This window comes from Tamandua tetradactyla, chromosome X, assembly GCF_023851605.1.
Source record: "Tamandua tetradactyla isolate mTamTet1 chromosome X, mTamTet1.pri, whole genome shotgun sequence".
In the NCBI taxonomy this organism is placed as follows: domain Eukaryota; kingdom Metazoa; phylum Chordata; class Mammalia; order Pilosa; family Myrmecophagidae; genus Tamandua; species Tamandua tetradactyla.
Genome location: NC_135353.1, coordinates 117,918,395 through 118,206,752, shown reverse-complemented (window position 1 = coordinate 118,206,752; position 288,358 = coordinate 117,918,395). Strand labels below are relative to the sequence as shown.

The 288,358-nt window shown below is 38.4% G+C and overlaps 2 protein-coding genes and 3 pseudogenes across 4 annotated transcripts in view; 1 reads left to right on the top strand and 4 right to left on the bottom strand.

The window, feature by feature from the left end:
• GSPT2 (G1 to S phase transition 2) overlaps positions 1–364 on the bottom strand; it is a 2,554-nt gene extending 2,190 nt beyond the window's left edge. Inside the window, exon 1 of the mRNA XM_077146493.1 lies at positions 1–364. This exon is cut by the window's left edge and continues 2,190 nt beyond it. Within this exon, the coding sequence (XP_077002608.1) occupies positions 1–109 (109 nt within the window). The 5' untranslated portion in view covers positions 110–364.
• A 50,625-nt stretch (positions 365–50,989) lies between these two features.
• Positions 50,990–281,146, top strand: MAGED1 (MAGE family member D1). 3 transcript variants are annotated; one of them, XM_077145553.1, is made up of 14 exons: positions 50,990–51,067; positions 125,627–125,778; positions 275,203–275,276; positions 275,962–276,690; positions 277,282–277,950; positions 278,060–278,123; positions 278,342–278,421; positions 278,588–278,679; positions 278,897–278,976; positions 279,060–279,102; positions 279,382–279,444; positions 280,024–280,138; positions 280,375–280,759; positions 280,941–281,146. In XM_077145553.1, the coding sequence occupies exons 3-13, from the start codon at positions 275,232–275,234 to the stop codon at positions 280,750–280,752; spliced, it is 2,358 nt and encodes a 785-aa protein (XP_077001668.1). In that variant the 5' UTR covers positions 50,990–51,067; positions 125,627–125,778; positions 275,203–275,231; the 3' UTR covers positions 280,753–280,759; positions 280,941–281,146. The 3 variants fall into 3 exon arrangements, with proteins under 3 accessions (XP_077001668.1, XP_077001667.1, XP_077001670.1); XM_077145552.1 differs by having other exon boundaries at positions 280,375–281,146; XM_077145555.1 differs by lacking the exons at positions 50,990–51,067; positions 125,627–125,778 and adding an exon at positions 274,487–274,665 and having other exon boundaries at positions 280,375–281,146.
• On the bottom strand, positions 86,815–88,621 carry LOC143672037 (eukaryotic translation initiation factor 4B pseudogene; annotated as a pseudogene).
• Positions 209,222–210,063, bottom strand: LOC143672036 (RNA-binding protein with serine-rich domain 1 pseudogene; annotated as a pseudogene).
• Positions 262,639–262,819, bottom strand: LOC143671504 (DNA-directed RNA polymerases I, II, and III subunit RPABC4 pseudogene; annotated as a pseudogene).
• Positions 281,147–288,358: the final 7,212 nt, after the last annotated feature.

The window sequence follows — 288,358 nt, the reverse complement described above, 5'->3', positions numbered from 1 at the left end:
TTACCGCCGGGGAGACTCCGCCCCCACTCAGGCCCGATCGGGGGACATCCACGTCCACCTGATCCCAGCAGTCGGGGGCTGAGTCGCTGCCGATGCCGCCCGGATCCATGGGTCTGAAGACCTGGGTGTGTAGCGGGGAGGGAGAAGGATCGGCAGGCCAGAGAGCGCCGGCTGTGCCGCCGGGGTAAGGCAGCAAGAGGGAAGGGGCAAAGGGACACCAACCTCAGCTGCAGCCCGGCCGGCAGCTACGTCTCAATTTTGAACTTGCAACTGCTGCAGCGGCAGCAGTTATGGCGGCTCAACGCTTTCTCCCCTTCTGTGTGAGCGGATCTCCTCCCCCAAACCTCAACCACTTCCGACTCCTCCACCACGGATCCAACGCCCAGCGTGGATTGACCCCTCGCTGCCATCCGTACGCTGGCCTTGTTAGTTCTCCACCGTGGGCTGTCTCAAAGTATCATTTTTTAAAATGAAAATTTCCATCCACCGTTGTAATGATTTGTCCATAATGTAGTGGTTAAATCTAGACGGGGCCCCTGATTTACCATTCTACTCAAAGATTTAAGTAAAAATGAAAAATCCTATTGAACAAATAAGAGGCAGTTATGGGTTAACTCCCCAGAAACCCAGCCACCAAAAGGAGAAGTGAGTAGGAAGGGACACTGAAAATGTAACTGAACCAGGACTTGGAAATACAATTTAATATCATTCTATTGGAAGTCCAAAAGGCTTTCAATTTTCCCTTTTCTGGTGGGCTCCCATAAGTCTTTAACAACTGCCCATAGCTTCTACTCTGCAAGGATGGAGTTACAACTTCTTTTCATGCTAAGCATCCTATCTGTTCACATAGAGGGGATTTCCTAGGAAAGTTTTGTCCCAATAAAGTGGTCAAGCCTACAGTATTTCTAGTCATTCCATCTGCAACCTGTACAGCAGCTGGCCAGGTTGTACAGAGAAAGCCAAGCACGGGATTCAAGATTATTTCTGTTCTTCCAACCAACTCTGTTCAGAATATACCTGCTTCACTCATCAGCACCTCCCCTGAGTACACCTGGGACCACAAAGCACTGGTTTTCCTGCCTAGGTGTGGGAGCCTGGAACACTACTTCTAGTGCTGGGTTTGCTCTAGGAAAGAATCAGTGCCAACTTGAACCCCTGCCCAGTTAGTGGTAAAGACCTGGGGCTGTGGGAGTCAGCCTAACTGAATCAATTATGACCTCTGACATGGACAAAGCCCACAAGACCCTAATCAATAGAATCTCACACCCCAAAAGGCATGTAATATCTGAACTGAAGCCATGAGAGTTAGTTTATAAATTATCTTAATTTATATCAAACTGAAATGAAACAAAATATCTGGGATAATGTAATTTGCTAGTACAAGATGAAGTCATAGAGTTGGATATTAAATAAATCCAACAAGGCAAAAACATTACAAAAACCAGTAAGTGATTTATAATGTAAGAATTGTCTTCTCCAAGTTTTGGGGGTAGAAAAAATGTCTTATGTCTGCCAAATTTGAAACCTGGATGTTTGCAGCCTGGGGCTGTCACTCTTGTACTTAGCCGTGTGCTATTCCCAAACCATTAGACATTCAGAGCCATTCATTCTTTTTTTTTTTTTTTTGTCTCAGGTAATAGCTTATTTGCTGCGACAAAAAGAGAATGTGAACACCTGTTCACCATGAGTAAAAACAACAGAGATGGAATGTGCGGAGACCCTTGGAAAATATTCCACACGTGTGCTAGACTCTGTCTTGGTCATTCTTTACTAAAATTTCTCTGGGAGAATCTGTAAAGACTTAGGCAGTTGTGTTTACATAAGGTAATTCACACAAGTAATACCAAGGGAGTAAGACCAGGGATTTTTCTCCTTCACCTGCAACAATTGCATTGGTCATGAGAATATTGGCATGACTGCAACTTAATAATATATCTGTTAGAAAACAGAAGATGTTCCACTTTTAGATTCCTAAAGGAGAAATGAGAACGAGTGGAGTGAACGTCCTCAGAGTTCAGCATCCTAAGGGCTCAGGTGGAGGCCGCTCAAGCCAAGAGAGAGAAACATTGATCAGGTGTACCCACAGAGATTGACCCTGGAGAAAACCCTTTTGGTTTTTGTGATAAGGGGTGCATGTCTCCAATATCTCTGCCTAGAACTTTGAAAGAGTTCATCGGTAAATAAGAAAATGTCCCTGTTCTAGTTTGCTAGAACCAGAAATGGAATGGCTGTTAGAAGGGGGAATTTATTAAGTTGCAAGTTTACAGTTCTAAGGCCATGAAAAATGTCTCAATTAAAGCAAATCTATAAAAATGTCCAAATTAAGGCATCAACAAGAGGTTACCTTCACTCAAGAAACGCCCATGAAGTTCAGGGTTTCTCTCTCAACTGGAAGGGCACATGGCAAGCATCGCAATGTCTCCTAGCCTTCTCAAGACTTCTTGCTCCAGGAAGCTCCCCCAGGGGCATTTTCCTTTTTCGTCTTCACAGTCTCTGGCTGCATGGGCTCTCGTGCTTCTCCTGGCTGTATTGTGGCTCTTTCCAAAATGCTTCCTCTTTTTAGGATTCCAGTAGACAATCAGAACCCATATGGAATGGATGGAGTCACATCTCCATCTCATCAAAAAGTTAACACCTACAACTGGGTGTGTCAGTCTCCATGGAGAGAATCTAATCAATATATTCCAGCCTACATTATTGAGTAGGTATTAAAAAGAAACAGTTAGTCCCACAAGATTGGATAAGGATTAAAACATAGCTTCTCTAGGGTCCGTAATCCTTTCAAACCAGCACAACTCCTCATTAGGGGCTGCTTAAAAACCTCAGATGGCATCTGACCAGTGCTTAATTTAATCTCATTTTCCCTTTTAAAAATATTTTTATTGTAAACTATAGCACAAGTACAGAAAGCCAAATAAAACAAAATTTTATCTTAATGACTTATTAGAAAGAAAATTCCTTTGTAAGCACCATCCAAGTCAATATATAGAACATTTCTAGCCACTTCTGAAGTCTCCCTATAACCTGTCCAATCAAAATCACTCCCTCCACCCCTAAATGTAAGCAGTATCCTGACACTTAAGAGAATCACCTCCTTGATTTTCTATATAGTTTTGTTACACGAATGTGTATACTTAAACATTGCAGTTTAATTTTGCATACTTTTTTATGGCCAAAATTTTAGTTTATTGGTTTCAGTAAGTCCTTGGAACTCAAACTGACAGGGAGAAACAGACCATGCTGGACCTTATCCCTGGACCTTTTCCCTAGAGTTAGAAACGAAAAGAAAGACTTTAATAAGGCTCTGGAGTGAATGAATAGTAGTTGTCTGTGGCCAAAAGGGCTAAGATTATATTCATAAACAGTGGCAGACCTGCTCAATAATGGGTTTACTAATAACTATCAACTAAAATGTAATAGACTCTGTAAATGAGGGCCCCCAAATATTAATCTATATAAAATATAACCCACAGAAAATGGTTCATATGTTAGATTTCTGATTCATCATGAGAGATAATGTCTTGTTTCTATTCTTTTTTAAAAAGCAGTTTTATTCACACACCATACAAGCCATCCTAAGTGTATAATCAGTGGCTCCTGGTATAATCACATTGTTATGCATTCCACAGTCTATATAAGAACATTCTTCTGGGAAAAATAAAAAGCCCATACCCCTCCCTGTTAACCCCCAATTATTGACATTTAGCTTTGGTACAGTGCCTTTGTTACAAGCAATGAAAGAATGTTACAATGCTACTGTTAACTATAGAGCTTAGTTTGCAATAATTGTAGTTTTCCCATATACCACCTGTATTAGTTTGTTAATTGTCTGGAATGCAAAGTACCAGAAATGGAATGGCTTTTAAAAAAGGGAATTTAGTACATTACAAGTTTACCGTTCTAAGCCTGTGAAAATGTCCAAACTAAGACATCCAGGAAAACATACATTAATTCAAGAAAGGCTAATGGGTTTGGACACCTCTGCCAGCTGGGAGGGCATATGACTGGCATCTGCTGGTCTCAAGCATCTCCAAACATCCCTGTCTCTGTCAGCCCTGTTCTGATCTCTCTCCAAAATGTTTCCTCTTTTAAAGGACTCCAGTAAACTAATCAAGACCCACTTTAAATGGGTAGAGCCACATCTCTATCTAATCAAAAGATCATACAAAAGATCATACCCGAAATTGGGTGTGCCACATTGACCCACATCTCCGTGGAGATAATCTCATTAAAAGTTTCCACCCTACAATATTGAATCAGATTAAAAGAAACAGCCCCCACAAGATTGAATCAAAATTGAAAGATGGCTTTTCTGGGGTACATAATAGCTTCAAACTGGCACACCACCCTACTACTAACACCTTGTAATAGTGACATACATTTGTTCTAGTTCAGGAAAAATTTTTCTTATATATGCAATTAACCACTGTCATTTCCACTCTAGGTTTCAGTCAAGTTATACTATTTCTAGTTTTCTTTTTGCTGATGTACACAACCCTAGCCTTCCTCTTTCAACCATACTCACACTCAGCTTTGTTCATTATATTTACAATATTGTACTACCATCACACAGTATTGCGCTATCCATTTCCAAACCTTTACAATCAACCTTATTGAACATCTTGTGCTCCTTAAGCATCAAAAGCCCAATCTCTATCATCCCTTTATTTCCTGATAACTTATCATCTCAAATTTAACTCTCAAAGTGTGTTTATTATAGTTAGTTCATATTAGTCAGACCATACAGAATTTGTCCTTTTCTGTTTCTGGTTTATTTCATACGACATAATGTCCTCAAGGTTTATCCATGTTATCGCATACATCATGACTTTGTTCCACCTTACAGCTGCATAATATTCCATCATATATATATACACACCACAGTTTGTTTATCCACTCAGTTGATTTGAGCTGTTTCCATCTTTTGACAATCATGAATAATGACTTTATAAACACCGGTGGTGCAAATGTCTATTTGTGTCCCTATTTTCAGTTCTTTCAAGTCTATACCTAGTAACTGGATTGCCAGATCATATGACTATTCTACACTTAGCTTCCTGAGAAACCGCCAAACTGCCTTCCACAGCAGCTGTACATTCCCAACAGTGGATAAGTATACCTATTTCTCCACAAACTCTCCAGCACTTATGGTTTTCTTGTTGATGTTTTTTATTTTTTCTAATGGCCATTCAAGCAGGTGTGCAATGGTATATTATTGTGGTTTTGATTTGCATCTCCCTAATAGCTTGTGAAGTTGAGCATCTTTTCATATGCTGTTTAACCATTTGTATTTTCCTCTTTGGAAAAGTGTCTAGCCATGTCTCTTGCCCATTTTTAAATTGGGTTATTTGTCTTTTTGTTGTAGAGTTGTAAGGTTTCTTTATATATTCTGGATATTAAACCCTTATCAGATACGTGGTTTCTGAATATTTTCTCCCATTGAGTAGGATTATTTTGCATATTTTTGATACATTTTAAAGTCTTCTTTAATCTACACGTTCCAAGCCTATTCTCCCCTTTTTCATGCCATTTATTCATTACAGGAAGAGGTGATGTGACCGTCAGCATTTTCTACATTCTTCACTTTAGTAATTGCATCACTATGGTATAGTTAAAATGTTCCTCTCTGTTTCCTGTATGTCAATAATTGGATTGACATGGTTAATCAAATTTGGGTGCAGTTTTTCGGCAAAGATGAAAGGAATAACATTTTAAAGTCTTCTTTAATCTACACGTTCCAAGCCTATTCTCCCCTTTTTCATGCCATTTATTCATTACAGGAAGAGGTGATGTGACCGTCAGCATTTTCTACATTCTTCACTTTAGTAATTGCATCACTATGGTATAGTTAAAATGCTCCTCTCTGTTTCCTGTATGTCAATAATTGGATTGACATGGTTAATCAAATTTGGGTGCAGTTTTTTGGCAAAGATGAAAGGAATAAGAGTCATATGAAAAGTCAAGTTGTGACTTTTATTATAGTTAGCTGCAATTAATGATAATGGTAGAAAAACGTTCTATTAGGGGTTGAAAATTGTGATATTTTACTTGTGTTTTTCTTTCTTCCTTTATTAACTGGAATACTGCACTAAAGAAAAATTTTCCTTCACCAACAATTTTATTATGAAAGGCATACTCCATAAAGGAAAAACAAGGAAAGTGCTTGATTTTTTTCCCTTTATTGAAGAGTTTTCAAAATAGTTGGGTACCTGGAATTCTTCAAAGATGACAAATAAAAGTATTTTAAAAGAATAACTATGAACTATTGGATTTATATATGTGTCTTGTGTTTTAAAGCAATTAAGTTACTGTTCTGATTGACATCCAGATGGACTCATCATTGGCCCATGAAAGCCTCTTCAAGTTGGGTTCTGAATGCTTTCAATACTGTGCTAGTAGTCCTTGAAGATTTATTTACTATTTTCTATGGAATGATCTACCACATAAATTTTTTACATTTCTGACAATCCAAGAATCCTGTATTTCGATGATACAGAGGATGATAGAATTAGAACATCAAATAATTATTCATTTGACTTATTCCACCTACAAATATAGTAAACCCAATACTAACACCACCAAAAAAGATTACCAAAAACAAATTTTTCATAAGTGCTTTCTATTCTCTGCACATATTTTACGGTTGGACTACATCAATTTCATAACTCACTTTTGTTGAATGCTTCCTGGGCACTAGATCATATTGCAAATATTTTAAATGGGTTCTCTCATTTAATTTTCTCACCATCCCATCGAGAAGCTACTTTATTAACTCTATTTTAAAGATAAGAAATTGAGACTGAGAAAGGTTGAGTGAATTATCCAAGGTCACATACATAGTAAATAGTGAACTTGGGGTTCAAACTCAGCCATTTTTATCCTAAGACCATACTGGCTTGTAGCATCTAGATATACTAAGAAACTAAAAGAATGGGGGAGATTCAGTGGGTTTAAATCACAAATAAGAGACAATATAAAATCTTTGATCATCTAGAGGAAAGGGAAATATGAATGAAGTTAAGAGAGAAAGGATAATTCAGTCTATTTCTTTCACGAGGGCTTATGTTTCTTCCTGAAAAAGGAAAGGACCCTGTGGAGAATTTGAGAGAAAATTACAGTAAGAAAAATGAGGAATGGGGGAAAATTTAGAATAGACCCTTGGGTATGGGGGAGGTGGCTGATTTGAGAGTAGTAAAATTAATTTCTCAGTAATTCCAATTAAACAAAAGGAGTTTAGACTGGAGAACATACATTTCCAAGTTTTAAGAATCCTCTCTTACCCCCACTTACACTTGGTATCCTTAGACAACCTGGAACACAAACAGAGTTTTAAATTTCCTCAGGGCTTGTCAGATGGATGGCAAGGAAAATAACAAGAAAATATTGAGTAGCTAATGAGCTCATGGTTAAGTGCACAGTTGGATGCCTTAGAATGGTTTCTCAGCATATGTTCAGTCTCCTTCACAAATATGCCACTTCATGCTGAAGAAATTGGAAAGCCTGTCTTCATTTCCTAGAGAATTTTGAAACTTTTTGCCAATCTGATGCACCCTGGCCATATTTAATTTAGCACCAATGTAAGTGTGAAGAGATGTGGGTTAAGGCAGACACAATGTAGAAGCAGACACAATGTAGAAGCAGACACAATGTAGAAGCAGACACAATGTAGAAGTGTGGGTCTAGTTGGGGAAGTAACCACTGTTAATTGAGTTTCCTGTGCTCAATTAAGGTACTACATGCCCAGAGCCAAGCTTCTTGATTCCCCAATTCTCCTATTGTTGCAGAGGTAGTAACTCCTCTCATGGCCAGTTCTGCTTTGTGATTGTGGGGGATCATTCTGAGAGACCAAGAAAAAGCCTGCTTCTCCAATCCCTACACAGACAGTATATGAGACCCAAATTCCCCCAAGTTAATCCCTGTGCTAATCAATATAGAAAGGTGTTAATTTCTCTTATTCTATAATATCTCTGTCTTGAGGGCAAGGCTTTCTGTCTGGTTTGTTTTCCATTCCACCTAGGCCATATGGAGTTTTGCCTTGTATATAATACACTGTACATAAATATTCCCTGTATTAATGATTAAATTAGACCCAGATCCTACCTTCAGTGAGTGAAGCATCTGGGGGATGGATGGATGCAGTAATATAATACTACAATAAAATAATAAAGCATGATGTCAGTGCATTTCATTAAGCCATTCAACATATTTTCAGGACACAATTACTAAGCATCAGTTTTGTACTCAAACCTCTGTTCTAGTAGGCAGATATTAATTATAAGTCTGCATCACGTGGGAACAACTTAAAATAAAAACCAAGATGAATTTAAACACATCAAATGTGATTCAATATTGAATCCATACTGACTCTAAAGGAACAAAGACCTCATGTTCATCATTATATAATGCTAGGGAATAAATTCATTCCTTTGAAATCTGGTAAGCAGAGGCAAATAATGAAACAATCCTGCTTGTGGCATATGAACTAAAACACTTGGTTACCAATTAGTAGACGAGGAGACTTCTCGCTAGAGAAGATTTCCAGCTAGTAAATGAAGAATAGGTAGAATTGCAACATCTCCATCTTCAGCCTCAAATGACACAACCAATCCAGGCAATCACCATCAATATCTGCTCGTATGACAAAAAGAGAGATAATCATACAGTATGTGCATCCTGATGGACTTATGCAACATTTCCTCTGAGGTACTCTTGCCAAAACATCAAGCCTGAATCTGAACATTCTGGAAATAATTTCCAAAATACAGGATATTTAGAGGGAAGACAGAGGTGTGAGTAGAACAATGCCAATGGGTTGAACAAAATGCAGCATGTGGAAGACACTATCAAATGAGAGATTCATTTCTCACAAGGAAAAGAGAGACAGAAGGTGTGTCTTATAAAGAGTTAACAGGGATATTAACCAGTTGCTATGCATGAGGATAAATGGGATCCTGACTTGTAGGGGGAAAAGTGAAGACATTAGCATTTATGAGAGAATAAAGGAAACGTTTTATTTGTGAATGAATATTGAAGGTTTTAAGGAATTATTATTAACTATTATTTAAGCATGAGAATGGCACGTGCTGTATTTCTAAGCAGTTTTTATATTTGAGAGATATATCCTGCAGTATGTCTGGATTAACTGATAGGGTGTCTGGGATTTGCCTCAACATGACCTGGAATGGTGAGAAAAGTTAATGGGTGTAGATGAAATGAGATTGACCAAGAACTTATAAGCACTGGAGCTGGGTGAGATCTAAATGTGATTTCTTTTTAATATTATGTCTTGTCACATATGTTTTTGACAAGATTTATAACAGAATGTACTTTAAAATATCTGAAGCCATTGGTTTCCTCATCAGTTGACATGTGACACCTCTGAGAAACCATGGTAGACTTACCAAACTCCTACTAGGAAATCAAGGTGCAGCAAGGTTAGAACATTTCTATTCCTATGTAAATAAGAGCAAGGGAGCAGAACAGACCATGGGTTGTCTTTTTGTTACTAATTCATTTATATCTTGTTGATATTTGCATGATTGCTTACTATTAATGAATCAATTTTACAATGGACAAAGAGAATCCTTCAGTTCTCCAAGTGAGAAAGGAGAGATAGTAGGATGGTTGGGTGTCATTACTGTCAGTTATCTTGGGTGTAAACCAGAAAGAAGTCGCACAAAGGGTTAGAAATGGTGAACAGGCTGTGTCCACAGACATGACCCTGGACAAACCTCATTTTTTTAGTCCCCTGCCTAAGTTGACTGTTTATTTAATAAGGATGGGGTTGTATAATTTTTCTGATCTGTGAAATAGTTAATCCATTAAGTAGATAAACTTCACCATTAGAAGCCTGATTAGCTGGTGTGGATGATATCCTATCTCACTTACTGTAATACTGAATAGAAAAGAAAGGGTGCTGAAACACCCTTTTACCTTTTATCTGCCTCTGAAAATTCAGAATCTCTCACTCTACATACCACATTTATTATTTGCAGGCTTGTCAGGGGCAGGTGAATCTTACTTAATCTTTGCCTGAATATTCCCCTGAGTCACTAGAGACATGACTAAAAACGCGTACAAAAGTGACATGCAAACGTGCCTACAGTGAGCTACCAAAGATCAGATCCAAATTTTTCTTAGCATTACAGATGCAAATGGAAGCCTTGTTAATTCCATACTTTAAAAAGTCGTTGGGAGCGGTGCAACGGTGGTTCAGTGGCAGATTCTAGCCTTCCATGCTGGAAACCCGGGTTCAATTCCCAGAGCCTGTCCATGCCGAAAAAATAAAAGTCATTAGGTGTGTGATTGTAAAAACCTTGTGACTGACACCCCCTTTATCCAGTGTATGGGTAGATGAGTTATTAAATAAAAATATGCATTAATAATAATAAAAATAATAGGCTGGGAATATGGGGAAGAATCTTCATAAAACTAATAAATTAATAAAATAAAATGGTTGTAAGTATATGTATTAGTCAGGGTTCTCTAGGGAAACAGAACCAATAGGAGATATGTGTAAATATGAGATTTTATTTCTCATGCAACTGTGGGGATGCATGAGTCCACTTTCTGTAAGACTGGCTCCAAACTGGCAACTCTGACGAAGGTTTTTGGTGAAATTTTCAGGAGAGGCTAGCTGGCTAAAGTATAGATGAAAGTTATTTCTTCTGACTGCTGAAGTTGTCACTGCCCCCTTAAAAGTCTTCAACTGTTTGGATTAAATCCAGGTGATTGGATTCTCTCATTTGTGGCAGACATTCCCCTTAGTTGATCATAGATGTAATCAGCCACAGATGCAATCAACTGGCTGATGATTTAAGTCCATAAAATGTCCATGCAGTAATCGTTAGGCTGGTGATTGCTTGACGAGACAACTGGGCACCATCATGGGGCCAAGATGACACATGACACAACCCATCACAGTATATTTAACATTTTAAAGGTAAGCATAGAGGGAAGGAGAGCAGGGAGGGTTTTCCTAATTTGATTGTTGCTCATAAAAAGACAAAAATAAAGGGTATTATATGGAGTTGTACTTGTAAAGTTAGCTAGTAGGACTTCCAATTGGGAGAACATGGTATAGACTCATTTGTGCCCACTCTTCCCCATCAAAAAACAAATAAATACCCTGGAAATAATTCTACTTGCAATGATAAAAGGACTCTGAAATGTGGAAAGGAGGAGGACTGACTAGAGACCTACAGACTTGAAGAATGACACCGTGGTGAGTTCCCTGAGTTTACTTTATATCACCCACATGCCATAGACTGAGTGCTGGAGATATGTGCAACCTGGAACTCCCAGCAAGTATTGATGAAAAAGTTAATTAAAAGAAAATTTTTAAAAACTCAAAGATTTCTTTCTCTGACCAAATGATTAGGAACAAGGAAGCCCAAAAGGGATATAAGTGGGAGACCCAGACTTAATGGGCAGACCAGGTTGATCTGCATGCAGTAGTGACAACAGCTAAACCAGCAATAGTGGCTACATTAGAACACTGGAGGGCCAGCCCACCCAAAGTCCCATATACCCCAGCATCAAGTGGATCCCTTCACCTGTACCAATAGCACCAGCAGGCCCCTTGTCTCCCAGCCTCCACCCCAATGTTAGGTGATCCAAACCCAGCACCTCTCTGTCTTCTGCCCAACAGCAGAGAACCACTGAGGCAAGATGGCTTATAGCCCTTCATCCACCACCAGAAGAGTCCATGTCGGGCATCTTCATGCCCTCCAGCCAATGGCTGAAGGCAACCCAAGCCTGGTGTTTTCCAATCATCCACCCACCCACAGAAGGTGAATTAAGCCTAGTGTCTTCTGAACCTCCAACTGATGGCAGAGACACCCAGGCCCATTGTTATTGACTTTCCATACAGCAGCAGGAGGAAGCCCAAGTAGGCACTTCCATCTCATGAAGACACCAACAGATATAAGGTCGGATGCCCAGAGCACAAGATGACCAGAGAAGAGGTCAAGGGAAATTCTCTATAACCCATGGCTAATGAATCCCACACCTCTGAGCTGAGCTGCCCAGCTACCAGAAAGTTTCTGTTCCTTTAGGCAGACCCAGCAGAGATCCAGCAAGAGCTCAAGTGGAGTCAGAAGAACAAAGCAGTCCAGAATAACATTGCAAAGGCTAGTTAAACTAAATTCCCACAAAAGTAGGCCAGAACCAATAGACCAAACTTAAACGGGGTGAATGCCTTAGGCCAGAACCAATAGACCAAACTTAAACGGGGTGAATGCCTTCAAAATAGGAGATAGCAATATGATCAAGTGTCTCCTAATACAATATCTGAAATATGCAACAAAAAAATCACTCATTGATTTGATCAGTGAGTGGAAAAGTATTTGCAAAGTCCCCTTCGGGGAATGGTGAGAACGGGAAGAAATTCAACTTCCCCAAGTTGAATTCTTGATATTCTCATAAGCATTGTGGACAACCAAAGCTATAGGCTGAGCCTCCAGTCTTGGGGTTTGTTGACATGAAACTTAACCCCACAAAGGATAGGTCAAGTCTACTTAGAACTTAGGCCTAAGAGTCACCCCCAAGAGAGCCTCTTTTGTTGCTCAGATGTGGCCTCACTCTCCAGCCAACACAACAAGCAAACTCACCACCCTCCCCTGTCTATGTGGGACATGACTCCCAGGGGTTTGGACCTTCCTGGAAACGTGGGACAGAAATCCTGGAATGAGCTGAGACTCAGCATCAAGGGATTGAGAAAAACACTAGAATGAGCTGAGACTCAGCATCAGGGGATTGAGAAAACCTTGTCGACCAAAAGGGGGAGGAGCAAAATGAGACAAAATAAGTGTCAATGGCTGAGAGATTCCAAACAGAGTCGAAAGGTTATCCTGGAGGTTATTCTTAAGCATTAAGTAGATATCACCTTGTTATTCAAGATGTAGTGGAGAGGCTGGAGGGAACTGCCTGAAAATGTAGAGCTGTATTCCAGTAGCCATGTTTCTTGATGATGATTGAATAATACTGTAGCTTTCACAATGTGACTGTGTGATTGTGAAAACCTTGTATCTGATGCTCCTTTTATCTACCTTGTCAACAGATGAGTAGAACATATGGAATAAAAATAAATAATAGGGGGAAGAAATGTTAAAATAAATTTAGTTTGAAATGCTAGTGATAAATGAAAGCAAGGGGTAAGGGGTATGGTATGTATAATTTTTTCTCTGTTATCGTTTTATTTCTTTTTTTGTTGTCTTTTTATTTCTTTTTCTGAATTGATGCAAATATTCTAAGAAATGATGAATATGCAACTATGTGATGATATTGAGAATTAGTGATTATGTATGTAGAATGGAATATGTTAGTGTTTTTGTTTCTTCTTAATTTTTTAATTAATAAATAAATATATTTAAAAAGAAAGGGAGGGTAAGCAGATGTTTTTAAGATATTTTATGTTTGAGATAAATAAATAAATCTTATTTCAAATGGCCAAAAAAAAATCACTCATCATACCTGGAACCAAGGAAAGCAGAGCTCGAATGATAAAATGCAAACAAAATGATGCCAACATTGAGAGGAATTAGACTAAGATATTGAAGATGCCAGTATAAGCTTGCTTGAAGAATTATGTTTACTTGAAAATTAGTGAAAAAATAGAAAACCTCAGCAATGCTATAGAAGTTATTTTAAAACCATCAAATGGAAATTATGCAACAAAAAATACAATAAACAAGTTAAAAAGTCATGCTGTATGGGTTCTATAGTAGAGGGAGATGATAGAAGACAGAATCAGTAACTTGAGTACAGATCAATAGAACATACAATGTCTGGAAAAAAGTGAAAAACAAACAAACAAAAATAAACAGAATATCAGCGACTTGTGGGACAAAAACAAAAGATCTAATATTTGAAACATCAAAGCTCCGGGAAGAAAGAGGAAAGACTTAGGACTAAAAAAGATGTATTCACAGTTTCCCGAAGAGCTGATGCACTGGTCTGACGTGTAAAGCAGCTGAAATTCATCAATTCTGTCTTACTAACAAAAGAAAGCAGGAAAAGTCTCCCTATGTTGAAGATTTCTAATAATATTTAGGTACTCTACCCTTATGGAGGTGGCATGTAATTCTCCTCTCCTTATGTGTCTGATCTGCATAGTGACTTTCTAACCAAGAGTGCAATATGGAAAGGAGGTCTAAAAAAAAGAGAGAGAGACACTTTACAGTGAGGAAGGTAAGAAACTCTACCTAAAGACAGGTGATCCATATTAACATTAACAGTGATAAATCATATTGATCATATGTCACTGTATTAGTTAGTGTTCTCTAGAGAAACAGAATCAACAGGGAACACTTGCAAATATAAAATTTATAAAAGTGTCTCATGTGACCATAGGAACGCAGAGTCCAAAATTCGTAGGGCAGGCTGTGAAGCCAATGATTCTGATGGAGGGTCTGGACGAACTCCACAGGAGAGACTCACCAGCCGAACCAGGAAGAGAGCCTGTCTCTTCTGATTCTTCCTTAAAAGGCTTCCAGTGATTAGATTAAGCATCACTCATTGCCGAAGACACTCCCCTTTGGCTGATTACGAATAGAATCAGCTGTGGATGCAGCTGACATGATCATGATTTAATTCTATGAAATGTCCTCATCACAACTGATAGGGCAGCACTTGCCCAACTAGACAAACAGGTACCACCACTTGGCCAAGTTGACACATGAACCTGACCATGACAGTCCACCCCTTGTCAACTAGGCAGCTATACAGACCACCTTAAACCATACCTAATTTCTAAATAAAAAACAATAAAACTCATATTTTTTCTTTCACCTAACAGTACTCAACTGTCCTGCATATAACTGGAAACACATTAAATCTCTCCAGAATAGGGTGCAAATCCTTGGGTAATATTCATTCTTAAACTTGATATCTTAGAACTTAAATAGTACAACATGAACAAAACAGCATTACAATCCTCATTTCTGTCACTGATCACATGGTCGAAGTTCATATTTATCACTACCTTCTTCCACTACCCATTCCATGTTCCCTTTACCCAAGCAAGGACTTCAGCTGGCCATGGTTCTTTGCCTGTGGGGTGATCCAAACCTTCATTCCTGAAGTTTCAGAGTCATTGGTAGTCTTGCCTGGATTGGGTTGTTGCAGTTTTCCATTGATTTTAATCACAGGGCATGGTAGTACTAAAAGACGCCCTAGGGGAGCTCCTATATTCCACGAAAACTCTTCTTTACCTCCATTATGCAGTTGCAGTCCTACTCCCCCCGATAGTCAGGGTCAATCACCCCAGACAACAATGCAATCCCCTTCTTGGCTTGTTGATCCAGGGGCATAAGTAGGCCAAAGTGAACAGGTGGCAGTCTTAGATTCCAGTCCAAGGGAATCATTGTTGTTTCTCCTGCTGAAAGCACTCCCCATTTTGGAACTAAAACCTGTAGACCAGCAGAGCTCAGGGTCACAGGAACAGGAAGCAAAAAATTTCCTAGTGAATCACTAAGGGTAATAGTGAGTGTTGCCACTGCCATTTCCACCCCTTGGTTCCTGGACCCATGGATCCTGGCTATGGGAGAAACAGCACCATACAGCAGATGCTGATTCAGAGCATACACAGCTTCCTGCAGAACATTACCCCAGCCTTTCAAGGTGTTGCTACCTAGTTGGCACCATAATTGAGTTGGCAAAAGGCCATTCCACCATTCTATCAATCCAGCTGCTTCTCGATGATGGGGAACAAGGTAAGACCAGAGAATTCCATGAGCATGTGCCCATTCCCGCACTTCATTTGCTGTGAAGTGTGTTCCTTGATCAGAAGCAATGCTATGTGGAATATCATGACAACGGATCAGGCATTCTATAAGCCCAAAGATGGTAGTTTTGGCAGAAGCATTGTATGCAGTGAAAGCAAACCCATATCCAGAGCATGTGTCTATTCCAATTAGAAAAAATCGCTGCCCCTTCCATGAAGGGAGTTGTCCAATGTAATCAACCTGCCACCATGTAGCACACCTAAATGACGAATATGTTGTCGCCAAAATCCAAAGAGACCGACTAGGTGTTGTGCCCCTTTTTTTGGTTGTAGGAGGGGCCAGATGCAGTAACTTATCCTTCACCTTAGAAAGGATGTCTCTATATGCCCCACACCACTGGACACCTAGAAATTTCACTGAGGAAGGCCCCTGTATATTTGTTGGATTTAACTCCAATCCTTTGACACACAAATGCCTTACCAGTAAGTCTAGAGTAGTAGCTACTTCTTGCTCACTAGGTCCAATCAACATGATATCATCAACATAATGGACCAGTGTGATGTCTTGTAGGAGGGAGAAACGATCAAGATCCCTGCAGACAAGATTATGACATAGGGCTGGAGAGTTGATATACCCCTGAGGTAGGACAGTGAAAGTATATTCCTGACCTTACCAGCTGAAAACAAACTGTTTCTGGTGGTCCTTACTAATAGCTATTGAGAAAAAAGCATTTGCCAGATCAATAGCTGCATACAAGGTACCAGGGGATGTATTGATTTGCTCAAGCAATGATACCACATATGGAATAGCAGCTGCAGTTGGAGTTACCACCTGGTTGAGCTTACGATATTCCACTGTCATCCTCCAAGACCCATATGTTTTCTGCCCAGGCCAAATAGGAGAGTCGAATGGGGGTGTGGTGGGAATCATCACCCCTGCATCCTTCAAGTCCTTAAGAGTGGCAGTAATCTCTGCAATTCCTCCAGGAATCTGGTATTGCTTCTGATTTACTATTTTGCTCAGTAGGGGCAGTTCTAGTGGCTTCCACTTGGCCTTCCTCACCATAATAGCCCTCACTGGATGAGTTAGAGAGCCAATGTGGGGATTCTGCCTGTTGCTCAGTATGTCTATACCAATTATACATTCTGGAACTGGGGAAATAACTACAGGATGGGTCCGGGGGCCCACTGAACCCACTGTGAGACGGACCTGAGCTAAAACTCCATTGATCACCTGGCCTCCTAAGGTGGAGGAGGCCACTCTGACTAGTGGACCAGAGTAACGTTTTGGGTACCCTGGAATTAATGTCACTTCTGAACCAGTGTCTAATAATCCCCAAAATATCTGATCATTTCCTTTTCCCCAATGCACAGTTACCCTGGTAAAAGGACGTCAGTCTCCTTGGGGAAGGCTTGGAGGAAGATTAACAGTATAGATTTGTGGCAGTGTAACAGGGTTCTCTCCCAAAGGGACCTGGCCTCCCCTTCATTCAAGGGACTCTGGGTCTGTAAACTGTTTCAAGTCTGGAAATTGATTAAGGGGCCGTGACTCTGTATTTTTGTAATTCAGATTAGACTTCTGTTCCCTTGACCTAGAACTCTTTTGTTTATACAGCTCCAACAAGAATTTAGTAGACTGCCCTTCTATTGTATTTCTAGGTACCCCATGATTTACCAGCCAATGCCACAAATCTCTGCGTGTCATATAATTTTGACACCTGCTTTGAGTTTGCTGTCTATTATAATAGCCACATCTACCCTGTCTTTGTGATTAAGTGCTGCCACCTGGCTTCTCCCAACTTGGGATCCTGTCATCCCCATTGTGTTTAAGGATTCCAGCTCAGTGACAGCAGTTCCTACAGTAATATCTGACCTACAGAGAAGTGCAACCACAGAGCTCTTTGGGGATGATGGTGCCAGTCTCACAAATTTATTTCTCACTGTTCTGGTAAAAGGTGCATCCTCTGGATATTCCTGGGGTGTAAGAGCAGGCTTTGCATGATAAATCCACTCTAACAATCCAATCTCTCTAAACCTCTGGATCCTCTCATCTACATTATACCAGGGCAGTTCTGGCATTTCAACTTCAGGTAATGTCAGCCACCTTTTGATCCATGTTTCAACCAACCATCCAAACTGTTAATGCCATTTCTAACCTCTCAAGCTATAACATTGAATGCAGAATCTCTGCTTAGTGGGTCCATATCAATAAATTCAGCCTGATCTAGCCTTATATTCCTTCCACCATTATCCCAAACTCTTAAAATCCATTGCCACACATATTCCCCTGATTTCTGTCTATATAATTTGGAAAACTCACACAGTTCTTTCAGAGTGGGTTATGAAAAGAATTAGAAATATCTTCCAAGCCATTTGCTTCAGGGCCTTCATTTGCAGTTTCATCTGGTGAAAAAGGATTAATCACTCTAGGGGTAATCCCTTCAGGAGAAGATCGGGTGGCCAACTCCTCAAAGAAGGCTAGAGGCGGGGCAGTTATGTCCTCAGGGCAAACTAATACAGGGTTATCTAGAAAAGACTCACCATGACCTAGGGTTTCAATCTCACCCCGACATCAGTATCAATCCATATGTCACCATCCCATTTTTCAGGGTCCCACTCCTTCCCAATCAATGCCCTCACTTTAACAGCAGACACCATGCAATATTGAGATTTCAGTTTATGTTGTAAAGTTGCTACTCTAACAACAAGATTCTGAGTCTGATTTTCAGAGATCTCAAGTCTACGGCTACAGGAAATAAGATTTTCCTTCAGGATACTCATAGAAATGTCTACATCTGTCAGACGGCGCTTAAGCTTCTCATTTGAAACCTTAAGCCCATCCCTTTCACTCCTTAATGTAGCCACTGTATCTAACAACAACCAGCCAACATTTCCATACCTCTTATTTCCACAAAACTCTGTAAAGGTGTCAAAAACATTATTCACCAGAGCCTGGCTTCATCCAAGCGAAGCATTAGGAGAATTGAATGGTGATATTTTGACTATCTCTTTTGCCAACTCACTCCATGGACTGGGAGTGCCATTCTGATTATGGGACTCAGAGTCCTTAGTGCCTTTGAGTCCAGTCAGAGAGAAAACCATTCATAAAAACCCATCTTTAAGGTTCTGTTTCTTAAGAACCACTCCTGGTACCAAGATGTATTAGTTAGGGTTCTCTACAGAAACAGAATCAATAGAGAACACGCGCAAATATAAAATTTATAAAAGTTCCTCACATGACCACGGGAATGCAGAGTCCAAAATCCTTAGGGCAGGCTGTGAAGCCGACGACTCTGATGGAGGGTCTGGACGAACTCCACAGGAGAGGCTCACCAGCCGAAGCAGAAATAGAGCCTGTCTCTTCCAAAGCCTCCTTAAAAGGCTTCCTGTGATTAGATTAAGCATCACTCATTGCAGAAGACACTCCCCTTTGGCTGATTACAAATGGAATCAGCTGTGGACGCAGCTGACGTGATCCTGATCTAATTCTATGAAATGTTCTCATTGCAACGGACAGGCCAGCACTTGCCCAACCAGACAAACAGGTACCACGAATACCTAGCCAGTAATTCTCAAAACTGTCAAGGAAATAAAACTCCTGGAATGTCTTAAGAACTCTCACCACCAAGAGTCATGTATACTATACATATATAGTATACATGACTGCTAACTATAATGTGGCATTCTGCGTGGGATCCTGGAACAGAAAATCGACATTAGGGAAAAACCAGAGTAAAAAGGAATAAAATATAGACTTTTGTTAACAATGATGTGACAATGGTAATTCATTGATTGTGCTAAATGTAACATACTAATGTAATGTGTTAGAAACTGGTTAGGGGATATAAGGGAACTCTTGGTACTACCTTAAAAATAATTATGTTAATCTAAACCTGTTCTAAAATAAAGAATTTATATTCTAAACAGCATGTTACTATTATGATACAGTAGTTGCAATTTTCTTGAGGCTCTCTAGACAAGATATAAAAAGTATGCATTTTGATTAAAATGTATTCGTATAAATGTGCCAAAAATTTACAAGTAAAATAATCCCACACAACTACACAATATGAAAATGAGCCAACCGCAAGCAGGATAAACCCAAAGTAAACCATGAGTTTGTGGAAACTAAAGGCAAACAGAAAATCAAGAAAGGAAACATGCAGAAATGACACACTATTCATAGGGGAATGACAGCAAATTTCACATCTCAAACCATGGGGCCAGAAGAAGGTGGCAAAATATTTTTGAAGATTTCAAGGAAAAGAACAGTCAAATGTAAATTCCATATCAGGGAGAGAGTATCCTTAGGCATGAGGGGGAAATAAAGACATTGTCAGACCAAATAAAAATAAGAGCATATGTGTTTGCAGATCCACTATTACAAAATGACTAAAGAAATCTCTCCAAAAGAGAGAAAAGGATAACAGAGAAAAGCTTTAGGATCTCAGAGTGGAAAGCAGAACAATGAAAAGGGTAAGAATAGGGTTAAATATAATAGAATATTCTTCTCATGAGCTGCTTAAATCATGTTTTATGATTGAAGCAAATACTATAACATCTGTTTTGGTGTTAAATGCAAGTAAAAGAAATACGTGAGACAATTGTATTTAAAAGGTTGGGAGGGGGTAAATGGACCTATAGGGTAATAACACTTCTACTCTTCATGTGAAACCATAAAACAGTGATATGTGTAGATGGTGGTACATATGAATATCTTAATGCCTAGAGCAACCACCAAGAAAATAATATGAAGTGATATACTCAAAAGTATTTATTCCATCAAAATGGAACTTCAAGAAATACCCAAGAAACCCACAGGAAGGCATAAAAACAGAAAAAGAATGATATACACTGGGAACAAACAGAAATCAAGTGATAAAACAGCAGACTTAAGCCCTAACATATAATAATTACTTTACATGTAATTTGCCTGCATAACCAATTAAAAGCATAAATTGGCAGAGAGGATAAAAAAGTGATCCAAATACATACAGTCTACAAAAAGTGTGTTTCATTCACAACTACATATGTATGTTGGAAATAATCTTATGGAGAAAGATATATCATGATAACATTGATTTTTTAAAAAGGAATGTGTCGTGATCAGGTTCGTCTGTCAACTTGGCCAGGAGGTAGAGCCTATTTGTCTGCTTAGGGAAGTGCTGCTGTGAGGATATTTCGTGGACTTTAATTATGATCATGTCGGCTGCATCCACAGATGATTGCATTTGTAATCAGCTAAGGGGGGTGTCTTCTTCAATGAGTGATGCTTAATCTAATCACTGGAAGGCTTTTAAGGAGGATTCAGAAGAGACAGTGTTCCTTCCTGCTTCAGCTGGTGAGCCTCTTGTGGAGTTCACTGCGGAACTTCATCGGAGTTACCAGCTTGCGGCCTGCCCTACCGACCTTGGACTCTACATTCCCACGGTTACGTGAGACACTTTTATAAATTTTATATCTACGGATATTTCCTGCTGATTCTGTTTCTCTAGAGAACCCTAGCAAATACAGAGTGGCTATATTAATAATACAGAATGTATACTTTGGCAGAAAGAAAATTACTAGGCAGAGACTGGACATTATATATTGGTATAAGGTGAAATCCACCAAGAAATCACAGCAATAATAAATGTGTGTACATCAAGAAACAGAGCTTCAAAATACATTAAAAAGCAAAGATTACTTTCAGTTTCTTGTCCAACATGAAAAGAGGTGGGCAGTCATCACTCCTATACGCAAATAAGAAAGAATGAAAACACTGGAAATCAACAATTGTTAGATACATCAGAGAATTGAAGTCACAGGGAAAGCAACTGACCTGAGAACTGGAGAGACAGGTGATCAGAGAATCAGATCCTAGCAGGGACACTTAAAAGTAATTGACTGGGCCATCGTGGCTCAGTGGCAGAGTTCTTGCCTGCCACACTGGGGACGAGGGTTCAGTTCCCAGTGCCTGCCCATGTAAAAAACAATAATAATAAAAATAATTGACTAATTTTTAGAGACTGAGAATGGACTAGTTTCAGATATGAAACTGATGGGGGCTCAACTCTAGGAATGCCCCTTGTATTAGCTAGGGTTCTCTAGAGAAACAGAATCAACTGGGAACACTTGCAAACACAAAATTTATAAAAGTTCCTCACATGACCGCAGGAATGCAGAGTCCAAAATCCACAGGGCAGGCTGTGAAGTCAACGACTCCGATGGAGGGTCTGGACTAACTCCACAGGAGAGGCTCACCCCCCCGAAGCAGGAATAGAGCCTGTCTCTTCTGAATCCTCCTTAAAAGGCTTCCCGTGATTAGATTAAGCATCACTCATTGCAGAAGACACTCCCCTTTGGCTGATTACAAATGGAATCAGCTGTGGATGCAGCTGACGTAATCATGACCTAATCCTATGAAATGTCCTCATTGCAACAGACAGGCCAGCACTTGCCCAACCAGACAAACAAGTACCAATACTTGGCCAAGTTGACACATGTCCCTGACCATGACACCCCTATATTAATGTGAGTTTTATCTTCAGGACTTTCAGCAGATTGTCAGGGTGAAGATTGGGGTGAAAAATCTCCTCATGGCCCCAGCAGGAGGAGAAGAAAAGTAAACTTTTTCATATGCAATCTGAAAATTCTGTTCTCATTAAGAAAGGCCAGCCCTCAAAGGAAATAGTTTTACCTGAACTTAACCAACATTGGTTTTACCAGAGCCTAACCAACTTTCTAAATCCAGTCCCGGTAGCACCCCTGCCTCATCTACAGAGGTTGGGTAGAGGGAGGCTGAGAAGCACTTTTGAAGGTCAAAGCCTAGGGTCAAATTCCCACAAAAGCCTGAGGGCTAATCATAGGAATATATATTTATCTTCCCCTCTCCACACACCTTATCTCCATGTCAAAAAGGCTCTTGTATACTGACAGGTGATTACAGCCAAAAAGAACTGCGAAACTAGGGCTTTATTTATGGAGGAAACGCTAAGATAGCAGGGCAGACATACACAAGGACGTTAGAAGGAATTTTTTCCACTGACACAGCTCCACAAAACAGCAAATATGGACAAACTCATAGAGAGATAAGCATAAAGGTCACATTGAAGACATGTTTACCTCAGCTCCTTACCTCACACATCATGCCTTCTTGCTTTCAACAAAAATTTGCAAGGCATGCTAAAAGGCCAAAAACATAGTCTGAAGGGTCAAACCAAAATCAGAACCAAACTCTGATATGGCAGAGTATTCAAAATAGTCAGACCAGAAGCTACTGAAGTAACTATGATTAATACGGCCAGGGCTGTAATGAAAAAAAGTGAACCGAACATGCAATAACAGATCTGTAATATTATCAGAGAGATGCAAACAGTAAGAAAAAAAAATCAAAAGGAAATGCTGGAAACACTGTCACAGAAATGAAGAATGGTTTTGATGCGCTCATCAGGAGACTGGACGTGATTGAGGAAAGAAGATATATCAACAAAAACTTCCCTACGTGTAAAGCAAGGAGAAAAAAGAATGCAAAAAAAAAAAAAAAAAAGGAACCCAGAATATCCAAGTACTGTGGATCATTTGCAAAAAAGAGTGATATTTGTCTAATGGGACTACAAGAAAGAAAGAAGCAGAAGAAATATTTGAAGTAATAATGGCTGAGAGTTTTTCAAAACTAAGGACAGACACCAAACCTCAGAGCCAGGAAGCTTAGCGAGCCCTGAAAAGTATAAATACAAAAAAAATGTATAGCTACTTCCTATGGAGGAAGAAAGGATGAGAATTACATCAGACTTCTCTTTAGAACCCATGTGAGGAAGAAGAGAGTTGGGTGAAATATTTAAAGTGTTGAAAGGGAAACAAAAAAACACCAAACTAGAATTTGTGTGATTGGTGATCAGTGAACAGAAGAATGAATAAAGACCTTAAAGGAGGGCAATGAGGGACACTGAAAGATCCAGGGAGAGCAGCAGGAACATAGGATAGAAAAGGATAAGGAGTCTGTTGGTAAAAGTGCAATTTGAAGTGAAATTCCTAATTCTCCTTAATTGCTATGGCTGATGTGTGCATGTGTATGTGTGAAAGTGCTATTAACGATTGGGGCAACTGGGAAGAGTTATAACATACTGTGAGAGAATAGTAATGCTTGATTTCTGGTGAAGCTAATGAAGGTTTTGGTGAGGTTTTTCAATGATTTGGTTATAGTCAGAGGGAAATAGCCTTGTAGTTCAAAGACATGTTATGATGTCTTGCTGACTATAAAATAAAATATAGGTATAAAAGCAGATCCTGTATCATTTAAAAATAATGGCAGCTTTGTTGAGATAGAATTCACTTACCATACAAATAAATCATTTAAAATGTACTTCAGTGACTTTTAGTATATTGATGGAGTTATGGATGCCGTGCGTATGAATGTTTTCATTTCCACACAAAGAAACCACATGCCACTTAACAGCCAACTCCTATTCCATTCATTCCATCCAAGATTAGGCAATTACTAATCTACTTTCGGACTCTAGAAATTTGCCTATTATGGGCATTTTATATAAGTGCAATCATACAATATGTAGTCAGTGTGGTTCACTTTTTTCCCTTAGCATAATGTTTTCAAAGTTCACTCAAGAAGTAATATGTATCAATATTTCATTCCTTTTTATGGCTAATATTCCATTATATGGACATACCACATTTTATATAGCCATTCATCAGATGACAGACATTTGGGTTGTTTCCACCTTTCGACTATTGTGAATAATGCTTCAATGAACATTGTGTACACATTTTTGCATGGACATATGTTTTCATATTTCCTATTTACCTAGGCTTGGAATTTCTGGGTCATAAAGAAACATTGTGTTTAACTTTTGAGGAACTGCCAGATAGACTTCTGAGGCAAATGCATCATTTTACAACTCTACCAGCAATTAATGAGGGTTCCAATTTCTTCATATCTTTGCCACCACTTTTATTTATTGTTCTTTTTTATTATTGCCACACAAATTGGTGTAAAGTGTTATTTAATTAGGTTTTGATTTGCATTTCTGTGATGGCTAATAACGTTGAGCATCTTTTTGTATACATTTTTGGCCATTTGTATACCATATTTGGAGAAATATCTAATTAGATCAGTTGCCCGAGATTTCACTTTGATTATTTTCATTTTATTATTAAATTATTGATATAGACTTATGTTCTTTATATGTTAAGTATCTTATAAGATATATGATTTGCAAATATTTTCTCCCAATTGGAGGGTTGTCTTTTCACTTTTTTTTTTTTTTTGGTGGTATCCATTGAAGCATAGAAGTTTGTAATTTTGATGAGGTCTAATCTGTTTTTCTTTTTTCATTTAGGCTTTGCCTAACCCAAGGTCACAAAGATTTGCTCCTATGTTTTCTTCTAAGACTTGTATATAGTATGAGGAAAGGGTCCAAATTCAATCTTTCATATGTGGGCTATCCAATTTTCCCAGCAGCATTTGTTGAAAAGACTATTCTCTCCCCCATTTAATTGTCTTGACACCCTTGATGAAAATCAATTCATCACAGTTGCATTTGTTTCTGGACTCTCAATTCTATTTCATTGATTTATAGGTCTATCTTTATGCCAGTGCTGCAATGTCTTGATTACTGTAGCATTGCAGAAAGTTTCCAAATAAGGAACTCTGATTCCTTGAATTTTCTTCTTCTTTTTCCAGATTATTTCAGCCATTCTGGGTCCCTTGAATTTCTGTATAAAAGCATATCGAGTTTGATAGGACTACATTGAATCTGAAGATTGATTTGGTAAGAATTACCATCTAAATAATAATGTCTTTCAATGTATGAACATGGAATTGCTATCCATTTATCTAGGTGTTCTTGAAATTTTTTTAGTAATGTGTTGTAACCTAAGTGTATAGGTTTTGAACTTCTTTTGTTATTGTTTCCCCTAACTATTGTATTTTTATGTGATGATAAATGGAATAGTTTTCTTGATTTCGTTTTCAGATTGTTCAATTCTAGTATATAGAAATACATTAGTTTTTGTATATTGATCTTGCACTCTACAAACTTGCTGGTCAACTTAGGAAGAAAGCATTCAGTCATTCACCATCTAGCGTGATTGATTAGCTATGGGTTTTTCATAGAAGACCTTTATCAGGTTGAGGAAGTGCCAATCTATTCCCAGTTTGTTGAACAATTTTATCATGAAGGGGTGTTGGATGTTGTCAAATCTTTTTCTGTCTGTTGAGATAATCAATTGGTATATGTTCTTTATTCTATTGACATGGTTTATTACATTAATTGATTTTTAGATGTTAAATAAACATTGCATACCTGGGATTAATCCCACTTGGTCATGGGGAATAATCATTGTTATGTTTTGCTGGTTTCCCTTTGCTAGTTTTTTAGTTGAAGTTTTTTGTATCTATGTTAATAAGAGATATTGGTCTATAAGTTTATTTTCTTGTGATGACTTCATGTGATCTTCTTAGTCGGGACATACTGACTTCATTCAATGTGTTAGGAAGTGTTCCTTACTCTTCAATTTTTTGAAAGAGATTTTGAATGACTGGTGTTAAATTTTCTTTAAAAGTTTGCTATACAAATCCCACACCATATTAAAAAATTAACTCAAAATGAATTAAGGGCCTAAATATAAGAGCTAAAATGATAAAACTCAAGGAACAAAAGTGAGAGGGAGCCTTCATTATCTTGAAGTTGGCAATGGTTTCTTAGCTATGATGCAAAAACGTAACCAACAAAAGAAAAAATAGATAAAATGGGCTTCATCTAAATTAAAAACTTTTGTACATCAAAAGACATATCAAGAAAGTAAAATGACAACCTACAGAATGGGAAAAATAGTTGTGAATCATATCTCTGGTAAGGATTTAATATCCAGAATATGTAAAAGAATGCTACTATTCAATAACAAAAAAACAAACGACCCTATTTTTAAAATGGGTAAAGATGAAGCTCAGTATATACTGGGAGAACTGAGTATGAAGACAGGAGTGGACATTAACGCATTGGTGTTTCTGGCAGCAGTGTTCAAGATCCGCAATAGATGGAGGTGGCTTAAGGGTACGACAACTGAGGCATGGAAGGGACAACTATGGTGTATATATACAACGGATTACTGAGCAGCCACAGAAGGAATGAAGTTGTGAGGCATGTAACTAGGTGAATGAACCTTAAGGACTGTATGTTGAATGAAATGTCAGGAACAAAAAGACAGATATTATAATACCTGAATCGTATGGACTAACTCTAATATAAAAACTCAGTGATGTGAAGTCAAGAACATTGGTTATCAGGTTGAGGCCTACTGTAAAGGGTCCTAGATTATGAGCTCTTACAGCAGTCACATATATTCAAGAGCTGTAACTGTTATTTCTAAATTCTGAGATACTGAGCTGATTGTTTATAATCTGGTCGTTCCCAGAAACTTCGGGCATTTATGTGACACCTGAAACACAGAGTTAGAGCCCTGAATCTATGCAAGTCAGCAGTACTCCAAACAGGAACTGTTAAAAAGTTGAAAAAGGGATCAGACTTCAAGTAGAGGTATGAATGAAGCTGATCTGGATAAGACTAAGGTAAATCAGTGTTCTAGTTTGCTAGCTGCTGGGATGCAACACACCAGAGATATATTGGCTTATAATAAAAGGGGATTTATTTCATTAGTTCTTCAGAGGAAAGGCAGCTGACTTTCCACTGAGGTTCTTTCTTACATGGGAAGGCACAGGATGCTCTCTGCTGGCCTTCTCTCCAGGCCTCTGGGTTCCAACAACTTTCCCCGAGGTGATTTCTTTCTGCATCTCCAAAGGCCTGGACTGAGCTGCAAATGCTGAGATGAGGGATGCTGAGCTGCTTGGGCTGTGCTGCATTGAGCTCTCTTATTTAAGCACCAGCCAAATAAGTCAAATGTCATTCATTGCAGCAGGCACGCCTCCCAGCCGACTGCAGATGTAATCAGCAATAGATGAGGTTCACGTACCATTGGATCATGTCCACAGCAATAGATCTAGGTGCCTTCACCTGGCCAAGTTGACAACTGAATCTAACTACCACAATCAGAATGCAGGGTAAAGGATGATATGGTCCATGTTTTAAAACTTCAACTTCTGTGAGACTAAAAGGAGAGATGTTTATTTGGTGTAAAATTTGTATCTTGGGTATGAGCAGTTCAGTTGAATACCATATGTACATGGAATCCTGAATATGGTGTGAGATCTTGTTGGTTTGTCCAGATTAGTGTGATGTCCCAAGATATCCCAGAGTAATTTGGGCAGTGAATAAAGAAGTATGTGTAATGTCCCCTTGGGGAACTGGGGAGAAAGGAGGAAATATTCAACTTTCCCATTTGGAGAATTTCTGATAGGCCAAGCCCTCGATCTTGGGGTTGGCCCCTATGAAACTTGTTCCTGCAAAGGATAGGCTAATCATACTTAAAATTAGGCCTAAAAGTCACCTCCAGAGAACCTCTTTGTCTCTCAGATATGGCCTCCCTCTCTAAGTCAACTCAGCAGGCGAATTCACTGCCCTCCCCCCCTACATGGGACAGGTTCCCAGGAGTGTAAAATTCCCTGGAAATGTGGGACAGAACTCCTGGAATGAGCTGGGACCCAGCATCAAGAGTTTGAGAAAGCCTTCTTGACCAAAAGGGGCATGAGAGAATGAGACAGTATAAAGTTTCAAGGGCTAAGAGATTTCAAACAGAGGTTATCCTGGAGGGTATTCTTATGCATTATATAGATATCCCTTTATAGTTTATGGTGTATTGGAGTGGCTGAAGGGAAGTACCTGAAACAGTTGAGCTGTGTTCCAGTCGCCTTGATCCTTGAAGATGATTGTACAAAGGTACAGCTTTTACACTGTGACTGTGTGATTGTGAAAACCTTGTGTCTGTTACTCCTTTTATCCAGGGCATGGACAGATAAGTAAAAATATATAGGAAAAGAATAAACAGATAATCAGGGAACAAAGGGTAAAATAAATTGGGTAGACGGAAAATACTAGTGGTCAATGAGAGAGAGGGGTAAGGGATATGGCATGTATGAGTTTTTTTTTTCCTATTTATTTCTTTGTCTGGAGTAATGCAAATGTTCTAAAAACCAATGATGGTGATGAATACACAACTATGTGATGATATTGTGAGCCGTTGATTGTATACCATATATGGAATGTATGTGTGTGAAGATTTTTCAATAAAAATATTTTTAATGTGCAAAGGATTTAAAATAGACATTTCTCCAAAGAAGACATACAAATGTCCAATAAACATGTGAAAAGATGCTCAACATCATTACTTATTAGGGTAATGCAGACCAAATCATAATAAGATATCACTTCATACCAACTAGAGTGTGTATTATTTTAATACATTGAAAATAAGTGTTGGTAAGGATGTGAAGAAATTGGAACCTGCGTACATTGTTGGTGGGAAAGTAAAATGGTGCCATCTTGTGGAAAACAGTTTGATGTTCCTCAAAAAGTTAAATACAAAATAACCATTTGAAATAGCAATTCCACTTCTAGCTATATACCAAAAAGAATGGAAAATAAGTAATCGAACAGCTACATGTACCCCAATGTTCATAGCAGCATTACTCACAATAGTCAAAAAGTGGAAACAACCCAAATTTCCATCAACAGATGAATGAATAAACCGAAGATGGTATATACATACCATGGAATATTATTCAGTCATAAAGAGGAATGAAGGTGTGATAACAAGCTACAATGTGGATGAAACTTTAAATCATCATGTCAATAGATATAAGCCAGACATAAAGTACAAACATTGTATGATTTCACCTATATGAAATATCTAGAATAAGCAAATTCATAGAGACAGAAACTAGATTAGAGGTTACTGGGGTCTGGGGGAGAATGGAATATGCAGTTTTGCTTAATTGATGCAAAGTCTTTTGGGATTCATGAAGTCTTGGTAATAGATGATGTGATGGTAGCACAACATTGCAAATGTAATTAATATCAACAAAGTATACACTTTAAAAGTGCTTAAAATGGGAATATTTTGCATCATATTTCGTATGACTTGGTATAATTTTCCAGTGAATCCATCTGCGTCTGGCCTTTCCTCAAGGGTACTTTTTAAAAAATTACTAATTCAGTTTCTTTACTTGTTATAGGTATATTCCAATTTTCTATTTTATTTTGAGTCCGTTTCAGTAGCTTGTTTGTTTCTAGGAATTTGTTCTTTTTGTTTAAGTCACCTAGTTTGTGGTCTTCAATTTCATCCCATAAAGTTTGGTGTGTTGCATCTTCATTTACGTTCATCTAAAAATATTTTCTTTTTTCCCTTGTAATTTTTTCTTAGAGTTGTGTTTGTTTTATTTCCACATATTTATGAATTTCCCAAATTTCCGTCTGTAATTGATTTCTAATTTCAGTACATTGCAATTGGAGAACATTTTTTTGTATCATTTCAATCATGTTGTTTTGTTTTATGGCCTAGCATAGCTCTATGCTGATGAATGTTCCATGTGCATTTGAGAAGAATCTGTATTCTGCCTTTGTTGAACAGAGTGTTCTATACATGTCTGTTATGTCTAATTTCTTTATAATGTTGTTTAAGTCTTTTCTATCTTTGTTTCTCTTCTGCCTCGTGGTTCTATACATTACAGAAAGTGGAATATATAATCCTCCAACTATTATTGTGAACTTGTCTATTCCCTCTTCAACACTATATGTTTCTGGTTTTTGGAAGTGCATGGCTCTGTTGTTAGGTGCATATATATTCATTATTTTATAAGTTCTTGACAGATATACTCTTTATAGTTTTGTAAAAAGTCCCTCTATCTGCAGTAACTTTTGTTTTAAAGTTCATTTTTTTCTAATATCAACATAGCCATTCCAGCTTTCTTCTGGTCGATATTTGAATGGTATATTTTTTCATCCTTTATTTTTCAACCTATTTGTATCTGTGGATCTAAAATATGTTTTCTTTAGAAAGCATATAATTTGACCCTGATTTTATTCAGTCTGGCAATGTCTGTCTTTGAATAGATTGTTTAATCCATTGACATTTAATGTTATTAATGATGTAAACAAATTTACATCTGCCATCTTACATTTTATTTCTCTATGTCTCATAACTTTTTTTTATTCTTTTAGCCCTTCTTTATTTTGTATCAAGTGAAGATTTTCTAGTGTGACATTTAAAATCCATCAATGATTTTTCACTATATGTGATTGGGTTCTTTTCTTAATGGTTGTTCTAAGGATTATAACATATATATTTTCTATCAGAGGTGTAGAATTGTTACTCCTATTTATCTGTTATTCATCTTCTTGATATTCTACTGTTGTTGTTACATGTACCATCTGTATATGTTACAAATTACTGTTATTAATATTCTGTATAGTTAGGCTATATTACTTTATGTCTTTTAAGAATATGGGAGAATAAAAGAAAATAATTATATATTTATGGTGTTTGTTATATTTAACTTTTATTTCCTATTTCTGGTTCTCCTTTGTTCATGAGGATTTGAGTTACCGTCTGTGTTATTTCCTTAGCATGAAACTTTGTTCCCACTCACCTCCTATATGATGTTACTGGCAAATATATTACATTTATAAATGTTATAAACCTGACAAAAAATTGTATATATATTTTATAAGTATTTTTTAAATGAGTAAAGAAAAGAATGTAGAAGAAATATGGATTTTTGGTGTCATTGTTAATTACATAATTTCATTTACCAGTGTTCGTTGTTTTTTCTTGTGGATTGTATTTGTTGTTTAGGGTTACTTATCTTTAGTCTAAAGAAGTTTCTTTATCATTTCTGGTTAAGTGTGTGTGTTAGCAGTGAATATTTGCAATCTTTAAAAATTAGTGCATGTCTTTACTTTGCCTTCATTTTGTAACATGGTTTTGCTGGATACGAGATTCTTTGTTGGCTTTTCTTTTTTCAGCCCTTTGAAAGTGTCATCACTCTGTCTTTTGGCGTCCATTGTTTATGATAAGTCAGTTGTTAATATTATTGCAGTTCCATTATATGTGATATAACATTGCTCTATTTTTGCTTAAGGATTTTCTCTTCATCTTTGTCTTTCAGCACTTTCACTATGGAATTTCTGTATGTGGATCTGTTTACTTTTGTAGTACTTAGAGTTCTTTGAGCTTCCTAGATTTGTTGATTAAAGTTTCTTTTTAAACAAATTTCAGAAGTTTGTCACCATTAATTCTTCGAAAAATATTTCTGCTCCTTTCTTTCCCTTCTCTCCTTATCAAACCCATTATGTGTATTTTGGTAGGCTTAATGATGTCCCACTTTCCTCTGAGGATCTGTTCATTTTTTCACCACTCCTTTTTCTTTCGGTGCCTCAGACTGGAGAATCTAAATTAATCTATTCTTAAGTTTCCCTCCACTTGTACAAGTCTGCTATTGAGACCCATCATCAGTTTTTCATTTCACTTATTGTACATTTCAAATTCATGCTTACCACTTGTTTCTTTTTATAATTTCTATTCCATATTTAAATTTTCTAGTTGAAGAGACATTCCTTCACTTCTGTAAGTATGGATTTCTATAGTTTTTTGAACCTATTTACAAAGGCTTATTTGAAATATTTATCTGTTAAATCTGGCACAAGCAATTTCCATTGCCTGCTGTCTTTCCTGTGTATGAGTCACGCACTTTACTTCTTTTCATGGCTTATATATTTTTCTAATAACACATTGTCCCTTTACATGATCTGTCCGCTGAGCTGTCTGTTTCTGCTGATAATACTCCTTGCTGTCAGGCTCTACTAATTGCAGGCTGATTGCATTATTGTTTTTGACAAGGCTTAGCAGCACAAATTACTCCACAGTTTGATCCAATTAAATTTCGCCCATTGGAAGAGTGTATTTTTTAGGCCTGTCTCTGATGTTAACTCTGATCCCAGGAAAGCACTTGTTATCTGTTTCTTTCCCTGGTACTCTTTAGAAAATTATCTGACTTATGGTATACCTTGTGGTTCTCATGGAGTTTCCAGACTCTTCTTCATGCTTGCCAACAAAATCTTCATTGTTTTGGGAAGTGCCCTTAGATTTGAATTTCCCAAACTCTATTCCAAATAAAGTCAGCTTTATTGGGAAGAGTCTTGGAACTCTCTTTTGTTATGGCCCATTTAACCCCTGGGCAAAGCTCTGTGCTACTGTTCTAGAGTTGAGGTGATGACAATACCTACTTTTCTCAAAGTGAAGCCCCTACTTTAAGAGCAGAATGATAGGTAGGGTCGATTGCCTCTGATTTTCTTAGCTTTCCCTCTCAATGGGGAAACTCTACTCTATTAGAAAACTGGAGTGAGGGCAGCATTTTCCACCTGTCAAACCTGATGTAGAGCCTCCACCTTACAAATGGTGGCTGGGTGCAGGCAGGTAAGCCTCGGGCCTCTTGGCCACAGTTAACTCAAAGTTAAAATCTGCACCAAAGAGCTTGGGGGGATAGGAAATACTGTTGTCCTGTGCCTCCTGGAGAAAAATCGTAGCCCTTGGCTGGGACCTGGGGAGAGAGATGGCCATGTATTTTTGGCCAGAATGTAGTTTCAGTCAAGGTAACCTTGAGCAGTGAGAATGAGAAAGCAGGCTGTGATTCAAGTGCCACAGACTGTCATGGAAATTAAGTAGTCTTAGGAATAATTTTAAATTAGTTTGCTGTGTACCCTTAGGGAATTTGCTACAGATATTAAATGGTTGTTTTTTTAATTAAAAAATAATTTCACCAGCTGTTCTGGTTTGAAAGCTGCTGGAATGCAATATACTAGAAACAGAATGGTTTTTAAAAAGGAGAATTTATTAAGTTGCAAATATACATATTCTAAGGCTGTGAAAATGTACAAATTAAAGCAAATTTATAGAAATGTCTAATCTAAGGCATCCAGAGAAAGATACTTTGGTTCAGGAAGGCTGATGATGTTCAGGGTTTTTCTCTCAACTGGAAAAACACATGGCAAACATGGTGGCATCTGCTAGTTTTCTCTCCAGTATTCTTATTTCATGAAGCTCCCTAAGGGACATTTTTCTTCTTCATCTCCAAAGCTCTCTGGCTGGGTGGGCTCTCAAGCTTTTTCCAAAATGGCTCCCTCTTAAAGGGCCCCAGTAAGCAACCCCATCTTGAGTGGGTGGAGACACATCTCCATAGAAACCATCTAATTACAAGTTACCACCCAAAATTGGGTGGGTCACATCTCCATGGAAACAATCAAAAAGGTCCCACCCAGCAATATTGAATAAGAATTAATGAACTTGGCTTTTCTGGGGTATAACATTCAAACCAGCACACCTGTTATGTTTGTTTTCCTGTGAAAGGGTCTGCAGAGTTTCACATGCTTCATTCCTGAAAGTCATATCTCAAGTATGGCTGACAAAAAAACAGGAAGGCTCAGCTTTGGGGAGCCATTGGAGAAGCTTTTGGAGCCCTACCCAATCCCCATCCTAGGGCACTTTAGAGATGAATGAAAATACATTGATAGAATGGAAGCTATCAAGCAAAGAAAGAGTGAGCTATGTAAAGTTTAAGTAAATAGATAGAAAATTTAAAAAGCAACTGAAGAGAAGTAGTGGAGTTGAAAAGCACAATAACTGAAATGAAAAATGCCCAGGAAGGTTTCAAGAGCAGATTGGACTTGCAAAGGAAACTATCAGAGAAGTTTTAGACAGACACTTGAGATGAGTCAGGCTAAGGAGAAGAAAGAAATATTAAAAGAGAAATTAGCCAAAGATATGTTAGGGACACAGTCAAGCACAGACCAAAAAAACATTATAGGAGTATCAGAAGAAGAAAGAGAGATGGGGGGGGGGGGAGAAACAGGTAAATAAATAATGAGAGAGAACTTCCCGAACCTAGCAGAAGATGTGAATTTGAATATCCAAGAATCTCAGAGAGCACCAAACAGGATAAACATGAAGAAAATACAACCTGCCATATATTGATTACACAATCGAATGCAAAGGACAAGGAAAGCGTTCTGAAAGCTGTAAGAGAAAAGCAATGTGTTACGTACATGGGAGTACCAATTAGATCGAATGCAAAATTCTCATCAGAAACCATGGAGGTAAGAAGGTAGTGGGTTCAAATATTTAAAGTGCTAAGGAAACAACTGCCAGCCAAGAATTTTATATCCACTGATACTCTCGTTGAGAAATGAGGGGGAGATTAAGACATTCTTAGATAAACAAAAGCAAACTGAGGGAGTTCATCGCCACTACACTGACCCTACAAGCAAGGCTAAATGTTGTTCTTCAGACTGAAAGGAAAGGACACAAGATAATGTTTCAAAGAAGTATAAAGAAATAAAGATCTGGGGAATCTCAGGCAAGATGGTATTGTAGAGGTGTGGAATTTAGGTAGTCCTTTAGGGCAGCTAGAAATATGCCAGAACTATCTGGAACAATTGTTTGTGGGACTTCTGTGACTGGACACACATAGTACACCCGTCTGGAATGGATGTAAGTGCTGAGATCAAAGTGCAGAACTGTAAGTCTCCCAAACTGTGGAGGCTTCTGTTTCTCACCTGGTTGGCAGTGCAGGCTGTTTTGGAGACACTTCCATGCAGGAAAAAGAAGCAGTCCCTACTAGGAGCAAGGCAAGGATAACACAATCAAGCTCCAATTGTGGACTTAATTTAAAAATCCAGACTGCTGAATAAAAGCACCAAGCACAGATAAACCTAGAGCAAGAAAGAATGGAATCCTGTGGTCTCTCCTTGCAGAGAGGGGTGGGGCTAATGAAAAAAATAAAAAACAGAGGCTTTTGGAGTCAACTGAGCTCAGAATACTGGAAAAGGGCTAAGCTCCAAGAAAAGGGGTACTTAGAGCCAAGTACTAACTCCAGCCTTTGACTGGCAAACCTGGAGTACTGGGGATAGGTTCTGAAAAGAATTTTTAAAACTTTTTTTAGCAACCACTAAAGAAAGCCTCAAGCATTTTCAATTGTCAGCACTGACTCAGGCAAAGTTAAGCTATCTCTCAGAGATAGAGTAACTAGCCAGCAGCTATTGGTGCACATCCCCCACCCACAGGGCAGGCTGCCATGAAGACTTGTTGCTGACTAGCATGCTGGTGACAGAGAGGGACATAATAAACCTTTTCCACCAAAAGGGGAGTGGTCAGGGCTGATCTCTGATCACAGCTCTTGATTAGCGAATTTGGATCACTGGGTCCTGGCTCTGAGTACAGCTATTGTATCAAATAATCCCAGACCAAGGTGGAAGCAATCACTGTTTTACAACTCTTCAGACAGGGGCAGAGGTGGTGATTTAAAGACACAGCACTTCCTCAGGACTGTGGGGGAAAGGTTAGCAGAAGGGCTGCACTTATTGGGCAGGCCGGGAAAGCTCAGCTTTGTAAAGTCATTGGAGAAGATTTTCTTGATCCTTACCACAGGGCATATTGGAGCTAGTCTTTGCCCCATTTGTAGGTCTCTCTTCCTGAGTTTATTGGGAAAAACCAACTTGGAAAAGTCCTCTCCGGTTTTATCCTTCTACCAAAATTTGTCCTCCAAAGTGGCATGAGACAACAAAAGGAATACAAAACTACAGAGGCAGACAGTCTGCCAGCTTCAAACACCTGAAAGAGGGAGGTCTCCCTCTTGGGAATCAGATGGGTTAACCGAACTCCTTAAACAGGGAACTCCAAAAACACTAACAAGCAAAAGCCTAAGACAAAACAGAGGCTCAAAAAGAAAAAGCCCCTCATGCTGCATTTGCCTTGGGCAGACTTTCTTGATAAAATGTTGAAGCTCAAGAAAATCTCTGTTTTAGAACCAGCTGGTTAAAAAACCAACAATCAGTCTTCTCGGGGAAAAAAACTCCAGAGTTAACATTTTAAAATATTAAAGTGTACAGTGTGCAACAAAGGAGTATAAGACCAACAAGAAGTGATGACCCATCCAAAGAAAAAGCATAAAGATACAGAAAACAATGAAGAAGCTGAGAATGTAGACACACTAAACAAAGTCTTTAAAAAATAATCTTAAAAATGGTCAAGGAGATGAAGAAAAACACAAAGAAAGAACTAAAGGATATCAGAAAAATAGAGAATGAACAATATGAAAATTTAAGTAGAGAGTGAAATTTCAAAAAGAAAATAGGCAGAACTACTGGAGTTGCAGACCACAATAACTGAAAGGAAAACTGCCCAAGAGGGCTTCAAGAGTAGATTGGAGCTGCCAGAAAAAAGAATCAGTGAACTTGAAGACAAGACAAATTAAATGAGTCAGGCTGAGGAGCAGAGAGAAAAAAGAAATATTAAAAGATAAAATAGCCTAAGAGTGCTGTGGGACAACATCAGGTTTCTCAATATACACATTATGGGAGTCCCAGAAGGAGAAGAAAGAAAAGGGGGGGGGGGGATTGTCAAAGAAATAATGATGGAGAACTTCCCAAACTTAGCAAAAGATGTGAATATGCACATCCAATAAGCCCAGAGAGCAACAAACAGGATAAACATGAAAAAAAATACACCCTACGATATATTGATTGCACTATCAAATGCAAAGGACAAGGAGAGTGCTCTGTAAGCTGTATGAGAAAAGCAATGTGTTACATACATGGGAGTACCAATTAGATTGAGTGAAAAATTCTTATCAGAAGCCATGGAGGCAAAAAAGCAGTAAGTTGAAATACATAAATTGCTTAGGAAAACAACTCCCAGCCAAGAATTTCATATCCAGCAAGACTCTCTTTCATAAATGAGTGAGAGACTAAGACATTCCCAGGTAAACAAAAGTTGAGGGAGTTCATCGCCAATGTACTGAGTACAAGCAAAGCTAAAGGGAAATCTTCAGACTGAAAAGAAAAGACACTAGACAGTGGTTTAAGGCAGCATAAAGAAAAAAGTTCTGCGATAAAGGTAGTCTCTGAGGTAATCATAACTGCCACTATTATTACATTCTATTGTTTGGTATGTAACTCCCTTCTTACTTCCTACAGGTGCTAAACTTCAAATGCACAAAAAAGTAATGATACATGTAGGTATTTGGACACACAGTGTACAAAGATTTAAGTGTTAACAAGTACCAAAATATGGTGGAGTGGACAGAGGGTTATAGTAAAAGTGTATGTGTGTATTATTGAAGTTAAGTTGAAATTGAACCAAATATGATTGTTATATATTTGGAATATTAAATATTAAAACCCATGGTAACCACAAGGAAAGCAGATGAAAAAACATCCAGATAGAAATGAGAGGGCACTCAATATAGTGCAATACAAAAAAGCAAATAAATATAAGAGTGCTTAAACAGAAGTGAGGGACAGAAAAATATATGACTCACAAAGGCTGCATATCAAAATGGCAGAGAAAGTCCTATATTATCAGTAATGACTTTACATGTAAATGGATTAAACTTTCCAGTCAAAAGACAAAGATTGACTGAATGGGTAAAAAGTATGGCCCACCTATACACTCTCTGTAAGATACTGACTTTATCTCCTTTTTTTTTCCTGCATGGGCAGGCACCGGGATTCGTACCTGGGTCTCCAGCATGGCAGACGAGAACTCTGCCTGCTGAGCCACTGTGGCCCACCCCATAAGATACTGACTTTAAAGTCCAAGATACAAGTAGGTGGGTGGTAAAAGGGCGGGAAAAAATCATGCAAATAAGAACTGAAAGGGAGCTGGAGTGGCTATACTAATATTGGATAAGATAAAATTTCATTCAAAGTAGTTACTATGGACAGAGATGGTAATAATATACTGATAAAGGGAACAATTCAACTGGAAGATGCAACAATTATAAATATATATGCACATAATAGCAGAGTATCTAAATATAAGACACAACTACTGACAGATTTGAAGGGAGAAATTGACAGTTCTACATTAATAATATGGGAATTTAACACTCCATTCTCAATAATGGATCTAGTGAGAAGATCAATGAGGATTGAATGATACACTAAACCTACTAGATCTAACAGACATATATAGAATACTGCACACAATGGAGACAGAATACACATTCTTCTTAAAGGCACATGGATCATTCTTTAGGATAGACCATACATTGGGTTGCAAAATGGATCACAATAAATTTAAAGATATTAAAGTGATACAATGTATATTCTCCAGCCACTACAGAATGAAGCAACAAATCAATAAGAGGGAGAAATGGAAATTCACAAATATGTAGGAATTAAACAATATACTCTTAAACAATCAATGGGTTAAAGATGAAATCATAAACAAAATTAGGAAATATCTTGAGGAAAAAGAAAATGAAAATACAACCTACCAAAAACTTATGGGATAAGGCAAATGCAGTGCTGAGAGGGAAATCTGTAGCTCTAAACACTTACATTATAAAAGAGGAAAAACTTAAAATCATAGACCTAACCACCGAACTTGAAGAACTAGAAAAAGAAGAGAAAACAAAATGTAAAGTGAGCAGAAAGAAAGGAATAACAAATATCAGAATTGATGTTATTGAAATGGAAAATAAAAAGCAGTAGAGAGGATGAAAGATCAATTAAATCAACAAATCTTTAGCCAGACTGACAAAAAAGAGCATGGATACAAATAATCGGAATCAGAAATGAAAAGTGGGACATTACTACCCACCCCCATGAAATAAAAAGGAAGAGAATACTTTGCAAAACTGTATGCCAATAAATTAGATAACCTAGATGAAATGAGCAAATTCTTACAAACACACAAACTATCTATATTGACTCAAGAAAAAATAGAGGATCTCAACAAACCAAGCACTAGTAGAGATTGAATCAGTAATAAAAATCTTCCCAGCAAAGAAAAGCCCAGGACCAGATGGTTTACAGAGGGATTCTACGAAACATTCCAAGAAGACATAAGCCCACTTCTGCTCAAACTCTTCTAAAAACTTGAAGGGCAGGGAACACTTCCTAAGTCAATCTACAAAGCCACCATCACTCTTATACTAAAGCCAGATAAAGATACCAAAAGAAAAGAAAAATACAGACCAATATCTCCTATGAATAAAGATGCAAAAATCCTCAACAATATAATAAACTGAATCCATCAGCATATTAAAATAATTAAAAATCATGACAAAGTGGGATTTATCTCTGGTATGCAAGTTTGTTTTAACATAAGAAAATCAATTAATACTATATACCACATGAATAGAATAAAGGGGAAAATACGTAATTATCTCATCAATGCAGAAGAGGCATTTGACAAAATACAGCACCTTTTCCTGATTAACAAACCTTTAGAACACCAGAAATAGAAAGAAATTTCCTGAATATGGTAAAGGGCATATATGAAAAGCCCACAGCTAACTTCTTACTTAATGGCAAAAGGCTGAAAGCTTTCCCTCTAAGATCAGGAACAAAAGAAGGATGCCCCTTGTCACCACTGTTTTTCAACATCATATTTGAAGTTCTTGTCTGAGCAATTAGACAAGAAAAAGAAATAAAATACATCCAAATTAGCAATAAAAGAAATAAAAGACATTCAAGAATCCCTATTTGCAGATGACATGATCCTACGTACAGAAAGTCCTGCAAAATTAACAATCAAGTTCCTAGAGCTAACGAATGATTTCAGCAAGTTTGCAGGGTTCAAGATCAGCATCCAAAATAGTAATGTTTTATACACAAGCAGTGAACAATTGGAAGAAAATATTATGAAAAAATTCCATTCACAAGAGTAGTTAAAAGAATCAAATGTTTAGGAATAAATCTAACAGGGGTGTAGAGTACTTTTACACAGAAAACTATAAAACATTGCTAAATTAAATTTTAAAAGACCTAAATAATTGGAAGAACATTCCATGTTCATGGATGGGAAGACTAAATATTATTCAGATTCTGTATTAGTTAGGTTCTCTAAAGAAACAGAATCAACAGGAAACACTCACAAATATAAAATTTATAAAAGTGTCTCATGTAACCGTGGGAATGCTGAGTCCAAAATCCACAAGGCAGGCTGTGAAGCCGTTGATTCCAATGGAGGGTCTGGACGATCTCAACAGGAGAGGCTCACTGGCTGAAGCAGGAAGAGAGCCTGTCTCTTCTGAATCCTCCTTAAGAGGCTTCCAGTGATTAGATTGAGCATCACTCGTTGTAGAAAACAATTCCGTTGGCTATTACAAATGAAATCAGCTGTGGATGCATGATCTAATTCTATGAAATGTCCTCATCGCAATAGACAAGCCAGCACTTGCCCAACCAGACAAACAGGTACCACCACTTGGCCAAGTTGACACTGAATCTGACATGACAGATACCAGTATACCCAAAGCAATTTATAGATTGAATGAAATCCCAATAAAAATTCTACAACCATCTCTGCAGAAATGGAAATCCAATCATCAAATTTGTATGGAAGGTCAAGGTGCCCCCAAAAGCTGAAGCCACCTTGAAAAAGAAGAATGAAGTTGGAGGACTCACACTTACAGATCTTATAATTTATTACAAAGTCACAATAATCAAAACAGCACAGTACTGACACAAAGACAGACCTGTGGAATAGATTTGATCACTCAGAAATCAGTCATCATATTTACTGTCAATTGATTTTTGACAAGGTGTCAAGAACCATTCAATTGGGAAAGTATAGTATATTCAACAACTGGGGCTGGGAAAACTGGTTCTCCATTTGCATAAAAAAAGGGAGGAACACTACCTCATACCATATACAAAAATCAAATTAATAAGTATCAAAGACCATAATATAAGAACTAGAATTACCAAAGTCTTAGAAGAAAACATAGGGAAGCATCTTAATTACAATGCGGTATAAACATACAATGTATTATTATTCAGCCAGGAAAAGAATGAAATCTTCATGCAAGTGACAATGTAGATGAATCTTGAAGATATCATGTTGAGCAAAATAAGCCAGACACAAAAGGACACATATTGTGTGATCACACTGATTTGAAACAATTAGTATAAGCTTATTTATAGAGTCAGAATCTAGAATATAGTTTACCAGGGGATGGTGTGGGGAGAAGGTATGGGCAGTTAAGGCTTAAAATGTACAGGCTTCTTGTTGTAATAGTTATTCATTTACATATTCATATTTGCAAACCTTAGTATACACTTTCTTTTTTATTTTTTAATATTTCTATTGTGAAATCTTCATACACATACATTCCATACACAGTGTACAATCAGTGGCTCACAATATCATCACATGGCTGTGTATTCATCCCTATGATTATTTTTTAGAACATTTGCTTCACTCCGGGAAAAGAAATAAAAAGGGAAAAGAAAAAACTCATACATACCATGCACCTTACCCCTCCCTCTCATTGACTACTAGTATTTCCATCTACTCAATTTATTTTACCCTTTGCCTCCCCTATTATTTATTTTTATCCATATTTTTAAAACTCATCTGTTCATACCCTGGGTAAAAGGAGCATCAGACAAAAGGTTATCACAATCACACAGTCACATTGTAAACATTATATTTTTATACAATCATCTTCAAGAATCAAGGCTACTGGAACACAGCTCAACAGTCATAGGTACTTCCCTACCTCCACTCCAATACATCCTAAATTAAAAAGGGGTATCTATGTAATGCATAAGAATAACCTCCAGGAGGAGATCCAAGATGGCGGCTTAGTAAGGTACATGCGTCTTAGTTCCTCCGACTCCAAATCAACTAATAGGTGAACAGAAACAGTACAGAACAGCTCCCGGGGCTACAGCAGGGAATGGACACACAGCGTAACCCAGTCTGGGCTGGCTAGTCTGACTGCGAAACTCGGCTGCGGTGAGTGAGATCCCCGAGCGGCGCGCGATTTCCCGAGCAGCCGCAGCTGCGGCGGTCCGAGCTAATCCCTCCCTCCTTCCCGGGCCGGCTGAGAGTATTGGAGAAGCAAGTTTCCCAAGCCGAGGCAGGCGGTGCCCTTCTTTTGCGGGCGGCTTCGAGTCTCGGCTTTGAGTCCGCGGCTACGAATCTCGGATCAGAGGGCTATCCAAAGTCTGGGCTGGCTAGACTGACTGCGAGACTCGGCTGCGGTGAGACCCCCGAGCGGCGCGCGATTTCCCAATCAGCGGCAGCTGCGGTGGTCCGAGCTACTCCCTCCCTCCTTTCCGGGCGGGCTGAGAGTATTGGAGAAGCAAGTTTCCCAAGCCGAGGCAGGCGGCACCCCTCTTTTGCGGGCGGCTTCGAGTCTCTGCTTCGAGTCCGCGGATACGAGTCTCGGATCGGAGGGCTATCCAAGCCGTGGTAGCTCCCCCCCGCGGGAGGCTTCCTGGTCCGGTGGGGAATCCCCCAGGCCCGCTGCGGCCCGCAACCAGCCACAGGGTCCCCTCAAGCCGCGGCAGCTGACGCCCCCACCACACGCGGCCCCTGAACCAACGGAGAGAATTGGATCCGAAATCCCCAGGCCGCGGAGATCGGTGACTGGGGGAGACCCATTCCAAACACTTGAGACAAACGTGTGCCACGTGCGCCACGTACTGGGCAAGATAAGAAAAACAGATCCCAGAGATTTCACAGAAAAATCTTACAACCTTGCTGGGTCCGACACCCAGTGAAATCTGAATAAATGCCCAGACGCCAGCAGCAGAAGATAACTGTCCACGCTCAAAAGATTGAGAATATGGCCCAGTCAAAGGAACAAACCAATAGCTCAAATGAGATACAAGAGCTGAGACAACTAATGCTGAATATACGAACAGAAATGGAAAACCTCTTCAAAAATGAAATCAATAAATTGAGGGAGGACATGAAGAGGACATGGGCTGAACATAAAGAAGAAATAGAAAAACTGAAAAAACAAATCGCAGAACTTATGGAAGTGAAGGATAAAGTAGAAAACATAGAAAAAATAATGGATAGCTACAATGATAGATTTAAAGAGACAGAAGATAGAATTAGTGATTTGGAGGATGGAACATCTGAATTCCAAAAAGAAACAGAAACTATAGGGAAAAGAATGGAAAAATTTGAACAGGGTATCAGGGAACTCAAGGACAATATGAACCGCACAAATATACGTGTTGTGGGTGTCCCAGAAGGAGAAGAGAAGGGAAAAGGAGGAGAAAAACTAATGGAAGAAATTATCACTGAAAATTTCCCAACTCTTATGAAAGACCTAAAATTACAGATCCAAGAAGTGCAGCGCACCCCAAAGAGATTAGACCCAAATAGGCGTTCTCCAAGACACTTACTAGTTAGAATGTCAGAGGTCAAAGAGAAAGAGAGGATCTTGAAAGCAGCAAGAGAAAAACAATCCATCACATACAAGGGAAACCCAATAAGACTATGTGTAGATTTCTCAGCAGAAACCATGGAAGCTAGAAGACAGTGGGATGATATATTTAAATTACTAAAAGAGAAAAACGGCCAACCAAGACTCCTATATCCAGCAAAATTGTCCTTCAAAAATGAGGGAGAAATTAAAAAATTCTCAGACAAAAAGTCACTGAAAGAATTTGTGACCAAGAGACCAGCTCTGCAAGAAATACTAAAGGGAGCACTAGAGTCAGATACAAAAAGACAGAAGAGAGAGATATGGAAAAGCGTGTAGAAAGAAGGAAAATCAGATATGGTATATATAATACAAAAGGCAAAATGGTAGAGGAAAATATTATCCAAACAATAATAACACTAAATGTCAATGGACTGAATTCCCCAATCAAAAGACATAGATTGGCAGAATGGATTAAAAAACAGGATCCTTCTATATGCTGTCTACAGGAAACACATCTTAGACCCAAAGATAAACATAGGTTGAAAGTGAAAGGTTGGGAAAAGATATTTCATGCAAATAACAACCAGAAAAGAGCATGAGTGGCTATACTAATATCCAACAAATTAGACTTCAAATGTAAAACAGTTAAAAGAGACAAAGAAGGACACTATATACTAATAAAAGGAACAATTAAACAAGAAGACATAACAATCATAAATATTTACGCACCGAACCAGAATGCCCCAAAATACGTGAGGAATACACTGCAAACACTGAAAAGGGAAATAGACTCATATACCATAATAGTTGGAGACTTCAACTCACCACTCTCATCAAGGGACAGAACATCTAGACAGAGGATCAACAAAGAAATAGAGAATCTGAATATTACTATAAATGAACTAGACTTAATAGACATTTATAGGACATTACATCCCACAACAGCAAGATACACCTTTTCTCAAGTGCTCATGGATCATTCTCAAAGATAGACCGTATGCTGGGTCACAAAGCAAGTCTTAACAAATTTAAAAAGATTGAAATCTTACACAACACTTTTCGGACCATAAAGGAATGATGTTGGAAATCAATAATAGGCAGAGTGCCAGAAAATTCACAAATACGTGGAGGCCCAACAACACACTCCTAAACAACGAGTGGGTCAAAGAAGAAATTGCTAGAGAAATTAGCAAATACCTCGAGGCGAATGAAAATGAAAACACAACATATCAAAACTTATGGGATGCAGCAAAGGCAGTGCTAAGAGGGAAATTTATTGCTCTAAATGCCTATATCAGAAAAGAAGAAAAGGCAAAAATTCAGGAATTAACTATCCATTTGGAAGAACTGGAGAAAGAACAGCAAGCTAATCCCAAAGCAAGCAAAAGGAAAGAAATAACAAAGATTAGAGCACAAATAAATGAAGTTGAAAACATGAAAACAATAGAGAAAATCAATAAGGCCAGAAGTTGGTTCTATGAGAAAATCAATAAGATTGATGGGCCCTTAGCAAGACTGACAAAAAGAAGAAGAGAGAGGATGCAAATAAATAAGATCAGAAATGGAAGAGGAGACATAACTACTGACCTCACAGAAATAAAGGAGGTAATAACAGGATACTATGAACAACTTTACGCTAATAAATACAACAATTTAGATGAAATGGACGGGTTCCTGGAAAGACATGAACAACCAACTTTGACTCAAGAAGAGATAGATGACCTCAACAAACCAATCACAAGTAAAGAAATTGAATCAGTCATTCAAAAGCTTCCTAAAAAGAAAAGTCCAGGACCAGACGGCTTCACATGTGAATTCTATCAAACATTCCAGAAAGAATTAGTACCAACTCTCCTCAAACTCTTCAAAAAAATCGAAGTGGAGGGAAAACTACCTAATTCATTCTATGAAGCCAACATCACCCTCATACCAAAACCAGGCAAAGATATTACAAGAAAAGAAAACTACAGGCCGATCTCTCTAATGAGTATAGATGCAAAAATCCTCAATAAAATTCTAGCAAATCGTATCCAACAACACATTAAAAGAATTATTCATCATGACCAAGTAGGATTCATCCCAGGTATGCAAGGATGGTTCAACATAAGAAAATCAATTAGTGTAATACACCATATCAACAAATCAAAGCAGAAAAATCACATGATCATCTCAATTGATGCAGAGAAGGCATTTGACAAGATTCAACATCCTTTCCTGTTGAAAACACTTCAAAGGATAGGAATACAAGGGAACTTCCTTAAAATGATAGAGGGAATATATGAAAAACCCACAGCTAATATCATCCTTAATGGGGAAAAATTGAAAACGTTCCCCCTAAGATCAGGAACAAGACAAGGATGTCCACTATCACCACTATTATTCAACATTGTGTTGGAGGTTCTAGCCAGAGCAATTAGACAAGAAAAAGAAATACAAGGCATCAAAATTGGAAAGGAAGAAGTAAAACTATCACTGTTTGCAGACGATATGATAATATACGTCGAAAACCCGGAAAAATCCACAACAAAACTACTAGAGCTAATAAATGAATACAGCAAAGTAGCAGGTTACAAGATCAACATTCAAAAATCTGTAGCATTTCTATACACTAGCAATGAACAAGCGGAGGGGGAAATCAAGAAACGAATCCCATTTACAATTGCACCTAAAAGAATAAAATACCTAGGAATAAATTTAACTAAAGAGACAAAAAACCTATATAAAGAAAACTACAAAAAACTGCTAAAAGAAATCACAGAAGACCTAAACAGATGGAAGGGCATACCGTGTTCATGGATTCGAAGACTAAATATAGTTAAGATGTCAATCCTACCTAAATTGATTTACAGATTCAATGCAATACCAATCAAAATCCCAACAACTTATTTTTCAGAAATAGAAAAACCAATAAGCAAATTTATCTGGAAGGGCAGGGTGCCCCGAATTGCTAAAAACATCTTAAGGAAAAAAAACGAAGCTGGAGGTCTTGCACTGCCTGACTTTAAGGCATATTATGAAGCCACAGTGGTCAAAACAGCATGGTATTGGCATAAAGATAGATATATCGACCAATGGAATCGAATAGAGTGCTCAGATATAGACCCTCTCATCTATGGACATTTGATCTTTGATAAGGCAGTCAAGCCAACTCACCTGGGACAGAACAGTCTCTTCAATAAATGGTGCCTAGAGAACTGGATATCCATATGCAAAAGAATGAAAGAAGACCCATATCTCACACCCTACACAAAAGTTAACTCAAAATGGATCAAAGATCTAAACATTAGGTCTAAGACCATAGAACAGTTAGAGGAAAATGTAGGGAGATATCTTATGAATCTTACAATTGGAGGCGGTTTTATGGACCTTACACCTAAAGCAAGAGCACTGAAGAAGGAAATAAATAAATGGGAGCTCCTCAAAATTAAACACTTTTGTGCATCAAAGAACTTCATCAAGAAAGTAGAAAGACAGCCTACACAATGGGAATCAATATTTGGAAACGACATATCAGATAAAGGTCTAGTATCCAGAATTTATACTGAGATTGTTCAACTCAAAACAAAAAGATAGCCAACCCAATTACAAAATGGGAAAAAGACTTGAATAGACACTTCTCAGAGGAGGAAATACAAATGGCCAAAAGACACATGAAGAGATGCTCAGTGTCCCTGGCCATTAGAGAAATGCAAATCAAAACCACAATGAGATATCATCTCACACCCACCAGAATGGCCATTATCAACAAAACAGAAAATGACAAGTGCTGGAGAGGATGCGGTGAAAGAGGCACACTTATCCACTGTTGGTGGGAATGTCAAATGGTGCAACCACTGTGAAATGCAGTTTGGCGGTTCCTCAAAAAGCTGAATATAGAACTGCCATACGACCCAGCAATACCATTGCTGGGAATCTACTCAAAGGAATTAAGGGCAAAAACTCAAACAGACATTTGCACACCAATGTTTATAGCAGCGTTATTTACAATTGCAAAGAGATGGAAACAGCCAAAATGTCCATCAACAGACGAGTGGCTAAACAAACTGTGGTATATACATACGATGGAATATTATGCAGCTTTAAGGCAGGATAAACTTATGAAGCATGTAATAACATGGATGGACCTAGAGAACATTATGCTGAGTGAATCTAGCCAAAAACTAAAAGAAAAATACTGTATGGTCCCAATGATGTGAATCGACACTCAAGAATAAACTTGGAAGATGTCATTGGTAACAGAGTTCAGCAGGAGTTAGAAACAGGGGAAGATAATGGGTAATTGGAGCTGATGGAATACAGACTGTGCAATAGGACTAGATACAAAAACTCAAAAATGGACAGCACAATAATACCTAATTGTAAAGTATTCATGTTAAAATACTGAATGAAGCTGCATCCGAGCTATAGGTTTTTGTTTTGTTTTGTTTTGTTCTTATTATTATTACTTTTATTTTTTTCTCTATATTAACATTCTATATCTTTTTCTGTTATATTGCTAGTTCTTCTAAACCGATGCAAATGTACTAAGAAACGATGATCATGCATCTATGTGATGATGTTAAGAATTACTGATTGCATATGTAGAATGGTATGATTTCTTAAAAAAAAAAATGGTCAGCACAATACTGCCTAATTGTAATGTAATTATGTTGGAACGCTGAATGAAGCTGCATCTGAGCTATAGTTTTTTTTTTGTTTCTTTTTTCTCTTATATATTTTTGTACTTTTTATTTTTATTTGTGTTTTCTCTCTGTGTTAGCACTTTATTTCTTTTTCTGTTGTCGTGCTATTTCTTTCTCTAAATCGATGCATATGTACTGAGAAATGATGACCATACACCTATGTGATGATATTAAGAATTACTGATTGCATATGTAGAATGGATTGATTTCTAATGTTGTGTTAGTTAATTTTTTAATTAATAAAAAATAAAATAAATAAAATAAAATAAAAGAATAACCTCCAGTATAAACTCTCAACTCTACTTGAAATCTCTCAGCCATGGACACTTTATTTTGTCTCATTTCTCTATTCCTCCTTTTGGCCAAGAAGCCTTTCTCAATCCCTTGATGCTGGGTCCCTGCTTATCCCAGGATTTCTGTCCCACATAGCCAGGGAGATTTACACCCCTGGGAGTCATGTCCCACACAGGGGGAAGGACAGTGATTTCCCCTGCCAAGCTGGCTTAGAGACAGGGGCCACATCTAAGCAAGAAAAGAGGTTCTCTAGGGGTGACACTTAGGCCTAATTTTAAGTAGGCTTAGCCTATCCTTTGCAGAATATGTTTCCTAAGGGCAAACCCCAAGATCGAAGGCTGGACCTATTGGTTTGCCTGTCCCCACTGCTTGTGAGAATATCAGAAATTCTCCAAATGGGGAAGGTGAATATTTCCTCTTTTCTCCCCAGTCCCCTAAGGGGACTTTGCAAATACTTTTTTATTCACTGCCCCAAATACTCTGGGATATATTGGGGCACCACATTAACCTGAACAAACCAAGAAAATGTCATGCTCTATTCAAGATTTCATGTACTTATTGTGTCCAACTAAACTTACCATACAAGTTAAATTAGGAAATGCACTACCCAAAATAAAAATTTTGCACCCAATAACGTTTTCTCTCTTTAGTCTTAGACAGAAATTGAAGTTATAAAATATGGATGATATCATCCTTTCCCCTGCATTTTGATATACCTTAATCCTATCCAAATCAGTTTCATTCATATCTCTATTCGAAGTCTGATCCCTTTTTCAACTTTATAAACAGTTCCTGCATGGGGTGGTGCTGACTTTCATAGCTTCAGAGCTCTAACTCTGAGTCTCATGAATACACGCTTTTTTTGCTTAAAATCCTTCTTTGGCTTCTTGTTTTCCTGATAGTTAAGTCCAAACTCCATAACATGGTAAACAAGATTCATGCCTCTATGGCCTCTTTTCATATCTGCAGCCATGCTGGTCACCATTGTTCTTTTTACAGTGTGCTTTATCTCCGCTGCCATTCCCCTTTCATTTATTCAATATTCGACCATTCTTTATTGTGCACTCTGTAGGAGATAAAGTCTCTTTTGGGCGTCCAAAATTCATGAGTCAATAGACATAGTTCCTGCATTGTCTCCTCTTTATTAAGTTTTATTGTCACATTGCAGTCCTGGTATTTATTTGTTTCTCTCCCCCATTGGGTGTAGAGTCTTGGAATCCAGGAATGTGTTATTCTTCTTTGTACAGGCAGTAACAGTCACAGAACCTTGCACTGAGTAGATGCTCAAAACCTGTTGGTTGAATGAGAAAATGTGAGCGAAATTTTTGAAAGGAATTATACAAATATCAGCAAAAACAAGAATCTTGTGCTGTCCCTGACTTTGCCCTGAATACATTATGATCACTTATTCATACCAAACTGTGAGCTCCTAGTAGAATGCCTTTAGGTACTGTATGGTGTTGGAGATATGGTAGGCGGTTAGTATACACTTGTGGACTAATGAAAAATGACCACACAAAAATGGAGAATTGGTGTGCAAATTTGGGGCTTGGGAGAGCTTTCTGTAGGTAGTGGCAATAAATAATTCTGTAAGTCTTTGAAACAGAATAAGGGTTATTCTTATTACTCAAATATTTTTGTCAGTTGTCATTTTCTTCCTCTTTTTGCAGAGTAATCAGGATGAATGCTTTCTAAACAAGTTTACCATTACTCATTTGGAAATTTATATACATCATGTAAGACAAAAATGATTCAAATTTAAGCTTACAAAATCTTGAAATCAAAGTATATCTCTAATAAAAATGAACTTTTATTCCAAATAGTATGCCATGAAACAAAAGAGTATAAGTATCTAACTGTAGACATAGGAGAAAAAGATAATGAGTCCTGGATTAAGGGCGTAAGGGGGAAAGGAGATATATCTAAGGCAGAATCAACAAGGTGAGGTGACATTGCATATTCGGGGTTAGGCAGAGATAAAGAATTTCTGGGTTTCTTGGATAACTAGGGAAGGGTTTTTAAAATGTTACTGATTCTCTGGTCAATTCGGTTTACATAACTATCCAAGGTTCTGATCTGGTGAGAAAGCCTATGAGCTAAAGCATATATTGCAGAACTTGCTACGAGAGACACAGGAAGTTGCTTGGAATGAAGGAGGCGGGGAAGAGGCTGCAGAAGGTAAAGCTTCCGCCAAACAAAAAGAGTGCTTCCGGTCACGCTGTCGTCGCCGCTTTCTTCGTTAAGGTGAGTGTAAAGAAGGGGACTGATAAATCTCACAAATGAAACCCAGTAGACCCTTGGAAGCTTCCTTCCTTGCCTCCACGTGGTGTGGAAATAAGCGGAATTCATTTTCCAGAATACACTGAGTGAAGAAAGCTTGTGGCGCCTCCGGTTATGATCGCCGCGCTGCTCCCTTCCCCCACCCGCCCCAGTCGCGCTTCAGGAATGGCAGGCTCTCATCCCCCCTCCTGACTGCGGTGCGCCTTTTATTCTTGTGATCCCCGTTCGTGTTCTTTCACCTCTCTTCTTATCCCGGATCCTCTTCTGGATCTTTCTGATCCTGAGTCATTCCCTCTCCCACAGATCTCTTTCCTACCTCCCACCGCCATCTTCCACGCCACCCCCTTTCTGCCTCAGACCTTTTGCAACCCCTGTCCCCTACTCTGAGCGTCATTCTTCCTTCGGACCTCAGTGTTTTACTCCCTCTGCTGGCTCCTTATCTTTCTTCTCTTCCTCTTGCCGAGGTCAGCGAATAACATATTTTCCATAATCAAGCTTGACCTCTTCAGAGTCAAGGCTGTTTTTTTAGTTCTTTAAAAAAAATAAGCAAGGAAGCAGAAATATCAGCGTCCTAAGAGACATAAAGAATTGTTCAAATTATTATGTCCTTTTATTTTTTTACTCTAAACATTATTACACAACAATTGTTGCCTTCTGCTCGTGGCATTTTTATCACATGATGGCATAAAATTGAATCCCCCAATTTTTTTTGTGTGGGCAAATACAGAGGATTTTGCGTGTCACAGTTTGGAGGTGGAAGTTTTCCCATCTCCTTTAGTACTTCTCTTAGAGAAGTGGCTGACAGGAATGACATCTAATCATAAATATATTCCCTCATGTAAGTTGGGTTTATTAAGCAAATCCTTTTCTGGTCTCTGGTAGCAATATTGAATAGCAAGTTGGCAGATTTTTTAGACAAAGATTTCCCCCAGGAGTTTGCAAGTGTTATTTGTTTGCAATGTGATTTATTTGTTGCGATGTGAACTTTATCTTTTTCTAAAAAATTTGCTGTAATGTGAAATGTGTCTTTCTGTTCCGTTTGTCATCATGTGAAATTTATCTTGTGAGAATGTTAATAATTACAATTTTTTGTTTCAATTCTTTACCCAAGAGTGGGGAACGGATCGTTAAATTTATCTTCATAAAGAATTTTCAGCTTTGAAGAGATATTTAACCAAAGATCTTGAAAACCAAGTTACTCCTTCCTCTTCTTCCTGCTGTAATTAGTGGGTGTTATGCTTGCCAAAATAAGTTGTGATTCTCTTTTCTAGTCTAGATCTAATTTTCAGTTTTTAGAATATACGAGGCAGAGATTTCATGGAACCAAAACTCTTAGAAACTTTTTCAAAGGATAATGTTGTTGGCCTATCTTTATTCTCTATTCAGATCTTTATTACTTAGCGTTTAGATGTCACCATACTGGTTTTAACCCATTTTGCAACCATCCATTTAGTCATGCAATAATTTTTTTATTGAATACTTTTATGAGCCAGTATTCGAAGCTCTGAGAATACAGCAGTGAAAAACATAAACAAAGTCTTTTAAGTAAATTTATATGTAATAAATATATGATAGATTATGATGGGAGTGGGTTGTACTGTTTATGTAGGATGGTCAGGAAGACTTCCCTGGTAAGGTGACATTTCAACAGAGACCTGAAGAAAGTGAGGGCACAAATTATTCAGATATTACTGGGAAACAGAATATATCTGTGTCAGGGGCTCTGCTTTTGTTTTTCACTCTGCCTTCTACATTTCTCCCTCTCCCACACCCTATCATAGAGCCCTTCTGCAGAGTCATAGTGGAACCTTCTTTATACTTGAATAACTGGATCCGTCCTCATAATTTTCCCATATTCCTTTTTTTTTATTGGCCACCAGCATGTCTCCATCTGCACCTCATTCCCATTCTCTTTGTGATGCATTGTGTGTGATCCTATAGCACATTTGCTTACTCTCCTACTGATTTTTATCACTCCATGTTCATAAAATATTGCCCATAAATGTTTGACATGGTAATTGAAAGGAATTCAGTGTCTGTTCTCCCGATGCTTTTAAATATAGTTTTTCCCTTAATATTCAAAGTCATCCTCTAAGTTCAGTATCATTGTCTTTTAACTAATGATAAAAATAAGACTCAGAGGGGTATGGTAACTTGATAAATGGTGGCAAAAGAATTCATCTAGTTAGGGTCTGTCAGACTCTCAGTCCTGGGCAAATTCTCTCTCCCTCTCTCTCCCTCTCTCTGTTTATTGTTGAGCAATAGGAAATATGCAGAATATTTTATTTTATTATTCTATGAAACACAGTCAGTCTGGGTATAGGCGTTTCATTTTTTATATTAGTTTCTTTTCACAAGTCAGAATATATCAGGTGCTCACAGTACTCCTTACTTACAGATATTAAGTGCTGAGAGACATGATGAGTATTTTTAGCTCAGTATTTTTTTTTCAAGGAGAGAAAGAGTTTATTGCTAGGCATGTAGTAGGAGAGCAGATGGCCTAGCAGCCCAAAATCTGTCTCTAGGTTAATATTTTTTATTGAAAATTTCAGTCAAGCAGAAGTTGAAAGAAGGGTACAGTGGACACTGTTATACTCTAACCCAGATTCAACAATTTTAAACTTGCTATATTAGCTTCCTCTATCTGTCATCTTCCTGTCTTCACCTGTCCATCCATCCATCCATCCAATTATCCAACCATCTATTTTTTATTTATCTGGTTTAGTGAACCACTTGAAAATTGTAGGTGTTATTTTTAAGTAAACTTAAAGTTCATAGAGAAAGATGCACATATCATAAGTGTACACCTCAAAACATTTTCACAAAGAGAACACAACTGTGTAACCACTATGAAGATCAACAATTTGTATCTGGAAAGCCCTTCTTGTACCCCCTACCAGTTACAGCTTAACTCCAAATTAATCACAATCCTGCCTTTTCTCACCATATAGTAGTTTTGCCTGTATTTGAACTTTGTAAAAATGGAATAGTACAGTACAGGCAATTTTTTGCACCTGATTTCTTTGACTTAAGGTTTTGCAATTGAAATTAATTTATACTATTGCGTGTAGCAGCAATTCGTTCATTCTCATTGCTGTATAGTGTTCCATTGTATGATTATGCTACAATATAGTTAGCCTTTTAATTGTAGATGGGCATTTTAATTATTTTTCATTTTGGACTTGAAAATAGTACTGTGAACTTTCGTGTAGCAGCAATTCGTTCATTTTCATTGCTGTATAGTGTTCCATTGTATGATTATGCTACAATATAGTTAGCCTTTTAATTGTAGATGGGCATTTTAATTATTTCTCATTTTGGACTTGAAAATAGTACTGTGAACTTTCTAGTACGTATCTTTTGGTGATATATGCATGCATATGTGTTAGGCATATACCTAAAAGTGGAATTGCTGAATCACAGGTAATATAAATGGTTAGCTTTAATAGATGCTGCCGACCAATTTTTCAAGAATTGGTTGCACTAAAACACTCCCAACAGAAATTTCTGAGATTTAGTTGTTCTAGAATATGTCAATACTTGTTATTGTCTTTTATTTTTAAGTAAAATAGTAGCCATTCTGGAGGTTATGAACGGTATTTCATTGTGGCTTTAACTTTCATTTCTCTGAAAATTAATGTGTACTTTTCCATATGTTTATTGGCCATTTAGCTATCTTTTCGGAAGAGCCTGTTCAAGTCTTTTGACCACTTTTTCTCTTGAACTGTCTTTTTCTTACTGATTTGTAAAGCTCTTTCCATATTATGGATATGAATTACTTTCTTGAATATATATTATATGTACTGCAAATTCATAATTGAATCTCTTGTAGATTCTTTGGGACCTTTTATATAAAGGATTATGCTGTCTGTGAATAGAGATAGTTTTACTTTCTCCTTTCCTATGTGGATGCTTTTTATTTCTTTTTCTTGCCGAATTGCTCTGCCAGGGACTCAGTAAAATACTGAAAGCAGTGATGAAAGTGGTCATTGTGATCTCAAGAGGAAGGCTTTCAGTCTTTCACCATTCAGTATAACATTAGCTGTAGATTTTTCACATTTGCCTTTATTATTATGAGGTAGTTACCTTCTATTCCTATTTTTCTGAATGTTTTTATCAGAAAAGGGTGTTGGATTTTGTCAAAAGCCTTGCCTCAGTTGAGATGATCATGTGATTTTTTTCCCCTTCATTCTATTGATGTGTATTACATAGATTTTCTTATGTTGAACCACTCTTGTATTCCTGGGGTAAATCCCACTTGGTAATGGTGAATAATTCTTTGAATATGCTGTTGGATTTGATTTGCTAGGATTTTATTGAAGATTTTGCATCTGTGATGATAAGGAAAATTAGTCTGTAGTTTTCTTTTTTGGGGATGTCTTTATCTAGCTTTGGTATTAGGTTAATAAGGGCTTCATATAATGAGGTAGGAAGAGTTACATCCTCTTCATTTTTTTTGGAAAAGTTGGGAAAGTTTGAGAAAGATTGGCGTTAATTACTCTTGGAATGTTTGGTAAAATTCACCAGTGAATCCATCTTGTCCTCGATTTTATTTGATAAGTTGTTTTTGTTAGAGATTCAATCTCTTTACTTTTTATAGGTCTGTTGAGATCTTCCGTTTCTCCTTGAGTCAGTTTAGATAAGTTTCATGTTCCTAGGAATTTGTCCATTTTCTTAGATTATCTAAATTGTTAGCATTCAGTTCACAGTATTTTCGTATAGTCTGTTTAATTTCTGTAAGATCAGTTATAATGTTCCCATTTTCATTCAAGATTTTAGTTATTTGTGTCCTCTCTCTTTTTTTCTTTGTCAGCCAGCTAAAAGTTTATCAATTATTCAGCTTTCAAAGATCCAGTTTGGTTTGATTGATTCTCTTGCTTGTTTTTCTACTTTCTATTTCATTAACTCTACCCCAACTTCTATTGTTTCTTTCCTTCTACATAATTTAGGTTTAATTTGCTCTTTTTTTCTAGTTACTCAAGATGTGAAATTAGGACATTGATTTGAGATCTTTCTTCTTTTTAAATATAGGCACTCAGAGCAATAAATTTCCATTTGAGCACTGACTTCACTGCCTCTCATAAGTTTTGGTACGTTGTGTTTTTATTTTCATTTATTTCAGGATATTTCCTAATTTACTTTATGATTTCTTTGACCCATTGATTGTTTAAGAGTATGTTGTTTAGCTTCCACGTATATGTGGGTTTTCCATGTTCCTTCTGTTATTGATTTCTAGCTGCATTCCATTGTGGTCAGAGAAGATGCTTTGTATAATTTCAGTATTTTTTAATGTATTGAGATTTGTTTTGTGACCTAACGTGGTAGTCCTGGAGAATGATCCATGTGCAATTGTGAAGAATGTGTATGCTGCTGTTGCTGGGTGCAGCGTTCTGTATATGTCTGTTAAGACTACCTTTTTTATAATGTTGTCCAGGTTCTCTGTTTCCTCATTGATCTTCTGTCTAGATATTCTTCCCATTTATGAAAGTGTGTATTGATGTGTCCAAATAGTAGAGGTGTCTATTTCTCCCTTTTGTTTTGTTAATATTCCCTTCATGTACTTTGGAGCTCAATGATATGATGCATATATGTTTATTATTGTTATATCATCTTGATGGATTGGGTAGATTGTTCCTTCTATTAATATATAAAGTGTTCTTTGCCTCTCATGCCAGCTTTTGAACTAAAGTCTGTTTTATCTGCTATCATCACCCCAGCTCTCCTTTGGTTATTCCTTGCATGGAATATGTTTTTTTCCCATTCTTTCAATTTCAATTTGTCTGTGTCTTTGGATCTAAGGTAAGTCCCTTCTGAAAACATATAGCTGGATTGTACTTTTTTTTCATCCATTCTGCTGTTCTGTGCCTTTTGATTGGAGAGTTTATCTGTTTGGATTTAATATAGTTACTGATAAGGCATTATTTACTTCTGCCATTTTTGTCCTTCATTTCTTGTGCATCATATAGTTTTGTCCCTCTTTTCCTTCATGGCAGCTTTCTCTTGAGTATAGTTGAGTTTTTCTGATGTAGTTAATTGACCCCTTTCTCATACCCATTTCTTCATATATTTTAAATACTGTCTTTGTGATTACCATGGGACTTATATTAAGTAACCTAAATAAGTTACTAATTCAAAATTATACCACATTAGATTCAATAGCATACTCAGGGTCTACTGCTAAACTCCATCCATTACCCTTCTTTATGTTGTTTTGTCACACGTTACTTTATAGTTTGCGTGTCCATAGAACAGAAATATGATTATTTCTTATTCAGTTGTATTGTAAATCTTATATGAAATAAAGCATAGAGTTGCATAATGAGAATGCAAATAATAATACCATTTATATTTACTTGTTGTGGTAGTCTGAAGCTGTATGTTTGCCAGAAAATTATGTTCTTAAATGTAATACATTTTTGTGGGTATGAACCCATTTTAAGTAGGACCTTTTGATGAGATTACTTCAGTTAAGTCATGGCTTACCATAATAAGGTTAGGTCTTAATACTACAGTCCTATATAAGAGAATGAAATTCAGATGAAAGAGAGAAAAAAAAAAGCCACAGAGAGCAAGAAGCAAATATGGAACCAGGAAGATAAGAGACCAGCAAATGCTGCCATGTGGCAAGCTAAGGACCAAGGATTACCAGTGGTAAGCTACAGAATGCCACAGTCTTGGAGAAAAAGCATAGCGTTGATGACACTTTGATTTAGACATTTTCTTGACTACAAAAGCATAAGTTAATAAATTCTCGTTTTTTAAGCCAAACCATTTCATGGTATTTGCTTAAGCAGCCCAGGAAATGAAAAGATATTTTAGTCCTGGGAGAGGGGTGCTGCTTTTACAAATACCAAAAATGTGGAAATGACTTTGGAAATGGCTAATGGGTAGAGGCTGGAAGAATTGTAAGGGGCTTGATAGGAAAAACCTAGATTTTTTTTTTAAAAGACTATTGGCAGAAATATGGATGCGAAAGATACTTCTGATGAAGCCTTAGAAGGAAATGATGAATGTATCACTGGAAACTGGAGGGCAGGCGATTCATATCTTAGTGTGGCAGAGAACTTGGCAAAATTGAGTTCTGATATCAGATAGAAGGCAGAACTTGAAAATGATGAACTTGGGATTTAGCTGAGAAGATTTCTAAGCCAAATTTGGAAAATGCAGCTTGGTTTTTCCTTGCATCTTATAGTAAAATGCAAGAGGAAAGTGATAAACTGAGAACTGAACTCTGGGTCCAGAGAAACCAAAAATTGATGTTTTGGAAAATTCTAATCTTCCAGAAAGTGAGTTGCTAGAGAACAGTGCTCCATGTGAAAGTTTAACAGAACATGGAACCAGTCAGTAATTACCGTGCAGCTCAAGATTGAGGTTCAGTTATGCAGGAAGGATCTGTGTAAAGTTCTTTTGTCTGATGGTTTGGTTGTCTATGTACTACATACAAAACAGACAGTTTCTTTGAGAAATCTGTATGAATAGAACCATAGCCAGTCTGGCTGACAAGGACAGAAAAGGGACAGATTGAAGGAAAAATTATTTAAATGGCAGAACCATGGCAGCTGAGATCTGGACTGAAGACATCTCGGGCCAAAAGAACAGTCCCACCCACGTATGTGCAAAGGGTGGATTCTGCTCCATTTTTCAGGAAGAGTGCTGACACCCCAGTGCTCAGAGAGAGTGGGGCCAGTGCTATGGGGATTGTAGAGAGTTTGACCCTCATCACAGTATTCAGAGGGGTGGAGCTTGTGCCCACAGATTGCAGACCACTCCAAATGTTCTGAGAGAGTGAAGCCTGTGCTTCAGAATTTTCAGAGAGCTTGGCCACTATGCAAAGCTTGGTGAGGGTGGAGCCTTTCCCCCAGTGTGTGAGGAGAGTATGCCTGTCAGGCTGGGGTGGAGCTGCCATTCCATAAGGAACAGAGGACAGAATATCTTTCCACGGATGATTCTCAGATCTTGAAATCTTATGGGCTAGGCCCTGCAGGGTCAAAATTTTGAGGGAACCATGATCCCTGTTATCCTTCCAATTTCTCCCCATGGAAATTGAAATGTTTATCCTTTGCCTGTCCCTTCATTTTATACTGAAAAACAGATAACTTCTTCCCTAGGTTTCACAGGTCTTCAGACAAGAGGTGCATTGTGCCTCAGGACAGACTACACCCATGGCCATTTTTGATGAGAATTTGTATATACCATTGTTACTGAAATATCTTAAGGTTTCGGGATATTGTGGTGGAGTGAATATATTTTACCTGTAGAAAGAAATGTCATTTTGGGGTCTAGAAGGTGGAATGTGGTGGTTTCAAGCTGTATGTGCCCTAGAAAAACATATTCTTAAAACTATTTCATTTCTGTGGGTGTGAACCCATTTTATGTAGGACCTTTTGATGGTTCTTTATCCTATTATTATAGTCTTTTATAAGAGAATAAAATTCAGACAGAGAAAGAAAACACCACAGGAAGCAAGAAGCTGAAACAAAACCTGGAAGAGAGGGAAAATACCTGGAGATGCGTCCACATGCATTGCCATGTGACAAGCTAAGGGCTACGGGTCACCAGCAGCCAGCTCCACAGTGCCACAGTCTTGGAGAGAAAGTATAGCTTTCATGATCCCTTGATTTGGACATTTTCTCAGCTTGAAAACCATAAGCTAATAAATTACCATTGTTTAAGCTGAACCATTTCATGATATTTGCTTAAGTGGCCCAGGAAACTAAAACATCTGTGTAATAACCCTTACTGGAGTACTTTATTCATGGCTCCAGACTACTATCTACTGTGTTCTCTTTTTGACCCAAAGAATTCCCTTAGAATTTCTTAAGGGCATGTCTCTTGGTAATAACCTTGGTTTTTTTGTTTATTCATGGATGTTTTAAAGTTCCCCTCTTTTTTTTTTTTAACGTGGGCAGGCACCAGAATTCGAACCCAGGTCTCTGGCATGGCAGGCAAGAACTCTGCCACTGAGCCAATATTGCCTGCCCTAGTTCCTCTCATTTTTTAAAAAAATTTTTTATTAATTAAAAAAAATTACAGAAAAAACACAAACATTCCCAATATGTTATCATTTCATTCTACATATATAATCAGTAATTCACAATGTCATCACATAGCTGCAGATTCATCATCCTGATAATTTCTTAGAACATTTGCATCAATTCAGAAAAAGAAACAAAAAGACAACAGAAAAAATAAAACGAAAACAGAAAAAAAAAACCATACACACCATACCCCTTACTCCTCCCTTTCATTAATCACTAGCATTTCAAACTAAATTTATTTTAACATTTGTTTCCCCTTTTATTTATTTTTATTCCGTATGTTCTACTTATCTGTTGAGAAGGTAGATAAAAGGAGCATAAGACGCAAGGTTTTCACAATCACACAGTCACACTGTGAAAGCTACACCATTATACAATCATCACTAAGAAACATGGCTTCTGGAACACAGCTCTACATTTTCAGGCAATTCCCTCCAGCCTCTCCATTTCCTCTTAGATAACAAGGTGATATCTACTTAATGCATAAGAATAACCTCCAGGATAACCTTTCGACTCTGTTTGAAATCTCTCAGCCATTGACACTTTGTCTCATTTCACTCTTCCCCCTTTTGGTCGAGAGGATTTTCTCAATCCCTTGATGCTGGGTCTCAGCTCATTCTAGGGTTTTTATAAATCCATTGATGCTGAGTCCAAGTTCATTCTCGGATTTCTGTCCCACATTGCCAGGAAGGTCCACACCCCTGGGAGTCATGTCCCATGTAGACAGGGGGAGGGTGGTGAGTTTGCTTGTTGTGTTGGCTAGAGAGAGAGGCCACATCTGAGCAACAAAAGAGGTTCTCTTGGGGGTGACTCTTAGGCCTAATTTTAAGTAGGCTTGACCTATCCTTTCTGGGGTTAAGTTTCATATGAACAAACCCCAAGACTGGGGACTCAGCCTATAACTTTGGTTGTCCACACTGCTTCTGAGAATATCAAGAATTCAACTTGGGGAAGTTGAATTTTCCCCCGTTCTCACCATTCCCCAAAGGGGACTTTGCAAATACTTTTCCGCTCACTGATCAAATCACTCTGGGGTTCATTGGGGCATCACTGTACAAACCAACAAAATCTCATTCTTACCCAAGGTTCCATGTACTTATGTTGTTCAATCAAGCTATCTACATAAGTTATATTAGGAAATGCACTAGTCAAAATATAAATTTTGTTCCAAATAAACATTTTTTGCTCTAATCTCACACATAAGTTGAAATTTTAAAAATTAATTACCATCTATTTTCAGCACCCTGCACTAATGACATTCCTTTGTTCTTCCTCATGCAAAAACATTTTTTAAATTTGTACATTTAGTCACTGTCGTTATACACTCTAGGCAATCCTAGATTATACCATCGCGGTCTTTGTCGTCTATCTTTCTTTCTGATTTCATTTGTGTCCCCAGCCCTCCTCCCTCTATCATTCTCACATTCAGCTTCATTCAGTGTTTTAACATAATTGTATTACAGTTAGGTAGCATTGTGCTGTCCATTTCTGAGTTTTTACTTTCAGTCCTGTTGCACAATCTGTTTCCCTTCAGCTCCAATTACCCAATATCTTACCCTATTTCTGTCTCCTGATGGTCTCTGTTACCAATGAAATTCTCCAAGTTTATTCACTAATGTCAGTTCATATCAGTGAGACCATACAGTATTTGTCCTTTTGTTTTTGGCTAATCTCACTCAGCATAATGTCCTTAAGGTCCATCCATGTTGTTACATACTTCATAACTGTATTCTGTCTTACAGCTGCATAATATTCCATCATATGTGTATACCACAGTTTGTTTATCCACCCATCTGTTGATGGACATTTTGGCTGTTTACATCTCTTGGTAGTTGTAAATAATGCTGCTATAAACATTGGTGTGCAAATATCCGTTTGTGTCCTTTCCCTCATGTCCTTTGAGTAGAAACAGCATATAGATGGGTCCCATTCCCTAATCCATTCTGCCAGTCCATGTCCCCCGATTGGGAAGCTTAATCCATCAACATCAGTGTTCTTACTGCCCCGGCTTTTTGCCTTTTGGCTTTTATATGTCCTTCTAATTTTCCTTCTTTTTACCTTTACTCATGGTCTTCCTTTCTACGCTGTTCTCCACAGCTCTCTCTTCTGCCTTTGTATCTGTCTCTAGTGCTCCCTTTAGTATTTCTTGCAGAGCTGATCTCTTGGTCACGAATTCTCTCAGTGATTTTTTTGTCTGAAAATGTTTTAATTTCTCCCTCATTTTTGAAGGACAATTTTGCTGGATATAGAATTGGTAGATTGGTAGATTTTCTCTTTTAATAATTTAAATATATCATCCCACTGTCTTCTTGCCTCCGTGTTCTGTTGAGAAATCTATGCATAGTCTTATTGGGCTTCCCTTGTATGTGATTGATTGCTTTTCTCTTGCTGCTTTCAAGATTCTCTCTTTCTCTTTGACCTCTGACATTCTGATTAGTAAATGTCTTGGAGTACATCTGTTTGGATCTATTCTCTTTGGGGTACACTGCACTTCTTGGATCTGTAATTTTAAGTCCTTCATAAGAGTTGGGAAATTTTCAGTGATAATTTCCTCCATTAGTTTTTCTCCTCCTTTTCCCTTCTCTTCTCCTTCTGAGACACCCACAACACGTATATTCGTGCACTTCATATTGTCCTTCAAGTCCCTGAGTCCCTGCTCATATTTTTCCATTTTTTTCCCTATATTTTCTTTTTCTTGCCGGATTTCAGATGTTCCATCCTCCAGTTCAGAAATCCTATGTTCTGTCTCTCGAAATCTACCATTGTAGGTTTCCATTGTTTTTTTCATCTTTTCTACCTTGCCTTTCATTCCCATAAGTTCTGTGATTTGTTTTTTCAGACTTTCAATTTCTTCTTTTTTGTTCATCCCTTGCCTTATTTATATCCTCCCTCAATTCATTGGTTTGGTTTTTTTTTTAATTTTTTTATTAATTAAAAAAAATTAACAAAACATTAAGATATCATTCCATTCTACATATACAATCAGTAATTCTTAATATCATCACATAGTTGCATATTCATCATTTCTAGAACATTTGCATCGATTTAGAAAAAAATAAAAAAGACAACAGAAAAAGAAATAAGACGATAACAGAAAAAGAAAAGATTATACATGCCATACCCCTTACCCCCACTTTCATTTACCACTAGCACTTCAAACTAAATTTATTTTTAACTTTTGTTCCCCCTATTATTTACTTATTTTTTTTATTAATTAGAAAAAAAAATTAACAACATTTAGAAATCATTCCATTCTACATATGCAATCAGTAATTCTTAATATCATCACATAGATGTATGATCATCATTTCTTAGTACATTTGCATCGATTTCGGAAAACAACTAGCAAAACAACAGAAAAAGATATAGAATGATAATATAGCGAAAAATAATAATAAAAATAAATATATATATATATAAAAAAGGAAAAAAAAAGAAAAAACAAAAACAAAAACACAAGCAAACAAACAAACAAAAACTATAGCTCAGATGTAGCTTCATTCAGTGTTTTAACAAAATTACATTACAATTAGGTAGTATTGTGCTGTCCATTTTTGAGTTTTTGTATCTAGTCCTGTTGCACAGTCTGTATCCCTTCAGTTCCAATTACCCATTATCTTACCCTGTTTCTAACTCCTGCTGGTCTCTGTTACCAATGACATATTCCAAGTTTATTCTTGAATGTCGGTTCACATCAGTGGGACCATACAGTATTTGTCCTTTAGTTTTTGGCTAGACTCACTCAGAATAATGTTCTCTAGGTCCATCCATGTTATTACATGCTTCATAAATTTATTCTGTCTTAAAGCTGCATAATATTCCATCATATGTATATACCACAGTTTGTTTAGCCACTCGTCTGTTGCTGGACATTTTGGCTGTTTCCATCTCTTTGCAATTGTAAAGAATGCTGCTATAAACATTGGTGTGCAAATGTCCGTTTGTGTCTTTGCCCTTAAGTCCTTTGAGTAGATACTTAGCAATGGTATTGCTGGGTCGTATGGCAATTCTATATTCAGTTTTTTGAGGAACCGCCAAACTGCTTTCCACAGTGGTTGCACCATTTGACATTCCCACCAACAGTGGATAAGTGTGCCTCATTCTCCGCATCCTCTCCAGCACTTGTCATTTTCTGTTTTGTTGATAATGGCCATTTTGGTGGGTGTGAGATGATATCTCATTGTGGTTTTGATTTGCATTTCTCTAATGGCCAGGGACACTGAGCATCTCTTCATGTGCCCTTTTGGCCATTTGTATTTCCTCTTCTGAGAGGTGTCTGTTCAAGTCTTTTTCCCATTTTGTAATTGGGTTGACTGTCTTTTTGTTGTTGAGTTGAACAATCTCTTTATAAATTCTGGATACTAGACCTTTATCTGATATGTCGTTTCCAAATATTGTCTCCCATCGTGTAGGCTGTCTTTCTACTTTCTTGATGAAGTTCTTTGATGCACAAAAGTGTTTAATTTTGAGGAGCTCCCATTTATTTCTTTCATCAGTACTCCTGCTTTAGGTTTAAGGTCCATAAAACCGCCTCCAATTGTAGGTTTCATAAGATATCTCCCTACATTTTCCTCTAACTGTTTTATGGTCTTAGACCTAATGTTTAGATCTTTGATCCATTTTGAGTTAACTTTTGTATAGGGTGTGAGATACTGGTCCTCTTTCATTCTTTTGCATATGGATATCCAGTTCTCTAGGCACCATTTATTGAAGAGACTGTTCTGTCCCAGGTGAGTTGGCTTGACTGCCTTATCAAAGATCAAATGTCCATAGATGAGAGGGTCTATATCTGAGCACTCTATTCGATTCCATTGGTCGATATGCCTATCTTTATCCCAATATCCTGCTGTTTTGACCACTGTGGCTTCATAATATGCCTTAAAGTCTGGCAGCGTGAGACCTCCAGCTTTGTTTTTTTCCCTCAAGATACTTTTAGCAATTCGGGGCACCCTGCCCTTCCAGATAAATTTGCTTATTGGTTTTTCTATTTCTGAAAAATAAGTTGTTGGGATTTTGATTGGTATTGCATTGAATCTGTAAATCAAATTAGGTAGGATTGACATCTTAACTATATTTAGTCTTCCAATCCATGAACACGGTATGCCCTTCCATCTACTTAGGTCTTCTGTGATTTCTTTTAACAGTTTTTTGTAGTTTTCTTTGTATAGGTTTTTTGTCTCTTTAGTTAAATTTATTCCTAGGTATTTTATTCTTTTAGTTGCAATTGTAAATGGAATTCGTTTCTTGATTTCCCCCTCAGCTTGTTCATTGCTGGTGTATAGAAATGCTACAGATTTTTGAATGTTGATCTTGTATCCTGCTACTTAGCTGTACTCATTTATTAGCTCTAGTAGTTTTGTTGTGGATTTTTCCGGGTTTTCGACGTATATTATCATATCGTCTGCAAACAGTGATAGTTTTACTTCTTCCTTTCCAATTTTGATGCCTTGTATTTCTTTTTCTTGTCTAATTGCTCTGGCTAGAACCTCCAACACGATGTTGAATGATAGTGGTCATAATGGACATGCTTGTCTTGTTCCTGATCTTATGGGGAAAGTTTTCAATTTTTCCCCATTGAGGATGATATTAGCTGTGGGTTTTTCATATATTCCCTCTATCATTTTAAGGAAGTTCCCTTGTATTCCTATCTTTTGAAGTGTTTTCAACAGGAAAGGATGTTGAATCTTGTCAAATGCCTTCTCTGCATCAATTGAGATATCATGTGATTTTTTGCTTTGATTTGTTGATATGGTATATTACATTAATTGATTTTCTTATGTTGAACCATCCTTGCATACCTGGGATGAATCCTACTTGGTCATGATGTATAATTCTTTTAATGTGTTGTTGGATTCGATTTGCTAGAATTTTGTTGAGGATTTTTGCATCTATATTCATTAGAGAGATTTGTCTGTAGTTTTCTTTTTTTGTAATATCTTTGCCTGGTTTTAGTATGAGGGTGATGTTGGCTTCATAGAATGAATTAGGTAGTTTTCCCTCCACTTCGATTTTTTTGAAGAGTTTGAGGAGAGTTGGTACTAATTCTTTCTGGAATGTTTGGTAGAATTCACATGTGAAACCGTCTGGTCCTGGACTTTTCTTTTTAGGAAGCTTTTGAATGACTGATTCAATTTCTTTTCTTGTGATTGGTTTGTTGAGGTCATCTATTTCTTCTTGAGTCAAAGTTGGTTGTTCATGCTTTTCCAGGAACCGGTCCATTTCATCTAAATTGTTGTATTTATTAGCGTAAAGTTGTTCATAGTATCCTGTTATTACCTCCTTTATTTCTGTGAGGTCAGTGGTTATGTCTCCTCTTCCATTTCTGACCTTATTTATTTGCGTCCTCTCTCTTCTTCTTTTTGTCAATCTTGCTAAGGGCCCATCAATCTTATTGATTTTCTCATAGAACCAACTTCTGGTCTTATTGATTTTCTCTATTGTTTTCATGTTTTCAATTTCATTTATTTCTGCTCTAATCTTTGTTATTTCTTTCCTTTTGCTTGCTTTGGGGTTAGTTTGCTGTTCTTTCTCCAGTTCTTCGAAGTGGACAGTTAATTCCTGAATTTTTGCCTTTTCTTCTTTTCTGATATAGGCATTTAGGGCAATAAATTTCCCTCTTTGCTGCATCCCATAGGTTTTGATAGGTTGTGTTTTCGTTTTCATTCGCCTCGATATATTTACTAATTTCTCTTGCAATTTCTTCCTTGACCCACTGGTTGTTTAAGAGTGTGTTGTTGAGCCTCCACATATTTGTGAATTTTCTGGCACTCTGCCTATTATTGATTTCCAACTTCATTCCTTTATGATCTGAGAAAGTGTTGTGTATGATTTCAGTCTTTTAAAATTTGTTAAGACTTGCTTTGTGACCCAGCATATGGTCTATCTTTGTGAATGATCCATGAGCACTTGAGAAAAAGGTATATCCTGCTGTTGTGGGATGTAATGTCCTATAAATGTCTGTTAAGTCTAGCTCATTTATTGTAATATTCAAATTCTCTATTTCTTTATTGATCCTCTGTCTAGATGTTCTGTCCATTGATGAGAGTGGTGAATTGAAGTCTCCAACTATTATGGTATATGTGTCTATTTCCCTTTTCAATGTTTGCAGTGTATTCCTCACGTATTTTGGGGCGTTCTGGTTCGGTGCGTAAATATTTATGATTGTTATGTCTTCTTGTTTAATTGTTCGTTTTATTAGTAGATAGTGTCCTTCTTTGTCTCTTTTAACTGTTTTACATTTGAAGTCTAATTTGTTGGATATTAGTATAGCTACTCCTGCTCTTTTCTGGTTGTTATTTGCATGAAATATCTTTTCCCAACCTTTCACTTTCAACCTATGTTTATCTTTGGGTCTAAGATGTGTTTCCTGTAGACAGCATATAAAAGGATCCTGTTTTTTAATCCGTTCTGCCAGTCTATGTCTTTTGATTGGGGAATTCAGTCCATTAACATTTAGTGTTATTACTGTTTGGATAATATTTTCCTCTACCATTTTGCCTTTTGTATTATATATATCATATCTGATTTTCCTTCTTTCTACACTCTTCTCCATACCTCTCTCTTCTGTCTTTTCATATCTGACTCTAGTGCTCCCTTTAGTATTTCTTGCAGAGCTGGTCTCTTGGTCACAAATTCTTTGAGTGACTTTTTGTCTGAGAATGTTTTAATTTCTCCCTCATTTTTGAAGGACAATTTTGCTGGATATAGAAGTCTTGATTGGCAGTTTTTCTCTTTTAGTAATTTAAATATATCATCCCACTGTCTTCTAGCTTCCATGGTTTCTGCTGAGAAATCTACACATAGTCTTATTGGGTTTCCCTTGTATGTGATGGATTGTTTTTCTCTTGCTGCTTTCAAGATCCTCTCTTTCTCTTTGACCTCTGACATTCTAACTAGTAAGTGTCTTGGAGAACGCCTATTTGGGTCTAATCTCTTTGGGGTGCGCTGCACTTCTTGGATCTGTAATTTTAGGTCTTTCATAAGAGTTGGGAAATTTTCAGTGATAATTTCTTCCATTAGTTTTTCTCCTCCTTTTCCCTTCTCTTCTCCTTCTGGGACACCCACAACACATATATTTGTGTGCTTCATATTATCATTCAGTTCCCTGATCCCCTGCTCAAATTTTTCCATTCTTTTCCCTATAGTTTCTGTTTCTTTTTGGAATTCAGATGCTCCATCCTCCAGTTCACTAATGCTATCTTCTGTCTCTTTAAGCCTACCATTGTAGGTTTCCATTGTTTTTTCCATCTTTTCTACTTTGTCCTTCAATCCCATACGTTCTGTGATTTGTTTTTTCAGACTTTCTATTTCTTCTTTTTGTTCAGCCCATGTCTTCCTCATGTCCTCCCTCAATTTATTGATTTGGTTTTTGAAGAGGTTTTCCATTTCTGTTCGTATAGTCAGAATTAGTTGTCTCAGCTCCTGTATCTCATTTGAGCTATTGGTTTGTTCCTTTGTATGGGCCATATCTTCAGTTTTCCTAGCGTTATCCGTTATTTTCTGCTGGCGTCTGGGCATTTAATCAGATTTCCCTGGGTGTGGGACCCAGCAGGTTGAAAGATTTTCCTGTGAAATCTCTGGGCTCTGTTTTTCTTATCCTGCCCAGTATGTGGCGCTCGTGGTACTCGTCTGTCTGCGGGTCCCACCAGTAAAAGATGCTGTGGCTCCTTTAACTTTGGAAAACTGTCGCTGTGGGGGAGGGTTGCCAGCCGAAGCGGCTTGGGGGAGTTCCGATTCAAATCTCCCAACCGGCCCGGGAGTCCGCGTGGGGGGGGCACCGGCCTCGCAGCTTGGGGGAGTGCCGGTCCAAATCTCTCAGCCGGCCCGGGAAGCCAAGCGTGGCGGGGGGCGCTGGCCGCCGCGGCTTGGGGGAGTGCCGATCCAACGTTCCCGGCCGAACTGGGAAGCCACGTGTGTGGAAGGGATGCCATTCACCAGCCTCCGCAGCTTGGGGGACCTCCTATCCAATTCTCCCAGCTGGCCCGGGAGGCTGCGCGTGAGGGGGGCGCCGGCTGCCGCGGCTTGAGTGGACCACCTTTCCAATTCTCCCAGCCGGCCCCGGAAGGAGGGAGGGAGGGACTCTGGCCGCCAGCCGCTCCGGCCGGGGAAGCGCGCGCCCCTCAGGTATCTCACCACAGCGGATTCTCCCTGCCGGTTCAGCCGTTCCAGAGTGGGGTATGCTGTCTTTTTGGTCTCTGTCGTGGCTCCGGGAACTGTTCTGTACCGTTTCTATTTCTTTAGTAGCTGTTCTGGAGGAGGAACTAAGACCCGCGCATCTTACTAAGCTACCATATTCTCCGGAAGTCTCGGTTTGGTTTTTGATGAAGTTTTCCATGTCTGTTCGTATATTCTGAATGAAATGTTTCAGCTCCTGTATCTCATTTGAACTGTTTTTTTTTGTTCCTTTGACTGAGCCATATCTTCAATTTTCCTAGTGTCATTTGTTATTTTTTGCTGGCGTCTAGGCATTTAATTACCTTAATTAGTTTATTCTGGTGATTGATTTCACTTCTTTTACCTAGGGTTTTCTTGCTGGATGAATTTGTTATCTATTTGTTCTTTGACATTTAGTTCAACTTTTTCTGGACCTCTAGCTTAGGTTTTTGTTTTCTTGTTTCTTGTCCTGCTTGTGTGGTGCCTTTTTCCCCCCACCCTGAGGAGGGTCTACATAGGTATTATAGACCCCAGCTGGATTTTCCCAGACCAAACTGGCCTCCTATGAGGAGAATAGATTCATGTGCGTCGCTTTTCCCTGAGGGTGAGAACCAGCAGGTTGAGAAACTTTCATGTGAAGTCTCTGGGCTCTGTTTTTCTTATCCTGCCCAGTATGTGGTGCTTGTCTGCCTGCAGGTCCCACCAGCATAAGATGATGTGGTACCTTTAACTTTGGCTGGGGGCGTGGTGGAGACAGAGGAGAGGTTGTAAGCTGGTTTTAATGGTTTCAAATTACCAAACCCTGGTGTCTGAATTCCTTGATATACGGATTCCACCGGAGTTGGGCTTCACCCCTCCCCTGGGGAAGGCACAGGTTCCAGACAAGCCCTCAAAACGAGTTTGTTTCTGCCTATGCATGGGGCACTTGCAGCCTGAGGAGCCCTGCTGGTGTATCCAAAGGCAGTCAGGCCTTTGTAGAAACCCAGCCACAAAAACCTCTGTTTCCTTCTCTTTTTTTCCTTTTTCCATCAGCCCTTCCCCCTTGGTGCCGGGGCAAAAATGAGCATCCTCTGCTTTGAGAAGGTTCACCTGAGCTGGGGGCCTATTTTTAGTAGTCAGAATTTGTTAATTAATTCCACAATTGACATTTGATTTGGCTCTGCCCCAGCTGCTGGTAAAGTCCCTTTCCTTTCCCCTTTGGGAAGTAGCCGTGGGGTAGGGGCGCTGGCCGCCGCAGCTTGGGGAACTCACGGTTCTGGGGGGTCTCGCAGCTGGTCCAGCTGCTCTAGACTGGGGTATGCTGTGTGTCCGGTCACTGATGTGGCCTCAGGAGCTGTTCTGTACTGTTTCTGGTTATTTACTAGTTGTTCTGGAGGACAAACTAAAATATGTACATTGCTAAGCCACCATCTTGGCCTGGAAGTCCTCCCCCTCATTGCTGAAGGACAGTTTTTTCAGATATGGAGTTCTTAGTTCACATTTTTTTTCTTTCAGAACCTTAAATATATTGTACCACTGCCTTTTTACCTCCATGGTTTTTGATGAGAAATCAGCACTTAATTTTAATGGGGATCCCTTGTGCATTATGAATCTCTTCTTTCTTACTGCTTTGAGAAAATTTGCATTTGATGTTTTGAATATTATATGTCTTGAAGTTGATCTATTTGGGTTTATCCCATTTGGATTTTGTTGGGATTCTTGAATGTGTATGTTCATGTCTTTCATCAGATTTCAGAAGTTTTCCATAATTATTTCTGCCCCTTCGTTACTTATATCCTTCTGGGACCCCCATAATGTTTTAGTTTCCTAGGCTGCTGAAAGCAAATACCATGAAATGGGTAAAACAGTAGAATTGTATTCTCTCCTGGTTTTCCAGCCATGAAAATGTGAAAATCAAGGCATCATCAGGACAATGCTTTCTTCCCAAAGAGTAGCTGCTAGTGATCCTCGACTCTTCTGTTACATGGCAAGACACATAGCAGTGTCTGCTGCTCTTTCCTTTTTCTTCCAGGTTTTGTTGATTTCACTTTGCTTCCATGGCTTTCTCTCTCTCCCTGTTTGCGTTTCATTTTCTTACAAAAGAATCTTGTAATAGAGTTAAGGCCCATCCTGATTGAGTTGGAGCACACCTTCACTCAAGTACCCTCATCCAAAGATTCTATTTACAATGATTTTGCACCCACAGGAATGGATTATATTTGAGAACATCTTTTCTGAGGCATATACATCTTCAAACCATTTCATTCCACCCTCTGGAACCCCCCAAAACATATTCTATATGCAAAATACATTAATTCCATCACAATATTCCAAAAGCCTTAAGTCATTTCAGCAACATTGCTTAGCACAAAGTCTCATCAAAATCTGCTGTGGGTGTAGTCTCTCCTGGGACATAATTCCCCTCTGTCTGTGGACCTGTAAAACCTAGAGAACAAGTTTTCTGCTTCCAATATACAAAAGAGGGACGATATAGGATAAACTTTTCCATTCCAGAAGAGAGAAGTTTGAAGGAAAACAAGGACCATGTGTCCCAGATTACTTGGAAAGCTTCCAGGTCATGCTGCATTGGATTTCGAGGTCTGAGAGTCATCTGTCGAATGATGTTTTGCACTCCATGAGTGATGGAGTGGCAGTCCTACACCTTCTAAGTGTTGGAGCAGTGGCCATACTCTCCTTGAACACTGTTGTTAAGACTCCACTCTTTTCAAGCATTGGTATGTCGGCCAAACTCTCCACAATCTTTGGAGCATAGGCTCAACCCTCATAGAATATGGGGATAGCAGCCAGACTCTACAAACACAAAGGCACAGGCTCCCCCTTTTCTAAGTATTGGAATTTAAGTGCTCTTCTTGGACAGCAGGGCAGAAGGCCTACCCTCTCTAAGCACTGGGGCAGATTCATCCTTTCCACATACATGGGTGCGCCTGCTCTCCTTGGCTTGAGAAGATATCTTCAGTTCAGACCTCAGCTTCCATGTTTTTGCCCTTGAAGTGATTTTTTCCTTTGATCTGTCTCTGTTCTATTCATTTTTACTCCAGGATCACAATGGTTCTATTCATACCAGTCTCACAAAAAAACTTGTCTGGTTTTGCATGTAGTACACAGGGGTCCAAACCATCAGACAAAAAAATTTTCTGTAGATGCTTTATACATAACTTCATTTCCAATTCTGAGTTGCATGGAAATTGTTGACTGTTTCCATGTTCAATAAAACCCTCACATGGAGTGCTGTTGTCTGGGAACTCGTTTTCCCTAAACTCAGAATTTTGCAAACCATCAATTTCTGGTTTCTTTCAGGAGTTCAGTTCTCAGCTTATCCCTTTCCTTTTGCATTTTATTGTAAGTTTCAAGGAGAAATCAGGCTGCACTTTGTACACTTAGCTTGGAAATCTCTTCAGTTATATATCCAAGCTGATTACTTTTAAATTCTGCCTTCCATCCAACATCAGAACTCAATTTCTCTGCCACTTTAAAATAAAGCAAGAATCACCTTTCCTCTAGTTTCCAGTACACATGTATCATTTCTGTTTAAGTCCTCATTGAAAGACCCTTTAGTGTCCATATTTCTACCAACAGTCTTTTCAGAGCGCTAAGATTTTTCTGTCAAGCACTTCTCAATTCTTCCAGCTTCTACTTGTTACCCAATTCCAAAGCCATTTCATGTTTTCAGTATTTGCAATAGTAGTACCCCACTCTCCTGGTACCAAAATCTGTCTAGTTTCCTAGGGTGCTGAAAGCAGCTACTAGGAAATGTGTTGGGTTAAACAGTGGGATTGTATTATGGCTCATGGTTTTGAGACCGGAAAAATGTCCACATTAAGATATAATCTAGACAAAGCTTTCTTCCTGAAGATAAACTGCCAGTGATCCTTGGCTCACTTGGCAAGACGTATAGCGGTGTCTGATGATCTCTCCCTTCTCTTCCAGATTTTGTGGATTTCAGATCCTTGCTTCTCAGGGTTTCTCTCTCTCTCTCTCTCTCTCTCTCTCTCTCTCTCTCTCTCTCTCTCTCTCTCTATATATATATATATATATATATATATATATATATATATATATATATATATATATATATATATATTTGCATTTCATTCTTTCATAAAGGACTCCAGTCATAGGATTAAGTCCCATACTGATTGCGCTAAGACACACCTGGACTAAAATTAGCTCATCAGAACATCTTACTTACAAATAAAACAGACAGTCTAACAAACAGAAACATCTTGCAGTGGGTTTGTATCCTTAGGAATGAATTAGATTTAAGAACATATTTTGCTGGGGTACATACAGATTCACACTACTGCATGTAATATGTTTATTGGTACAGTTCATATTGTACCACTGGTCCAATAGGCTCTGCTCACTTTTTCCATTCTTTTACCTATCTCTTTAGACTGTGTGATTTCAATTGTTGTTCCTTTTGTTCACTAATTCTTTCTTTTGCTTATTCAAATCTTTTGTTGAAAGCCTCTGATTTCTTTTTAATCTCTGTCACTGTGTTTTTCCTACCACAAATTTTATGTTCCTTTGTAAGTTTTCTATTTCTTCTTTTTGTTCATGCATTGTCTTCTTGATTTCCTTTAGTTTTATGTCCATGTTTTCCTTTAGCTCACTGAGTTGATTTTGGAGAGTTGACTGAACATCTTTGGTTAGTTGTTCTGATTCTGTACTCCCTCTGTTGTTTTAATTTGTTCTGTGGAATAAGTCATCTCTTCCTGTTTCTTTGTATGACTTATGTTCTTTTGTTGATGTTTGTGTATTTGATTATTTTGATGTCCTAACTCTGGAAGCCAGTTTCTCTCTCTTGCCTAAGGTTTTAGTACAGATTGGTTGTATGTTAAGGCTCTTCAATTCTTTGCTCAGTTTATGCTGAATATTTAGAATAGCCCGTGGTTAAAAGTTTGCCTTTTGTCAGATCTTTCTGAGCAACTATCTTGCCCTGGGTTTGTGCAGTAACTTTCAAGATTACCCTGGTTATCTGACTGTTTCCTCTCCAGATAATGATTTCTTTCCCCTTCTTTCTCCTCCCTGAGTCCTAGCCTGCTCTCTTTGTTTTTATGCACTTTTTCCTCCTCAGTGGCTGTGGTTTGCTCAGCTCTACTTGCATGTGCCTGGCCAGCCTTTCATGCCAGCTTTTGCCTAGGCCACACTGCCCATTCAGTGACTTTGATCCCCTTTCTTCTCAGCTTTTCTGCGTCCAATAACTTTCAGGTCAGGGGAATCCCAACCCTAAGTCTGTCCTTCACAGAGCCAGATGAGGTCAATGTACAGAGATACCCAATCTATGTGTTCAGGTGCACCAGCAATTAGGGTCCAGGCTGAGAGTGTGCACAGCTTGCCAAAAGTTCTGCTGGGGACATTCTGGTGTCAGGAATCTACTTCAGATGCACACAAATGCAGCAGTTGCCCAGCCTTGGGTCTGTGTAATCTCAATCCCTGTGTTGTGAATACATGTGGTTTTCTAAACTGCCACCATTGGTAGATCTGTAGCAAATGATTGTGGTAGGAAGTGTAACGGCTAGGGAACTACCTCCATGAGTCATAACCACATGGATCTGAGTATGAGGGGGAGGTCTGAACCAGTAGATTTATCTTGCTGCTCTCCTAAAGTTTTGGTGTTTTTTTTTTTCACTTCAGCATTTATGTTGTTCTCCAGTCTCAGTTATCTTCCAGAGTCCCAAGAGAGTTGAATATGCTCTTTTATTTGGCTGTCTCTAAGGCAGAACATTTACAAGGATGTCTTATACTGCCATCATGATGACACCCTGCCTTTTAAAGACTATTAATTTATTAGATAAACTAAGTCATTTGTCCTATAGTATGTCTCATATTCTGGATTTAGATTATTTTTTTCCTTAGATTAATTTAGATTATTGTGTTTTCCTTGAAAATAAATTATTTCATTTATTTTGTTTTTCCATTCCCATGTTTCTTGTACCTTGGCATTTAGAGCTAATGGCATGATTATCTTCTGTTTCAATTACTTTTGAAGAAAAGGATCATTTCAGACAGTGCTGTGTACTTTCTTTTGCATTTTATCACGTCTTATTTTATCCTTTTTTGTTCATGCTAAGATTGATTTGTGTTTTCAGGTCTTGTCAGCCTGATCCCTCTATTTAGAGTTTCATGCTGACCTTACTCCTATTGGTTTTAGTAGCCGTTGATAATAATTGCTAAGATTTATTATTTCAGTAGTGTTTGAAAAATAAAGATTTTCTACTTTTGTCAGGCCTTCTGCATTTATTAGCTGGAATTATTTTTTTAAAAAGAACATTTCCTTATCAGCTACTTTTTGTACTGAAATACATTTCATATAAAAATGCCAGGATAAATGCTTTTCTTTAGTAGCATTTGATTTCATGTATGTCAATCCATTGTGATCTTTTTTATTTTTTTGATACTCAAAGTGTGTCATCTTAGGAATTAGGAGCCTCTTCTTTTTGCTCCTGTATCCTTTTCACATAATCCCATTAGTCCTTGATGGCTCACTTCCATGCCTTCTGGCACAATAATATGTTTTAGGATCATCACATATACTCCCTGCCCTAGCCCTGGAACCAGTTATTTTCCAAGGAATCATTACTATTTTCAGTAGAGACTGGTATTTAGAAACCAAGATGTGAGTGCCTAGAGGTCTAATTTTTTTTTTTTTGGCTACTTGACCTTTTGCTGTACCTTCCCCCAATATTATGAATACGTTTGAATGATTCCATTGAAAATTAGCTAAGCCTAACTTCCATTTGTTTTTTTTTTCATACTGTCTGATAGGGGTCACATTTCATTCATTTTCCATGTGAGTATCCCCTTATTGCAACACCATTTGTTGGATTTTTGTTTGGATTTTCATTTGTTTGTTTGCGTGTTTGTTTGTTTGGGAAATGCATGGGCTGGGAATCAAACCTGGGTTTCCTGCATGGCAGGTGAGAATTCTACCACTGAACTACCCTTGCACCCCCCCATTCATTTGTTTTTACAGTCATCATTCAGCAAAATTTTATACATCACTTAGTACCATGTGTTTGGTCTTATTCTTGATACAAACAGACATGAATTAACTGGTTTCTGTTCTTGAAGAAAACTCATTCTACTGAGAATATGGATAAATAAATTGACAGTTACTAAAGAGTAGATCAGTGCCATGATGGGCATGGGCAAATGGAGGTGAAAGTCTGTGGGAGCATAGAGAGGGCATCAGCAAGTGCTTTGAAATGGGTAAATAATGGTTGATATTGGATGAGTAGAGGAGCTCTGAAGAGCTAGAGGTAGAGGAGATATGAAGAGCATTCTAGTCAATGGAAACTGAAAGGAATGGATGTTGGCATTAAGTGGGGAAATCTTGATTTATTCAAGGTGATGCATGTATTTAGTTGGTTGTAACCGAAATATAAATTTTATGTAGGGGAACAAAGATGAAACTGGAGACATGGACAGAGACCAGCATGTGGAGGGCCCACAGGTCAGGTCAGAGAACCAGGATTTCATTCTGAAGACTATGAGGCAAAAGTAATGGAGTTGCCTTAAACAGATGATATATGTGATCCCCTTTGTGATGTGCCGGTGATGCACTTGGTGGATGGATGTGAGTGGGCCAGTAGGTGACTGGTGAGGTGGGAAAGATTTAGCTGTCCAGTAGAGAGATAATGTCATTTTCCACTGCAGAATATATGTGTTGTGTGTGTGAGTCACATGGTGTATTTATACCGTGCATACACATGTACATAGTGTCATGTGTCTGTAACTCTATAATTACATGTATATCTAGGGGCCATCTCATTGCCACAGTTCTAAAATAGAGAATGTGTCAGTGGAGAAACATTCCCTAAGGAAAGCACAAGTGCAGGAAAGGGTGCACCTGAGCTTTTGCTTACTGTGCTCTTCCTATGAAAGCTCCACCAATCGGCATTGAGGCCCAGTTGTGTAACCTTGAGTAGTCTGAAGATTTCTTCTCCTCCTCTTTTTTCTTGGGCTTAAGGGTTTGAAGGGGAGTGGGGCAATTTCTCAGCTTTTCCCAGAAGTTACAGCGTAGCTTTTTTTTAAAAGAATATTTTTATTGAGAAATCTTCATGCGCATATAGTCAGTGGCTCACAGTATCATCACATAGCTTGTATTCATCACTGTGATCATCTGTAGAACATTTGCATCACTCCAGAAAAAGAAATAAAAAGAAATTAGAAAAAAACTCATGCATCCCATACCCGATATCCCTCCCTCTTTTACCACTAATATTTCTGTATACCCAATTTTTTACCCTTTATCCTCACCTATTATTTATTTAGTTTTTATTCCTTATTCTTACTCATCTCTCCATACCCTAGGTAAAAGGAGCATCAGATACAAGGTTCTCACAAGCACACAGTCACATTGTAAAAGCTATATAGTTATATAGTCATCTTCACAAATCAAGGCTACTAGAACAGAGCTCAGCAGCTTCAGGTATTTTCCGTCCAGCAGCTCCAGTACACTAAAAAGGGATATCTATGTAATGCATAAGAATAACCTCCAGGATAGTGTCTCAACTCTGTTTGCAATTTCTTAGCCACCGAAACTTTATTTTGTCTCAGTTCTCTTTTACTCCTTTTAGTCATGAAGGATTACTCAATCCCATAATGTCAGTTCCTGGTTCATCCCAGAAGTCCTGTCCATGTTGCCAGGGAGAGTCCTGTCCCATGTTGGGGGGAGGGCAGTGAGTTCACCTGCCGAGTTGGCTTAGAGAGAGCCACAGAGCAACAAAAAAAGTTCATTGTGGGTGACTCTTGGGCATAATTATAAGTAGACTTAGCTACTCCTTTGCAGGAGTAAGTTTCATAGGGGCAGACCTCAAGATCGAGGGCTCAGCCTATTGATTGGGTTGTCCCACTGCTTATGAGAGTATCAGGACTTCCCCAGATGGGGGAAGTTTAATATTTCCTCCTTTCTCCCAAGACCCCCAAGGGGACTTCGCAAGTACTTTTTTTTTTCTGTCTGAATTACTCTGAGATGTAGCAGGGCGTCACACTAACCTATACAAACCACCAGGATCTCATGCTGTATTCAAGATTCCATGTACTTATGGTGTCCAAATAAACTGATCATACAAGTTAAATTAGATAATGTACTAACCAAAATATAAATTTTGCCCCTAATAAACATCCCTTCATTTGGTCTCACACAGAAGTTGAAGTTTTAAAATATGGATGATATCATCCTTTACCCTGTAATCTGATTTACCTTAGCTCTATCCAAATCAGCTTCATTCATATCTCTAGTCAATGTCTGATGACTTTTTCAACTTTTTAACAGTGGCTATATGGGATAATGCTGACTTCCATGCTTCAGTGCTCTAATTCGGAGTCTTAGGTGTCACATACATACCTGAAGTTTCAGGGAATGACCAGGCTATCCTCAGATAGGTCAGTATCTCAGAGTTTAGAAATAACAGTTAAAACTATGGAATAGATGTGATTGCTAAAACTCTGGAATAGATGTGATTGCCGTAAGAGCTTACAATCTGGGATCTGTTACAATAGGCCTTAACCTTGTAACCCATCCTCTCAACTTCAGTTCTCCGAGTTTATACATTATAGTTAGTCCATATGAATGAGGCATGATAATATTTGTCTTTTTATTTCTGACATTTCATTCAACATGCTGTCCTTAAGGTTGATTCACCCAGATGCATTCTTCACAATTTCATTCCGTACTGGAGCCACTCAGTAGTCAGTTGTATGTATACACCACAGTTCCCCCTTCCTTCCCTCAGTCGTTGTACCCTTAGGACACCTCCTTCCATTGTGAATCGTGAGCACTGCTGCCATAAATACCACTGGGCAAATGTCCATTCGTATCCCCACTCTCATTTCCTCCAGATATTTATCTAGCAACTGGGTTGCAGGATCATATGGCAACCCCACCCCAGCCTCCTGTGGAACCAGCACAGCCCCTCCAGAGGGGCTGCACCTGTCAGCTTCCCTACCAGCAATAAATAGGTATATCTCTTTCTCTACATTTTCCGTAGCATATGTTTCTCTCTTCATTTTTAAAGTTTTATTTGCACATCATACAATCCAACTTGAGTAAATAGACATGCCTTTGCCATCATAATGTATATGAAAACATTTCCTTTTCTTCCACAAAGAATCCGTACTCCTCCCCTATGCCCCCTGCTTGTTAATATTTAGTTTTGGCGTAATGCCTTTGTTAAATTTAGTAGAGACATTACAAGGTTACCGTTGACCATAGACCCTAGCTTGTATTGATTGTACTTTTTTCTGTGTGCCATTCCATTTTCAGCACCTTGCAATGTTGATATTCATTTGTTCTCCCTCATACAAAAAAGTTTTATTTGTACATTTAACCACCATCATTTATCCACTTTAAGCATTCCTGAGTTATACTGTTTCAGTCTTTATCCTCTATCTTTATTTTTGGTTTCATACATGCCCCCTTCCCTCCTTCCTTAACCATACTCACATTTAGCTTCATTCAGTGTACTTATATGGTAGTATTGTGCTATTCATTTCTGAATTTTTACAGTTAGTCCTATTGTACAGTCAGTATTCCTTCAACACCAAATGCCCAATCTCTACCCTCTTCTTATCTCCTGATAACCTGTGTTCTTAATTTTAACTCTCAAAGTTCACTGATTAATGTTAGTTCATATTAGTGAGACCATACAGTATTTGTCTTTTTGTTTCTGGCTAATTCACTCAGCATAATGTCCTCAAGGTTCATCCATGTTGTTAAATGTACAGCATAGCTTTAACAGTTACTTGTGGGTAGAATGATGATCAGGGTTGTTTATGTTCTTTGATGTGTTTCTCTGTGCCAGGCTTTGTTGCATTCTGATGAAATTTATTGCTTTTGGTTTTTAAAATGCTGCCATAAACATTTTTATATAAAAATTTGAAATTTCTTTGCATTGTTATGTAAGATGTGCACCAAGATGGATCTGTTAGAGATTTAGAGGGCATTAAGTTTGTATTGACCAGTGTTGGTGAAGGTCAAAGTGCAGAAGGCCAAGAATTGAATGTGTGGGAGTGTTGAAGTGAGTGCAAACCACTGTGCCAAGGATCGTATCTGTAAAATGTAGAATAGAGAACAGTTGGTACATGTATATCTTTAAGATGAAAGAGTTTTGAGCATGTTATATGTTCTACAGTGGGAGCTAATAGAAACAGAGGTTGAAAATATAGGAGAGAAAAGGGGTAATGAGAAGCAAGACATGGAAAAAGCTGTGGTTCACAGCACATGTGGAAACACTGGCCATGAACAAGAAAGGACATCATTTCTTCTGACGCTGGAGGAATGGAGGGTTAGAAAGACATGTTTTTTTATGATTTGGAGGGTCTTTTACTTGCTTTTCTCAAGGCAAATAGAGAAGATACATAACTCTTGGAGGGCTTTGGTTCCACCCCAAATCCCCATTTCCTTCCCATTTAGGATTTTCAGGCTTCAGATGGGCTGTAATCTTGTAGTTGAAATCTGAATTTGTCGATTGACTATGAAGTCTGCAGGGAACCTGGGAAATCGAAGGCTGCAGTTATCATATAATTGCAGGTCTCTTCAATATACCTTGATGACATTAGTGCCAAAAGAAGGTGCTGGGTACTTAGATGAATCAGCTAAAATTCTGTCTTCAAAGACATCCCAGTTTACTGTGAAGGAGGTACATGTAAGCATACATTTATACAGGTAAATAATGTAATATTGTGAAAGTATAGAGGAGTAGAATCTAATTGCAGTGTGCAGGTGGCGAAGAAGACTTTGGGTGGGGTTGTTATCTATGTTGGGTATTGAAACATGGTATGAGTTAACCAGGTGAAGAAGGATGTGTAAGAGAGGAACATAGTGGTAAAAGAGGAACACAAGCTTCAGATAGACCTTGCTACCTATCATAACCTGCCAACCCCCAACCAGGACCATTCCAGCCAATCCTAAAGAACACCTAGGGCAATTTATAAGATTCCACAAGGGTTCCAGGCACTAGAGTAACTTTCCAAAAACCTACAACCTCCAGATGGGTCCCTGGTCCAGATAAATCCTGAAACCTTACTCAGCCTCTCCAGAACATCAGATAGTCCCATCTCCCTACCCTATATTAGTGACAGACCTTTCCAATATCAAAAATTTAGAATTGCCATAGTCCAAACAACCCTAAGATAGGTATGGAAAGATCAGAGGTGATGGTAGAATTATACATAGAAGATAGGACTTATCAAATGAATATGAATGTTGAATCATTAAATTGGTATCTCTTTTAGTCTCCAGTATTTTAAAGCAGCTAGAAGTAAAAACCTGAAATTGTGAAATTGTAACCCATGTCAAAGTTTGAAATATGTTCTAGAACTAACTGTGGTGCTGTGCTTTGAAATTTATTGCTTTTTTGTATATGTGTTATTGTTCACAAAAAAAGAAGGGAAAAAAGTTGATTGTGATGATAAAGTATTTAAGCCCTTTAACCTCCTATATTTTGGAGCAGCTAGAAGGAAAAATATGAGAGGATCGTGTGGTAGCCCATGACAAACTCTGTCCTGTAACTACGTGTTGAAGAGGGCTTTGAAAACTATTGCTTTTGTTTCTTTGCTTTGTATATATGTTATACTATACAATAAAAAAAGTTAAAAAAAAATGGCCCCCATATTTTTTTTTACCACATATTATGTGTTTACAAATGTACTGGGTGCCTTGCAAATACTGTGCTTGGTTCTCAGACAAGTTTATAGATTAGATAATAACCATTTCTGCTTCATGCATAGCTAGCTAGAATTTCAGAGAAGTTAAGGTAATTTTGGAGTTGAGTGTAAAGCTGTGTCTTTTCAGCAGGTTTCAGGAAGGAGGGAGAAGCAGAGTGGTCAGAGCTCTAGATTTTCCACTGTGCTCTGAGTTTTGTCCCTTTTATTTAATGGGTCTTCGAGTAAGGGGTAGTTTGGTAAAAGGATACAACAACTTTTTTTTTCTTTTTATGCAGTTTTATTGAGATCTATTCTCGTACCATTAATCAGCCAAAGTATACAGTCAGTGGCTCATGATATCATAATTGTATATTCATCACCACAATCAATTTTAGAACATTATCTTTACTCAAAAAATAAAAATATTAGAAAAGAACACCCAAATCATCCCATACCCCTTATCTGCCTCTATTGTTTATTTACTTTATGGTCTTTGTTTTAGTACTCATATGCCCATACATTGGATAAAGGAAGTGTCAGTCACAAGGTTTTCACAATCACATGGCCACACTGTAAAAGCTGTATAGTTATATCATCCTCAAGAATCAAAGCTACTGAAGTGACATCATCAACATGGCAATGTAAACAGCTACTGAAAATTTCTCCCCAGCGATTCAGCAAAAAATAAAAAAAAAATCCTGAATTTTTCAGTAATCTGGAGGAATATATGGACTGGAGAAGGACCATACAAACGCTGAGTTAAAAAAATGGAAGAATATCAGGTAGGACATTTCTGCTCCAGACAAGCTGGTCCTTTCCCCTCCCCTCACTGGATCTCATACACAGTGTTGGAGGGGCAGAGAAAAAACAGCAGAGACCCCTCCCAATGGGGACACAGAATAGGAATTCTCTAACAGCAGTGGGGCAGACCTTCACCTTTTGAAGACCCAGGGGTCAGAGGAGAGCATTTCAAGGCCTAAGTAAGTGAGAGACAGGGATACTGAGAAAACATGGACAGAAGCTTTGTTTCTAGCGTTGGGTCCAAAAGTCCTACCCCCGCCTCTGTGGGAAATGGCAGTGTGCGGCCTGATTACAGCCTGGGGGAAGGCTAAAGACTGGTATAGCTTGGGAAGTCCTCTACCACAAGTAAGGTGGGGGGTGCAGACCCATATTGAGCCAGATTTTGGCTGGCTAAGAGAGGGAATAGGACCCCTGCAGTTTCAGCCCTGCTCAGAAAGACACAGCCTATATTCTGAAAGCAAATAGCTTTGAGAATGGTTCAGTTATTGAACAGCATCATCTGCTGGACAGAGAAGAAAGTGCAAGGAAATTGAAGGCATTTTTCAGAGACTATGCAGAAAATATTTCAGGCCTACTGAAGCAGGTCTAGACCCCCAGCACAGGAAGTGGCCCCCGTTTAGGCTGAGAAATATGGGTGACCTGTTAAAGCAGTGCCCTAAAACAAACTCAAGTCTTGCAGTACAATGAGAAACAGAGCACCACTGGTAAACAGCAGACTTGTTTTACCCACAGAGACCCTGTAGTAGTGCCCACTGCCTACCCCGTCCATGAAGTAGGCCACTGTAGGTGCCTAGTTTTAGGAGGAGACTGGGGGGAAGAACTAATCTGACAACTGGCTGACGAGAAAGACAAAAATAGAGAACAAATCCAACCAACAGAAAAACCCTAGGCAAAACAGATAAAACAACCTCCAGAATAAACAGAAAGCTAGATGCTGTGACACCAGCAAAAAAAATCACCACTTATACCAGGAAAAACAAAGATATGGCCCAACCAAAGGAACAAATAATACCCCAACTGAGATACAGGAGTTGAAACAACTAATTAATGATACTCAAAGAAAGCTTCTAAATCAATTCAGTGAGTTGAAGGAAAATACGGAAAAAGAGATGAAGTGTATAAAGAAGACACAGCGTGTCCAGACAGAAGAATTCAAGAGCTTGAATAAAGAAATGGCAGAACTTACAGGAATGAAAGGCAAAATAGGAGAGATGAAAAACAAAATGGAAACATATAACAGCAGATTTGAGGAGGCAGAAAAAGGATTAGTGAACTAGAAGACAGAACATCTAAAATCCTATGCACAAAAGAACAAATAGAGAAAAGAATGGAAAAATTTGATCAGGTTGTCAGGGAACTGAATGACAACATGAAGCACACAAATATATGTGTACTGTGTGTCCCAGAAGAAAAAGAGAAGGGGAAAGAGGAAGAAAGAATAATGGAAGAAGTAATCACTAAAAATTTCCCAACTATTATGAAAGACAAAATTACAGATACAGGATGCACAGTGTACTCCAGATAGGCTAGATCCAAGTAGACCTACACCAAGACACTATCAGCTTGTCAGATGTCAAGGACAAAGAGAGAATTCTGAAAGCATCAAGAGAAAAGCAATCTATCACATAGAAGGGAAACTTGATAAGACTAAGTAAGTGTGGCTCTCTCAGCAGAAACCATGGAGGCAAGAAGGCAATGGGATGATATATTTAAGATACTGAAAGAGAAAAACTACCAACCCAGAATTTTATATCAGAAAAACTGTCCTTCAAAAATCAGGAGGAAGGAGTACAGGGTTCAGTGGTAGAATGCTCGCCTTCCATGCAGGAGACCCATGTCTGATTCCTGGACCATGCACCACTCCCCCCCCCCCAAAAAAAATGAGGGAGAGTTTAGAATATGTATAGATAAACAGACACTGACAAAATTTGTGAGCAAGAGAACTGCTCTATAAGAAATACTAAAGGGAGCACTATGAGTAGGTAAGAAAAGACAGAAAAGTGAGGCTTGGAGAAGAGTGTAGAATAGGCGATTAGCAGGAAGATAAGTAGTATAAGGTTAAAAGACAGAGAAAAAGAAGATACAACAGATAAAAAAAGTTAAAGAAAGTAGAACTGCCTTTATGGTAGTATAACATTAAATGTTAATGGATTAAACTCCCCAATTAAAATACATAGATTGGAAGAATGGATAAAAAAAAAAACAAGGCAGCATGCATCTATAGGCTGTCTACAAGAGACTCACATAAGACTCAAGAACAAAAATTGGTTGAAAGTGAAAGGTTGGAAAAAGATATTTCACGCAAACAACAACCAGAAAAGAGCAGGAGTAGCAATATTAATGAGACAAATTAGACTTCAAATATAAAACAATTAAAAGGGAAAAGGAAGAGCACTATATATTAATAAAAGGGACAATTCATCAGAAGATATAACAAATAACTATGCATCAAGCCAGAGTGCCCCAAAATACATGAGTCAATCACTGACAACACTTAAAGGAGAAGTACACACTTCTACAATAGTGGTTGAAGACGTTAATTTACCACTCCCATCAGTGGATACAAAATCTAGACAGAGGATCAATAAGGAAATGGATGTTGAATAATACAGTTAATAAACTAGACTTAACAGACATTTACAGAACACTGAACCCAACAACAGCAGGATACACATTTTTCTCAAGTACTCATGGATCATTCTCCAGGAAAGACATGTTGGGGTGCAAAACAAGTCTCTAAATTTAAGAAGATCAAGATTATACAAAGGGCTTTCCATGATCATACTGGAATGAAGTTGGAAATCAAATACAGTTGGGAGCCTGGAAAATACACAAGTTTATGAAGGCTAAACAACACAGTCTTAAACAACCAGTGTGTCTCAGAAGAAATTACAATAGAAATCAGTAAGTATCTCAAGGCAAAATAAAAATGAGAACACAACATATCATGGGATGCAGCAAAGGCAGTGCTGAGAGGAAAATTTATTGCCCAGAATGCCTATCCTGAAAAGGAAGAAAGAGTAAAAGCTGAAGAATTATCTGTTCACCTGGAAGAATTTGGGAAAGAATAGCAAACTATCCCCAAAACAAACAGAAGGAAAGAACTAGCAAAGATTAGAGCAGAAATAAATGAAATTGAGAACATGAAAACAATAGACTCAGTAAAACCAGAAATTTGTTCTTTGAGTAATTCAGTAAAATTGAGAAGAAAAGAGAGAGGATGCAAATAAATAAAATCAGAAATCGGAGGGGGACATAGAAATAAAGGATATAATGAGAGGGTACTATGAACTACTATATGCTGACAAACTGGACAATGTAGATGAAATGGGCAAATTCCTAGAAAAACGTGAAAACCAACATTGACTTCAGAAGAGTTAAAATACCTCAACAAGCCAATCATAAGTAAAGAGATTGATTCAATCATCAGAAAACTCCCCAGAAGAAATGTCCAGGACCAGATGGCTTCACATGTGAATTCTTCCAAATATTCAAGAATTAGTACCAATTCTGCTCATACTCTTCAAAAAAAATTGAAGAGGAAGCTGTGTTGATTTGATGCTATTATGTGCCCCCAAAAAAGCCATGTTCTTTTAATATTAATCCAGTCTTGTAGGGGTAGACTTATTGCTTTTGTGGGACCTTTTTGTTTTTCTCTTTTTTTTTTTTTTGCTTTTATAAAAGAGATTTATTAAGTTATAAGACTACAGTTCTAGGGCCATAAAAATGTCCAAACTATGGCATCCAGGTAAAGATACCTTGACTCAGGAAAGACCAGTGGCATCTGGAACTGTCAACTGGAAAATCATGTGGCTGGCATCTACTGGTTCTTTTGGCTTCTGTTTTTAACAGTATCCCCAAGGGTATGTTCTTTTTGCATCTTGGTGGGACCTTTTGATTAAGCTGTTTCAATGGAATGCAATCTACCCAGTTGTGGGTAGAAACTTTTTTGTTTTTATCCCCCAGAAGATGGTGTGTTTTATTTTGTCTTGTTTGGATAGAGGTTTGATTTGCTCTTGAATGTTTGAGGCTGAAGTGAGACTAGGGGAAAGTACAGGATGTAGAGGTTTATTCAGTGTTATCCTCCCCCTCATTTTCATGTTCACCATCAACTGAGAGAGCAGCATACTTGCTTGCAGAACTGAACTTAAAGGCTGGATTTTCTTGTTTTCTCTGGGTCAGATGCAGATCTGGAGACTTCTTCCTTTTTGCCATCTTTCTTATCAGACTCCTTCTAGTGATCTCTGCTCTCTCCATCTCCTGGACTATGGATTGAGTTTTCCACTTTGGGCTTTTGGTATGCTCCCCCCATCTACTTTGTTTTCGTCTTTTCTTGCTGATCCTTCCTCATATGGTTGAGTTGAAGGTACTTTTCCACCACTACTTGTAGGAAATTGCTGCCCTGTGTCTGAACTCGGAGATTGAGCAGGAGGATTAGGACGTCTCTTCACCTAGACATTCTTCTTTGATGGAGGGGCTGGCATTACCTTTTGAGGCTGATCAGATTTGGGAGGCTTAGAAGACGTGGATTGACTGTCTTCTTCCTTATTGAGTGTTTCATTTTCCAGATACATCTCACTTTCTCTCCTTCGCACATTTCTGCCAGATGTGGCGGAGGTCCTGGTCTGCGATGACTCACTTCTGTCCTCATCCATTCCCATTCCTGAGTTTCTTCACTTCACCTATTCGAGTGTCTTTCCTGAGGCCATTGTTTTAGTTTTGGTTCATCCAGCTGATGGCTGGAATGTCTCCTGTTCCTTCTGTAGCCATTCTACTTCCTGTTCTCCAGCAGCTTTGTCAACAGGCTTTCCCCTCCAAAGATGCAATCTGCTTGATTGGACAAGGAAGTGCTAGCTGAGAAATCATCTTCCTTAGGAGTACTCTGAGGCTGTAATTCAGTTTGGGTCTTTGGCAGGGGAACTTCTATCATCACGCCTATAACCATCTCGAGAGTAATCTTCTCTGGAGCTCCACAACCAATCATCCTGTCCGTTATATTGGTCGTCATAGTGGTCCCTGCCTTCTCTGTAGTCATTATTCCTGTGATACCCACTAACAAATTCTCTTCTGATGCTGCCTATCCTTGAGTCATATCCTTTATCATAGTCTCTTCTGCCTTGATCATCATAGTGATCCCAGCCCCCATATTGATACATATCCCAGCGTGGGCCATCATGAGAACCATCACAGTATCCGTCATGACACTGGTCTGAATCATAACAATCACAATACTTGTCCCCAAAGCTATTGTCACCTCTTCTAGGTGGATAGTTATCATAGCTGCCTATGGCAGGATGGGCCCTCCAATCTGTATGTTTTGTCAGAATCCTGATTTCTGTCTTGGTCAAAACAATGATCATCTCTGGTTTATCCTGTGCTTGATCAGCAACATCCACTTGAATTATCCTGTTACCTAGAGACTCTTCATTAAGGCTCAGGGCACTGAATAGGGAACCCAGGTCCTCAAACTCAGTATAACCAAAACCTTTCAAAATCTCCGGATTACTGGGTCATGTGGTAAATGCACTGCACTGATATTTAATCCTGTAAAGAATACCTTAATGAAGTCTTCTGTCACATCATAGGGCACGTTCCCTAGAAAAGCAGTGTAGGATGGCAATTTGGGAAGATGGCTCCGTACTCTGATGTTGAGTACCTGAGCAGCCTATGGAGCAGTGGAAAGGATGGAACAGTCAATTGGAGGTGCCTTATACACATTGACATCATTACTGTGCCACATGGTTGAAACATCTTCCAGGTTGTCTGTTTCATTAACCCAGCTGACTAGTTTGGGAATATAGGTGCTTCCTCCACCAGTTACCCCATCCTCATTCAAGACCTCTGTTAGAAAGGCAGTCTTACCCTTCTTTTTCATTGAGGCTGCCGAGTTGGGAGAGGGAGAGAAGACGCAAAGGACCCAGATGAGGCAATCACCTAATTATAGCAGGTGCATCAGGCTTGGAGATATGAAATGGTGGTGGAGGTGGGAAGGTGAGAAGGGAGACAGGAGGTGGTGCAGTGCTGCTCTAGGATTGTCAAGCAACTCGAGAAGGTGGTGCTGCATCTGACGGGAAGACATGTGCGACATGTGGCTGAAAGAGTGGGGCTTGGGGTAGAACCTTTTGATTTGAAGGAGATGTCACCCCACCCACTCAAGTTTGTCTTAATCCTTTTACTGGAGTTCTATATGAAGAGAGTAAAAGGCAGAGTCCGCACAGAGGGCAGATAGATGAAACCAAGGCGGAGACACCTGGAGATGCAGAAGGAGATGAGAGAGCTATTTGATCCCAGAAGCCAGGAGAAGACAGGAAACATCTCCAGAAGCCAGGAGAAGACAGGAAACATCTCCATCTACCTTCCTGTGAATTAGGAAAAATTCAGACCAATCAGCCTTTCTTGGATGAGGTATCTTCTTGTTGGTGCCTTAATTTGGACATTTCCACAAGCTTAGAATTGTAGTTTGTAGCTTAATAAATCCCCTTTAAAAAAAGCCAGTCCACTTCTGGTATATGGTATTCGTGCAGTTTTAGCAAACCAAAACAGAGGGAAAGCTGTCTAACTCATTCTGTGAAGCCAAGATCACCCTAATATCAAAGCCAGGCAAAGATACTATAAGAAAAGAAAATTAAAGACCAATCTCTTTAATGAATGTAGATGGAAAAACCCTCAACAAAATACTTGCAAGTCAAATCCAGCGGCACTTTAAAAACGGTATACAGCATGACCAAGTGGATTTTATCCCACGTATACAAAGGTGGTTCAACACAAAAAAATCAATTAATGTAATACACCATTTCAGTAAATTTAAGAGAAAAAAACCACAGGATCATCTTGATTGTTGCAGGAAAGGTATTTGACAAAACTAAGCATTCTTTGTGATAAAAATACTTCAAAGGATAGGAATAGATAGAAATTTCCTCAAGATGATAAACGAAATATATGAAAACCCATAGGTAACATCATTCATACTCAATTGGGAAAGACTGAAATCATTCCCTCTTAGATAAGAAACAAGACAAGGATGCCATTGCCACCATTGTTATTTAACATTGTGCTGGAAGTTCTAGCTAAAGCAGTTTGGGAAGGAAAAGAAATGAAAAGCATCCACATTGGAAAGAAGAAATAAAACTTTCACTGCAGATGACATGATCCTGTATGTAGAAAATCCTGAGAAATCTATGTAAAACTACTAGAATTAATAAATGAGTACAGCAAAGTAGAAGGATAAAAGATCTACATGCAAAACTCATTTGTGTTTCTATATACCAGCAATGAGCAATCTGGGGAGGAAATTAAAAAAAAAAAACAAACTTCCATTTACAATAGCAACCAGAAGAATCAAATATTTAAGAATAAGTTTAACCAAGGACGTAAAAGACCTATACACAGAAAACTGCAAAACATTGGTAAAATAAATCAAGGAAGACCTAAATAAATGGAAAGGCATATGTTCATGGACTGAAAAACTACAGTTATGATGGCAGTTCTACCCAAAATGATTTAAGATTCAATGTAATGCCAATTAAAATCCCAACATCTTTACAGAAATACAAAAACTAATAAACAAGTTTATTTGGAAGGGCAGGGTGCTTTGAATAGCTAAAAATATGCTATATTTTTATATATAAAATATATATAAAAGGTCTCACACTACATGACTATAAAGCATATTACAAAGCTACAGTTTTTAAACAGTGTAGGACTTACGTGAAGATAGGTATACTGACCAGTGGAATTCAATAGAGTATTCAGAGGTGGACCCTCACATCTGTGACCAATAAATCTTTGATAAGGCTGTCGAGTCAACTCAACTGGGACAGAGCAGCCTCTTCAAAAAATGATGCTTGGAGAACTGGATATCCATATGTAAAAGAATGGGAGAGGACCCTTATCTCACACCCTAAGCAAAGTTGAACTAAAAATGGATCAAAGACCTACACATTAGGGCTAAGATCATAAAACATTTAGAAGAAAATGTAGGAAAATATTAAAGATCTTGTGATATGTGGCAGTTTTCTAGACCTTACACTTAAAGTGTGAGCAATGAAAGAAGAAATATATAAATGGGATCTCCTCAAAATTGAACACTTTTTTGCATCAATGGACTGTGTCAGGACAATAAGAAGGCAGCCTGCACAATGGGAGATAATATTTGGAAATCAGACATCACAGAAGGAGTTAATATCCAGAATATATAAACAGATCCTACAACTCAACAACCAAAAGACAAATGACCCAATTAAAAATGGGCAGAAGACGCAGACAGTTTTCTACAGAGGAAATACAGATGGTTCAAAACATGTGAAAAGATGCTCAACTTCACTAGCAACTAGGGAAATGCAAATAAAAGCCACAAGGAGGTATCATCTCACACCCACTAGAATGGCCATTATCAGAAAAACAGAAAATGACATGTGCTGGAGAGGGTGTGGAGGAATAGTTAACACACATTCACTGTTGGTGGAATTGTAGAGTGGTGCAACTGCTCCAAACAAAGTTTGGCCTTTTCTCAGGAAACTAAGTATAGAATTGACATATGATTCTGTGCCAGTTTGAGTCTATTATGTACCCCAGAAAAGCCATATTTTAATCCTGATCCAATCGTGGAGTATCCATTTCTCTTAATCCTGATTCAATACTGTAGTACATGGCTTTTCTGTGGTACATGACAGTTTCAAATTGGCACATATATATACCACATTTTCTTCATACATTCATCAGTTCATGGACACTTGGGTTGCCTCTGTCTTTTGGCATTTGTGAATAATGTTTTGAATATCAGTATATAAATGACTGTTGAGGCCCTGTTTTTAATTCTTTTGGGTATATACCTAGTGGTGGAATGGCTAGGTCATACGGTAATTCTATAAATAACTTTCTGAATAATGGACAAACTCGTCTTCCACAGTGGTGGCACCATTTTACATTGCCAGCACCAATGAATGAATATTCCTAACTTATCCACATCCTCTCCAACACTTGTAATTTTCTGTTCTTTTAATAGTAGTCGAAATTGTATCTCATTGTGGGTTTTTTCTGGTGGGTTTTTTTTTTTTTGTCTTTATTAGAGAAGATGTGGGCTTACAGAACAATCATGCATAAAATACAAGACTCCCACATTACACCTATACCAGTTTGAATCTACTGTGTACCCCAGAAAAGCCATGTCCTTTAATCCTCATGCAACATTGCTGGGTGATGTCTTTTTTTATTGTTTCCATGGAGATGTGACCCATCCAATTGTGGGTGGTAACTTTTGATTAGATGGTTTCTGTGGAGTTGTGTCTCCACCCATTCAACGTGGAGTTGCTTACTGGAGTCCTTCAAGGGGGAACCATTTTGGGAAAAGCTTTAGAGCCATGAACACCACCAGAACCAACAGAGCCAACAGAATGGACTGAGCCCCAGGGAAGCTATTAAAGAGAAAACTAGCAGATCTTGCCATGTGCCTTTCCAGCTGAGAGAGAAACCATGAATGTCATCCACCTTCTTGAACCAAGGTATCTTTTACTGGATGCCTTAGATAGGACGTTTTTATAGCCTTGCTTTAATTTGGAAATTTTCATGGCCTTAGAACTGTAAACTTGAAACATAATAAATTCCCCTTTTTAAAAGCCATTCCGTCTCTGGTATTCGCATGCCAGCAGCTTGCAAACTAAAACACCATTCCATCACCAACTCCTTGCGTTAGTGTGGAATGATTGTTACAATTAACGATAGCACATTTTTATAATTGCACTGCTAAAGTTCATGGGTAAACATAGGGTTCACTATTTGTGTATTGTAGTTCAATGGATTTTTAAAAGTTTTTATTGTTACCATATATAATCTAACATTTCTCCTTTTCATCATATTCAGATATATATTTCAGCACTCTTAGTTGCATTCACAGCATTGTGCTACCATCACCACCATCCACTACCAAAACATTTCCACCATTCTGAATAGAAACCCTGTATATTTTTTAAGCTTTAACTTCCCATTCCCTGTTCCCACCCCATTCACTGGTAACCTGTATTCTACATTCTGACTCCATGAGTTATATTATTCTAACTGTTTTAGATCAGTGAGTTCATACCATATTTGCCTTTTTGTTTCTGGCTTATTTCATTGAACATGATATCTTCTAGGTTCATCCACGTTGTCCCAGGTATCAGAACTTCATTCATTTTTCTGGCTGAGTAGTACTCCAATGTGCATATATAACACATTTTATTTATCCATTCATCAGTTGATGAATACTTGGGTTGCGTCCCTCTTTTGGCAATTGTGAATAAAACCTCTGTGGATATTTGAGCAGCATTAGAGTTAGGTCTTCCTGAAATGTTTGATAGAATTCCCCATGATGCTCTCTGTTCCTCAACTTATCTTTATTTCAACATTTTTGATGACTGATTCAGTCTCTTGTAATTGATTTGTTGAAATCTTTTATTTATTCTTGAGTTGATGTAGTTTATGTGTTTCTAAGAATTTGTCTCTTTCATCTACATTGTCTAACTTATTGGCATACAGTTTTCATAATATCCTCCTATAACATATTTTACTTCAGTGGGTTTTTAAAACATTTTTCAGTGGGGTTTTTTAGTGCATTTGTTTCACCTACAGGAGAAAGCTCCCTTTCCTTTGTTTCTACTCTGGGAATCTGTTTGTTTTTGTGCAGAATTTTCTTCCCAGGTCTTGTTATCTGTTTAAATTTTCTCCCTCACTTGGTGTCCCCTCATCACTACAATTTTCAGTTCCAGAACCCTTCCTGTCTTACAGCAGTTCAGTTTTCCCTTTTTTTACCTGAGGTGTTTCTTGCTCTGGTTTCTTTCCCATTTGGGAATCCCAACCTGGGAGCTACATGGGTTCAATCCAGAAATGTGAGTCACTCCAGAAAAGTAAAAAATCCGGTAATGTCCATTTTGCATTCAGTTGGTCCACTATACAGAGTCTGAATTGAGTGTGTGCACCTCTTGCCAGCAGTTCTTCCTCAGCCTGTTTTTGCCCTGCGGTTACTTTTTTATTTGGCGCTCCACTGCTGCTTGTGTTCTACCTGAATCTGCAGACATGGGTCACTCTGCCTGAATATGCATGGGGTTCTAACTCTCTGCTGTATCTATGGCAAGTGGGACCCCATCTATGCTACCTGTGTGTGACTCCCCTGCACGGGACCAAATGAGTGGGAGAGGTCCAGACTGGCAGGTCTGGGATACAGATTTCCTACCTGAATTTTTTTTCTTTTTCTTCAATTCAGCATTTGTGGCATCCTTCTCCGGGTTTTACAATACTCCAGAGGTTGAGGCAGGTATATTTTTCCTCTTATTAGTTGATTCTAAGGGGAGACATGCCCAGGGGATGTCTTATATTGCCATGTTGATGACATCATATCCTACAGGTTTTGGTATGTTTTATTTTCATTGTCATTTTCCTCAAGGTATTTCCTAATTCCCATTGTGATTTCCTCTTTAATCCACTGGTTGTTTAAGAATTTATGGTTTAATTTCTACGTATTTGTGAATTTTCCACTTCTCCCTGTGTTATTGATTTTCTGTTGTGGTCAGGGAAGATACATTGTACGATTTTAATATGTTTAAATTTATTGAGACTTGTTTTGATACCTAAGATATGTTCTATCCTGGACAGTGACAATGTAGACTTGTGAAGAATATATATTCTGTTGTTTGTTCGCTGAAGTGTTCTATATGTGTCTGTTAGGTCTAGTTGGTTTAGAGTATTGCTCAAATTTTGCCTTTTCTTACTGATCATCTGTCTAGATGTTCTATCCATTATTGAAAGTTGTGTATTAAATTCTCCCACTATTAATGTAGAACCATTAATTTCTTCCTTCAAATCTGTCAGTATTTCTTTGACATATTTTGGGACTCTGCTGTTATGTGCATATGTATTTATAATTATTAAATCTTCTTTTTGAATTCACCGCTTTATCAGTACACAATGACTTTGAGTTAAAGTCTATTTTATCTGATATTAGTATAGCTACCCAAAACTCTTTGGTTACTACTGGCATGGTCGATTTTTTTCCCAGTCCTTTCATTTTCAAACTACTTATATCTTTATACAGACAGCATATAGTTCGATCATGCTTTTATATCCATTCTGCCAATCTCTGCCTTTAATCCATTTCCATTCAGAGTCACCACTGATAATCCAAGACTTTCTTCTGCCATTTTGTATTTAACCTTTGTAGTACTTACATCCTTTTTGTCCCTCAAGTCTTCCATTAATGCCTGCTTTCATATCTATTTGTATTTTTGTATTGTACTGTATTGAGTCCCCTCTTGTTTCTTTCTGGATATATCTTCCATATATTTTACTTGTCATTACCATGGGGTTAAAATTTAGCATCCTGTATGTTACAGTCATATTTGATTTGATACCAACTTTACTCAGAAGCATGCATGTACACTACTCCTTTAACTCTGTGTCCCCCCCACTTTTTGTATGTTTTACAAGTTATATCTTTGTACGTTGTATGTTCCAAACCGTAGATTTAGCATAATTTTTTTGCATTTTCATTTTAGCACCTGTAAGAAGTGGGAGTACATACAAAAAAATAATAATACTAGCATTTATAATTACCCACGTGATTACCTTTATCAGAAGTCAATTTCTTCATGCCCCTTTGATTCACTGTCCAGTATACCTTCGTTTCGGTCTTAAGAACTGTCTTCAGCATTGTTTGTAGGGCAAGTTGGTGGTAAAGAACTCCATCAGCTGCTATTTATTTGGGAGTGTCTTAATGTCTCCCTCATTTTTGTAGGAATGTCTTGCCAGATATAATATTCTTGGCTGGCAATTGTTTTTTCTCTGCACTTTAATTATTTTAACCCATTGCCTTCTTTCCCCCATGAATTCTGATAGAAACTCAACACTTAATTTAATTTTTACTCCCCTGGTCATAGCACATTGCATTTCTCTTTCAGGTTTCCGAAGATTCTCCTTGTCCTTTGCATTTAGCAGTTTGATCAGCGTGAAAGAGCATAGTTTTTGTTCAGATTTATCCTGCTTGGTGTTCTCAGGTTTCTTTGATATGCATATTAACATGTTTTCTTACATTTGGAAAGTTTTCTCTCGTTATTTCTTTGAATGTACCTTCTGCTTCTTTCTCTCCTTCTCATTCTGGAGCTCCCATAATGCTTGTATTCGTATGCTTCATGGTGTTCCAGAGGTGTCTTATACAGGCTATTGTTCTGTTTTCACTACTTCTTTCTTCTGCCAGCTCCAATCTGCTGTCAAAACCCTCCTGAGAATTTTTCTTTTCAGTTGTTTTCTTCACCTCCAGAAGTTCCTTTTGGTTCCTTTATAACATTTTTATCTCTTTATTGAGATTCTCACATTGTTTGTTCATTGTTTTCCTTCTATGCTTTAGCTCTTTTTCTGTATTTACTTCCTCTCCTTAAGCTTCTTGAAGATTTTTTAATGGGTGTATTAGCTAGGGTTCTCTAGAGAAACAGAATCAGCAGGAGATATCTGTAAATATAAAATTTATAAACGTGTCTCTCATAACCATGGGGATGTAAGAGTCCAAGATCTGTAGGGCAGGCTGCAAGCTGGCAGCTCAATGAAAGAACTCAACTTACTCTCAGGAGGGGCTTGCTGGGCATCTGTGGGGAATATAAGAGCCCAAAACCTGTACAGCAGGCCACAAGCTGGCAGCTCCAGTGAAGGTCCTCAATAAACTCTCAGGAGTGACTGGCTGGCTGAAGCAGGAAGAATAATTGTCTCTTCTGAACCCTCCTTTAAAGCCTTCTCGTGATTAGATTAAGCATCATTCATTGCAGAAGACACTCCCCTTAGCTGACTGCAAATGCAATCAGCTGTAGATGCAGCCAACATGGTCATGATTTAAGTCCATGAAATGTCCTCATAGCAACACACAGGCCAGTGCTTGCCCGACCAGACAAGCAGGCGCCACCACCAGTCCAAGTTGATGCATGAACCTGACCATGACAGTGGGAAAGAGAGAAGATTCTATTTTTATTTGAAAGATGTTTGACAAATTTACAAGTTGTTATGATTCTGTCTTAAAGGCAGAGCTTAAAATTATGTACGTAACATTGTTTTCTTCCTTTGTCTATGGAACTCTTACTGTTCTTCAACTATTGTCTTAAATAGCTTTATTCACTCACCATACAGCTCATCCTAAGCATGCCATACAATCAGTCACTCTTAGTATAATCACATAGTTAGGCATTCACCACCACAGTTAATTTGAGAACATACCCATTTCTTCCAAAACAAATTCCCATATCTCTCCCAGATAACCCCCTATTGTTGATATTTAGCTTTAGTATATTGTCTTTGTTATAATTAATGAAAGATATTACAATGTTATGTTAACTATAGACTTTAGTTTGCATTAATTGTAGTTTTCTCATGTATCATTGTATTATTAACACCTTTAATAGTGACGTACATTTGTTCTAGTTCATGTGAGAACTTTCTTATATTTGTACAATTAACCACTATCATTGTCTATTCTAGACTTTGCTAAGTTATACAATCCCAGCTTTTATCCTCTAGCTTTTCTTCTCATGAAATACACAATCCTAGCCTTCCTTTTTCAACCATACTCACTGTCAACTTATTATACTTACAGTATTGTGCTACCATCAAACAGTATTGTGCTATGCATTTCTGAACATTTACAATCAACCTTATTAAACATTCTGTACCCCTTAAGCATCAATTGTCCAATCTCTACCCTCTTTCCATTTCCTGATATCTTATGCTCTTGAATTTAACTCTCAGAATTTGTTCATTATAGTTAGTTTATACTAATGAGACCACACAATATTTGCCATTTTGTTTCTGGCATATTTTGCTCAACATAATGTCCTCAAGGTTCAGCCATGTCATTACATGCATCACAACTTCATTCCTTCCTACAGCTGCATAACAGCATATCATATATGTATCCCACAGTTCACCCATCCACTCATCAGTCGATGGACGCTTGGACTGCCTCCATCCATTGACAATCGTGAATAATACCCACACAAACATCAGTGTGCAAATGTCTATTCATGTCCCTGCTTTTGGTTCATCTGAATATATACCTAATAATGAGATTGCTAAATCTATGGCATTTTTATACTTAGCTTCCTTAGGAACCACCAAACTGCCTTACAGAGCAGCTGTACCATTTTACAGTCCTACCATCTGTGAATAAATGTACGTATTTCTCCACATCTTCTCCAGCACTTATGGTTTTCTGATAATGGCCATTCTAGTAGGTGTGAAATGATATTTTATTGTGATTTTGATTTGCATTTCCCTAATAGCTAGTGAAATGGAGCATCTTTTCATATCCTCTTTAGACATTTGTATTTTCAATTTGGGAAAATATTTATGTCCTTTGCCCATTTTTAATTGGGTTGTTTGTCTTTTTCTTTTTGAGTTGTAGGATTTCTTTATGTATTCTGGATATTAAACCCTTGTTGGATATGCAGTTTCTGAATAGTTTCTCCCATTGAGCAGGATGCCTTTTTACTTTCTTGACAAAGGCCCTTGATATACAAAAGTAGTGAGTTTTGAGGAGATTCCATTTATCTATTTCTTCTTTCATTACTTGTGCTTTGGCCATCAGGTCTAGGACATCTCATCCTACCAAAAGATCTTTAAGATCTTTTCCTACATTTTTCTTTTAATAATTTTATGTTCTTAGCACTAATGTTTAGGTATTTGATGCATTTTGAGTTTATTTCTGTATAGGGTGTGAGATAGGGATCCTCTTTCGTTCTTTAGGATATGAATATCCAATTCTTGCAGCATCATTTTTTGAAGAGGCTCTTCTGTCCCAGTTGAGTGGACTTGGCCACCTTGTCAAAAATCAGTTGGCTGTAGATGAGAGAGTCTATTTCTGAACTCTCAGTTTTATTCCATTGATTGGTATATCTATATTTATGCCAGCATTATGCTGTTTTAACCACTGTAGATTTGTAATAGGCTTCAAAGTCAGGAAGTTTGAGACCTCTAACTTTGTTTTTCTTTCTCAAGATGTTTGTTATTCAGGGTACCTTGCTGTTTCAAATAAATTTTTCTGTTTTTTTTTTTTTCTGTTTCTGCACAATAAGCTATTGGGACTTTGATTGGTATTGAGTTGAATCTGTAAATAAATTTGAATAGAATTCACAGCTTAATTATAGTTAGTCTTCCAGTCCATGAACATGCTATGTCCTTCTATCTATTTACATCTTCCTTGATTTCTTTTAGCGTGTTGTTTTCTGTATATAGGTCCTTTCCATCCTTGGTTAAATTTATTCTTAGTTATTTTATTCTTTTGGTTGCTATTGTAAATGAAATTTTTCTCTTGATTTCCTCCTCAGATTGCTCCTTATTGGTGGTATACAGAAACACTACTGATTTTTGTATGTTGATCTCTTATCCTCCCACGTTGCTGAACTTGTGTATTAGGTTTAGTGTTCTTTTGTAGATTTTTCAGAACTTCCTGATCATGTCATTTACAAATAGTGAAAGTTTTACTTATACCTTTCCAATTTGAATGCTAAACTTTTAATTGTTTTTCTTGCCTAAATATTCTAGCTAGAACTTCCAACACAATGTTGAATAACAATTGTGACAGTGGGCATGCTAAGATCATTTTTTTAAAGTCTTTCTAGTATGTCTAATCTCTGGTCTTTTTCATTGATGTTTTCTGGATTTTATCCTCTTACTTTGGATGGGCAATAATACCCTGTTTCTTTGTATTGTAATTTTTTTTTTGCACACTGTATATTTTAATATTTTAAATGTTAACTCTGAAATTTTGTCCCAGTATTGTCTGTTTCTTGATTTTGTATTCATCTAGTGATATGGCAGATTTTTTTTGAGTGCCAGTAGCTAACAAAACAACAAAAAAACAATATAAAAAAGACTTCACAGTCTTTTCAAGTTGGCTTTGCTTTGGCCTGTGCTCTCCTTCAGAGTTCGGGCTTCCTATCAAAAAGTCAGCCCAAGTCCAATGCAAAATGCATGTCCTCCCTGTCTTTTCTGTGTTTGTGTCTTGTCTTGAGCTTGTGCTTCCTAATGGCTTTAGTAGCTGCCTGTTCTGGGAATTTGGACTCCCTCCCCCACTTCCTAGGAAACAGTTCTACCTTCTCTATCTGGTACTCTACTGCAAGACTGAAAGCAGGTAAGCATTTGCCCCTGGCTTCCCAGTTCTACTGTTTCTTTTCTTGCATTTACAGTTTCAAGCTGCTTTTGAATTATAGGAAAATTCTAGGAAGGAGGGCAAACTGGGGAGGAATTTTCCAGGTCATTCTTACCCAGTCACAGCAAGGCCAGGGATCCTCAAAGAGAGTGTTGGCTGGCTTTACACTGCCCTGTAGAGGGTATGAGGGATGGGCCAGAAAGGGTGCCTCAAGCTTCTCATGTGCATCTTTTTTTTTTTTTAACTTTTTTATTGTACAATAAAACATATACAAAGCAAAGAAAGAAAATAGCAATAGTTTTCAAAGTACTCTTTAACATGTAGTTACAGGGCAGATCCCAGAGTTTGTCATGGGCTACCATACCATCATCGCAGATTTTTCCTTCTAGCTGCTCCAGAACATTGGAGACTAGAAGGAATATATATTTTTTTATCATCACTTTTTTGAGTGTGAAAAATAACATATATACAAAAAAGCAGTAAATTTCAAAGCTCAGTACAATAATTAATTGTAGAATAGGTTTCAGAGTTTGGTATGGGTTACAATTCCAGGATTTTAGGGTTTTACGTCTAGCTACTCTAAGACACTGGAGACTAAAAGAAATATCAATATAATGATTCAGCAGTCATACTCATTTGTTAAACCCTACCTTCTCTGTATAATCTCACCATCACCTTTGATCTTTCTCCCACTTTTTAGGGGTGTTTGGGGTTTGCCCATTCTAACGCTTTTATATTGGAAGGGCTGTCAATAATAAGGGGTAGGGAGATGGAACTAGCTGATGTTCTGGAAAGGCTGGCCCTTCTAGGTTTCAGGACTTACCTGGTCCAGGGACCCATCTGAAGGATGTACATTTCTAGAAAGTTACCCTAGTGCGTGGAATCTTTATAGAATCTTATATATTGCTCTAGGTGTTCTTTAGGATTGGCTGGAATGGTTTTGGTTGGGGGTTGGCAAGTTATGATAGATAGCAATGTTTAACTGAAGTTTGTGTAAGAGCAAACCTCCAGAGTAGACTATCAACTACTATCAGCCACTGATACCTTATTTGTTATACTTTTTTCCCCTTTTTAGACAGGATGGCAGTGTTGAGCCCACGGTGCCACGGCCAGACTCCTCCCTAGGGGTCATCTCCCAAGCCATCTGGGAGATTTTCACCCCTGGATATCATGTCCCATGTAGGGGGAAGGGCAGTGATTTTACTTGCAGAGGTGGGCTTAGAGAGAGTGAGGCCGCATCTGAGCAACAAAAGAGGTCCCCTGGAGGTGCTTCAGAAGTAACTCTTAGGCATACCTAAGGTAGGCTAAGCTTCTCACCTACCTACATAAGCTTTGCAAGAGCCAGCCTTAAGATCAAGGGCTTGGCCTATTAATTTGGGTGTCCTGAATGTTTGACACAGTAACAGGGGTTTCCCTGGTGGTAAAATTTAAAAGTTCCATATTTTTTATCCCATCGCTCAAGTAACTTTTACAATACTTTTTAATTATCTGCTTAATAAATTCTGAGATATAGCCAGGCATTACATTAAGCTATTCAGGATTAAAGGACTTCATTTTTATTCTGGGTTCCCTGTGTTTCAATTGTTTAAATTAGCTATCTAGACAGGTTGAGTTAGATTTTTATATGTTACAATTATGTGCTACTATTATTAGCTTCTAGACAAAATAAACTTTTCATTCTTTGGTATCAAAGAATAGGTGAGGCTATAAAATATACGCAATGTCTTCCTTACCCCTGTGTTCTGAATCACCTTAATCCTCACCTGATTACTTACGCTTTTATGTGTGAATAGGGTATACATATATAAAACAGCCTCTAAATATCCAGAAATAATAATTACTACTCTGGAGAAAATAAGTCTGTTACAAGAATTTATAATCTAGGCCCCTGTTTTCTTATAAGCATTTTCTAAATGAGGCCATATAATAACAGCACCTTTTTCTCTGGCTTATTTTTCCTCACAAAATATCCCACAGGTTCATTCACAATGTTGCATGCCTCAAAACTTTATTCCTTTTTGTAGCAGCACAAATATTTGATCATATGTATACAACATCATTCGCCAGTCTACTTCTCAGTCAGTGCATCCTTCAACCACCTGCGTTGATTAGGTATCATGTATCATGTCCAAAGTCCACAGTCCATCAGCACTCTCAATTTTAGATAATTTCATTGTTCCCAAGAAAAAGGTAACCAATAAACACACCCTCAGACAATAGGAACTCTAAATCTCCCCTTAATTCTTGTCCTTCCCCCGTTATTTACCTCTCATGTTCCTGAGGTACTGCTGATGTTTTCCTGTTAAACATAATCCCGTAGCATGCAATAGCAGTTTTCCCCCATACCCTGAGCAAGAATCCTACCTTTAAAATAGTTCATGCAATAACTTATTTATATTCGTAGTGTTAATCAGTGGATCTAATAGGTCTGTACAACCCCTTTCAATCATGTTTACCTTCATTATGATATTACTTATAGACCCACTTGTGAACCATCTTCACTTCTGTGTATTCTCTTATACTTGAGCTCAACTTCATTAGCCATCTGTTCACCCATCTCTAGCTTCTTTCTATGTATCTCTAAATCCCCTATAATTGTGTATTATAAGCCTCTGATTTTACCTTTACCATGGTCATAAATGTGGAGTCATACATTATCTATACTTTTGTGTCTGACATTTCCCTCAGCATTATGTCTTCAAGAATCATCTATTTTGTCAAGTGCTTCAGGATGACATTTCATCTTACTGGTGCATAATACTTCATCATATGTATATACCACATTTTGTTAAGCCACTCGTCTGTTGACCGGTGCATGGATTGTTTCTATCTTTTGGTGATTGTGGATAATGGTGCTGTGAACATCGGTGTTCAAATGACTTTTTGTGTCATAGTTTTCAGCTCTTCTGGGTATATACTGAGTAGTGCTATTGCCGGGTCATAGGACAATTTGATATTTAGTTTCCTAAGGAAATGCAAAACTGTCTTCTGTAGTGGCTGCACCATTATACATTCCCACCAGCAGTGCATAAATGTCCCAGTATCCCTACATCCTCTCCAACATTTGTAGTTTCCTGTTTGTTTAATAGCAGCCATTCTTACAGGTGTGAGGTGGTGGTGCAGGTGTGAGGTGGTGGTGTCTTATTGTAGTCTTGTTTATAGCTAATGAAAATGAGCATCTCTTCATGTGCTTTTGAGCCATCTGTATTTGCTCTTCAGAAAAATACCTATTCGTATCTTTAGCCCATGTTATAGTGGTGTTGTTTGTTCTTTTGTTGTTGAGTTGTATGATTTCTTTGTATATGCAGGAAATCAACCCTTTGTCTGACATGTGATTTCCAAATATTTTCTCCCATTGAGTTGGCTGCCTCGTCACCTTTTTGACAGTCTTTTGAGGTGCAAAAAGCATTTGATTTTGGGTGGACCATGGTGGCTCAGGAGGCAGAGTTCTCGCCTGCCATGCCGGAGACCCGGGTTCGATTCCCAGTGCCTGCCCATGTAAAATAAAAAGAAAAAGAAAGAAAGAAAGAAAAAGCATTTGATTTTGAGGAGTTCCCATTTATCTAGTTTTTCGTTTGTTGGTTGTGTTTTGGGTGTAAAGTTTAAGAAGCTACCTCCCATTACTCGGTCTTGAAGATGTTTCCCTACATTTCTTCTACAGGCTTCATGGTACTAGTTCTCATATTTAGGTGTTTGTTCCACTTTGAGTTAATTTTTGTATAGGATATGAGGTAAGGTTCCCCTTTCATTTTTTTGGCTATTGATATCCAGTTATCACATGTCCAATTGTTGAAAAGACTATTTTGTCCCAGTTCAGAGGGTTTGGGGGCCTTGTCAAAAATCAGTTGACCATAGATTTGATGGTCTATTTCTGTACTCAATTCAATTCCATTGGTCAATATTTCTATCTTTGTGCCAGTACTATGCTGTTTTGATCACTGTGGCTTCATAATAAGTTTTGAAATCAGGAAGTGTTAAACCTCCCACTTTGTTCTTCATTTCTAGGATGCTTTTAGCTATGTGGGTCTCTTTCCTTTCCAGCTGAATTTGGTATCTAGCTTTTCCAAGTCTTCAAAGTAGGTTGGAATTTGATTGGTACTATGTTGAATCTGTAGATCAATTTGAGTAGAACTGACATCTCTTTTGTTATTGTTGTTGTTAATTATTTTTTTTTATTTTAGAAAACAAACAATACACTTAGAATCACCAATAATGGATATCTTAATTACTTTAACCATAGGCATATTTAAGTAAAGTATCCGTATAATCATTGTAAAGCCTGTGTTTGTGCGGTAAGTAGAACTGACATTGTAACTATATTTAGCCTAACTATCTGCGAGCAGGGAATGCCTTTCCACCTGTTTAGATCTTCTTTGATTCCTTCAGCAGTGATATGTAGTTTTCTGTGTACAAGTCCTTTACATTCCTCGTTAAGTACATTCAGAGGTACTTGATTCTTTTAGTGGCTATTTTGAATTGAATTTTTTCCTTAACTGACTCCTCATTAGGTCATTGCTTGTGTATAGAAACAATACTGATTTTTGCACCTTAATTTTATATCCCACCACCTTGCTGAATTTGTTCATCAACTCGAGTAACTTTGTTGTTTCATTCCCAGTCTTAGGGGAAAAGCTTCCAATCTCTCTTCATTGAGTACAATGCTGGCTATCAGTTTTTCATATTTGCCCTTTATCATATTGAGGAAGTTACCTTTGATTCCTATCATTTGAAATGTTTTTATCAGAAAAAGATGTTAAATTTTGTTAAATGCTTTTTCAGCATCAATCGAGATGATCATGTGATTTTTCCCTTTTGATTTGTTAATGTGCTGTTTTACATCAATTGATATTCTTGCGCTGAACTATCCTTGCATTCCTGGTATAAACTCAACTTGGTTGTGGTGTATAATTCTTTTAATGTATTGTAAGATTCAATTTGCTAGTATTTTGTTGAGAATTTTGGTATTTATGTTCATATGGAGATTGGCCTTATATTTTCCTTTCTTGTAGCATCTTTACCCAGTTTTGGTATTTAAGTGCTGTTAGCATCATAAAATGAGTTAGGTAGTGTTCATTTTTCCTACCTTTTGGTTTGGAACAGTTTGAGCAGAACTGGTGTTAGTTCTTTTTGAAATGTTTGAAAAAATTCCCCTGTGAAGCCATTTGGCCCTGGGCTTTTCTTAGTAGGAAGATTTTTGATGACTGATTGAATCTTTTTACTTGTGGTTGGTTTGTTGAGATCTTCTATTTCCTCCTGAGTTGGTGTAGCTTGTCTGTGTTGTTTCCAGAAATGTGCCCATTTCATCTTAGTGGTCTAGTTTCTTGGCATATAGTTGTTCATAGTGTCATCTTATGATTTATTTTTCAGGGTCTGGGGTAATCACCCCCTTCTCATTTCTGATTTCATTTATTTGCATCCTCTCTCTTTTTTCTTCATCAGCCTTGCTAGCCACTCATCAATTTTATTTATTTTCTCAAAGGACCAACTTTTGGTTTTATTGATTTCTGTTGTTCTTTTGGTCTCCTGTTCATTTAACTCTGCTTTAATCTTTGCTATTTTTCTTCTGTTTTCCTTGGGATTAGTTTGTTGTTTTTTGTCAAGTTCCTCCAGGTAAGCAGTTAAGTCATCTAATTTTGCTCTTTCTTCTTTTTTAATATAGGCATTTAGGGCAATAGATTTCCCTCTAGGCACAGCCTGTGCTGCATCTCATAAGTTCTGATACATTGTATTCTCGTTTTCATTCGTCTCTACATAGCTACTAAATTCTCTAGCAATTTCTTCTTTGACCCATGGGTTGTTTAAGAGTGTGTTATTTAATCTCCATATATTTGTGAAAGTTCTCATTATTTGGTGGCTATTGATAACCAGTTTCATTCCATTCTGATCTGAGAAGGTGCTTTGAATAATTTTGATGTTTTTAAATGTATAAAGATCTTTTTTGTGCCCTAGCATCTGATCTATCCTGAAGAGTCTTCCATGAGCACTAGAGAAGAATGTATATCCTGGTGCTTTGTGGTATAATGACCTATATATGTGTGTTAGGTCCAATTCATTTATCAAGTTGTTTAACTTCTCTTTTTCCAGGTTGATCCTCTGATAGGAGAGTGGTCTATTGAAGTCTACTGTAATTGTTGAAACATCTATCACTCCCTTCAGTTTTGCCAATGTCTGTCTCATGTACTTTCAATCTCTTTGATTGGGAACATAAACATTTATGATTGTTATTTCTTCTTGGCGTATTGTCCATTTTATTAATCTATAGTGACCTTCTTTGTCTCTTATGATGTCTTTACATTGAAAGTCTGTTTTGTCTGATATTAGTATAGCTGCTCCTGGTTTCTTTAGATTACAACTTGCATGGAATGTCTTTTTCCATCCTTTCATTTTCAATCTATTTTTATCCGTATGTCTAAGATGAGTCCCTTGTAAGCAGCATGTATGTGGATTATATTTCTTAACCCATTCTGCCAATCTGTATCTTTTAATTAGTAAGTTTATTCCGTTAATATTCAAAATTATTACTGAAAAGCTGTTACTTGAATTCACCATCTTATCCTTTGGGTTTTGTTTGTCAGATCTCTATATTCTTTTCCCTCTATCTCTTTTTATCCTTTATGTTACCCTCACTGGTATTCTTCAATTCTATGCTCTTCTCCAGACCTCCCTCTCTGTTTTTTGTTTGTTTCAACTGGCAGAACTCCCTTTAGTATTTCTTTTAGGGCCACTGTCTTGTTGACAAATTCTTTCAGGATTTTTTTGCCTGTGAAAATTTTAATTTTCCCATCAGTTTTGAAGGGCAATTTGCCTGGGTACAAAATGTTTTGCTGGAAGTCTTTCTCTTTCAGGATCTCAAATACATCATACCACTGCCTTCTCGCCTCGATTGTGCCAGTTGTAGTCTGAACTCAGTCTTATGTGGTTTCCCTTGTATGTAGTACACTGTTTTCCTCTTGCCACTTTCAGAATTTTTGCTCCTCTTCAACATATGATGCACTGATAATTATGTCTTGTGGCTGGCCTGTTTGGATTTATTTCATTTGGAGTTTGTTGGGCTTGTTTGATTTGCATATTTATAGCTTTTAAAATGTTTGAAAGTTTTCCCCCGTTATATCGTACACTAATCTTCCTAGCCCTTTACCCTTGTCTTTTGTGGACACCAGTGATTCTTATATTTGTGTGCTTTGTTTTGTCCCTGAGATCCAATTCAAATTTTTCTACCCTTTTTGTCATTTGGTTGTTTTGAGTGTTCGAAATCAGTTGTCTTGTCCTCTAGTTAGCTTATTCTTTCTTCTCCCTCTTCAAATCTGCTGTTATGTGTCTCTAGTATATTTTTTATTTCATCTACAGCATCTTCCAGTGTTATTGTTTTTCTTCTTTTAATATTTTTATTATGAACCTTAATGAACAAGCATACATTCTTGATGTACAAACATTCTATACATGGTGTACAATCAGTGGTTCACAACATCATTACATAGTTGTGTATTCATCACCATGTTCATTTTATTGAACATTCCATCTCTCCAGCAAAAGAAAAAAGAAAAACATAATACCATACCCCTTACCACTCCAAATCATTGACCACTAGTATTTCCATCTACTCAATTTATTTTAAGTTTTGTTCCCTCTTATATTTATTTTTATCCATATTTTTTACTCATCTGTTCATACACTAGATAAAAGAGCATCAGACACAAGGTTTTCTCAATCGCAGTCACATTGTAAAAGCTATATCATTATACAATTATTTTCAAAAAACATGGCTACTAGAACATAGCTCTACAGTTTCAGGTACTTCCCTCTAGCCACTCTAATACACCATACATTTAAAAGGGGATATCTTTGTAATGCAGAAGAATAACCTCTAGGATATTTGAAATCTCTCAGCCACTGACACTATATTTTAAGATTTTTTTTTCTTTTTGATACATGGGTAGTCACTGGGATGAACCTGGGTCTCCAGTATGGCAGGCAAGAACCCTGCCACTGAGCCACCATTGCCTGCCCTGACACTTTATTTTGTTTCATTTCTTTCTTCCCCCTTTTGATCAAGAAGGTTTTCTCAATTCCTTGATGCCAAGTCCCAGCTCATCCCAGGATTTCTGCCCCACATTGCCAGGGAGGTTTACACCCCTGGGAGTCATGTCCCATGTAGAGGTGGGGAGGGCAGTGAGTTCATTTGCTATGTCAACCTAGGGAGATAGAGGCCACATCTGAGCAGCAGAAGAGGTTCTCTGGAGGTGACTCCTACGCCTAATTTTTGTTGTTGTTGTTTTAAAATAAAGTTTATTTACAAACAATTTTTTTTCCAATTTTTCCAACTTTTTATTTTGAAAACGGTCCAACTGACAGAGAAGTTTACAAAATAGTCTAATGGATACCCTCAGACTCTCCAACTAGTTCACCACTTTGTTAGCCTTTAACCACTTGTGCATTCTCTCTTTTTCTCTGTGTATGCATGTACATATTTTTTCCTGAATCATCTATATATCCACATTCAAATTCTCTTTAAAATTTGAATGTAATATAAATTAGATGATATTACAATTATTGTTTTCCCGTTTTCAATCTAAGATCCAATCAAGTGTGATATAACATGTTTAACTGTCATAGCTACTTAGTCTCCTATAATCTTGAAAATTTCTGCCAGTCTTTTGTATTTCATTATATTAATATTTTTGTAGCATATCCCTCAATTTGGATTTAATTTTTTCTTATGATTAAGAGTCCTGCTATATATATGTATATTTTTTGTTCCTCCTATTGTTTATTTATTTTTAATCCATAGTTTTTACTCATCTGTCCATACTGTAGATAAAAGGCACATCAGACACAAGGCTTTCACAATCACATAGTCACATTGAGAAAGCTTTATCATTATACATTCATCTTCAAGAAACATGGCTATTGAACACAGCTCTACAGTTACAGGCACTTCCCTCTAGCGTCTCTAACACACCTTAAACTAAAAAGGGGATGTCTGTATAATGTATAAGAATAACCTCCAGGATAACCTCTCAACTGTCAGTAGTCTCAGCTACTGACACTTTATTTGGTCTCATTTCTCTCTTCCCCAGTTTGGTCAAGAAGGTTTTCTCCATCTGTCAATGTCAAGTCTCAGCTCATTCTAGAATTTCTCTCCTACGTTGCCAGGGAGGTTTACACTCCTGGGAGTCATGTCCCACATAGAGAGGGGTAGGGCAGTGAGTTCATGTACTGTGTTGGCTGAGAGAGAGAGAGCCCACATCTGAGCAACAAAAGAGGTTCTCTGGGGGTGACTCCTAGGCCTAATTTTAAGTAGGCTTAGTCTATCCTTTGCAGGAATAAGTTTCATAGGGGCGGATCCCAAGATTGAGGTCTCAGCCTATTGATTTGGTTGTCCCCACTTCTTGAGAGAATGTCAGGAATTCTCCAAATGGGGAAGTTGAATTTTCCCCTCTTCCTATTTCTCCAAGGGGACCCTGCAAATACCTCTTTATTCACTGTTCAAATCACTCTGTGACTTATTGGGGCATCACACTAACCTGGGCAAACCAACAAATCTCATGTCCTATTCAAGGTTCTATGTATTATGGTGTTTTTTTCAATTAAAATGTCCATATAAGTTAAATTAGGAAATTCACTAGTCAAAATCTAAATATTGTACCAAATAAACATTTCTTCCTTTACTCTCACACAGAAGTTTGTTTTAAAATATGAATGACCACTCTTTTCAACACCCTGCAATACTGACATTCTTTTGTTCTTCCTCATGGAAAAACTTTTTAAATTTGTACATTTAATCAACATCATTGTATACTCTAAGAATTCCTAAATTATACCATTGTTGCTTCCTACTGAAATGGAGCTCGAAGGATATTATGGAATGAAGAGAAAGAAAGAAAGGAAGAAGGAGAGAAAGAAAGACACAGACGGGCTCAGGGAGTCTGAAGCTTGAGTTTACTTCAGACAGACTTCAGACAATTTTATTCTTAACCAGATCCTGGTTATATACCACAGGATGACAATAGGCATGCATGCATTTCCTGACGGAACAAAGTTCTTATCTTTCAGTGTTCTTCCTTTGTACTTAAAATAACCATTTGGGGTAAACAAACATTCTCTTCCTCCCAGACTGCTCTACATAACAATCTCCACAGTTTGCTGCCGCCATCCTGAGGCCAGCTGCTTCCAACAAATTCTGCAGGTCTTGTTTTAACACTTGGCTCCTACATTTCCCCCTTTTTATTTTATAAGCCGAGGTGACCGTGCCTGTCTTAGGTTGCCCTTAGGCTCTGAAGGAAGGGTCTTACCCGTCATTGGCTGCCAGTCAAGCTCTCTGACTTTGATTCAGGAGGGAGCCAACAGTTTTTGCAAGAATCACATTGTTAGGGTGGCTTTGCTTAGTGACTGCGCCTGTCTTAGGTTCCCCTTAAGCTCTGAAGGAAGGGTCTTACCCGTCATTGGCTACCAGTCAAGCTTTCTGATTTTGATTATTTGTTGTTAAACACAGCTGAGGAGGAAGAGAAGAAGTATAAACAGCCCCAAATTTAACAATGCAGTTCCAGTGACCATAGTCACTGTGATAATTCCAATGATTCCAATGACAGCTATAATAATGAGTCCAATTAGTCTGAGTTCTTTTCAGATATTCTTCTGCCAAATGGATAAGGACTTGTGTTTCTGGAGAGGATTGCCAGGATCTTGACATCTGGCACCAGCAGCCAAATACCTCTTCTTCTCCTTGCTGCTACAATCGTCTCATTTTTCTGCAATATAAATGCTTGGAGACAAGTGAATAGAGAATAATTCTCACAATTAAAAATTTGATTTCCTGTATGTATATAGTGTTTATGGCAGCTATTTAGAGAGAAGTTATAGTTACTAGAATACGCTATAAAAATTGGCCCCAGTCCTAGGAAAATTTCCCATAAATTTCTCTGACTAATGTATTTATCATCCCAAATTTTGGCAGAAATCATCCTCTATGTATTAAACTCTGGTTTAGCTTGCCTGTCCATATAATCTCAGTTATCTTCAAGTTAAAGATTGGAGACCCCACAGGGGCCGCATCTCTTACAATTCCATAGGAATCATTAATTATGATAACTGCTCAATCCATATGACATAATTGCCATCCATTCCAACTTTCTTTCCTATCTAACAGGCAAATTTCCTTTGTTTCCATAGAGTTATGCATACAGGTCTTTCTAAAAATGGAAGAATTAAATTTGACACCATTTTTCTTCTTCTTTAAGTAGTTTTGGAAGCCTAGAATCTACTTGACCTGGGAATCCTAATCTAGTATTCAGATATTTTGGTAAAGTTGGATTGGCCCATGTTAGGGCCCACAGCAGAGCAGAGGTGGGTTAGGAATATAAACCCAATAAGTATAACTATGTCCCTGTCCTTCAGCAATTAAAGTTATATGTCCTATAATATACATTACCCATTTAGTTATTTTTGTCCGGGTTGACATGTCTGGGTTTTATTTATTCTCTTCGAGGGAATCCAGACTGAGGTTCCGTCATCTGCAATGACAAGAGCAAAAACCCCTACCCCCACACCTCTACCATTCCTGGTTTCCATAAATAATCTTTAACATCTTTCCAATAGATTGGCTACAGCTGCAGTTCTGTTTGGGTTGTATCATTTTTCTTTCCCAAATTACTAAAATGTTGTTCTGCAGGAGTCTGTGATGAATTATCATAAATGTTTTAAAAATTTAAAGTAAACAGTCGTTTTGCTAATTAATCTTTTGGTGTACGTATTTACATAACATCATCCTGATCATCATCTCCCCCTTTTTGTTTCAAAAGCATAGACTTTAGCATCCGGTTTGCTCATTTAATAATTCCTTGCCTTAAGGGATTATGTAGAATTCCTGTGATATGAGTAATATTAAAAGTAGTACAAAATTTATGAAATTGTTTTCCTATATAAGCAGAACCATTGTCCATTTTAATAGATTGAGGGCATCCCGTAACAGCAAAAGCATTAAGTAAATGTGATTTAACATGGCAGAAATGCTCTCCAGATTGTGCAGTAGCCCAGATGAAATGAGAGCAAGTGTCTATGATAACATGTACATACTGCATTTTATCAAAATATGAAATATGAGTAACATCCATTTGCCATAATTTATTTGCATTTTGACCTTGAGGATTAACCCCTGATGCAAATGGGAGTGCATTCAAAGGTCCACAGGTTGGACAAGTCCTGACAGTGTCCTGAGCTTGCTGTTTAGATAAAGATGGAAATTTCTTTCACAACCCTTTACTATTGTTATCAGTCAATTTGTGAAGTGTTGTGGGATCTTGAATTAAACTCACAAGACTATCTGCTTGCTGATTTTGTAATGACAAAGGACCTGGAAGATTGGTATGAGCTCTTATATGCATGATAAAAAGAGGATTAATTTGACTTCTGACTAATGTTTGTAAGTGTAAAAACATTCAGGAGAGTTCATCTCTTTCAAACAAACAAGTTGTCTCAATGTGAGTAACTGTTTGGCAAGCATATTCAAAATCAGAAACAATATTAAGAGATTGTGGAAAACTTTGCAATACTTGAATTACAGCTGCTAATTCAGTACGCTGGGCTGAGGTATAAGGCATTTTCTAACTTGTTTTCCACTGGGGTGACATATGCAGCCTTCCCATTAATATTATCATCAGTAAAGACAGTAATAGCTAGCAGGGAAGCCAGAACTATTTTAGGCAAAATCCATTGCGTTCATTTTTAAAAATTGTAAAAGTTTTGACATAGCAAATGATTATTCATTTGTCCTTTAAAGTCACTTAATGCTATTTGCCAAAAGGTATTGAAAATATATAGACTTTGAACCTCTTCCTTTGTGAGATTACACACTGTGCGATTAGGATCATGACCTCTTAATTGATAATATCTTTGGTGACCTTTGGCTATTAAAGAAATAATCTTTTGCAAATATGTATTTAAACATTTTTGTCAATTGTTTGGTAAAAAAATCCATTTTAAAACACCATCTTGCTAAAATAGGCCTGTAGGAGATTACAAGGTAAAGAAAATAATAAAATCAACAGGATTTTTTAGATCTATTTGAACAAGCTGTCCTTTTTGAATGCATTGTTCAATTAATTGTAACTCTCGTTTAGCTGCAGCTGTTAACTGCCTTTTGCTTAATAAATCAGAATCTCCTTGTAAAATATCAAAAAAATTTTGTAACATATAATTAGGAATCCCTAAAGTGGCAGGTAAGAAAAATGAAAGCAGAGTGTCAATAGTGATGTGTACCCATAGTAAATGACCAGATTTTTTAAATAGAATTCATTGGATTAATTGAAAAGGAATGCAGGAATGTGGAGTCTTTATAATTGGTTGTGCATTTTTGCTAATTTTAAATTTATTGCATGCAGTTTTTATGATATTTTCTCACAATAGTGGCCAAATTCCAGTTTGCTTACATGACCGGGCCCAGTTGGGTCCTCTGGGAACTGGCTAGGGACCAAGAGGAGTTTCCTGGGACCTAGATATCTTTATTAAAGTACACCTCCTTCTGGGGGGATAGCCAGTCCTCCCAGCTAGAGTATACATTTTAACTATTTCTTACCAATGTCTTGTGATAGCAACATCAGTTGCATGTAATGGCAACATCAGGTGAACAAAAGACTCCACAAGTGTATTTTTTCCTTGCATTCAGCCCTCAAATCTGATCTGCTCCCAAAATAAGCCATGGTTATTTTAGGATAAATTTAGTTTATACATATGTAGTTTATATAAAGACTGGACAAAGCCTTAAAATATTTTGGCTTAAAGGAATATAGATATTTATATGATTTGAATATGATTTAGCCAGTAATAGATTCATTTATAGTAATAGTACTTAGATTAACAGTAAGCCACCTGGTTTAGGGCAAGAAAAGAAGTTTTTGCCAGTATAATGATACCCAGGAGAAAATCAGTATTTTTTTATACAGATAACAACATGATAAAAGTTAACATAAGTTATTTTGATAAAACACAGACTCTTTGCTTTTTAACTAATTATTTAGAAAATTTTTTTATATCTTTTCATTAGAACAGACTAAAAGTCCAAGAAAACATTGTCATTTTAGACTCATTAAATCTTTCTCGATTCTAACCATAATTTCCATTTTTACAAACCCTCAGCACCTATTATATTAGTTTAGGTTTTGTCCTATATTTTTCTCATTTAGTAACAGTTATTCATTTTAGGATAAAACTATTCTGTTTTCCTATTAATAAAAATACATCTTTCATATTTTTCATACTTAAATCATTACTTTGAACAAATATTTTACCACATATAATTACCATCAAAATTAAATTTGTTAGAATAATGTTAAATACTTAAAATACTTTAATGTTTCAAGTATGCATTAACTATCAATATATAGTTTTTAGCAAGAATTTTTAGTTTTAAAGTTCTTAAAATATATTTCTTTTTAAAATATGAGTAGGAGCTAAACTCATGGCCAGTTTCCAAATTGCTGTTTGTTGAGAATCTAAGTTAACAAAAGGAGATGGGGTTACTATTCCCGTTCTTGGTCACAAGATTTTATTTGTAGCATAGGTATAATTTCAGTAGAATAATTATTTAGATTAAACCAAGGTAACGTAACAGAACACTTTGAGTCAGAACTACAATCCTGAACTGCATACCCCTTAGGGGACCGATCTTTTATAATTCTACAGGAACCATTAATTAGTACTGACTTTTGCTCGGCATGGCATTGTTCCTATTGAATATTTTCTGACTCAGGTGTATATGAATTTTTATATAAAAGTAGCTCATATTGATGTAAAATTTTTATGATTATGCATCCTATCTTAAGTTATTTATTTGCTGTCCTTTTCCCTTGCCTCAGGTTTACACTTCTGTATTTCTATTTTGAAGATTTTTTTTTTTTTAAGAAATAGCTTCTTTCTTTTTTTTTTTTTTTTTTTAAAGAGAGAGGGAGGAAGGGAAAGAAAGACAGAGAGAAGGAAGGAAGGATAGAAGGAAGGAAATGAAACATCTTTAAACATTTTCTTGTTTTATTGTATTTTGTTTGTTTGTTTGTTTTTTACATGGGCTGGGGCCGGGAATCGAACCGAGGTCCTCCGGCATGGCAGGCAAGCACTTTGCCCGCTGAGCCACCGCGGCCCGCCCAATAGCTTCTTTCTTGAAGAAGCTTTTTAAACCTCTTTTTCCCAACTAGAGTTACCTTGTCCCTGGCCATTATTTCCTGGCTGTGTCATCTTTATGCTATTAACTATTTCCCTTTACTATTTTCTTCCTAACAACAAGGACATAGTTTATTTTTCCTAAACTCTTCTCTGTTATTGCCCCATGTGGCCTCACTGTATTGTCATGGAAAACTGTTTTCAATTCAGAACTTTCTCCACTCCTTTTCCCTCAATGTCTCCCATCTCACTATGGGGAGTCTGCTTTAGACACTTCTCTCCTTTATCCACAAAGTCTCTTTTCCTTTAAAATACAAATAACTCTTAAACTTTATTAGAACCTTATTTTAGTAATGGCACCCTAATGATGTTTTCAACACACAAACATACAAACATACATACATACATACATACATACATACATACATACATACTCCATACTTCTCCAGCTGCCTATTGTGATTACCCGTTACCCTGATGATCCAAGGAAAATGCGTACTTACCAATATGACTCGAGTCCTCATCTATCGGCTGGACACACGTGCCTCTAATGAGCCTTTTCCTTGGTTCCTTAATATTGATTTGGAGTCTTCTTCTTCGAGCCCCACGTTGGGCGCCAGATGTTGCTTCCTATTGAAACGGAGCTCGAAGGATATTAAGGGATGATGAGAAAGAAAGAAAGGAAGAAGGAGAGAAAGAAAGACACAGACGGGCTCAGGGAGTCTGAAGCTTGAGTTTACTTCAGACAGACTTCAGACAATTTTATTCTTAACCAGATCCTGGTTATATACCACAGGATGACAATAGGCATGCATGCATTTCCTGAGGGAACAAAGTTCTTATCTTTCAGTGTTCTTCCTTCATACTTAAAATAACCGTTTGGGGTAAACAAACATTCTCTTCCTCCCAGACTGTTCTATATAACAATCTCCACAGTTTACTGCCGCCATCCTGAGGCCAGCTGCTTCCAGCAAATTCTGCAGGTCTTGTTTTAACACTTGGCTCCTACATACCATCTCAATCTTTGTCTTTCCTTCTGGTTTCATACATACCCCTATCCCTTCTCCCTCTCTCATTCTCACATTCAGCTTCATTAAGTGTACTTACATTATTGTGCTAGAATCAGGTAGTATTGTGCTATCCATTTCTGAATTTTACAGGCAGTCCTGTTGCACAATCTGTATACCTCCAGCACCAATTACCCAGTTTCTACCCTATTTCTATCTCCTAATAACCTGTGTCCTTAATTGTAGTTCTCCAGGTTCACTCATTAATGTTAGTTATATCAGTGAAACCATACAGTATTTGTCTTTTTTTCTGCATCATTTCACTCAGCATAATGTCTTTAAGATCCATCCATGTTGTTACTTGTTTCATGTCTTTATTCTGTCTTACAGCTGTGTAATATTCCATTGTATGTATATACCACAGCTCGTTTAGCCACTCATCTGTTGATGGACATTTGGGATGTTTCCATCTCTTGGCAAATGTAAATAATGCTGTTATAAACATAGATGTACAGTTGTTCACTTGTGTCCTTGCCCTCATGTCCTCTGAATAGATACCTAGCAAAATGGGATTGCTGGATCATATGGCAATTCTATACTTATCTTCCTGAGGAACTGCTGAATTGCTTTCCACAGCAGTTGTACCATTTTACATTCCCACCAAATGTGGATATATGTCTCTCTTTCTCCACATCCTCTCTAGCTCTTAATGTTTTCTGTTGTGTTGATAATGGCCATTCTGGTGGGTATGAGATGATATCTCATTGTGGTTTTGATTTGCATTTCTCTGAAAGCCACTGAAGTTGAGCATCTTTTCACGTGCCTTTTACACATTTGTATTTCCTCTTCTGAGAAGTGTATGCTCATGTCTTTTGCCCATTATTTTTCTTTTTATGCTATATGGTGGTGGTCACATTGCATTCTTTTCCCATGTGAGTATCCACTTATTGCCGCACCATCTGTTGAATTTTTGTTTGTTTGTTTGTTTGGGTTTTTTTGTTTGTTTGCTTTTGGGAACTGCATGGGCTGGGAGTCGAACCCGGGTCTCCTGCATGGCAGGCGGGAATTCTGCCACTGAACTACCCTTGCACCCTCCATTTGCCATTTTTTAATTGGGTTTGTGTTTTTGTTGTTGATTTGAAGAATCTATTTCAAAATCTATTTATATATTCTTGATACTAAACCCTTAATCTGATACATGGTTTCCGAATACTGTCTCCCATTCCATAGGCTGTCTTTTTACTTTCTTGAGACCATTCTTTGATGAACAAAGGTGTTAAATTTTGAGGAGTTCCCATTTATCTATTTCTTTCTTTAATGCGTATGCTTTGGGTGTAAGATATAGGAAACTGCCTCCTATTATAAGTTTTATAAGATATTTCCCTACACTTTCTTCTAAACGTTTATGGTCTTAGTTCCCGCATTTAGGTTATTGATCCAGTATGAGTTAATTTTTGTATAAGTTGTGAGATATGGATCCTCCTTCATTCTTTTGCATATGGATAAGTGTTCTCCAAGCACCATTTATTGAAGGGGCTGCTCTGTCCCAGGTGAGTTGGCTTGACTGCCTTAGCAAAGATCAATCATCCATAGATGAGAGGGTCTATATCTGAACACTCTGTTCGATTCCATTGGTCAATATATCTATCTTTATGCCAGTACCATGCTGTTTTAACCACTGTAGCTTCATAATACGCAGCTTCATAATATGCCTTAAAGTCAAGTAGTGTGAGACCTACCACTTTATTTTTCTTTCTCAAGATATTTTTAGCTATTCAGGGCACGCTGCCCTTCAAAATAAATTTGGTTATTGGATTTTCTATTCCTGTAAAGTAAGTTTTTGGGATTTTAATTGGTATTGCATGGAATCTATAAATCAATTTATGTAGAATTGACATCTTAAATATATTTAGTGTTGCAATCCATTAATACAATATACAGTTCCATTTATTTAGGTTTTCTGTGATTTCTTTTAGCAATTTCTTGTAGTTTTCTTTATATAGATCTTTTGTATCCTTAGTTAAATTTATTCTTAACTGTTTTATTCTTTTGGTTGTAATTCTAAATGGAATTTTTTCTTGATTTCCTCCTCAGATTGCTTGATACTGGTATATAGAAGCACTACTGATTTTTGAGTGTTGATCTTATAGTTTCCCACTTTGCTGTACTCATTTATTAGCCCTAATAGGTTTGCTGTGGATTTTTTGGGGTTTTCGACATATGGTATCATATCCGCTGCAAACAGTGAGAGTTTTACTTCTTCTTTTCTAATTTGGATACCTTGTATTTCTTTTTGTCTAATTACTGTAGCTAGAACGTCCAGCACAATTTTGAATATCAGTTGTGACAGTGGACATCCTTGTCTTGTTCCTTATCTTAGAGGGAAAGCTTTCAGTCTTTCCCCATTAAGGATGCTGTTAGCTGTGGGTTTTTCATATATTCCCTTTATCATGTTGAGGAAGTTCCCTTCTATTCCTATCTTTTGAAGTGTTTTCATCAAGATAGGATGTTGAATTTTGTCACATACCTTTTCTGCATCAATTGAGATGATCATGTGGTTTTTCACTTTGATTTGCTGATATGGCATATTACATTAATTTATTTTCTGCGTCAATCGAGATGATCATGTGGTTTTTCTACTTTGATTTGTTGATATGGCATATTACGTTAATTTATTTTCTTATGTTGAACTATCCTTACATACCTGGGATGAATCCCACTTTGTCTTGGTGTATAATTCTTTTCCTGTGCTGCTGGATTTGATTAGCAAGAATTTTGGGGTGATTTTTACATCTGTATTCATTAGAGAGATTGGTTTGTAATTTTCTTTTCTTGTAGTATCTTTATCTGGCTATGAGGGTAATGTTTGCTTTATAGAATGAGTTAGGTATCCTTCCTTCATTTCAGTTTTTTTTAAGAGTTGAGCAGGATTCCTACTAATTCTTTCTTCAGTGCTTAGTAGAATTCACATGTGAAGCCATCTGGTCCTGTTGAGGTTGTCTGTTTCTTGAGTCATTGTTCGTTGTTCATGGCTTTCTAGGAAGTTGTCCATTTCATCTGTATGTGTAGTTTATTAGCATATAGTTGCTCATGGTATCTTAACATTACCTCCTTTATTTCTGTGGGGTCAGTGGTTATGTTTCCTCTTGCATTTCTGATTTTATTTATTTGCATCCTCTCTCTTTTTCTTGTTGTCAATCTTGCTAAGTGTCCATCAATTTTATTGATTTTCTCAAAGAACCAACTTCAGGTTTTGTTGATTTTTCTCAGTTGTTTTCATGTTCTCAATTTCATTTATTTCTGCTCTAATCTTAGTGTTTCTTTTCTTTTGCTTGCTTTTGGGGTTAGTTTACTGTTCTTTCTCTAGTTTTTCTAAGCAAACAGTTAATTCTTCAATTTTTGCACTTCTTTTTTGATATAGGCATTTAAGGCAATAAATTTCTCTGTTAGCACTGCCTTTGCTGCATCCCATAAGTTTTGATATGTTGTGATTTCATTTTCATTTGCCCTGAGATATTTACTGATTTTTCTTGTAATTTCTTCCTTGACCCACTGATTGCTTACGAGAGTGTTGTTTAGCTTCCATATATTTGTGAATTTTGTGGCCCTCTGCCTGTTACTGATTTCCAACTTCATTCCTCGAAAGGAATTATTATTTATTTAGACTCACTTTGTGACCAGCAGCACATGGTCTACCCTTGAGAATGATCCATGAGGACTTGAGAAAAGTTGTGTTCTGCTTTTGTGGAGTGTAATGTTCTTGTTAAGTCTAGTTTGTTTATTGTATTATTCAAATTCTCTGTTTCTTTACTGATCCTCTGTCTAGATGCTCTGTCCATTGATAAGAGCAGGGAATTGAGATGTCTGCCTGTTATGGTAAAGGTGTCTATTTCTCCTTTTAGTATTTTCAGTGTTTACCTCATATATTTTGGAGCACTGTGGCTCAGTGCATAAGTATATATGATTGTTATGTCTTCTTGTTGAATTGTTCCTTTTATTAATACATAGTGTCCTTCTTTGTCCCTTTTAGTTGTTTTACGTTTGAAGTCTAATTTGTTGAATATTAGTATAGCTACTCCTGCTCTTTTCTGATTGTTGTCTGCATGAAATATCTTTTCCCAACCTTTCACTTTCAACCTGTTTTTGTCCATGGCTTTAAAATGAGTCTCCTGTAGAGAGCATATAGATAGGTCCTGTATTTTAATCCATTCTGCCAGGCTATGTCTGTTGATTGGGGAATTTAATCTATTAGTATTTAGTATTATTACTTTAAAGGCCATAGTTTCTTCTATCATTTTGCCTTTTGGATTTTATATGTCATGTCTTTTTTTTTCCTCTTTTTACCTTTACTGATAGTCTTCATTTCTACACCTCCCTATCCTGTCTTTTCTTTTCTGCCTCTCAAGCCCCCTTTAGTATTTTTAAAAATATTTTTATATAAACAATAAACAAACATTCTTGAGATGGTTAAAATCAATGGTTGACAATAGCATGACATAGTTCATAATCATTTTTTGAAACATTTACATCTCTCCAGCAAAAGAAATAAAAAAGAAGAAAGAAAAAACTCATACATACCATATCCCTTGCTCCTCCCTCTCATTAACCACTAGTATCAATCTTCTCAATTCATTTTAACCTTTGTTCCCCCTATTATTTATTTTTTATCCATATTTTTACTCGTCTGTCCATACCATAGATAAAAAGAACATCAGACACAAGGTTTTCACAATGACACAGTCACATTTGAAAAGCTATATCATCATACAATCATCTTCAAGAAACATGGCTACTGGAACACAGTACCAGTTTCAGGTACTTCCCTTTAGCCACTCTAATATATCATAAACTAAACAGGGGATACTGTGTATAATGTGGAAGAATAACCTCTAGGATAACCTCTCAACTCTGTTTGAAATCTCTCACCACTGACACTTTATTTTGTCTCCTTTCTCTCTTCCCCCTTTTGGATGAGAAGGTTTTCTCAATCCCTTGATACTGAGTCCCAGCTCATCCTAGGATTTCTGTCCTGCATTGCTTGGGAGGTTTATACCCCTGGGAGTCATATCACATGTAGAGTGGGAGGTCAGTGAGTTCGCTTGCTGTGTTGGCTTAGAGAGAGAAAGGCCACATCTGAGCAGGAAAAGAGGTTCTCTGGGGGTGACTCTTCTTAGCCTATCCTTTGCAGGGATAAGTTTCATAGGGGCAAACCCCAAGATTGAGGGCTCGATCTATTGATTTGATTGTCCCCACTGTTTGCGAGAATATCAGAAATTCTCCAAATGGAGAAGTTGAACTTTTCCCCATTTCTCCCCTTTCCCTGAAGGAGACTTTGCAAATACTTCTTTATTCACTGTTCAAATCATTCTGGGATTTATCGGGACATCACACTAATGTGGACAAGCCAACAAAATTTCATGCCCTGTTCTAGGTTCCATGTACTTATGGTGTTCAGTTAGTATCTCTTGCAGATCTGGTTTCTTGGTCACAAATTTTCTCAGTGTTTGTCTGAAAATGTTTTAATTTCCACCTCATTTTTTAAGGACAGTTTTGCTAGATATAGAATTCTTGGTTGGCAGTTTTTCTCTTTAGAATCTTGAATATATTCCAACCGTGCTTTCTCGCCTCCAGGGTTTCTGCTCAGAAATCCACACATAGTTTTATTGGGCTTCCCTTGTATGTGATGGATTCCTTTTCTCTTGCTGCTTTAAAAATTCTTTATCTTTGAAATCTAACAGTCTGATTAATACATGTCTTGGAATATGTCTGTTTGGATCTATTCTGTTTGGGGTATGCTGCACTTTTTGGATCTGTAATTTTGTGCTTCCACAAAAGATGGGAAATTTTCAGTGATAATTTCCACCATAAGTCTTTCTCCTTCTTTTCCCTTCTCTTCTCTTTCAGGGGCACTCACATCACGAATATTCATGTGCTTCATGTTGTCATTCAGTTCCCTGAGACCCTGCTCATATTTTTCTGTTCTTTTCCCTATATTTTCTTTTGTGATTCAGATTTCAAATGTCCAGTCATCCAGTTCACTAGTCCTTTCTTCTGTCTCTTCAAATCTATTGTCTGTTTCCATTTTTTCATTTCTTATATTGTGCCTTTCATTCCCAAAAGTTCTGTGATTTGTTTTTTCAGACTTTTGAGTTCTTCTTTTTGTTTGCCCAGTGGTTCTTTATATCCTCCCTCAACTCTTTGATTTGATTTTTGATGAGATTTTCCATGTCTGTTTGAACATCCTGAATTAGTTGTGTCAACTCCTGTATCTCATTTGAATTTTTGGCTTGTTCCTTTGACTGGGCCATGTCTTTGATTTTCCTAGTATGACTCATTATTTTTTGCTGGTGTTTAGGCATTTGATTTCCTTAATTAATTTATTCTGGATATTATTTTCACTCTTTTACCTAGGATTTGCTTGCTGGATGGCTTTGTTCTCTATCTGTTCTTTAACATTCAGTTCAGCTTATAAACCTCTGGCTTAGGTTTGTTTAATTTATGAGAATTTTTCAGTCTTGTTTTTCTGTTTCTTGCCATGCCTATATGAAGCTTTTTTTTTAGGAGGGTCTACTTAGATATTATAGACCCCAGTCATATTTTCCCACTTGGACTGGCCTCCTCTCAGGATAAGTCACCTGCATCAGTTTTCCCTGAGGGTGAGACCTAGTAGGTTGACAGACTTTCCTATGAAGCCTTTAGACTCTATGTTTTTCCTATTTTGCCCAGTATGTGGTGCTTGTCTGCCTGGCTTCCCACCAGCATAAAGTGATGTGGCACCTTTAACTTCAGCCGATTCTCCTTCCTGAGGGCATGGTTGAGACAGAGGAGAGGTTGTAGGCTAGCTTTAATTGCTTCAGTTTTCCAGTCCCTGGGGTCTGAATTCCCTGAGTAATGATTCTACCTGATCTGGCCCCAGCCGCTCTCCTGGAGAAGGCTCAGCCTCCAGCGAATTAACTCCTTTCGCCTGACCAGCCACTTTGTCTTTCAGACAAGCTTAATTCCGCCCTTTCCTGGGGTCAGTTGGAGCCTGAGAAGTCTTACAGTTCTATCTGATGAGCTGTTAAGCAGTAAAAAGAAAACAAAAACAAAAAAATCCTTTTCAGAGCATTACCCCTATTCCTTGGGTTTGTTAATCAAGTGCTTAAGTTGGTGCGTTGCTCTATGTATCTCCAGGCTCTATGTGCCCCCTTTTTCTTAGTGTCCATCCCTTTTCAAGTATTTTGTGCTGTCCAATATATAGAGCCTCTAGTTTGTTTTGTTTTCTTTTCTTTTCCCATCAGTCCTGCCCCCTTTGCTGGGGCAAAAACTCCTTGTACCTTTAGCTCTTATTTCAGGTGTACCTGAGCTGGGGGCCTATTTTTAGTAGTCAGAATTTGTTAATTAATTCCACATTTGGAGGTTGGTTGAACTAAACCCCTCCTCCTAGTAAAGTCTCTTTCCTTTCCCCTCTGGGAACAGGCTGCCATGCTCATGGGGGAAGGATGCGGCCCTTTGTAGCTTGGGGAACCTACAGTTCTGTGTGGAGTCACAGCCAGTCCAGCTCATCCAGACTGCTGTACTCTGTGTGTCTGGTCACTGATGTGGCCCCAGCAGTTGTTCTGTACTGGTCCTGGCTATTTACTAGCTGCTCTGGAGGATGAACTAGATTCCACACCTCACTAAGCTGCCATCTTGGAACGCCAAGAGGACTGATTCTCTCTAGTGTCCTGATCTCCTTTATGTCATTAACCACACATTTATTTTATTTAGGAGTTATATGAACATCTTTGATTAGTTGTTCTAAATTCTGTGTCTCCTCTAATGTTTTAATTTGGTCATTAGGCTAGGCTATATCTGTCTGTGTCTTGATAAACTTAGTGATCTTCTGTTGTTTTTGCGGCATGTAAATATCTTGATTGGTTTACTTTGTGCGTCGATTTTCTTCATTAGTCTAAAGTTTCGTATTCACGGAATGGATATGGAACAGAATGCTGGGTACAACAGTGCAGTGATATGTTGCAGTACAAGTATAGGCACAGGTTGGGGATACTATGTCTGTGCCTTTGAGTATGGGATTTGGGTTGCCGGGTTATAGAGGTGCGATATGGGGGCCATGGGTATATGGTGCAGCTCAGGTAGATCTTGCAGCACAGGAGCAAGTTGCAGTTTGGGGGACACAGAGGTAGAGCATTCCTCATCCCTGTCTCCCTGTCCATGCACTCCTGAGGGCTCCAGGCTTCTGTTTGGAAAGGGGTGCATTAGGCTGTTTGCACCAGCTGAATGGCCTCCAGTTCTCTGTGTCTCAGTTCTTCAGCATTTGTAACCAGGGCCTCCCTGTGTGGTGTAGAAGACCCTCCTGGGTCACTTGCACCCTGGAATTGCAATCTTAGTTGCCTTCTTCTCTCTTCTCTAGCTGTTCCTCGGAGTAGGGGGTGAACTCAACCTATCCTATTCTGCCATCTTCCTGGAACTCTTTATTCTGCCATCTTCCCAGAACCCTAGGTCCATCCCTTTTGCTGTATTTTGTGCTGTCTGTCTCAAAAACCCTCGGGGTTTTTTTTTTTCCTTGTCAATTCCACCCCCTGTGCCAGGACAAAAACTCCTAGTACTTTTAATGTTTATTCCAGGTTTTTCTGTGCTGGGGACCTGTTTTCAGTAGTTAGAATTTGTTAACTCCACAAGTGGAGCTTGGTTGAGTTAAGCCCTTGGTGCTAGTAAAGTCTGTTTCCTTTCCTCTTGGGGAACCAGCCTACCCCGCCCATGGAGGAGGAGCACTAGCCTCCATGGCTTTGAGGGCTTGCAGTTTTTGGTGGGGTCTCAGCTGTTTGAGCTTGTGCAGACTGGGGTACGCTGTGTGTCTGGTTGCTGATGTAACCCCAGCAGTTGTTCTGTACTGTTCCTGGCTATTTACTAGCTGCTCTGGAGGACAAACTAAATACCACACCTCACTAAGTTGCCATCTTTCCCCCATTTCCCCCATGCATCTTTGAAGCTGTGTTTTCTTTCTTTGGCACTTGCCTAGTAAATGCAACTTCATGGGTCTTAGGGGACAAGGTCTTTATATACCAGCCTGGCTCCAGCAAACTGCACCAGGGTCTGGGGTTGATATCTTTCTGTATAAAGTAAAGTAGGAGTAATTGTATTGAAACAGTTTTACTGGAGCATCTCATGCTCTAATTAGTTAGCTAGGTTTGATGTGTAAATACTCTGAATTTATCAAAGAAAGGCAATTACCTTTATTTGAAAGTTCCAACAGAACTTTCTAAAAAGGGCCTCCAGGCTTGCATTGCTTCCCAGTTAATTGACCACAGTTTAAGATTTTATCCTCAGCATTTGTGAAATGGAACTTGATGATAAAGAAATACAAATTAATAAAATAAGGCTAAAACAGTATATGTATAGATGGAAAAACATATGCACATCCTACATAAATGTATTAATTCCCAATAACTAGAACACTTAAGTCTCTCCAGGACATGTATTGGTGTACTTCAGAAGTCAAACTAACAAAATACTGGGTTGCTTACTTGTGAGCATGAAAGTAAAGCAAAAGAAAGTAGAAAATCTCATAAACATGCAATATGTTTTGCAGCTGTTTTCATTTGAGGAATACATTTGGATGCCCTACTCTATCTTCATCATTCCTCAAGAAGCTTGAGAGGGAACAAGATGTAGTGGATAACCCTGGACTTTGAGAACAGTTGGCAGGGATTTGAATCTTAATTCTTTGAACAAACACCTGAGGTAAGTTACTTAACTTTGCATAGTTTCAGTTTTCTCATTGGTGGAATAGAAATCATGACACTGCTAATTTAAACAAAACACTGTTCATTTAAAAGTATTTGTTTTATTTTAAGTCCAGCAGAAACATGAAGTCATATTTGTTTTTCCATGTCTCTGGGTGAAGAGGAAAAATGCTAATGATCTTTTTCTAATTTGCCAGAAGTATTCATCCATTTTCAAATTGTAACTTTATTACTTGATGTTTTCGTTTTCTATTGGTGTTACAACAAATACCACAAACTTAGTGGGCTAAAACAACACACATTTATTTACTTAGAGTTCTGGAGGTCAGCAGTCCTAGAATCGCGGTATTAGAAGGGTTATGAACCCTCCAGAAGCTCTAATGGAGAATCTGTTTTCTGGACTTTTTCAGATTCAAAAGTCTGCCTTTATTCCTAAGCTTGTGAATCCTTCTTCCATCTTCAACACCAATTACATAGCATCTTCAAATATCTCTGACTCTGACCCTCTGCTTCCATTGTCCTATTTCCTTTTCTAACTCTGACTTTTCTGCTTCCCTTTCATACGGACACTTGTAAGTACATTGGGTCTACCATGATAATTCAGAGGATAGTTTTCCCATTTCAAGATCATTAACTTAATCATATCTTAATCATATGTTTGCCATAATCATATCTGTAAAATCCCTTTTGCCATGTAAGATAACATAATGGACATGGGCATCTCGTTTGGACAATTATTCCCTCTCCCATACCAGGTCAGTGAATTACCAAGTAAGATATCTAATTCAAATTACACATTTATTTTGTAGGTTATTTTCATTGAATGTGGCACCAGTTTTAAAGTTGTGGATGTCTTACAAAGTGCCTTTTTTGAAATAATATTTCAAAAGTAAGATTTGTATTAACAGAGAATAGATCTACCTGGTAAAGTTATAAATACTCACACAAGTTTCCATATTGCAATAAACAAGATTGATGTTATTTTGAAAATTCTCAAATTAAAATATTTTAAATTCAAATTATTTGAAACAACTGTAGCAATTTAATTTCCAGCCCTCAGGTATGTAGGGAAGAGGGTCAAGTACACTTTTTCTTTGTCCCTTTCTTAATTATGAAGATTTGCATTTGTAAAGTTAGTCTCTGGAATTTCATTAGTTAACTTTTAAAGAGAAAGAAGGTCTAGAACCCAGTTTTGCTGGCAGAAATGAAAAGGCTGCAGAGGATTTTATTTATTACCAATGTAACAAGAAACTTTCAGCAGTTTCCTTCTATATTTTATTCCTTGTGTAATAGTTGTGAAGATTCAGTGTGATCACAATGGCATAGCCCTGACACCTGCTTGGGGAATGAGACCGGTTTCAGTCTTTTACTCTCTGTCTTATACTTTCCACCTTTATTGTGTCTGCATGCCACACACTGATGATTTCTTCAGACCTGTCAAAGAAAAAAAACTGACTCGACAACATGAAACAGGCTAGAATGACTTTATCCATGTGCTGCTATAGCAGGAAAGAGAATGGAATTCAACTCAGTCAAAACAAAGGACATCGAGCTTATTAGGGGCTGAGAGTGGTGTTACCAGACAAAGGCCATGGATTCTTTTGCTGGACATGCTCAATAACCAATTCCTGAGAAACTGGGGTTCCAAAGAGAGAAAGAGTTTATTACTAGGCATGTAGTAAGAGAACAGATGGCTTCTTGGTCCAAAATCTGTTCCCCCAAACTACAGTAATCCTGATCATTTTATTAGAGAAAAAGATGGACAGGGTTTAGGATAATGAGCATAGTGGCCCAAGATGATTGATTAGAGGTGATCTGATTATTGAGCATGTGCAGATTGATTACATGCTTAGTCACAGAATGTGTGTAAGAAAATGATGGAAAATAAGGAACTGAATCATTATATAAATATTCCTTTTTGCTTTCTGATATATTGGAGTAGACAGAGGGAAATACCTGAAATTGTAATCCAGCTCCCGCGATCTCTGATAATGATTGAATAGCCTTATCTTCAAAGAAAAAAAAAAATTCATTAGTTAACTTTAAAGAGAAAGAAGTTCTAGAACCCACTTTTGCTGGCAGAAATGAAAAGGCTATGGTGGATTTTATTTATTACCAATGTAACAAGAAACTTTCAGCAGTTTTCTTCTATATTTTATTCCTTGTATAATAGTTGTGAAGATTCAGTGTGATCACATTGGCATAGCCCTGGAATAGGTGACTTGTAGGTATAGGTGACTTGTAGGTTAAAGTCTAAGCTATTGTGCATGTTCAGGTGGGCCTATTTTGGTTAGGTAAGTCTCAGTTACCAAGATAACTTTGGGTTTGGGGTAGGTTTGTTCTGAGCTGACCCAAAAACTCTTCATTACTAAACATTAGAGGCTGTCTTTAGTGATTACAAGACTCTAAAGTTCAAAAACTGGATAACTGGGTACAAATGAAGGTTAGTCACAAGATTTTTAGGGGCAGAAGATAGGGCTATTCAATCATTATCAGAGATCACGGCAGCTGGGTTACAATTTCAGGTATTTCCCTGTGTCTACTCTAATATACCAGAAAGCAAAAAGGAATATTTACATAATGATTCAGTAATCAAAATTAACCCTTAAGTCCTGTTTTCTCAGTTACAGTGGGTGGAAGGAGAAGCACTGGAAGATAGTTAGCAGGGTTGATCACAGGGTGAGTGAGGGATTTACTGAGGTTACATTTAAGACCATTTGGTTCAAGATGTTTTCCTTTGTGATAATTAGGAGGAGGGAGGTAAGAAACTGCCCAGTTTTGGAGCTTCTCAGGTCCTGGGTAGTGCCCAGTGTAGGCAGCCACTTTATTTTACTGAGCATTGTTGAGTTTTTATTTCGGGGAACTCTGTTTGAGTAGTAGAAGTTTGAGTAGGTTCAATTATGATATATCATTTGTTATAGTTTCCTGTTGCTTGAAAATATCTTCAAATTTGTTTATTATTTCTTTATCCATAATAACACACTTATCATACGGTTTGTGTTTGATAACCCGTTTGAAGTCTTTTTGGGGTCCTGTGTTTCTGCTGATTTGTACATTTATCTCATTCAACATAGATCATCTCATTCAAAACTGAGCTGTAAAACTAGCCTGTTTTTCATTCACAACAAAGATGGCCCTTTGTGGTCACAGCTTATTGTAGGGAGGAACTGCTGTTAGTTTTCTTGCTCTGTGTAGCTGTGGGTGTTGATCCCTGTTCCCTTTGCCATTCAAGGCAACCAAAATGAAAGTACAAACTTTCTGGGAAGGACAATGCCCTATGGGCAGAAATTGCTACCCTGCTCATTTACTGCTCTGGGTTCCCATTCTCCTATGAATGTTGCCCTGGATTAATGTGCATCCAAACCATATAATGAATGGCTCATAATATCATCACGTAATTGTGTATTCTTCACCTGATCATTCTTAGAACATTTGCATTAATCCAGAAAAAGAAATAAAAAGAAAAATCTCATATATCCCATACCCTGTATCCCTTCCTCTCACTGACCACTAGTATTATCGTTGTCTACCCAATTTTTTTTTAACCCCTTCTCCTCCCTTGTTTACTTATTTTTTCATCTTTATTTTTTTACTCATCTGTCCATACCCTGGATAAATGAATGTCAACCACAAGGTTTTCACAATCACATGGTCACAGCTCTATAATTATACAATCATCTTCAAAAATCAAGGCTACTGGAATACAGTTCAACACTTTCAGGTACTTCCCTGTAGCTAATCCAACAAATCACAAATTAAAAAGGAACATCTATATAATGCATAAGAATGACCTCCAGGATAACGTCTCAACTCTGTTTGAAATCTCTCATCCAATGAAACTTTTATTTTGTCACATTTGTTTCTTCCCCTTTTTGGTCAAGAAGGCTTTCTTAATGCCTTATGCCAGGTCCCAGCTCAGCCCCCCGTGTTGTCAGGGAGATTTGCATCCCTGGGAATCATGTCCCATGTAGGGAGGAGGGCAGTGAGTTCACCAGGTATGTTGGCTTAGAGTGAGATGTCATATCTGAAAAACAAAAGAGGTTCTCTGGGGGTGACTCTTAGGCATAATTATAAGCAGGCCTAGCTCCTCCTTTGTAGAAGTAAATTTTGTGCGGAAGGCCCCAAGATCGAGGGTTCAGCCTGTTGACTTGGTTCTCCCCACTGCTTATGAGAATATCAGGAATTCCCCAGATGGGGAAGTTTAATATTTTCTCCTTTTTCCCCAGTCCCCCAAGGGGATTTTGCAAATACTTTTTTATTCTCTGCCCAAATTACTCTGGGATATATCAGGGCGTCACACTAACCTGTATAAACCAATAGAATCTCCTGTCTATTCAAGATTCCAGGTAATTATGGTATTTAAATCAACTGACTGTACAAGTTAAATTACATAATGCACTACCCAAAATATTAACTTTTGTACCAAATAAACATTTCTTCCTTTGGTTTCACACAGAAGTTGAAGTTTTAAAGTATAGACCATATCATCTTTTACCCTGTGTTCTAGTTTCCTAGCTGCCATAATGCAATATACCAGAAACAGAAAGGCTTTTAAAAGGGGGAATGTATTAAGTTGCAATATACACTTCTAAGGCCATGAAAATGTCCCAATTAAAGCAAGTCTATAAAAATGTCCAAAGTAAGTCACCAACAAGAGGTTATCTTCATTCAAGAAAATCCAGTGAAGTTCCCAGTTTCTCTCTCAACTGGAAGGACACATCGAACATGGCAGCATCTGCTAGCTTTCTCTCCAGGCTCCTTATTTCATGAAGCTCCCCCAGGAGTGTTTTCCTCCTTCATCTACAAAGGTCTCTGGCTGCGTGGTCTCTCGTGGTTCTCATGGTGCTCTCGTAGCTCTGTCATGGTTCTCTCCAAAATGCTTCCTCTTTAAAGGAGTCCAGTAAACTAATCAAGATCCACCTGGAATGGGTGGAGTCACATCTCCATCTAATCAAGGGTAATACCCACAATTGGGCGAGTCACATTTCTGTAGAGGTAATCTAATCAAGTTTCCAATTTTTAGTGCTGAATAGGGTTTAAAAAGAATGGTTTCTCCCACAACATTGGATCAGGATCAAAACATGGCTTTTCTGTGTTCCTTTCACATCAGCACATTCCACCCTCTGGACCCTAAAAAAGACATGTTTTTACCATATAGAAAATACCTTCATTCCATAATGTGCTGGTTTGAAACGATGTATGGACCCTAGAAAAGCCATGTTTTAATCAAAATCCCATTTCGTAAAGGCAGAATAATCCCTATTCAATACTGTATGTTTGAATCTGTAATTAGATCATCTCCCTGGAGATGTAACCCAATCAAGAGTGGTTGTTAAACTGGATTAGATGATGACATGTCTCCACCCATTTGGGTGGGTCTTAATTAGTTTCTGTAGTCCTATAAAAGAGGAAACATTTTGGAGAATGAAGGAGATTCAGAGAGAGCAGAGAATGCTGAAGCACCGCGAAGCAGTCCACTAGCCAGTACTTTGGAGATGAAGAAGGAAAATGCCTCCCGGGGAGCTTCATGAAACCGGAAGCTAGTAGATAACGCTGTTCACCATGTACCCTTCCAGCTGAGAGAGAAGCCCTGACTATGTTCACCATGTGCCTTGTCACTTGAGAGAGAAATGAAATTCATCAGCCTTCTTGAACCAAGGTATTTTTCCCTGGATGCCTTTGATTGGACATTTCTATAGACTTGTTTTAATTGGGACATTTTCTCAGCCTTAGACTGTAAACTAGCAACTTATTAAATTCCCCTTTTTAAAAGCCATTTCATTCCTTGTATATTGCATTCCGGCAGCTAGCAAACTGGAACACGTAACGACATCAGAAAGCCTTAAAACATTTCAGTAACAATAAAAATACAATAAAAAGTCAGAAACAGTACAAAAGCTCATTAAAGTCCGCTACAGGCATGGTCTGTCTGAAGGCAAAATTCTCCTCTGGCTCTGAACCTGTAAATCTCAGAACAGGTTATCTGTTGCCAACATACAAAGGAGGAACAGTCGTAGGATAAATACCCCCAATTCCATAGGGAGAAGTTGGAAGGAGCACAAGGGTTACCAGAGTCAGCAGTTTAGAAAACCTGCAGGGCAAACTCCATTAGATTTCAAAGTCTGAGAGTCATTTATCTTTGGGGCTTTAGAAAGCTGCAGTCTTACCCTTTCCAAGCACCTATACAGTGGCCCGCCTCTCTCCGAATGCAACCCTAGGGGACATTGGGGAGACCACTTTTTTCTCAGCTCCACCCTCTCCAAGCATCAGGGTTGCACCCAGGCTCTCTACCACCTCTGAGGGACACGGTCAACCCCTCCATGTGGTGACAGTCAGGCTTGCCCCAACCCTGAAGGACTGTGCTCCACACTCTCCAAGGTCTGAGGCAGCAGAACTCTTCCACTGCAATGAGGTGGAAGGCCCATCCTTTGCCTTTGGTGCAAACTCACCCTCTTCAATTACTTGGTTGGGTCTGCTTTCCTGGCCTGAGGCTTCTTAACTTTAGGCTTTAGCTTCCATAGTTCTACCTCTGAAGTTATTTTACCTTCACATTGTTCCTTTAATGAGCCCCCAAGTCCAGACTGGCAGCGGCTCCGTTTATACAGCTTTATACAGCACTCTTGTTGGCTTTCTATGTAGTTAGCAAGGATCATACCCATCAGACAGCAGGAGTTTCTAGAAATACTTCTTGGATAACTCCATCTCCAATCCTGGCTTTCTGTGAAATGGCTGACCAGCTACACATTTGGCCAAATCTTCATGTGGGGTACCATTCTCTGGGGTCTTCCTTCCTGGAAGCCCAGAATATTCCAGAATGTCAATTTCTGGGTATTTTTGGAGTCAAGAGTTCAGTTCTCAGCTTATCTCTTTCCTATCGCATTTTGCATTAAGCTGCAAGGAGAAACCAGGCCGCACTTTCCACATTTAATTTGGAAATCTCTTCTGCTAAATATTCAAGTTCATGGCTTTTAAAATCTGCTTTCCACCAAAGCCACTAGTCAAATTTGCCAGATTTTCTGCCATTTTAAAACAAGGATCACCTTCCTTCCAGTTTGCAATAACACACACCTCATTTCTGTCTAGAGCCTCGTCAGAAGTATCTTTAGAGTCCACATTTCTGACAACAGTCTCTTCAAAGCATTCTAGGCCTTCTCCATCAAGCACTTCAGAACTCTTCCAGAATCTTTCCCTTATTCATTTAAAAAGCTGTTCTAACATGTTTGGTATTTGCAAACTGCAGCAGCACCCCACTTATCTGGTACCCAAATCTGTTCTAATTTGCTGAATGCAGTATACCAGAAATGGAACAGCTTTTAAAAGGGGGAATTTATTAAGTTGCAATTTATAGTTCTAAGGCTGTGAAAATGTCCCAATTAAAGCAAATCTATAAAAATGTCCAAATAACCAACAAGAGGTTACCTTCACTCAAGAAAGGCCGATGAAGTTCAGGGTTTCTTTTTCAACTTGAAGGGAACTTGGCGACATCTGCTAGCTTTCCCTCCAGGCTTCTTGTTTCATGACGCTCCCCCAGGGGTGTTTTCCTTCTTCCTCTCCAAAGGTCTCTGGCTGCATGGGCTCTCGTGGTTCCATGTCCCTCTTGTGCCTCTGTTGTGGTTCTCTCCAAAATGCTTCCTCTTTTAAAGGATTACAGTAAATTACTCAAGACCCACCTGGAATGGGTGGAGTTACATCTCCTTCTAGTCAAGGTTAATACCAACAGTTGGGTGTCTCTGTGCAGATAATCTAATGAAACTTCCAACCTATAATTCTGAATAGGAATTAAAAGAAAAGGCTGTTCTTTTAATCCTAATGCCATTAAGATTAAAACATGGCTTTTCTAGAGTTCATAATCCTTTCAAACTGGCACACCCTGTATTCCAATTTACCTTAGTCCTATCCAGATCAGCTTCATTCATATCTCTAGTTGAAGTCTGATCAGTTTTTCAAGTTTTTTAACAGTTGCAGCTTTTAACACTGCCCCCTGATTGGGGCAGTCCTGAGTTTCATAGCATCAGAGCTCTAACTCTGAATCTTAGTGTCACACAAATACCTGAAGTTTCAAGGAATGAACGGGTTGTACACAAATACCTCAGTATCTCAGAATTTATAAATAACAGCTATGACTCCAGAATAGATGTGACTGCTATAAGAGCTTACCATCTAGGAACTTTTACAATAGGCCCCAACCTGATAACCCATGCTCTTGATTTTAGTTCTCAAGAGTTTATATATTATAGTTTGTCCATCTGAGTGAGGCATGAGAATATTTGACTTTTTGTTTCTGTCATTTCATTCAGCATACTGTTCTCAGGTTCATTCACCTAGTTGCATGCCTCACAACTTCATTCCTTCTTTCAGCCGCTCAGTAGTCTGATGTATGTATACACCACAGTTACCCCTTCCATTCCTTAGCTGTTGTACCCTTAGGCCACATCCATCCATTGCAAATCGCGGACACTACTGCCATAAACGCCTGTGTGCAAATGTCCATTCGTGTCCTCACTCTCAGTTCCTCCAGGTATGTACCTAGCAACTGGGTTGCAGGATCATAGCACAACCCACCTCTAGCCTCCTAGGAACCACCACATTGCCCTCCAGTGGGGCTGTACCACTCAGCTGCCCTACCAGCAGTGAATAGGTACATGTCTTTTTCCACATTTTCTCCAGCACTTGTATCTCTGTTCTTTTTTGTGTGTGTGATTCCTCTTTAAAAAATATATATTTTTATTGTCAATCCTTAACAAACAAACATACAAACATTCTTGACATACAAACATTCTATACATGGTATACAATCAGTGGCTCACAGTATCATCACATAGTTGTGTATTCATCACCATGATCATTTTTTTGAATATTTGCATCCTTCCAGCAAAATAAAGAAAAAAAGAAGGAACTCATACATACCATACCCCTTACCCCTCCCTCTCATTGACCACTAGTATTTCAATCTACTCAATTTACTTTAACCATTGTTCCCCCTATTATTTGTTTTTTTATCCATATTTTTTACTCATCTGTCCATACCCTAGACAAAAGGAGTATCAGATACATGGTTTTCACAATCACACAGTCACATTGTAAAAGCTATATCATTATACAATCAAGAAACATGCCTACTGGAACACAGTACCACAGCTTCAGGTACTTCCCTCTAACCATTCTAATATACCATAAACTAAAAAGGGAATATTTATATAATGCATAAGAGCAACCTCCAGGATAACCTTTTGACTCTGAAATTTCAAACAGAGGTTGAGAAGGTTTTCTCAATCCCTTGATGCCGAGTTCCAGCTCATCCCAGGATTTCTGTCCCATGTAGCCAGGGAGGTTTATTCCCCCGGGAGTCATGTCCCACGTAAAGGAGAGGGCATCTCTGTTACTTTTTAAACAGTTTTATTCATACATCATACAAAAACCTAAGTAAAAAAATATGGTTCCTGGTATGATCCCATAGCCATGCCTTCACCACCACAATCTATATGAGGACATTTCCTGTTCTTCCACAAAGAATCCCACACCTCTCCCCTATATCCCCCACTTACTGACATTTAGGTTTGTCATATTGCTTTTGTTACATTCATTAGAAGCATATTAGAATGTTACTGTTGACTACCCTGGCTCTCGTTGAATGTGTTTTTTCTTGTATACTGTACTGTTTCCTGCATTCTATACTGTTGACATTCATTTGTTCTTTCTCGTGCAAAAACATTCTTAAATTGGTGTATTTAGTCACCATCATTGTCCACCCCAGGCATTCCTAAATTATACTGTCTCAGTTTTTGTCCTCTATCTTTACTTATGGTGTCATACATACCCTCAGCCCTACTCACTCTACCATACTCACATTCAATTTCTTTCAGTATACTTATATTATACTGCCACCATCATATACTATTGTGCTGTCCATTTGTAACTTTTTACAATCAGTCCTGTTGTACATTCTGTACTCCTTTAGCACCAAATGCCAATTTCTACCCTATTTCTGTCTCCTCATTATCTTTGTTCTTAACTTTAACTCTCGAAGTTCACTCATTAATGTTAATTCATATTAGTATGAGACCATAAAGTATTTGTCCTTTTGTTTTTGGCAAATTCCACTCAGCATAATTTCCTCAGTATTGATCCATGTTATTACATGCTTCATGACTTTATTCTGTCTTACAGCTGCATAAAATTATATATGTATTATGTATATAGCACAGCTTGTTTAGTCACTAATTCTTTGATGGACATTCGGACTATTTTTGTCTCTTGGCAGTCATAAATAATGCCACTATAAATATCAGTGTACAAATGTCCGTTAGTGTCCTTGACTACAGTTATTCTGAGTATATACTTAGTAATGCGATTACTGAATCACATGGTAGTTCTATACTTAGCTTTCTGAGGAACCACCATGCTGCCATCCAAAGTGTTTCCACAATTTTACATTCCCACCAACAGTGGATAAGTGTGCCTCTTTCTCCACATCCTCTCCAGCACTTGTCGTTTTCTGTTTGTTTCATCGTGGCCATCCTAGTGGATGTGAGATGATACCTCACTGTGAATTTCATTTGCATTTCCCTAATAACCAGAGAAGTTGAGCATCTTTTCATATGTCTTTTAGCTATTTGGATTTCCTCTTCTGAAAAGTATCTGTTCGTATATTTTCCCCATGTTTTAATTGGGTTGTTTCTCTTTTTGTTATTGAGTTGTAGAATCTCTTTGTATCTTCTAGATATTAAGCCATTATCTAATATATGGTTTTCAAATATTGTCTCCCATTGCATAGCTGCCTTTTTTTTTTGGATGCATTGTCCAGGAAGTAGGATGCCTTTTTACTTTCCTGACAAAGTTATTTGATGCACAAAAGTGTTTAATTTTGAGGAGATCCCATTTGTCTATTTTTTTTTTGTCATTGCTCATGCTTTGGGTGTAAAGTTTAGGAAACCACCTTCTATTACAAAATTTATATGATACTTCCCTACCATTTCTTCTAAAAATATTATGGTCTTAGCTCTAATATTTAGGTCTTTTATCCATTTTCAGTTAATTTTCATATATGGTGTGAGATATAGATCCTCTTTCATTCTTTTTTTTTCCATTGGATAGTGTAACATATATTCAAAGCAAAGAAATAAAGCAATAGTTTTTGAAGCACTCTTCAAAAAGTGGTTACAAGACAGATCCTAGAGTTTGTCATGGGCTACCATATGATCCTCTCATATTTTTCCTTCTAGCTGCTCCAGAATATAGGAAACTAGAGGGCTTAAATACTTTTTTTTAAGTAGATGTTGTTACCAGACAAAGGCAATGGATTCTTTTGCCTAATGCACTCCAGTGACCAATTCCTGAGGCACCGGGATGTCAAAAGAGAAATAGTTTATTACTAGGTGCATAGCAGGAGATCAGATGGTGTATCAGCCCAAAGATCTCTCTCCCCAAACTGCAGCAATTCTGATAGTTTTATAGCACCAAAAGTTGGGCAGATTTTAGGGTAATGAGCATGATGGCCCAGATAATGTAATTACAGGGGATTTAATTATTGAGCATGTACAGATTGATTATGTATTTAGTCACAGGACGTATGTAAGAAAATGGCAGCCTTAATATGATGATGGACATGATTTTTAGTATCATAATGAGGTATAGGGGACTTATGGGTTAAAGTCTAAGCTACTGCTCATGTCACGTGGGCCCATTTTGGTTAGATCCAGTCTTGGTTATCAAGATAACTTTAGACTTGGGGTGGGTTAGTTGTGGACTGACCCAGGACCCTTCAATAATAAGCATTAGGGGATGTCTTTAGTGATTATAAGACTCTGAAGTTGAAAAACTGGGTAACTGGGTACAAATGAAGGTTAGTCACACGGTTTTTAAAATCATAGAGGCACAAGATAAAGGCTATACAATCATTATCAGAAATCAAGACAGATGGATTCCAATTTAGATATTTCAGGAATTTCCCTCTGTCTACTCCATTATGCCAGAAAACAAAAAGGAATATTTTTGTAATGATTTCAGTAGTCAAAATCATCCCTCAAATTCTAATTTCTTGGTTGCAATGTCGCGTCCCTTTCATCAAGATTTTTTTAGTTGTTTTCAGCCAGAGGCCTTTGTCTGAATAACCTGAGAGGTAATTATCAAGAATAGGAAATTTTCCTATGATTCCTTCCTATGTTTTCTTTAAGATCACGTTTAGGCTCAGAACTTCTCAATCTCTTTTGGGTTTTATTTACTCTATTTTTTTATTAATTTTTTTTTGCATGGGCAGGCATATTTACTGTATTTATAGAGGAAACATCTGATGCTTAGAAAGGTAAATAGATGTGCCCAAGGTCACATAGCAAGTGAATGGTAATATTAGGATTTGAACCCACTTCTGTCCCACTATACTCCTGTGTGCTTAACTAGTGCAATACCCTACATCATTTGGATTTCAGTGTTTTTTGTTCTTAGGTTCTGGAACTTCTTTCTCCTCATTTTGCTTTTCTTCTCGGGTTTTTAATCCCTGAAGTCTCTCTAGCTCTTGGGCACACATGCATTTCTGTGCCCCGTTCACATGGCTGCTGCCCTGTTTGTAGGCTGTCCTAACGATTTTGGGGACCCCCTTCCACTGTTCTCCCTGTACATTTCATAACTAAAATTAGGGACTTTCAGTACCCCAGTTCTAACCATAAGGATTTATTTCTTTTTCCAACTGCAGGATTTTCCACCCCAAAAGAAAAATACGAATCCCTAGCTGAATTTCGAAAGAGCTAAGGATAAAAAGTTTCAGGAAACAATCTTAGGAGAATGAAGGAAGGAGAATAAGACAGGTCAAGGTTAGTGAATTTACAGCTTAGTTGTGTAGTGTTGAGATAGTTTGGGCATTTTCGTTGGTGAATGCCCACAAAGAACCTTGAGATGATGGAAAATACATGAGCTTGGAGCCAGACACACTTTAGTTAAATCTCAGTTCCACTACTTAGTAACTCTGATATATTGGGTTAGTCATTACCCTTCTCTGATCACCTGTTTCTTCATCTACAAAATTAGAACGATAATACCTTTTTCTCAAGGTTGCCATAAGAAACATAGGTATTTCAGTGAAGTATTTGTACTTGGTACATGTTTATTACATAGTTGTAATACATGTTATTGTTATTGCTCCCTCAAATTCTCTAGCTAGTGGTTGACATAAGACAAGGGAAGAGAAAGACTTTGTTTTTCCTTGTGGTTACTCTTTCTTTAACCTTCCAAGTTACTTCTCCCTCTTCTATTGCTTCCTTGTTTTTTTTCAGTATACTGAAAATTAATCTCTTGCTATTTATCTTCCAAATCCTTGCTTTCCTCTCCTAGTTTTCCATATTCAACACCTCCTTTGTTGAGATAATCTTCCCATTTCCTTACCCTGTTGAGTCTCTCTCCATTTTCTCTACGTTGCCTCTGGACAACCAGTTATCCTCACATTACTATTTCTCCTAGTCCCTCTCTTCTTGATTTGGGAGATCATCTGAAAACTAGACAAAGCCATGAAATCACGGGATTATAGCAGGCCTTAATTCCCCAACTTTCTTCTTTCTTTTTTGACTCATTATGGCAGCTTCTTTTCATCAAGTGAAAGTAAATCTGTTTCCTGTCTCTTTTTTTAATGTTTTCTTGTGGACATCTTTGTCTTTTGTTTGTTTGTTTGTTTGCTGCTTTATTCTTTGTCTTTTTTTTTTTAAGCATAGTTTGTGTTATGAAAGTAAAGACATGTGCTTTGTGGAAATTTGGAAAACAACAAAACTGTTTAAGGAAGGAAATAAAAATCCACAATTTCGTTACCAGAGATAAATACTATTAACTAATTTATATATTTCCTTCTAATACATAAAGTTTTGGATCTTGCTTTCTTCTCTAAACATCATCTTGTGAGAATTCTCCTATGCCAATAGCAATTCTTTGTAAATATATTTTTGTTGGCTACCTTAATATGCCACCATATGTATACATCAAGATGTACTTAACTAATTCTACATTCTTGGATATTTCTGGGAGTTCCTTTTTTTTTTGCTAATATGAATGCTTCAGTGAATAGTTTTGGTATGCTAATCATTATTTGCACACCTGGATATTTTCTTAGATAAATTCGTTTATGAGTAATTAGCAATTTAAAAGATGTGACTGTTCTCTGGTTCTAATTACATATGGCAAAATTGTTTCCCAGAAATTCTGTAGCAATTTACGTTGACATAAGTAAGGAAAATAATCAGACATAAGTAGGGAAAATAGTCAGACATGCACTCACATAAACTGCTGGTGGAAGTAAGATAGGAAAAATCTCTAGTGGTTATTTCAATGAACACTCTTTGATGACGCATAGGGTGAACTATTTCATATGTTTTTCACTTGTTTTCATTTCCCTTTTTTTATGAACTGCTTACTCGTGTTCTTTGCCCGTTTATGTATTTGTGTCTTATCATTTTATCGTATTGTGACTAAGAATGGTATCTCCACCAAAGAGGGAAACTTCAGAAGTCAAATTACAAATAATGTTATAGAATCAGAGTCCAAGGTCCGTTGGTCAGAATCTCTGTTTTGGAGAAGACTTGGCATGTGATGTCATAAGTAAAGGAAAGGCTCTAAGAAACACTTTACAAGGAAAAGTCTTAACATTTTATTTTTCTGTGGAAATCTGTTTCAAACCTGTGTTAGTCAGGGTTCTCTAGAGAAACAGAACCAATACAAGATAGCTGTAAATATTGAGATTTATAAAGGTGTCTCATGCAATCGTGGGAGTGGAGTCCAAAATCCACAGAGCAGGCTGTGAAGCTGGCAGCTCCAGTGAAGGATCCTGAGAACAGGCTGAGCTAGATGTCTGACATATAAGGAGATACCCCTTGGAGAGAAAACAGAGATGCAAGTCATATGACCATAGCTTCAACGGTTTAGAATTAGTGAGACACTGGAGATTTTCTGATGGGGAGAAGCCCTACATGTATGATTAATGTGGGAAAGCCTTTTTTCAGTGTTCGAGATTGACTCATCATCAGAATTATACTAGAGAGAAACGCTGTGAATGTAATGATTATAAAGAAGTTTTTAATCATGATGCCAGTCTTATTTGACATTTTAGGATTAACACTTGAGTATTCGTTGCTTCATTATGACTGTAATGAATTTAGAAAGACCTTCAGGCAGAATATAATTCTTTTTCAACATCAGAGATTTCATAGAAGAGAAAATCTTTCTGAATATGAGAGAAGTTGCAGTAGGTGATCAAGTCTTTTTTGTCAAATGAAAATGTATTGACTGTTGAAAGACCTAAGGCCAAGCTCAGACTTTTTATACTTGAGAGTTCATAGTGGGAAAAAAAACCTTATACTTGCAGTGTGTTTGGGAAGGTTGTCAGATCCAGCTCAGACCTTACTAAGCATGAGAGAATTCACAGAAGAAAGAAATCTTATGTATGTTATGAAGATGGGAAGTTTTTTGGAGATAATAGTCCTTATAGAACATCAGAAAATTCAGAATGAAGATAGAGAGAGACCTTTGAGTGTAATGAATATGGCAATGCTTTTATCTAGGCTCAAATTTTATTCATCATCAAAGATTTCATGGCATAGGGAATCTTTTGTAATGGATGTGTAGAAATCTTCAAGCAGAAATCAATCCCTGTTCATTATCTGCAAATTCATACTGGAAAGAAACTCTGTACTTGTGATGAATGTGAATAAGCCTTCAATTAAACAAAAAGTCTTCAAAGTCATCAAAGGATTCATAAAGACAATATCCTCTATGTGTATAAAGAACACAGGTATGATTTCTGCAGGATTTCAGCCTTACTGGACATCAAGGAGTCCATAGTGCAGAAAAATCTTTTAAATACACAGTAACTGTGGAATAGAACTTCGATTTCTGATTCTTATGCAGAATCAGAAAATACATGTGGACTGAAATCTCATTAATGTAATGAGTATGAGAAGACATTTGTGAGACCATCAAATCTTGATAAAAATAAGGAAAAGATTCATAAAAGTTAATTAAAATAACTTCCATTTATTGCACATTTCATGCCCACCATATGCCAAGCACTACAAGAACTTTACATAGTCTGTTTAATCATTTAACTCTTACAACAGTCATAATATAGCAACTCTCATCCTAGTTTTATATATCAAGAAATTCAAGGTCTCATGTGGAAGAATTCTCACAAAATTCTGTATTTTTTCACACAGCTAAAATTGGAGGATTCAGGATTTGAGTCCTAAACAATTTAACTGTTTGGGTTCATAATGGCAATATGTAAACCTTCACAAGTGTGGTAGCCATTATTCATCATTAAAGAATTCGTTCCAGAAATCAGAATTCAGTCTTCAGTGCAGTGAGTATTAGGAGCCTTTAGTCAGTTTTGGAATCTAGTAGATATCCCCCAAGACTCCACATTAGGCTTCATAAACTGAAGTAAGGATTATAAAGAGGTTATCATATAAATCCCTTTGAATAGTGATTTCTTAATAGATTCCATTATTAACAGAATTCTATTCTCAAATGTTTACCTTAAACAGAAACTTATAATAGTAGATAATGGTGTGAGATTGAGATCAGAATGATAAAGGGAGAAAACCTTTAATCACTACTTTGTATAGTGTAGGTAATGTGGTGGAATGTAGAGAGCACAGCCTCTGGGATGCCGAGTACAGTTTCAACATCAGGAACTAAGAAGGAGTTCTCCAGCTTTAAAAAGATTGAATAGAAAAGAAGGACAGATAGAGTTGGTGGGAGCATCAGGAGCAGAGCCATGTAATTCTAGGAATTATATCCAGAGAAGCCAAAATAAACTGAGAGGGTCCAGCACATAGGAAGTAGAGAAGCTATGATATGCAGTACGATTTTCTACCTGTGTTGGCATAGATATATATTGCTTGTCTACCACCCAGTTTTCAGTAGAACTACTAATTGAAATTGCCACAGGAATATTCACTGCTCTAGCACTCAGTCAGAGATAGGCGTGACTTCCAGAAACTCAAGGGATAAGAAATACTAATAAATTGATTTTCTCACCTCTCACTTCAGGGAAGAAGCATGGTATAGCAGAAATAACCCACATTCTAGAAGCAGTTATACCTGAGTTAAGTTGCCATCTTTCCTATCTTCTAGCTATATGACCTTGGTCATATAAATAAAACTCTGAGCCTCATGTTGCTTACCATTTAAGATCAGGATACTATATACCACATATACTATACCACATCAAGTTGTAAGGATTAGAGGTAAAGAACATAATGTTTTTAATAAAATGCCTGGAGCATAATACACACTTGATGAATGTTTGTTCTTATTGTTAGTTCTGCCATTGCCTCAACCCTTGGTATTACAGAGCTCCCTTACACTAGTGTGCTACAAAGGTGTTACAGGTGTGTTGAGATATTAACCACTGTGGTATATGGGCTTCTGCTAGCTCATATGGTACCTATATGTAAATTGGAAATGGTAATCTTTCCTGAAGACACTTTATTACCAACTATAAGAAAACTGACATAATGAATACAAGGATCTATGTCTGTATGACGTGAACGGTATCCTGTAGAATTATGTGGTGTACAACTTGCATAACTGCCATCTGGTAAGCTGAATAATGACCCCCAAAGATGTCTACACTCTAATACCCAGAACCTGTGACTATGTTATCTTACATGGTAAATGGGATTTTGGAAATGTAATTAAGAATCTTGAGATGGGGAGATATCCTAGGTTATTCTGGTGGGGCCCAGTGTAATCACAAAGGCCCTTATAAGAGAGAGGCAGGAGGGCCAGAGGTACAAAGAGAAAGTGAGAATGAAAGCAGAAGCAGAGGTCAGAGAAGAGAGAAGGTACTAGGCTGTTGTCTTTGAAGATGAAGGAAGGGATCATGAGCTAAGAAAGGTAGGCAGTGCATAGAACTAGTAAACAGATTCTCCCCTTCAGCCTCCAGAAGGAATACAGCCCTGAAGATCCACTTTAGAACTGCTGGCTTCCAGAACTGTAAGATAATAAATTTGTGTTGTTTTAAGCAGCAATAGGAGACTAAAACACTGCAGAACCATAAGGGGTAGTTCAATTTGACTGGAGCCCCATGGCCATTGCTGGTGATGAGCAGTCTTGTCCAGTTTACCCCTATGTGCCATACATATATAATTTTATCTTCGTGCTATGTTAATAGGTTTTAGTAACAAGTCTCTCTGATAAATTTATTGTTCCATTTGAGGAAGGAATTTTCAGTCTCTTGTACCTTCCCAGGGGATGTGCATACAGAAGGGAATGAGAAAGGCAAGTTGTTTCATCATTCCTTCAAGTGTGATGTGCCTGTTGTCTGGTTCCTCATGTGCAGCACTTGTTACCAGATTTCCAGGTCTGCTCCTTCGTCAGAGATGACTATTTCCTGAATGAATGGTGACAAAACTGAAGTGTACATCAGAGTGCCAGTGTATAGGGTTTTGTCTTTTCTAGTGACAGGATGTTTCTTCAGTGGACGATGTTGGACGCACATGTACATTTTCGTCCCAGCATCAGTTTTTGCTACAGTATCCCCTCGTTATATGTGCCATTGCTACACTCATGCCGTTACAAAGAGTGTCTGGGAGATACTCTGCCTAATCCCGTATTAATTCCCTTAGGTCATATTGAGGCACTCCATTATGGTAGCCTACATTCCAGGATGGCAAAGTAATTTCAGATCTTGTGCCAATCTCAACTAATTGAAATACTCTTTCATAGTGCACTGTCTTGAGAATGATTCTTAGGCTTAGGGGAGAATACTATGGTGTATTACTGATGTCTACCATAGGTATGAGCTTGATATCAGTCTGGCCTCATATTTTTACATCCTCATGATAAATTCATTCAGAAACATTTGTTAAACACATCATCTGTATGACAAGCATTATGACAGATATTTTGAATAAAGGTTTGAATAAGACACACTCCTCCTACCAAAGTGTGTGTGTGTGTGTGTATTTATATACACACACAGTAAAATATTACAGATGCTGTGATAAAAGTCTGTACAGAGTACACTAGAGGCACAAAGGAGAAAATGGTTAATTCTACTGGGTGGGAGAGAGTTGTGGAAAGAAATTAATACTAAAATTCAGACTTGAAAGATTTGTAGAAGTTGCAGTATAAATTACTGAAGCTGAGAACTAGAAGAAAATTATTCCAGAATGAATGTTCCAGTATGAACAAAAGCACATAATATGAAACAGTTCGGTGTGTACATGTTTATTATGTGTTCAAGAAGTTTAGTGTAGTTGAAACATATAGAGGATGTAATGAGAAAGAAATAGAAGCCAAATCATGGAGAATCTTGAATACCACGTTGAGAACATTGATGAGACATTTGAGTAAAGGGATTAACAGGATCAGACCTACATTTTAGAAAGATCCCCTGGGTGGTAGTATGGTGGATATTTTGGAGAAGATAAAACTGGATATGGAAAGAATAATTAGGAAGTTATTACAAAAGAGTAGAAATGTCAAAGCCTGGGTAAAGCAGTGGGAATTAAATGAGAATACATATTTGTGAGAAATTAAGACTTTGGTCACTGACTGGATATGGGAGACTGATGGAGAAGAAATCTAGGATGATCCCCACTTTTCCTTTTGCTTTGGATGGTTGAGAAGATGTGAAAGCCATTCTGTGAGCTGGAGAACTCAGAATGAGAAGCGGTTTGAGGGAAAAGTTCAATTTTGAAAATATAAACTCTGAGGAGGTACCTTTAGAATATCCAAGAGAAATTATCCAGAAGGCAATCAGGAATTCATTCTGCTATGAAAGCAAGAAGGGTTATACATAGAGATTTGGGAGTCAAAAATCATAGAAGTGGTAATTTTGTTTGTTTAAGGAATGAATGAGATTGCCTCAGGGCAGTGCGTGGAGTAAGGAAAAGAATAGGGCCTAGGGCAGAATTTCGGAAGTATAGGCCTTTTAAGGGAGGGCAAAGGCGTCTGGGAATTAGCAGTAAGAATGGTTGGAGGGGGGCCAGAGGATGTTTTGCATACTAGTTGTGCCCTCTTGAGGCAATCTGAGTGTCATTTCCCAATAATAAATTTCCCCTTTCCTTCATTCAGTCTCATCTCTCCCTGACTTTTTTGGACCTTTAATTTTCATTCTCATTTTATCTTTGAGACTAGGGCTACTGAGCCCTGGCTTCTCAAGTGTAGCACTTCCCCTTGATTATCACTACAATTTAAAGAGCAACTTGGAACATAGCGCCACACCCCCCCACCCCCCACCCGCAAAAAAAAGGTTGGGACAGAATAAAAAGCAAACATTGCTGAAGGTGTGTAGAGTTTCCATTTGAGGGTACAAAAATGTTTAAATATTGGATGTTGGTGAAGGTAGCACAATATTGCAAATGTAATTAAGAGCACTGAATTATGAACTCAAAAATGGTTAAAATGGGAAATTTTGATTTGTGTGTATATATATATATACACACAGTAAAATATATATTACAATATACATACAATATATATACACTATTGGGTATATATATATGTATTTTACATATATATAACTGTAATAAAATATTTTTTAAAAATTTAAAAAAGCAAACATTGGGGGACCCTTCAGTTTGCACATTTATATGCTCACAGCCTCTTCTGATGTATTGTTAGCCATGTTAATGTCAATAAATCCCAGTTCTCATATTACTTCTCTAGATGAGAACTTTTAAGAGCACCCTTTATATATAAAATACATTTTATTTTGCATTTTTATTATAATAATATCTGTATATGGCTTATAAACAAATAGTAACAAAAAATAGTACCTAGCTTCACCATTTCCCACCCACCAGAGTCAAAGCCCTGAAGTAGCTAACTTTGAAATATACTAGCTCTTTCTTTTGGTTGTATCTCAATGCTTCTAAATGATATGACTATTCTATTATTTCTGGAGTTACCTATTTCAGATATTAGCTATTGATTCCTTTTATGACAGATGAAGATTTAACTCTCTTTTCCCCTCTTCATTTTCTAATATGAGAAAAACATGCTTTTTAGCTAATCATAATGCTTATATTATTGTGACTGCGCAAATATTTTTCACTGGAAAGGTAGGTAGTGAATTGTGATTACATTTAAATTCTTGTGCACATTTTTGTTATTCCTGGAGTTAATGATTGCTTTTTACTTGCTAATTTTTCTGTATTCCTGTCCTTAATTTTCTGTCAGATCTATCATATGTCTGCTTTTTTCCAATATGTTCAGGATAAGTCAGATTATTTAAAAGGTTTTTCTTTCCTGGAAGTCTCCTTTCTTAAGTCTTCTGTCCTGCTGTTCCAATCTGAACTATTCCCACTACTGCCCCTGAAAACTTTTAGAACTTCACTTTATCTCTGACATTCTGAAGTTTCATGATCACGTGTGTACTGGGCACTTAGTAGACTTGTTCAATTTGTTGGTCCTTGTACTTAGGCTCTGGAAAATTTTATTTAATTATGTCTTTGATAATTTACAAGCTCAATAAGGACAAAGATTTTTATCTGCTTTGTTTATTTCTAACTCCTTGCCTAGAATAGTGCCTCCTATATAATAAGAAGTTATGATATGTTGAATGAATTAATATTTACCTTTAAGAGAATAAAAATAAAATACCCCAGTAAACCCACCAGCAGGAACAAGAAATAGAACATTATCAGTACTTTAGTTGCCCCTTTGTGCCCTTTACCAATCACATCTTCCTGTCTGTACCCACGTAAAGACAACACTACCCTGACTTTTGTATCAACAAGCTCTTTGCTTTTCTTATAATTTTATCACCAATATATATGTCCCTAAACAACATATTGTTTAGTTTTGGAAAGATGAAGCAAAAACACAAATCTACTTATATATGCAAAAGATGTTTTTGGTCCTGTTAGATAAAGTATCCTGGGAGAACAGAGGTTCTTGATCACAGACTGACTTCAGCTTCCCTAGGAATTTAGTAGTCATTTCTTGGAAAATTAATGGATGAAGTCAAGATACTGGTATTACCGATGAAAATCAAATGCCTTTCTAATTTATTTTTTTCTGTATTAAAGGTAGCTTTTTCTTTTTCTCTATAAGCTTATAAAATTTTTTCTTTATTCTTTGAGTTTAGGAATTTTAGCAGGATATGCCTAAGAGTGTCATAATGTACCAGCTCCATGAAGGCAGGGAGTTTTGTCTGCACTGTTAACTGATGAATCCTAAGGCACATGATAGGTCCTTATTATAAATGTGATAATTGAATTAATAATGTATGCATAGAAGGATGGATGAGTCTATCTTCTCTGGAGCTTATAGAGCCCTTTCTCTAGCTTGGGAAATTTTTCTTATATCATTTATTTAAAGAATTATTTCTCCTTCCTCTGTTTCTTTTCTCCTGTAACCCTTGCTCCCCCACCCCTTCCCATATTCACATATAGGTCCCTTACAGCGGTCCTCTAATTATTTTATCTTCTCTGTCATTGAATCTCTCACTGTGTTTTTTCGCAGTGCTTTCAGATAAATCTTGCACTTGATTTTCTAGCTTAGTAATTCAGGATTCATCAGTGCTACCTTTTTCATTTCATCTACTCCATTGTTTAATTGGAACTTCCTCATGTAACTTATTTGTGCCTTTAGAACCTCCTTGAGCCCTAGCTCATATGTACCTCTTCCATTTTATCATGAATTACTGCTTTGTACACCCAACCTTATGGCTTGGCAGGTCAGACAATGTCCAGTTCATGGTAGGCAACCCACGTCTCATGGTAACTTGGTGGCCCATGGTTAAGCATTTATTCAGTCTCTACTAAGGCACAGTAGCAGACCAGAAGCTGTTTCTCAAAATGGCAAGGCTTTGCTCCAAAGTCCTATGGGTCTGCATTGCAGTTCTCCTATAACAGTCTGCCAGAGGTTACAGACCTCATGTCTATTTGCCACTGACACGTCTAGCACCATTGAATCTGTTGGATAATATGGTCCAAGTGCAGAAACGCTTGAACAGCAACCTGAACCTGTTGCAGAGCCTCCTTTTGTTCTGCTCCCCACTCAAAATTAGCAGCTTCTTGCGTCTCTGGGTAAATGGGCCAGAGTAGCACACTTACATGAGTATATGTTGTCTCCATAATCCAAAGAGCCAACTAGGCATTTTTACCTATTTTTTGGTTGCAGAAGGGACAGATGCAACAACTTATCCTTTACTGTAGGAGAGATATCTCAAGAGGCCTTAAACCATTGTACACCTAGAAATTTCACTGTATTTTTGTTTGAGTCATCTCTCATCCTCTGACATGCAAATGCCTTATTAGTAAATCTAGAGTGGTTGCTATCTCTTGCTCACTAGTCCAATAGCATGATATCAATGTAATGTACCACTTTGATGTCTTGTAGGAGGGAGAGATGATTAATGCCTCTGTAGACTAGGTTATGACATAGGGCTGGAGGATTGATATACCCTGATATTGGATAGAGAATGTGTATTGCTGGCCTTGCCAACTGAAAGCAAAACTGTTTCTGGTGGTCTTTAGTATAATCTATTGAGAATAAAGCATTTTCCAAATCAGTAGCTGCAGTAGATTTGTTGATTTGCTCAAGCACTGATACCACATCTGGAATAGCTTATGCAATTGGAGTAATCACCTGGTGAAGTTTACAGTCCTCCAAGATCCATCTGTTTTCTGTACAAGTGAAATAGGAGAGATATATTGGGGATGTGGTGGGAGTCATTGCCCCTACATCCCTCAAGTACTTGATGGTGGCACTGATCTCTGCAATGCCTCCAGGAATCTGGTATTTCTTTTCATTTACTCTTTTGCTAAGTAGGAGCAGTTCTAGTTGTTTTCTCTCTCTCTGAATTTCATTCTCATAAATGACCCCAGTAATAGGTTTAAAGCCCATCCTGACTTAGTTAGGTCACACCTTAACTGAAATAGCCTCATCAAAATGTTCTACATGAAATGGGTTTATACACACAGGAATGGATTATATTTATGGATTTTTTTTTATGGGATACATAGCAGCTTCACACCACCACAGTCTACCCTCTAGGACCCAGAAACATGTTATTTCTATAAACAAAGTACATTCGTTCTATCACAATATCCTAAAGGCTGTAAGTTATTTCAGAACAATGCCGAGTACAAAGTCTTATCAAATACAGTTATGGATGTGGTCTGTTTTGGGGCACAATTCCTGTCTGTCTTTGTACTTGAGAAACCTAAAGAGCAAATTATCTGCTTCCAGTATACAAAGGAAGAACAAAGAAGAGAATAAACATTTCCATTCTCATAGGAAAACAAGATTTGTGGGACTCAAACAGTTCCTAAACCCTTTAGGGCAAACTCCATTGGATTTCAAGGTCTGAGAGCGATCTATGGAATGGTGTTTTTTCCTCTGGGACTGAGGTAGTAGCAGCCCCACACCTTCCAAATACTGCCACGGTGGCCATACTCTCCCATAACACTGTCATGAGGGCTCCACACTCTCCAAGCATTGGCGTGGTGGCCTTAATCTCCACAATCCCTGGGGAATAGGCTCTACTATCTCAAAACACTGGAGTGGTAATGTACCAGTTTGAAAGTATTATGTATCCCAGAAAAGCCATGTTTTAATCCTCACTCAGTCTTGTGGGGACAGCTGTTTCTTTTAATCCTGATTCAACAGTGCAGGGCAGAAATTCTTGATTAAATTATCTCCACAGAGATGTGGTGCACCCAGTTGTGGGTGTGACCTTTTAATTAGATGAGATGTGACAGTCCCATTCAAGTTGGATCTTGATTAGTTTACTGGAATCCTTTAATAGAGGAAACATTTTGGAGAAAGCTCAGAGCAAATGCAGTCACTTGGAGAACAGAAGTGACAGAGTCAACACAAGACCCAGTGTTTGGAGATGCAGGGCCCAGCAGACATCACCATGTACCTTCCCATGAGATGCTAAGCAAGCCAGAACCCAAAGTTGTGTTTCTGGAGGAGTAAGTGAAGGCCCACAGGTGCCAAGTGAGGAAACCTCACAGGAAACAGAGGCTAAAAGCAATGGATCCCAGGAACAAGAGACCAGAAGATGCCAATCACGTGCCTTCCCAGATGACGGAGATGTTCTGGATGGCATCAGCCTTTCTTGAGTGAAGGTAAGTAACCTTTTGTTGGTGCTTAGTTTGGACATTTTCTCAGCACTAGACCTGTAAACTTGTAACTTACTAAATTCCGTTTTGAAAAGCTCTTCCATTTCTGGTATATTGCTTTCCAGCAGCATTAGCAAACTAATTTTGGTACCAGAGAAGTGGGGTGCTGCTGCAATTTGCAAATACCAAAGACACTGGAACAGCTTTTTCAATGGATAAGGGGAAGATTCTGGAAGAGTTTTAGGGATCTTGATAGAGAAAGCCTAGAATGCTTTGAAGAGATGCTTGGTAGAAATGTGGACTTTAACAATACCTCTGACAAGGCCTTAGACAGAAATGAGGAATGTATCATTGCAGACTGGAAGGAAGGTGGCTGTTGTTTTTAAGTGGCACAGAATCTTGCAAAATTGTGTACTGCTGTTGGATGGAAGTTAGAATTTAAAGGTGACAACCCAGAATATTTAGTTGAGGAAATTTCCAAATTAAATAGGGAAAAGACAGCCTGGCTGCTCCTTGAAGCTTAAAGTAAAATGTGAGAGGAATGAGATAAGTTGAGAACTGAATTCTTTGGTACAAAGAAAACAGAAGTTGATGTTCTGGACAATTCTGGGCTTCCAGAAAATGAGACCCCAGTAAATAGGGCTCCATATGAAAATTTAACCATACAGGAAGCAGCCAGCCATTACAGGACAAGTGAGGGTTGGAGATGGAGTTATCCAGAAAGGATTTTTGGAAAGTCCTATTGTCTGATGGCTTCAGACCTTGTGTACTACATGGAAATTCAACAGTTTTTTTTGCAAGAGCTGTATGAATGAACTGACTGCTAGTCTGGACTAAAAGGGACAGAAAAGGGACTAATTGAAGAAAAAATGGCTTCAAAGGCAGAACCATGAAAGCTAAGGTCTGGAGCCAGGAAATCTCAGGCAGAGTGGACCCATCCTTATACATGGAGAGTGTGATTTGCCTTGGTGCAGAGGGCGGGCTTTCCGCCTCAATACTCAGAAAGAGTTTTGCCACCCCAGGCCATGAAGAGGGTTGAGCCTATAAGCGAGGGATTGGGGGGAACCTGGCTGCCACCCCAGTGTTCTGGAAGGGTTGAGCATGTGCTCCAGAGATGGCAGAGATCCAAAGTGCTGCCTGAGTGATCTGAAGTGCTTGGAGAGGGTGGTACCAAGAAAAAAAAATGGTTTCTCCAGTGTCCCCCAAGATTATACCACCCCAGTATTTGGAGAGAGCAGGGCCACTGCATAGGCTCTTGAAAAGGGTGGAACTGTCACTTTCTAAAGCCCCAAGAATAAACAACTCTCAGACTTTGAAATCCAATGGAGTTTGCCCTGCAGGTTTTCTAAACTGTTTGGGTCTGGTGACCCATTTACCTTTTTTCAATTTTAATTTTTTTGTTGAGAAGTCTTTACAGACAAATAGTCCACCTACAGTGTACAATCAATGCTCACAATATTGTGACATAGTTGTGTATTTATCCCTGTTTACCTTTTGATTTCTCCCTATGGCAATGGAAACATGTATGCTACGACTGTCCCTCCTTTGTATATTGGCAGCAAATAACTTGTTCTGAGTTTCACAGGTCCGGAGCCAGGGGAGAATTTTTTGCTTTAGAACAGACCATGCCTTTAGCTGACTTTGATAAGATTTTATATTGTTTCTGACTTTTTATTGCATTTGTATTATTTCCGAAATGATTTAAGGCTTTTGTGGTATTGTGATGGAGTGAATGTGTTTTGTTTATGTAAAGAGCCTGTCTTTTGGGGGATACAGAGGGTTGAATGTGCCAGTTTGGAAGTACTATGTACCCCATAAAAGCCATATTTTAATCCTGATTCAGTATTGTAGGGTGGAAAATTTTGATTAGATTAATCTCCACAGAAATGTATGCCCAACTGTGGGTGTGACCTTTTAATTAGATGGGATGTGACCCTCCCATTCAAGGTGAGTCTTGATTAGTTTACTGGAATCCTTTAAAAGAGGAAACATTTTGGAGAAAGCTCAGAGCAGATGCAGACGCTTGGAGAGCAGAAGTGACAGAGTCGACAGAGCCAACGTGAGATCCAGACATTTGGAGATGCAGGGCCCAGCAGATGTTGCCATGTACATTCCCATGAGATGCTAAGCAAGCCAGAACTCAGAGTTGTATCCCAGAGGAGTTATAAAAGCCCACAGGTGCCAAGTGAGGAAACCTCACAGGAAGTAGAGAGAGGCTGTGAAAGCAACAGATCCCAGGAGCAAGGGACCTGCAGATGCCAGCCATGTGCCTTTCCAGCTGATAGAGTTATTCCGAATGGCATCAGCCTTTCTTGAGTGAAGGTAACCTCTTGTTGCTGCCTTAGTTTGGACATTTTCTTGATGTTAGAACTAAAACTTGTAACTTATTAAATTCCCTTTTTAATAATAATTAATATTAATTTAATAATAATAAGGGGATAATTAGCTGTTCCATTTCTGGTATATTGCTTTCCAGCAGCATTAGCAGACTAATATAGGTAGCATTCTTCCTGAACAGTGGGACAGAGAGTCTGCCCTCTCCAAGTGCCAGGGCAGACTCACCCTTTCCATACACATTATGGGTCCACAGTCTTGGCCTGAGTATATGTCTTTGGTCCAGACCTCATATTCCATCATTCTTCCCTTCAAGTGACTTTTACCTTCAATCTTTCTCTTTTCAGCCAGGCTGGCAGTAGTTCCATTCATACAGATCTCACAAAAACTTTGTCTGTTTTGCATGTGGTACACAGGGGTACAAACCATTGGACAAAAGAATTTTTCATAAATTCTTCCTCCATAATTTCACATGCAATCCTGAGAGGCATGAAAATTGTTGATGGCTGCATGTTCAGTTAAATACTCTTCTCTAGGGACTCACTTTCTCACAGCTCAGAATTTTCCAAACCATCAGTTTCTGGTCTCTTTGTACCCAGGAGTTCACTTCTCAGCTTATCCCTTTCCTCTCGCATTTTACCATAAGCTGCAAGAAGAATCCAGCCTGTACTTTCTGCATTTAACTTGGAAATCTCCTCAGCCAAATGTCCAAGTTCATCACTTTGAAGTTCTGCGCTCCATCCGACATCAGAACTCAATTTCCTCAAGTTCTTTGCCATTTTAAAATGAGACTCGCTGGGTGGGCAGTGGTGATGCAGTGGCAGAGTTCTCGCCTGCCATGCCAGAGACCTGGGTTCAATTCCTGGTGCCTTCCCATGTCCAAAAAAAAAAAAAAATGAGGCTTGCCTTTCATCCTATTTCCAGTAACACTGCCATCATTTTCATGTAAGGTCTCATTGGAAGGGTCTTTAACATCCATGTTTCTAATAACACTCTCTTCAAAGCAATCTAGGGTTTTTCTATCAAGCCCTTCACAATTCTTCCAGCCTCTACCTATTATGCAATTCCAAAACAATCTCCACATTGTTGATATTTGCAATAGCGGCACCCTTCTCTCCTGTTACCAAAATCTGTTTTCGTTTCCTAGATTGGTCAAACCAAATACCATAAAGTGGTTGGGTTAAAAACTGGATATTTATTTGTTCACAGTTTTACAGCCAGAAAAATGTGCAAGTGAAGACATCACCATGGCGATGTTTTCTTCTCAAAGACCAACTAATGGTGATCACTGGCTCCTCTAAATCGCGTGGCAAGGCACATGTTGTCATCTGCTGGTCTTTTCCTTCTCTTTTGGGTTTCGTTGATTTCATCTTCTTGCTTTAGTGGCTTTCTCTCCTTCTGTCAATGGTTCACTTCTACAGGACTGGATTAAGTTTAAGAACATATTTTTCAGGGGTACATAGGTCCAAGCTACCACAAGGTTTGTCTCTTTCAAGTCCTTGCCAAAACTTGCTATTATCTAACTTCTTTATTCTAGCCACTCTAATGGGTGTGAAGTAATATGACGTGGTTTTTATTTGCATTTCACTGAAGACAAACAGTGTCAAGAATCTTGTCATGTCATTTGTATATCTTTGTAGAAATGTCTATTCAGATTCTTTACCCACTTTTAAAATTAGTGTATTTGTTATTTTATTACTGAGTTGTTAGAGTTCTTTATACATTCTGGATACAAGTCTCTTAAAAGATATATATAATTTGCAAATATTTTCCCTGAATCTGTGTTTGTGTTTTTTTTTTTTTTTTGCATTCTTAATGGTGTATTGTATAACAAAAAGTTTTTAATTTTGATGAAGCACAGTTTATTTTTTTCATTTCTTGTTTGTCCTTTTTGCATTGTAACATACTAGAAATTATTACCTAGCAGAAGGTTATGAAGACTTACATTTCCTTCTAAGAGGTTTAAAATGTTGGTCTTTGTTCCATTTTGAGTTCATTTTTGTATATGGTATAGAGTAAAAATCCAATTTCATTCTTTTGCATGTGGCTATCCAGTTGCACCACATGTTGAAAAGTCTATCCCGTCCACCCCCCTCCCCATTTGATGATTTTGGCATGCTTCTCAATAATCAGCTGACCCTATATCTCTTGGTTTATTTCTGAATTCTCAATATTATTCCATCAACCTATATATCTGTCCTTCTGCTAGTACTACATTGTATTGATTAGCTTTACTTTGTAGTAAGTTTTGCATCCAGGAAGTATGAGTCCTCTTTGTTCCTTTTCAAGATTGTTTTGTCTATTCTGGGTTCCTGATCTCTTTCATTTCTGATTCTAGTAATTTGAGTCTTCTATTTATTTATTAATTTATTTGGTAAATCTAGCTAAAGGTTTGTCAGTTTGCTGATCTTTTCACAGAATCTGCTTTTGGTTTTGGTGATTTTGTTTATTGTTTCCTATTCTCTATTTCATCAATTTCCTCACTAATCTATATTATTTACTTTTCTCGGGGTTTTTTGTTTGTTTGTTTGTTTTTTGTTTTTTTTAGGTTTAGCTTGCCCTTCTTTTTCCAGTGTCTTAAGATGTAAAGTTAAGTTATTGATTTGAGGTGTTTTCTTTCTCAGTGTAGGTATTTACACCTATAAATTTAGCTATAAGTGCTGCTTTTCCTGCATCGCATAAGTTTTGGTATGTTTTGTTTTCATATTCATTCATTTCAAAGTATTTTCTGATTTCCCTTTTGATTTCTTCTTTTACCCATTGGTTATCTAAGAGTTCATTTCCACATATTTTTAAGTTTTCCAAATTTTTTACTGTCATTCATTTCTGATTTTGTTCCATTGTGATCAGAGAACATACACTGTATTATTTCTATCTTTTAAATTTGCTGAGGTTACTTTTATGGCCTAACATATTGTCTGTCCTGGAGAATGTTCCATATGTGTTTGAGAAGAATGTATATTCACTTACTCTTGAGCGGACTGTATATAGATGTCTGTTGATGTAGTTACTTTGTAGTGATTGTCAAGTACTCTTATTTCCTTCTCAATCATCTATATAGTTGTTCTGTTCACTTTTGAAAGTAGGGTATTGAAGTTCCAACTATTATTTTTTGTTTTATTTTGTTTTTTTTAGAGAAGTTGTAAGCGTACAGAAGAAGTATGCGTAAAATAAAGTTCCCATATACCACCCTGTTATTAACATGTTGCCTTAGTATAATGCATTTGTTACAATTCATGAAAGAACATTTTTATAATTGTGTTAGTAAGTGTAGTTCATTGTATGCACTAGAGTTCAGTGTGTTGTACAGTCCCATGTCCTTTTATTCTAGTAACATATATACAACTTAAAATTTCTCTGTTTAACAACATTCAAATATATATTTCAGTGCTGGTGAACACATTCACAATGTTGTACTACCATCATCACCATTCATTACCAAACTTTATGGCCAACCCAGATAATCTGTGAGTTTGATTATCTGAATTATTTCACATGAGTGAGGTCATGCAATATTTGTCCTTTGGTGTTTGGCTTATTTCACTCAGCATAATGTTAGCAAGGTTCATTCATGTTTTCACATTTATTAATTCCTTTTCATGGTGTGTATATATCCTACATTTTATGTATCCATTCGTCTTTGGATGGATATGTGGGTTGCTTCTATCTTTTGGCAATTGTGAATAAAACCACTGTGAACATTGCTCTACAAATATCTGTTTGAGTCCTTGCTTTCAAATATTTTGTGTATATACCTCAAAAGGGGATTGCCAGGCTGTATGGCTTAACTTCCTGAGGAACTGCCAAACTGCCTTCCCTGCACCATTTTACATTCTAAACAATGAAGAATTCTTCTTTCTCCTCATGCTCTCCCATACTTGATATTTTCTTTGTTTCTTTTTATAGTTGCAATTCTAGTGGGTTTGAAATGGTATCTCATTATGTTTTTGATTTGCATTTCCTTAATAGCTAATGATGTTGAGCATATTTTCGTGTGCTTTTATGCCATTTGTATATCTTCTTTGGAGAAATGTCTGTTCAAACCTTTTGCCCATTTTTAAAATGGGTTGTTTGTCTTTGTGAGTTGTACAATTTATGTATTCTAGATAGTAAACTCTTATCAGAAATGAAGTTCCCAAATCTTTTCTCCTGTTAAATAGGGTGCCTTTTTTACTTTCATGATACAGTCCTTTCATGCACAAAAGTTTTAATTTTGATGAGGTCCTATTTATCTATTTTTTCTTTTGTTGATGGTGCTTTAGTATAATGCCTCAGAAACCATTGCCTAACACAAGATCCTGAAGATGCTTCCCAATGTTTTACTTTAGGAATTTGATATTTCTTGCTATTATATTTAGGTCTGTGTCCCATTGTGAGTTCATTTTTGTATGTAGTGTCAGGTATGGATCAACCTTCACTGTTTTTGCACATGGACACCATTTTCCCTACACCATATTTTGAAGGGACTATTCTTTCCACATTAACTTGACTAATACCCTTGTCAAAAATCAGTTTGCCACAAACATGAGGGTTGATTGCTGAACACTCAATTCTATTCCATTGATCTATTTGTCTCTCTGTGTAACAGTAACAGGCTGTTCTGATTACGATGGCTTTGTAATAACTTTAAGATCCAGAAGTGTGAGTCCTCCAAATTCATTCTTCTCTTTCAAGATGATTTTCATTTTTCAGGACCCCTTCTCCTTCCATACAAATATGATGATTGGCTGTTCCTTTTCTGCATAGAAGGCTGTTCCGGTTTTGATTCGGATTGCATTGAATCTGTGAATCACTTTGGGTTGAACTGACATCTTGGCAATATTTAGTCTTCCAATCCATGAACAGAAAATGTCCTTCCATTTATTCGAGTCTCGATTGATTTCTTTAAGCAATATCTGTGGTAGTTTTCTGTGTACAGGGCTTTACATATTTGATTCTTTTTGTTGCTATTGTAAATGTTACTTTTTTCTTGATTTCTTCTTCAGATTGTTCATTACTAGTATATAGAAACACTGTTGATTTTTTGTGTTGATCTTGTACCTGCACTGCTGAATACATTTTTAGTTCCAGTAACTTTGCTGTGGATTTCTATGGATTTTCTGTATATAGGATCATGCCATCTGCAAAGAGGGAAAGTTTAGCTTCTTCCTTTCCAATTTGGAGTCCTTTTTTTTTCTTATCTCTTTTACCTTTTTTTTATTGTATAGTATAACATATATACAAGGCAAAGAAATAAAAAAGCAATAGTTTTCAAAGCACTCTTCAAAAAGTGGTTACAGGATAGATCCCAGAGTTTGGCATGGACCACTATATGATCCTCTCATATTTTTCTTTCTAGCTGCACCAGAATATAGGAGTCTAGAGGGCTTAAATACTTTTTTATCATCACAACTGACTTATTTTCCCTTCTTTATTTGTGAACAATAACATATATACAAAAAAGCTATAAGTTTCAAAGTGCAACACCACAATTAGTTGTAGAACATATTTCAGACTTTGACTTGGGTTACAGTTTCAATTTTAGGTTTTTACTTCTAGCTGCTCTAAAATACTGGAGACTAAGAGAGAGATCAATTTAATGATTCAGCATTCCCATTCATTTGTTAAGTCCTTTCTTCTATGTATAATTCCACCATCACCTTTGATCTTTTCATACCTCTCACTGGGGTTGTTTGGGCTATGGCAGTGCTAAATCTTTGCTGTTGGAAGGGTCTGTCACTAATATGGGGTAGGAAGATGGAACTATCTGATGCTCTGGAGAGGCTGGGCTAGGTTTCAGGACTTATCTGGACCAGGGACCCATCTAGAGGTTGTAGGTTTCTATAAAGTTACTCTAGTGCCTGGAACCCTTGTGGAATCTTATATATTGCCCTAGGTGTTCTTTAGGATTGGCTGAGATGGTCCTGATTGGGGGTTGGCAGGTTATGATAGGTACCAAGGTCTACCTGAAGCTTGCATAAGAGCAACCTCCTGAGTAGCCTCTCAACTCTATTTGAACTCTCTCTGCCACTGATGCTTTATTAATTACACTTCTTTTCCCCCTTTTGGTCAGGATGGAATTGTTGATCCGACGGTGCCAGGTCTGGATTCATCCCTCATGATGCGAGGGAGTCTTTCACCCCTGGATGTCATGTCCCACGTAGGGGGGAGGGCAATGATTTCACTTGCCGAGTTGGGCTTAGAGAGAAAGAGGCCACATCTGAGCAACAACAGAGGTCCTCCAGGAGTAACTCTTAGGCATGCCTTTAGGTAGTCTAAGCTTCTATGCTACCTACATTGGCTTCACAAGAGTAACCCACTGATCAAGGGCATGGCCTATTGATTTGGGTGTCCCTAAAGTTTGACACAGTATCAGGGGATTCCCTGATGGTAAGATTTAATAGTTCCATAGTCTTTGTCCCCTCCCTCAGGGGACTTTGCCAATTCTTTTTGATTATCTGGTTAATATACTCTAGGAAGTTTCCAGGCATTACAATAATCTACACAGGATTAAAGGACCTCTTTCTTATTCTGTGCTTCCTGTGTTTCAGTTGTTCAAATGAGCTATCCAGATAGGTTGAATTAGATTATGCACTACAGAGAATTTCAGTTCCAATTTTGATGCCTTTTATTTCTTTCTCTTGTCTAATTGTTCTAGTAAGAACTTCCTGTACAGTTTTGGGTAACATTAATGACAATGGACATCCTTCTCTTGTTCTTGATCTAGAGGAAAAGCAGTCAATCTTTCACAATTGAGTGCTCTGTTAACTGTGAGTTTTTTGTGGATGCCCTTTATCATGTCGAGGAAGTTTCCTTCTAAACTTATAAGTGTTTTTATCAGGAAGAAATACCGGATTCTGTCAAGTGCCTTTTCTGTATCAATTGAGATGATCATGTGTTTTTTCCCTTTGTTCAGCTAATGTGCTGTACTACTTTTTTATTTTCTTCTGTTGAACCACATTTGCTTACCTGGGATGAAGCCCACTTGATCATGACGTATAATTCTTTTGATGTGTTGTTGGATTCAGTTTGATAGTTTTTTGTTGAGGATTTTTTGATCTGTATATTCATGAGGGCTATTGTTCCATAGTTCTGTTTTCTAATGCTATCCTTATCTGGATTTGATAGGAGGGTGATGTTGGCCTCATACAATAAGTTAGGTAGTGTTCTTTTCACTTCAACTTTTGTGAAAACTTTGAGCAGAATAGATATTAATTCTTCCTGACTTGTTTGGTACAATTGCCTGTGAAACCATCTGGTCTGGGGCTTTTCTTTTTTGGGGAGTTTATTGGTTACACATTCAATCTCTTTACAAGTTATTGGTTTCTTACAATCATATATTTCCTTTTGGGTCAGTGTACATAGTTTATGTGTTTCTATGAATTATGTCTACTTTATCTAGGTTATCTAATTTATTGGCATATAGTTGTTCTAGTATCATCTTATAGTTTTTTTTAGTTCTGGGGGTTGGTAGTAATATCCCTCTTTTCATTTCTGATTTTCGTTATTTGTGTCCTCTCTTTTCTTTTGTCAGTCTAGTTATAGATGTGTTGATTGAAGGGCAAACTCAGCAAACTCACCAGGAATGAGGCGGGAACAAAGAGTTCAGGCAAAGGCTTTATCAAGGAGAAACAGAGCCACCTGGGCAGCGTTTCAAGCGAGAGAGAGTAATGGGATGCCCCGAGGTGCGGGGGATAGAGTTTTTAAGTCTTAGGGTAAGGGAGTTGGGGAGCAAGGGTTAGGCAGGTCTCTGTTGGCTACTTTTCAGAAATAGGGGGCTAAATTAGGAGTTGGCAGCTTTCCACTGGTAAAGTTTAACATCTAAATGCTGCCTTAGGCACACAGTTGTAAATGCTGGAGGGTAGATAGTGAGTAAGGGAAGTTTACACAAGAGTGCATTTGCCAGAGAATGGAGGCTGAGTAATGGGAGGTTATCGCAAGAGGGCAGCTGATGGAGGATGAAGGAGATGACGGAGGGTGAAGGAGACGCTGAGCTGGGGTAAGAGAGGCTTTCTGACATATTTGCCAGGGGTAATTTACATCCTGGGGGGAAGAGGTCATGCCCTCCAGCCCTAACGTTGATTTTATTGATCTTTACAAAGATGTAACTTTGGGTTTTGTTGATTTTATTTATTTTTTTTAATATCTATTGCATTTGTTTCATTCTAATCTCTTGTTATTTTTCTCCTTGTTTTCGTTTTGGGTTTAATTTATTCTGCTTTTTCTATATCCTCCAGTTTTGAGATCTTTCTTCTTTTTTTTGTTTTTTGCATGGGCAGGCACTGGGAATCGAACCCAGGTCTCTGGCATGGCAGGTGAGAACTCTGCCTGCTGAGCCGCTGTGGCCTGCCCTTTCTTCTTTTTTAATGTAAGCATTTAGAGCTATACATTTCTCTCTTGGCACTGGCTTTTGTTGCATCCCATAAGTTTGGGCATGTTGAGTTTTCATTTTCATTATGTTCAAGATATTTCCTAATTTCTCTTCTGATTTCTTCTTTAACCCTTAGATTGTTTAAGAGTATGTTGTTTAATTTCCACATATTTGTGAACTTTCCATTTCTCCATCTGTTTTTATTTTCTAATTTCATATTGTTGTATTCTGAGTATATCCATTGTATGATTTCAATATTTTTAAATTTATTGAGATTTGTTTTGTGACGGACCATATGGTGTATCCTGGAGAATCATCCATGTACCCTCGAGAAGAACAGTACTGTGCTACTACTGGGTGAAATGTTCTACATATGTCTGTTAGGTCTAGCTGGTTTAGATTATCATTCAAGTCTTCTATTTCCTTATTTATCTTCTGTCTAGATGTTATATCCACTATTGAAAGTGATGTATTTAAATCTACTATTAATGTAAAACTCTCTATTTCTTCCTTCAAATCTATCATTATTTGCTACATATATTTTGGTGCTCTGTAATTAGGTGCCTATATATTTGTAATTGTTATATTTTCTTTTTGAATTGATTCAGTATGTAGTGACACTGTCCCTTGTAAGAGTTGTTTTTTTTCCTTAAGGTCTTTTTTTAAAATCTTGTACTAGTATAGCTAGCCAAACTCTCTTTTAGTTACTTCTTGCACGGTATATATATATATTTCCATTCTTTCACTTTCAACCTACTTCTGTCTTTGATTCTCTTGTAAACAGCATATAACTGGGTCCTGCTTTTTTATCCATTCTGCTAATCTCTCCCTTTTGGCTGGAGAGTTTAAGCCATTTACATTTAAAAACTATATATTTATTGAGAAATCTTCACACACATGCAGTCCATACATGGTGTACAATTAGTGGTGCACATTAGCATCACAGCTGTGTATTCATCACCATGATCGTTTTTAAAATTTCTGCATCACTCAAGAAAATGAAATAAAAAGAAAACATACATATCATACCCTTGACCCCCTCCCTCTCATTGACCACCACTATTTCAATCTACCCAATTTATTTTACCCCTTATTCACCCCTATTATGTATTTATTTATTTATTTTCCATGTTTTTTTACTCATCTGTCCATTCCCTGGATAAAAGGAGCCATCAGACAAAAGGTTTCCACAATCACAACCACATTGTAAAAGCTATATGTGATACAATCATCTTCAGGTTGTATCACACAGCTCAACAGTTTCAGGTTCTTCCCTCCAGCCACTCCAATACACCAAAAATCAAAAAGGAATATCTATATATTGCATAAGAATAACCTCCAGGGTAACTTCTCAACTCTGTTTGGAATCTCTCAGTTACTGAAACTTTGTTTTCCCTTCATTTCTCTCTTCCCCCTTTTGGTCAAGAAGGCTTTGTCCATCACGTGATGCCAGGTCCCAGAGAATCCCAGGAGTTCTGTCTTCCATTTCCAGGGAGATTTACACTCCTGGGAGTCATGTCCCATGTAGAGGGGAGCACAGTGAGTTCACCTGCCAAGTTGGCTTAGGGAGAGAGGCCACATCTGAGCAAAAAAAAGAGGTTCTTTGTAGGCTTAGCTTCTCCTTTTTTTCTTTTTTTTTTTGTTGTTGTTGTAAAATATAACATATATACAAAGCAAAGAAAGAAAAAAGCAATAACTTTCAAAGCACAATTCAATAAGTAGTTATAGAACAGATCCCCAGATTTGTCAAGGGCTACCATTCTACCATCTCAGTTTTTTCCTTCTAGGTGCTCCAAAACACTGGAGGCTAGAAGGAATATTAATATGGTGATTCAGCAGCCATACACATTTGTAAACCCCATTTTCTCAGTTATACTTCCCCCTTCTCCTTTGATCCTTCTCCCAGTATATAGGGATCTTTGGGCAATGCCCATTCTGACTTTCGTGTTGAGAATGGGTGTCAACAGTAAAGGATAGGATATGGGGATGTAACTAGTCAATAATCTTGGAGAGGCTAGTCCCTCTGGGTTTCAAGATTTATCTGACCTAGGAACCTCTGGGAATTACAAGTTCCAAGAAAGCAAACCTAATACATGAAGCCTTTATAGTCTCAGTTTAAGCCCTAGGTGTTCTCAAGGTTGGGGTTTAGCAAACCATGGAAATCAGCACTGTCTAACTGAAGCTTGCATAAGAGTAGTTTCCAGAATAGCCACTTGATTTGATTTCTCTTGGCCACTGATGCCTTATTTTATTACACTTCATTTCCCCCTTTTGGTTTGGAAGGCATGTCGATCCCACAGTGCCAGGGCCAGTCTCATCCCCTAGAGTCATGTCCCTCATTGTCAGGGAGATTTTCACCCCTGAATGTCATGTCTCACCTAGGGGGGAAGGTAATGATTTTCCTTCCAGTTTGACTTAAAGAGAGAAGCTAGATGTGAGCAACAAAAGAGGCTTCCTGGAAGCAACTCTTAGGCCTCATTATGGACAATCTTAGCTTCTCCCCTACAGCAATAAGTTTCATAATGGCAAGCTTCAAAATCCACCTTGGCCTGTTTTCTTGGGAGTTGCCAATGGTTGAGAGGATGCATGGGATTTCCTAGAGGGGAAGTTTAATAGTTATATATATATGCATTTTATGTATGTATATATATATAATGTATGTATATAATGTATGTGTGTATATATATATACATTTTATCCTTTTGGACCCTCAAGGGACTCTACCATTACCTTTTTTTTTCTTTTCTATACTATATAGCAGGGATCACATTTCATTCTTTTTCCATGTGAGTATCCCCTTATTGCAGCACCATTTCTTGAATTTTTGTTTTTGTTTGATTTTTTGTTTCTTTGTTTGCATGTTGTTTATTTTTGGGGAAGTGCATAGGCCGGGAATCAAAAACGGGTTTCCTGCAGGGAAGGTGGGGATTCTACCACTGAACTACCCTCACACTCCCTCTACCATTACTTTTTAAAAAATGTTTATATTGGAAATTCTTCACACATGTACAGTCTATACATGGTATACAATCCGTGGCTCATGATATCATCACATAATTGTGTATTCATCATCATGATCATTTTTAGAATATTTGCATCACTCCAGGAAAAGGAATTAAAAGAAAAAAGAATCCCATATTTCAATCTACCCGATTTATTTTACCCCTTATCCCCCTATCATTTACTTATTTTTTTACCCATATGTTTTTACTCATTTGTCCATGCCCTGGAGAAAAGGAGCATCAGACACAAGGTTTTCACAATCACACAGTTATGTTGAAGAAGTGATATAGTTATACAGTTGTCTTCAAGAATCAAGGCTACTGGAACACAGCTCAACAGTTTCAGGTATTTCCCTCCAGCCACTCCAATTACACCATAAACTAAAAAAGGATTTCTATATAATGCATAAGAACAATCTCCAGGATAGCCTCTTGACTGTATTTGAAATTTCTCAGCCACTGAAACTTTATTTTGTCTCATTTCTCTCTTTCCCATTTTGGTCAAGAAGGCTTTTTCAATCCTTTGATGCCGAGTCTTGGCTCACCTCGGGAGTCCTGTCCCATGTTGCCAGGGAGATTTACACCCCTGGGAGTCATGTCCCACATAGGGGGAAAGACAGTGAGTTCACCTGCCAAGTTTGCTTAGAGAGAGGCAACATATGAGTAACAAAAGAGGTTCTCTGGGGGTTACTCTTAAGCATAGATATAAGTGGGCTTAGTTTCTCCTTTGGAAGAATAAGTTTCTGTTCTGGTTTGCTAGCTGCCGGAATGCAACACACCAGAGACGGATTGGCTTTTAATAAAAGGGGATTTATTTTGTTGGTTCTTCAGAGGAAAGGCAGCTAACTTTCCACTGAGGTTCTTTCTTACGTGGAAGGCACAAGATAGTCTCTGCTGGTCTTCTCTCCAGGCCCCTGGGTTCCAACAACTTTCCCCGGGGTGACTTCTTTCTGCATCTCCAAAGGCCTGGGCTGAGCTGCTGGTGCTGAGATGAGGAATGCCGAGCTGCTTAGCGGTGCTACGTTGAGCTCTCTCATTTAAGCACCAGCCAATTAAGTCAAACGTCACTCATTGCAGCAGACACGCCTCCTAGCTGACTGCAGATGTAATTGGCAACAGATGAGGTTCACGTACCATTGGCTTATGTCTGCAGCAACAAAACTAGGTATGCTCACCTGGCCAAGTTGACAACTGAATCTAACTAACAACAGTTTCATACGTACAAATCCCAATATTGAGGGCTTAGCCTATTGAATTGGTTGTCCCCACTGCTTGGGGGGGGGGATATCAGGAATTCCCCAGATGGGGAAGTTTAATATTTTCTCCTTTCTCCCCAGTCCCTAAAGTGAACTTTGCAAATACTTTTTTACTCCCTACCCAGATTACTCTGGGATATATTGGGGCATCACGCTAACCTGGACAAACCAAAAAGATCTCAAGCCCTATTCAAGATTCCATGTAGTTATGGCATTCAAATAAAGTGACCATACAAGTTAAATTAGATAATACACAACCCAAAATATAAATGTTGCACCAAATAAATATCTCTCCCTCTGGTCTTATACAGAAGTTGTAGTTTTAAAATATGGAACATATCATCTTTTACCCTGTATCCTGATTTACCTTAGTCTTATGCAGATCAGCTTCATTTATTTCTCTAGTCAAAGTTGATTACTCTTTCAACTTTTTAAACAGTTGCTGTATGGGGAATTGCTGGCTTTCATAGCTTCAGTGCTCTAACTCTGAGTCGTTAAGGTACATTCACCTAGTTTCGTGCCTTACAACTTCTTTCCTTCTTGTGGCCTCTCAGTAGTCCATTGTATTTATACACCACAGTTCCCCCTTCCTTCCCTCACTCTTTGTACCCTTAGGCTACCTGCATCCATTGGATATCTTGAATACTGCCACCATGAACACCATTGTGCAAATATCTGTTCCTGTCTCCTTCTCAGTTCTTCAAGTTATATACAGCTAGCAACCCAGTTGTAGAATCATATGGAAACCCCACCCCTAGTCTCCTGTGGAACCATGACACTACCCTCCAAAGGGGCTGTAGCTCTCAGCTTCCCTACCAACACCGAACAGGTACATCTCTTCTTCCACATCTTCTGTAGCACTTATTTCTCTTTGTTCATTTTTAAACAGTTTTATTCACATCATACAATCTAGCCAAAGTAAATAGACATGCCTTCACCACCATAACGTACATGAAGACATTTCTTTTTCTTCCACAAAGAATCCATACCCCTCCCCACCACCCACCCCCACTTGTTAATATTTAGTTTTCACATAATGCCTTTATTACATTCAGTGGAAGCATTTTACAATGTTACTCTTGACTACAGGCACTAACTTGCATTGACTATACTTTTTCCTGTATACCATCCATTTTCGACACCTTGCAGGGTTGATATTCATTAGTTCACCCTCAGGCAAAAATGTTTTTATATTTGTACATTTAATTACCACCGTTGTCCACTCTAGGCCTTCCTAAATTATTCCATCTCAGTCTTTATCCTCTGTCTTTCCTTCTGGTTTCATACATGTCCCCAGCCCTTCTCCCTCAACCATATTCACATCCAGCTTCATTTAGTGTATTTATATTACTGTGCTACCATCAAGTAGTGTTGTGCTATCCATTTTTGAATTTTTACAATCAGTCTTGTTATGCAATCTGTATTCCTTCAGCACCAAATGCCCAATCCCTACCCTACTTCTGTCTCCTGATAACTGTGTTCTTAACTTTAACTCTCAAAATTCACTCCTTAGCGGGGTGGCAAGCGGCCGGAGTTACTCCCTTCCCCCTTCCCGGGCCGGCTGGGAGAATTGGAGAGGCGGTCCCCTGAAACAAAGACGGCTGGCGCCCACACCACGCGCAGCCCCCGGACCAACTGAGAGAATTGGATCGGAAACCCCCAGGCCGCGGAGAACGGTGACGGGTGGGGGAGGCCCCTTCCAAACCCGTGACTCCCGGGGAACGTGCACTCTCTCGGGCGGGCCGCTGCCGCTGGCGCCCTCCCGCCACGCTTGTTGCCCAGGGCCGACTAGGAAATTCGGACGGGCTCTTTCCCGGGCTGCGGCGACCAGCAACCCTCCCTGCGTTCGGACCGAGGGCCGGCTCAAGCCGCTTCGGCTAGCGAACCCCCAGGACGGCGAGAGTTTTCCAAAGTTTAAGGTCCCACAGCACCTTTTACTGGTGGGACCCGCAGACAAACGTGTGCCACGAGCGCCACCTACTGGGCAGGATAAGAAAAACAGAACCCAGAGATTTCACAGAAAAATATTACAACCTTGCTGGGTCCAACACCAAGAAAAATCTGAATAAATGCCCAGACGCCAGCAGCAGAAGATAACTGTCCACGCTCAAAAGATTGAGAATATGGCTCAGTCAAAGGAACAAACCAATAGCTCAAATGAGACACAAGAGCTGAGACAACTAATCCTGAATATACGAACAGAAATGGAAAACCTCTTCAAAAATGAAATCGATAAATTGAGGGAGGACATGAAGAGGACATGGGCTGAACATAAAGAAGAAATAGAAAAACTGAAAAAACAAATCGCAGAACTTATGGAAGTGAAGGATAAAGTAGCAAACATAGAAAAAATAATGGATAGTTACAATGATAGATTTAAAGAGACAGAAGATAGAATTAGTGATTTGGAGGATGGAACATCTGAATTCCAAAAAGAAACAGAAACTATAGGGAAAAGAATGGAGAAATTTGAACAGGGTATCAGGGAACTCAAGGACAATATGAACCGCACAAATATACGTGTTGTGGGTGTCCCAGAAGGAGAAGAGAAGGGAAAAGGAGGAGAAAAACTAATGGAAGAAATTTTCACTGAAAATTTCCCAACTCTTATGAAAGACCTAAAATTACAGATCCAAGAAGTGCAGCGCACCCCAAAGAGATTAGACCCAAATAGGCGTTCTCCAAGACACTTACTAGTTAGAATGTCAGAGGTCAAAGAGAAAGAGAAGATCTTGAAAGCAGCAAGAGAAAAACAATCCATTACATACAAGGGAAACCCAATAAGACTTTGTGTAGATTTCTCAGCAGAAACCATGGAAGCTAGAAGACAGTGGGATGATATATTTAAAATACTAAAAGAGAAAAACTGCCAACCAAGACTCCTATATCCAGCAAAATTATCCTTCAAAAATGAGGGAGAAATTAAAACATTCTCAGACAAAAAGTCACTGAAAGAATTTGTGACCAAGAGACCAGCTCTGCAAGAAATACTAAAGGGAGCACTAGAGTCAGATACAAAAAGACAGAAGAGAGAGATATGGAAAAGAGTGTAGAAAGAAGGAAAATCAGATATGATATATATAATACAAAAGGCAAAATGGTAGAGGAAAATATTATCCAAACAGTAATAACACTAAATGTCAATGGACTGAATTCCCCAATCAAAAGACATAGATTGGCAGAATGGATTAAAAAACAGGATCCTTCGATATGCTGTCTACAGGAAACACATCTTAGACCCAAAGATAAATATAGGTTGAAAGTGAAAGGTTGGGAAAAGATATTTCATGCAAATAACAACCAGAAAAGAGCAGGAGTGGCTATACTAATATCCAACAAATTAGACTTCAAATGTAAAACAGTTAAAAGAGACAAAGAAGGACACTATATACTAATAAAAGGAACAATTAAACAAGAAGACATAACAATCATAAATATTTACGCACCAAATCAGAATGCCCCAAAATACGTGAGGAATATACTGCAAACACTGAAAAGGGAAATAGACTCATATACCATAATAGTTGGAGACTTCAACTCACCACTCTCATCAAGGGACAGAACATCTAGACAGAGGATCAACAAAGAAATAGAGAATCTGAATATTACTATAAATGAACTAGACTTAATAGACATTTATAGGACATTACATCCCACAACAGCAGGATACACCTTTTTCTCAAGTGCTCATGGATCATTCTCAAAGATAGACCATATGCTGGGTCACAAAGCAAGTCTCAACAAATTTAAAAAGATTGAAATCTTACACAACACTTTCTCGGACCATAAAGGAATGATGTTGGAAATCAATAATAGGCAGAGTGCCAGAAAATTCACAAATACGTGGAGGCTCAACAACACACTCCTAAACAACGACTGGGTCAAAGAAGAAATTGCAAGAGAAATTAGCAAATACCTCGAGGCGAATGAAAATGAAAACACAACATATCAAAACTTATGGGACGCAGCAAAGGCAGTGCTAAGAGGGAAATTTATTGCTCTAAATGCCTATATCAGAAAAGAAGAAAAGGCAAAAATTCAGGAATTAACTATCCATTTGGAAGAACTGGAGAAAGAACAGCAAGCTAACCCCAAAGCAAGCAAAAGGAAAGAAATAACAAAGATTAGAGCACAAATAAATGAAATTGAAAACATGAAAACAATAGAGAAAATCAATAAGGCCAGAAGTTGGTTCTATGAGAAAATCAATAAGATTGATGGGCCCTTAGCAAGATTGACAAAAAGAAGAAGAGAGAGGATGCAAATAAATAAGATCAGAAATGGAAGAGGAGACATAACTACTGACCTCACAGAAATAAAGGAGGTAATAACAGGATACTATGAACAACTTTACGCTAATAAATACAACAACTTAGAGGAAATGGACGGGTTCCTGGAAAGACATGAACAACCAACTTTGACTCAAGAAGACATAGATGACCTCAACAAACCAATCACAAGTAAAGAAATTGAATTAGTCATTCAAAAGCTTCCTAAAAAGAAAAGTCCAGGACCAGATGGCTTCACATGTGAATTCTACCAAACGTTCCAGAAAGAATTAGTACCAATTCTCTTCAAACTCTTCAAAAAAATCGAAGTGGAGGGAAAACTACCTAACTCATTCTATGAAGCCAACATCACCCTCATACCAAAACCAGGCAAAGATATTACAAAAAAAGAAAACTACAGACCAATCTCTCTAATGAATACAGATGCAAAAATCCTCAATAAAATTCTAGCAAATCGTATCCAACAACACATTAAAAGAATTATACATCATGACCAAGTAGGATTCATCCCAGGTATGCAAGGATGGTTCAACATAAGAAAATCAATTAATGTAATACACCATATCAACAAATCAAAGCAGAAAAATCACATGATCATCTCAATTGATGCAGAGAAGGCATTCGACAAGATTCAACATCCTTTCCTGTTGAAAACACTTCAAAAGATAGGAATACAAGGGAACTTCCTTAAAATGATAGAGGGAATATATGAAAAACCCACAGCTAATATCATCCTCAATGGGGAAAAATTGAAAACTTTCCCCCTAAGATCAGGAACAAGACAAGGATGTCCACTATCACCACTATTATTCAACATTGTGTTGGAGGTTCTAGCCAGAGCAATTAGACAAGAAAAAGAAATACAAGGCATCAAAATTGGAAAGGAAGAAGTAAAACTATCACTGTTTGCAGACGATATGATACTATACGTCGAAAACCCGGAAAAATCCACAACAAAACTACTAGAGCTAATAAATGAGTACAGCAAAGTAGCAGGTTACAAGATCAACATTCAAAAATCTGTAGCATTTCTATACACTAGTAATGAACAAGCTGAGGGGGAAATCAAGAAACGAATCCCATTTACAATTGCAACTAAAAGAATAAAATACCTAGGAATAAATTTAACTAAAGAGACAAAAAACCTATATAAAGAAAACTACAAAAAACTGCTAAAAGAAATCACAGAAGACCTAAATAGATGGAAGGGCATACCGTGTTCATGGATTGGAAGACTAAATATAGTTAAGATGTCAATCCTACCTAAATTGATTTACAGATTCAATGCAATACCAATCAAAATCCCAACAACTTATTTTTCAGAAATAGAAAAACCAATAAGCAAATTTATCTGGAAGGGCAGGGTGCCCCGAATTGCTAAAAACATCTTGAGGAAAAAAAACGAAGCTGGAGGTCTCGCGCTGCCTGACTTTAAGGCATATTATGAAGCCACAGTGGTCAAAACAGCATGGTATTGGCATAAAGATAGATATATCGACCAATGGAATCGAATAGAGTGCTCAGATATAGACCCTCTCATCTATGGACATTTGATCTTTGATAAGGCAGTCAAGCCAACTCACCTGGGACAGAGCAGTCTCTTCAATAAATGGTGCCTAGAGAACTGGATATCCATATGCAAAAGAATGAAAGAAGACCCATCTCTCACACCCTATACAAAAGTTAACTCAAAATGGATCAAAGATCTAAACATTAGGTCTAAGACCATAAAACAGTTAGAGGAAAATGTTGGGAGATATCTTATGGATCTTACAACTGGAGGTGGTTTTATGGACCTTAAACCTAAAGCAAGAGCACTGAAGAAGGAAATAAATAAATGGGAACTCCTCAAAATTAAACACTTTTGTGCATCAAAGAACTTCATCAAGAAAGTAGAAAGACAGCCTTCACAATGGGAGACAATATTTGGAAATGATATATCAGATAAAGGTCTAGTATCCAGAATTTATAAAGAGATTGTTCATCTCAACAACAAAAAGACAGCCAACCCAATTACAAAATGGGAAAAAGACTTGAACAGACACCTCTCAGAAGAGGAAATACGGATGGCCAAGAGGCACATGAAGAGATGCTCAATGTCCCTGGCCATTAGAGAAATGCAAATCAAAACCACAATGAGATATCATCTCACACCCACCAGAATGGCCATTATCAACAAAACAGAAAATGACAAGTGCTGGAGAGGATGCGGAGAAAGAGGCACACTTATCCACTGTTGGTGGGAATGTCAAAGGGTGCAACCACTGTGGAAGGCAGTTTGGCGGTTCCTCAAAAAGCTGAATATAGAATTGCCATACGACCCAGCAATACCATTGCTAGGTATCTACTCAAAGGACTTAAGGGCAAAGACACAAACGGACATTTGCACACCAATGTTTATAGCAGCATTATTTACAATTGCAAAGAGATGGAAACAGCCAAAATCTCCATCAACAGAAGAGTGGCTAAACAAACTGTGGTATATACATACGATGGAATATTATGCAGCTTTAAGACAAGATAAACTTATGAACCATGTAATAACATGGATGGACCTAGAGAATATTATGCTGAGTGAATCCAGCCAAAAACTAAAGGACAAATACTGTATGGTCCCACTGATGTGAACGGACATTCGAGAATAAACTTGAAATATGTCTTTGGTAACAGAGTTCAGCAGGAGTTAGAAACAGGGTAAGACAATGGGTAATTGAAGCTGAAGGGATACAGACTGTGCAACAGGACTAGATACAAAAACTCAAAAATGGACAGCACAATAATACCTAATTGTAAAGTAATCATGTTAAAACACTGAATGAAGCTGCATCTGAGCTATAGGTTTTTGTTTTGTTTTGTTTTGTTTTGTTTTGATTTTACTATTATTACTTTTATTTTTTTCTCTATATTAACATTCTATATCTTTTTCGGTTATGTTGCTAGTTCTTCTAAACCAATGCAAATGTACTAAGAAATGATGATCATGCATCTATGTGATGATGTTAAGAATTAATGATTGCATGTGTAGAATGGTATGATCTCTAAATGTTGGGTTAATTTCTTTTTTTCCGTTAATTAAAAAAAAAAAAAAAAAAAAAGAGAAGGGATAATTGGAGATGAAGGGATACAGACTGTACAACGGGACTGGATATAAAAACTCAGAAATGGACAGCACAATACTACCCAATTGTAATGCAATTATGTTAAAACACTGAATGAAGCTGCATGTGAGGTATAGGTTTTTTGTTTTTGTTTTTTTTGTTTTTTTTTCTTTCTATTATTGTTTTAATTCTTATTCTGTTGTCTTTTTATTTCTTTTTCTAAATCGATGCAAATGTACTAAGAAATGATGAATATGCAACTATGTGATGTTATTAAGAATTACTGATTGTACATGTAGATTGGAATGATTTCTAATTGTTTTGTTAATTCTTTTTTTAATTAATAAAAAATAAAAAATAAAAAATAAAAAAAAATAAAAAAAAAAAAAAAAAAAATTCACTCCTTAATCTTAGTTCATATTAGTGATACCATAAAGTATTTGTCTTTTTGTTTTTGGCTAATTTCATTCAGCATAATGTCTTCAAGTTTCATCCAGGTTGTTACATGCTTCATGACGTTAATTCTGTCTCACAGCTGTGTGATATTACATTGTGTGTGTGTGTGTGTGTGTATATATATATATATATATACCACAGCTTATTTAGCTACTCATCCATTGACGAACACTTGGGCTATTTCCATTTCTTGGGAATTGTAAATAATGCTGCAGTAAACATTGATATGCAAATGCCTGTTTGTGTCTTTACCTTCTGCTCTTCTGAATATATACCTAGTAATGTGATTTCTGGATCATATGATAATTCTATACTTTACTTCCTGAGCAACCACCAATCTGCCTTCCAGAGGGATTATACCATTTTACATTCCCACCAACAGTGGATAAGTGTGCGTCTTTTCCACATCCTCTCCAGCACTTCTCATTTTCTGTTTTTTTATAATGGCCATTCTAGTGGGGGTGAGAGGATATCTCACTTGTGTGAGATACTCTCATATATGGACAATTGATCTTTGATGAGGCGGTCAAGCCAACCCACCTGGGACAGAACAGCTTATTCAATAAATGGTGTCTTGAGAACTGGATATCCATACGCAAAAGAATGAAAACGGATCCATATCTCATGCTGTATACCAAAATTAACTCAAAGTAGATCAAAGACCTAAACTAAGCTAAGAGCATAAAACTGTTAGAAAACAATGTAGGAAACTATATCTTAAATTTTGAAATAGGAGGTGGTTTCCCAGACCTTACACCCAAACCATGAGAAATGGAAAAAGAAATAGATAAATGTGGTCTCCTCAAAATTAAACAATTCTCTGCATCAAAGAACTTTGTCAAGAAAGTAAAAGGGCAGCCTACGCAATGGGAGACAATATTTGGAAACCACATATGAGATAAGGGTTTAGTATACAGAATATATTAAGAGATTCTTCAACTCAACAACAAAAGATAAAGTACCCAATTTAAAAATGGGCAAAAGACTTGTACAGACACTTTTCAGAAGAGGAAATATAAATGGCTAAAAGGCACATGGAAAGATGCTCGTCTTCACTGGCTTTTAGGAAATGCAAATCAAAACCACAGTGAGATATCTTCTCACACCCTCTAGAATGGCCATTATAAGAAAACGGAAAGCTACAATTGTTGGAGAGGATGTGGAGAAAGAGGTACACTTATCCACCATTGGTAAGAATGTAAAATGGTACAACCACTCTGGGAGACAGTTTTGCCGTTCCTTAAGAAGGTAACTATAGAACTGCCATATGATCCAGGAATCCCATTTCTAGGTATATATTTAGAAGACCTGAGGTCAAGAACAGGAAAGGACATTTGCACACCAATGTTTATAGCAGCATTATTTATGATTGCCAAGAGACAAAAACAGCCCAAATGTCCATCAATGGATGAGTGGCTAAACAAGCTGTGGTACATACAGCTGAACATCACTCAGTTGTAAGACAGAATAAATTCATGAAGCTTGTAAGAAAGTGGATGAACTTAAGGACATTGTTCTGAGTGCAATTAGCCAGAAACAAAAGGACAAATACTGTACAGTCTCAGTAATATGAATCATCATTAATGAGTGAAATTTTAGAGTTGAGATTAAGAACACAGGTTATCAGGAGATAGAAACAGGGTAGAGAGTGGGCATTTGGTGCTTAAGGAATACAGACTGTGCAAAAGGACTGACTGTAAAAATTCAGAAATGAATAACAGAATTGTTCTAGTTTGCTACCTGCCGGAATGCGATATACCAGAAACAGAATGGCTTTTAAAAAGGGGAATTTATAATAAATTGCTAGTTTAGAGTTCTAAGGCTGAGAAAATGTCCAATTAAAACAAGTCTATAGAAATGTCTAATCAAAGGCATCCAGGGAAGGATACCTTGGTTCAAAAAGGCCGATGAAGTTCAGGGTTTCTTTCTCAAATGAGAAGGCACATGGCGAACACAGTCAGAGTTTCTCTCTCATCTGCAAAGGCACATGGTGAACATGGTCAGGGTTCCACTCTCATCTGGAAGGGCACATGGCGAGCACAGCGTCATCTGCTAGCTTTCTCTTCTGGCTTCCTGTTTCATGAAGCTCCCCCGGAGGCATGTTCCTTCTTCACCTCCAAAGGTCACCGTCTGGTGAACTCTGCTTCTTGTGACTATGTCGTTCTGCTCTGCTCTCTCTGAATCTCTATCTTTCTCCAGAAAGTTTCCTCTTTTATAGGACTTCAGAAACTAATCAAGACCAACCCGAATGGGTGGAGACATGCTGTCATCTAATCCAGCTTAACAACCACTCTTTATTAAATCACATCATCCAGGGAGATGATCTGATTGCTGTTTCAAACATACAGTATTGAATAGGGATTATTCTACCTTTATGAAATGGGATTTTGATTAAAACATGGCTTTTCTAGGGGACATACATCCTCTCAAACCAGCACAACAATACTACCTGATTGTAGCATAATAATATAAGTGTGCTGAATATGAGTATGGATGAGAAAGAAGGGCTGGGGCATGAATGAAACCAGAAAGAAAGATTGAGGATTAAGACTGAGATGGTATAATTTAGAATACCTAGAGTGGAAAATGATGGTGATCAACTATACAAATAAAAAAACTTTTTTGCATGAGGGAGAACAATTGAATGTCAGCATTGCAAGATGTTGAATATGGATGGTATATGGGCAACGTACCATCAATGCAAGGTAGGACCTATCAAGAGTAACATTGTAATATGTTGTAGTATGTTTTCACTGAATGTACAAAAGGCATTATGTCCAAACTAAATGTCAACGGGCTGGGGCATTGGGGGGGTGGGGGCGTATGGATTCTTTGTGGAAGAAAAGGAAGTGTCTTCATGTAGAATATGGTGGCCAAGAAATAGCTATTTACTTAGGTTGGTTATATGATATGTGAATGAACCTGTTTAAAAATGAACAGAGAGAAAAAAGTGCTAGAGACAGTGTGGAGAAACAGATGTACCTATTCACTGTTGGTAGGGAAAGTGAGAAGTGCAGCCCCTTGGGAGTGTGGTGTTTCCATAGGACACTAGGGATGGAGTTGCCAGATGATCCTGAAACCCATTGCTCCCTATATACCGGTAGAAACTGAATGTAGGGACACTAATGGACATTTACACACTGGTGTTTATGGTGGCAGTGTTAGGGATTCACAATGAATGGGGGTGGCTTAAGGGTACAAGACTGAGGAATGGGAGGGGGAACTATGGGGTATACATACAATGGACTACTGAACAGCTTCAGGAAGGAATGAAGTTGTGAGGCATACAACTAGATGAACCTTAAGGACTGATTGTATGTTGAATGAAAAGTCAGGAACAAAATAACAAATACTATCATGCCTCAATCATACAGACTATCTATAATATGAAAACTTGGTGAACTAAATTCAAGAGGATGGATTATCAGGTTGGGGCCTATTGTAAAGGGCCTATATTGTAAACTCTTAGAGAAATCACATATATTCTGGAGTTGAAAGTATTATTTCTAAATTCTGAGATACTGAGCTGTTTGTATATAACTTGGTCATTCCCAGAAACTTCAGGCATTTATGTGATGCCTGAGACTCAGAAGCTATGAAAGTCTACACTGTCCCATAAAGGAACTGCTTAAAAAATTGAAAAAGGGATCATACTTTGACTAGAGATATGAATGAAGCTGATCTGGATAGGACTAAGGTAGATCAGAATACAGGGTAAAGGATGATATTGTCCATATTTTCAAACTTCAACTTCTGTATGAGACCAAAGGGAGAGAGAGATATTTATTTGGTGTAAAATTTATATTTTGGGTAGTGCGTTACCTAATTTAACCTGTATTGTTAGTTAAGTTGAACACCATAAGAACATGGAATCTTGAATAGGGCATGAGATTTGATAGGTTTTTCCAGGTTAGTGTGATACCCCAATATATCCAAGAGTAATTTGGGCAGTGAATAAAGAAGTATTTGCAAAGTCCACTTGGGGAAATGTGGAGAAAGGAAGACATATTCGGCTTCCCCATCTGGGGAATTCCTCATATTCTCGCAAGCATTGGGGGACAACAAGTCAATAGGCAGAGCCCTCGATATTGGGGTTTGCACCTATGAAACTTATTCTTGCAAAGGATAGGCTAAGCCTACTTAAAATTAGGCCTAAGAGTCACCCCCAGAGAACCTCTTTTGTCACTCACATGTGGCCTCTCTCTCTAAGTTGAGATGGCAGGTTAACTCACTACCCTCCCCCACCTACGTTGGTCATGACTCCCTGGGTTGTAATTCTCCCTGGCACATGGGACAGAACTCCTGGGGTGAGCTGGGACCCAGCATCAAGGGTTTGAGAAAGCCTTCTTGATCAAACAGGAAAGAGGAAAATGATACAAAATAAAGTTTCAGCGACTGAGAGATTTCAAAGAGTTGAGAGGTTATTCTTATCCATTAAATTGATATCCCTTTTTAGTTTATGGTGTATTGGAGTGGCTGGAGTGAAGTACCAGAAAATGTTGAACTGTGTTCCAGTAACCTATTTTAAAGGTTTCTCCTTGTTTTTGACCTTCAGCCTTTTTTTTTTTTTTTGACATGGGCAAGCACTGGGAATTGAACCCGGGTCTCCGTCTCCGGCATAGCAGGCGAGAATTCTGCCACTTTTGAGCCACCGTTGCACTGTGCTTTTTCTTTGTTTTTTTTTGACCTTCAGCCTTTTTATTATCATGTGTCTGTTGATCTCTGTGTTTAAACTACTTGGATTTCATTGACCTTCCTGGATGTGTAAATTATTGTTGCCCAATAAATTTGGGAAATTTTCAGCTATTTATTATTTGAATTTTTTTTCTGCTCCTTTCTCTTTCCTTATGTGTATATTAGTGCACTTATACTTAAGTGGTGTTCCACATTTCTCTGAAGCTCTCTTCATTTCTTTTCTTCATTCTGGGTAGTCTGTTGATCTAGCTTCAAATTTGCTTATTCTTTCTTCTGCTTGTTTAAATCTTTTGAGCCCCTCTCATGGATTTTTAATTCCAGTTTTTATTTTCAATTATAGAATTTCCATATGGTTCTTTTCTCTTTATTGAAATTCTCTATTTGATGCCACATTGTAATTGTACCTTCATTTACCTCTTTTATAATGATTTCTTTGATTCTGTAAGCATGTTTATAACAGTTCATTTGACATCTTTCTCTAATATATCAGACCTCTGATCACTCTCTCAGGCACTTTCTGTTGTCTGCTTTCTTTCTCTAGTGTGTGGGTCATACTTTCCTGTTTCTTTGCATATCTCATTTTTTTGTTGTTGTTTATAAGTGGACATTTAGATAATATATTGTGGCAGCTCTGGGTACTCCTCTCCAGCGTTTGTGATTTATTGTTTACTTGCTTGTTTTGTGAACGGCTGTGTTATTTTAAATAAATGTGCTTCCCCTCCCTGCAACTATGTTAAGCCTCTTACTTTCCTTCTCAGGGAATTGCAGCTTTGGGTATGCTACAGTCATCTTGAGATGATAGTGGTTTGTTAAGCCTTTCTTTGGGGGTTCTCATTTTTATTTCTGTATATTGTTATTTATATTTGTCAGCTCTCTTTCCCTTGACAGACTAAGCTCTTAAACTCCACTAATTGCAATTTGATTTCTCGATTATTTTCAACATTGTCCTGGGGCATTAATTGATTGCTCTACAGAGAAGTCCAATGAAACTCAGGCTCCTTTGAAAGCACAGTTTCTGAAGTCAATGTTTGATATTTTTTCTGATCCCAGGGGGGTTCCTTTCAGATGTTTGGTTCCCAGGTTTTCTCCTGGTAACTAAGCAACCTACAGTTTAGCCTGTATCTTGAATCTCCTCCCATTTGCTTTCCACCACAACCTGCACTGTTCTTGAGAGCTCTGTTAGGCTTGAACTTCTCCATGCTCTGTTGCAAATTAAGTCAGTTCCTCTGGGAAGAGATTGGATCTTTGTTTTATGGCTTATTTATTCCACCAGGGATCTGGATGGAACTCGGGCAAACTTCTCTTCCTCACCCCTCTAGGATTCGATGCTTAGTGGAAGATCTTGCCTCTCCTGGCATGGAACCACAACCTCACAAACTAAAGCAAGGGTTTCCAGGACTCCAATATTCTCAGCATGCCACACCCATGTAAAGCTTCCATTCCACTATGGGGGTTGGACAGAAGAAGTGTGGCCCATTTCTCAGCCACACTCACCAGGACTTAGCCTCAGTAGCAGGTAGATGGGGGCAGAATGAGAAATGCTGAAGTTCTGCTCCTCCTGGGAACAAATCTCTCCAACTTGGAGTTGGGGATAGAGGGAGACCTGTGTTCTTAGCTGAAGCAGTTTGGAGTGGAATCTCCACTTCAGTGGGAGGGAGGAGAGAAGAGTAGTCTTGGTTTATGTACCCCAGATCCTCACCTTTCTTACTCAGTTATTATCAATTTTCTTGAATAAGTGTTTCTTCATTTGTTATTTGCCCTTAGGACCATATTTAGAGGCTTTAAATGGTTGGTTTTTTAAAAATACTTTTCATCAGTTTCCCTGGGGAGCAGGTCAATGTAGCTTCTTACACCGTCATGCCAGAAATTATGTCCTTTATTACTTTTTAGTCAGGTTTTCATATATCTTATCTAGTAGTTTTGTTTCATTTCTCTTTCTGAGGGCTGAGGATTTTTATGTTTGTTTTATTAATGACCACTTTGTGATCCCTAATGTAGACTAGAAGAGGTATATTTGAGTCAATATTGATAGAACACCAACTGTGTGTAGGTAAGAAAGGTGTTTCTAGGTAAAAGAGGTTGCAAGTGAATTCCAATCAATTACACTGCTTTATTTCCAGAGATCAATTGGCATTTCTATACACGTTGTTGTTCTAGGGTAAAACTGTCAAGATTCCAATTTTGGAGACTGGTCCTCTTGGACAAAAATTGCATGCAAATTGTACTCCAAATTGGTGTTCTTTGCTTCTTTCACTTAGAGGAGACAAGCACAATATTTAAGCTTGTATACAAGCACTCAAAGAAGCTAACCAAAAACAGCTGGCAAGAGGAAAAAAATTAAGTTAGCTAAAATGACTGCTATAGCTAAAAATCTAGAGAACTTGTTATCTAGAACATCCTAAAAGGTTACATTCTTGTTTTTTTTATTATATCCCCACCTTAAGAAATGATCCATTGATGTATAGTCTGTCTTTTGTTAACGTGGCTTCCATAGGATCTGGAAAAAAAGCCAAATTCTTGCTAATATTCCTTATAAAGTTTCACCACCCTGGCAATCCAATCACCTTGTATGGACCTGATCTTAATTGTTCCCAAATGTTTGTCTTAGGCTCTAACCAATTCAAATTTCCATTTCAGCACGTATTCGTGCTAAAACATTGATAATACCACTGAAGAGACTTTCTATGATTTCAGTGGCCCATACTTTGGGAGTTTTAAGAGGTCAATAAATAACACTCACACTCCTTGCCTAAATTCACAACCAGATGAAATATAGATGCAGGAATTAGACAAATAGAGATCAAAGCATTATCTTTATTACTGATAAAGCTGATTGGAAATGATGGTTTTAATGTATACTTCCTGATATTGTGCTCCACAATTAGGCAGACCAACCCAGATAATCGTGAGTAATGCGGAAAAATTGCAAGCCCCCAGGCAAAGGTGGAGCCCTTATTATATGACAAGGAGCCTATCAGAATGCAAGTTCTCTATAGGTATACAAACAAACCCCTGAGAGAAAAGCAGAGAGCCATGGCCTAAACCAGACATACTCAGCTGTTTCTTCAAAACATAGTATTTATGTAAATCATTCCTGCCCCTATGGGCAGAAAACAAGAGTGTTAGTCTAGTTGAAGTTCTTCCACATGGAAATATGAGAAGCAAAGATTAAGTGTTCCCTCTAACACAGCTTAGTGATATATTCTGTATTGACATTAGTTTGAATGTGTCTATCTTTTCTGAGCCAAAAATATCACAATTTTAGTGTAAAAAAAGCTATTAAGATATTTTAGGAAGACTTAAGTTCAGTGCAAATAGCTCAACTGTAGTGTATCATATTAATATTTTTAAAACCTCATTAAAATGCTCTAACCAAACATGAAGAGGGGTTTCTTACACAAAGGAATTTATTCACCACTAACTCCAAAGTGGGAACTCTAAACATTGTACCTTTTGAGAATGCTCCTCCATTTAACACCTGCAGCTCTGACGTGTGGCTTCAAGTGAGGAATTTCTTTATTATATCAACGTTTATATTAGATCCACATTTTGGGAAAGAGTGTACGTGTATGTACGTGTATATGTGAGAGAGAGAAAAGAGAAAAATAATGAGAATGAGATATGAGAGTGAAGGTGTCTTAGTTTTCTATGCTGCTATGATAGTGGTTTTTGGCTTAAACAATAGGAATTTATTGCCTCATGGTATTAACTGCTAGAATCCTCTGAGGGTTGGTAAAGTTCTTGCTGGCTGACAATCCTTGGGTTCCTTGGCTTTCCTGTCGCATGTCGATGTTCTCTCATTCTTTCCCAGGTTCCGTTGACTTCCCACTTCCAGCTCCTCTCCACAGCTTTCTCTTACTGTGTCTGAATTTCTTCTTCTTAAAAATAAGGATTCCAGTAATTCAGAGTCCTCATTCAATTGGGCCACACTCTATCTAAAAATAACATCTTCAAGACATCCTGTTTACCATGGGTTCACACCCACAGGAATACAGATTAAGATCAAGAACGTGTTTGTTGGGGTACATAATTCATCCTACCACAGAAGGGGATGGACACTGTGAGTATAAAATTTTGGATAATCTGGACCATGTGTTTAGTGGAGAAATGGAGAGGCTATCATGTGACAATGGTATAGTAGGGGTGAAGTAGACAAAGTGTGTGTGATAATGGTGGTGATGGAGATAGTGTGACTTAATGGTAGATGATGGTATGAAATCACTGTGATCATGAAAATATAGGCAATGTGACTGATAGTGACAGGACAAGGCTGGAATCTATGTGATAGGAACATATATGATAATACACTGTGCATGTGTGTGTGTGTCAATGAGGGAAAGGGAGGAATAATAGTGGAGAAAGTACACAATAATAGCACATTGGAATACTGTGTAAAAATGTGGATGGGCACTTAGCATAATCATAAGGGGGTGAAGATAATGGATGGAATGGGGAAATGCATATGATGGTAGAAGATAGATAAAGGGTGTGTGAAAGTGGGGGTGATAGGGTCAGGGTATGTGAGCTTAATGCTAGGGAAAATGAGAAGTGTGTCTAATTTGCAAGGGAGATGGGTAGAGTAGGTATAAAATAGGGGGATGGAAAAGTGCATAACAATATGGAGAGTGGAAATTATAAGTGTCTGAGTACAGTTATTGAATAAAATATATGATATATGATGGGAAAATGCAGTTTCTGATTCTCAATAAGGAATGGGAAAGGTATGTGTGTGAGAATGGGAGGAATATGAATACTGGTTGTGAAAATATATGGAATGGAGATGGCATACAGAGTGTATGAAAAGAATTTTGGAGGATAATGCAAGTTTTTGAGTGCAAGTTTTTGAGTCCAAGTTTATGGACTATGTGGCTAATAAAAGCGTTTGGTTAGACACAGTGTGATAATGTAGGGATAGTGTGTGAGTGATGGGGGTGGTGTTTGTGATCATGGGGATTGATCAGAGCTAGTTGCATTTGAAAATGAGTATAATGGATACAGTATGTGTTAGGATGCTAGGAACATTGTGTGCATGACTAAAGGATAGGACAGTTATATGTGGAAATGAGAGTAGTACAAAAAAAGTGTGTTAGTGGGATTGATGGGTAATGTGTGAGTTTGCGAGGTTGGGAAATTGGGACAGTGTGTGGATATTGTAAGTCACAGATAGGGTCATGTGTGCTGTAGAGAGAAGTGTGAATGAGAGTGTATGTTAAGGACTGCACGTGAGAGAGAGAGATAGAGAGGGAGGGAGGGAGGGAGGGAGAGATGATAGAAGTGATTGAATCAGGCGTTTGATAATGAGCATAATGGAAACAGTGTATGTGTGACAATAGAACTGATAGGGACTGTAATGGGGGTGTTAAAGTTTGGGTGCAGTGTGTGTGTGTGTAATAATAGTGATATAGAAATTGTATTTGTCTGGGATGATGGAGATGATAGGTTTGAGAGGGACAGTGTAAATAAAAAACTCAGTATGTGTAAGTTAAGGGAGAATTGTGTTTGATAATGCAACTGATAAGGACACTATGAGTATATTTCAGGAATGTACAGCATGTGTAATCTTACAAATAATAGGGTCAGTTTGTATAATAATAGGGATAATGGAGGTAATGGTGGCATTTCAGTAGAGGGAGACTGGATCAGTGTGTGAGTTACTATGGAAAGGAAGGAGGCATTTTGTTTGTCATTGAGTATGTGTAGGAGTTAGTGAGTTCGGTTTGAGCATGACTGAATGTAAGAACTGGACTATAATGGGAAGACAATGATGAGGTGTGTTTTGGAGTATGTGAGCTAGGTCAGCATTTACATGTCTTTAGTTGACTGTAGTATCACAATAACATGAATATTGTAGGGCAATTAGTGTATTGTGAAGGGACTAAGGCACACATGGAAGACTTACAGGCATTGAGACAGAGAAAGTATATATGATTTTATCGGGATTAATGATATCAGTGTGTTTGCATTTGTGTATAAGGTGTATGTGCATGAGTATATGCATGAAAGAGAGAAACAGACATATTTCATGTTTGGGGATGGGCATTTGGAATTGCATTTGGAAATGAGTAACAGAGACCCGAAAAAGAGTTACTTTAAAAAATCAGGGGATAGCTTTCTCTTACCTAAAACAATTACACTGATAAATTCAGGACTTCCATGATTTCATCAATGTCTCAGGCTTCTCATAGTTTTTTGTTCCATGATCCTTTGCATGTGCCTCCCATCTTCCAGGTGCATCATGATTACACAATGCTTGCTGCTACTCTAGCTATCATTTCTGTGTTTCAGGTAGGAAGAATGAGGAAGAGGAAAGGGCAAAATATCTTTCATTAGAATTAATCCCTTTTATATGGAGCTTTCCCAAAAATCCTACCCAGCAACTTCCATCTACATCCCATTGACCAGAACAGTGATACGTGGCCACCACTAACTGCAAAGGTGTCTGGGAGATGTAATCTTACAGCTGGGAACACCCAAAATAAAAATCAGGGTTCATTTCGTAAGAAAGGAGTGTTGGGTAGGATAGAACCAGTTGAGAGGGAGAGTGGAAGGTATAGAAGAGAAGGTATATAATATAAGATGATATATATATAATATAAGATGGGATCCAGCAGGCAAGGTCACTATATGACTGGCCTGATTTGAGATGCTGGGGATATCATGGAAAGCAAAAATAGACATGTTTTCTTTACCCTCATGGAACTTACTGTCTTTTAAAGAGATAGATATTAATTGCAGACACAAATATTTGTGAAATTTGACACTGGATAAGTGCTGTGGAAGGAAAGTACATTGTTCTGCGAATAGATTTAAAGAGAGTTTGACCTAGTCAAAGAGATCAAGAAAGAAGGAAATGACTATGGAGTTGAGGCTAGAAGGCAGATTTAGAATTAACTGGTTGAAGGTGGCTGTGGTGAGTTGAGGGAACAGCATGAACATATGCACTTGGATAGAAGGAATCAGGGAATGTTTGACAAAATAAAAGTGGGTCATGTGCCTGGAGTGGAGGAGGAGGTGTGTGTGTGTGTGTAAGATGAGATTAGGTGTAGGCAGGAGCCAGAGCATGAAGGGGGAGGCAAATAGGTAGTATTTTAATCTACATTTGAAGAATTAGGTGTCCTCAAGACAAATATAAAAGTAAGAAAAGAAAGCAGCCCAGGATCAAGCCTTGAGGAATTTAGATACATTGAATGAATGAAGAATGGTAATTCTGTGGAGGACTCCCACAAAACCTGATCAGAGGAATTGAAAGAACACCATCAGGATAAGGTTGAATCAGAGAGGCAAAGTAAAAGAAAGTTTCTAGAAGAAAGGAGTACGGAATTCTGTCCAATGCTGCTATGAAATTGATAAGGGTTTAAGATTAAAATATCAATTTGCTTTTGCAACATGGAGATATGATTTAAAAAGTGTCAGTGGAATAGGGACAGAGACTAGATTGGAGTTGTCAGTGGAATGAATGAGAAGTGAGGGGGAGGCAAAGTACAAGCAGCTCTTCTAAAGTTTGGCTGTGAAGAGGAAGAGAGATATAGAAGTTACTGGAGAATGGATTCAAGGTAATGTGTTTTTTTGAACATTTTATTTTGACATTATATCAGACTTAACAGAGAAGTTGCAATAATAGTACAAAAGTTCTTACATAGCTTTCACTCATTTTCCGCAAATGTTAACATCTTAAACATTTGCATTATCATTCTCTAAGCTGTTTGAGAAAAATTCATAGTCATGATGACCCTTTTACTGTTAAATATTGTGGTGTGAATTTCCTTAAAGCAGTCATTTTCTTATATAATTGCAGTACAATTATCAAAGTCCAGCAATTAATATTGATGTAATATTATTATTAATGCACACTCCCCCTTTTGGAACTAAAACCTGTAGACCAGCAGAGTTCAGGGTCGCAGGGACCGGAAGCAAAAATTTTCCTGGTGGATCACTAGGGGTAATAGTGAGGGGTTTCCACCCCTTGGTTCCTGGACCCATGGATCCTGGCTATGGGAGAAACAGCACCATACAGCATGTGCTGATTCAGAGCATATACAGCTTCCTGGAGAACATTACCCCAGCCATTCAAGGTATTGCCACCTAAGTGGCACCATAATTGACTTTTCACAAGGCCATTCCACCGTTCTATCAATCCAGCTGCTTCTGCATGCTGGGGAACATAATAAGACCAGAGAATTCCATGAACATGTCCGCATTCCCGCACTTTATTTGCTGTGAAGTGTGTTCCTTGATCAGAGGCAATGCTGTGTGGAATACCATGATGATGGATAAGGCATTCTGTAAGCCCACAGATGGTAGTTTTGGCAGAAGCATTGCATGCCGGGAAAGCAAACCCATATCCAGAGTATGTGTCCATTCCAGTTAGAACAAATCGCTGCCCCTTCCATGAAGGGAGTGGTCCATTACAATCAACCTGCCACTATGCAGCTGGCTGGTCACCTCGGGGAATGGTGCCATATTGGGTGCTGAGTGTGGGTCTCTGCTGCTGGCAGATTGGGCACTCAGCAGTGACTGTAGCCAGGTCAGCCTTGGTGAGTGGAAGTCCATATTGCTGAGCCCATGCATAACCTCCATCTTTACCACCATGACCACTTTGTTCATGAGCCCATTGGGCAATGACAGGAGTTGCTGGGGAGAGAGGCTGACTGGTTTCCACAGAACAGGTCATCTTATCCACTTGACTATTAAAACCTTCCTCTGCTGAAGTCACCCTCTGGTGTGCATTCACATGGGACACAAATATGTTCATGTTTTTAGCCCACTCAGAAAGGTCTATCCACATACTTCTTCCCCAGACCTCTTTCTCTCCAGTTTTCCAATTATGGTCTTTCCAAGTCCCTGACCATCCAGCCAAATCATTAGCAACTGCCCATAAGTCAGTATACAAACACACCTCTGGCGAGTTCTCCTTCTAAGCAAAATGAACAACTGGGTGCACTGCTCAAAGTTCTGCCTGCTGGGAGAATTTCCCCTCCTCACTGTCCTTCAAGGACACCCCAGATAGGGGTTGTAGTGCTGTAGCTGTCCACTTTTGGGTGGTACTTGCATATCGTGCTGAACCATCTGTAAACCATGCCCAGATTTTCTCTTCCTCAGTCAATTCACTGTAACAAACTCCCCAAGAGGCCATAGCTCTGGTCTGGGAAAGAGAAGGTAATGTGGTAGGAACGGAGACCATGGGCATTTGGGCCACTTCCTCATGTAACTTACTTGTGCCTTCAGGACCTGCTCTGGCCCTATCTCGTATATACCATTTCCATTTTACAATAGAGTGCTGCTGCACACACCCAGCTGTATGGCTTGGTGGGTCAGACAACACCCAGCTCATGATAGGCAACTCAGGTCTCATGGTTTACCACCTAGGCGTTGTGTCTCTTTTTTGGTCGTAGGAGGGGCCAGATGCAGCAACTTATCCTTCACCTTAAAAGGGATATCTCGACATGCCCCATGCCACTGGACACCTAGAAATTTCACTGAGGTGGAAGGCCCCTGTATTTTTGTTGGATTTATCTCCCATCCTCTGACATGCAAATGCCTTACCAGTAAGTCTAGAGTAGTAGCTACTTCTTTCTCACTAGGTCCAATCAACATGACATCATCGATATAAAGGAACAGTGTGATGTATTGTGGAAAGAAGAAACAATCAAGGTCCCTATGGACAAGATTATGACATAGGGCTGGAGAGTTGATATACCCCTGAGGTAGGACAGTGAAAATATATTGCTGACCTTGCCAGCTGAAAGCAAACCGTTTCTGGTGGTCCTTAGCTATTGAGAATAAATCAATAGCTGCATACCAGGTACGAGGGGATGTATTGATTTGCTCAAGCAATGATACCACATCTGGAACAGCAGCTGCAGTTGGAGTTACCATCTGATTGAGCTTATGATAATCCACTGTGAACCTCCAAGACCATCTGTTTTCTGTACAGGCCAGATAAGGGAGTTGAATGGGGATGTGGTGGGAATCACCACCCCTGCATCCTTCAAGTCCTTAAAAGTGGCAGTAATCTCTGTAATCCCTCCAGGAATCCAGTATTGCTTCTGATTTACTATTTTGCTCGATAGCGGCAGTTCTAGTGGCTTCCACTTGGCCTTTTCCACCATAATAGCCCTCACTGCACAAGTTAGAGAACCAATGTGGGGATTCTGCTAGTTCCTCAGTATGTCTGTTCCGATTATACTGTGAGACAGACCTGAGCTAAAACTCCATTGATCGGAGACAGCCAAGATGGCAGCTTATCAAGGTGCACATTTTAGTTCGTCCTCCAGAACAACTACTATATAACCAGAAATAGTACAGAACAGCTCCCAGAGCCACGACAGTGACCGAACACACAGCGTACCCCAGTCTGGACCAGCTGGACTGCCTGTGAGCCCCCCAGAACCGTGAGTTCCCCAAACCGTGGCGCCCGGTGCCCCTCCCCCACAGGTGTCTTCCCAAAGGGAAAGGAAAGACACTCTAACAGTAGCAGGGACTGAGTCCAACCAAACACCAATCGTGGCATTAATTAACAAATTCTGATGACTAAAAATAGGCTCCCAATCAGGCGAACCTGGTCAAGGCGGAGGTCGCTTTTTGGACTAACCGAAAAAGAGGAAAAGGGACGAAACGGAGGTTTTTGTGGCTGTCTCTGTGGAGGCATGGCTGCCTCTGGATTCAGCGGTGGGACTACTCAGGCTGCAACTGCCCCAGGCAAAGGCAGAAATGGACTGCTTTCAGGGTTGCCTCCCGCCTGAGCCTTCCCCAGGGGAGGGGTGAATCCCAACTCAGGTGGAATCCCTCTCTCAAGGAATTCAGAACCCAGGGCTTGGCAATTTGAAGCCATTAAAACCAGTCTACAGGGCGGACCATGGAGGCTCAGCAGGTAAGAGTGCTTGCCTGCCATGCCCAAGGACCCGGGTTCGTTTCCCGGTGCCTGCCCATGTTAAAAAAAAAAACAAAACAGTCTACAACCTCTCCTCTGTCTCCACCATGCCCCCAGCAGGGAGAGTCTTCCAAACTTAAAGGTGCCACAACATCTTTTGCTGGTGGGACCCGCAGGCAAACAAGCACCACATACTGGGCAGGATAAGAAAAACAGAGCCCAGAGACTTCACAGGAAAGTCTTTTAACCTGCGGGGTCTCACCCTCAGGGAAAACTGATGCAGGTGACTCCTTCCCCCTGATAGGAGTCCAGTTTAGTCCGGGAAAAACTGGCTGGAGTCTATATTACCTATGTAGATCCTAAGGGTGGGGAGGGAAAAGGCACCTTACAAGAAGGGCAAGAAACAAGAAAACAAGAACTGAAAAATTATCCTCCGTTAAACGAAACCTAAGCTAGAGGCCCAGAAAAAGCTGAACTGAAGGTCAAAGAACAGATAGACTAGCAAGAAAACCCTAGGTAAGATAAGTAAAAACAATCTCCAGCATAAACTAATTAAGGTAATTAAATGTCTAGACTCCAGCAAAAAATAACAAATCACACCAGGAAAATTGAAGATATGGCCCAGTCAAAGGAACAAACCAGTAGTTCAAATGAGATACAGGAGCTGAAACAATTAATTCAGAATATACGAACAGACATGGAAAACCTCATCAAAAACCAAATCAATCGAGGGAGGATATGAAGAAGGCAAGGAATGACAAAAAGAAGAAATGGAAAGTCTGAAAAACAAATCACAGAAGTTATGGGAATGAAAGGTACAGTAGAAGAGATGAAAAAACAATTGAAACCTACAATGGTAGATTTCAAGAGACAGAGGTTACGATTAGTGAACTGGATGATGGAACATCTGAAATCCAAAAAGAAGCAGAAACTATAGGGAAAAGAATGGAAAAATATGAGCAGGGACTCAGGGAATTGAATGATAATATGAAGCGCACAAATATACGTGTTGTGGGTGTCCTGGAAGGAGAAGAGAAGGGAAAAGGAGGAGAAAAACTAATGGAAGAAATTATCACTGAAAGTTTCCCAACTCTTATGAAAGACCTAAAATTACAGATTCAAGAAGTGCAGCGCACCCCAAAGAGAATAGATCCAAATAGATGTTCTCCGAGACACTTACTAGTCAGAATGTCAGAGGTCAAAGAGAAAGAGAGGATCTTGAAAGCAGCAAGAGAAAAGCAATCCATCACATACAAGGGAAACCCAATAAGACTATGTGTAGATTTCTCAGCAGAAACCATGGAGGCGAGAAGACAGTGGGATGATATATTTAAATTACTAAAAGACAAAAACTGCCAACCAAGACTTCTATATCCAGCAAAATTGTCCTTCAAAAGTGAGGGAGAAATTAAAACATTTTCAGACAAAAAGTCACTGAGAGAATTTGTGACCAAGAGACCAGCTCTGCAAGAAATACTAAAGGGAGCACTAGAGACAGATACGAAAAGACAGAAGAGAGAGGTGTGCAGAAGAGTGTAGAAAGAAGGAAAATTAGATATGACGTATAAAATACAAAAGGCAAAATGGTAGAAGAAAGTACTACCCATACAGTAATAACACTAATGTTAATGGATTGAACTCCCCAATCAAAAGACATAGACTGGCAGAATGGATTAAAAAACAGGATCCTTCTATATGCTGTCTACAGGAAACACATCTTAGACCCAAAGATAAACATAGATTGAAAGTGAAAGGTTGGGAAGAGATATTCCATGCAAATAACAACCAGAAAAGAGCAGGAGTAGCTATACTAATGTCCAACAAATTAGACTTCGAATGTAAAACAGTTAAAAGAGACAAAGAAGGATACTATGTACTAATAAAAGGAACAATTCAACATGAAGACATAACAATCATAAATATTTATGCACCAAACCAGAATGCCCCAAAACACGTGAGGCAAACACTGAAAAGGGAAACAGACACATCTACCATAATAGTTGGAGACTTCAATTCCCCACTCTCATCAATGGACAGAACATCTAGACAGAGGATCAATAAAGAAACAGAGAATTTGAATATTATAATAAATGAGCTAGACTTAACAGGCATTTATAGGACAGTACACCCCACAACAGCAGGATACACCTTTTTCTCAAGTGCTCATGGATCATTCTCAAAGATAGACCATATGCTGGGTCACAAAGCAAGTCTCAACAAATTTAAAAAAATTGAAATCAATCATACACAACACTTTCTCAGATCATAAAGAAATGAAGTTGGAAATCAATAACAGGCAGAGCGCCAGAAAATTCACAAATATGTGGAGGCTCAACAACACACTCTTAAACAACCAGTGGGTCAAGGAAGAAATTACAAGAGAAATCAGTAAATATCTCGAGGCAAATGAAAATACAACATATCAAAACTTATGGGATGCAACAAAGGCAGTGCTTAGAGGGAAATTTATTGCCCTAAATGCCTATATCAAAAAAGAAGAAAGGGCAAAAATTCAGGAATTAACTGTCCATTTGGGAGAACTGGAGAAAGAACAGCAAACTAACCCCAAAGCAAGCAAAAGGAAAGAAATAACAAAGATTAGAGCAGAAATAAATGAAATTGAGAACATGAAAACAATAGAGAAAATCACTAAAACCAGAAGTTGGTTCTATGAGAAAATCAATAAGATTGATGGGCCCTTAGCAAGATTGATAAAAAGAGAGAGGACGCAAATAAATAAGATCAGAAATGGAAGAGGAGATATAACCACTGACCCCACAGAAATAAAGAAGGTAATAACAGGATTCTATGAACAACTTTATGCTAATAAATACAACAATGTAGATGAAATGGACAACTTCCTAGAAAGGCATGAACAACTAACTTTGACTCAACAAGAAATAGATGAAGCTGAAGGGATACAGACTGTACAACGGGACTGGATATAAAAACTCAGAAATGGACAGCACAATACTACCCAATTGTAATGCAATTATGTTAAAACACTGAATAAAGCTGCATGTGAGGTATAGGTTTTTTGTTTTTGTTTTTCTTTTTTTTTTTTCTTTCTATTATTGTTTTAATTCTTATTCTGTTGTCTTTTTATTTCTTTTTCTAAATCAATGCAAATGTACTAAGAAATGATGAATATGCAACTATGTGATGTTATTAAGAATTACTGATTGTACATGTAGATTGGAATGATTTCTAATTGTTTTGTTAATTCTTTTTTTAATTAAAAAAAAGGCAAATTAAAAAAAAAACAGTAAATAAGTAAGTAAATATCAAAGTCAATATTCTTTTTCCTCTTGTAATTCGCTTAAAAGATAATTAATTGTTTAAAGCAAAATTAATACTATAAAACAGTCAATAAACTAAAAAATAGAAAAAACTAAAAAGATAGAAAAGAAAAAAGAACTAAAAAATAGAAAAAAAATTGCTTAAAAAAAAAAAAAAGAAAGAAATAGATGACCTCAACAAACCAATCTCAAGTAAAGAAATTGAATCAGTCATTCAAAAGCTTCCGAAAAAGAAAAGTCCAGGACCAGACAGCTTCACATGTGAATTCTACCAAAATTCCAGAAAGAATTAGTACCAACCCTGCGCAAACTCTACAAAAAAATTGAAGTGGAGGGAAAGCTACCTAATTCATCTATGAAGCCAACATCAACCTCATACCAAAACCAGGCAGAGATATTACAAAAAAAGAAAACTACAGACCAATCTCTTTAATGAATACAGATGCAAAAATCCTGAACAAAATTCTAGCAAATCGAATCCAGCAACACATTAAAAGAATTATACATCATGACCAAGTAGGATTCATCCCAAGTATGCAAGGATGGTTCAACACAAGAAAATCAATTAATGTAATACACCATATCAACAAATCAAAGCAGAAATATCATATGATCATCTGAATTGATGGGGAGAAGGCATTTGACAAAATTCAACATCCTTTCCTGTTGAAAACACTTCAAAGGATGGAAATACAAGGGAACTTCCTTAAAATGATAAAGGGAATATATGAAAAACCCACAGCTAATATCATCCTCAATGGGGAAAAACTGAAAACTTTCCCCCTAAGATCAGGAACAAGACAAGGATGCCCACTATCACCACTGTTATTCAACATCGTGTTGGAAGTTCTAGCCAGAGCAATTAGACAAGAAAAAGAAATACAAGGCATCAAAATTGGAAAGGAAGAAGTAAAACTCTCACTGTCTGCAGATAATATGATACTATATGTCGAAAACCCTGAAAAATCCTCAGCAAAACTACTGGAGCTAATAAACGAATACAGCAAAGTGGCAAGTTACAAGATTAACATTCAAAAATCTGTAGTGTTTCTATACACTAGCAATGAACAAGCTGAGGGGGAAATCAAGAAACGAATTCCATTTACAATTGCAACTAAAAGAATAAAATACTTAGGAATAAATTTAACTAAAGAGACAAAAGACCTATACAAAGAAAACTACAAGAAACTGTTAAAAGAAATCACAGAAGACCTAAATAGATGGATGGGCATACCGTGTTCATGGATTGGAAGACTAAATATAGTTAAGATGTCAATTCTACCTAAATTGATCTACAGATTCAACGCAATACCAATCAAAATCCCAACAACTTACTTTTCAGAAATAAAAAAACCAATAAGCAAATTTATCAGGAAGGACAGCGTGCCCCGAATTGCTAAAAGTATCTTGAGGAGAAAAAATGAAGCTGGAGGTCTCACACTGCCTGGCTTTAAGGCATGTTATGAAGCCACAGTGGTCAAAACAGCATGGTACTGGCATAAAGATAGATATATTGTCCAATGGAATCTAATAGAGTGCTCAGATATAGACCCTCTCATCTTTGATAAGGCAGTCCAGCCCACTCACCTGGGACAGAACAGTCTCTTCAATAAATGGTCCCTAGAGAATTGGCTATCCATATGCAAAAGAATGAAAGAGGACCCGTATCTCACAGCCCATACAAAAGTTAACTCAAAATGGATCAAAGAGCTAAACATCAGGTCTAAGACCATAAAACAGTTAAAGGAAAATGTAGGGAGATATCTTATAAATTGGAGGCAGTTTTGTAGACCTTACACCTAAAGCAAGAGCACTGAAGAAAGAAATAAAGAAATGGGAGCTCCTCAAAATTAAACACTTTTGTGCATCAAAGAACTTCATCAAGAAAGTTAAAAGACAGCCTACACAATGGGAGACAATATTTGGAAACGACATATCAGATAAAGGTCTAGTATCCAGAATTTATAAAGAGATTGTTCAACTCAACAACAAAAAAACAGCCAATCCAATTACAAAATGGGAAAAAGACTTGAACAGACACTTCTCAGAAGAGGAAATACAAATGGCCAAAAGGCACATGAAGAGATGCTCAACGTCCCTGGCCATTAGAGAAATGCAAATCAAAACCACAATAAGATATCATCTCATGCCCACCAGAATGGCCATTATCAACAAAACAGAAAATGACAAGTGCTGGAGAGGATGTGGAGAAAGAGGCACACTTATTCACTGTTGGTGGGAATGTCAAATGGTGCAACCGCTGTGGAAGGCAGTTTGGTGGTTCCTTAAAAAGCTGAATATAGAATTGCCATATGACCCAGCAATACCACTGCTAGGTATCTCGTCAGAGTACTTAAGGGCAAAGACACAAACGGACACTTCCACACCAATGTTTACAGTAGCATTATTTACAATTGCAAAGAGATGGAAGCAGCCAAAATGTCCATCAACAGACGAGTGGCTAAACAAACTGTGTTATATATATATATATACGATGGAATATTATGCAGCTTTAAGATAGAATAAACTTATGAAGTATGTAACAACATGGATGGACCTTGAGAACATTATGCTGAGTGAGACTAGCCAAAAACTAAAGAACAAATACTGTATGGTCTCACTGATATGAACTGACATTAGTGAATAAACTTGAGTTATGTGGTTGGTAGCAGAGATTATCAGGAGATAGAAATAGGGTAAGATATTGGGTAATTGGAGCTGAAGGGATACAGACTGTGCAACGGGACTGGATACAAAAACTCAGAAATGGACAGCACAATACTACCTAACTAATATAATTATGTTAAAACACTGAATGAAGCTGCATGTGAGAATGATAGAGGGAGTAGGGGTGGGGACATAAATGAAATCAGAAAGAAAGATAGATGGTAAAGATTGAGATGGTATAATCTAGGAATGCCTAGAGTGTATAACAATAGTGAAATGTACAGTGTACAAATTTTAAAAATGCTTTTGCATGAGGAAGAATAAAGGAATGTCATTATTGCAGGGTGCTGAAAATAGATGGTAATTAATGTTTTAAAATGTCACCTTATGTGTGCAACTAAAGCAAAAAATGTTTGTTACAAAATTTATATTTTGATTAGAGCATTTCCTAATATAACTTATGTAGATAGTTTGATTGAGCATCATAAGTACTTGGAATCTCAGGTAGGACATGAGATTTTGTTGGTTTGTCCAGAGTGATGCCCCAATGAATTCCAGAGTGATTTGATCAGTGAGTGGAAAAGTATTTGCAAGCCCACTTCCGGGAATGGTGAGAGCGGGGAGAAATTCAATCTCCCCAAGTCAAATTCTTGATATTCTCACAAGCAGAGTGGACAACCGAAGCTACAGGCTGAGCCCCCAGTTTTGGGGTTTGTTCACATGAAACTTAACCCCACAAAGGATAGGTCAAGCCTACTTAAAATTAGGCCTAAGAGTTACCCCCCAAGAGAACCTCTTTTGTTGCTCAGATGTGGCCTCTGTCTTAAGCCAGTACAACAAGCAAACTCACCACTCTCCCCCTGTCTACATGGGACATGACTCCCAGGGGTGTGGACCTTCCTGGCAATGTGGGACAGAAATCCTGGAATGAGCTGATACTCAGCATCAAGGGATTGCGAAAAACCCTAGAATGAGCTGAGACTCAGCATCAGGTGATTGAGAAAACCTTGTCGACCACAAGGGGAAGGAGTGAAATGAGACAAAATAAGTGTCAATGACTGAGAGATTCCAAACAGAGTAGAGAGGTTATCCTGAAGGTTATTCTTACGCATTAAATAGATATCACTTTGTTGTTCAAGATGTAGTGGAGAGGCTGGAGGGAACTGCCTGAAAATGTAGAGCTGTGTTCCGGTAGCCATGTTTCTTGATGATGATTGAACAATGCTATAGCTTTCACAATGTGACTATGTGAATGTGAAAACCTTGTGTCTGATGCTCCTTTTATCTACCATATCAACAAAAGAGTAGAACATATGGAATAAAAATAAATAATAGGGGGAACAAATGTTAAAATAAATTTAGTTTGAAATGCTAGTGGTAAATGAATGTGAGAGGTAAGGGGTATGGTATGTATAACTTTTTTTTCTCTATTATCATTTTATTTTTTTCTGTTGTCTTTTTATTTCTTTTTCTAAATCGATGCAAATGTTCTAAGAAATGATGAATATGAAACTGTGTGATGATATTAAGAATTACTGATTATATATGTAGAATGGAGTGATATCTTATTGTTTTGTTTGATGTTAATTTTGTTTTAATTAATAAAAAAAGAATACTCCATTGATCACCTGGCCTCCATAAGCCCCCACTCTTACTGGTGGACCAGAGTGACGTTTTGGGTCCTCTGGAATTAATGTCACTTCTGAACCAGTGTCTTATAATCCCCCAAATATCTGATCATTTCCTTTTCCCCAATGCGCAGTTACCCTGGTAAAAGGCCGTCAGTCTCCTTAGCGAAGGCTTGGAGGCAGATTAACAGTATAAATTTGTGGCAGTATAACAGGGTTCTCCCCCAAACAGACTGGGCCTCCCCTTCATTCAAAGTCTCCGGGTCTATAAACTGTCTCAAGTCTGGAAATTGATTAGGAGGCCGTAACTCTTTGTTTTTGTAATTCAGGTTAGACGTCTATTCACTTGACCTAGAACTCTTTTGTTTATACAGCTCAAACAAGAATTTAGTGGACTGCCCCTCTGTTGTATTTCTAGCTATCCCATGATTTACTAGACAATGCCACAAATCTCTGCGAGTCTTATAATTTTGACTCCTGCTTTGAGTTTACTGTCTATTATAATAGCCATGTCCACCCTGTCTTTGGCGATTAAGTGCTGCTACCTGGCTTCTGCCAACTCGGAATACGTTCATTCCCATTGTGTTTAAGGATTCCAGCTCAGTGACAGCTGTTCCCTCAGTAATATCTGACCTACAGAGAAGTGCAACTACAGAGCTCTTCAGCAGTGATGGCGCTAGTCTCACAAATTTATTTCTCACTGTTCTGGTAAAAGGTACATCCTCCGGACATTCCTGGGGTGTAAGAGCAGGCTTTGCATGATAAATCCACTCTAACATTCCAATCTCTCTAAGCCTCTGGATCCCCTCATCTACATTATACCAGGGCAGTTCTGGTATTTCAACCTCAGGTAATGTCGGCCATCTTTTGATCCATGTTTCAACCAACCATCCAAACAAACTATTAGTACCTTTTCTAACCCCTCGAACTATAACATTGAATGCAGAATCTCTGCTTAGTGGGCCCATATCAATAAATTCAGCCTGATCCAGCCTTATATTCCTCCCACCATTATCCCACACCCTTAAAATCCATTGCCACACATATTCCTCTGATTTCTGCATATATAAATTGGAAATCTCACACAATTCTTTTAGAGTATAACGTATCTCCTCATGTGTGATGCTTTGTACCTCACCTTTTCTGGCCTGTTGGGACTTTAGTCTAGTTCTGTCTGGAAGAAATGAGGGGCGATGGGGGTGGGTCTTTAAAAGAATTAGAAATATCTCCCAAGCCATTTGCTTCAGGGCATTCATTTGCAGTTTCATCTGGTGAAACAGGATTAATCACTTTAGGGCTAATCCCTTCCGGAGAGGGTTGGGTGGCCAATTCCTCAAGGCAGGCTGGAGTTGGGGCAGCTGTGTCCTCATGGCAGGCTATTACAGGGTTATCTAGAGAAGACTCGGTATGGCCTAGGGTTTCAGCCTTACCCCTGACGTCATTATCAATCCATATGTCACCATCCCATTTTTCAGGGTCTCACTGCTTTCCTACCAGTGCCCTCATTTTAACAGCAGACACCATGCAACATTGAGATTTCAGTTTTCATTGTAAAGTTGCTACTCTAACAGTAAGATTCTGAGTCCGATTTTCAGAGATCTCAAGTCTACTGCTATAGGAAGTAAGATTTTCCTTCAGGATACTCATAGAAACTTCTGCATCTGTCAGGCAGCACTTAAGCTTCTCATTTGAAGCCTTAAGCCCATCCCTTTCACTAATTAATGTATATGGTGTATCTAACAACAACCAGCCAACATATCTATACCTGTTATTTCCACAAAACTCAGTAAAGGTATCAAAAACATTATCCCCCAGAGCCTGGCTTCATACAAGCAAGCATAAGGAGAATCAAATGGTGATATTTTGAATATCTCTTTTGCCAACTCCATGGATTGGGAGTGTCATTCTGATTATGGGAATCAGAGTCCTTAGTGCCTTTGAGTCCAGTCAGAGTAGAAAACCATTCATAAAAACCCATTTTTAAGATTTTGTTTCTTAAGAACCACTCCTGGTACCAAGTTGTATTAGTTAGGGTTCTCTAGAGAAACATAATCAACAGGAAACACTCGCAAATATAAAATTTATAAAAGTATCTAACGTAACCATGGGAATGCAGAGTCCACAATACGCATGGCAGGCTGTGAAGTCGATGATTTCGATATAGGGTCTGTATGAACTCCACAGGAGAGGCTCACCAGCTGAAGCAGGAAGAGAGTCTGTCTCTTCTGAATCCCCTTAAAAGGCTTCCAGTGATTAGATTAAGCATCATTCATTGCAGAAGACACTCCCCTTTTCTGATTACAAATGGAATCAGCTGTGGATACAGCTGACATGACCATGATTTCATTCTATGAAATGTCCTCATCGCAACAAACGGGCCAGCCCTTGCCCAATCAGGCAAACAGATACCACCATTTGGCCAAGTTTACATGGGAACCTGACCATGACAGTATTTAATAGCAAAAGGAAATCCAGGATCATGCAGCTTGCCAGCCATTGCCATGACTCTTTAGTCTGTCTGTGATAGTTCCTCAGTCTTTCTTTGTGTTTCATGACATTGTCATTTTTGAAAAGTATAGTTCTGTTTTAAAGGATATTCCTCAGCTTTGGATTGTCTTACATTTGCTTATTATTAGATTTTGGTTATACAGTTTTGGCAGTATCATAGAAGTGATGATGGGCCCTTCTCAGCGTATCATTTCAGGAGACATGATGTTGATTTGTTACATTACTGGTAAAGTTAATTTCAATCACTTGTTTAAGGTAGTATCTGCCAGATTTTCTACTGTAGTTATTATTTTTCCCTTTAAAACTAATAAGGATCTTGCAGGGAAATTCTGTGAGACTATGTAAATATTTTCTTACTCTGAAAACTTTCACTACCTAGTTTTAGCATCCATTAATGGTTCTTGCTTGAATCAATAGATGGTTATACACTGGGGATTGTCTGATTCCATTATTTGTTCTAAATTTATTAATTGGGTTTCTACTATAAGAAAAATATTTCCATTCTCCATCTTTTCTTAATTTGTTCATTTATATAAGTGAGGACTTAAGGACCCTTATTTTATTCATGGGTTATTACTCTTTAATATCATTAATTATTTTATGCTTTATTCATCCCACATTTGCCAGAAGCCCCTTTAAGCTTCTGACATGCAGGCATTATTCTTTGAACATGAGCAGTTCTTTACTTTTTAGCATAGAAAGATATTCCATGATTATCTTGTACTTTCCATGTCCCAGCCCTGGAGTTACCTATTTATATATATGTATGGTTCTACATTAATAGCGGGACAATTTAACACAACAGTCCCATAATGAATAGAACATCTAGTAAAAAGATCAATGAGAAAGTACAGGACATGACTGATACCCTAAACCAATTAGACCTAATAGACACGTATATATATGTATTTTTTAATATTTTTGAGAAATCTTCACACATGTACCTTCCATACATGGTGTACAATCAGTGGCTCACAATATCATCACATAGTTGTGTATTCATCACCATGTTCATTTTTAAGAACATTTGTATCACTTCAGAAGGCAAAAAAAAGAAAAACTCATACATACCATACTGCTTTCCCCTCCCTCTCATTGACTACTAGTATTTCAATCTACTCAATTTATTTTACCCCTTATCCTCCTTATTATTTATTTTTTATACATTTTTTTAATTCATCCATCTGTCCATACCCTGGATAAAAGGAGCATTAGACACAAGGTTATCACAATCACACAGTCACATTTTAAAAGCTGTGTCATTATCCAGTCATCTTCAAGAATCAAGGCTACTGGAACACAGCTCAACAGTTTCAGGTACTTCCTTCCAGCCACTCTAATATACCATAAACTAAATAGTGATATGTATATGTTACATAAGAATAACCTCCAGGATAACCTCTCTTCTCTGTTTGAAATCTCTCAACCACTGAAACATTATTTTTTCTCATTTCTGTCTTCTCCCTTTTGGTCTAGAAGGCTTTCTCCATTCCATGATGCCAGGTCCTGACTCATCTTCTGTCCCATGTTGCCAGGGATATTTCCACCCCTGGGAGTCATGTCCCACATAGGGCAGGAGAGAAGTAAGTTCATCTGCCAAGTTGGCTTAGAGACAGAGCCACATCTGAGCAACAAAAGAGCTTCTCTAGTGGTGATATTTAGGCATAATTATAAGTAGGCTTAGCTTCTCCTTTGCAGGAATAAGTTTCATAGAGGCAGCCCCCAAGATCAAGAGCTTAACCTAATTGATTTGGTTATCTCCAGCTGCTTGCAAGAATATCAGTAATTCTCCAAATAGAGAAGTTCAGTATTTTCTCCTTTCTCCCCAGGCCCCCAAAGGGACTTTACAAATAATTTTTTATTCACTGCCCAAATTACTCTGGGATATATCGGGGCATCACACTAATCTGGAAAAACCAACACGACTCTCACACTATTCAAGATTTCATGTACTTATGGTGTGTTAGTTAGATTCAGTTGTCAACTTGGCCAGGTGAGCATACCTAATCTTGTTTCTGCGGACATAAGCCAACAGTATGTGAACCTCATCTGTTGCCAATTACATCTGCAGTCGGCTAGGAGGCGTGTCTGCTGCAATGAGTGACGTTTGACTTAATTGGATGGTGCTTAAATGAGAGAACGCAATGTAGCACAGCCTAAGCAGCTCAGCATTCCTCATCTCAGTACTCACAGCTCAGCCCAGGCCTTTGGAGATGCAGAAAGAAGTCACCCCGGGGAAAGTTGTTGGAACCCAGGGGCCTGGGGAGAAGACCAGCAGAGACCACCCTGTGCCTTCCACATAAGAAAGAACCTCAGTGGAAAGTTAGCTGCCTTTCCTCTGAAGAACCAACAAAATAAATCCCCTTTCATTAAAAGCCAATCCGTCTCTGGTGTGTTGCATTCCAGCAGCTAGCAAACTAGAACATATGGTGTTCAACTAAACTGACCATACAAGTTAAATTATGTAATGCACTACCCAAAGTATAAATTTTACACCAAATGAACATCTCTCCCTTTGTTCTCACACAGAAGTTGATGTTTTAAAATATCTTGAGGTGATTGGAATTGAAAGTACGACATACCCAAATTTATGGGATGTTGTGAAAGAAGGAAGTTCTGAGAGGGAAATCTATACCTGGAAATGTTTACATTATAAAACAAACATCTCAAATCAGTGATCTTCCTTAAAACTAGAGGATCTAGAATAAGAAGAGTAAACTAAACCCAAAGTGAACAGAAGGAAGGAAGTAACAAAGATTAGAGCAGAGATAAATGAAACAGAAAACAAAACATAAAACAGTAGAGAATCAATAAAATCAAAAGTTGATTGTTTGAAAAGATCAATAAAATTAACAAACCTGTAACTAGACTGACCCATATTATTCAGGGTTCTCTAGAGTAACAGAACCAACAGGTTATATCTGTAAATATGAGATTTATAAAAGTGTGTCACACAACCATGGGGATGTAAGAGTCCAAAATCTCTAGGGCTGGCCACGGGCTGGCAGCTCCAATGAAGGTCCTCAATGAACTCTCAGGAGAGGCTGTCTGGCTGAAATGGAGAAAGGAACTGTCTCTTCTGAATCCTCCTTAAAAGCTTTTGGGTGATTAGATTAAGTATCACTCACCACAGAAGACATTCCCCTTAGCTGACTGCAGATGTACTCAGCCGTGGATGTAGCCAACGTGCTCAAAAATTATTTAAGTCCATGAAATGTCCTCACAGCAGCAGATAGGCCAGTGCTTGCTTCACTAGACAACTGGGCACTATCAACTACCCAAATTGACACATGAATCTGACCATCACTTTGACAAAGAAAAAAGGAGAAGAGGATACAAATAACAAAAATCAGAAATGGAAAGGACATAACTGCCAAAGCTAACAAAATTAAAAGGACTATAACAGGATACTGTGTACAACTGTATCCCAATAAATTAGATCACCTTGATAAAAAGAACAAATTCTTAGAAACACACAAACTATCTACAGTGACTCAAGAAGAAATAGAATATCTTAACAAACCAAGTACAAGTAAAGAGATTGAATCAGTCACTCATCAAAAACCAGAAAAGGCAGGCCCAGGACCAAAAACTTTCACAGGGAAATTTTATCAAACATTCCAAGAAGACTTAATCCCAGTTCTCCTCAAACTCTTCCAAAACATTGAAGAGGAGGAAACACTCTCAAACTCATTCAACAAAGCCAATATCATACTCACACTGAAGCCAGATAAAGATACCACAAGAAAGGAAAACTACAGACCAACAACTGTAATGAATATAGATGCAAAAATTCTCAATAAACTACTACTAGCAAACCAAATCCAGCAGCGTATTAGAAGAATTATATACCATGATCAAGTGGAATTTTTGCCTGGTATGCAAGATTGGATCAACATAACAAAATCAATTAATGTAATACACCACATTAAGAGAGTAAAGAAAACAAAACGCATGATCATCTCAACTGATGCAGGAAAGACATTTAACAAAATAGAGTACCATTTCTTGATAAAAACACTTAGAACACTAGAAACAGAAGGAAACATCCTGAACATGATAAAGGGCATGTATGAAAAGCCCACAGCTAACATCCTAGTTAGTGGTGAAAGACTGAAAGCTTTCCCTCTAAGATCAGGAGCAAGACAAGAATGCTCACTGTCCCTACTATTATCTAGCATTGTACTGGAAGTTCTTTCCAGATCATTTAGGCAAGAAAAAGAGAAGGTATCCAAACCCGAAAGGAAGAAAGAAAATAGTCCCTATTTGAACATGATATTATCCTATTACAGGAACTCATGCAAAATCCACAACAAGGCTACTGGAGCTAATAATTGCATTCAGCAAAGTGACAGAGCGACTAAAAGAATCAAATATCTAGGAATAAATCTAACCAAGGATTTAAAGGACTTGTACACAGAAAACTACAAAACATTGCTAAAAGAAATTAAAGAACTACATAAATGGTAGAACATTCTGTGTTCATGGATTGGAAGACTAAATATTGTTAAGATGACAGTACTACCCAAAGCAATTTGTAGATTCCATGCAGTCCCAATCAAAATTCCAAAATCTTCTTTGCAGAAATGCAACAGCCAATCAAATTTATATGGAAGATAAGGGGCCCCAAATAGCTTAAACCTATCTTGGAAAAGAAGAAGGAAGTTGGAGATCTCACACTTCCCACTCTTAGTCTTATTACAAAGCTACAGGAATCAAAACAGCATGGCAGTGGCACAAGGATATTCATATAGACCAATAGAATAGAGTTGAAAGTGCAGAAATCAGCCCTCATGTTTATGGCCAACTGGTGTTATCCACTTACTTGGGAAAGAATAGTCTCTACAACAAATGGTGTTGGGAAAACTGGATTTCCATTTGCAAAAAACGAAGGATCCTTACCTCACACTATATACCAAAATCAACTCAAAATGGATCAGTGACCAACATGTAAGAGCTAGAACTATCAAACTCCTAAAAGAGAATGTAGAGGGAAGCATCTCCAGGACCTTCTGTTAGGCAGTGGTTTTGTAGGCTGTACACCCAAAGCACGAGCAACAAAGGGAAAACTAAATGAATGGGACCTCATCAAAATAAAAAACTTTTGCACTTCAAAGGTGTTTGTCATGAAAGTAAAACAACAGCCTAAACAATGGGAGAAAATATGTGGAAATTGCATATTTATAAAAGTTTAATATCTAGAATATACAAAGAAATACTTCTCTCCAGAGAAGATAAACAAATGGCCAGAAAACACACAAAAAGATGCTCGTCATCATCAACCATCAGAGAAATGCCAATCAGAACCACAAAGAGGTTACATTTCACACCCATTAGAATGGCTGCTCTTTTAAAAATGGAAAATAACAAGTTTTGGAGAGGATGCAGAGAAATGGAAACACTTGTTCAGCTCCTGTGACAAAGAGTTTGGCTGTTCCTCAGAAAGTTAAGTATAGAACTACCATATAACCTGGCAATCCCAATCCTAGGTGTATACCAAAAAGAATTAAAAGCAGGGATGTGCACAGAATTGTGCACACTGATGTTCATAGCAGCATTCACAGTTGCCAAAAGATGGAAGCAACCCAAGTGTCCATCAACTGATGAGTGGATAAATAAAATGCGCTATATAGGTAAATTGGAATACTCTTCAGCCAGAAAATGAATGAGGTTCTGATACTTGTAACAGCATGGATGAACCTTGATCATTTTCTGTGAAATAAGCCAGACACAAAAGGACAAATATGGAATAATCTCACTGGTTTGAAACAATTAAAATAACATGACTCATAGAGTCAGAATTTAGACTATAGGTTACCAGGGAATGGGGTGGAGATAGAGAATGAGAAGTTAAAGTTTAAAGTGTGTATTCGTATTTGAAATGGTGGAATTGTTTTGGTAGTGGATGATAGTAATGGTAGAACAACATTGTGAATGCAATTAAGTGCACTGAAATATATCTGAATATGATGAAAAGGGGAAATGTTAAATTATTTATATGGTAACAATGAAATTTTTTTTAAAACTTATGGAAATATGCTACACAAACAGTGAACGTTAAGTTAATCCATGGACTGTAATTAATAGTGCAATTATAAGAATGTGCTATCATCAGTTTTAACAAATGTTCCACACCAGTGCAAAGTATTGGTAGTGAAATGTATGGGAATCCTGTATTTTATGCATGATTGTTCTGTAAACCCACAACTTCCTTAATAAAGAAAAATAACACTAAAATTATAAATGTATGTATACATGTAATAGTATACACATACCATATGTAGTATTTTTTTGAGAAACACTTTAGCATCTTTAAAAGCTCAATGGAAAGGACCCACTTGAGAAGAAGTGATTGTACAAATATACAAAGAGAGAAAAATAACAAATATTAGAAAATATAAATAATATAGCCTTAAGTACTTCCTTTAACATTTCTTGTAGTGTGAGTCTGCTAGTGATACCTTTTTTAGCTTTTATATATCTTAAATCTTTATTTTACCTTAATTTTTGAAAGATATTTTCTGTGGATACAGAATTCTTGGTTGTCAAGTTTTTTGTTTTCTTACAGTAGAATTCTTGCTTGCATTGTTTCCAGTGAGAAATCTTATAAAATCCTTATTTTTTCCCTTTGTATGCAAAGTGTCTTTTTTCTGTCTGTTTTTGACATTTTTCTATTTAGTACTGGTTTTGAAAAATTTGAGTGTTATGTGTTTTGGTGTCCTTTCTCCATGTTTCTTGTGCTTGAGATTCATAGAGCTTCTCAGATAGCAGGTTTATAATTTTCATCAAATATGAAACATTTTCAGCTACCATTTCAAAAAATGTTTTTTCTCTCCATCCATTACTGTGACTCAAATTACACATATATTTGGGTGCTGCCCCCACAACTCACTCAAGCTCTGTTCATTTTTTAAAATTATTTTTGGTTTATATTTCTGAATATTTTCCATTGTTATGATTCAACCTCATTAACTGTTACTAATTTTTCCCATCTTGTGTACTTTTCATCTCAAAGAATTGTTTTTATCTCTAGATGTATGTTTTTAGTCTTTTAAATATATCTCGTGTCTATTTAATATGACCGGTTTTTCTTCTAGCTATTTGGACATATGCAATACATTTATAATAACTTTTATTGTGCCTGTCTTCTAAATATAGCATCTTTATAGGTTCTGGGTTGGTTTAGATTGATTTTCTTCCTCATTATGGATCATATTTTCCTTCCTAATTATTAAAGATAATTATCCTTGACTATTGAAGCAAGACCCATCTGAATACCCCATGCACAGAAATTGTCAGTTTTTCCACTCTGACTGGGGGGAATAGGCACTGTTCCCAAAACCTGTTTGAACATCTGGCAGTTGTTTCCTCTACTCCTTTCAGGTGGTTCTTTCTCCAGCCTGAAGTAATTTCCTTACATGGATTCACTAATCACTACTCTGCTCAAACCTTAAGAGGGATCCTCGGAACATCTCCAGGATTCTACGCATACCTCTCTCCTTTTTGGTACTCTGTTCTATGAACTAGCTCCCTTGACTTCCTACTTTCTTATCTCTGTCACCTCAACTCAGGGAATCCTCTGGGCTCTAAGCTGCATTCTTCTTCCTTGAGCCATGAACTGGGAACTCTCAGGCAGTAAGGACTCGCCTCATTTTCCTTCCATCTCTCAGAGACCACCATTCTCCATTACCTGATGTTCCTTATCTTCAAAATCACTGCTTCATGTTTTTGTACATTTTTTTTCTTAGTTTCTTTTTTCAGGTGGAAGGATAAATCTAGTTTTTGATTTGCCTCTTTAGAAGCCCAAATGTACTCAGAAGACAGAGAGAATTAGAGAACAGTTTACAGCATTGTGAGTCCTTGCCTTGGGAAAGAAGATGTTTCTCCCTCTCTTGAGGGAATGCAGTCCCTTCACCAAAGTCATTTGAAAGGGAATCCAAAAGAACCATGCAGAGATATTTGGGAAGCCTGCATGTGATAAGAACATAAAAAAGGATTTGACTGCATTTAGTATATTCATATGGTTTCTATCCAGGTTGAAATTTCTGATGATTACTCAGGTTTTACTTGCTCCTGAAAGCTTTTCTACACTGACTGCATTCCTATGGCTTCTCTTCACTGTGTATTCAGTGATACTGAATGACATTTGAGTTCTGGTCGAGAGATTGCCTACAGTTCAGTACGTTCGTGGAGTCTATTTCTGCTCATGAATTTGCTGATGTTAACAATCTGAGGTCCAACTGAAGAATCTTCAGTGATCATGTTTTCTCATAATCATGACCTTTTTGGCCTCCTTTTTGGTGACCTGTGATCTCTGAAACAGGGCTATGGCTTTCGTCATGTGGTCTTTGCCATTTGCTGCCAGTCCTATGGATTCGGTCTCATGTAGGGCAAAGAATAAAGTACAATTTGCTCTAACACTTACTAGAGTATTGGAGCTCCTTGGCTGGGACCCAGCCCCATGAGTATCTATCCCACGCCCCAAAAGTCTGTCCTTTGAAGGGTCATATTTTTCTTCCTCCTTTCATTGCTGATTAACTTTTATTGGATCCCAAACATTGTGAATTTTACCTAGTGGGGTGTTAGATATTTTTGTATTCCTATAATTCTTCTTAAGCTTTGTTCTGAGAGGCATATGGTGGAAACATGTTCGATAATTCTGTTCCTTTTGTTTAGCACTGGTTGATTTCACTAATGTCAAATAGCTGATACATAAAGTGACAGTGGTGTTTTGTATATTTGATGTCAGAGGAGTAGAAAGAGCCTGAGAACAAGAAATTTATTCAAAATCAGGGGTTTGGAAAAGAAATTGAATCACAAGGAATGTGATCACATATGCCTATGATACTTCATCATAAGCCTGACCTTAAGAGAAACATTTTAGTGTAAAGACCCATTAGAGAGGCAGGTTAACCTCCCTTCAAAAGATAGATGCTTGGGTCTTGAGATAGATACTCATAAGATTGGCTCCCAGCCAGGGAGCGCCAATACCCTGGTAAATGATAGAACTCATCGTTCTTTCCTAGCACTTAGCACAATGCCTGGTACCTATTGGGCAGATTTTTTTTCTTTCTTATCCTACGTTTATTCAGTACAATTCGTTCATTCTCCACAAGAAAGTACACATACAACATTATCTAAAATGCTTCAAAGTTACAAAACTCAAAACAGAAATTTTATAGTGCTGACTGTACAATAAAAGCCAAAAAAGCAATGTACGCTTTGCAAAGTTAATCTGCAAGGCCACCAGGACCGATGGCTACAACAGTTGGCTCCGTGGTGACTCTGCTGAGCTGGCTGTCAGGTTGCTTGCCAATTTCAGAAAGAGGAAGGTATGAGGTATGGGGCGAGCATAAATAAAGCACCATTCACACCGACAAATGTAGGGCAAGAGAGAGGCTCTTCTTGGGGCATTCTGACCCTAGGGGTCAGGAGAGGACTTGAAGCAGAGGTACTCTGGATGGGGCCAACAGGAAGGGCAGCTGCATAAATGCTCACCTGTGTTCCCCAAGAGCACACAAGGGGCACTACCAGGCAACCAGATGGTCCCAGGTCCTTTGGGGAAAGGAGAAATGTGCCCAGATGGGGGCAGCATAGCCACCCTGCAGCTTTGTTTGCTGTCCCTATTGGCTCTGCCTCAAAACTAACACTCCTCAATCAGGAACTGGTGAGCTTTCTAGCCAGAACCACTGGAGGGCATTTTTATAGGCACAACCCCAAACTCACACTCCTGCACAACCCCAAACTCACACACTCACAGGTGAAACTCAGCCTACAGAGGAAACGTCTCAATTGCTACCTTGGAAGCCTGCCTGAGTTAGGGATTTCCTTTCCTGCCTATGTTAACATCCCTTGGTTAGAAAAGTGACAAAACTTAGTCGGATGGGATGTAAGTTTCAAGGGGGCGAGGAACTTCTGCGGCCCTGCTTTGTCATGAGGAGTTGGAGCTGGGGCAGCTTCTGTGGCAGTGGCAGCCAGAGGACTGGGATCACCAGTGCACAGGAGACCTGTACCTGGGAGAGTGGAACCTTCTTATCCATGGGGGTGACCTGCACCACGTGGGAGGTGGAGGCTGCATTCTCCTGGGAGGGCTGAAATGCCTGGAGGGCAGCCAAGACCAGGGGCCTCGCACAGCTATGGCAGTAATCTCCTGGCCATCCATTTGTCCTCCGGCCATGTGTTTCAGTGCCTTCTCGGCTTCATCCAGATTCTCAAACTCAACATAGGCATAGCCTTTGTACAGATGGGGATGACTCCTTTCCACAGACCTGTCAATCATTTTAATTTTCCCATAGGTGGAAAATATCTCCATGATGTGATCCTTGATCACATTCCAGGTGAGCCTCCCAGTGTGCACTTTGGTGGGTTTTAGAAGGACTCCACCTTTTTCTTTCCTTTTCATCTCTTTTGGGTGGCTTGGATTTGGAGCAGGAAACACTGCCTATTGTCATTTTTGCACCATGAAGGACTCAGAGAGCCTGAGGAGCTGCTGAAGCTGGAGTAGAATGTGCTGGAACTTCCTGAGTGGCTTGAGTTTGAAGAGGAGTTGGAACCACAGCTAGAGCCCCTGCTAGTGCTGGAGTGAGACCTGGTGCTGCTGCTACGGCTAGAAGCCCTGCACCCTTTTCAGGTCTTATCCCTGCCACAATCCTTCCACTCTTTGGTGGTCCCTTTATCTTTAGATCTATCCTTGGACTTCTGGTCAGAGCAGCCTCTGCATTTGGTAGAAGGAGCCCTAGTGCTGGACTTTTTATTATTTTCTTTGACTACCATCTAGTTCTTTTACTCCTGATGAATCCGTTCTCCCCTTCTGAAGTGTTCAAAATAGCAGTGGCAGCCTCACTGATCTGAACTCTTACTTCTAACTCGAGTCTGAGAAATTATTCCTAATGGATGGCAATTTATGCCAAAGAGCAGCAAGGCCCCAGCCCAGGTGCCGGGCCTCAAGCGCATTCAGGCCATTGCGGGTCTAGGTCTCGGAGGCCCCGAGGGCAGAGGCTGTACTCCTGGCTCCTCGGAGCATCATAGGCCCAGCTGGGCCTGCTGAGTGAAGGGCGCCCTTTCCTCCCAGCAGCAGGCCTTGGCACAGGGCTCCCGTGCCCACTGCAGGTCTGTGGAGGGGACTGCCTCCACATGTCACCACTGGGCCTGGTGGGATGGGGGTGGGGGCACTGGGGCCTGGCCCTGGAAGCTCGGATGGGGTCAGATTCCTCCCCGAACTTAAATCTTCCCATTGACTGCACTGCCTCCTGCTCTCCTCAGCTGCAAGGCTCTTAGGCAGACTTTTATGTTGAATGAATGAATGAATGAGTAGAGCTCCTAGTCAAAGTAGCACATTGCATCTAAATGCTATATATTCTGCACTTTTCTTCTTAACATTAGAAGATTACATTAACATGACATGGCAATTATTCCATCAATAATAAAATTGAATTAACTCTGATTTTTTTTAAATTTTAGATTAAAAAATATATTTTGACTAATTAAGTAATCTAAATAATTATTATTAATGTGGAAGTCTGTCTATACCTTATAGATAGATTGAAGTTGTCATTGTTATTACTACAAAATTCTTTAAAAATATCCTAATTGCATTGAAATATCTCGTGTCCCCCTATTGTTTTAATCTTATTTCATCCCCCAAATTAGGCCAGAAAAGAGTATCTTCTAAACAAACAACAAATAGTTCTAGATAGTTCCACCTTTAATGTATTTTAGATTTCAACAGTCTGTATGCAAAGATTGTAAACTACAAGAATTTGTTAATTAAAAAAACATTTAAAAGAGCATGTTTTTCATCTCAGCCAGTGTTGATGGTGTGGAAAGTATTCTGCAGATGTCTCTCCTTAAGTCTGAATGGATAATTCTGCTAATACAACAGCTGAGAATATCATTATCTCAGGACAGATGGAAAAGGGAACATGTGGATGTTCTGGATTACTCTATATTGAAAAATAACAAATTTGTTAGGAAGCCGGAAGTTCACTGCTTTCGGGTTCACAAATACAGGATTTTGAGAACAGTCAGTATGGCACATTTGCTGGCACATAGTAATTGACCCAGCAATTTTGGGACTCCCTCACTTTGAAATTCTATGAGCTGATAATACTGAAGGCAAAGAAGTGAAGACTGCCCTGTTCCAAATTCATAAATCACCAATTACTAAAATAAAGTGTAAGTAATGTAAATGGAAGAAAAAGTGTCCCCACCTCATGCTCTGAATTCTGCATATTTGTTGCTCTGCATCAGAGAATAATACATCTTCATAATTCCTTCCTCTATCTATAGAAGCTAGTATGGGAGAGTTTCTTGCCAATATTTTATCTTATCTAAAGTAAAGAAAAGCAGTAATTACAGAATTTTTGCTGAGTACTTTATATAGCCAGACAGTGGCTTTATTGGTAAGCATTACCTTGGGTTGCAAAAAATATAAACCTGAAATTCAGTGACTTAAGTGAATTAGGGAGGCTGGGTTTCTCATCTAGCAACAAGTCTGAGGGAGGCAGTTCAAGATGATGCAGTGGCTCTACAGTGTCACCAACTCCCCAGGCTCTTTTTAAAAAATTTCCCTGTATTTTATTTTATTGTTTAAGAATTCTAATTGTTTTGTTGACTTGACATTAATATCTGCTAGCAATCATTTATGCAGACTTAATTGTTGAATTTTGAGAAATCCTTAAGATGAATGCCAAAACATAATGCAGGAAGTGGAAACTAGGTGGTTAGGTGTATTTTTTCTTTCCTACCCGCCTTCCTTTATTTAAGAGTTTTAAAGATATAATTCAAATATCATAAAAATACCTTAAGAGGGTGTACAGTTTGGTGGTTTTTAATATATGTACAGTTATGAAAATGACACTACAATTTAATTTTAGAGCATGTTCATCACCCCAAAAAAGAGAATAGCTTATTGCACATGGATGTTTTCCAGGTTCATCCGTGTTGTAGTATGTATCAGTACTTCACCCATTTTATTATATATGTTTTTGCATGGTCATGTTTTCATTTCTCTGGGTGTGTATTCTAGGAGTGTTAATGCTGCTGCTTCATGTGGATTTGATGGGTCATGTGGTAATGATGTTTCATCACTTAAGAAATTGCCAAACTGTTTTCCAAAGCAGCTTGATCATTTTTCATTACCATCAGCAATTTACGAGAGTTTCAATTTCTCCAAATCTTTGTCAAGAGTTGTTATCTTACTTTATGATTCTAACCATCTTGGTGGATGTGAAATAGTGTCAAATTGTGGTTTTGGTTTGCATTTCCCTTATGATTAACAGTGTCAAGCATCTTTTCACGTGCTCCTCGGCCATATTAGATCTTCCTCAGAGAAATTTATTTTCAGATCTTTTGCTTATTTTTAAAATTGGAGCATTTATCTCTTTATTGTCAAGTTGTAAGGGCTATTTATATTTTCTGTTTACAGGTCCTTTAGAAGATCTATGATTTGCAAATATTTTCTCTGATTCTGTGGCTTATCTTGTCACTTTCTTGATGGTGTCCTTAATAGAAAACAGTTTTTAATTTTGATCCAGTCCAATTTTATTTTTTTGTTCATTGTTTGTGCTTTTTGTATAATATCCTAGGAATCATCACCTAACCAAAGGTCAGGAAGATTTACTCTCATATTTTCTTTGAAGTGTTTTATGGATGTTATGCTTACATCAGTGCTCCACTTTGATGTCGTTTTCATGTATGGTGTAAAGTAGGGGAAAATTCATTCTTTTGTATGTGGCTATCCAGTTTCCATAGCACCATTAATTGAAGACTATTTGCCATTAAATTGTCTTGGCACCTGTGCCAGTTTGAAACTGTCATGTACCTCAGAAAAGCCATGTTATTTAATCCTCATTCAATATTGCCGGGTGGAATCTTTTTGATTGTTTCCATGGAGATGTGACCCAGCCAGTTGTGGGTGGTAACTTTTGCTTAGGTGGTTTCCATGGAGATGTGTCTCCATCCATTCAAGGTGGGGTTGCTTACTGGAGCCCTTTAAGAAGGAACCATTTTGGAAGAAGCTTTAGAGCCAATAGAGCCCACACAGCCAGAGACCTTTGGAGATGCAGAAGGAAACTGCCCCCGGGGAAGCCTTATGAAATGAGAAGAGAAGGTTAGCAGATATTACTATGTGCCTTCCTGGATGAGAGAGAAACCCCGAATTTCATCGGCCCTTTTGGGGGGTTAAGGTATCTTTCTCTGGATGCCTTAGTTTGAATATTTCTATGGCCTTAAAACTGTAAACTTCTAACTTAATAAATTCCCTTTTTAAAAGCCATTGCATTTCTGATATATTGTATTCTGGCAACTTTAGCAAACTAAAACAGTACCCTTGTAAAAAATCAATTAACCATACAGCTTAGAGTTTTTTTCCTGGACTCTCAATTCTAATTCATTTATCTATACATCGAGCCTTATACCAATACAACACCATTTTGATTACTGTAGCTTTATAGTAAGATTTGATATTTAGAAGTGTGAGACCTCCAACGTTGTTCTTTTTCAAGATTGTTTTGGTTGTTGTACATCCCTTCCATCTGTATATGAATTTTAAGATCAGTTTGTAAATTTCTGCAAAATATCATCTGGAGTTTTGATAGAAAAGAACATTGAATCTGATCGATTTTGGGAGTGTTGCCAATATAAGCCTTCCAGTCAGTGAACAATGAATGTCTTTCCATTTATTTAGAATTTTAATTTCTTTCAGCAGTGTTTTGTAGTCTTCTGGCACAAATCCTCTGCATACTTGGTCAAATTTTTTCTTAGATATTTGATTCTTTTAATTGCTATTGTAAATGGAAACTTTTAATGATATCCTCTTCAAACTGTTCATTACTAGGGTATAGAAACACCTACACTAACTCAGGAAGAAATAGATCTCAACAAACCAGTACCAAAGTAAAGAGATTGGATCAGTCACCACAAACCTTCAACAAAGGAGAGCCATCAACCAGATGCTTCACTGGTGAATTTAACCAAATGTTCCAAGAAGGACTAACACCAGTCCTGCTCAAACTCTTCCAGAAAATTGAAGAGGAGGGAACACTTACTAACTCATTCTGTAAGGCCAGCATTACCCTAATACCAAAGCCGGATAAAGATATCAAAAGCAAAGAAGATTACAGACCAGTATCCCTTATGAATATAGATGCAAACATCCTCAACAGAATACTAGCAAAACAAATCCAACAGCAGCACATTAAAAGAATTATACAGCATGATCAAGTGGCTTTTAGCCTGGTATGCAGAGGTAGTTCAGCATAAGAAAATCATTTAATGTAACACATGACATTAATAGAATGAAGGGAAAAAAAATACATTATCATCTCCATTGATGCAGAAAGGGCATTTACAAAAAATCCAGCGCCACTTCTTCATAAAAACACTCAGAAAACTAAAAGTAGAGGAAACTTATTCAACATGATAAATAAAGGGCATATATGAAAAACCCACGGCTAAAATCATATTCAGTGGTGAAAGACTGAAAGCTTCCACTTTAAGATCAGGAATAAGACAAGGATGCCCAGTGTCACCTCTGTTGTTCACCATTGTACTGGAACTTTTAGCCTGAGCAGTTAGGCAATAAAAAAGATATAAAGGCATCCAGATTGGAAAGGAAGAGGTAAAATTTTCCATATTTGCAGATGACGTGATCCTATATATAGAAAAGCCTGAAAAATTCTCAAAACTACCGGAGCTAATTAACAAATCCAGAAAAGTGGTGGAGTACAAGGCCAATACACAAAATCAGTAGTGTTTCTATACACTAGTAATGTATAAGTTAATTTTAATTGCTTATTTAATCTTCATTTTTTATATTGTTTATCAGATTTTCTATTTATGTTTTAGTCATTTTTAGTAAGCAGTATCTTTCTAGGAATTTGCCCATTTCATCTATGTTATCAAGATTTTTGGCATAACATTTTTCATAGTATCATCTTTTCTGTTTATGTAACATCAAAATGATGTCTCCTCTTTCACCCCTGATTTTACTAATTTGTGTCTTCTCTCTTTTTCTCCAATGAACCAACTTTCGATTTCTCTTATTTTCTCTTCTCTATTTTAGTTACTTCTCTTCTAATTATTACTGTTTTATATTAATAATTTTCTTCTTTCTGCTTGCTTTGGATTTAGTTTATTCTTTTTCTACCATTTTGAGGTGGAACCTGTGCTATTGATTTGAGTTATTTTCTTAATATGCATATTTATAGCTATAAAGTTTTAAGCATTGCTTTACCTACCTCCCATGATTTTGCTATATTGATTTTTCATTTTCATTCATCTCAAAGTGTTTTTCTAATTTATCTTGTGGGGTTTTTTTTGTTATTGTTTACATATTGATTAATTCAGATTGTGTTGTTTAATTAGCACATATTTGAGAATATTCCAAATGTCTTTATGTTATTGATCTTTACCTCAATTCTCTTGTGGTTGGAGAACCTACTTTATGATTTCAATCATTTTAAGTTTATCGAAGCTTTTAAAAAATGACGTAATAAAAGGTCCCTCCTGGAGAATTTTCCACTTTCACTTGAGAAGAATGTGTATTCTGCTCTTTTCTGGTGCTGTGTTAGACCAAGTTTGACTATAGTGTTGTTGAAGTCTTTTATAATCTTTTTTATCTTCAGCCTATTTGTTCTATCCATTATTGAAAGTGAGGTATTGAAGTTAATTCTTAAGGTTTAATTCTCTTCTTTCATTTATTGCTTCATGTATTTGGAGGACTTCTTGCTAGGTGTCATATATGTTTATTTTATTGTTTTGTGCCCCTGATGGATTGACCTTTTTGTCATAATAAAATATCCTTTGCATCTAGTAATGATTTCTGTTGAAAAGTCAATTTTGTCTGATATTAGTATAGCCACTCTAGCTCTCTTTTGGTTACAGTTTTCATGGTCTATATTTTTCTCCCTTTTACTTTCAAACTATTTGTACGGCCTTTGGATCTAAAATGTGTGTCTTGTAGACAGCATACAGTGAGATCATGTTTTATAATCCATTCTTCCAGTCTTTTTCCTTCATTTTGATTTTTTAATCCATTTGTGTTTAATATAATTACCTATAAGGTAGGATTCATCTCTGATTTCTTTTTCATTTTCATATATATGTACATCTTTTTATTTTGTTAGTTATTCCATTACTGCCTTCTTTTGTATAAAATGGATATTTTCTAGTGTAGTATTTGGATTATTTTGTTGTTCCTTCACTGTATGGAATTTTTTTAAGGTTCCTTCACTGTATGGAATTTTTTTAAGATATTTTCAAAGTAGTACAGGGATTATAATTAATATCTTAACCTAAAACAATCTAGTTGGGATTAATCCCAAATTTCAACATACACCTTAACTAATAAATCTTCAAAATTCTTATTTACAAGTAGTTCACATTCACAGGAATGTATGTTAGGACTTGACAATGTCTTTGTGGGAGACATGATTCAATTCAAAGTAGCTTTTCATGCACAAAATTTCTATTTAATTATTTTTAATATTTTCTGTGTGTTTATTAATATTATTTATTTGGTAAAACATCATGTCTCATTAAATCATTAGACATGGTTTCTTTTAATTCTTTGAAAATTTTTAGAACAGCTTATTTAAATTATTTAATTATTAAGTCCCAACTCTAGCCTTTCTTGGGAGTGACTATATTCTCACTGCTTTGTTTTTTGTTTGTTTGTTTTGGTTTTTTGTTTTTTCCCATGTATAGACCTTACTTTCCTGGATCTTTGAGTGTACCATATTTTTAATGTAAATTTTAAATAATATATATTATGGTAGTTCTGGAAATCAGAACACGTAGACCACCACCACCCAGGGCCCTTTTTTGATTGATTTTCCTGGATTATTTCTGTAAAATGTATATCCCTGGTCATGTAAGGCCAGTGAATTCTTTGCTGAGATAACTTAGTGGTAAGCTAAAGATTGCACAGTGATTTCCTTACATGCCTTGCACCAGTAAATTTTCAACCCTTTGCCAAGTGACTGTTTGCAGGTTGAGGCACACCTTCAAAGCTCTGGCCACTACAAGTCTGCCTTAGCCTTCACTCCAGCAATTAACAACTCTGACTTAGCCCTCACTTCCTGCTTGCACAGGGTGTCAAAATCAGGCAGAGGTGAGAGATTAGGACCTTTTCAGGTCTTTCCAGAGCATGCAAACAGCATTACATATGCTCATGGCCTTCTTGATCCCTAAATGTATATAGGAGTGTTCTAAAGCCTCTTATGGACATCTCATTTCCCAATTCTTCCTTTTACTTATTTGAGCCAGGCTCTTGGTTACCTCAGCTCAAGTCTCTGCCTCAGACATCTGTAATCTTAAACAATTGCCACTGATTGTTTTGAGCAAATGCCCTGGGAGTAGGACTTTTCCTACTGATTGAGCTCTGAGTCAGGTCCAGTAATGACAACCCTTGTGAGTGAGACTTCTAGGGAGCTTCCAGTCAGATCAAATAGTGACAGTTTTCTGGGTATGGGGCTTTTTCAGGCTCTCCAAACCCAGATTGACACCTCTAATGGCTGCTAGGATGTTCATCTTCACAGCCAATGTGATTGTAAAACTACTGCTGTTTAAGGCTACCACATGTGGAGGGGAAAGGGAATGGGGAAAATTAAAATGACACAAGCTTAATGGTTTTATCAAGCCATTTTGTTTGAATAAATGCTCCTTGCATTGTTATAGGCTTTTGGCTAATTTCCAAAGTTCTAAAATTTTTTATTTTGACAGATTTTACCTTGTTTCATTGCTTTCATGGAGGACCATAGTTTCAAAGCTTCATACTCTGCCATTTTGGAAGTTCTGGATCCCCAGTTTCATGTAGCTGTTCTGCAAACTCTAGTGTCTGACTTTTGTTTTCATAGTTGTAAGATGGCTCCTGTTTCTCATCTGTCCATTCTAGGGAGGAAGAAAGGGCAACTGTAAAAGTTGCATGCTAATTGGGTGGTCCATCACTTTTTTTAATAGTTAAAGAGACTTTATTCCAGTAAACAATTACAGTGCTTGTTTGTGAAATGAAAACTGAAAACAAGTATTCAAAACAGTTGATTACTAATTGTGTATTGGAAGCAGTATGAGGTTCCACAACACCAAATAAACCAGTTCTGAGGTTGTTTTTCCCTAAGACAGAGTTTAGCAGCTTCAGCTTCTTCAGTGTTTGTCAAAATACTGAAGTAGAAAATGATAGCAGTCATCTTTTTCTGATGGCAAATCTGACCCTGGCAGGAGAGAAAGAAAGCTACTTCACACATATATGCGGTACTCCAAGATGGGCTGTTCATTCTAAAGTGGAGTGACTTTTTAAACTTGCATGTGTTTTTGTTGGGGAGACCCTAGGGCCCCCAAAAGATCTGCTCTGAGTAAATGCTGAGAATAGCAGAGGCTCTCTGCTGTGCCAAGTGGTTTCAAACAAAAGTGCCATACACCTGACCACAATGAAAGGCCAGTGATTCCTTGCTTTCTTCTAAACTGAGAACCAGAGACTGCTGTCATGCCCATAGCCAGCTGCACAGGCCATCTAATGGGTCTTTGAGCAGCCCAAAACCAGTGGCCAGACCAAAGTAGGGAAGTCTATGGCCCAGGAACCAGATGGAAAGGTTACTGTTTTCAGCTGGTGACTAGGGCCATGCCACATCCTCAAAGTTTGTTTCTTAGGTAACCATGTGAGCATAAGTATAAGCACAGACTATGAATTATGGGTGATCCAAAATCAAAGCATAATTATAGAGATCTCTATTGTGACCATGCAAAACTTGATCGTGGATTTCATTCTTGTCACCTTCTCTCACATTTCCAAAGGGAAACACAGATGATCAGATGGACTATTATTCAAGATGTTACTATAAAACCTACACTAGGCATATTTCTCCCTTCTGCATGTTCAAGTGTTTTCCTTATCTTCTATTTTTAACCATTTTTTAAAATGCACTGAGTTTATATTAGAAACCAACCACCAAAATGGATGTCAACACAGACCCAAAGCCAAGAGAAGGTACTCTTGGCTCTTCTAACACAGAAACCCTTGAAGCCCAGGTGCTAGTGTGCCTGTAATCTCTTCTCAGTACTAAACAGTGAGTTGATTTTCCTTTTCTTACAAGAAAAAAAGCTAAGTAATATTTCACAAGTGTGCAAGAAACAAACTCATTGGAAACAAAAACTATTTACATAAAATTTAAAAACTTGGCAAGTTTCATCTGCCACATTTACAGCATGGTGCAAAACACACTGTGACTAAAACCCATGGAAACAGCTTCTGGTACTCAGTAACAAGAGTAGTGCAGTTTGTCACATGATATTAAAGCAGAGGGGAAAGAGGAGGAAGTAAGAGGGAGAGCAGGAAGAGAAGAAGGAAGGCACATTCTCAGTAAGCTTATGGTTTGGGGACTGATTGGACAGCCAGTCCAGTCATTCATAAAGAACAAGGGAGAGAGCCACACCACAGTACCAGGAGCCCCTCCACCATCCCAGAAACCCACAAGTACATGCTGGCCTGGATCTAGCAGGTCAGTGAAAAGCAGGGCATCCTCAGGCTGGCTGCAGGCTAGGGAAGGTGAGCCTCTCAGCCCTACATCCTGAGGTCAGTCCACTAGAGAGCCTGGAAATCACTAGACCTATCATACCCACAAGTGGATTTTCCGCCAAGGTGCACAGTGCCCATCTACCACCCCATCCTCCAGCCTGCACGGAGACCTGCTGCATTGACTAGACTTTAGCCTGTTCTGGATCCTGCCCAACAGACTCCCACTGTTGGGGTGAGGCAGGCTTGAGGGGAAGAAGTGGCCCAAGAAAACCATCTGCTGGGAATACAGGGAAAGTGTACTCTGCAAGATTTTCAAATAGACCTGCATCTGCCATGGGACAGCTTGGCCTGGATCTGGCTGGGAATTACTGGTAAACCAAGTGCCAAAGGATACCTTCAACACAAACCCAAGCAGTGAAAAAAACTTAAATGAGTGAAGGAAATCATCTTTCAAAATGATCTTGTCAGGATAAACAAATGCCTAGACATCAACAGAAAATCACAAAGCACGTGAAGATACAAGACAATATAGCCAAACCATTAACCAAATCAAAAAGCTAGATGAGACAGAATTTGGAACAACTAATTAAAAATGTACATAAAAATATCCTAAATAACTGGGTTGGCTAAAGACATAAAGGATATCAAGAAGACACTAGAAGAGCATAAAGAATTTGAAAGAATAAATTAAAAATTAGCAGATCTTATGGAAATGAAAGATACTGTAGATCAAATTAAAAATATACTAGAGATGCAGAATAGCAGAGTTGAAGAGACAGAAGAAAGAAAAAGCTAACTAAAGGAAAGGACAACTGAATTGGAATGCATAAAAGAACAAATGGTGGAAAAGATGGGAGATTTTGAGTTAGATCTCAGTGAAATGATTGACATTACACACACAAATATAAGAATCATTGGTGGCCCAGAAGGAGAATAGAAGAGTAAAGGGCTAGGAAGAGTATTTGAAGAGATACTTGGGCAAAACTTCCCCACCCTTATAAAGGACAAAAATATGCAAATCAAAGAAGCTCAGCAAACTCCAAATAGAATATCCAAATAGACCCACTACAAGACACATACTAATCAGACTGTCAGATGCTAAAGAGAAGAAAACAGTCTTGAAGGCAGCAAGAGCAAAGCAGCTTACCACATACAGGGGAAGCCACATAAGACCAAGTACTTACTACTCAGTGGGCACCATGGAGGCGAGAAGGCAATGGTATGACATATTTAAGATACTGAAAGAGAAAAACTGCCAGCCCAGAATTCTTTATCCAGAAAAGCTGTCCTTTATAAGTCAGGGAGAGTTTAAAATTTTCACAGACAAACAGATGCTGAGAGACTCTAGTAACAAGAGGCCTTCCCTGCAAGTGTCACTGAAAGGAGCTCTGTCAGCTGATAAAAATAAAAATAAAAAACAGGAGAGAGAAGTCCGGAGGAGGGCACTGCATTGAAGAGTATTAGTAAGGGTTACTTAAAGGATAGCATGAGAGAGAGGAAAAAATAGATCTGACAAACAAAAACCAAAGAATAGGGTGGTTGAATCAAGAACTGCCTTTATAATAATAACTTTGAATTTTACCAGAATAAACGCCCCCAATTAAAAGATACAAATTGGCAGAATGAATGAAAAAAATACTATACATCTATATGCTCTTTACAAGAGACTCATCTTAGACCCAAGGATACAAATCAGTTGAAAGTGAAAAGATGGAAAAAGATATTCCACACAAGTTGTAACCAGAAGAAAGCAGGGTTAGCTAAACTAGTATCAGACAAAATAGACTTTAAATGCAAAGATGTCATAAGAAACAAGGAAGGACACTATATATCAATAAAAGGTATAGAAAAACAAGTAAAAATAAACAAAAGAATAAAAGGGACAATTGACCAAGATGAACTAACACTCATAAATGTTCATGTACCCAGTCAGGGAGCGCCAAATTGCATTAGGCAACATTGAAGACAGCAAAAGATGTTTCTACAGTAATAGTGGGAGACTTCAATATACTGCTCTCTTCTAGAGATAGAAAAGCCAAACCGAGAATCAATAAGGAAATACAGAACCAAAACAAGGTGATAAATGAATTAGACCTAACAAATATACATAGATCATTCCACCCCCAAACACCAGGATATGCATTCTTATGAGACATTCTCCAGGATAGATCATATTCTGGGGTACAAAACAGGTCTGAAAGATTGAAGTTGTTCAAAGCACATTCTCTGACCATAATGGAGTGAAGCTGGAAATCAATAACCACCAAAGAACCAGAACTTTCACAAATACCTGGAGGTTAAACAACACATTCTTAAACAATGTTGGTCAAAGAAGAAATTGCATGAGAAATAAGTAAATATCTGGATATGAATGAAAATGAAAATATAACATATCAAAATCTATGGGATATAGTGAAGGCAGTGCTTAGAGGGAAGTTTATAGCTCTAAATACCTACATTAAAAAGGAAGAAAGAGCTAAAACAAAAGACCTAACTGAACAACTGAAGAAGCTGGAAAGAAAAACAAACTAACCCTAAAGCAAATAAAAGAACAGAAATAACAAAGAATAAAGTGGAAATAAATGGAGAACAGAAAAACAATAGTGATTCAATAAAACCGAAAGTTGGCTCTTCGAGAAGATCAACAAGATTGAAATTCCCCTAACTAGGCTGACAGAATCAAAAAGGGAAAAAATACAAATCAATAAAACCAGAAGTGAGAGGGAGGTTATTATCATGGGCCCTGAAGAAATAAAATAAATAAATAAATAAAATAAGAAGATACTATTAAAAATTGTACACCAACAAGCTAGGCAACTTAGATGAAGTGGACAATTTTCAGAAACACATGAACTACCTATACTGATTAGAGAAGAAATAGAAGACCTCAACAAACCAATCACAATTAAAGAGATCCAATCAGTCATCAAAAACGTTCCTACAAAGAAGAGACCAGGGCCAGATGGCTTCACAGGGGAATTTTGCCAAACATCCCCAAAATAACTAATACCATTCCTGCTCAAACTCTTTCTTCAATTGAAGAAAAAGAAACACTAACTCATTCTATGAAGATAACATCACTCTAATACCAAAACCTAAGATACTGTAAGAAAGGAAAACTACAGGCCAATGTCCCTACTGAATATAAATGCAAAAATTCTCAACAAAATACTTGCAAATAGAATCCAATGGCACATTAAAAGAATTATATACATGACCAAGTGGGGTTTTTTCCAGGCATGCAAGGGTGGTTCAACACAAGAGAATCAATGTAAAACAACACATTAACAAATGTTAATGATCACATGATCATATTGATTGACACTGAAAAGACATTTGACAAAATTCAGCATCCTTTTCTGATAAAAACACTTCAAAAAGTAGGAATAGAAGGAAATTTCTTCAATATGATAAAAAGCATATACAAAAAATCCACAGTCAGCATTGTTGGTGAGAGACTGAAAGCATAGCCTCAAAGACCAGGAATGAGACAAGGATGCCCACTATAACCACTGTTGATCCACATTTTGCTAGAAGTTCTAGCTAGAGCAATCAGGCAAGAAAAGGAAATGAAAAGCATCTGTATTCATTTGTTAAGCTGTCAGAATGCAATGTACCAGATATGGAACAGCTTTTATAAAGGGAATTTAATAAGTTGCAAGTTTACAGTTCTAAGGCCAAAATATCATCCAAATTAAGGCACCAACAAGACGTTTCCTTCACTCAAGAAAGGCTGATGCCCTCCAGAACACCTCTGTCAACTGGAACCCATGTGGCTGGCATCTGCTGGTCCCTTGCTCTTGGGCTCTATTGCTTTCAGCCTCTATTTCCTGTGAGGTTCCTCAACTGGTATTCTAGTCTGCCAAAACTGCCAGAATGCAGTACACCAGCGATGGATTGGCTTTTAGTAAAGGGGGATTTATTTAGTTAAAAATTTATACTTCTTCAGAGGAAAGGCAGCTAACTTTCATCTGAGGTTCTCTCTTACATGGGAAGGCAAAAGGCGATGTCTGCTGGCCTTCTTTCTTGGTTTCTGGGTTCCAACAGCTTTCTCTGAGGTGATTCCTTTCTGTATCTCCAATCATCTCGGCTGAGCTGTGAGTGCTGAGATGAGGTATGCTGAGCTGCTTGGGTTTTGCTGCATTGAGCTCTCTCTTTTAAGCCTCCAGGGAATTAAATTAAACATCACTCATTGTGGAAGGCCCTCTCTTTCAATGAATGTGCAGAGGTAATCAGTCATAGATGAGTTTCACATGCTAATGATTCAAGTCCACAGCAACAGAAGTAGGCACTATCACCTGTCCAAGTTGACACCTGAACCTAACTCCCACACTTGGCATCTGTGGGCGTTCACTTAGCTTCTCTGGGACACAACTCTGGGTTCTGGCTTGCTTAGCATCTCATGGGAAGGCACATGGCAATGTCTGCTGGGGCCTGCATCTCCGAACATCTGGGTCTCATGTTGAATCTTTCAGATCAGAAGCAACAGTTCTCCAAGTGTCTGCATGTGCTCTGCCTGTTAGCTCTGTCTCCAAATGCTGGGGTCTTTGGCTTCTTGTTTCAAACAGCTTCCCCATAGGCATTTTCTTTCTTCATTTACAAAATTCTCTGGCTGTGTGAACGCTGAGCTTTCTTCAAAATGTTTCCTCTTTTAAAGGACTTCGGTATAAACTAATTAAAACCCGCTGTGAATGGGCAGAATCACATCTCCATCTAATCAAAGGATCACGCTGACAGTTGGGTGTGCCACATCTTCATGAAGATAATCTAATAAAAAATTCCCTCCCTACAGTATTGAATCAAGATTTTAAAAAGTGGCTACCCCACAAGATTAAATATTGCTCAGGATTAAAACATGGCTTCTCTGGGGGGACATAATAGTTTCAAACTCCCACAGCATCCATATTGGAAAGGAAGAAGTAAAATTCTCATGTTTTGCAGATGACATGATCCTATATTTGAAAAATCATGAGAAATATATGGCAAAGCTGCTTGAGCTAATAAGCAGATCAGTAAAGTGGCAGGATATGAGATTAATGCATAAAAATCAGTAGTGTTTCTATACAGTAGAAATTACGTATTTGAGGAGGCAATTGAGAAATAATTCCATTCACAATAGCAACTAAAAGAATCAGATATCTAGAAATAAACTTAAACAAGGATTTAAAAGACCTGTACACTGAAAACTACAAAACATTGTTACAAGAAATCAAAGAAGACCTAAATAGGTGGAAAAACATTTTGTGTTCATAGATAAAAAGGCCAAATGTCATTAAGAAGTCAATTCTACCCACATTGATCTACAGATTCATTGCAATACCAATAAAAATTCCAACAACTTACTTTGCAGACTTGGAAATGCTAGTTATCAAATTCCTTTGGAAGGGAAAGGGCCTCACCAAAAGCATCCTTAAAAAGAATGAAGTGGGTAGACTTTAAAGCTTATTATAAAGCTGACTTTAAAGCTTATTATGAAGCCACAGTGTCCAAAACAGCATGTTATTGGCACAAAGATAGACATATTAACCAATGGAATCGAATTGAGAGTTCAGAGATAGACCATCATGTTTATGGTCAGTTGATATTTGACAAGGCCCCCACATCCACTGAACTGGGACAAAATAGTCCTTTCAATAAGTGGGGCTGGGCAGCAGGAAGTAGCCAGAGCAGACCAACACTCCAACTCCCTTCCTGTCCACCCAACCCCTACCCTTCCACTCTCATATGTTACAAAACAAAAAGGCTGGAAATGTTAGAATTCCCCAGGATGCTCAACCCACTTCTCCCACTACCATGATGTAGCTAGCCCTTAACTTATGTCTCCACACAGCAGTTGCAGACTGCATTCCTGCAATAACCCTTTGATCCAGCATACACCCTCTGGCAACTACATTCCTGTGATAATTCCCTTGCTCAGTGCCCACCAAAACTACAGTGGCACTTAAATTTTAAACCCCACCAATGAAGAGTTGCTAACTCCCCAGCTTCCTGCACCTGTCAAACCATACATTGCTTATCCCCCTGCCCAGTCCTTCAGGAATAAAAGGTCCTCTAATTGCTCTCCCCAGGGGCTGAAGTCTGACTTCAGACCCCTACCATGCTGGTACCTGAATACATTCCTTTGCCTGTGGTCAGAAATTTTAAAAAAATAAAATGAATGGGGCTGGGAAAATTGGATATTTACAAATAAAGGAATGAAAGAGGACCTCTATCTAGCATCCTATACAAAAATTAACTCAAAGTAGATCAAAGTCCTAAATATAAGAGCTAATACCATAAAACTCCTAGAAGAAAATATAGGAAACATCTTCAAGACCTAGTGACAAGCAGTAGCTTCTTACAATATACACTGAAAGTACAAGCAATGATAGAAAAAAAATAAATAAATGGGAACTCGTCAAGATTGAACACTTCTGTACTTCAAAGGAATTTGACCAAAAGGTGAAGAGGCAGCCAACTCAATGGGAGAGGCTATTTGGAAACCATGTACCTCATAAGGGTTTGATATTCAGAATATATAAAGAAAACCTACAACTCAATAACAAAAGTTCAAACAACCCAATTATAAAATAGAAAAAAAATATATGAATTTTACATTTTACAAAAAAATACAGATGGCTAAAACGCACATGAAAAGATGTTTATCTTCATTAGCTATTACGGAAATGCAAATCAAAACCACAATAAAATATCATCTGACACCTATAAGAATGGCCACTATAAAGCAAACAGGAAGCTACAAATGTTGAAGAGAATGTGGAGAAATTGGAACGTTTGTTCACTGCTGGTGGGCATGTAAAATGTTATAGCTACTGTGGAGGACAGTTTGGCGGTTCCTCAGCAAACTAAATTTCAAGTTGCCCTATTACCTGGCAATTCTGTTACTTTGTACATTCCCAGAAGATCTGAAAGCAATGACATGAACAGACATTTGCACACTGGTATTCATAATGGTATTATTCACAATTGCCAAAAGATGGGAACAATCTAAATGTCCATCAACAGATGAGTGAATAACAAAATGTGGTATATACATATGATGAAATACTATTCAGCAGTAAGAAGGAATGAGGACCTGAAGCATGTGACAACATGAATGAACCTTGAGGACATAATGCTGAGTGAAGTAATCCAGGTACAAAAGGACAGGTTGAGTTTAAATGTTTGGAAATGGATAGAGGTGATATTAGTTCATTAATGAGATTATAGTAATAGTGCCATACTGAAGGTGAATTTGATTGAAAGCTGTTGTTTAAAGTCATGTATCTCACCGATCAACATGACAAATATAAGTAAGTTCATGCATGAACCACTACAAATGTATGACACTTGTGTAAAGAGTTAAAAATAGAGTAGTATATGCATGCTATGGATCGTATTTAACAGTAATAATTTAAAGGTACACACCAATACGAGGGGCAAATATTTGAGAGTGTGCCAGTTTGAAAGGATTATGTGTGCTAGGAAAAGGATTATGTGTTTTAATCCTGATTCATCTTGTGCAGGCTGCTGTTTCTTTTAATCCCTATTCAGCACCTCAGGTTGGAAACTTGGTTAGATTATCTCCATGGAGATGTGACACACCCTGTTGTGGGTATTAACCTTTGATTAGAGGGAGGTGTGACTCTACCCATTCCAGGTGGGTCTTGATTAGTTTACTGGAATACTTTAAAAGAGGAAACCTCTTGGAAAAAGCTTCAGAGCCACGATAGCCAGGAGAGCCTGTGCAGCCAGAGACCTTTGGAGATGAGGAAGGAGAATGACCCTTGAGGAGATTCAAGAAGCAAGAGGCCTAGAGAGAAAGCTAGCAGATGTTGCCATGTTTGCCATGTTCCTTTCCAGTTGAGAGAGAAACCCTGAATGTCAGTCGCCTTCTAGAACCAACATATTTTTCCCTGGATGAGTTAGATTGAACATTTTTATAGCCTTGCTTTAATGTGGAACATTTTCATGGCCTTAAAACTGTAAACTAGCAACTTAATAAATCCCCCATTTTGAAAGCCGTTCCATTTCTGATATATCACATTTTGGCAGCTTGCAAACTAGAACAGAGGGGATAGGGAAAATGGATTGTTTTGGGTTTCCTTTTGTGTATGTCTGTGACTGTCTGTTACTTTTCTCTTTGGAGCAATGAAAAATATCTAAAATTGAGAGTGAAGATGATTGCACAACTAAGTGAGGATACTGTGAAACGTTGACTGTATACTTCGGATACAATATATGGCATGTAAACATATCTCAATAAAATCTGCATTCAGTAAACAAATAAACAATCAGAAAGGTACAACTACTAGAGAAAATGTGGAGAAGGAGTTATTACCTGTTCAATATTGGTAGGGAAGCAGAAACGTGCAGCCTCTCCGGTGGGCAGTGTGGCAGATCCACAGGAGGCTTAGTATAGGGTTGCCATATGATCATGCAATTCCTTTATTAGAAATGCTCTGAAATCTGTTTGTTCTACAACTAATTGTTGTGCTGTGCTTTGAAATTTATTGCTTTTTTGTATGTATGATACTTTTCACAAAAAAGAGAAAAAAGTCTATTGTGATGATAAAAAAAATATTTATTCCTTCTAGCCTCCTATATTCTGGAGCAGCTATAAGGAAAAATCTGAGATGCTGGTATGGTAGCCCATGACAGACTCTGGGATCTGTCCTGTAACTACGTGTTGAAGAATGCTTTGAAAACTATTGCTTTTTTCTTTCTTTGTTTTGCATATGTTATATTATGCAATAAAAAAGTTAAAAAAAAAAAGAAATATACTCAAAAGAACTGAAAGCAGGGACACGATTAGCTATTTGCACACTGATGTTTACGGTGGCATTATTCATGATTGCCATTGTATGGAGGTGTCTGGTCCATCAGCTGATGAGCAGAAGGGCAAACTCTTGTGTATACATATGATGGAATATGTGTGGCTACGGAAAGAAGTGAAGTTGTGAGGCATATAACAAAATGAATTAACCTAGAGGACATTATGTTGAGTGAAATAAGCTGGAAGCCAAAGGACAAATATTCTAAGGTCTCATTTAGAAATGCTTATAAGAAAATTAGGGCCTAGACTGTAAGTTCTTAACCACAACTCCAATTATTCTTGAGTTTTAATTATTATTTCTAAATTCCGAGATGCTGTGCTCTATGTGTATAACATGGTATTTCCCTGGAGATACTTAAATATTTGGGAATGGGTATAGGTGATGGTAGCTCATTCTTGGGATTTTAAGACATAGTAATGTATTGTAGGTGAATTTGATTGAAAGTGATTGTTTAAAGTCATTTGTGTAAATAAGTTCATGCAGGAACCACTTCAAATGTAAAAAAAAAATAGAGTATAAGAGAAAACATAGCTATTGCAAACTAAACTATAGTTAACAATAAAACTTTAATATTTTTTCATGAAGAGTAACAAATATACTACACCAATACTATGGGTCAGCAATAACTGGGTGGGGGGGAGGGGTTTGGGTTTTATTTATTTTATTATTAATTCTGTCCTGGAGTAATGAAAATGTGCTAAAGTCGATCTTGGGGATGTGTGCACAACTATGTAATGATTACTGTGAGCAGTAATTGTATACTTTGAATGATTTGTGGTGTGTGAATATACCTCAATAAAATTGAAAAGCAAAAGTGAACATTGATGAAGAAGAGATGAGTTCTAGCAGTGAGTGACTGGGAGCCTGTCCTCAGGTTACTGTTCCAGTAGCTTGAAGGGTCCTCCTCTCTACCAGAGGCCTCACTATAATGGACCTCACTGATGTGGTCACTATATACTATCCTGAACCTTGTAGAAGACGATCCATCGCATAGGGCCGGAAAGACTTACATTTACTTTTTTACTTTTAAAATTATTTTTTAAATTACTTTTAAATTTTTATTATTAAATTTCTATTGCAACTTCTTTTTTTTTCCTTAAGTCTACTATTAAATCTCTCAGGATTAAAAACAAAACAATTAGTAATATTCTATAGAATTAAACGGTAAAGGAATCCCAGGGGAAGGACACAACTACCCCATTCTCAGGGGAATAATGGTTATTCTAAGTTAATACCTAACTTCAAAATGAGTTTATATATTTTCTAAATGAAAAGCTAATGCACAACCATCATCTTCATCTAAGCTTGGGATAATATTCAGAGACACAAAGCTTCTTTTAAGCTTGTTAAAAAGAAACTTTAATAGGAATGGTGGCCAACCTTAATATGTAGTGTGTATCTTACAGGAATTTTTTAATTTTTAATTTTTTTAAGCAGTCATAAAACCCATTAATAGTGAAGTCATTGATTTAGAATCTGGAACATTGTTCCACCAGTGGGAGTATGTTAGAAATTCAGCTTCTATCAAAATCTTCATCTCTTGTTTGTTCCACTTGCATTCTCTTTTCAGTAACTGGATTTATGCTTTGAGCCCAAAATGAAATGTATTTTTTATTACTGTAAATTACATGTTGTTTTGTTGCTCAGATTCCTTTTATTTCTCTTGTTTCTGTTTTCTCTGTTGCTTCTGTCTCATGTTAGCCTTTTAGTATTTTCCTTCTATGAACAGCCTGAATGTTTCTTTTACCTTTCCTCTTCTTTTCACCTTCTTGATTGTCTCCTTCAGAATCAGAGGTTGATGTAGCCCTAGCATTTTTTATTCAGGACTGCATAGTTTATTATGGCAATAAATAACTGGAAATACTGTCCCCAATACTGTAACAGCCACTTGGCAGAGGCAGTCTAGTAAGTGCGCTGATCTGAGATAGGTCAGAACTCCAGATACAGGTTTCCAAAATGAGATTAAGGATGAGATTTTGGCGCTTTTGTACACTTTTGTTTTGTTTGATTCAACTTCTTTCTTTCCCTATTTTTTGTCTGGCTCTTTTCTTGGCTTATCCTCTTCCATCTGGACCTCTTCATCTTTTTCTTTTAGCTGCTTTTAGGTTGTTTTTCTTCCCCCTTTTTCTTTGTCTTCTTCAGTTACCAGGTCACTCTCCAAAGACTTTTTGGGTCTGCCTTTTGGTTTTGGAATCTTGACTGCTGTAGCTGCAGGTCATCCTGTTTTTGGATGGAAACAATCCAAGTGCCCATCAAACAGAAGACTGGATAAACAAAATGAGGTATTGTATTAGCTAGGGTTCTCTTGAGAAACAGAATCAGCAGGAAATGTATATAGAGATGTAAAATTTATAAAAGTGACTCATGTAACCATGGGAATATGGAGTCCACAATCCGTAGGGCAGGCTGTGAAGCTGACAACTCCGATAAAGTGTCTGGACAAACCACACAGGAGAGGCTTGCCAGCCAAAGCACAAAGAGACTCTCTCTTCTGAATCCTCTTTAAAAGCCTTCAAGTGATTAGGTTAAACATCACTTATTGCAGAAAGCACCTTGGCTGATTTAAATGCAATCAGCTATGGATGCAGCCGACATGATTATTATTTAATTCTATGAAATGTCCTCGTAGCAACAGACAGGCCAGCACTTGCCCAACCAGACAAATGGGCACCAACACCTGGCCAAGTTGACACATGAACCTGACCATGACAGTCTACTCCTTGTCAAATTGGCTGCTATTCATATCACCTTAAACCATACTTAATTTCTAAATAGAAAACAATAAAAGAAACATTTTTTCCTTGCCTAACAATACTAAACTGTCCCATATATAACTGGAAACACAGTAAATCTCCCTAGAATAGGGTGAAAGTCCTTGGTTAATATTCATTCTTAAACTTGATATCTTACAACTTAAATACGATAACATGAACAAAACAGCATAACAGTCCTCATTTCTATAACTGACCACATACTTGTACTTCATATTTATCACTACCTTCTTTCACTACCCATTCCATGTTCCCTTTGCTCTCAGCAAGCATTTCAGCTCGCTGTGGTTCTTTGCCTGGTCGGGTGACCCAAACCTTCATTCCTGAAGTTTGAGAGCCATTGGTAGTCCTGCCTGGATTGGGTTGTTGCAGGTTTCCATTGATTTTAATCATAGAACACAGTAATACTAAAAGATGCTCTAGAGAGTCTCTTACATTCCAGGAAAACTCTTCTTTACCTCCACTGTGTAGTTGCAGTCCTATTTCCCCTTGATAGTCAGGGTCAATCACCCCAGCCAGTAAAGTAATCCCCTCCTTGACTTGTTGATCTAGGGGCATGAATAGCACTAAGTGACCAGGTGGCAGTGTTAGATTCCAGTTCAATGGAATTATTGTTGTTATTCCTGGTGGAAGGACTCCCCCTTTTGGAACTAAAACCTGTAGACCAGCACAGCTCAAGGTCGCAGGAACAAGAAGCAGAAATTTTTCTAGTGGATCACTAGGGGTAATAGTAATAGTGAGTGGTACCACTCCCATTTCCACCCCTTGGTTCCTGGACCCATGGATCCTGGCTATGGGAGAAACAGCACCATACATTGAACACTGATTCAGAACATGCACAGCTTCCTTGAGAACATTACCCCAGCCCTGCAAGGTATTGCCACCTCGTTTGCACCATAATTGAGGTTTTAAAAGGCCATTCCATCATTCTGTCGATCCAGCTGCCTCTGAATGATGGGGAATATGGTAAGACCAGAGAAGTCCATTAGCCTATGCCCATTCCCGCACTTCATTTGCTGTGAAGTATGCTCCTTGATCAGAGGCAATGCTGGGTGGAATACCATGACAATGGATAAGGCATTCTGTAAGTCCATGGATGGTAGTTTTGTCAGAAGCATTGTGTGCAGGGAGAGCAAACCCATATCCAGAGTATGTGTTTATTCCAGTTAGAACAAATCGCTGCTCCAACCATGAAGGGATTGGTCCAGTGTAATCAACCTGCCACCATGTAGCCGGCTGGTCACCTCAGGGAATGGTGCCATATAAGGGGTCGAATGTGGGTCTCTGCTGCTGGCAGATAGGGCACTCAGCAGTGACTGTAGCCAGGTCAGCCTTGGTGTGGAAGTTCATGTTGCTAAGCCCATGCATAATCTTCATCCCTACCACCATGACCACTTTGTTCATGAGCCCATGCGGCAATGACAGGAGTTGCTGGGGCAAGAGGCTGACTGGCTGGCATCCACAGAACGGGTCATCTTATCCACTTGATTAAAATCTTCCTCTGCTGAAGTCACCCTCTGGTGTGCATTCACATGGGATGCAAATATCTTCATGTTTTTAGCCCACTCAGAAAGGTCTATCCACATACCTCTCCCCCAGACCTCTTTGTCACCAATTTTCCAGTGATGGTCTTTCAAAGTTCCTGACCATCCAGCCAAACCATTAGCAACAGCCCATGAGTCAGTATACAAGCACAGCTCTGGCCAGTTCTCCTTCCAAGCAAAATGAACAACCGGATGCACTGCTCAAAGTTCTGCCCACTGGGAGGATTTCCTCTCCTCACTGTCCTTCAAGGACACCCCAGAAAGGGGTTGTAGTGCTGCAGCTGTCCACTTTTTGGGTGGTACCTGCATATTGTGCAGAACCATCTGTAAACCAGGCCCAAGTTTTCTCTTCCTCCCGTCAGTTCGCTGTCAGGAACTTCTCAAGAGGCCACAGCTCTGCTCTGGGAAAGAGAAGGTAATATGGCAGGACTGGGGACCATGGGTCTTTTGGACTACTTCGTCATGTAACTTGTGCCTTCAGGTCTTGCTCTGGCCCTAACTTGTATATATCATTTCCATTTTATGATGGAGTGCTGCTGCACATACCCAACTTTATGCCTTCGTGGATCAGACAGCACCCAGCTCATGATAGGCAACTCAGGTCTCTTGGTAACTTGGTGGCCCATGGTTAAGCATTTAGTCTCTGTTAAGGCCCAGTAGCAGGCCAATAGATGCTTCTCAAAAAAAGAGTAGTTTTCTGCAGCAGATGGTAAGCTTTTGCTCCAAAATCCTAAGGGTCTGTGTGTGATTCTCCTATAGAGGCTTGCCAAAGGCTCCAGACAGCATCTCTATTTGCCAGTGACACTTCTAGCACCATTGGATCTGCTGGATAGCAGAGCAGTTTGTACAGGAGCCTGGACCTGTCACAGAGCCTCCTCTTGTTCAGGTCCCCACTCAAAATTAGGAGCTTTTCTGGTGACTCAATAAATGGGCCACATTAGCACACCCAAAGAAGAAAATGTTGTCGCCAAAATCCAAAGAGACCAACTAGGCATTGTGCCTCTTTTTAGTCATAGGAGGAACCAGATGCAGCAACTTATCTTTCACCTCAGAAGGGATATCTCAACATGCCCCACACTACTGGACACCTAGACATTTCACAGAGGTGGAAGGGCCCCTTTTTTGTTGGGTTTACCTCCCATCCTTTGACCTGCAAATGCTTACCAATAAGTCTAGAGTAGTTGCTACTTCTTGTTCACTAGGTCCAATCAACATGATATCATCAATATAATGGACCAATGTGGTGTTTTGTGGGAGGGACAAATGATTAAGGTCCCTGCAGACAAGATTATGACATAGGGCTGAAGAGTTGATATATCCCTGAGGTAGGACACTGAAAGTATATTGCTGACCTTGCCAGCTGAAAGCAAACTGTTTCTGGTGGTCCTTACTAACAGCTATTGAGAAAAAAGCATTTGCCAGATCAATAGCTGCATATCAGGTACCAGGGGATCTACTGATTTGGTTGAGCAGTGATACCACATCCACAATAGCAGCTGCAATTGGAGTTACAACCTGATTGAGCTTACCATAATCCAGTGTCATCCTCTAAGACCCATCTGTTTTCTGCACAGGCCAAATAGAAAAGTTGAACGGGGGTGTGGTGGGAATCACCATCCCGACATCCTTGAAGTCCTTAAGAGTGGCAGTAATCTCTGCAGTCTTTCAAGGAATCCAGTATTGCTTCTGATTTACTATTTTGCTAGGTAGGGGCAGTTCTAGTGGCTTCCACTTGGCCTTTCTTACCGTAATAGCCCACTGTTCCTGTTTGCTAGCTGCGGAATGCAATATAACAAAAATGGAATGACTTTTAACAAGGGGAATTTAATAAGTTGCTAGTTTACAGTTCTAAGGCCGAGAAAATGTCCCAATTAAAATAAGTCTATAGAAATGTCCCATCAAAGGCATCCATCCAGGGTAAGGTACCTTGGTTGAAGAGGCCAATGAAGTTCAGGGTTTCTCTCTCTGCTGGAAGGGCACATGGCGAACATGGCATCATCTGCTAGCTTTCTCTTCTGGCTTCCGGCTTCATGAAGCTCCCTGGGAGGCGTTTTCCTTCTTCATCTCCAAAGATTGCTGGCTGATTCTCTCTGCTTCTTATGGCTATGTAATTCTCCTCTGCTCTTTCTGAATCTCTGGCTTTCTCCAAAATGTTTCCTCTTTTTTAGGATTCCAGTAAATTAGTCAATACCCACCCAAATGGGTGGAGACACGTCTCCACCTAATCCATTTTAACAACCACTCTTGATTAAATCACATCTCCAGGGAGATGATCTAATTACAATTTCAAGCATACAGCGTTGAATAGGGATTAGAAGAAATGGCTGCCTTTACAAAATGGAATTAGGATTAAAACATGGCTTTTCTAGGGTACATATGTCCTTTCTGACCAACACACCCTCCATGAGTTAGAGAGCCAGTGTGGGGATTCTGCCAGTTGCTCAGTATATCTATTCCAATTATGCATTCTGGAACTGGGAAATAACTACAGAATGCGTCCAAGGCCCCACTAACCCACCGTAATATGGACCTGAACTAAAACTCCATCAATCACCTGACCTCCATAAGCCCCAACTCTGCCTGGTGGACCAAAGTGATGTTTTCGGTCCCCTGGAATTAATGTCACTTCTGAACCAGTGTCTAATAATCCCCAAAATATCTGATCATTTCCTTTTCCCCAGTGCACAGTTATCCTAGTAAATGGCTGTTGGTCTCCTTGGGGAAGGCTTGGAGGCAGATTAACAGTAAAAATTTGTGGCAGTGTAACAGGGTTCTCCCCCAAAAGGACCTGGCCTCCCCCTCATTCAAGGGACTCTGGGTCTGTAAACTGTCTCAAGTCTGGATATTGATTAAGGGGCCATGACTCTTTGTTTTTGTAATTCAAGTTAGACTTCTGTTCACTTGACCTGGAACTCTTTTATTTATACAGCTCAAACAAGAATTTAATAGAGTACTCATTTATTGTACTTCTGGGTACCCCATGATTTACTAGCCAGCGCCACATGTCTCTACGAGTCAGATTATTCTGACTCCTACTTTGAGTCTGCTGTGTATTTTGATAGCCACATCCACCTTGTCTTTGGCAATTAATTACTGCCACCGGGCTTCTGTGAACTTGAGATTTGGTCATCCCCATTGTGTTTAAGGATTCCAGCTCAGTGATAGCAGTTCCCACAGTAACATCTGACCTACAGAGAAGTGCAACTACAGAGCTCTTCAGGGATGCTGGCACTAGTCTCACATATTTATTTCTCACTGTTCTGGTAAAAGGTACATCCTTCAGATATTCCTGCGGTGTAAGAGCAGGCTTTCCATGATAAATCCACTCTAACATTCCAATCTCTCTAAGCGTCTGGATCCCCTCATCTGCATTGTACCAGGGTAGGTCTGGCATTTCATCCTCAGGTAATGTCAGCTACCTTTTGATCCATGTTTCAGCCAACCCTCGAACCAAACTGTTACTGCCTTTTCCAACCCTTGAGCTATAACACTGAATGTAGAATCTCTGCTTATTGGCCTATATCAATAAATTCAGCTTCATCTAGCTTTATAATCTTCTCACCATTATCCCACACCTTTAAAATCCATTGTTGCACATATTCCCATTATTTCTGTCTATATGAATTGTAAAACTCACACATTTCTTTTGGAGTATAGCGTACCTCCTCATGGGTGATACTTTGTACCTCAGCTTTTGGGACCAGTTGAGACTTTAGTTTAGCTATAGGTCTGGAAGAAATGAGGCATGGTGGGGGTGGGTCATGAAAAGAATTAGAAGTATCTTCCAAGCCATTTGCTTCAGGGCATTCATTTGTAGTTTCATCTGGTGAAACATGAACAATCACTCTAGGGCTTATTCCTTCAGGTGGAGGTTGGGTGGCCAACTCCTCAGGGCCAGCTGGAGGTGGAGTGGCTATTTCTTAAGGGCAGACTATTACAGGGTTATCTAGAGAAGACTCAGCATGACCTAGGGTTTCAACCTCTCCACTGATATCATTATCAATCCATATGTCACAATCCCATTTTTCACAGTCCTACTCCTTTCCAATCAATGCCCTCACTTTAATGGCAGACGCCATGCAAGATTGAGATTTCAGTTTACATTGTAAAGTTGCTACTCTACAATAAGATTCTGAGTCTGATTTTCAGAGATCTCAAGTCTACGGCTACAGGAAGTAAGATCTTCTTCAGGACACTCATAGAAACATTTACTTCTGTTAGACGGCACGTAAGCTTCTCATTTGAAGCCTTAAACCCATCCTGTTCACTCTTTAATGTATACAGTGTATCTAACAACAACCAGCCAACATTTCTATACCTCCTATTTCCCTAAAACTCTGTAAACATGTCATAAACATTATCCCCCAGAGCCTGTCTTCATACAAGTGAAGCATTAGAAAAATCCAGTGGTGATATTTTGACTGTCTCTCTTGCCAACTCACCCCATGGATTGGCAGTATCATTCTGATTACAGGAATCAGAGTCCTTAGTGCCTTTGAGTCCAATCAGAGTAGAAAACCTATCATAAAAATCCACTTCTAAGATTCTGTTTAAGAACCGCCCCACTCCTGGCACCAAGCTGTATTGGCTAGGTTTCTCTAGAGAAACAGAATCAGCAGGAAATATCTGTAGATATAAAATTTATCAAAGTGTCTCATGTAACCATGGGAATGTAGATTCCATAATCCATAGGGCAGGCTGTGAAAATGACAACTCCAATGAAGTCTGGACGAACTCCACAGGAGAGGCTTGCCAGCTGAAGCAGGAAAAGAGACTCTCTTCTGAATCCTCCTTAAAAGGCTTCCAGTGATTAGATTAAGCATCACTCATTGCAGAAGACACTCCCCTTGTCTGATTACGAATTCAATCAGCTATGGATGCAGCTGATGTGATCATGATTTAATTCTATGAAATGTCCTCATAGGAGCAGACAGGCCAGCACTTGCCAAACCAGACAAACAGACACCACCACCTGGCCAAGTTGACATAGGAACCTGACCATAACAGGTGTATACATCCAACAATATTATGCAGCAGTAAGACAAATTAAATTCCTAAAGAATATCACAACATGGATGAAATTTGAAAGCATACTGCAAATGAGCTAGACACAAATAAAGATACTGTATGATCTCACTAGTATAATTCTGGTAAAGGTAAACTCAGAGGCTTACAAATTATGTTATAGGGGACTTAGAGATACACAGAAGCTAGAGATGGGTGAATGGTTACCAAATGAGGCTAAATTTAAATGTAAAGGAACAGATAAAAGTGACAGTAGTTTATTAGTGGGTCAGTAAGCCATATTAAGGGTGAGTAAAATTGAAAGGGGTTATACAGAGGCATGTATCCACTGATTAACTCTACAATTATAAATAAGTTCTTGCATGAACTACAAAGGTTTGATCTTGTACAGATTCAGTAATAGGGATGTGTAGGGGTGTTTTAGTTTGCTAAAGCTGATTGAATGCAATATATATATCAAACAGCTTTTATAAGGCTTTTAGAAAGTGGAATTAAGTTGCGTGTTTAAAGTTCTAAAGCTGTGAAAATGTCCAAATTAAGGCATCAACAAGAGGTTACTAACCTTCACTCAAGAAAAGCTGATACCATCCAGAAGTCCTCTGTCAGCTTGGAAGGCATGTAGCTAGTGTTTGCTGGGGTCTGTGGCTTCTGGACACATTTATTAGCTGGGAAAGCACATGGTGGCGTCTGCTAGCTTTCTCTACCAGCTTCTTCAATCGGCTTCCCTGGGTGCATTTTTTTTATGCATCACCAAAAGTGTCTGGCTGTGTGGGCACTGTCAGCACTGAAGCTTTTTCCAAATGGTTCCCTCTTAAAGTACTTCAATAAGCAACCCCAATTTGAATAGGTGGAGACACATCTCCATGGAAACCACATAAGCAGAAGATTCCACCTACAATTGGATGTGTCACATCTCCATGGAAACAATCAAAAAGATCCCACATAGCAATATTGAATGAGGACTAAAGGACATGGTTTTTCTGGGGTACGTGACAGTTTCAAACTGGTATACAAGCTCCAACCCCAGAATTAATTAACAAATTCTGACAACTGAAAACAGGCCCTGAGCACAGGTAAACCTGGAGTAAACACTAAACCATCAGTACTCACCCTAGCAGACAGAGGGTAGAGCTGACAGAAAAAAAAAAAGGATGCAGGCCTTACTGGAAGCGGGCTGGACCCCAGGAAGAGTGTGTACATAGAGCCTAGGAATACATAGAGCCACATACTAACTCCAGCTCTCCTTTGGCAAACCCAGAGAGTAGGGTTCCAGCGCTGAAAAGGCCTTTTTCTTTTTAACTTTTTAACAGTTCATTAGATAGAACCACAAACACATTCAGGCTCCAACACTAACCCAGGCAAGGGCATAATGAAAGATGTCTGAGAGACAAAGCAAATAGTGAGGTGTGGTAGTTAGATTCAGGTGTCAACTTGGCTAGGTGAAGGTTCCTAGTTTTATTGCTGTGGACATGAGCCAATGGCATGTGAATCTCATCTGTTCCTGATTACATCTGCAATCGTCTAGGAGGCATGCCTGCTGCAGTGAATGATGTTTGATTTAATTGGCTGGTGCTTAAATGAGAGAGCTCAATGTAGCTCAGCCCAAGCAGCTCAACATACCTCATCTCAGCACTTGCAGCTCAGCCTAGGCCTTTGGAGATGCAGAAAGGAATCACCCCAGGGAAAATTGTTGGAACCCGGAGACCTGGAGAGAAGGCCAGCCGAGATCACCCTGTGCCTTCCCATGTAAAAAGAATCTCAATTGAAAGCTGCCTTTCCTCTGAAGAACTATACATTAAATAAATCCCCTTTTATTGAAAGCCAGTCTGTCTCTGGTGTGTTGCATTCCAGCAGCTAGCAAACTAGAACATCAGGTGTACTATTCTGTAAAGAATGTATCTTCCCAAAGAATAGGGGGCAGGGCCCAGCTCAACTGGAAGTCCTCCTTGTGGGAATTCAAGCCCTAGGGACTGGAAAACAGAAGCAATCTAAGCCCACCTACTACCTCAGCCTGGGTTTCAACCATGTCTCTGGCAGAGAGAGGCTGCTGAAATTAATGGCACTGCATCACTTTACACTAGTGGGAAACTGCAGGCCAACAGTCTCCACATGCTGGACAGCATAGGAAAACCATAGAGTCTAGAGGCTTCATCAGAATGTCTGACAACCTGCTGGGTCACACCCTCAAGAAAACTTGATAGCAGCTACTCTCTCATAAGACATGGGCCTGTCTAGTCTGGGAAAATCTGACTGGGGTTGATGACATATCAGGAGAACCTCTTTTTAAAAAAGGCTCCATATACGCAGGGGAAGAAACTGAAGAACAAGAACTGAAAATTTCTGATCAGTTAAACAGACCCTATGCTACAGGTTTAGGATATATTGAACTGAATGTCAAAGAACAGATAGAGGACAAAGATATCCAACAAGAAAACCATAGGTAAAAGTGAAAACAGCCTCCATAATAAATTAATTAAGGAAATCAAATGCACAGGCACAAGTAAAATATAACAAGTCATACTAGGAAAACAGAAGATATTGCCCAGTCAAAGGAACAAACTAGCAGTTCAAATGACATACAGGAGTTGAAACAACTAATTCAGGATGTTCAAACACACATGCAAAATATCATGAAAAATCAAATCACTGAGTTGTGGGGGGATATAAAGATGACATTGGGTGAGCATAAGGAAGAATTTGAAAGTTTGAAAAAACAAATAACAGAACTTATGGGAATGAAAGGCAGAGATGAAAAAAACAATGGAGACCTACAACAATAGATTTGGAGAGCCAGAAGAAAGGATTAGTGAATCAAGGACAGGACATGTGAAATCTGACACCCAAAAGAAAAAATAGGGAAAAGAATAGAAAGATATGAGTAGTGGTTCAAGGAATTGAATAACACCATGAATCATACAAATATACCTTTTATTGGTGTCCCAGAAGGGGAAAAAAAGGGAAAGGGAGCAGGAAAAAATTGAGGATATCATCACTGAAAATTTCTTATCTCTTATGAAAGACATAAAATTACAGACCGAAGAAGTGCAGTGTACTCCAAACAAAATAGATCCGAATAGACCTACTCCAAGACACTTACTAGTCAGATTTTCAAAGAAGAGAGAATCTTGAAAGCAGCAAGAGAAAAGCAATCCATTGCATAAAAGAGAAGCTCGATGAGACTGTGTGGATTTCTCAGCAGAAACCATGGAAGCGAGAAGGCAGTGGTATGATATATTTAAGATTCTGAAAGAAATATTAAAGGAAACACTGCAGGCATATAGGAAAAGACATAGAGGGATGTCTGAGGAATAGTATAGTCATGAAGACTATCTGTAAAGGTAAAAAGAAAAAAAAAATTAGATGTGACCTATAAAATCCACAAGACAAAATGGTAGAAGAAAGTACTGCCTTTGCGGTAATAACATTAAATGTTAATGGATTAAACTCCCCTATCAAAAAACAGAGTGGCATAATGGGTTTAAAAAACTGGGTCCATCTATATACTGCCTACAGGAGACTCACCTTCAAATCAAGAACAAGAATAGGTTGAAAGTGAAAGCTTGGAAAAAGGTATTTCATGCAACCAACAATCAGCAAAGAACAGAAGTAGCTATACTAATATCTGACAAATTAGACTTCAAATGCAAAACAATGAAAAGAGACAAAGAAGGACACTATAAAAAAAAGGAACAATTCAATGGGAAGACCTAACAATCAAATATTTATGTACTTAGCCAGAGCACTCCAAAATACATAGACAAACACTGAAGGGAGTAGACAACCCGCCATTATAGTTGGAGATTTCAATTCCCCACTCTCTTCAGTGGGAGGAAATCTAGACAGAGGAACAGTAAGGTAAAGGTTTTGGATAATACAATAAATGAACTACACTTAACAGACATATACAGAACATTACACCCCACAACAGCAGGATACACATTTTTCTCAAGTGCTCATGGATCATTCCTAAGAATTGACCATAAACTGGGTGACAAAGCAGGTCACAATAAATTTAAAAAGTTCGAAATTATAACAAAAACACTTTCTCAAATCATAATGGAATGGAGTTAGAAATCAGTAACAGGCAGAGGGCCAGAAATTGACAAATATATGGAGGCTGAACAACACACTCTTTAACAACGAGTGTGTCAAGGAAGAAATTATAAGAGAATCAGTAAATATCTCAAGGTAAATGCAAGTGAAAAACACAACATATCATGGATTCACGTGTGAATTCTAACAAGCATTCAACAAAGAATATCAATCCTGCTGAAACTTTTCAAAAATATTGAAAAGAAGGGAAAGCTATCTAACTCATTCCATGAAGCCAACATCACCCTAATACCAAAGCCAGACAAATATATTATATGAAAAGAATATCACAGACCAAATCTTTAATGTATATGGATGCAGAAATCCTCAATGAACATTTGCAAATTGAATCCAGCAGCACCATGACTAAGTTGAATTTATTCCAGGTATGCAAGGCTGGTTCAACAGAAGAAAATCAATTAATGTAATACGCTATATCAGCAAATCAAAGCAGAAAAAACACTTGATCATCTCAATTGATGCAGAACAGGCATTTGAAAAAAAGTCAACATCCTTTCTTGATGAAAACACTTCAAAGGATAGGAATATAAGAGAATTTCCTCAATATGGTAAAGGGAGTATATGAAAATCCCACAGCTACTATCATCTTCAATGGGGAAAGACTAAAAACTTTCTCTCTAAGATCAGGAACAAGACAAGGATGTCCACTGTCACCACTGTTGCTCAACATTGTACTAGGAGTTCTAGCCAGAGCAATTAGACAAGAAAAAGAAATAAAAGTCATCCAAATTGGGAAGGAAGAAGTAAAACTCTCAGAGTTTGCAGATGATATGATACTAAATGTCATAAATCCCGAAAAATCTGCAGCAAACTACTAGAGCTAATAAATGAGTATTGCAAAGTGGCAGGGTAGAAGATTAACACCTCAAAATCAGTAATGTTTCTATGCTCTAAGAGTCAGCAATTTGAGAAGGAAATCAAGAAAACATTTCATTTACAAGAACAACCAAAAGAATCAAATATTTAAGAATAAATTTAACTAAGGATACAAAAGCCTTATATCTAGAAAATTATAAGAAACTGCTGAAGGAAATCATGGAAGACCAAGATAAATAGAAGGGCATACTGTGTTCATGGTTTGGAAAACCAAATATAGATAAAAAGTCAATTCTAAGCAATTTGATCTATAGATTTAATGCAAAATCAACCAAAATCCCAACTACCTACATTACAGTAATATGAAAACCTATAACCAAATTTATTTGGAAGGGCAGGGTGCCCTGAATTGCTAAAAATATCTTGCAAAAGAAAAAGTGAGAGGTTTCACACTACCTGAATATAGCATTTTACAAATCTACAGTGTTCAAAACAGAATGGTACTGGCATATAGATATACCGACCAGTGAAATAGAATTGAGTGTTCAGAAATAGACCCTCTCATCTGTGGACAATTAATCTTTGATAAGGCAGTCAAGCCAACCCAAATGAAAGAGAGCAGTCTCTTCAGTATATGGTGTTTGGGAAAATGGATATCTATATGTAAAAGGATCTATATCTCACACCCCACATGGAAATTAACTCAAAACAGATCAAAGACCTAAACATTAGAGCTAAGACCATAAAACTTTTAGAAGAAAATGTAGGGAAATCTCATATGTATCTTGTGATGGGAGGTGGTTTTCTAGACCTTATACTCAAAGCATGAGCAATGAAAAAAAAGACAGATGAATGGGATAACAAAAATTAAACACTTTTGTGCATCAAAGAACGTTGTCAAGAAAGTAAAAAGGCAGCCTCTCCAATGGGAGACAGTATTTGCAAACCACAAATCAGATAAGGGTTTAGTAGGCAGAATATATGAAGAGATTCCACAACTCAACAACAAAAAGAGAAACACCCTAATTAAAACAAAAGACATGAACAGACACTTTTCAGAAAAGCAAATACTAAAAAAACAAATGGCTAAAAGACGCATAAAAAGTCACTCAACTTCACTGGCCGTTAGGGAAAGGCACATCACATCACAATGAGATATCATCTGACATCCACTAAAATGGCCATTATGGGAAAAAAAAAGTGCTGGAGAGGGTGTGGTGAGAGGCACACTCATCCATTGTTGGTGGGATTGTAAAATTGTGCAACCACTCTGGAGACAGTTTGGCAATTCCTCAGGAAGCTAAGTATAGAATTACCATATGACCCAGCAATCCCATTAATAGGTATATATTCAGAGGAATTAAAGTTAAGAATCTGAATGGACATTTGCAGACCAGTGTTTATACCAGCAGTATTTACAATTGCCAAGAGATGGAAACAACCCATATGTCTGTCAACAGACAAGTGTTTAACCAAGCTATGTTATAGTCATACGATGGAATATTATGCAGCTGCAAGACAGAATAAAGTCATGAAGCATGTAACAATGTGGGTGAATCTCAAGGACATTATGCTAAATGAATCTCAAGGACATTATGCTAAATGAAATTAGTCAGAAACAGAAATACAAATACTGCATGGTCTCACTAATGTGAACTAACATTAATGAGAGAATTTGAGAGTTAAGAACACAGGTTATTAGGAGATAGAGAGTAGAAATTGGGCATTTAGTGCTGGAGGAATACAGAATGTGCAACAAGACTGATTATAAAAATTCAGAAATGAATAGCACAGTACTATCTGATGGTAATACAACAATATAAGTACACTGAATGAAGCTGAATGTGAGTATGGTTGAAGGAGGACTGGGGGTATGTATGACACCAGAAGAAAAGATAGAGGATAAAGACTGAGACGGTATAACTTAGGAATGCTTGAGTGGACAATGATGATGATTAAATGTACAAATATAAAGATGTTTTTGCATGGGGGAGAACAAATGAATGTCAACATTGCAAGGTGTGGAAAATGAGATGGTATATAGGAAAAACTAAATCAATGCAAGTTACAATTTATAGTTCACAGTAATATTGTAAAATGCTTCCACTGAGTGTAACAAAGGCATTATGCCAAAACTAAAGAGAAGGATATAGGGTGAGGTATGGATTCTTTGCAGAAGACAAGAAAATGTCTTCATATAGATTGTGGTGGCAAAAGCTGTTTACTTAGGTTGGATTGTATGATGTGTGAATAAATCTCTTTAAAATTGAACAGAGAGAAACAAGTGCTAGAGAAAATGTGGAGAAAGAGATGTACCTATTCACTGTTGGTAGGGAAACTGAGAGGCGCAGCCCCTCCAGAGGGCAGTGTTGTGATTCCACAAGAGGTTGAGTGGGTTTGCCATTGATCCTGAAACTCTGTTGCTAGGCATATACCTGGAGGAACTGAGAGTAGGGAAGTGAATGGACATTTACACACTGGTGTTTGTGGTGGCAGAATTTGTGATTCACAATGGATGTAGGTGGCCTAGCCATACAATAACTGAGGAATGTAAAGGGGAGCTGTGGTGTATACATAGAAGGGACTACTGAGTGGCTGCAAGAAGGAATAAAGTTGTGAGGCATGCAACTAGGTGCATGAACCTTGAGAGCAGTAAGTTCTATGAAATGTCAGAAACAAAAAAGGCAAATATTATCATGCCTCATTCATATGTACTAGCTATAATGTACAAAATCTGAGAATTGAAATCGAGAGCATGGGTTATCAGATTGGGGCCTATGGTAAAAGGTCCTCAATTATAAGATGTTACAGCAGTCACCTATATTCATGAGTTGTAACCATTATTTCTAAATTTTGAGATACTGAGCTATTTAAAAGTTCAGATAATTATGTGACACCTGAGATTCATAGTTACAACTCTGAAACTATGAAAGTCAGCATTACCCCATAGAGCAACTTGAAAAAGCAATCAGACTTTGAGTGGAGATATGAATAAACCTAATCTAGACAGGCCTAAGGTAAATCAGAATACAGGGCAAAGGATGATGTGATCCGTATTTTTAAACTTCAACATCTGTGTGAGACCAAAGGGAGAGATGTTTATTTAGTGCAAAATATATATTTTGGGTAACACATTATCTAATTCAACTACTATGGTCAGTTTATGTGAACACCATAACTAACTGGAATCTTGAATAAGGCGTGAAATCCTGTTGGTTGGTACTGGTTAGTATGATGCTCTGATACATCACAGAGTAATTTAGGCAGAAAATATAAAAGTATTTGCAGGGATAGGCTAAGCCTACTTAAATTTAGTCCAACAAGTCAGCCCCAGAGAACCTCTTTCGTTGCTTAGATGTGGCCTCTCTCTCTCTCAGTCAACACAGCAAGCAAACTCACTGCCCTCCCCTTTTCTACGTGGGACATAACTCCCGGGATGTAAACCTCCCTGGCAATGTGAGACAGAAATCCTAGAATGAGATGGGATCCAGCATCAAGGGATTGAGAAAACCTCGACAGAAAGGGGGAAGAGAGAAATGGGACAAAATAAAGAGTTAGTGGCTGAGAGATTTCAAATAGAATCGAGAGGTTATCCTGGAGGTTATTCTTATGCATTATATAGATAGCCTCTTTTTAGTTTAAGGTGTATTGGAGAGGCTAAAAGGAAGTGCCTGAATCTGTAGAGCTGTGCTCTAGTAGTCATGTTTCTTTAAGATGATTATATAATGATATAGCATTTGCAAAGTGACTGTGATTGTGAAAACCTATGTGTGATACTCCCTTTATCTATGGTATGGACAGATGAGCAAAAAGATATGGATTAAAAATAAATAATAGGGGGAACAAATGTTAAAATAAACTGGGTAAAGGGAAATACTAGTGATCAGTGAGACGGAGGGGTAAGGGGCAGGGCATGTATGAGTTTTTTCTTTTTTCTTTTTATTTCTTTTTCTGGAGTGATGTAAATGTTCTGAGAAAATATCATGATGATGAATATACAACTATGTGATGATATTGTGAGCCATTGACTGCACACCAAGTATGGAATGTTCATATGTTAAGAATATTTGGGTTGTCTATGCAAAAATTAACTCAAAATGGATCAAAGACCTAAACATTAGATCTAAGACCATAAAACTGTTAGAAGAAAATGTAGGGAAATATCTTATACATCTTATACTAGGAGGCGGTTTCCTGGACCTTACACCCAAAGCAAGAGCATTGAAGAAAGAAAGAAATGGGAACTCCTCAGAATTAAACATTTTTGCGCATCAAAGAACTTCATCAAGAAAGTAAAAAGACAGCCTACACAATGGGAGACAATATTTGGAAATGATGTATCAGATAAAGGTCTGGTATCCAGAATTTATAAAGAGATTGGTCAACTCAACAACAAAAAGACAGCCAGTCCAGTTACAAAATGGGCAAAAGTCCTGAGCAGACACTTCTCAGAAGAGGAAATACAAATGGCCAAAACGCACATGAAGAGATGCTCAACTTCCCTGGCTATTAGAGAAATGCAAATCAAAAGCACAATGAGATATCATCTCACACCCACCAGAATGGCCATTATCAATAAAACAGAAAATGACAACTGCTGGAGAGGATGAGGAGAAAGAGGCAGAGTTATCTACTGTTGGTGGGAATGTCAAATGGTACAACCACTGTGGAAGGCAGTTTGATGGTTCCTTAAGAAGCTAAATATAGAATTGCCATATGACCTGGCAATACCATTGCTAGGTATCTACTCAGAGGACATGAAGGCAAGGACACAAATGGGCAATTGCACACCAATGTTTATAGCAGCATTATTTACAATTATGAAGAGATGGAAACAGCCAAAATGTCCATCAACAGATGAGTGGCTAAACAGGCTGTGGTATATACATACCATGGAATATTATGCAGCTGTAAAACAGAATGAAGTGATGAAGTACGTAACAACACGGATGGAACTTAAGGACATTATGCTGAGTGAGATTAGCCAGAAACAAAAGGACAAATACTGTTTGGTATCACTGATATGAACTGACATTAGTGAATAAACTTGGAATATTTCATTGGTAACAGAGACCAATTGGAGCTGAAGGGATACAGATTGTGCAACAGGACTGAATGTAAAAACTCAGAAATGGGCAGCACAATACTACCTAACTGTAATACAATTATGTTAAAACCCTGAATGTGAGAATGATAGAGGGAGGAGGGCTGGGGGCACAAATGAAATCAGAAAGAAAGATAGACGATACAGACTGAGATGGTATAATCTAGGAATGCCTAGAGTGTATAATGATAGTGACTAAATGTACAAATTTAAAAAATGTTTTTGCATGAGGAAGAACAAAGGAATATCATTACTGCAGGCTGAAAATAGATGGTAATTAATATTTAATAATTTTAACTTATATGTGAGACTAAAGCAAAAAAAATGTTTATTTGGTATAAAATTTATATTTTGACTACTGCATTTCCTAATATAACTTATGTAGACAGCTTAATTGAACACCATAAGTACATGGAACCTTGAGTAGGACATGAGATTTTGTTGGTTTGTCCAGAGTGATACCCCAATAAATCCCAGAGTGATTTGAACAGTGAATAAAAAAAGTATTTGCAAAGTACCCTTCATGGAATGGTGAGAACGGGGGACAATTCAACTTCCCCAAGTTGAATTCTTGATAGTCTCACAAGCAGTGTGGACAACCATAGCTATAGGCTGAGCCCCCAGTCTTGGGGTTTGTTCATATGAAACTTAACCCCACAAAGGATAGGTCAAGCTGACTTGAAATTAGGCCTAAGAGTCACCCCCTAGAGAACCTGTTTTGTTGCTCATATGTGGCCTCTCTCTCCAGCCAATACAGCAAGCAGACTCACCCCCCCACACCCTATGTGGGACATGACTCCCAGGTTGTGTGGCCCTTCCTGCAAAGTGGGACAGAAATCCTAGAATGAGCTGAGACTCAGCAAGCATCAAGGGATTGAGAAAGCCTTCTCGACCGAAAGGGGGAAGAATGAAATGAGACAAAATTAAGTGTCACTGACTGAGAGATTCCAACCAGAGTCGAGAGGTTATCCTGGAGGTTATTACGCATTAAATAGATATCACCTTGTTAGTCAAGATGTAATGGAAAGGCTGGAGGGAATTGCCTGAAAATGTGGAGCTGTGTTCCAGTAGCCATGTTTCTTGAAGATGATTGTATTAATGACATAGCTTTCATAATGTGACTTTATGATTCCGAAAACCTTGTGTCTGATGGTCCTTTTATCTACCTTATCAACAGACGAGTAAAAATATGGAATAAAGATGAATAATAGGGGGAACAGATGTTTAAAAAAAAAAATAAGATGTGATGGAAAGGCTGGAGGAAACTGCCTGAAAATGTAGAGCTGTGTTCCAGTAGCCATGTTTCTTGGTGATGATTGTATAATGATATAGCTTTCACAGTGTGACTGTGTGATTGTGAAAATCTTGTGTCTGATACTCCTTTTATCTACCTTTCTCAATAGATGAGTAAAACGTATGGAATAAAAATAAATAATAGGGGAACAAATGTTAAATTTAGATTGAAATGCTAGTGATCAATGAAAGGGAAGGGTAAGGGGTATGGTATATATGAATTTTTTTCTGTTTTTTTATTTCTTTTTCTGAACAGATCCAAATGTTCCAAGAAATTATCATGATGATGAATATGCAACTATGTGATGATATTGTGAATTACTGATTATATATGTAGAATGGAATGATCAAAAGTTAAGAATGTTTGCGTTTGTTTGGTGTTTTTTGGTATCTAAGAAAATAAAAAATTAATAAAAAAGAATGTTCAGGTTGTATGTTGATTGGTTTTATTAATAAAACTTTTTAAAATAATAATAGAATAAATTAAAAATTTTTTTCGAGAAAGAGAAATGGAAGTTTCAGTGGCTGAGGGATTTCAAATAGAGTCCAGAGGTCATTCTGGAGGTTATTCGTATACACTAGATAGATATGCCTTTTCAATTTTTGGTGTATTGCAGTAGCTAGAGAGAAAACAGAGATTTCTCTGTTATCTTGCTTTAGGAGTCAGAATGACCTATTAGGCCAAAATGTAATACATTCTAGTCTAAACTTTCTTTCTATATTATTGTTCTTGAACAGCATATTTCAATGTGATTGTGAAGTGGAAAGTTTTGGCTTTGTTTTGTTTTGTTTTCAACTAAATAAAAATATAGGGATAAAGAATCAATTTTAACTTTTAATCATAGATTTAAATATTTACTATTATGGCTGTCATCAATTGTTCTGCCTTGTTCTAGTTTGCTAGCTGCCGGAATACAACACACCAAAGATGGATTGGCTTTGAATAAAAGGGAATTTATTTTTTTAGTTCTTCAGAGGAAAGGCAGCTAACTTTCAACTGAGGTTCTTTCTTACATGGGAAGGCACAGGATGGTCTCTGCTGGCCTTCTCTCCAGGCCTCTGGGTTCCAACAACTTTCCCTGGGGTGATTTCTTTCTGCATCTCCGAAGTCCTGGGCTGAGCTACAAGTGCTGAGATGAGGTATGCTGAGCTGCTTGGGCTGTGCTACATTGAACTCTCTCATTTAAGCACCAGCCAATTAAATCAAACATCATTCATTGCAGTAGGCACACCTCTTCGCTGACTGCAGATGTAATGAGCAACAAGTGAGGTTCACGTACCATTGGTTCATGTCCACAGCAACAGGACTAGGTGCCTTCACCTGGCCAAGTTCACAACTGAATCTAACTACCACATACCTTAATAAAGCTGATTATTATAGAGGAAAAAAAGCTTTGTGTCTGATGCTCCTTTTCTCTACAGTATGGACAGATGAGTAAAAAATATGGATGAGAAATAAACAAATAACAGGAGGAACAAAGGTTAAAATAAATTGAGTAGATTGAAATACTAGTGGTCAGTGAGAGGGAGGGGTGAAGGATAAGGGTTATAGCATGTATGAGTTTTTTCTTTTTTATTTCTTTTGCTGGAGAGATGCAAATGTTCAAAAAATGATCATGGTGATGAATACAGAACTATGTGATGATATTGTGAGCCATTGATTGTTACCATGTCAAGAATGTTTGCATGTCAAGAACGTTTATATGTCTGTCTGTTGTTTATAATAACAATATTAAAAATATATATATACTTGCAAAGTCCCCTTGGGGGAATGGGGAGAATGGAGGAAATATTAAACTTCCTTACCTGGAGAATTTCTGATAGTCTCACAAGCAGTGGGGACAACCAATTCAAGATGCTGAGCCCTCAGTCCTGAGGTTTGCCCCTATGAAACTTACTCCTGCAAAGGAGAAGCTAAGCCTACTTATAATTATGCCTAGAAGTCATCCCCAGAGAACCTCCTTTGTTGTTCAGATGTGGCCTGTCTCTCTCTAAGCCAACTCAGCAAGTGAACTCACTACCATCCCCTCCTACATGGTACAAGACTCCCAGGCTTGTAAGTCTCCCTAGCAATGTGGAACAGGACTCCCAGAATGAGCCAGGACCTGGCATCCTGGGATTGAGAAAGCCTATTTGATCAAAAGGGGGAAGAGAGAAATGAGACAAATTTTCATTGGCTGAGAGATTTCAGAGTCGAGACTTTATCCTGGAGGTTATTCGTATGCATTATATAGATATCTCTTTTAAGTTTATAGTGTATTGAAGGGACTAGAGGGAAGTACCTGAAACTGTTTAACTATGTTCCAGTAGCCATGATTCTTGAAGATGATTGTATAAGTATATAGCTTTTACATTGTGACCGTGTGAGTTTGAAAACCTTGTGTTGGATGCTCCTTTTATCTAGGATGTGAGCAGATGAGTGAAAATATAAAGAAAAATAAATAAATAAATAATAATAGGGATGGATAAGGGGTAAAAAAAACAATTGGGTAGATTAAAATACTAGTGGTCAATGAGAGGGAGGGGTAAGGGCTTATGAGATGTATGATTTTTTTCTTTTTATTTCTTCTGAAAGTGATGCAAATGTTCTAAAAATGATCGTGGTGATGAATTTACAGCTATGTTATGATATTGTGGTCCATTGATTGTATACTGTAGATGGACTGTATGTGTGAAGATTTCTCAATAAAAGTTATTTTTTAAAAAACAAGATAAAGATTTAACATGTAGGTATGGCAGCTGGATCACTATGTTGATGTTTCTTTTGGTCCCAGTGTTTTTTCCAGCAGCTAGATGATAAAACCTGAAATTGTAGAATGGTAACCCATACCAAAATTTAAATCTGCTCTGTAACTATTGTTAAAATGTACTCTGAAAATTATTGCTTTTTTTTTAATTTTTTACTTTTGCGTTTGAATTATATTTCACACACACAAAAAAAACTTTTAGAAAAAATCAGTTGGCCATAGATGTGAAGATCTGTTTCTGAACTCACAGTTTGATTCCATAGGTCAATATTTCTTTGTGCCAGTACCTTGCTGTTTTGATGACAGCAGCTTTGTAATATGTTTTAATTTCAGTAAGTGTGACCCCTCTAATTTTGTTCTTTTTCATGAGTTTTGTCTATTTGGGCCCCTTACCCTTACAAATTAATTTCATAATTCACTTTTCCATTTCTGCAATATAGGTTGTTGGGAATTTTTATTGGGATTGCATTGAACCTGTAAATAATTTCAGGATAGAATTGACATCTTAATGGTATTTTGTCTTCCAATCCATGAACATGTGATCTCCTTCCGTTCATTTATGTCTTTGATTACTTTCAGGGTTGTTTTCTAGTTTCCTGTGTGCAGTTCCTTTACGTGCTTGGCTAAATATGTGCCTAGGTATTTCTTTTAGTTGCTATTCAAAATGGAATTTTTTCTTGATTTCCTCCTCAGATTGCTCATTACTAGTATATAGAGGCACTACTGATTTTGGCCTGTTAATCCTGCACCACCAAATTCTGAATTTGTTTATTAGCTCTACCAGCTTTGTTGCAGATTATTTTGGACTTTGTCTATATAGGATCATGTAATCTGCAAATACTGAAAGTTTTACTTCTTCTTTCCAAATTGCATGTCTTTTCTATTTCTTGCCTAACTTCTCTGGCTAGAACTTCCAGTACAATGTTGAATAATTGTGGTGACAGTGGACATCCTTGTTCTGTTCCAGATTTTAGAGGAAAAGCTTTAAGTCCTTCACTGTTATATTAGCTGTTGCTTTTTCATATATGCTCTTAATCATGTTTAGGGAATTTCTTTCTATTGCTATTTTAATATGTATTTATCAAAGAAGGATGCCATATTTTCTTAAATGCATTTTCTGTGTCAGTTAAGATGATCATGTATGTTTTTCCCCTTCATTTTGTTAATGTAGTATTTTACAGTAATTGATTTTCTTATATTGAACCATCCTTGTATACCTGGGATAAAAACCCCTTGATCATGGTGTATAATTCTTTTCATGTGCTGTTGGATTCAATTTGTAAGTCGTTTTCTTTTCTGCTAGTGTCTTTAGTTTTCTTTTCTTGTAGTGTCTTTATCTAGCTTTGGTGTTAGGATATTTGGTATTAGGGTATTGTTGGCCTCCACTTCGATTTTTTGGAAGAATTTAAGCTGGATTGATATTAATTTGTCTTGGAATGACTGGTAGAATTTACCTGTCAGTCTGTTCCTGGGCTTTTCTTTGTTTGGAGGTTTTTGATGATTGGTTCAATATCTTTCATCATAATTGGTCTGTGAAGGTCCTCTATTTCTTCCAGAGTTTAAGTTGCTCATGTGTGTCTACAAATTTGTCCATTTTGTTTAGGTGGTAATTTGTTGGTATACAGTTGTTCATAGTGTCCTCTTATGATCTTTATTTCTGTTGTGTCAGTAGGTATGCTCCCCATTTTTGATTATATTAATTTGCTTCTTCTCTCTTTTTCTTTTATTCATCTAGCTAAGGGTTTGTCAATGTTACTGATGTTTTCAAAGAACCAACTTCTGATTTTGTTAATTCTCTCTTTTATTCTTGATTTAATTTATATCTACTCTAATGTTTGTTACTCCTTTTTTTTGCTTTCTTTGGGGTTGGTTTGCTGTTCTTTTTCTAGTTCCTTCAGGTGTGTAGTTTAGTCTTTGATTTTACCTCTTCTTTTTTAATGTAAGCATTTAGAGCTATAAATTTCCCTGTCAGCTCTGTCTTCACTGCATTCTGTATGAACTGCATTGATATGTTATGTTCTCATTTCCATTTGTCTCGAGATACTTACTGATTTCCCTTGTAATTTTTTCTTTGACCCACTGATTGTTTAACAGAGTGTTATTTGATTTCCATGTATTTGTGGATTTTCCATTTCTCTGCCTGTTTTTGATTTCCTGCTTCATTCCATTATGGTCAGAGAAAATGCTTTATATAAAAGTTCAGTCTTTCTAAATTTATTGAGACTTCCTTTGTGACCAACATGTGGTCTTTCCTGGGGAATGATCCATTTACATTTGATAAGAAGGTGTATCCTGCTATCTTGGAGTGCAATATACTGTATATGTTTATTAGGTCTAGTTCATTTGTCATATTATTCAAGTTCTCTGTTTCCTTATTGACTTTCTGTCCAGATGTTCTATATATCGATGAGAATAGTGTATTGAAGTCTCTCACTATTATTCTATATGTGTCTATTTCTCCCTTCAGTTTTGCATTATGTATTTTCGGGCAACATGATTAGGTGCATAAGTATTTGTGATTGTTATTTCTTTTTCTTTTTGATGGGTGGCCCTTTTATTAAAATATAGTGTCCTTCTTTGCCTCTTGTAACAACTTTTGATTTAAAGTCTATTTTGTCTGATATTAGTATAGCTATCCCAGTCTGTTTGCTTTTTTTGGTTACTATTTGCATGGAATCTTTTTCCATTCTTTCACTTTCAACCTGTTTGTATTTTGGAGACTAAGATGAGTCTCTTGTAAACAACAGATAGTTGATTCATGCTTTTTTATCCATTCTTCCAATCTGTATCTTTTGTTTGCGGAGTTTAATTCATTAGTATTCAGTGTTACTATTATAAAGGTAGTCCTTACTTCTGCAATTTTTCCTTTAGTTTTCACAGGTCAAATCTTTTTTGTCTCTCTTTTCCTTTCTTTCAGCATCTTCTTCTCTGTAGTTGATCTTTTTTGATCTATCTGACTGTTCCCTTTCGCATGTCTCTTTCTGTATATTTTCAAAATCCTTTCTTTTGGGGTTACCCTGGGGTTTTTATTACACAACCTACATCTATAACCTACTAATTTGAAAAGACACCAACTTTGCTTCATTAGCATATACCTTTTCTGTTCCCTTATCCTTCTATTTCCCCTCTTCATGTTGTTTTTGTTCCACTGAACCTCATTATATTTTATTTCCATTATCAGGAAATACACCTTTTTCTTGTTCAGTTGTATTCTGACACTTATAGGAATTAAAGGGTAGAGTTGTATAGTGAAGATACAGTACTGTTGGGTTTTGCATTTACTTTTTCAGTTTCTCTTACTGAAGACCTTCAATTTTTCACACTACTTCAAGCCACTCTCTCCTGTCTTTTCTTTTCAACTTGCAAGACTTTAATTCTTGTAGGGCAGATTTTTTGTTGACCAACTCTCTTAACTTCTGTTTGTGACTATTTTAAACTCAGTCTCATTTTTGAAGTACAGTTTTGCCAGATAAAGAATTGTTGGCTGGAAGTTTCTCTCTTTCAATTCCTTAAATGTATCATACCACTGCCTTCTTGCCTCCATGGTTTCTGATATGAAAATCAGCACTTAATCTTATTGAGGGTCCCTTGTGTTTGATGAATCACTTTTCTCTTGCAGCTTTTCTCTCTTTATCTTAGGCATTTAACATCCCAATTTGTATGTGCCTCAGAGTCTATTAGAATTTATTTCGTTTGGAGTATGTTGTGCTTCTTGGACATGTATATTTATGTTTTTCTTAAAAGTCTGGAAATTTTTGGTCATTAATTCCTCAAATATTCGTTCTGCCCCTTTTCCCTTTACTTCTCCTTCTGGGATTCACATCCCTAATATATTGTTCAATTGTTTCTATTACTTTCTTTATCTGTTCTTCCGACAGTGTGATTTTGATTGTCCTGTCTTCTTGTTCACTAGTTCTTTCTTCTGCCTCTTCACATTTCCTGTTGTATGCCACTAGTGTATTTATTTTTTAGTCTTCAATCAAACATTTAAAGAAAAGATTTGTAAGATAAGTGACATTAAGATAAGATAATGTACACCATTGTACATTGACTACATGCCTCTGAATGGAGAGAAAAGTTGTCAGTGAATGGGTTTTTTCTCTAGCATCTGAATTTATTCAACTCTCAAGAGAAATGAAATCAAGCTGATGACTGACTGCGGTGCTAGCCAATACTGGATGGTCATTCTAGGTGCCCCCCCCCCCTTTCTAGAAGGGACATAAAGTAAGACATGATCCCTCTCCTGTTCCAATGAAACAAAAAAGCTATAACCACATCCCTCCTCTTCCCCTTTCAGGTATTTGCAAATGGGTCAGTGCCCAGCCTAAGACACTGGTAGTACAGAGAGGCTTCCTTCAGCATCTGGCCTGTAGGACCCCATCAAGTGGAGGGGGGAGCCCTATGGACCCTTCCTGCCCCAAATGAGGTCTCTTTTACAGCATTTTTTTATTAGTAAGTTACAGCAATTTAATAACATGGTGAGGTAGGGGTGAGGCTCATGATTGAAAATCAAGTGGGGTAACTGAAAGTAGGAGGATCCTGGGAAGGTGGTACTGAGCAGCCTCAATCCTCACAGTTCATGTCCTCTCCCCCAATTTTGAATGTCAGACCAAGGCTCTGATTGGCCCCTCCCCACCCCTTTACTCCTGACATCAGATTCACAGGTTCAAATTAGGCTCATTCACATCTGTTCCAACACAGTTCTGGAAAACAGTAAAGACCCTGATCCCTTTGGGAGGGTGGGGGTTGGGGCAGCAGGGCTGAGACTCCTGGGCCTCCTCCTCTGTGAGCTGCCCTCCTGGCTGCTTAGGCCTTATCCCACTGTAGGACAGTAGCAGGGAAGGCAGGTGGAACCTGCCAGCCCAGCCAACTCAGCCAACCCCAGTGCAGATCGCACTACTATAGCAGGCCTGATGTCCAGCAAGTACTGACTGGGGTAAAGTGGAGAGGGGTTGGGATGTGTAGAGGTACACACTTCCATCACCCTGAAGGTTGAGGCACAAAAGCAGAAAGAGTTCATTTCCCAGCCTGGAGTCCAAGCCTCAAGTTCTGAGACCCCTAGTGGTTTTGTGTGTGTGTGTGGTTAGACTTTCATTTATTCATTTCTCCAAATTGTCTACTGTTCAAAAAAATATTAATAATAAGGAATACCATTCAAAAAAAAGACTCATAATCTAGGCATTATTCTAAAAGGTGGAGATACAGCAAAAAATTAAAATAAAAGACAAAATTCCTTCTCCCCAAAGAACTGACATTATTAAAGAGGAGACAGGCAATACACAACAAATAAACATTTAGTATAATTTAAGGTAATGATATGTGCTAAAGATAAATGTTCTCCCTGTCAGTACTGCTATACATGGATTTTTTAGTTCCCACAGCCCCTCCTAACCTGTCAAATGTGTGTGTATTCCTGAGAAATGCCTGGAAACCAGCTAAAATCAGGGAGTTATGGTGGCTCAGCTTAGACTGTAGAGGGAGGATTTTTCTGTCTCTACAGACATTTTCTTTGTTTCCTTCCTTCTTTTTTTTCTTTCTTTCTCTCTCTCTCTCTCCCTCTCTCTCTCTCTCTGTCTCTCTTTCACTTAAAATTAGTTTTGGCCCCTTCTATTTATCTTTTAATGTAAAAATGTATATAGAAGATGATAAAAGAATATAATGAACTCCCATCAACCCAGTCTCCAGCTTTAATGACTATCACATGTGGCCAATATTCATTTACTTACATACATCCTTACCCATGTCCCGCCCCCTCTGATATTTTACAGAAGCAAATTCAAAACATATCTTTTTATCCATAGCTACCTTATTATGAATCACTACTAAAAAGAATCCTCTCTGTAAAAAAAGAAAAAAACATCAACATCATATTCTCCCCAAATACCACAAATTATTTAATATTATTACATATCCAGCCAAGGATCATATTCCTAATTGTCTCAGAAACATTATAATTGTCATTTATTTGCAATTGTTTATTTGAATCCTCAGTTGTTGTTTTTTTCTCCTATAACTCATTTTTTTCTTTGGATTTTTCAAAAGCTGGTTGACTATGTACCCTCTTTTAAAAATCTTGAGAATATCGAGATGGGCAAAGAAGAAATGAAATACACCGTGTTACCCTATGACCATATTTTCCAGCCAGGTCGTAGCATAGAGGCTAGAACTGCTTTCTGGTAGTAAAGTTTTGAGAAAGAATTCATTGTTGGTGGCGTTGGTAGAGATGTCGAGGGAGTTTTGGCTGGAAATGATGGGTCGACTCTCCTAGTACTTACATACTCTCTTGGCAGGTTTCTTTATCAAAGAGGCGTCTCAAGAATCTCTAAGTCAAGTCTTCCTCACCCTAAATCTTGAAGAAGAAGGGCCCTTGGGCATCTAGAATACTCTGAAATAATCTACATTATATCTCCTTTGCACTTTTCTGGGAAGCGAGTCCTTATTTTCCACCAGATCCTCTAAGGAGCCAGTGGCTCCTGCTGATTTGGAACAGCTGCCCAGTGCCATCCTTAGTCATACCGTAGCCTTTCTACTTTGTGACTGCCTTTTGTGAGGAAGGCTTAAGAGAGAATCCCCTGGCTATACACTACATTCAACCAAGAGTTACACCTGTTTTATTTGTGCTCGTGTCCCCGGAGCCCAGCACAGTGTCTTATACACAGGGGGTAAGCAGCAAATACCTGTTGATTTTGCCACAATGCCTGTATCTGGCTCTCTCCATTCCTACAGCAGTGTGAGGTTAGTCACATCCACTGTGTAGACCTTTGGCTGTCACATATCTGAATAAGCATTGTGACCCATGGGATTTTGCTTTCCATAAAATGACTTGGGCACAGCCTAGAATGTTCAGTTGGGTTATGATTGTGGTTGTTCTAACAGGCACAGCTTGGCATTTCCCGAGCAGGGCAACTTAGCACAGGGTCTCATCCCTGGTAGATGATCACGGAATCTCCAATGAATAAAATAAAATCCAAGTTGTATTGGTGTTTCTCTCAAACTCCTTTTTGTACACTAATGTTTTCACATGTTAAAATAAACACCATACATTTTTAAATGCTAGATAGGACATATACATGAAGGCAGAAGTATGTTTAGGAGTTGGATTTATGATGCTATCAGTTTCCTCCTTGATTTTTTCCCATCACTTTTTTCTTCCCTCCTTATTTTTTCTAACTGTCCTTTTATTTCTCACTGATCCCATAAATGTTGTAAGGTAGCTTACAAAAAGACTCTTATTAAATGCCTGTTTTTCTTTCTTTTTTTTTTTTTTTTTTTTAGAGTAAGCAGTCTGAAAAGGTATTGAGAACACATGTGAGAGAACACCCGGGCACTCATACAAGAAAAGAGGGGTGAAAGGCAAGAGGCCCTGGCAGTGTGGGGCAATGCACTTTTTTTTAAAATATTTTTATTGACAGATCTTCACATGCATACAGTCTGCACATGGTGTATAATCAGTGGCTCCCAGTATCATCACATAGTTGTGTATTCATTACCATGATCTTTTTTTAAGAACATTTGCATTACTCCAGAAAAAGAAATAAAAAGAAAAAACTCATACATCCCATCCCCCTTCCCTTCCTTCTCATTGACCACTAATATTTCCATTTGCCCAATTTATTTTACCTTTTATCCCCCTATTACTTATTTATTTATTTTATCCATTTTTTTTACTCATCTTTCCATACCCTGGATAAAAGGAGCATCAGACACAAGGTTTTCACAATCACATGGGCACTTGTAAAAAACTATATAGCTAGTGTATTTTTAATCCCTTCTATTTTGCCTTTCATCCCCTAATTTCTATGTTTCTTTTTTTTTTTCAACCATGGAAATTTATTAGTTTAGTTTTGAGGATCTGAAAATGTCCAAGTCAAGGCTTGATTAAAGCAATACTTTCTTCCCAAAGACCAGCTGCTGGCAACCCTTCACTCCTCTGTCACATAGCGAGACACATGGTGGCATCTGCTAGTCTCTTCTTTCTCTTTCACTTGATTTCAGCTTCTTGCTTTCCTGGTGTGGGAGTTAGAGTCAGTTGTCAACTTGGCCAGGTGAAGGTACCTAGTTCTGTTGCTGCGGACAGGAGTCAATGGTACCTGAACCTCATCTGTTGCTGATTATATCTGCAGTCGCTAGGAGGCGTGCCTGCTGTAATGAATGACATTTGACTTAATCGGCTTTTGCTTAAGTGAGAGAGCTCAACGTAGCACAGCCCAACCAGCTCAGCATACCTTTCTGCATCTCCACCTGCATCTCGCAGCTCAGCCCAGTTCTTTGGAGATGCAGAAAGGAATCACCCCGGGGAAAGTTGCTGGAACCCAGAGACCTGGAGAAAAAGCCAGCAGAGATTACCCTGAGCCTTCCCACGTAAGAAAGAACCTCAGATGAAAGTTAGCTGCCTTTCCTCTGAAGAACTAACAAAATAAATACCCTTTTATTAAAAGCCATTCCGTCTCTGGTGTGTTGCAGTCCGGCAGCTAGCAAACAAGAATACCTGGCTATCTCTCTCTCTGTCTGAATTACATTCTCTTATAAAGGACTCCAGTAAGAGGATTAAGACCCCTCTTGAATGAGGTGGGTCACGCCTTTACTGAAGTAGCCTCATCTAAAGGTCCTACTTACAATGGATCCACACCCACAGGAATGGATTAAATGTAAGGACATGTTTTTCTGGAGTACATATAGTTTCAAACCACTACACATGTATTACTTCATTTTATATTAAATCTTTGAAGTAGGTGCCATAATTTCACACCTATTTTACAAATGAGGGAAGTAAGGCCTGGTAAGGTCACATAGCCAGCTTAACAAGGGTCAATGTGGGCATCCGGACCCAAAGACTTAATGTCAAAGCCCATGCTGTTTACACAGCTCTTGACTACTAGCCAATCCATCAATATGTCCTATCAGTTCATCTTCAAAACGTGCCTCTGGCAATCAGCTACTTCTTACCTCCTCCACAGCTACCACCTGGGCTCAGTCACCATGCCTATTACTGGAACTATTACAGATGTCTCAACTGGTTCCCCACTGCCACTCCTGTCTCTGTACAATCCATTCTCACACAATAACCTGAGTGATCCTTTAAGTCTTAAACATGTTAATATCCTGCTTATTTCCCAAAAAGGCTACCCATCACAAGGCCCTAAGTGAAGTGGCCCTTCACTACCTCTGCAGCCTTGTCTTTCCCCACTCTCTCCCACCTCACGAAGTTCCAGTCATATGGGCTTCATTCTTAAGTGGGAACAAGACAAGTTCACTTTCTACCCGAAAGCTTTTCCATGGCTATTCTATTTCAGGCATGTGCTTTTTTATCTTCCAATGACTGTCTCCTTCTCATCTTTTAGCCCTCTGCTCGAATAGCAACACTTCGCCCTTGACTAACTTTGAACTTATTCTGGGAGGGGTGGGGACGTATGTGCATATGTGAATATGAGGAGGAGGCAACTTGCTTTCATGTCTATTTGGCCATGTATTTATATATTTTATTATTCCTTAGGGCCAGTCATTTCTAATTTGATCTGTTATATTTGAATTTTTCATAATATCAATCTCTCAAGATAGCTTTTCTCAAAACACTGTTACCTCCCCACTTTGACAATAAAACTGAAATTAAAAGAAAGGAATTATCCAAAATCATTAAGCTAATAAGTGGCAGATTCTTAAGCCAGGTGTGGATTCCTGTGTAAAGTCATTTAATACTAAAAAATCCTGCTTTAAGAATAGGAATTAGTTTATACTAAATTATTGGATAAATATTTAAATCTTTTGCCTCAATCTTAAGAACATGGAATTGATGCTCACACCTGTACTTCATCTATTCCAAGATTCCATCATTGTGGAATGTCATATCAGCCTCTTTAGCATTCATTTTAAAGATTAGATGTATTCCAATTTTGTTAATAGCCATGTCTGTCTCTTTTTAAAGAGTGCTTCCTTGATGCAGGCTTTCCTTTATCTGTGATTCTTGTATGTTCCTTTTTGACCTTATCCTTTTCAGACAAGGGAATCCTAATATATATGCTGCCTCCTTATGCCAGCCCCTTAAATAAAAAAACCCCAGGTATAATGTAGTTATTTCTTAACTGTTCTAATTCATCCTAGGTGTTTTGTGTATTGATAGTTTATTTAAATATTGCTATTTGTTTAATTAGGCAGAATGGCTTAATGGAAAAATATTACAACTGGAACTCAAGACCTAAATTTTCAGTCAGTCCCTTAACCTCTTTGTGCCCCTTTCATTTATAAGATGGAAGTAATTTGACCCGTTACTTACCTGGATATTTTTATGAAAAAAAATGAGAAAATAGATGTAAAATTGTTTCTAAAAGACTCTTTTGAACAGTGCTCTATAAGTATAAAAATCAGTAAATTTGAGCTTTAAATTGATATATAATTTAGCCCTTACTGAACTGCTTACAAACAACTCTGAATACTGAGTGAAAAAGCACTACAAAGCTTTAACAAATATCTAAATACCATATGATTTAAAAAGTGAAATTGTGTGTATTGTAGTTGTATTCATAAAGTACGCTAACCAAAAACTATATAACAATGTGAAACATTAATGGCAAATCCAACTACAAAAGAAGATGTTACTCTGAATTCATGTTTCATCGAGCATCAGAAACCATCAGTCTTTTAGTCCTTTTTTTTCTTGTACATTATTCTGTATCCACTTTCTCTGAATCTGATTGGGTCTCTGGATTTTATTTCATTTTCTGTGGGACAGTCTCCACAGATATAGATCACTGGCTGCTGCTTTGGGGGTTGCAAGTCCTTCTGGGTGTCCATTGTTAGTCCCCAAGGATCACAAGCAGTACCCAAGTGTTATGTTTCTTTTTATACTTTCATGTTCTTCTCTCTGCTCACCCATTGTCTTCTTCATATCCTTAGGCTCTTTATCCATATATTCCATGGCACCTTGAATTGATTTGAGATTTATTTGAACATCTTTAGTTTTTCCAAATTCTGTGTCTCTTCTGAATTTTTAATTTGTTTTCCCTTGACTTAGCCATACCTTCCTCTTTCTTAATATGATGTGTAATTTTTTGCTGATGTTTTGGCATCTAATTATCTTGATGAGTTTAAATCTGAAGGTCTGTTTCTTCCTCTTATCTAAGGTTTTATTGTTGATTGGCTTTGTGTTAAGACTCTTCTTTGATGCTTGGTCCAACTTATTTTAGACCTTTAGAATAGCCGGTGTATAATTGTTCAGATTTTCTTAGCTCTTCTTCATCTGGTTCTTGTCCTGGATATGTGTTGTAATTTTTAAGGTTGCGCTTTTTATGCAATTGTTTCACCTCCAGAAGAGAGCTTCCTTTTCTCTATTCCTTGTGGAGTAGCTGGCAGCTGGTTAGCTGATGGCTGGGGGTAAGCGGCCCTATTGAGTCAGTCACACAGACACATAGCACACAGCACACGACTCAGGAGACAACCCTCAGGGGAAAATGGACGGCGTCTGCTTTATTGAGGAAGTGCACAGGCTTATATAGGCTGGGAAGCATGCAGGGACACGTGTTGGGCTGGGATTGGTGGTTGTTGTTGCTAGGGCAGAAGGCAGATTTCGGGTCAGCCATTTTGTGTTGCCTTGCATCAGCCACGGCAGCCATGTCAGCAATATTTTATGGCTTCTCCAACAATAGCGATATTTTATGGCTTTTCCAACAATTCCTTCTCTGTGAATTTTTATCCCAGAGATAGACTCTTCTACACAAAAAAACAGAATTTGTTTAAATTTTCTCCCTCATTTAGTGCACTGTTTTTCTTACACTTTTCAGTTCTGGGACCCTTCTTTTCTTACAGCAATTCAGTTTCACCCCTCTTTTTTTCTGTGAGGCTATTCTGCCCCCCGATTTCTTCCCCATTAGTGTATTCCACCCCAGGGAGCCATATGAGGTCAATCCAAAAAGGTCAATCACTCCAGAAAAGTCCAATTTGGATTTAGGTTGTCCAGCCAACAGAAACTGGATTGAGTGAGGGCACAACAGTTCTTGCCAGCAGTTATATCAGTCTTTCTCTTTTGTTTACCACCCCTCCCCCTTGGGTCCCTTATGTACATACCACTTCTCAGCAGTTTGTGCTCCCCACTAGGTCTCTGTAGACTTAGGTTCCTGTGCCTGGATGTGCATAGGGTGCTAACTCACTGCTCCAAGTGGCTCTATAATCTCCGTCTGCAGTGGAAGATACCTAGGCCACTGTCTCTGAGCAACTCCCAAGCTGTGTGGGGCCTAGAGAGGGAGAGGGAAACCAGAATGGACCAGCAGGTCTAGGACAGAAATTTCCTTAAGAGACAGTGGTGTGTTGTCCTAGATTTATATCAGGCCTATGAGCCTAGTTTGAAGACTTCACTTTTTTGTGATGGTTGCAAACAACTGCATGCCTACAATGGGTGGGGTGGAAGTAGGTAGGAGGAAACACAGGTAAAAAGAATATAAAGAATAAAGACAAGGATGGCTGCATAAAGAGGAGTGGTGGTGAGTGTGTACATTTTGGAATTAGTGGGTAAGGCATATTCTGCTAAATCAAATGAAAGCCAAGAGATCGCTGAAAATATACTTCTCTCTGGAATTATAAAATTAAAACTTTGACTAATAATAATACAATATTTTGTTATGTTTAAAATCCATATCTATCTCTGATCTGTCTTTCAAATATTTTAAGTGTCATCACTATTGTGTAATATTTACACTGAGTGCATGTATCCTGGACAAATCTAATCAGTAGCATCCCAGAGCCACGATTTCACTAAACTTGGGATATGTACAAAGCTCTGTATTATCTGGCCCTGGCTACTTCTCTGACCACATTCCTTGACTCCTTCCCTCTTGCTCACTGCATTTCAGACAACTGATATTTCTGTTGTTCCTTGAACATGCCAAGTGTATTTCTGCCTTAGGGTCCTTGACCTCTTTCTGCCTGTCTGGAATATTCTTCCTCTGAATAGTTGCATACCTTTCTCTATCACTTCATTTAGGTCTGTTCTCATATAACCACATCAGAAAAGCCTTTCTTGATGCCATGTTAATCACTGTCTCCTTATTTGGCTTTATTTTTATGTTCACAGCATACATTTTTATTTTTTATATATAAAATTTTTATAAATTTTTAATTTATTTTATATATAGTAGTATTTTTATAGTGTTTATTTTTGATAAGCACTCTTCTAAACAATTTACATTTATTAATTCAGTCATACCTCACAATAGCACCATGAAGTAGGTATTATTATAAATTTATTTCTTGGATGGAGAAACTGAGGCACAGAAAGGTCAAATAACTTGCCCAACGTGCACAACTCATAAGTGACAGAGTAGAAATTTTATCTCAGTCATCCTTGACCAGGAATCTGTGCTTTTAACAACCTCACTTTACTACTCTCAAGTAAGTACTAATTTTTGTCCATGAGAACAGGGACTTTGTCTCCAGAATCTAGAACAGATCCTGATTTATACCAAGTGACCAGTAAATATTAAATATTTGTGTGCAGAATTTCCTTAGTTAGTATTACCAAGACTGAAAAAAAAAGTGAGGGGGGTCATTGTAAAAATAGCTTCTGTTTATATAGCGTGTTGTCACATATTAAATGTGTTATACATATAATAGCTCATTCAGTCCTCCCAAGGAGCTTATTTTTTAGTGAAAAAGAAAAGTAAGGTAAAGGGCTGATCTTATTTTGAAAACCCCATTAGTAGCTGACCTTACTGAACAGTGGAACAGCCTATTGAAAAAAATATTGACCTATCTGGGAGGTTGCAACATAGGAGTGCTTATCTAGTAGATATGGTATATCCTGTGAACCAAAAACCTGTTTGTGTGTGTATTCTGGATTCTGACCTGGGAACTAAGAGGAGAAGTGTAAAATGTTGCATCAATATTGTTTAGCCTAATGATGGGTTTGCAAATTTTTTTTTTTTTTTTTGTGGGATGATGTAACACTTTATTTAGTCCAAAGATATTGGTACTGGCAGAAACGTAATGACTACAGAAATCAAATTCCAAATCATATAAATATCTAAGAATACCAGAGGGACTCAATACTTCTTTTCCTTGCCTTTGGTACTATGGACATTGAACAATGATGCCAAGATGGAGGGAAAATTAAGAGGGCACTCATGGAATTGGGCTAGGGGCATTCTGACTTACTTTTTCTGGCCATAATGATATGTTTGCTGTATTTACTGCTTTTCTACTTGATGCCAAGATGTAGGGAATATTAAGAGGGCTGTTCTAGTTTGCTAGCTGCTGGAATACAGTATACCAGAAATGGAATGGCTTTTAAAAAGGGGAATTTAATAAGTTGCTAGTTTACAGTTCTAAGGCTGAGATAATGTCCCAATTAAAGCAAGTCTATAGAAATGTTCAGTCAAAGGCATCCAGGGAAAGATACCTTGGTTCAAGAAGGCCGATGAAGTTCAGGGTTTGTCTCTCAAGTGAGAAGACACAGGGCGAGCCAGGGCTTCTCTGTCTCTCAGCTGGAAGGGCAGATGGCCAACATGGCATCATCTGCTAGCTTTTTCTCCTGGCTTCCTGTTTCGTGAAGCTTCCAGGGAGGCATTTTCCTTCTTCATCTCCAAAGGTTGCTGATTTAGTGGACTCTGTTTCTCGTGGCTATATCGTTCTTCTCTGCTCTCCCAATCTCTCTTTGAATCTCCCAAAATGTTTCCTCTTTTATAGGACTTCAGAAACTAATCAAGACTCACCCAAATGGGTGGAGACATGCCTCTACCTAATCCAGTTTAACAACCACTCGATTAAATCACATCTCCAGGGAGATGATCTAATTACAGTTTCAAGCATATAATACTGAATAAGGATTAGAAGAAATGGCTGCCTTTACAAAATGGGATTAGGATTAAAACATGGCTTTTCTAGGGTCCATACATCATTTCAAACCAGCACAAGGGCATTCGTGGAATTGGGGAAATTTTTATTTAAATTTCTAAAACTGCAAATAGGACAAAAGGATGAATAAGATGTCTGAGAGAACAATAGGTTTTGTAGAGTCAGAAATTATTCTTCAAATAAAAGTGGTTTCAATTGAAAAGATATACTAGAAAAAACAAGCAAAATTTAACCTGGAGAGCTTTACTATTTTAATTAATATGCACTTGGATGTATGTATTTTAAAGCAAAATAATAAAAAGAGTACCAATCTTAAAATAACCTTTGATTATTTCAGATGGAAATATGAAGGAAAACAATTCTTATATGTAGGTAAATAAAACAGAAGAAAATCAAGTTGGCTTCAGTTCAGAATGCAAAAATTTAAAGTGCTTATTTTGAGGCATAATAATGCTTGATGTTGGGGCCTTACTGAATATGATAAATGTAGAAATCTCAAGTATCAATTCTTTTGTCTGACTTCTCATATTTACTTAGAAAGGTATGATTTTGGTTTTTATTATTTTGTGCATATGTCAATTTTGATTGACATATTTACTTGCTTACATTATAAAGTGAACTTTTTATCTAAAATGATATCTTTAGACTTAGTCGACCGCGTCTGATATTAATACATCTGCTTCTTTTGTATATTAGTTGCATGTCATAATTTATTCCATATTTTTATTTTCACTATTGCTGTCTCTTATACTTAAGATATTTATCTTGTCAATTGCATGTAGTTGTTTAATAATGGAAAAATGTATTGCGAACATTTTCATTGATTACAGCATCCCAGAATATTCTCTTACTGAAGTTTTGATTTCCTCTTTGACAGAAAACTTCATTTGTTCATTCTCTAATGCTCTTCCTTTCTTTAGGCAGATCCAGGTGTCTGTCCTATATCATTTTCCTTCTGCCTGAAGAAAGTCTTTAAACATTTCTTGTAGAGCAGGTCTTGATTACTTTAGCTTTTGCTTGTCTGGGAAAGCCTTTTTTTCCCCCTCACATTTGAAGAATAGTTTCTCTACCTTCAGAATTGTATGTTAATGGGATTTTTTTTTCTTTTAGTTATTTAAATATTTCACTCCACGCTCTTCTTGCTTGCATGGGTACTAATGACAAGTCTGCCATAAATTCTTACCTTTGTTTCTCTATAGAGTAAGGTGTTGTTTTTTCCCTTTGATGTTTTTCAAGATTTTGTCTGTCTTTGATTTCTGCTGTTTGAGTATGATATTCCTAGTTATAGATTTTGGGATATGTATCCTGCTTGATTCTCTGAGCTTCCTTTATCTGTGACTTGGTATCTCATTAATTTTTTAAACTGTTCAGCCATTATTACTTCCAATATTTCTTCTGCTCCATTCTGTCTTCCTTCTTCTGGCATTCCATTTATTCGTATGTTATATCTTTTGAAATTGTCCCGCTAAGCTCTTGAATATTCTGGGTTTTTTGTTTGTTTGTTTGTTTTTTGTCATTCTTTTTTAGATCATATTTCAGTTTGGGAAGTTTCTATTGAGCTATCTGCAAGCTCACTAATTCTTTCCTCAGCCACATATAATCTACTGATGAGTTTATCAAAGGCATTCATCATTTCTGTTACAGTGTGTTTTTATTTTTAGCATTTCCTTTTGATTCTTTTTTAGAATCTCCATCTTTCTACTTAAATTACTCCCGTGTTCTTGAATACTGTGTGCTTTTTTCATTAGTGCCTTTAACATACTATAGCTAATTTAAATTCCCTGTCTGATAATTCCAACTGCTGTGCCATGTCTGAGTTTGGTTCTAATGCTTACTTTGTCTCTTCAGAGTGTGATTTTCTGGCCTTTTGGAATGCTTTGTAATATTTTATTGTTGTTGAAATTTGGACATGTTGTATCAGTTAATAAGAATTGAGATAAACAGGCGCCTAGTGTGAAAATTGATGTTAATCTGGCTAGGAGTTGGGTTTTGTTTAGTTTGCTGCAGCTATAGGATCCAGAGGCTTCTAATTCCTCTAGTGTCCTTGCCTTTGCCTCCCCTCTTGACTTTGGGCTTCCCTAAGTACATCTCCTTAGAGAGAGTCTGTACTCTTGCAGCTCTTCTAGCTATAATCCAGTATTACACCGAAGCTCTGTTGGTCTGGTGATATGGCATAGGGAAAGGGAGTGTTCTATAATATTCCAATTAAATATCAGCCATTTGTGAGCCTGTGTCTCTTGCCTGTGACCTTCACAAGGGTTTCTTCTTATAGAGCCCACATGCTCTCTTAAGTGAGACATAAAAGCTAGAAGGGGCTTTGAGGCATAACTCTGATAAAGTATTTCCCCTGAAAGTAGTACATTGTTATGGAGAAAGCTGTGGAAGTATTTCACAAAAGTTACTTTTTCCCTCCCCCTGCCAGAACCATGAGGGGATCTTTCCTGGATCTTCTCTGTGAGAACCTGGTGGGATTCTTGGAAGTAAAACCCATGAAAACATGGAGACCTCTCAGTGACTGCTCCCTGCAAAAGTTTCTCACTCTAACCCTAGTCCACACTCAGCCTCCAGCAATTTGTCGAAATTATTAAATGTTTCTCCAGTACTTTTTGCTCCAGGTAACTATGTCTCAGTTGTGTCTCTCTGGATTCAGCTGTCCCTCAAGATTTCCGGGTGGCAATTTGCCTGGTGGAAAACACTAATTGATTTTCAGATTGTCCAGTTTTTTCTTCTTGTTGGATCTTCTTCAGCCTTCCAATGATTCTGCGGGGAGGAAAAGCAGAGAGTTAGTGATGTTGTGGGTTCCTGCAAAAAGAATCCTCAACGTTGTCCTTCGGAGATAGGAAGAAACCCCAGATAAGTTTGTCAGATCCTTAATCAGTGTGGCTTTGTGCTTTACTTCTCAGATAAGGCCAAAAGAAGACAAGACTTCAAAGTAAAATTAGCTGTGTGATCTCATAGGCATTCTGAGACATAAGCCTCCTCACAGAGTTCCCCTCAGCTGTGCACAAAGTCTCTACTGTGAGTGGTGCTGGTGATGAGATGCTCCTTAATGGTGGTGATGAGATAGATGCTCCTTCCCCTAATCACTAGGGTGGTATCAAAAGGTGCCTAGTATCAACAGACACTAGTCATGTGCCATCCCACAGGACAGAGGTGTTCCAGATGTCAGAAACCTGTCCTCAAAGTCCAGGTATCATCCTATTGATGCCTTGAATGGACATTTTCATGGCCTCAGAACTGTAAATTTTAAGTTAATAAATCCCCATTTTATGTGACTGTGTGATTGTGAAAACCTTGTGGCTGACACTCTATTTATCCAGGGTATGGACAAATGAGTAAAAAAATAAATAAATAATAGGTGCGGGATAAGGGGTAAAAAAAAATTGGATAGATGCAATACTAGTCATTGGGAGGGAGAGGCCAGGAATATGGGATGTATGGATTTTTCTTTGGTCTTTTTATTTTTATTTATTTATTTATTTTTTGGAGTGATGCATATGTTCTAGAAATGGCCATGTTGATGAACACACAACTGTGTGATGGTATTGTGAGCTACTGATTGCATACTTTGGATGGACTGTATGGTACGTGAAGCTATCTCAATAAAAATATTTTAAAAAGAAAAATAAAACTCCATTGTAAAGGTAAAAAAAAAGAGAGAGAGAGAGAGAGAGCCCTAATGAAGAGTCAGAATTTTTACCACCATTCAACACTAATGATAACATCCATCCACCATGGCCTTAGTAGAGGCCACATGGGGAGAGGTGATTCAGAGCCCAGGCCTCTTGCAACCTGGATGGTATCATTTCTGAAATAGTAGACTTAAGAAAGAATTTGCTAAGAGCAGCTGGCCACTAGCTCTATTTCAAAAACCATTCCGTAAATACTAGGTGAATGGACACCACTTGTGCCACCACTGAACACTGGACTCTGCCTGCTACCCCTACTACCAATGCTATCCCTAGCAATTGGCTTTTCTCATGGCTTCCACTACCATGACCACAACTATGGCAATGAATTACCTGTCCTTGCATCTTTGAATCACTCCTGCAGACAAAGGGTTAGGCTGGTATTGTGACTAGTAATGCAGTAAAAAAAGGTTAACTCAGCAGGCATGGGGTGTTCAAAACTGTACATTCCAAAGAAAGTCTGGCCCTTGATGGGTTCCTTGGAAATAACATCTAAGCTCTTGGAATATCTTGCCTGATAAGTCTTTGTTTATCTAGAGCCTTGGGCCATGCCAGATAGTTTATGTTAGCAGTGTGATTTATCGTTGGGTCTTAAGCCACACAATATTAATTTGACCTTTAGAGGGGATGGAGGGCACTCCATTCCTACATGACTCACATGCAATAAAAACCCTGGACACCAGGCTCAGTTGAGCTTCCCTTGGTTGACAATACTTCATACCTGTTGTCACACATCATTTCTGAGAGAATTAAATGCTTTCCAGGGACTTAATAGCTCCCCAGGGATTTACAAGCTTGCACCTGTCTGTCCTGAACTCTGCCTTATGCATTTCTTGCTTTTGCCAATTTTAGTCTGTATCCTTTTGCTGCAATAAATTATAACTGTTAAGTATAATAGCATGTCTGAATTCTGTGAGACATTCTAACGAATCTGAGGCTGGTTTGGGGAACTCCTGATCACATTCTTTTGGCTACCAGGGGGATGTGAAGAAGTAATTATCCAGTTTTTGTAGATTTCACATTTGCAACTGTTACATAAAACAGTATGTGCGCTATATTCGCTTACTAAAATGTAAATATATCTGGCTCTGGGGTTTCCAATAAGTATATTTAGGCCTGTATAGACAACTCCTACAGATAAGACCAAGACTAATAACCCAAAAGAAAAGTGGAGAAAACACTTGCATGACAAAAGAAATCCAGGAGATCCATTAATATATGAAAATGTGTTCTTCCATATTATCAGAAATGTAAATTAAAACCACAAGGAGATAATATATATACATCAGTTTGGCAAAAATTGGAAAAGTCTTACAATACTAAGCACTGAAATGAAAATGAGTAGCCATTAGCAGTGGAATGGTTGAATGCATCCATGTTGTGGAATATTATTTAGCAGTTTAAAAGAATGAATCAGTATTGGATTATCTTTAAATAAGATAAATAAGGCATATTAAAATATTTATAATATTTTAATTTTGTAAAACTAGAAAAACATATGACTTTTTAACCATGATAAAATATCAAATTGGTTGCTAAAATGCATGCCTGTCATGAGGAGGGTGGAGGTGAAAGAAACCAAAGGCAGACAGTAAGTAAAATAATACAATTTAAAATACTTATGGCGTTTATAATATGTATTATATAATCTTTATAATATAATCCCATCTGTGTAAGAAGATATGTATATATATACACATACGTATGCATGAAAGAGTAGCATCAAAATCTTAATAGCAATTATCTCAAGATAGTGAGAATTGGGGTAATTTTTACTTTCTAAGATATTTAGGTAATGTCAGATTTTTAATGATGGTTATGCATTATTTATATAATGAGGCAAAAGTAAGTGAATTCATCATGGGAAGGAAAAAAGAATGCCTGTCAAGTTTCTTGCTTGAGCAACAAATGAGATGGCTAATGGAATTCACTCATTCATTCAAAAGTATTATTAAGTATGTAAAATGTTCCAGGCATCATTTTAGTTAGTTCTCCAAGAGAGATTCTAATTGGGGAGAGAGGTAGATGGCTAGATGACAGAGTATTGCTGAAGAGGGGCATATATACAAACGAATCAGTTTGGGACATGTTAATTTTGAGAATACAGACGGATATTCAATTGGAGAAGTAATATAAGCAGTTGTATCATGGATCTAGAATTCATAGGCCATGCTTGGACTAGAGATACATATTTCAAAGCAAACAGCATATAAAATAGTGTTTCAAGCCTCTTTTCCTGAGTCTGATCACGTCCTACTGCAGACACTTTACAGAGGAAGTGCTGAGGAAAAACAGGCAGCTGACGGGAGGTTGCTATGCAACAGATGAGGAAAGCCATCCAGCCAGGCAGAATTGATCTTGGCCCTTGGGGACCAAATGCTGTGGTCCTTCCTAGTATTAACTTCCTTTTATATTCAGGCTCCTGACAGGAGCTGATGCCAGAACAAATGTGAAATGTGCAAAGTTCTGCCTTGGATTTTGGAAAACTGTCAGTTCAATTTGAGTCATATCACATCTGTATATCATTTTCTGCCTGTTTTAGTTTCTCCAGTCATTCTGGGAGCATAGCAGCAAGTGTGTCTTTGGGTAGAACCTTAGTAAGTGCTCCTTGTGCTTCCCACTTTGCATGTTGAAGAACTGGGGCATAGAGAAGTTGGGTGACCTGAGTGGGCTCACAGCTAGCAACAAACAAGTCTGCAATCCATCCCAGGAATTCTGAAGCCCAGCGCAGCTTCTGTGTTCGAGACCATAGCTGCTCCAGTTTCCAGCGCTGGAAGGAAACAGCAAACATTGACTCTAAACCAGAGCTTACCCTGGTTCAGATTCACAAATGCCTATTTATCCTGTCTGCTTCAGCGGGCCCAGGAAGGTCTCAGGGGCAGCGTGTTTCTGCTACTCACAGTGAAGAGGCTTGTCAGTCAGTGTAGAGAGTGTAACCCAAACAGCAATTTCCATACCTGCATGGACCCAAATAGAGCGGTCAGGTGAGGCTAGGAGTCACTCCCTCTGTTCCCTTGAGTGCAAGCAGGAGCTTGCGCCCCAGAGACACTAACTTTGCTTAAGACAGATGTTGGGGAGAGGGATATCTGTCGCCTCCACCTGAAGAGGGGATGGTACCTCAGTCCCCAAGCTATAATGGAACATGCGCTTTGGAGTCAGAAAGCCTCAGGCCTTAAGTTTGTGTTTTCTGTTAACTGGCTCCGTGATTCTGTCTAGCTCATGCAATGTATCTGTGCTGTTTGATCTGTAAAATGGGAATGCTCCCACCTCCCAGGAATGCTTTGAAAGGAAGACAAACCCTAGCGTATATCCTGCTGTGTTGTAAAAGCTGTGTCCCTCCTTCCCCTCCCCCTACCTTTCCCTAACACAGCATGAGTACATTTCTGGAGCTGCACAAAAGGCAGAAAAGAAGCTAACGTTCTGTATTTGTCTGGGAGCTAGTGAAGGGGCCATGTAGAGCCTCATGGCAGTCACAAACTTAACTGCTACCCCCAATAGTTTATCCTCCCCGGCCATTCCCTTTCCTGGGTCCCAAAGATGAGCTCAGCAGGGGCCTAGCACTTGTTGCAATTAGAGACCTCACATAATGACTTAAGTGGTGCTGAGCAAGCGGGTGGAGATGCTTGCTGACCTGATAAGAGGGGCCTTGAGAAGTGAGGAATAGAACAGAGACGCATTGCGGAAAAGGTAGCGAGCCGGTGCGTGGGGCAAGGGGCGGAACGGAAAGGTACTGCGCATCTGTTGGGGGAGGGGAAGTGATGGGGAGGGACTGTTGTATACTGTTGACCCGGTTGGTGGTGGCGTGGTGTGCTGGCAAGGGGGCGGGGTCGCTGCCAGTGCACATGCGCATTATTATCTCCAGGACAGCTTTTGTTGGGAAAGCGGGCGGGACTGTATTTGGTCGCCTGGCTCTTGCGCATGCGTACAGCGATCTGAGGCGGTGGGTGGTATATTAGGCGAAGAGGCGGGGTCGCCTAAGCTGCCGCGCTGGCATTTTCTCCTGGACAAGGAGAGGGTGCGGCTGCTGAGAGCCGAATACTGCAATCCAGATCCTCAGTCGTGAAGAAGGGAGGCAGCGAGGGGGTTGGGGTTGGGGCCTGAGGCAAGGTGAGAATCAGCCCCCAGACAGGGCATCCGCCCCCTGGTGCCGGCCCTCCATTTTTAATCCCGTTCCCTTTACCCCGGTTTCTGAACCCGCTTCCAACTCCCCGAAACCCTATTCACATCTCCGGCTCGATCCTCCCTGATTTAGAATCCCTATTCACCCTCTGAAACCCTGTCCAATCCCTCCCATCGTTCGGAATCCCCACAGATTTCTCGACCTTGATCTGTTATACGATCCGAGACCTCCATTCAGCTTCCCAAATTCCATTGCGAACGCCAGTCCAGTCCTCATGGATTTAGAGCTCTTATTTACCTGCACCCTGAACTCTGATTTGAAGCTTCTCCCCATCAGTAGCTTCTCGGGATTCAGAACCTCCGTCTGGACACCCATTCACTTTTCCCGCCCGGTTACGGCCAGTTCTTCTCATATTTGGCACTTTATCCGCCCCCACAGTCAAACCCAGCCATCCCTCTCCCAATTCGGACTGTCGTGTTTGCCCTCTGTAATATAACTCCCAGCTCCTCTTCCATAACCCCCAGGCTCTGCTCTTGCCAGAGGGACAGGAGCCATGGCTCAGAAAATGGACTGTGGTGCAGGCCTCCTCGGCTTCCAGGTGAGATATCTGCTTCCCATCCCACCATTTCCCCAGCCGCCAATTCTCCCTGGGCCTTTGGCCACCCAAATGCCCGGATCTGATTTTGCCATCTTTGGTGCCTAGCTTCCCTCATCTTTCAGATTTTCTTCCTTTAGCGAAGGGTGGGGGAGGAGCGTCCCTTTTCAGCAATCAGTCCCTGCTCAGAGATAGGAGACCCTGTTAGTAGTCAGGGCAATCTGCCCAGAGAATGCGGGTTGGGTAAGGAACCATTTTTTTCCATAGTCCTGACTAGTGTAGAGCAGTGTGCTGCCCCTTCCCCCAAGCCCCCAGATTCCACCCTCCTCTCTCGTGGATTCCCCACCCCGCTTTTTCTCCCTGATTCCTTCCTCCACCTTCCTTCTGTCTCCTGTCCCAAGCTGCTAGCAAATGCCGCACTGGCTCTGCTCTAACCCAACTCCTTGCTCAGCCCCCTGCTCCACTGTGCATCCACGCCTCCTTTAGCACCTGCCCTACTCCCGCCCCTACCACATGTTTTGTTTCAGCCCCTCCTCCTTTGGTTCTTTGCTGGCCCCTCTAGGTCTCTGGCTCAGCCCTTCTCTTTTTGCACCACCCACCCTCCGGCACCTCCCTTGCACTGCTCTCCCCACCGTCCTGCTCCCCTTCTGAGGCCCAGAGCTTTAATTTTTTTCTCCTGTGTTTGCAGGCTGAGGCCTCTGTGGAAGACAGCGCCTTGCTTATGCAGACCCTGATGGAAGCGATCCAAATCTCCGAGGCTCCACCTACCAACCAGGCCACAGCAGCTGCCAGTGGGCCGAACGCTAGTCCCCAGAGTTCACAGCCCCCAACTGCCAATGAGATGGCTGACATTCAGGTTGTAGCAGCTGCCGCTAAGCCTAAGACAGCCTTTAAGGCCCAGAATGCCACCACAAAAGGCCCAAATGGTGCCTATGATTTCTCTCAGGCCCTTAATGCCAAGGAGATGCCCAACACCCAGCCTAAGGCAGCCTTTAAGACCAAGAATGCCTCCACAAAGGGCCCAAATGCTGCCTATGACTTTTCCCAGGCAGCAGCCACCAGTGAGTTAGCTGCTAACAAGTCTAAGCCTAAGACAGCCTTTAATGCCCAGAATGCCACCACTAACATGGGCCCAAATGCCACCTACAATTTTTCTCAGTCTTTCAATACCAGTGAGAAGGCCAACACTCAGTCCAAGACTGCCTTCAAGGCTTGGAATGATACCACCAAGGCCCCAACAGCTGATAGCCAACCCCGGGATGTTAGCCAGGCCATAATGGCCACTTCCCAGGCTGATGTAGAGACCAACCCAGGTATCTCTGAACCTGAGGGTGCAGCTGCACAGGCTTCAGCAGATGGTTCCCAGGCTCAGAATCTGGAGTCCCGGACTATAATTCGGGGCAAGAGGACCCGCAAGGTGAGATCCCTGCCAGCTCCACTTTGCTCTGGGCTCCCTCCTTTCTTCTGAGGTTGTTCATTTATTCTAAACAAAACGAAACAAAAATACAACCACCAATATTCAGCTAGGCCTTAGGATTCATTGAAATGAATTATAATTGCTGTCCTCAGTGTCCGCAGACTGACAGGGAGATAAAACACAGATACACATATACTTACAATCTGGCTATAATTCATTTTATACTTTGATAGTGAATAAGCTAGGTATATTCACACAGTTTATCTCATAACTCTTGAAGGTAATATAATTTTACAGAGAAGAAAACTGACTCACACAGAGGTATAATGACTTGTCCAGAGTGATATGAGCAGAGCCAGTAGTGGTGGACATAGGAAGAGGCCCCATCCTTGGGTTATTCCTGGCCTAGGTTGGAAATGAAACTCCTCCCTGAAATACAGTGAAAGACAAGCTCAGGACTCAGGGTGACCAGTGGCTAGTGGGTCAGACTATCACTGCAGGTGAGGGTTTAGGGGGCCTTCCTTGCAGAGATAGGGTTAGGAAACAGAGCTGTCTCGTAACCCTAGGCCTTCCTTCTCTCTGATGATGCAGATAAATAACTTGAATATGGAAGAGAACAGCAGTGGGGATCACAGGCGGGCCCAACTTACTACAGGGACCTGGAGGTCTGCACCAGTTCCAGTGACCACTCAGAACCCACCTGGCGCACCACCCAATGTGCTCTGGCAGACCCCATTGGCTTGGCAGAACCCATCAGGCTGGCAGAACCAGACAGCCAGGCAGACCCCACCGGCACGTCAGAACCCCTCAGTTAGGCAGACCCCACCAGCTTGGCAGAACCCAGTTGCTTGGCAGAACCCAGTGATGTGGCCCAACCCGGTAATCTGGCAAAACCCAGTGATCTGGCCGAGCCCCATTGTCTGGTCTGGCCCTGTTGTCTGGCCGAACCCACTAGCCTGGCAGAATCCACCTGTATGGCAGACCCCACCTGGATGGCAAACCCCACCAGGCTGGCAGGGCTCTCCAGATTGGCAAGGTCCTCCTGATTGGCCGCTACCACCTGACTGGCCACTGCCACCTGAATGGCCACTTCCCACTGACTGGCCACTCCCACCTGACTGGATCCCAACTGACTGGCCAGTTCCACCTGACTGGCAGAACCTGCGACCCTCGCCAAACCTGCGACCCTCCCCCAACTCGCGTGCCTCACAGAACCAGGGTGTCTCACAGCCCCGAGATGTGGCCCTTCTTCAGGAAAGAGTAAGAGCTATGACACCCCAGTCACATCTTGCACTTTCATCCTCCCATCTATAATTCAACCTAGTTTTCTGAGAATATCTAACTTTAATGATTTCTTTTTCCCTTGCAGGCAAATAAGTTGGTCAAGTACCTTATGCTTAAAGACTACACAAAGGTGCCCATCAAGCGCTCAGGTAGGCATCTAGTGATCTCTCCTTGAATTCTCCCTTTCCCCTCACCCCATGTTCTGTGGGCACCCCTTTACTTATGTGACTCCTCTACATCTATCTCCTCCTTCCATGGCTGGTTCTTCCTTTTCCACCATTAAGGACCCTGGCTGTGCAGGGCTGGCAAAGGGGCTGCAGCTCTGTGGCTCCTGCTCAGCCCAGGTGCTCCTTCCTTTCCTCTACAGAAATGCTGAGGGATATCATCCGTGAATACACTGATGTTTATCCAGAAATCATTGAACGTGCATGCTTTGTCCTGGAGAAGGTGAGAAGGCAGCCCTGAGGGACTGGAGTAATGGGGAAAGTCTTGGTTTCAGCGATTCATGTTCCTACTGGGAGTTTAGGACAAGTTTCAGAGGGAGATGAATGACTGCCTGTGGGTAGCTTGGCTAAATTTTGTGCTTTCATAGTCTCTTTTCTTCCCCCTATAGAAATTTGGGATCCAACTAAAGGAAATTGACAAGGAAGAACACCTATATATTCTCATCAGTACCCCAGAGTCCCTGGCTGGCATCCTGGGAACGTAAGATGGGAAAGGAGTGGAACATTCCCTTTCTCGATGGTGCTTTATTTCTTGAAATTTCAAGTAGGTCAGGGTCCAGGGTTCAGGGTTACATAGTAGGTCATGGAGAGAGCTAGAGTGAAATTCTGATCTAGCCAAGGAAAATTGGGAAACATAGATAGGTGAGCCAGCTGTCTTATGCAGGTTGCTGAAAATACATTCTTTTTCACTTCTTTAGGACTAAAGACACACCCAAGTTGGGTCTCCTGTTAGTGATTTTGGGCATCATCTTCATGAATGGCAACCGTGCTAGTGAGGGTAAGTGGCTGGACCTGCAGCTGGGGGTTGGCCACAGCTTGATTTCCATGTGCTCATTTTTCACCCCTTACTTGCCATTGCAGCTGTCCTCTGGGAGGCACTACGCAAGATGGGACTGCGCCCTGGGTATGACTGGGCTCTCTCTTACCTGTTTATATTATCCTTTGACATCAGAGAATGGTCTCAGGATTGCATCAGCCTGGTGGTCTGGTGTGGGAGGAGTGGGGAAGTATAGGGCCTAGGGGTCTGACCTGGGTAGATGGAGAAACAGTCCCAAGCTTTCTGCCTCTGCTCTCATCTCTGACCTCTGTGTTGGAAAGCACTTTTCCATGCTTGGAAATGACGGCGCCCACATTTGGGCACTATCATAATCTCTGATTATAGGTTCCTTTTTTTTACTATCAGGGTGAGACATCCCCTCCTTGGAGATCTGAGGAAGCTTCTCACTTACGAATTTGTAAAGCAGAAGTAAGTTATGTGTAAAAGGCTTTGTCTCTTTCTCATGAGCTATGTGTGCCTCAGAAAAGCCTTCCAAACCTTGTTTCTTACACCGACTACCCATGCACATGTACACACAGAAACATTGTGTACTCAGGAGCATCTACCAAATATTCTCCTTGTGGTTGAATTTTTCTACTTTATAAGTTGTCTTAGAAGTAAGTCCTGTCCCCATCCCCCAGGGTAGACCTTTCCAAGGCTGAGCCAGGCCAAGACATGTGCAGTGTACTGTAATGGGCCTGTCCATGGCTCACTGACAAAATTACAAGAACCTGGAGCTGGAACTGTGACAGAGGGGGAGCTTAACTATTGTCCTTTCTATGACCTAGAACCATAGAGAAGTTAATCTTACGTGACTATTCAGTATAAAAGAAGTGGCACATAAATTTGAAGGTCTGATTATTAGAGGGTAATACTCAGGATTATGTGTAGGAGTTCAGAAGGGACGTTGCTACCTAAAATTTGTGGTTTTAGAATCTAGAGTTACAATGCATTGGTAGAGTACAATTGTGCCTAGCTAGACACAAAGATTTTTTTTTTCTTTCTAAGGTACCTGGACTACAGACGAGTTCCCAACAGCAACCCCCCTGAGTATGAGTTCCTCTGGGGCCTCCGTTCCTACCATGAGACCAGCAAGATGAAAGTGCTCAGATTCATTGCAGAGGTAATAAAAGAATTGCGCCAGGCATGTTAGGTCAAAGGATGGGGTATCACTGGCTAGGAAAGGCCCAGGGCAGGGATGAGAACCCAGGTGTGGCACTTGATAGATGCCTCATTAATGTTGGTATTTGTTACTGTTATTATGTAAACAATAGCACAAAATAGGATGTATAATATGTAGTTGGTGCTTGATATTCATTAAGTAATATTATGGGTTTTGCTTTCTATTCCTCATCTCAGGTTCAAAAGAGGGACCCTCGCGACTGGACTGCACAATTCATGGAGGCTGCTGATGAGGCCTTGGATGCTCTAGATGCTGCTGCAGCTGAGGCTGAGGCCCGAGCTGAGGCCAGAACCCGCATGGGGATTGGAGATGAGGCCGTGTCTGGGCCCTGGAGCTGGGATGACATTGAATTTGAGCTGCTGACCTGGGATGAGGAAGGAGATTTTGGAGATCCCTGGTCCAGAATCCCATTTACATTCTGGGCTAGATACCACCAGAATGCCCGCTCTAGATTTCCCCAGACCTTCGCCGGCCCCATTATTGGCCCTAGTGGTGCAGCCAGTGCCAACTTCGCTGCCAACTTTGGTGCCATTGGTTTCTTCTGGGTTGAGTAAGATGTGGGTAGGTACATCACTTTGAACTGGGGCATATACAGTCCATGGGGGGTATATTTATGTGCATGAGCCAGGAGTCATGAAACCCGTGGTGTGAAGGATGAGAAAGCACTATTTGGTATTTATATTCCTTTTATATATATATATATATTGTTGATCTTTTTATTTGTTCTTTCTTATATTCACAGATATTGCTAATCAGTTGCAATGGTCTTTCCCCTGAGTGAGGCTGAAGCCTCAGATTCCTTCTAAACAGCTATCTAGAGAGCCACACCTTGTTGACTGAAAGTGGCATGCAAGATGAAATTTATTTGCTGTTCCTTGTCTATTGCTTTTTTTCTTGTGTGCTGTCAAGTTTTGGTATCAGAAATAAACACTGAAATTGCAAAATGAATTCGATGTGCTCTTTTTATTCCTTCGTTCAAGGAGAGATCAATATATCTATCTGGGAGAGATAAGACCTCAGTTCTTGTCTAACGGGCAGATTGGCTTTCAACAGGTAGAAATGTGGGGAGAGCAGTATAATGGATCGAAAAACAAAGGGGGGGGGTCAATGAATGCAAGTATCCTTGAGATCCAAGAACTAGTATAGTTTATTCAATAAATATCACTTAAATGCCAAATATGTGATAGGTATCCTGCTATGGTGTCCTGGAGTGACATTGAAAAAGGTGGAATAATGAAGGACCGTGTAGGTGGTCAAACAGTTAATATTTAAGATAAGAGGTAGAACTCCCAGGTGATGACAAGGTCCAGGGAGTGTAAAGAGAAGAGAAGATGGCATTCCCTGGAAATGAAAGGTCAATGACCCGGAAGCCAGGGTGCTGGTTGGAGTTATCCATGTGAAAAGTGAAATAAGCTCAGAGTAGTTGCGGGAGTTGGCGTGGAGAGGAGCATTATGAGCTAGGTGTCAAAATTCTCTTCAGTGTGAGGAAGATACCATACCTAGTTACGTTACCCATAAGGGAAGGGTCTATGGGCATGTCTCCTCTCCATCTCTAGAAATGTAGCCAAGCCCAAGAAGCAGCAGACAGGCAGTCCTCCCAGCTCTTCCCCTGATCTCTGCATTCCCTGAGCCTCTGATGCTTATTTGTCAACAGGGATGGAGATGAGAGGAGATGATCTCCCAACTCTTGTGGTCCATCTAATGTCTATACTATTGATGGAGGTCTATGCATCCTCTGAGTCATGTTAGGTGCTCAAGTGGTAGAAGACCTGGTGCCACTGCCTTGGAACAGTCAATCCCAGGTAGTTTATTTGCAGAACAATATGGTTAAGGCAACACCAGAGTTGTGGAAGATCACAAATTCTAAATTTAAGAGTTTGGCTGCAAGCAGTGGTGTTCTGGTAAGTGCTTAACAACCAGTTTCTGTCATGGTCAATTTCAAACTATCAATTTCACTAAAAGCAAAGGTGGGATAAAATGCATATAATACAGTGTTTCAAACCAGTATGAGCTGGCCCCTGCATACTACCAGTCACAAGCAATAGGAAATTTTTCTTACCAATGTAAAGAAAATAGAATTTGTTAGAAATTTGAGAACTGGATGAGAAGCAGGAAGCTCAAAGACAGGAATTGTCTGATCAAGATGCTGAACTGGAGATGAAATCACATAAATCTTTTTTTTTTTCAGCCTTATGCCAATCACTCGAATTTCAAAGTCCAGGGACAGGGCATGTGATTGACTAAGTGCAGTTTACTTGCTTACCCCCTGGCAATACAAAGGCAGGAAGAGAAAATCTGGCTTATTCTGTCTCGATAGAGAGAGGCAGACATTTATGTATGTCATCCCACAAAGACTGTAATAGTTTTCTATTACTGCATAACAAATTACCACAAACTGGGTGTCTAAAATAAAATACATTTATTATCGTATAGTTATTGTAGGTCAGATGTCCAGGCATGGATTGGCTGGATTTTTTGCTCAGGCAAGACCTAAATCAAGGTCTGCGTTACTTTCTGCAACCTCCAGGGAAGAATACACTTCCAAGATCCTTCATCATTGGCAGAACTCAGGTTTGCAGGTGTAGGGCTGAAGTCCTGTTTCTTGCTGGCTATTGACTTGAGACCTCACTTAGTTCCTTGAGGCTACCTTATTTGTCACATAGACCCCTCCACCTTCTAATCCAGTAATGGACAATCTCCATGCATCAAGTCCCTCTCATGCTTCCAATCTCTCTTGCCAGGAAGAGCACAATCCCTTTTAAGTACTCACCAAATTAGACCAAACTCACCCAGAATACGCATCCTATTTTAAGATGAACTGATTTGGGAACTTAATAACGTGCAAAATTCCATGACAGCACTACCTAGATAATGTTTGCTTGAATAACTGGAAGAAGGTGCATGTACATTAGGGAGTGGGGATCCTGAGGGTCCCCCACCTGAGGGTGGGGGAAATGGGTTTATCCTCAAAGGAACTGGAGTACCTTTAGGAAAGGTGAATGGATACCAACAAGATAGATATTCATTACAGTTTATTTGCCCAACATCTACATTCAATGTTTGCCATTCCACACTTTAGGAAAATGGCATGTAATTGTTCTTCATACAAGCAATAATGCATGCACTCTTATCCAAAGGCAGACAAACGTAGTCTTAGCAACCAGGGCACCCAAATACAAATTCAAGGTCGCTGAATGGCACCCACCCTTTCTCTAGTTCAATACAAATGCTATATTAATATTCTTTAATGAGTTGGATAGTAAAATACTGAACTGCCATCAACTTAGGATATATAAAAAGGGGACACATTAAATATATAAGTATATACATATTACTGTTAAGAATAAAATGTGGATGACTTCCAGGGAAGATGGTGGAGTAAGGAGTGCCAGAATGCAGTCCTTCCACTAAAACAACTATTTTGAAACACTTGAAGCCAGAAGAACATTGTACAATATCCAGGGAAGAGCAGGAAGAAGGGGCTGATAAACTATAGTAAAGAAGAATATTCTCTTCACACACCCATTCTTCACTCATGGCTGGCCGCCTTAAAGTCCAGTCCCTGGCTAACTGCTGCTGCCAGAAAAAGATACAAAAATCCTCTTCCTCAAGAACAAGGGTAGGCACAGCTAATCACTGATCATGACTTTTGATTAACTCAGCTCACTGGGGGCCTGATTCAGAGGACAGCTATTGTTTCAACACACTCTGGACAAAGTGTGGCAGTCATTGCTTCAGTACTTCCTGAACAGGGGCAGAGATGGTAGAGATTTAAAGATGGAACATTTCCTCAGAGCATCAGGGGACAGTTAGATGAAGGACTGTATTTGCTGGGCAGGCCAGGAAAGCTCTGACTCCCTTCCTAATACCTTCCACGAGACATTTTGGAGCTGGCCTGCTCTCTCTTTGTGAGTCCCTGGCCTTCTTTTGTGTGAGAAAGACTGACTTGGAAAAGTCCTCTCAGAGTTACCCTCCTCCCAGAATTAGCTCTCCAGACAAAAGTAGCTAGAGACAAAGAAAAGAGTGTAAAATATTATAGAGGCAGACGTTCTGGGACAAAGGCCTGCCAGCTTCAAACACCAAGGAAAGGGAGGTCTGTCTCCTGGGAAACAGGAGACTACCCAAATCCTATAAACACAGAAACAGAGGAACTCCAAAACAACGAATAAAGAAAAGCCCAGGAGAAGACAGAAGCCCAGAAACTCAGGGAAAATTCTGCACACTGCAATCATCTTGGGCAGACCTTCCTGATAAAAGGGCTGAAGCCTAAGAAAATCTGTTTTATCACCACCCACTTGTAAAATCAAGAAACAGACATGTCAAGTAATAAATATCAGAGTTAACATTTTCAAATATTAAAATGCCCAGTGTGCAACAAAAGAGTACGAGACAAACAAAAAAGCAGGAAATGATGACCCATCCAAAGAAGAGGATAAAAATCCAGAAAACACCAATGAAGATAGGAGAATGTGAACATACCAAACAAAGTCTTTGGAACTGGCAAAAGAAAGAATCAGTGAACTCGAAGATAACACGTTTTAAACAAGTTAAGCTGAGGAACAGAAATAAAAAAGAATTATTGAAAGTGAAAATAGCCTGACACACCTCTGGGACAACACCAAGCATACCAATATATGCATTAGGAAATTCCCGGGAATAGAAGAAAAAGGAAAGGGTGCAGAAGGAATATTCAAATAAATAATGACAGAGTACCTCCCAAACTTAGAAAACATTAAATAGAATAAACAGGAAGAAAGGTCTATCATTTATTGATCACAATATTGAATACAGAGGACAGGGAGAGAGTTGTGAAAACTCCAAGAGAAAAAATGTGTTATTGAGAAACCATGGATGCAAGAAGGCACTTGATAGAAATATGTAAAGTGCTGAAAGAAAACAACTGTCAGCCAGGGTACAAGATTAACATGCAAAAATTAGTAGTGTTTGTAAACACAAGCAATGAACAACTGGAAGAATCAAGAAAAAAATTCCATTCATATAGCTTATAAAAGAATCAAATATATAGAAATAAATCTAACCAAAGATGTAAAAGAAGTGTACAAAGAAAACTACAAAACATTGCTGAAAGAAATCAGAGACGACTTAACAGATGGAAGGATATTCTGTGTTCATGGATTGGAAGTCTAAATCTCCTGAAGATGCCAACCTACCCGAAGCGATTTATGATTCAATGCATTCCCCATCCAAACTCCAAAAAACATCTTGGCAGAAATAAAAAAGCCAATTATCAAATTTATTTGGCAGGGTAAGGGCCCAAATAGCTAAAGCCATTTTGAAAAAGAAGAATGAAGTTGGAGGACTCACACTTTCTGATCTTATGATTTATTACAAAGCCACAGTCAACAAAACAGTATGGTAGTAGCCCAAGGACAGATATATACACCATTGGAATCAGAGAGCTCAGAAACCAACCTTCACATTTGTGACCAACTGATTTTTTAGTGCAATTTTATTGAGAAATATTCATACTCTTTAGAAACCATCCAAAGTATACACACACTGGCTCACGGTATCATCACATAGTTGTGCATACACCCCCATGATCAAATTTAGAACATTTTAATTACTCCAGAAAAGAAATAAAAAGAAAAGAGAAGACCTAAATCCTCCAATACCACTTATCTCCCCTGTTACTGACCCATGGTATTGGTCAGGTACATTTGTTACTGTTGATTAAAAAGAGTATTAAAATATTATTGTTAATGGAGTCCATAGTTTGCAATAGGTACATATTTTCAGTGATTATGTTCTCTATTATTCTTTCTGCCCCTTTTCCCTTCTCTTCTCCTTTTGGGACACCCATAACACATAGGCTTGTGTGCTCCATGGTGTCATTCAATTCCCTGATACCCTGGTCATATTTTCCCTGTCTTTTCTTTTATGTTGGATTTCAGATATCCTGTCCTTTAGTTCACTAATTATTTCTTCTGCCTCTTCAAATCTGCTGTTGTATGTCTCCATTGTGTTTTTCATCTCTTCTATTGTGCCTTTCATTCCCATAAGTTCTGCCGTTTGCTTTTTGCAAGCTTTCAATTCTTCTTTATGGTCACCAAGTGTCTTCTTGAGGTCCTTCATCTGTCATCCTCAATTAGTTGTTTCAATGCCTATATCTTATTTGAAGGGTTAGTTTTTTCTTTTGGTTGAGCTATATCTTCATGCTTCCTAGTATGACTCAAAATTTTTTTGCTGATATCTAAGCATCTGATTTTTTTTATTAATTTATTCTGAAAGTCATTTTGCCTCTTTTGCATAGGGTTTTCTTGTTGGTTGGCTTTGTTCTCTAAGCGTTCTTTGACATTCGGTTCAACTTATTCTAGACATTTAGCATAGCTTCTGTTTAACTGATTAGAATTTTTGACCTCTTGTTTTTCTGATTCTTTCCCTGACTATATGGAAGTTTTTTGAGATTGCTATTTTTAGTGTGTGCAGTTGTTTCACCCCCAGGAAAATTCTCTCTCTTCCCTCTTCATCCTCAGGGGATGTTGATCTGCTGTTTGTTCTATTTTGTTTTGGTTTGGTTTTTTGCCTGTATATGTTTTTTGTTTGTTTGTTTGTTTTTGCATGGGCAGGCACCGGAAATTGAACCCAGGTCTCCAGGATGGCAGGCGAGAACTCGCCTACTGAGCCACCATGGCCTGCCAGCCTCTATATGTTTTTAGCATTCCTTTCATTACCTCTTGCTACTTTTACATGAAGGTCTGGCTCTGGGAGTGTGTATCCCCAGATAGCATCCACTCCATTCAGAGTTTCTCAGGAAAGACAGGCCCAGGACTCACGAAGGGGGTATAATCTCGTATACGAGGTTCCTTGTGTATGAGACCCAGCACGGTGCCAGTCTTTGCTGTGAAGCCTCTTAATTCTGGGCTTTACCTGTCATGCCCAGAAGATGGTGCTTCCCAGCCCACTGCTCCCCACAGACATAAAGTGGTACTGTGTCTTTAATTCTCAGCAGTTCCTGTCCCACACAGGGACATGGTCGAGACAGAGGCTGAGGCTGAAGGTAGGTTTAAACTGTTCCTGTTTAAGCCTCTGTGGTCTGAATTCTTTAAATGACATCACCACCTACCTGTGCTGGGCCTTGCCCCTTGTCTTTTACTTGGTGGGGGAGAGGAGGTTTTCAGTCTCCTGTTCCTTGCTGGCTAGAAATGTTACACGTCTCTCAAGTAGCCCCCTTTCCCCCCCTGCTATGAGCATGTTTGAGACAGGCTGGGATCTGCTTTTTCTAGGTTGAATCTTGCATATTTGAGACAGGCTGGACTCCACCTATTGCAAGTTGAAACTGCTGTTGATATCCCCCCAGCCCCTGGGGTCTAAATTCTCTGAATGTGAGCCTCCACTTGTCCTAGACCCTTGCCTCTACTTTTCTTGGCCTAAGATATGCCCTTTGGGGAACTATTTCCTCTGCCTGATTACTTTTTCTCTCAGTCATTCCTGAATTACAGCCTTGCCTGGGGCAAGGCTGAAAACTGAGAATGCCTGCTGCTTTCTTTAATGGGCTTCCATAAAAATAAAAAAGAAAAAGAAAACAAAAGAAAAAATTCTTTCTCAGAGTTAATTCCCAGCCACCTGGTTCACCTTTCAAGAGCCGGTGTTAGTACGTGACTCTATGTCCCCTTTTTTTGAATGACACCCCTTTTCCAGTTTTCTAAGCTCAGCTAACACAAGAAACTTCCATGATATTTTTTCATCAGCCCTGCTTCCAACCTACTGAGGGCAGGGTTTCTACAGATCTCCTGATTTCTTTCTTGTTTGCATTATAGATTTATCTGTGCTCAAAGCTGGTATTCAGTGTTCTGAATTTGTTAATCAAATTTGCAATTATAGATTGGTTGAGCTTTCCTTCCCTTGCTCCTAGGACAGAGGGCATCTGTTTCCCACCAGGGAGAAACTCCAAGTCATCCTGCCATACCAGTGTGGGAGGGGCACCAGCCTCCATAACATGGAAGAAATTACTTACAGTTCTGTGTTGTGATCTTAGCCCTTCCACTCATTCCAGGCTGGTTTATAATGTGCATTTGGTCACAGAAGTCCTCCAAATGGAAAATTTCTGGTTTTTTACGAGCTGCCCTAGAAGACAAAGTAAATCCCACCCCTCCTTAAGCCACCATCTTGCCCTACACCACTGATTTTTGCTTGTTG

Bases quoted from the DNA above. Each gene is read 5' to 3' on its own strand.
- MAGED1 (XM_077145553.1), top strand. From the start codon at position 275,232: ATGGCTCAGAAAATGGACTGTGGTGCAGGCCTCCTCGGCTTCCAG. The intron at 279,103-279,381 runs GTATGACTGGGC...TTTTACTATCAG, and splicing joins AAGATGGGACTGCGCCCTGG to GGTGAGACATCCCCTCCTTG. The intron at 280,139-280,374 runs GTAATAAAAGAA...TCCTCATCTCAG, and splicing joins TGCTCAGATTCATTGCAGAG to GTTCAAAAGAGGGACCCTCG.